Source organism: Mastigoproctus giganteus, chromosome 1 (genome assembly GCF_048544385.1).
Source record: "Mastigoproctus giganteus isolate SK-2022 chromosome 1, ASM4854438v1, whole genome shotgun sequence".
Taxonomy (NCBI): domain Eukaryota; kingdom Metazoa; phylum Arthropoda; class Arachnida; order Uropygi; family Thelyphonidae; genus Mastigoproctus; species Mastigoproctus giganteus.
In genome coordinates this window covers 25681108-25933496 of record NC_143575.1, presented here as the reverse complement: position 1 = coordinate 25933496, position 252389 = coordinate 25681108, and the positions used below count along the sequence as shown (strand labels likewise).

At 37.3% G+C, this 252389-nt stretch overlaps 3 protein-coding genes across 3 annotated transcripts; 2 read left to right on the top strand and 1 right to left on the bottom strand.

The window, feature by feature from the left end:
- The first annotated feature begins 17073 nt into the window (after positions 1-17073).
- Positions 17074-29471, top strand: LOC150090654 (adipolin-like). Its single transcript, XM_090385274.1, has 6 exons — positions 17074-17221; positions 27876-28004; positions 28127-28238; positions 28338-28378; positions 28635-28814; positions 29265-29471. Exons 2-6 carry the CDS (start codon positions 27876-27878, stop codon positions 29469-29471), a joined length of 669 nt encoding a protein of 222 aa, XP_090241400.1. The 5' UTR covers positions 17074-17221.
- A 312-nt stretch (positions 29472-29783) lies between these two features.
- Positions 29784-39817, top strand: LOC150090653 (erythroferrone-like). The gene is made up of 3 exons (XM_090379307.1): positions 29784-29856; positions 33308-33461; positions 39738-39817. The coding sequence occupies exons 1-2, from the start codon at positions 29791-29793 to the stop codon at positions 33404-33406; spliced, it is 165 nt and encodes a 54-aa protein (XP_090235433.1). The 5' UTR covers positions 29784-29790; the 3' UTR covers positions 33407-33461; positions 39738-39817.
- A 66699-nt stretch (positions 39818-106516) lies between these two features.
- Cdc42 (Cell division cycle 42) lies at positions 106517-215901 on the bottom strand. Its single transcript, XM_090372011.1, has 5 exons — positions 215820-215901; positions 155318-155472; positions 147454-147636; positions 118313-118510; positions 106517-107980 (listed from the first exon to the last, which is right to left on the bottom strand). The coding sequence occupies exons 2-5, from the start codon at positions 155420-155422 to the stop codon at positions 107891-107893; spliced, it is 576 nt and encodes a 191-aa protein (XP_090228137.1). The 5' UTR covers positions 155423-155472; positions 215820-215901; the 3' UTR covers positions 106517-107890.
- Between the last annotated feature and the right edge of the window lie 36488 nt (positions 215902-252389).

Genomic DNA, 252389 nt, shown 5'->3' with positions numbered 1-252389 from the left:
AATAAAACTATTTTCGTGTGTGTGTGTGTGTGTGTGTGTGTGTGTGTGTGTGTGTGTGTGTGTGTGTGCTCTCCGGATCTAAAAGACATCGTCTTGTCGTTCCAACAACGAAGGCCATTCTCTCATGACACTCGGATGCTTTTGTCACAAAGGCGTACTATTATAAGGTTGTAGCCCATCTATGATTTACCCTGTCAAAGAGAAGGGGGGGGGGGGGGGGGGAGAACGGACAGCATGCTACCAGTTCATATCGATCGCTGGAGTGTATGAGATACTAATAACAAGTCACGTGACATTGGTAATGTGCGAGAGATGATGCCGGGTGTCCGTTTCAAGTCGTACGCTAAAGAGATTTGAACACACGCCGGATCTGATGAAGTGTGACCAGAGATTTCTCACGGGACTGAATTAATGCCCGACATGATCGCTACTCGCTATGAATCGCCTGGGACATGCCGACAGTTATATTGTGAATTTCCCCTCCCCTCCCTTAACAACACGGCCTTTGACCTTTCTCTCTTTTCACTTACGCGATGAATGAAGGCAGTGTGGTGAGCGATGGAATTAGGGGGAAAGAGATGGTATTAAAGATACCATCTCTTTAATAAGATTCGATTGGGGGCGTATAAAAAGCATTCCATTTTTATTTTCAGAAAAGCTGACAGAGTTGTGACGAAAATTATAAAAGGCGGAAAGAAAATCGTTGCTATGGAAATTAATTAATTACCATAGTAACTCCGGTTCATTCGTAAATGGGGAACTGAGTAAAATTAGCAAAGAAGAAAACCATGCATTGTCACGGATGCAGTTTCCATGACAACCGCAAAAGTTTTGTTTTATTTCCTTATAAATCTAAAACACCAGAAAGATTATCAATTACCAGATTGGTATGGGGTTTGTTATTTCTGGCGCAAGGGCTACTACTTAGGCCATATTGCGCCTCTCAACGAGATGGAGGTCACATAAATAAATTTTTCTGTTTATACTCCGAGACGACCACACGGTCATAGGAGTTCACAAGATCAAAAGAATACCAGAAACAGCACCGTATTTGGTGCTTTGAATAAACTCCGGTTATTCAAAGCACGTGTATTTATGTACTCTCGCACTGACCACTCGACCACGGCGACAGTCAGAAACGATCATACACATGTATTCGTTTTAGAAAGCTGAAAAATTTGGAGCGAACTGAATGAGGCTTTTCGGGCATGAGTATATAACGTACATTCAATAAGAAAGTGCTTCATTGTGAATAGACAGTTGCAGTGTGTGCACCGCAGAGGATCGTTTCCTATGAGAAGAAAAAGATGGGTGAGCTGACTGTAATCAATTCCGTGCTCTGGCTAGGATGACTTCTTCCTTTCTGTTTTCAAGGAAGCTGGAAGTCTATAACTTGTAGTTCTGGTTTTATTTGACAGAGTTTATTATGCGTTTCAGCTTGCCATAGAAGTATTCCCTGCATATTCGTCATATATGGCATTTGTAGTCAATAATGTAACAATTCTGTGTTGGATGGATGTTTAGCGTTATAGTCTGCATATTCATTTCCCGATATCCCAGCGTGACCTGGAATCCAGCGGAAGATGACTACTCGCTGGGATTCGTGGATATGCATCGGTTTGGATTTTATGTACTTTATTAAAGGTTGTGTAGGTGAGGAGGTAATCTGTAAGGCTATAATGAACTCTGTGAGTCCCGTATATATTATGCTTTTTTTGGATGGACAGATGGAGAATTTCTAGTGCAAGCCTGATGGCGCATAATTTAGCTGTATAGCTACTACATCCAGCGGGAAGTGATACGGAAGCAATTTTATGAGGGAAGATGGCTGTTGCGCTCACTCCACTGTCAGATTTTGACTCATCAGTATATATTTTTATAAATGTAGATAATTTTGTGTGTGGACAATATAGAGTCGTATATTAATTAAGAATTTGGTAGTGATACCCTTATTTTATTATCTGTCTAATATCTTTTTTCTTTGTAGGTTATTATTTATAATTATTATATAATTATAAATAATAATTTGGGAGCAAAATAAACTGCATTCACAGTTCTTACAGAATTATTCAGCTTAAACAGGAACCCTATGATTACAGTATCGAAGGGATCCTCCAGTTCCCAGAAGTATGGGGTGTCAATAATCATTTCTGATCATGAGTTTTTTACTCGTAGCTTGAAGAGGGGTGTCTGTAAGTTTCGAGGTTTGCAAAAAATCAATTGCATTATTCAATGTAAATGAATCACATAATGCAACTGGGAGCATTGTGATACACGTATTAGCAGTTTAGAGGAGATTAGCTATTATACCCCTGTTTTTAAGACGAAATGAATTTGGTGATCTACAATAGATGGTGAACTACGGTGGAAACAGGTGTGCAGCAAAGATTGATTGTAACAATTTCTAGGGGTAGGATTTTAAGAGCCTTGGGGTCTTGGCAAATAGTATAAAGTGGTCAGGCGAGGTCTATTTTTCTGTATTTATTGTATGATGCAAGTATTCCATTGAGGTGGGAAGAAGAGACCTTCGTGGACATCATTGATTTCGTTTCTCAACCGGAAAATACAATTGAGTTGACAACAGGAATACAAAGAACACGAAGAGGAGGAGGACTGGTGGGAAGTAGTGGGCCAATGAGTCCCGATTTACGCTTTTCAATAGAGATGGAAGTGCGTACTTATGGACGAAACAACACGAGTACGCTTGATCTCAGGAGAGGCTACCGTGAACGCTAGATCATATCTGAACAATAATTGCAGATCTGATACACACAGCAATATTGCCTGCTTATTCCCACGAACAGAGGTATTTTCAAGATGACAATGCAACCATCCAACACACTAACAGCATTAAGCACTTGTCGGATATTCTGGAAAGGCATGTTCGTCAGCACAAGCCTCTACCCACATCATTCCAGAAATTGAAATTGAGGGCAGTTTTGTTAAACGAATGGTCCAAAACTGCGTCATTCTTTTTTTTTTTTTTTTTTTTTTTATGTGAACCCCAAACACGAGAGGTATTAGAGCCTATAGTACTTAGTACCGTGCTTGGGTTGGAGGTTGAGAAGACGATAGAAGATATTTGTTAACATTGGACTTGAACTTCTGTAGACTGTAATTTTCAGGAAATACGTATGAAGGAAGGTTGTTCCAGAAAACGGCAGTTGAATGAATAAATGAGGAAGATGAAAAGTTGGTTCTGTGGGTTTGAAGTGGACAGTAAATGAATGTTGGCTGGCGGCGGCACGTGTTGAAAGAGAGAGCGGGAATTATAGAAGCCAATTCAGAAGAACAGTGCCCATGGAATTATCTGTAGAAGAGGCATGCAGCAGAAACAGTACGTCTATGAGAAAGCGAGTGGAGAGACTCTGTTTGAGATGAATCATTAATTAACCTAACTGCCCTCTTCTGAATGGAATCAAGAAGCCTGAGAGAGGTTTTGGGGGCACCACCCCAGATCTGGGAACAATATTCCATGGCAGGGCGGATTTGCGATTTATACAGAGTGAGCAGCTGTTTGGAAAAAAAGTAACGCCAAGAGCGAAAGAGAAAACCAAGTTTTTTGGATGCAGAGGAAGCAATATTTGTAATGTGCTTGTGCCAAGAGAGATTAGAAGTCAGGGTAATCCCCAAAAGAGATATATATCATTTTGCCTAGAAATCGGAGTGTCACCAAAGATAAGCATAGAAGCAGAAGAATCCTTTTTGCGAGATATAAGACAAGACTGAGTTTTAGAAGGGTTGAAATCAACTAAGTTGTCTTTGCCCCACTGGAGAATTACCTGAAGATCGGTATTTAAGGAATTGGTAGCAGATTTTCGAGAAGTTGAAGCTGATTGAGCAGGGCAAGGTTTCTCAAAATGGAAAGTGGAATGCAGTGTGCTATCATCGGCAAAACAATGGATAGGATTTACACTCAATGGAAGAAGGTCATTAATATACAAGAGGAAAAGAGTAGGGGAAAGAACTGAACCTTGGGGGACACCAGCATTAGAGGAGAAGTTAGAAGACAGAGAGCCATCTATCATCACCCTCAGTGAGCGATCAGAGAGAAAACTGGATAACCAATTACTAAAAACAGTTGGCGAACCATAAGATGGAAGCTTGTTTAGAAGACCTTTATGCCAAACACGATCAAAAGCCTTTGAGATGTCAAGAGCAACTACTTGTGTTTCACGGACCTTTCCATTGAATTAATCCATAAATGGGTAACATAAGCCAGAATATCACCAGTGAATCGACAGTGATGGAATCCATACTGGCGATCGTTGATCAGACGGAAGGTTTCTAGGTAGTTTAAGAGTTGGCGGTTAATTGATTTCTCCATTACTTTACAAAGAGTAGAAGTAATTGCAATGGGACGATAATTGGATGGGAGGGACTTGTCACCCTTTTTAGGAACTGGCTGGATATGAGCAAATTTTGAAGCAGAAGGAAAAACACCTTTGGAATAAGAAAATGAAAAAAGGCGGCAAAGAACAAGAGTAAGTTCAGGAGCACAGGTTTTGAGAACAAGTGGCGAAATACCATCGGGACTTGGAGCTTTTTTGTATTAAGATTCCTCAAAATCCTTCGACATCCTTTTGACGGAAGACCACAGGAGGCATTGAATGGGGCGTGTTGGGAATGGTGGGAGGTGTTTTACCAAGATCATTAATACATGAGTTGGAAGAAAAATGGGATGCTAGCAGGTCAGCTTTATACTTCGCTGAAGTGATAACAGAACCATCTGATTGGGACACAGATGGGCAAAAGTTGCGGCAAATAGCTTTAGCAAGGGACCAGAATGCTCGGCTACCATTAGGGCAAGTTTTCTACTCTTAGCCTGTTCAAACTCTAGTTTGGACTGATTAATAACTGCTTTACAATTGTTGCGAGCTTTGGTGAAGGCAGAAAATGAAACTGAAGAATTAGAAACACGCCAATTACGATATGCAACATTCTTCTTTGAACAACCTTAGCACATTTATTGGAAAACCAAGATTTAGATAAAGGACTCCATTCCTGCAAGGATAATTTCACTGATACGATCTGAGCAAACGTTGACATCAGAAGTTTTCAAACAGTGATCCGACCAAGGAAAAGAAGAAAAGAAATCTCGCAGGTCATCCCACTTTGCATTCTTGTAATGCCAAACAACACGAGGTTGGGAATAGCCATGAGATAAAGGCTCCATTGGAGAAGAGACAATCACCAAGTTGCGATCTGATGTGCCTAAAGGCTTTTGTGTACTTAGAAGTGTTGTTTGTGAGAAAAAGATCAAGCATGTTGGCTGTATGATTAGGATTGTCCGCTATTCTTGTCGGTAAATGAACAATCTGTGCAAGGTCATTACTAATTGCAAAAGCCTCAGCATCTCGACCAGCTGGGTCGGTGTGACTAGAAAACGGAAGACAGCTGGAGCTGTGAACATTAATATCACCAAAGAAAATTACCTCACTGTTAGGAAAGTTGGACTGGAGAAAGTCAAGTTGCAAAGAGAGGAAGTCAAAGAGCTCCAAGTGATTAGTGATTCATCTGTTGTCTCTACCGTTCTCACAATTATTGGGAGAACGGTAAAGACAACAGACGAATTTGACACAATGAGGTAGAGAGAGATTTTAAGCCAGAGAAGATCAAAGAGAGGAGATTCCAAATTGCCAAGTCTCTGACAGGGAATATCAGAACGGACATATGCATAAGTATCACCTTTGAGGCGAAAGGAATCATACAGCGAATAATTTGGGCATCTGAGATGAGCAGTAGTTGAATCAACCGATAACTGAGATTCTGTCAGAAAAAGTACATGAGGTTTAGCATACTGCAAGTGGAAATGGACATCGTTGAGATTAGAATTGAGACCACGTACATTTGTGAAATGAATTAGGAAGTGCTTGGAAGGTTTAGATCTTTTCGCAGATAAGTTTGCACTATTACTTTGACAATTCATGGTGTATTCAATAGTAAGAAAAAAGTGGGTGGGACATGCTGTATGAAGTAATGAAATTTTTGGATATGGCGTACATGTGGTAAGAATATACCCAGATCCTTGACATAACGTGGCCTCGACAATGCTCCCCGCATACACACTACTCGGACTCCCTCCAGTCACTATCTGGCAGAGTAAAGGTTGCAAGATTATACGCTAGCTGATCCGGAAGCCTCCTAGAGAGTTACCGATAGGTTCGGTCCGGTGTACTACCTAGCGGCCGGCCTGCGAACACCGTTTTAGAGCTGTACCCTCGAAATGTAAGGAATATTGGATCTCGCCACGATGTTCATCATAACCTCAAAAGTCATCAAGCATACTGCATGATGGAAGAGAAAGGGAAGGGTTGACTGGAACTGAGCTCTAGAGACTAAAGATGGGTTCCACCACTTCAAGCCTCCAATAAGCAAAGTGGTGGTATTGCACCGGTTGATGAGAGTCATCTACCACCTAGTACTGCCTGGTAACATAGAGGAGCGGCATTCCTCCATGTGGTGTGGGCGCCACACCTCGACCCCTGCTTATGTTGGTTCACACCTGGGTGGTCACCCACCATGTGCTTGTGCATGGAGGTTATACCCAAGATTACTAACAGTCCCACCATCGTGAAGGTGCAAGCAGAGGATTTGGCTGTCACAGACCGTCCGAACGTCGCCGAAATTGGGTCCACTTGACTTGAGTGTCACCCGAATATCAGTTCCATCAGCGTTTTAGACTCCCAAGTAGCAAGTGCAGCTTGTCTGGCATATTTGAGAGAATGTCTGTGACAACCTCAAGGACATGAAACATCAGTTATGTGAAACATCAGTCATGAAACATCAAGGTTACTTTTGAGTGATACACTTTTTTGTTAACTGTGTATTGAAATTAATTTTTTATTTCTTTCTCGGATTAACGCAACATATAATTTCACATTTTTCAGCATTTAAATATAAATTATTGTATTTTAACCAATCAGCAGTTATCTGTAAGATTATATTAAGAAGGATGCAGTCAACAGTAAAATACATACGTCTGTATATTTTAATATCATCCACAAAGATACTTGTCCACACTGCAGACTGCTGTACAAATTGGAGCAGAATGGCATTAAGGGCAAGTTTCTGCTATGGATAAAAAGTATGGTCCAGTGGGAGAAGACAAAGAGTGGTAATCAATGGACACTGCTCTTAGTGGACTAATGTTATTAGTGAAGTCTCCAGGGTTCGGTGTTGGGCCCATTGTTGTTTTCTATGCCTAATATACCTTCATCAGTGATACTGATGAAGGTATATTAGGCGTAACGTGCAAGTTTACAGACGATACGAAGGTTGGCAGGGTTGTTAATGAATGTAGATGCAAACTATATTCATACATTACAGTATGATGTGCACACTGTGATGACAGTATGCTACTGCAACAGGATCTAGAAAAATGGAGAAAATGGGCTGAGAAGTGACAACTGGAGTTTAACATTGACAAATGCAAAGTACTGCATATGGGTACCAGTAACCCGAGAAAAATGTACCAACTGTGTGGTACTACACTCAAGGTAGTGGAGAATGAAAGACATAGAGGTTATTGTGCAGTTAGATATGAAGTTTTCTGAGCAGTGCAGACGGGTTGCAAGAGTAGCTCATGGGGTCTTGTTATTGATATACAGGAATTTTGCTAGCAGGGATAAGGAAGTTATTATCCCTTTGTATAAGGCAATGATTACTGCATACAGGTCTGAAGGCCTCATTTTAGGAAGAATGTAGAGCTGCTGGAACGAGTACAGAGAAGGGCAACGAGACTAGTGAGGGGAACAAAGGGTTGCCTTACCAAGAAAGTCGTAAGCTCTGCAAATTGCAGCGTCTAGACACTAAGCACCTACAAGGTGATCTGATTGAGGTGTATAAGGCATTGAATGGTTTGAGTAAGCTCAACGCTGATGATTTGAGTAAGCTCAATCGCTCAGATTACGTATCTGAGGGGGCATAAATTCAAACTGAGGAAAGAAAGTTGTAGAATAGGTGTGCGGAAATTTGTCTTTAGGGTGGTTGATTGCAGGAACAAACTTCCATATGTCTTTGTGGAAATTGATAGTTTAAATAAATTCAAGGAAGAACTGGACAAACTTTTCAAGCGAATGGATGGGTGAAATGGGAAGTTTTTTTTTTTTTGTTTTTTTTGGCTGATGCTATATAAGTTTGCTTTCTTGCATCATATGCCTCTACTAACGCTAATGCTAAAGACCCGATGTTTGTGTGTTCCTCTATATTTACTGAGAGATCACTGGATTAAAAGTAATAATGGACCGAGCGAAGATCCCAGAGGCACACTCGCCTGAGGAGAAAAAAAAATTGGGTTCCATTCCTCTAAATAAGATTTTAATAAATCTGTGCAAAATAACTGTCTCTCCAAGCAAGGACCATTATCACGTAGACCAAAGAGATACTGCTTAATTATCAGATTTTCCAGTCACCAAATCAAATTCTTTTGAGAGATCGAGGAAAAGTGCATCATGCTGACCACCTTCATCTATTGTATTGATAATAGTATCCACAAAATACGCCATATTTATTTTTTTATTTATTTTTAACGTATTATATACACAACAGGCATTCGCCCAGTTAAAGTGTATAACAGAGCAAGGTTGTACAAAACATAAAAATAAATAATAGACTAATACACTTTCGACAATGAAAGTTAATTTTCAAACGGGAAGAGTTCAATTCACGAAAATAAAAATGATATTCATTACGTCAAGTCCAGCGCCACGAAAGCAGGTTGCTGCAGGACACACACACACACACACACACACACACACACACACACACACACACACACACACACGAGTTAATGAGGACTTTAGCCCAGAACTCATCCGTCAATCAGTCAACCTACTCCAAATAGTTCTGTGAAACTGTTTCTTGTTCACAGCCATATCCAAGTCAAACTTGTTCATGAATGCCAATGTTCTTTTGAAGAAGGAGTTCCTGGATATCCCTAGTCTAGAATTACTGATGTGGAATGTAGTCTTCTGTCTAGTAGCCACCACTGGAGCGTGAAAGTCAATATGGCACAGAAGATCCGGCAGGTAGGTTGAACCAGCGAAGATGTGGTACAACAGTTTTAAATCAAGAACGGTTTGCCGAGTTTCCAGAGGTTGAAGCTTGAAATAGGAACAGAGATTCCGGTAGAAGATTCTGTGGTAGAACATGGGGTTACGTCTGGAAAGATAGTGGATAAAATTCATCTGGAGTGATTCTATTTGCTGTATCAAGTATGCATAGTGTGGGTTCCATATAGGAGAAGCAAACTCCAGTATAGGGAGTATAGTTGTCTTGAATAGGAGCACAGAGAACTGAGGATCTTGAAATCTGTACGTCTGCCGTTTAATGAAGCCAATTTGTTTTTTCGCTTGGTTTAATATATTTCTAACATGTTTATCAAACCCACATGTAGCGGTAAAAGTAATTCCCAGATCTTTAACTTCGTCAACTCTGGAAATCGGCATCTCCTTGATGTAATATTCATTAACTAAAGCCTTAGTTTTCCTCGGAGCTGCAAAGGAAATAGAGCTGCATTTCCTAGTATTAACCTCCAGACTATTCAAAGCAACCCAATCAGAAAAAGAGTTGAGAGCAGCCTGAAGGTTAACCGCATCATCTTGACTCTGATAAGTGAATATAGTTTCACATCATCGGCAAGCATAAGTATCTTAATACCACCTCTCTCCACAAATGGCGGTAGATCGTTGACAAAGATGGTGAATAAAAGAGGCCCAAGAGATGATCCCTGTGGTACTCCTCTCGATGGAAAAAATTCCCTTAAGACTTCCTGTCCGATGATCACCCTATGTTTTCGATATCAAATATAACTCATCAACCAGGATAGTAAAGGGTCAAGTATTCCGTAGCAGCTTAGTTTTTTAGCACGTTGATTGTGCGGACACTGTCAAAAGCCTTAGTAAGGTCTGTGTAGATCACCTCAACCTGTCCTCCGCGATCGATGGTGTCTAGAATCTGTTGCCAGATGGTGAGAAGATTAGTGGTAGTTGATCGGCCCCTGGTGAAGCCATGTTGGCAGTCGCAGATGAAGTGATTAAAATATTCCGTTAATCGGTGGTGAATGACAGTGTCCAGAATTTTTGCCAGCGAGTTCATAAGGCAGATGGGACGGTAATTCTGTAGTGAGTGGTTTGCACTTCTCTTTGGGATATGAATAACATTAACAGTTTTGAAGTGAGTGGGGTAGATACCAATCTTAACGAAAAGATTGAATATATGCAATATTAAATATTTCAGTTGTAGAAAGCATTTCTTCCACAAGATAAGTGGAATCTTATCTGGGCCTGCTGAAAAATCTTTTGTTAGATTCCGAAGCGCTTGAATGATATCGTCTGTGTCCACCGAGAGATTATTCAGTGTATCATCCTTAATGACTTGAAATTGATAAGTTGAAGCAGCAGTAGCTGTAGTTTTCTCGGAAAAGGAGGAGAAAAAGGTCGCAAAAAGATCTGCTTTAGATTTGTCACAGGTTATATAGGCTTGCCATCGGAATCAATGATCCTGGTTCCTATTGAGCAGTCATTAGAATTCTTAAGCATGTTCCAGAATGGCTTCAGGTCTCCATTCACTGTGAAACTGCGTTGTACTGATTGAATATAATGAGTGTACTGTTTTTTGATCATCCTTTTAATGTTGCTTCTATGTTTCTTGAACAGTGCCATATATGCTTCATCATGTGTCGTCCTAAAGTGTTTTCTGCACTGTTCTTTGGCTCGTATAATCGCAATTATGTCTGTCGTGATCCAATGAGGGAATCTATTCCTGTAGTTTTTACTAAGAGGTACGAATTCTTGAATGATAGAGGAGATTGTGCTAATAAGACGATCGGTGACTGCGTTAAGATCATTAATCCGTGGGAAGGAGAACCAATCAATGCAATCGAGTTCACGCCCTAATAATTGCCAGTCTGTTCTCCTAAAGTTCAGCTTGGCTGGGACAGGAGTAGTGCATCTACTCTTCTGTGATATGTTTATTTGACAGCTTAAAGCCTTGCGATCAGACGGCAGAAATGAAATTGCTTTTAAAATAAGGATCTGCTTGGATCCAAAAATGAGATCCAGCATCGCCTTGCCTCTAGTACAAGTATTGTTATACTGCTTGAGACCCAGTTCAGACATGATGTCATATAGCAGCTTAGTTGTAGCGGTTGACTCCTCAATGCCTAGTGGAGATTGTTGAGTATTGAAGTCTCCAAACAAGTACACCTCATCCGACTGGTGAAAAAACGTTTCAAACTCACAGAGTGCTTGCGACAGCCTCTCCATAAGAAGAAGATCGACCGGGGGCGGAAGGTAGATAGCAATGTGAACAGTTTTGTTATAAACCTTCAGCTGACAAAAGATTCCTTCAGTGTTGTGGAAAGTCCTGTGCATTGTTACTGCAAATTGGTTTCAGATAATAATCGCGACACCACCTCCCCTAGATCCCCTGTCTCTTCTGATGACAGTATAGCCCACTGCTGCCACTTCCGAGTACAGAATCCCATCGTGTAGCCATGTTTCTGTGAAGATATATACATCAAACTCCACAGAGCAAAGCGAGATTCTAAATTTGTCAATTTTATTCACTAAACTCCTACAGTTCTGGTAATATATGTGAAGATATTACTGACAGCCATCATCGGCTCTCCCTGTAAGGACAGTAACAGTAGAGGTCTGGAAAGGAAGAGAACAAGAGGTGTTTGTGCACCGTGATTGCTAACTATCATTCTTCTCCTCATTATTTGTACTTTTGTTGTAGATTTTAAATGGTCTGATTATTAATCCCGGAGACCAATACAGGGAATCCAGTAGTTTACTTTCGTCCAATGTATTGCGGGTCACCAGGAAAGAAGCGTAGGATGGATGTTTAGTTCTAAGTGCACGAACTTCAGCTACCACTCCGAATTCGTTTCGGATGAATTCATGTAGAACTTCCACCTTTGTATGTGGACTGAGTCGGGAAATAAATAACTTGGATTTGCGTGGTACTACAGTGAGATTGTATTTGCTTTGAATAGGTGATCCTCACATTGAGAAGGTGCGTGTGCCAAAGAGAGATAATTGGCTGCACGATAATAGGCTGAAGAGGTGTTGCTATCAATTAGATCCTTATCATTCTCGTAAGTTCTTCTACCAGTTTTTTTGTTATCATTCCCGTGAGTTCTTCTACCGGATTTTTTGTTATCATTCTCGTGAGTTCTTCTACCGGATTTTTTGTTATCATTCTCGTGAGTTCTTCTACTGGTTTCGATGTTTCTGTCCTCTGAGCTGCCGACGTCGAAATCCACATGCAGTGCCTTATCCTTTGGAACTTTAGTCACCTCAGACTCTGATCTCTTGTTACCAATAGGTATGAGATTACTGGTGTTGGCTACGCCTACAGAGCCAGTTTGTTGTGGTTTCCTCTGTTTTCCTGCTTTAGCCTAATCATCAGATATTTTCTTCCCTTTGCTGAGGGTACTAACTTTTTCAGCCGATCTATCGATCTTGCTTGAGGAAGTCTGCGGTCTATGATCAGTTGATTGCTTAGCTGGGTGCTGATTCCGTTTTTCTACCTCGTAAGAATCTCCTCCTGAAGCCAGTGTGGAGTGGCTGTCAGCAGGATTGCTTGCGCAATGAGGGCAGATTGCAATTAAGCTGGATTGGGCATAGTTTTTATAGAATCGGATAAGCTCAGTTGAATTAAGTAAGTTCGTCAATTTAGCTGGGTCATCAAGTTAGATTTTGTTAAATATATCTAACAGGATAAGTTTGATCTCCTTATTTTCCCTGTGCATATCATTTCTTGTTCTTGTAATAGGGTTTTAGTAGCATTAGCGCTCCGTGTATACTGTCTCCAAATTGCTCCGTGTATACTGTCTGTAAATTGCGTGTATTCTGTGGTCGATTTTCTGTTTGTTGAAGAAAAAATCCGAGTTTCCGGGGGGGGGAAGGGGGGAACCATGCTACCGTCGCCTGAGACCGACTAACTCAGGCACGTTGCGAAAAAGACTCATAAAAATTCCTGACGTCATCGACGGGTTCGAACTCATGTCTTTTCCAACCGGTGTAGGGTGGACGGCGATTCTACCAACCCACGAGAGCAACTGCTTGAAGAAAATGATGTCAGAGCTTCGAAGTTATAATATAGCTATATTATAACTTTTACGTTTTGACTTAAATTTCTGTTTATATTCCGGCACAACAACCAAGTCAGTAGAGTTTACAATAAATCGTCAATACAAATATTTATCGTATTTAGTAGACTTCATATACAGCATGGCAGATCACATTGAGCAACATTTTGCAAGTGTTTTGTCTGAGTGGTCCCTCATCAGATACAACCTGCTATCTGATGAGAAGTGGGGAGGACGGTTGTTTTACCAACTGTGCTACCCACGAGGGCACTATATCAGTTAATGTTGATCTTCTTTTTATGAAACCATGCATATGTTCCGAGAGGTTAATTTTGATGAAGTTTACTAATAGTTGTCTCATCGTTATTTCAAAAATTTTTGCTAAATGAATTCAGGAGGAAAATTGATCTGTAATTGTCAGCATTTGTCAGACTTCCCTTTTTAAACACTGAAGATATGTATGCCTGTTTAAGATATACGCCTCTCTTAAAGAGCATATCATTTATGTGCGTTAGTGGTGTGATAATGCTTTCTCCACACTTTTCTGAAAAGTTGAGGAGATTCCATCAGGTCCCTTAGTATGATCGTTGGTTTGAAGTGTATCCATAGCATTTTAACATTAGTCTCAAATGATATCAGCACACTATCATATCTGATTGGAAAGCCAGCCGAAATTTTAGTGATATCTTTTTTTTTTTTTTTTTTTTTTTTTTCATGTGGAGTAATTTCAATTTCCTAGCAAAGTGCTCTACTTCTGTACAACCTGTGTTTGTAGTAGTCACATTAATAGATATAGATGATGTTTTCCTTGTGTATTGTCTCATATGTCTGAAGATAGCTGTAATATTGTTATTAAACTCAATAGCAATAAAATTAGAAACCTTTTGCAATTGGCATCAAAAGATTAAAGTTATTATTATATTAAAATCACTCTTATACCAAGTGAAAATTAATACTGTTCACTAATCTGTTGTCACTGATATGCATATCACAACAGATGCATATCAGTTTGTCAGCAGCTTGGTCTGATGATGGGTATCGGTAAGATACCCGAAACGTCACCCTAATGTATAGTAGTGTAAGCGAACAGCCTAATAAACTATATTATTAATTTTAACGTGGTATAAGAGTGGCTTTAATATAATAATAACCTTAATGGAAAACAATCACGTAGCGTCCTTCCCTAACTATATTGCGTCAACAGATTATTAAACGTATGGTATGCAGATGTAAGTAGTCATATGGTATGAAACTAATTCCTTGGTCTCAGATAAACACTGTACACTTTCTTGGAGCTTCTTAATGGATCCAGTAATGAGAAAGTCAGGTCATCTTTCCAATTTTCAGAAAAGTGTTCACGGTTTCCTAGTTACTCAGAAAATGAAAACAATTCATTTTTTTTTTTAAATTTAAAGCGAATTGTGTCAGAATAGAAGGTCCAGTCTGCAGCAAATGACTGAAAAATTTTACTTAGGCAAAGAAAAACCTGTTTTCAACCTAAATATCCGGCAGGAGTTAGATTCTTGGATTGGCAGTCGTGCTGCCCATACGAAAGATACTTTTTTTCTGTAAAATATCGAAAGATTAGACCGGAGTGGTGCTGCCAAGCTGTACTGTAGAACAGTGGAAAAGGATCATGTGGTCTGGCGAGTCTCAACTTATAGTGTTTTTTTTTTTTTTTTTTGCACCAATGGAAGGGTGAAAGTGTGGCGTGAACCTCGTGAAGCCATGCATCCAGACTGTCACCTGTCTACCATTCAAGCGGCTGGAGGTGGTATCATGGAAAGGGCTTTGTTCTGTGGTATGGACCAAGTCCACTCATACCGTTACAAGGTAGAATTACCTCCAATGTATATCTTTCTATCGTGTCAGACGAACTTCACCCTGCAATGCTTCATTTTTACACGGATTGCGATGGATTTTTTCAAGACGAAAACAAAACTGTCCACCGTGCAAAAAATTGTATCTGAATGGCTCTAGGAACATTCCTAAGATATCAAACATCTAACTGACCGCTTAATTCTTCAGATCTGAATCCAATTGAGAATATCTAGGATATATTGGAAAGGGTACTTCGGTTTTGCAGTTCTCTACCGGCCAAAATACACCAGTTGGCAAATATCCTGATGGAAGAATGGTCAAAGCTGGAGCTAGACTCGTTCAGTCATCTACTGGAATCCATACCACGTTGTCTACTGGCTTTAATTCGGGAAAAATATTGCCCTACTAGATACTGAATAAAAGTTTCTAATTTTTTGACCAATGAGTGTAAGATTTCAAACTATTTTTTTTTAAATAAAACTACTGAGTTTCTCTAACGGCTTTAGGTGTTTAAACACAGCCCTGTTATTATTTTCCTTAAATATATTCAGAAGCTAAAACAAACAAAAAACTATTACACAGCTCCACTCCTACCAGCAAATATTTAGGTAGTTCTCAGCCCACACCTGTATGTATTCTATGTACTAACGGCCTTCAGACACTACCCCTAACTTCCCACGTGGGATTACACCTATCAGTCACACCTGCAAACTCTGCGCAGACTTCGTAATCCAGCGAAACAATACGCTGTTTGGGAGGGGTGGAACTTGGAAAAATGACGCAGAGAAAGCAACGCATTTGAGAACTGGCAGATGCACACCTGCAGAGGGAGGTATTGTCTTAATAGAATAACATACCTCGAATAAAGGGACCTCCCCCTCGCAGGTGACAGTAGCACGTGCATACGTACCGTCAAGCGTGGTGAGTTACAGTTTTATATGGGTCCTACAAGGGCAATCTTTAGTGGGGTGGTAATTCTTTTCATAAATACCGGCAAACGCGGCTTCTTTAAGTTGGACAATAGTCATTATTGGTTGAAATTTTAGTCTTACAAAATACCTGCGAAAGAATTAGTTTAGTTCTGAGAACGAGAAATTCCAGTGACGTATGATGGTTCCCACAAAAGACAAGCCATCCAAAAATTACCTAAGCATCTTCTGTTTCCATGTAGAAAGTTATAACAATTACTAGCGTGAAAGAGACAGTGAGGGGTCGCCATGGTAACACGTCACATATCTGGAATGGATGAACATGGCAGATAACGTGATAGCCTTTTATGTTAGAATTCATCTTTTTTTTATATATATATATATATTTTTTTTTTTAATGCTGCAGTAGTCTAAAATTTATGCTAAAATGAGTTTTACCTTACCATTCAAAATAATAGAAAAAAATGAAACAAAAAAATTAAAACATAATAAAATATTAAATAAAAGTAAATATGTAAATGAAATAAGATAAAGAATAAAAATAAATATAATTATCATAACGGTATACGGTAATAAAAATATTTTTTATGAAACCCTAAACACGAAATTTATTAAAATTTATAGTAGTTAGTATCGTGCATCGTTTGAAAAATTAGATATAAAATAAATATATAAAAATATTGCGTATCCGTTTCCTCAAATAAATATCTGAGGAAATGGCTATGCAATATTTTTACTTTGAGAGAAACATTTCTTTAATGAAATGATCAATTTGTTTGCATGTATAACTAAATATATATCGTAAAGTATAATGTACGACAGTATTTGAGGTGGGATGTTGGGGGGGGAGGTTATCAATATCCCCAAAGGGTTTCTTGTGTCATTATACTTTATCTAATCCAATATTTCCACTACTAATGTGTGTAAACACCTGCGGCGGGGGAGTCACAATGGAAATGTACTTCCGGTTTGACCTACAAATACCCGCTGACCTTAGCCCACACTTGCTCTCCTTCCGTCTTCGCCTGTGGAGTCCAATCAGAGGAGGAGCTGACTACTGTCACTAGCCGCGAGCACCCAGATCTTTTGACAATGTGATTAAGCCGTGCATCGCCGCTAGACGAACAGAACGCGGGAAGGAGCCGTAGCGGGCGGACGACACACGTGTACATCAATGAAGTGTGCGGGGCCCTGTCTGTGCGTATTGCTGTGTCTTGTGCTGTGTTTCCAAGCTCAAGCGGCCAACAGGAACGATCGTTTGGACCACAAACCAGAGTCACCTTCAGCGAACACGGCGTTGTTTCAGGGATACCAACCTGCCCAGGGGTTCTCAGTGTCCCCGACTCCGAGATGGAGACCCACCCAGCGAGTGGTAAGTAAGAACGTTATCTCCTCCTTTTGTATTCTTTCTCTTCTCTGTGACAGTCCTGTGTGGTTAACGTATGATGGGTATTCTACTAATATCCCACAGATGAATTCCCAAGAGGAGGGGAAATATTGCATCCGCAAATATCTCTGGACCTAACATTCTTCTTCAATTGGACATATTACGAGTTCTCCCATAGTTAACATACTTCACTATAGCCCAAAATGACTTCTTTAAAGGTCTGACTGATCAAATTCATTTGCAAAATAAAGTTTATAAAACTTTATAAATTTCCACCTTTAAATGAAGTTTATTTTAAGCATTAAACGATGTCTAGGAATCAAACAGCTCTGTGAATCAATATATGGAAAAAAACAGGGAAAAAAAAACAATTTTTTTCCCCATTAGCACGTGTATGACGATGGTTTGACGTCTTCCTAGGTAGAGCTCATACTCGATTATGAATCTAATTATTTAAAAATAGCTGACAATGTTCAATGTCAGATTTCTCATTAATATTAATAAGTGATTAATTTTTTTTCTTGTTTTACGATCTTTACCCTTAGATTTAATTGTGAGAGAAGGGTCGATCGTCACGTATGTGGAAACTGAAACTAACTTTACGAAGGCGGTCACCTCTGATGCAGAGTAACTGCTTTGAAAATGTCGAACGAAAAAGAAAAAAATAAAAAATCATTTCTAAATATTTGTTGTAAAAATTAACTAATTGGATGACAAGAGCTACTCAAACAAGCGAAACAGCAGTGGTTAAGTAGACTGATTACCGTACCTGTAATTTAGAAAGTTATAATGCGACTCTATACTAAACGGAAAAAAATATTAGAAACTTTAAGCCATGGAACTACTCAATCAGCTAGAGGTCAAGTACTAACTGATGTTTCGATTTATTAGAAAATGTCAGCAAGCACGCCCGTTACTCGATATACACTGAATGGTCACTTTATTAGGCACACCTACCCAATAGCGAGTAGGGCGTCCCCTTTAGCCCTCATCAACACGGCCTGGATTCGTCATGGCATGAACTCAACGAGATGTTCAAACCATGCTATGAGATGCCAGTATACGTTAACTCAACTGCTTCCCACTGCTGTTGCGAACTGGGTGGTTGTACTGGGTAATTTAATTGATTGTAGCTTTTCTGTTATCCTGCACAACTCTTCTCATCAATCACCCTCGCGGGTAACACATGGGATATAATCGCTATCCCCTCTACATCCGGTTGAAAAGACCTAAGTTGAAATCCCGTCAGTGACGCAAGAGATTTTTAAGAAAATAAAATACAATTTACAGAATACGTATACCGTAGAATACACATAATTTATAGATACAACATTCAGCCGTCTCACAGTCTTAGTTGCTTTGGCGCCTAACACACTTTGTTTTTGTCAGCGATCTTCGTTAGCCCTCGCATCAACAAGCTGTTTCCGACCAGAGGATTGCCTTGTATGATATTTGGTTGCTGAACCAATTTGGATACACCCGAAACACAGGTCCTGCCATGTTCAGAGTCATTTATATAAAAATAAGATAAAGTTTCTGTTTACATTCTTGACAATCACACAGGTTAGAGGAGTTAACAAGATTGGGAGAATACAAGAAACAGCACAGTATTTAGTAGTCAAGCAGGCTTAAACTACGATCACTCAAAGGGCGGTCACTTCTGTACCCTCCACTTGACCACTCGCCTACGGTCAAAGGATGAGTTGAGCTGTTCGAATTTGTGAAAAAACTATGAATTGCGGTTGGTTAATGAATTTGTCAAAAAAAACTAAGATTGGTTTGTTCGTTTTGCTGATGAAAAACCAATTGCCGATTTATTAAGTTAATAAAATACTCATTTTCAGTTCTCAACTCAGAATTTGATTTACACTAAAACGTAACTAATGTATACCGCTTTGTTGTTTGCAAGTAAAAAAATTTCAGTCCATTTAACTTGAAGTGAACGCGGTGTGAAGAAACAGTTGGCAAAAAGACTTTGCAACTTCACATTTCGGCGTCGTAGCAAGTCATGACTTGTATAAACATGTTTGGTGACTCACCTAGACATAGTAACACATGGATCACTCGTTTACCTCCAGTCAGTTTGAATTAGAGCCTTCGAACAGAAGGCGTTTCATGTGTTTCGTCGTATTTTAAAGACTATTACTCTGCAACGAATTTGCATCACAATTTGTTTCAAATTAGGGGAAAAGTACAACAGAAACCTACGAAATGTTAAAACAGCTTTCGGAGAAAATGCTATGCGTCATTCAAAGACTTTTCAATGATTCGAAAAGTTTGATGAGGACCGTTTTTCGGTCGAAGGTCGCCCTGGCCGCTCTTCAACTGCAAAAACCATTGATTTGATTGTTCGTGTTCGTGATCTAATCAGAAGTGATCAATGTTTAACTATCCATGATGTTGCGAATGAAATTGGTATTTCTTGTGGGACATGACCAATCGCCGACCGGGCTAGCCGAGCGGGTAAAGTACCTGCCCGGCAACCCAAAGGTCGCGGGTTCGATTCCCGCCTCGGGCTTGGATCAAAGTACTGCAAAAATCTTGGGAGGTGCAATATGGCCACAGAAGCCGATGCGCCAACAACTACCAAATCAAAAAAAAAAAAAAAAACATGTCCAATCAATATTAACACAAGGTTTGAGAATACGACGCGTATCAATTAAGTTTGTGCTTCGCATGCGAGGATCTTCGTCAACGTGTTACTGCTGCTAACCTACATCTTTTTTCTAGGAATTCGCGCTGGCATCATGAAAACGCCAATGCACATTTGGCGCTTTCAATTAAAGACTTGAAAAAATGGCAGATGAGATACCACTCCATCATTGTGGTTCCCCATACTCCGTACTCACTGAATTTAGCTCAATGATTTTTTTCCCCTCAAGCTTAAAGGCCCCCTGGACGGTTACAGATTTGCAACGACCGAATTATTCAGAAAACAACACAGGAACTATTAGCAATTCCATGATAAGCCTATCGGGAATGGTTCCAAAAGTTGCACAAGCATTGGAATCGATGCCGACCAAGCTAGCCGGGTGGGTAAAGTGCCTGCCTCGCAACCTAAAGGTCGCCGGTTCGAATCCCGCCTCGGGCTTGGATCAAAGTACTGCAAAAACCTTGGGTGGTGAATTATGGCCACAGAAGCTGATGCGCCAACAACTACCAAAAAAAAAAAAAAAAATTGGAATCGATGAAAAAGATTCATTTTCGAAATATTAGTTCAGTCCCGGAATCTTCTGATCCTAACTCATACACATTTTTGTACAAATGTCATAGCTTAAGTGTGGCAAGCGTATATTCCCCTACCCCAACTCCAAGTCTGAATCCGACTAAAAATCTATCATACATAATATAAGGTGGCTACAAAGCTCATTTCTCATCACAGCTTGAACTAAAGGAATCACGATACACAATAGCTTAATACACATCTTTCGACTGTTAGTTGAATCCACTCCGTGCTGAGAAAAAAAACATTTGGTCAGACATTTTTTAACAATCGCCGTGCCCGCCCTGTCAATTCTATTTCAATTGGCCATCCATGTTCTAGCACGATAGCGCAGCATTCCATATAGAGCGCAATGTAAAGGCTTGGTCTGAGGAAAACGAACTCCAACATTTTGAGAAATACACAGAGAATATTTCAGAAAGGTGTAGAAGACTCCTGAATGTAGTAGAACATTGCAAAGGATTCCCTGAATGTGGTAGAATGTTGGAGATCATTTTAGAATATTTTATAAAGTGGGAGTATTGTTTCAATATTATAGAAGGTTGTAGATGATTCTAGTGTTTTGAAAAAAAATACAAATTGAGGAGTAAGAGCTGGAACTTATAAAATCGAACACCTGTCGTTCAGAAAGAGTGTCTGGTGTAAGTTTGGTGTTTCGTGATAAACATGCCTGGAAATAAGGATTTTCATTTAAAGGAGTACAAACTGACATTTGAGGATTGAAGGAGACTGGCAAAAAAGAGCAAACCACGATCGGCAGAACCACGCACAACAACGGAAGCATAAGATAAGACCATAACACTGATTTCTAAATGAAGTTGACAGCTTACAGCAACTGAAATGCGAGCTGAGTTCAATAGGAACAGGGAAATTCCCATGTCTACATCCACTGTAAAACTTTGTCTTAAACAAGCAGGTCTGCATGGTCGTGTGGTGGTCCGAAAACCCTTATTAAAACCAGGAAATTTAAAGAAACAGTGGTTTGGGCAAAGAGCCATCAACATTGAACAATTGAAGAGTGGAAAAACGTACTGTGGACGGATGAATCCAAATTTGAAGTTTTTGGATCCAACCATAGTTTATGTGAGACGAACAACTGAAGAAAAATGGTGCCACATTGTTTAGTGCCTCCGGTCAAGCAACATTCATTCAGCTACGCTTTTGAATATAATGCAATATCCTCTGGGACTTCGACTTTGCGCAAGAAGTTTAATACAAGACAATGTATTACAACAAGAGAAGACCCGAAGCACAGTTCTAAGCTGTGCAGTAACATTTTAGCAACTAAATACCAGGAGGGATTATTGCAAATTATGGTGTGGCCACCCCAATTGCCTGACTTAAACCAATAGAGCTTTTATGGGATCATTTAGACCGCATGTATCTGCCTATCTTCACAAAATTTATGGAAAACCTTGAAGATCGCTTGGAGTAACGTTAGTCAAGATACTATTATAAAATTAATTCCCAGAATGCCAGGGTGGCTAGTGCCCGTCTGAATGACGGACCGCGCCAGGCCGGACGAGGATCAGAGTCCTCCCGGTCGCTGACGCACTTCCCTCTGCTAGTATCACCAGAATGCCACAACTGTGTAAGGCAGGGATAAAATCTCGTGGAAGATATTTTTTGTTGTAAATTTTTCAGTGCTTAATACAATCTTAAAATACTTTGTAGTGTGTTGTTTTTTATATTAAACCTTATACTGTCATAGCTAATTTCAAAAAAATTAACGAAAACTGTTGTCGCTGCAATTCCAAATTTTTAGGCAGGAGTCTTCTATCGTAGCGAAGTCAATAAGGATTAATTATACGGCTTCCTGAGACGAGTAGTAGTAGTAGTTGTTGTTGTTCTTGTTGTAGGGTTTTAGGAAGTTTAGGGTTTTGGGTGTGTGTTCTGAGGTCCATTTTCTGTTTGCGGGAGAAAAACCTGAGTTTCCGGGAGGGAAAACCATGCTGTCCTCGCCGGAGACCGACTAACTCAGCCACGTTGTGAAAAAGGCCCATAAAAATTCCTCCTGTTATCGACGGGACTAGAACTGAAGTCTTTTCCACCGATGTGGGAAGGACGGGGATCCTACCAACTGTGCTACCCACGAGGGCAGGCGAGTGGAAACTATTTCTTTATGAAAAACCAAAAAATAGCCTCTTTATGACATTAATCCGCCCAGACGGCTCCTATTACTATAAAAATCAGATCTGCATTTAACCTTACAATTGCTGTGAACTAGTTGTATCACAAAATGTAAGACGTCAAACCCTATGATCGGTGGGTTTCTGATTTGTGGAATGGAAAAAAAAAACGACACGGGATAGGCGAGGAAGAATCATGCGACCCTCGGCAGAAATCAACAAATTCGTCCACGGTGTAGAAGAAACCCTTAAAAGCTTTTCCCATCTCAATGGGAAACCTCAACCAACTATGGAATCGGATTCAAGCCTTTTAAACACAGTGGGGTATGACGATAATACAAGTTAGGTATACAACGGTGTGTGTACAGTATAATGTTTGCCGAAGTTATCAACAAAGTTTTCGCTGAACCCCAATATATAAAAAACAAAAAAAAACCCAAAAAAAACTGCAATATACACTACATTTCTAAAGGTAACCGGTCACAGGCATGTTTCAAACAACCTTTTGATTGATACAATATTTAATAACGAATCGTCCTACCTGTGGCCTTAATTTAACACTGTATTCTCTTCTGTAGACTCAACCAATTTCTGATAACAGGAAGGCGGTATTTAGTTTCGTCCTTCCTTCAACACAGAGGTCAATTCAGGTATTGACTGATTGCGAAAGTATGTTAGCCTGGTTCTAAGCTGACGTTCCTCCTCTATCCCAAAGGTGTTCAATTAAGTTGAAATCGGAACAATGTACATGGCAGAACATTATTCCAGGAAGACGGCAAATAGTCCAAGCCTAAACCATCCCAGATAGTGAAAACACCTCCCTCAAACTTCACAATTTGGATGACATATTGGTAAACATTCTTCAGGCACACACCCGTACATGGCCATCATGTCGTAAGACCATGTATTATAATTTACAATCTATAACAGAGCTTTTCAACGTTCAGGAACTACAGATTGAATAGCGATATGTAACCCACTGCCCATAGTACCTTGTACCCTGCCATGTAATTAAAACCATCCCAGATAGTGAAAACACCTCCCTCAAACTTCACAATTTGGATGACATATTGGTAAACATTCTTCAGCCACACACCCGTACATGGCCATCATGTCGTAAGACCATGTATTATAATTTACAATCTATAACAGAGCTTTTCAACGTTCAGGAACTACAGATTGAATAGCGATATGTAACCCACTGCCCATAGTACCTTGTACCCTGCCATGTAATTAGCATCCTGCTGGCACATTGCCGTTCCGGGGTGGTTTCCTTTTGTGGAATAATAATAATAATAATAATAATAATAATAATAATAATAATAATAATAATTACGATGGGTTTTACAGCAGGCAAATGGATACGTGATTACGTTCTTTATATTTGGTTCTTATGCTGGAGGCTTTCCGTAAAATCTAATGGCATGCAGCTCCCAACGTATTGTACGAGGGCCGATCATTTAATTCGCGAACTGGTAGAAGATTTTATGTTTACCGCGCGAACTTTCCATAACTGCCGCTAGAGGCGTTCTCTCTACTGAGAAGACTGGGTGCGCATGCCAGTACTTAGCCGCGTGTCATTGACGATCATTTGAAGCAAGTATCATGTGGGACATACAGCTTGAACAGCGATATGTGATTCGTTATTGTGTCAGATGGGGCTTAAATGCATCGGAAACAGTTAAAGAAATTAATGAAGCATATGGTAATGAGTGGCTTGGTAGGACGGCCGGTTTGAAGTAGTTTCTCCATCAAGACAATGCCAGGCCCATATGATAATATTGTGCAGGTGATCTCTGCCATAAATGCAGGGTTTCTGCTACATCCTCCTTATTCATCGGACTTAGCCCAATGTGATTTCTTCTTGTTTCCGTCTGAAGAAAGCTCTGAAAGGCAAGCGTTTCGCGTCCGACAATGATGCTCGCAGAGCCACAACGAAAGCACTTTGCAGTCTTTCGAAAACGGGATTCGAACCAGGGCCTTTTCCACCTGGTGGAATAAGGACGGTGACGATACCACTGTGCTACCGCGCAGACTGCCCACCACCACTGATGTCGAGTGTTGCTGTTGTTGTTGGTGGTGGTGGTTTGTTGTTTAATGGCACAAGGGCTGCTACGGCCATATTGTGCCTTAAGAGTGTTGCACTGTTACTGCAATAGCATAGTTGGTTGGTTGTAATGTTTTAGGCACATCAGAAACTAAGGCCATATTGCGCCGTATATAATATGTCTTTAAATTGCTTATGTTCTGTAGTCGATTTGCTGTTTGCTAGTCGAAAAAACCATGCTACCTCGCCTGAGACTGACTAATTCAGCCACGATGTGAAAACGACCATACAAATTCCTGGTGTCACTGACGGGATTCAAACTCAGGTCTTTTCCACCCAGTGTGGAGAGGGCGGTGATTATACCAACTATGCTACTCACGAGGTGCAACAGCATAAGCAGACTGATTACTAATACACTATGCTGCCACTTTATTAGGTACACCCCTGCTGTGCATACAAATGGTTTGTCCCACAAAGTTGCAAGTCACATGACCACAGTTATTGATATAAATGCAGCACAACAACCTTTCTAGTATCAGTTGAGCGTACAAACCGTAGCAAGAATGGGGAAAAGGAGTCATCTAACGGACTTCGAACGTGGCATGGTAGCAGGTACAAGACATGCTGAACAAAGCGTCTCTGAAACAGCAGTTCTCCTGAATTTTTCATGCACCACAGTTTCAAGGGTGTATCGAGAATGGTGCAACTAACAGAAAACATCCTCTCAACGGCGCTCCTGTGGAAGAAAATCGCTTGTTGATGAGAGAGGTTTGAGGAGGATGGCTAGAATTGTGCAAGCAAACAGACGGGCCACAATGTCGCACATCACTTCAGAATACAACCTTGTTGCGCAGAAAAAATATCGCAACGGACCACTAGTCGCATTTTGTCGCCAATGGGCTACAACAGCCGACGGCCACATCGCGTACCCTTGTTATCAATGAAGAACAAGAGAGCACGCCTCCTGTGGGCACAGCAACACCAGCACTGGACTATCGAGGATTGGAAAACAGTTGCTTGGTCTGACGAGTCGAAGTTCCTGGTGTATCATGTTGATGGAAGGCTCAGAATTTGGCGAAAATAACATGAATCCATGGACCCGTCATGTCTGATGACTACTGTGAAAGGTGATGGGGCAGTGTTATGGTGTGGGAATGTTTTCTTGGCACACGTTGAATCCATTGATACCCATAGATTCACGTCTGAATGCCACATCGTACCTAAACATCGTTGCTGATCAAGTGCATCAGTTCATGTTGACAGTTTATCCTCAGTCAGATGGTTGCTTCCAGCAGGATAATGCGCCGGTGCATAAAGCCCGAATCACTATGGAATGGTTCCAGGAACACGAGAATGACTTTTCTTTGCTGCAGTGGCAAAGCGCCGGTGCATAAAGCCCGAATCACTATGGAATGGTTCCAGGAACACGACAATGACTTTTCTTTCCTGCAGTGGCCGGCTCAGTCCGCGGATCTCAATCCTATTGAACATCTTTGGGATGAGCTGGAAAGGGCTGTTCGCTGCAGGTCGACACCTCCGTCGAATCTCAAGGAACTGTGTGACACACTCATGTCTGCATGGTACTCCATTCCTACACAACGTTTTCAACATCTTGTTCAATCCATGCCTAGACGAATTCAGGCTGTTTTGAAGGCTAAAGGAGGCTCAATACGCTACTAGGTAGGTGTAAATTCTAATAAAGTGGCAGCACAGTGTACATCCTATGATGACTTGGAAGTCGCTAAGTCGCCTCCACCCATTTACTATTTCGTTGACCTGCTTACTTCCGGAGGAAATGCAGTTGCATTTATAATATATAGATAGCTGGTTTTTCTCCTAATATATAGATGGCCGGTTTGGTTTATTTTCCGAAATCCCCGGAGCGTTCGCATACTTTTGGCAAACCGTGCACAAATATGCAATCTCTTCAATAATATTAACAACCGAAAATTCCCTCAACCTCCAAATAACAATTAGACAGAATCCCTAAGTTCCTCTAGGAATTACACGTAATGTTGTGCAAGGGCTTCTTTAATATCATTGTTTGTAGATAGCTATTTATCAAGTAAGGTAAAAAATACGTTCGCGAAAAAACGTTTAATCATAGAACAGTGAAATGACACATAAATGTGTATGGAATTAGTACTTTTGGCAAGAAAAAAAAATCCGTTAACCGCGTAACCTTCTTCATCTTCATTTGTCCATATTGCAAGCAGGCCATCAATTGTGGTTTTTATCTGATGTCAACAAAAAATAAAGTAAATAAATTTTGTTTATACATTGGGACAACCACAAAACATCAGAGGAGTTCACAAGATAGAAAGAATACCATGAACATCACAGAATTTAGTAGTAACGTAGACCTGAACCACGATCACTCATGCATGTGTATTTCTGTACCTTCGTGCTTGACTACTCGGCTACGGCGACTTTCCTAACATGTACAGCATCTTGTTACAAGAAGAAAAGAAAAATTACATGCGTGTCGTGCCTGCATTCATGAAACGTTTCACTATCGGGAAAGTCCCCCTTCTTCCTCTGGTGGGGCGTGTCCCTGGCGGGGAATGTCCCCCTTGATCTGTCTGGGGTCGCCTTCTCTATAGTCCCCATATTTTTGTCTCCCCTCCCACTCTAACTAAAACGACAGCGTACGCCCTCTAAATTAACACAGCCAAATTACTAGCGTTAAAATTCAAACTTCACTCATTTAAACCATTTCGGCCTAATCAAACTCTAGTGCTTGTCCCTTTTTTTTTTTTTTTTTTTTTTTTACAATAGGCCCTTGCTACTGAAATCTTCGGAAACTAGGTGGCAGAGCCTGCTAGAGTATGAAATATAATCTACTGGGTACCTGACCTGCCTTCTCGTGGCAAAGTGTGGACAACGGTGGGTCCCATTAGGGGGCCCAACGGCTAAATGGTCAGAAGATACCACGCACCACGACATCACACTACAGAACAATACCCATATACGTTTTAAATCTCTGGCCACCACAGAGTACTGTGTTTCACAAACAATGCATACAACGCAGAGATGGGAGAAACCCCTTATGCCGTTAGACCCTAAATACTTTACACTTTACACTTTTATCGGGAAAGACACGACTTCTTCACCAGTATCCGTTACTTTACTTTTCAAATAGCCCTCATATATTGTTCAATTACTAGGTCTAATGTTTAAACTCAGATTTAGATAGAGATGCTAAAAGATGCTGTTAGTGCCATTCTGTTTTTATTCTAGATGCATCCAATAATGTTAGATCCTCGTCGAACGTGGAAAACATTCCTTCGAAACTCTGAGAGGACAGCTAATCGCAGAAGAAACAATAGAAATAATAGGAAACAGTTGAAGAGTAGTTTTCTACACACAGTCAGTTTTGCTTCTTTATTAAAACCGGTTTGATCAATTATCTGAAACAGTCAAACAGTATTTGTAAATGATTTCAATGTCTACAATATAATTTTTTTTCCCTTTTTTCTGCCTTCCGACAGCAAGGTCTGCCGGGTCCCCAAGGTCCTGTGGGACCACGTGGTCCTCGAGGTCCTCCTGGTGCAAATGTCACTAAAGAAGATTTGTTTCGAGAATTCAGACACGTAGTCAGAGGTAAATAAACCGCTGAAAATGCACAGGATTTAAATTCTTTCTCTTAGAACAGATATACAGCTCCATCTACCAAACATAATTAATTCGTTTTACTTTCAGAGGCAGCTGAACGTAGAGCTCAGCTAGTTGTGGACCCAAAGGTAAATACATTGTTTTGAATATTTTTATTTTATTTTATTTTATTTTTGAGATTCTGTTCGTCGATAAGACTTGCTCATATTTTTATACAAGACTCATTCGTACATGTTTATTATTATTTAAAGAAAATTCAATTAGAGTGGTGTTTACGTCCAGTAGTAACGATCTTCGCCTTAATTTCTGAAGCTATAGTAGTTTTTTTTTTTTATTTATATCTAAAGTTCAATAAACCGAAGTTCTGATTTTTCCAATTTTCAGTGTACGAACAGCTGTGAGCCTATTCTTAAACTGAATACCACAGGCCGATCCTTGCCACCATTGTTCGATGTGGACAAAGCAGCCATTATCCCAAGGGTGTTAGTGGCCTTCCTATGGGAACTCAGTGCAGATATTTTTGTTCCCAAGAAGTCTTTTGTTGAACTTCGAAAGTTTCACAGAGTAAGTAAAAGCAAATAATAAATCAAGATTAATCAAACAACGCATCATAAATTTCAAGTAATCTTGAATGCTGAGAATTTATCCATTGATTTGGAAGACTTTTGATGTGTATGATAAAAGCAGAGGTTGGAAGACGTACAGATCAAACTGATGTAACGGATCTCTAATAACGTTACCTAATAATTACGCGTAATATTTTTCAAATATTTTAGAAAAAATATTCAGACACAAATAACCCTGTAGTTTTCTTTAATTCTTGCATCCTAGCTCACTGAGCTGTAGGAGCCAGCCTGCCTCTGTCTTCCTTCAATTTTTTATGCGTTCAATTTAAGAATAAAAAAAACTGTCCGAAATTAAAGTCCACTAGGTGGCGCTTTCTATTATGTATTGTTACAATTAATTAAAAATCTGTTTTACATTTTACATTTATCTTTTATTTTGTTTTTCTAGCCATTTGCCGAAGGAGATTTACAGCGAGGAAATATTACCAATCCGGATACGGGGCGGTTTCTTATTCCTCATGAGGGATTTTATACATTTTATGTGAGAATTCACATCCACGATAAGAGTTCAACCGTAGAAACAGGAAGTTCTAGGTCCAGTGAAGTACTCACCCTGTTCCTGTGCATAGAATCGCTTTGTGAGAAGAATGTGTAAGTAACTAGATAAATCTCTTCCACATTTCGTGCGCACATTTCATCTAAACTGGGTACTTTATTATTTTTAAAAAAATCCCCATTTCTGCATTTTTTTTCTTTTTTTTCGGAACATACATCAAAAAATTTCAAAAAATCAAAAAATTTATGATAAAGGAAACAAGATATGTAAATAGAGAGCTCCATCTATTGATATTAGTAGAAACTTTTCTCATATTTCGTACACAGAAACAAAAAATATATATTTATATATTTCCTCGATAAATAGAATCATTTTCATTTTTGCTATTATTATTTTAATTCTTAGATCCCTGCAGACTATGGTTGGTGTCAGTGCCAGCAATAAACATATAACAGCTGCCGTGAATGGAGTACTTTATCTTCAGGTAAGAAATTAATACTTTCATTCAAAAATCCGTAAAATGCATTAATAAAAGTAAATATTACATATTTTAAAAGACGAGTTCTTTTGTATTAGAAATAATTTTTTTTTAATGCGAACACGGATTTACTGTTTGTAAAAATAAAAATAAATATATAATCTGGCATTTATTTCGTGATATTGCTTAGCAAATATATATTTACTAATAACAGTAAAAATTAATATTCACTTACGTGTATGAATCTAACTTCTGTGCCCTCCATCTGGTGACAACTTTTGGAATTAATATGCATAATTCTCTTCGACACAAAATGTCTTTGTTTCTTCGATGAATGCAAAGAGGGTCTTGAAGTAAGTTCAGTTTAATTTTGGCTACCCGTTATCATTTCCTTCTGTTATCAGAGGGTGTTGATAACAAGAAATCGATGCATCAGTACCTCCTTAAAGCCCAGCTCGCAACGAAGCAAACTTCATCAGAATGGATATCAATTTGTTACACGTCATATCTCGCGCTATCAGTCATCCCTAGGCAGCCTTTCGTAACAGTGATAACCATCCCCCTTCTTATGACAACGGAGATTCATTCTAATAGACAACATGAATGATTTACCAAGGGAGAATGGCTCTCCCTAATATTACAATTTGTGAATATTTAACAGCACGCAGCGTCTATGAACAGCGCCAACCACAGAGGGAATTCAAACAGGAGCGACAATTACCACTATACACAGAAAGGGTTATTATTCATGTATCTTGGTGGCTACAAGGCAGGAGACCCATCTTGTCCATTATAAACGGTTGAGTGATGCATAGAAAATTGGTACCTGTGTTTAGAATACCGGTATTAATGCACGCTCTCGTCTCCATAGTTAAATCTAAGCTTGCCGTACTATCACTGAAATTATTCTTGAAAGTTAAGTAAACAATTTTCTACTCACATACTTTCCGTTTGTGTAAGATTACATTCATTTAAATAGAAAACTTGTATCGTAGTAATAATAAATACTGGCCACTTAAAACAGTCAAAATAAACTAAATTCACTGTTTACATACTGTAGCAGACGCGTTAGATTTAGACACCGCGCGTGAAACTTCTCAGTTAGCAAGCGTCACCTACCGGTACCCGGAAGTAAAAGTACAGTACAAGAAAAAAAATCAATATATTTAAAAATTATTAATATTGTATATAATTAGTTAAAAAAAGTTCCAGTTTTTTGTGGTGGAAATAACTTCAAAACCAAATGTCGTTGTGGAAAACAAAAACAAAAAAGTGTTGTGGAAATAACTTCAAAACCAAATTTATAGAAATATTTCGAATTTCTTTAAAATCAAAAAATTTTAACATTTTTGATATAATGTAATGTGGCTTTAGGATGGCCATAGCTATTAATATTAATAGCGGTAAATAGTTCATTTTTAAGATGAAGATTTTTTTTTTACCAATTTTTGGGTAATCAATGATGGAGGTGCATTTCCGCCTTTTTTGCTGTTTTATTTAAAAAATGGTAGAAAGATTAAATAGGTGTTAGATTGATGAGCAACTTCAAGTTAGACTAATAAGCAACTTCAATGAGTTGGCCTTGGTAGGAGGAAACGAAGAGGTAATATTCATTGAAGATTAAAATTACTTTAGAAAGTGAAAATAATTTTTCCTAGAGAAATTAAATTAAGGATAAATTGTATCAAAGTCTACTAACAATGGAAACTTCTTGCGGTTTAAGTCTCATGATCACCCTTAGAATTAAAAGATTGACGTAAACCGGTTTGCAATATAACAAAGTTTTATTAAATGCGAATATAGAATTTAATTAAAATTGTTATAAAAACTACTTGAAATATGCCTTCATCAATGGCGGGAATGCAGTGCTCAATGTTTCAGTTTTATTTCGCAGGACTGCTGGGATATTTATTACTAAATTTATCTTGGAATTGCATAAATGATTTGGATTCACAGTAATACTCCAATATAAACGCACTTTCTTCTCTGGAAAATCCTGTATTTACGCATCATAATAATAAATAATGTATTACTCCTTATTCACAACAATGTCATAATGAAAATGCCTTCTGCCACCTGTATAAAAAATTTTGGCAATATGTTCGATGGCACTATGTACCCTGTTACCATAGTTGTCTCGGTAAAGTCTGTTAACCAATGGGTTGTGCAATAAATCGATAACCCTGTATAATATTTTTGTATATTAGATTGATCGTTAGCACCTCTAACGATCAATTAAAAAATGATCCAATACATTACATAAATGGACGATGTACTTGAATTAATTCAACATAGCATGGGTTCAGTTGGTGGCCGAAACTAGTGTAATTTTAAGATATTATTGTAGCAATAATATCTCAGTTCTTTCAGTGCTGCTGTCGGCGGACAGCACGCCCTTATGCCACGTTCTGATGCGTTGTATAGATTTTAAAAAGGGCTCAGATCTTCGGATCTGAGAGAGAGAGGGACAAGAAAAGAGAATGAAGGTGACTTTATCATGAAAGTACCATCTCCTTCGTGGTAAAATGAAGCACTGCAGGGTGTACATGACCTGATAAATTTCTGAAATATCCTGTAGCCTTTTGTCGTCCTTGCAAAAACAATCAGGGGATCCAGTCCATGGTATGAGAACATTCCCCACACAATTATGGGTTGCTTCGACACTGTTTCCGTATTTAAAGAGTGTAAACCGAGATTTATCACACCACAATAGCTGTTTCCAATCTCTACAGTCCAATAGAGTTGATTCAAAACATTACTGGAGTTTTTGTTTCTGATTTTTGTTTGAAATAAGTGGTTTACTGAGAAGTCAGATACCGAAGAGCCAAAATTTATCACATTTACTTAAAGCTCTCGGTTTCTCTCTCCTTCAATATCTTCTTCCTGTCGCAATTACTTCTGGAAGCGGATACCCTGTTTTCTCCAATCATCACTTATCATTCTAAATATTTCAGTTAAGTGTTAGTCATTTTCTCTGCTGACAGGATTTAAGGGATACAGGTTGATCATAAATAATTAATTTGATTAAATTCTCATTGATTAAATTTTAATATAGTTGAAAGATTTAAATATATCTACGTTTCAATGCAAATAAGCTAAGATTTCTAATAATTTGGACAGGTAATGAGTCAAAATTCCTAAGCCCCACTAAAAGAAATATAGTCCACTCTAATCTTGCAATAGTATTCATCACTAACTAGAATTTAGCAGGTAGAAAAAGAGAAAATATTGCTTTGAAACAACAATTGGCTTACCGTCTAGAAGTTTTAGCTTGATATTTTTAATTTACAATCTAAAGTAAGAGTATTATAAATCAAACCGATCAAATAATGGTCCAGGTATTAAACAATGAGATATTTAAAGAAATTATCAAATTAAAAGTTTAATAATAATTAAATAAATTGCCATTAATTGTTTCTTCATAGGCTTTTGTTTTTTTTTTTTTTATATCTTTTAGAGAAATAGCTACGTATCTGTGTATGTCGATAACAATTCCAGACATCTGGTGAAAATTATGAGAGGATCTCAAGTTTCAGGGTATCTTGCTGGTATCTAGATCAAAGGTGTTAACTGTACGTTTTCTGTGACAAGGGATGAGAATCCTTCAACTGGTAAGCTGAAGTGATAAACTCTCTCTCTCTCTGTAAGTGGTTCTCTTTAATGGATCCAATGGAGATTTCTCTGATGTAGAAATTCTTTTGTTTTGTAAGATCGGCGGTGGTCTCGTTGTGTAAGAAGATGGACAGAAAGATGGAATTTTAACTGTTTATGTAAAATAAAAATTAAAAAAGTGTGTAAATATGTCTGCTTTATTTAAAGAGACAAACTTACATATTGATATGTTTCTAACAATATTTGGTAAAATAAATTCTTCAATTTCTTTGGTAATAACACGATACCAATATGAACATGCAGATAAGTTAAAAATAAGATAAACTTCCATTTTCATGTACATATCTTATGTTCATTTTGTTTATGCGATATAAAATCGGTAATATTAGCACTGAGAGTTTAAAAATGACAGCTGCTGCTGTTGTTGTTATCGAGTTTTAACAGCATCAGCGACTAAGGCCTTACTGCTATTTGTATATTGTCTGTACATTGCGTCTGTTCTGTGGTCGATTTTCTGTTTGTTGGATGAAAAACTTGATTTTCCCGAAAAAAAAAACCATGCTGCCCTCGCTTGAGACCAACTAATCAGCCACGTTGTGAAAAAAGCCCGTAAAACTTCCTGACGTCACCGACGGGACTCGAACTCACGTCTTTTTCACCCGGTGTGGGGAGGACGGTGATCCTACTGACTGTACTACCCAGAGGGCATTGGCAGCTGCGAAATTTATCATAGAATGGAAGTAGAGCATGATGACATAATCGTTCGGATCGAACTATATGGTCTCTTGACGGTAGCAGGTTGACATCGATTAGTCAGACTGGTCAGTAACAAGTTTACCAAGACTGATCGGAGCATAAATACCTCTAGTGTAGTGATGAAGGTGCAGAACGAGGGATGCCTTTGAATGATTTGGAAAAGGCATGGTTCTGTAACCACAAAGTATTCTTTAGGAAGGCAACTCCATCTGAATGTTGCCAGATGAAAGCTAAATAGCACTTGATATCAGCAGTTGATACCCGAGATGCGAATATATTTGCAATACAGTCCTGACCTTGTCTTTTCTGATTTTCATGTGCTTGGCCACTTGTAGAATGAAGTACTCCTGCTAGAGCAAATGCAGATCATTATGAGATGAGAAAACTTGTCTATTCATCTCATAATTGACTCGAACTTCGTAATCGTACCAGTCCGTTACGACAATTTTTATGAATGTCCAAAATTATATGGTTTCTTGCTATTATAATTTAAATAGCTGCAAGAATTGTAACGTAGATAATGTTATGAATGTACTTTGGTTTCTAGAAGCTAAAGATGATATTTGTCCAGTTGCAAAAGTAGGTGACTGTTCGGTATCTACAAAATATGAGTTTTACGCTATGAATGCTGGAAAATGTTATTATTTCTACAGTGAAAAAGTTATTGTTTTCGTACAAACTATTATGGATACCCAAAATGTTTTGACATTATATATTTCCTAAATGGACAAACACTCATACCGATGGAACATTAACGTCTCCAAAGAGTAATTTCTCCTTCCCTCCTCAAAATTCCGCGATGCACCCCCCTGACTTTCAACATCCTGATTATTAATACCTTTCTCTAAAGTTTGGTCTTTGGATCCATACCGGAGCACTACGTTCTCTTGAATAAACCCTTACTGGCGCCACCTTTACTGCACTGTTTGCAGTATTTCGGCAATTGGTGTCGTTCGATGGTTCTTTGCATTTGCTGATGATGAACATAAAGAATGTGAAAGAAGATTCCACAAAATCTAAAACTCCGATGAGGGAAATCCCTAACCAGATTCCAACGAATCCACCAAGAAAGCTAAAAAACTCGATTTGCTGGGGAAAAAAATAAAGAAGAATTAAAAATGAGACGTCCCAATTATAAGTTAATCAACAGTTATTATTTCAGTAAAGTAAGAGAAATTAGAGAATTTCATGCTTCAAGGTAAACCATAAAGCAATGAGGTAATTTCATAATAAAAATGCCTTCATTGATGAAATCTTATTGATAAAATTCTTTTATGTTTGAAAGATAAAAAAAATCTATTAATACTGTTAATGCATGATGAAATATATCAAAGTGTATTTTATACCACCTTACCTCATACTTGGCCCGGTAAGTGTATTTGGTCACTTCGGTGCTTTTGAAAAATATCATCAGAACAGCAGTACGGTTCCTAATTAAAACAATTAGCATTTCATCATCAATGCGGACATCTACCATAATTTCATACATGAAGAAAATTCTATTACAAATAATGAATTATATAAAACGCCATGAAGTTTGAATCAATTGGAATTAATTAAAATATAAAAATAAACAATTAAAATATTAATTTTAATTACTCTAAAAGTTAAAGTTTCTTTTTACTGTTAGAAAAGTATATCTTACTTTTTCATTTTCGTCTCCATATTTCGTTTTATTCCCGCATATATTTAATCGGCCCTAAGGCAGAAAGCCCAATCATCCAGTAGTTTTAACCCCATTTCTTAAATCATTTTAGTTGCATACTTACCACTCGATCTTAGTCCCAGCTGCCTCTTCTATGCCCTAAAGAGAAACGAAGCGAATCATAAGATTTTAATGATTAATTAGCCAAGAAATTCAATAAAGTGTCTTAATAGATCAGAGGCATGTGACTTGATAAATCGCTCTCTTATCAAAGCATGCGTTTATGAACGCTTTGAATAATTTCTTAATTATTTTGGAGTTTAAAAAAACTTCTTGGCAAAATACATTTTTGATGAACGCTTGATCAAAAAATCTTACAAAGCAGATGAGGTGGGCGTTCACTTGAAATATATCGTGAATAAATAAAATTACCGAACGTGTGGCGAAAAGATTATGGTGCAGTGTGCTCTCATAAAGTCACAGGCGAAATGGTTCCGTTTTCTTTAACAAACCCCTTTTTAATAAATACAGGTTCTTCTCGGGGAAAACCCGTCTTAGGTGCCGCATTAATAAATGCTGCATTGAAATGAAACTGTGTCACTTCATATTCTACGACACCGTTTGCTCATTGTTATAGTACACTGAAATAACAGAATTCACGGGATACCTGGTTCCTGCGCAACGCGACGCTGTCACCCCTCTCGCTAGTGGATTAATCCGCCGCTGGGCAGGTATATAGGTACACTGCATCACCGCATTCACGTAGACGAAAATTCGATGACAGTATGGATAAACGTCGTGAGTTAACCGACTTTGAAAGAGGGATGATAGTGGGTGCCCGACGCATGGGTTATACCACCTTACCACTTGCGGAGGTGGTACAGAAATTGCACTATCCCCATTCGACAGTATCAAGAGTGTTTCGGGAATACGCCATTTCCGGAATAACATCTCATTGTGGACAGCGCTGTGGGCGGAGAAAGCTGATGGATGAACGTGGCCGTCGACGTCTGTCTCACATTGTTTCAGCCAACCGGAGAGCGACAGTGGCACAAATCATCGCAAACTTCAACGAGGGAGGTGTCACCACCAAGACCATCAGGTGAACATTAGCCTCAATATGTTATAGGAGCCGCCGACCCACCAGAGTCCCATTGCTAACACTACGACACAGGACTCTAAGCCTCAACTGTGCGAAAGAACATCGGCACTGGACCTTGGATGATTGGAGATGGGTCTCCTGGTCCAGTGAGTCCCGTTTCCAGTCATTTCGAGCGGACGGGAGGGTGAGTATCTTGGGAAAACCGCACAAAGCTATGCACCCGTCATGTCAACAAGGAACTGTTCAGGCAGGTGGACGGTCGGTAATGGTCTGGGGCGTGTTCAACTGGCACACGTTGGGAGTTCTGGTACGTCTATATGCATCTCTGAACGGTACAGGTTTTTCGTGTCCATCCTTTCAGACCATCTGCATCCCTTCATAGTCATGGTCGTCGTGCACCCACAGGGCAATGGACTCTTCCAGCAAGACGATGCACCTCCCCACAGAGCTGTGGTGACTAGAACATGGTTCGAAGAGCATTCTGCAGATTTTACTACCATGGATTGGCCTATCCATTCACCGGACATGAACCCTGTGGAGCATCTTTGGGATGCTGTGGAAAGGTCCGTTCGAGCTTTGGTTTCTCCACCCAGAATGCGACGGATATTATGGACAGCGGTGCTGCAAGCATGGATGGAAATACCTGTGGAACGCTTTCATGAACTAGTGCACTCAATGCATTGCCGTGTGATCGCCCTTATCCGGATGAAAGGTCGGCTTACCCGTTACTAGGTAGGTATATCATGATTTCTGTCCACTCAGTGTACGTTGATCGATGGATTGATATATTTTTTTTCTAATAATAAGAGTATAGCCAATTTTTCTAGATATATCACTTACTGTTTCTATGATTTCCTCCTTGACATTTATATCAAACTTCCGATCACTATAACAATTAAAAATGAGAAAATTCATTAAATTAGAGTAGTGGATGTAGATTCAAGAATATTGTAACCAAACTTCTTTAAAATGCAATAAAATAGACTTGGAATGATTCTATAGTTATTGAAAGTTACAATATGGTTACTTACTGGCAGGCAGGTTGGCATTCTTCGTAGCAGAGGGTGAAGTTGATTTGCTCAATGCAGAGGTTATCGCCTACATAAAAAAAGGGGAAAAAATGGTCTGATTACAATAATAGAAAGTATTATCCTTAGTTTTTAAAATAGAAACGATTTTACAAAATTATTTAAAAAATACAAAGTTACATACTTTCTTCACAGAATTTGAGGCTATGTGGATAGAGGTTAGATGGCTGAACACAACCACATGAATCTATGCTTTTGTTTAAGGAACATTCCTGCACACACATCTGTAAGAAAATATCAATTCTGGGAGATCAATACCGCTATATTAAATCAGTTGATGATTATTCATTAGATGGTATCATTATTGCCTTTTAATTCTAAGAAATCATGTGTGATTTGAAGTCCATTTTATGTTTGGTGGACAAAAACCAGCTAGAGACTAGCTGAGACCGACTAACTTGGCCACACTGTGAAAAAGCTCTATAAAAATTCCCCCATCATCGATGGAATTCTAACTCCAGTCTTTTGAACCTTGTGTAGATGGGACGCGATCCTACCAACTGTGCTACCAGTGAGGGCAGTTATAGACTTAATTAAGAACAAATTTTATTTTTCCCTTTGTTTTCTTACATCTCTTCAGACATTATTGGATGCACAATAATCACTTGTTGAAAATGTTTTCGTATGATCAAAATCCCCATGCGTTTATAACATGCGTTATAAAAATTTTAATAAATTATAAAAATTTATTTAATTGAAGTACAAATACCAACTTGAATAAATGCAATTATTTTATATACAGTAACGAGTAACTGTAAATGTACCTCAGGCGTAAGGGGACCATTAGCACCTCTAGTTATCCACTTTTTCACGTAGTCTGTGCAGTTTGATTGATATGGATAAGGAAGCAAGTTTGTTATAATCTAGTTAGAAAAACAATGGAATAGTTTTCGTAAGAAAAACAAAATTTTATATTTACATTTCTATTTTAGAATAACAACAGCCTATCATTCCTGTCATCTTTGATGCATTATTATTTTAGGTCACCAATTTTTATTTCTTATAATCACTACTTTTAGCAATACGTTCAGATCACAATTTTAAAATTGCGATCTGAACATTTTATCTGCATTGTAATCTGAACATTTTAAAATAATTTTAAAATGTTCCTATCAGCGTTATCTGATTTTACGCTAATTGATACGTCTTAATGCAATTTCGTGACAATAGATGGCGCAACAACACAAATAATTCTACTGGAAAGCTCAATTATAAATATATTTAGAATTACAGTATATATAATTAAAATTATAAATATATAATTAAAGTTATATATAGAAATAACTTTAAAAATATTGGAAAACAGTCTTTGGGCTTCGGGTTGTATATCACAAAATTTTCTAGCGAAGCTGATGAAGAGGCACTTCGTCTCGAAAGCTACTGTATATTTTATTATTTTTATCCATATTTTATTGTATTTTTACGCTTTTATCTTATTGTATTTTAACGCTTTTATTTTATTTTATATTTTATCTCTGTTTTAGTATTTTATGTAGATATTATTTATTTATTTTAATAAATTTATTTTAAGTCAGTTAGTCGGTCGTCGCTAGAACGTTTTGTGATGTGAACTTTAAAAATAATTTTATAGTAAAATTCCAGTTTGATTCAAATTTTGTCGTATTATGACAAATAAAGACGCCATTTCATACCTCTTTGAAATGAACTACATATGCTTTTTTAGGAAAGATGGTAAGGCCCTCAGTAAATGGATTGAAGATGACCCAGGGTGAATGGATAGCTATTTGTCCAGCTACTTCACGGTCAAGTCTGAAGTATTCATCTGGTTCGAAGTCAATAGTTATGTGCATCACTAAGAATCAAACCATCAAATTAGAATTCAAGATAATCATTTTTATTAAAGAAAAAATAGTCTTTTAATAATTTTAAAGTCAAATTCAAAAGAAGATGTATAACACTACCAGTTCTAACAGGAACTCGAGGCATTTCTAAAGTAGCTTTGGACCATCTAGAATTAATGATATAGCATCGTTTTTGCTTCCCATAGATGTCAATATAGGAGAATGGTTGGTATGTCGTATTCCTGGATAAAAAACAAGAAAAAGCAATTAGAAAAATTACGTTCCTCATGGATTGATATTATTAAAATTATATTTTTGTTTCTACATAATAAGGTAACTTATCAAGTAGTATTATTTAATGAAAGGAATCTGTAAGGATTTAAAAAGGATGCCTGCTTAGATATACACTGTATTTATTCAAATGAAGACATGCGATGTCTTCTGAGTGGTTCTTTGAGCGGCCAGAAAAGGTAGAAATATCAGTGCAAAGTCTTCTTAGTAGGGAGATAGAGTTAACACTTAAAATTAAATCTCCCTCCAATGTTTAGTGCGGGAATACACGCAACGGGTAAGAAAAACCCAAATTTGCTCTTGTTACATTTAAATGCGATTTTTTAAAAATAATTCTGAAGTTCTAAAAAAGTCTAAATGCTTTTTACTTATGAGCCTGTTTCTCTTTTATTTATCAACCAAACTCATGCATACCATATAATGCATACCAGCACGTGATACTTGCAAAATTTGACCCTTTGGGGAACTGAATTGAAGACATCACGATTATCTCGTTTAACAAAATTACAAAAACACTCAAGTCAGAGTGCGCACTTAGTGTTCATAGTTATTAGAGGAATATCGCATGAGCTAAAACAATTGCAAATATTAATATAGACGGACTGTTAATCCAAACTTACTGACATAAGTCACTTGTTATATTTGTTCCTTGAATCTGGCAATTGGTAATCATCGGGTAAGAACGATGTCCTAACTGAAATAAGATTTCTTGCGTTGCCCTGTCTTCTGCTACGTAAGCTTCTGGTGTTGGATACTACAACAGAAAGAAAGGATCAAAACTGAAAGAAAATACACCAAAATTTTAAAAAGAAAATAGACTAAAATAAATTAGCACTAAAAACACCCCATTAATTTCCAACGATTTCTGTAGAACAGGGAAGGAAATGGAGCGAAGCGAAAGTCAATGAATTTTAGGAAAATGGACTTTTGGGAAACACGAAGAGCAAGAATAGGTGCATGTATACCAACACTAGGAGTATAGGAAATAAATTTGATGAACTTGAAGTGCTGGTCAAAACATCAAAGGCGGATATTGCTGTTGGTACAGAAGAGATGTGGTGTCTCTGCTATACCAACAGCACACAAATATAAGCAGTGCAGAATTGGAATTTGGGGAGTACAATGTGTAGAGAAAGGATAAACAGGATAGGACGGGAGGAGGGATTACACAGTTAAGAAACACATAAAATCTCAGAAAATGCACCCAGTTGACATTGGTGGATAGTGCAATGTTGAGTCAGTTTGGTGTGACAGACACTGGGAAAGCAAGAATGAGAGTAGAAGTGTGTTATAGGCTTAATGATTCTGATGAGTATAACGAACAACTGTACAGAGAACTGGAGTGGGCGAGTAAATATGAATGTTTCATAATGGTGGATTTTAACTTCCCAGATATTGACTGAAATTTGTGGGTTGGTCACTCGCGAACTAGCAAGACTTTTGTGGAGTCTGCGCGGTAGCAGAGTGGCATCGTCACCGTCCTCCCTACACCGGGTGTAAAAGGTCCGGGTTCGAATCCGGTCGACGACGCGAAGAACTTTAATCGGCCTTTTTCACTCCGTAGTTGAGTTAGTCGCTCTCAGGCGTAGATAGCAAGGTCTCCCCCCAAAAAGAAACTAGGGTTTTTTTCGTCCAGCAATACAGGCAAATCGACCAGAGAACATACGCAATTTACAGCATATAAATACTGGTTTATGTAATGAATTACCGGTGACCCTAATATAATAATAAAATAAAAGACTTTTGTGGATTTATTGGATAATTGTTTTCTATAGCAGCATGTTGGAGAGGCAACCAGAGGGAATAACACTCTTGATGTGATTATCAGCAGTGATTATTCATGCATTAAGAATCTGCAGCTAAAGGAACCCTAGGGGCAGCGATCACAATGTACTCGTGGGATTTACTTAAAGATGTAACTATCATCAGAGGTAAAGGATTTTGCTTTCATAAAGGTGACTACAGTGATCTCTCTCGGCGCCTCCGTAGCCAGGTGGGAAGGAGCAGCAGTGCGTAGCACACGCTTCTTGATTAGACCGGGGTTCGAGCCCATGACCACCGCATATCCCGGAGAAATATGGCCTTAGTTGCTAATGCTCCTAAAAACCAAATAACAAACAAACAACAACAAACAGTGATCTCAGTGATGTCAGATGCAAGGTAATGCACCCATGTGCATTACCTTGCACTTGCAATGTTAAACTTCAACTGCCATTTCTCAGCCCATAGACCTAATTTTTCTAAATCTTGTTGCAGTAGAATATCATCATTACTGTCGTTAACCACTCTGCTAACCTTTGTATCATCTACAAACTTAGACATTAAGCCTGATATACCTTCATCAGTATCATTAATACATATTGAAAACAACAGTGGACCCAGCACTGAACCCTGGGGAACTCCACTGATAACATTAATCCACAAAGAGCAGTGCCCATTGATGACCACTCTGTTTTCTTCCACTTAACCATCCCTTTATCCATTGCAGTAACTTGTCCTTAATGCCACATTGCTCCAGTTTCTACACCAATCTTTTATGTGCAACAGTATCAAAAGTCTTTTCTGAAATTTTCAGTATCAAAAACCTTTTCTTGCATCCAGTTCCTTTCTCACTGCATCATACTGTACTTCGTCATGTATATCAAGTTGACGTTCATCAGTGTCTTCATCTCCATCGGAGTGTATAGAAAAACGGTCGGGTGGTTCAAGAATAGGTAGTACTTATTATTATTATTATTAGCAGCTATATGGTGCAAGGAAGCCTGAGGCTTATGCTGCACAGCCAAAAAAAAATTCTTGAGTTACCCTGAGAGAGAGAGAGAGAGAGAGAGAGAGAGAGAGAGAGAGAGAGAGAGAGAGAGAGAGAGAGAGAGTAGAAGGGAATCACCAAGAAAGAGAAGAATGATATCCAGCTCAGGACCCTGGGTGTGCCAAGCCCATACTCACCAGATGTGAGCCCCTGGGTATAAAAGTTGCTCCGTTCCTGTGAACATGACGCCCGAAAAGCTCCAGTCCGACCCAAGGAATGCAGAGAACAATCCCACCCCCCATATCCAACTCCACCAGACCCCCAAATCCAACTCCAAAGCCCAGCCACAGGACCGAAAGAAACAATCGGTCCACACCTATCAAACAGCCCAGACCTCAAAAATCCAATTCTATGCCAATCAAAGTAATGGCCTCCACGCCGCCAGAAGTACGGCGCCTGCAGACAGCAGCCATGAGCGCCCACTGCCGAGACCGCACGGTCCGAACACCACGGCTCCGACAGTGGGGAAGATGTCCCACCCGCCCCACAAAACAGATGTCGCCATCCTCAAGAACTACTAGCGAGTTGGACCAGGAGAGCCGGAAAAGAAGCTTCCTACATCCAAAATAAAGGCAATCCCTGTTGATTTATAATAAAACTTATTTATTAGGGATGTGGATGATGTCCAACTACAGGAAACCCCCCATAACATTTGTATTGCTGAATAAATTCAATTAATTTGACCTCCGGGCAAGCAAGAATTAATAAGATTGAATTTCCTTATATTAAATAATACCCACATACTTAGAATGAATAATGTGATATAAATAAAAGTATTTCAAAAACATACATGCATAGGAATATTTTTACTCACCATATAATGATATAACAACATCCATCTGCCTTATGCATGTGTACAAAAATTTATAATGCTTTTGTTTTCATCTTAAGATGACATAATCTTCAAGAATTAAATTATAAAATAATATTCTTTTCAATAAGAGGTTCTACTTTAATGTATAAGGAACACTATTTATTATCTTTTGGGATAAATTATATAGTAAAGCCTATCCAATGGAACATCCAATCTTTTACACTGCCATATCACTGTCAGCTTGATTGAATACATCTTAAGGTAAGTTTTTTTGTTGCATTTACATTATATTCATATTTCTTACAGAAAACTAGCTCAACTGCAAATTTAGTAGCTGCTTGTTAGTATTCTTTTATTATGTCACAATGGTAAATATAAACACAGAATGATAAGTGATAAGAGCATTTTCTGAGAATGAATTCACCTTGGAGGGGGGGGAGAGAATTTCGGTTCTTTATTTTAGGCCTGGATAATACTTGGATTAGAATGTATGGATGAATATGAACAAGTGATAATGGTGATAGGATGGTTTTTTTTTTTTTTTTTTTTGACACATCAACTATTTAGGTCACCAGTTCTTGCAGTGCTTGAATTTATATAGATTGCATGGGCTAAAAATAAGGAATAACTCATGGGAAAAATTGTATATAAAATGTATTTCAGATAATTTTTTAAATTTTTATTTTATTAGTTCTTTATTTTTGGAACATCAACTGCTCAAACCATGGTGCACCAGTTCTTATGGGCAATGAGATTTGTGAAGGGAACAAAGGGGTGCTCTTACCAAAACATGCTTCAGTTCTGCAAATTGCAGTGTATGGAGACCAGGCACCTGCAAAGTGATCCAACTGAGGTGCCTAAGGCCCCGAATGAATTGAGCAAGTTCAGTGCTGATGCGATTCTTCCTCTTTCTTAGGCTCTGCACATGAGGGTACATAAATTCAAATTGAGGAAAGATGATTGCAGAAATGTGTGGAAGTTCTCCTTTAGCCAGAGAGTGGTTGACTGCTGGAACAAGCCTCCATCTGCTGTTGTGGAAGTTGATAGCCCAAATAAATTCAAGGAAGAACTAGACAAACTATTGGAGGGAAAGGATAGGTGAAATCTTTTTTTTTTTTTTTTTTTTGGCTGATCCGATAAACTTGCTCTCTTGCATCATATGCCACTGGTAATGCTAATTAAAAGATATGAAAAATGTTTTCCGATATATGTACTTAAAGCATAAAGGACATGGGTTTATATTTTCAGGAGAAACGATATTTTATTAAATTTTATTTTCACATCCCACATCTTATTGTGGGGTTGTGGGAAATTACAAAAAATTAATATAATTATGTGGATAATTATTCTAATGAGAACACTTTTATAAAACTGAATATGGTGAGTAAATAGAATTTTGAGATGCTTAGGATGAAAATTTGCAGGTTTAAGAAAATTCAAAAAAAAAAAATATTACATTCCAGTTTTCCATGCCTTCCTGTGACACAAAGTGAAACAGACCATACTGGGAAAAGAGTCTTATGTTATGTGCTTCTTTATTTCGAATTGTGCAAGTAATGTCTGCTGAGCATCATAAACAGCAAACTGAATATTCTTTTGTGTGAGAACAAAGAGATTATTGTGAAGTGGATTTGAGTTGGTAGCTATCTCCCACTTCATGTTTGGATCTCGTGAGCAGGTTTTTTGGCTGTAGATTGGTGCTGGCTATTGCCCCTTCTTGCCACTCTCCTTTGCAGTCATTTCAGCTACATGGGCCAGGTGAGGGCACTTATTTCCACTGCCAATCTCAAGCAGAGCAAGTAAGGCTCTCCTTCTCCATGAGTTATTTCTGGTTTTTCAGCTGAATTGGCCTGAAAAACATGCACTTATATAGACATAAAAAGTTACAAACAACTTTGTATAAATCCAAAGCAGCTCCACATTCTTCCTGAAATTAGGCCTCCAGACCTGTATACAGTGCTCAAGATGTGGCCCAACCAATGCCTTATACAATATAATAATCACCTGCTTATTCCTGCAAGTAAAACCTCATGAACTGTCCTGGTAGCTTGTCTGCACTGCTCAGAGAACTCATATCTGACAATAACTCCCAGGTCTTTTTCATTTTCCACTAAACTAAGCATATCATTAGCATTAATCAAGTCATACGATGCAAGAAAGCAAAGTTATGCAGCATCAGCCAAAAAAAAAAAAAAAAAAAAAAAACCTCCGACTTCACCATCCATTCACCTCAAATGCCTGTACAGCTCAACCCTAAATTTATTCAAGTTATCAACCTCCACAACAGATGGAAGCTGGTTCCAGCAATCAACGATCTGCTGGCTAAAGGCAAATTTTCACACATCTATTCAACAACTGTCTTTCCTGAATTTGAATCTATGCCCCCTAAGGTTCTTAATCTTAGCAAGAGGAAGAATCCCATCAGCATTGAGCCCGCGCAACTCATTCAAAGCCTTACACATCCCAGCCAGACCAACCCACAGGCGCCCAGTCCCCAGACACTGCAATTTGCAGAACATTTCTTGAGTCTTTCTTAGTAAAAGCACCCATTTGTTTTCTTCGCCAATCTTTTTGCCCTTCTTTGTACTCATTCTAGGAACTCTACATCCTTCCTAAAATGAGGACTCCAGACCTATACACAGTACTCAAGGTGTGGCCTGACTATTGCTGTGTACAATGGGACAATCACCTCCTTGTCCCTGCTAGCAAAATTCCTATATATCATTGTCAAGGCTCCATGACCTGCCCTGGCAGCCTGTCTGCACTTCTCAGCAAACTTCACATCTCACTGCACAATTGCTCCCGAGGTTTTTTTCACTCTCCACTTCTCTGAGTGAAGTATCACACAGTTCGTATGTTTCTCTTGGGTTACTGCTACCCATATGCAGTATTTTCATTTCTCAATGTTAAACTTCAGATGCCAATTCTCAGCCCATTTGCCCAACTTATCTAGATCCAGTTGCAGTAGCATACTGTCTTTACTGTCATTAACATTACCAACTTCTGCAAACTTGGGACATTAAGCCTGATATACCTTCATCAATATCATTCATTAATACACAAAACAACAATGGGCCGCACTGAACCCTGGGGAACTCCACTAATAACATTATTCCGCAAAGAGCAGTGTCCATTAATTACCACTCTCTCTGTTGTCTCCCACTCGACCATCCTTTTATGCATTGTAGCAACATGCCCTTAATGCCATACCACTCCAATTTGTATAGCAGTCTTCCAATTGCAACAGTAAGAAAAGCTTTCCTGAAATCCAAGTATATATCAACATTATTTTTCGCATTCAGTTCCTTTCTGAGCACATCATATTATCCAATCAAATTGGTCAGACAAGACCTCCATTTAACAAACCCATGCTCTGTCTTAACTATTACTGCAGTCTTGTCCAGATGATCCTGCAATGCTTCTTTAACCAATGACTCCATTATCTAAAGTTTACATAAGTAAATAACTGTTTGCTGTTTTTCTTTGCATCCTTTGCCAAAGATTTCTCATAATCTGCCTTCACCTGCCTAACCTCCTTTGTGACTTGATTACAGACTAGCTTATATCTTCCTTAGACTTCTGTGTCGCCTGATAATTTATATGCATCCCATGCATTTTTCTTCTCTGCCATGAGTCTCATTAATTTACCTGACATCCATGTAGGCCTAAACTTTGAACAATATTTCTTAGTTGGTGTGAAAAGCCTAGGAGCCTCCAAAATTAAGGCCCTGAAGGCTGAATTCCCATTTGAATTCACTATTGGTAACATCATCAGTTGATTCCACTGTATAGAATTTAAAAACTGTCTGAAACCACTGTAATCACCTTCACGAAAGAAAAAGCCCTTTCCTTTACCCTTCATGGCAGTTACATCTTTAAGTAAATCCCACATCAGTACACTGTGATCAGTGTCACCCAGTGTTTCCGTTATCTGCAAATTTTTAATGCATGAATAATTGCTGCTGATAATCAGATCAAGGGTATTATTCCCTCTGGTTGCTTCTCGAACATGTTGCTGTAGAAAACAGTCATCCAATAAATCCACAAAAGTCTTTCTGGCGTGCGAGTGACCAAACCACAAGTTCCAGTCAATATCTAGAAAGTTAAAATCCCCCATTATAAGACATTCTGATTTACTGGCCCACTATTTATCTGCATAATTGCTCATTATACTCATGATATTCATTAGGCCTATAACACACACCTACTCTCATTTTTCCCTTTCCCAGTGCTTATGTCACACCACACTGACTCAACATTGCATTATCCACAAATGTCAACTGGATGCACTTACTTAGATTTTATGTGTTTCTTAACTAACAGTATAACTCCTGCTCCCTTCCTGTCCTTTCTGTACACATTGTACTCCCCAAATTCCAATTCTGCACTGCTGATATCTGTGTGACACCACGTCTCTGATATCCCAACAATATCCACCTCTGATGTAGTACCACACAGCTGGTATGTTATTCTGGGGTTACTGCTACCCATATGCCGTACCCTGCATTTGTCAATGCTAAACTTCAATTATCATTTCTCAACCCATCTGCCTAACCTTTCTAGATCCTGTTGCAGTAGCATACCATCATTAATGTGATTAACAACCCTACCATCATTTGTATCATCTGCAAACTGGGACATTGAATCTGATATGCTTTCATCAATATCGAGAATAAATATCAGAAACAACAATGGGCTTGGCACCAAATTTCTGGGGGGTCTCCACTAATAACATCAGTCCACGGAGAGCAATATCCATTGATAACCACTCTATGTCCCTACCACTTAACCATAGCAGCAGTCTTTTAAGTGAAACAGTATCAAAAGCTTTCCTGAAGTCCAAGTATATGATATCATTCTCCGTGAGGCACTGAACAAATTGCAGATGCTATATTTGGGTATGTCACTGTCCACTTTTCTTCATTGCCATCCCTTTTCTAATAGGAGGCACCTATCGACGTGATTCCTTGGCTCCCTCCATATCATGGGCACTGCGAAAAGCATAAAACTTCCCTTTCGATTCACCCACGCGTTGAGTTTTGATGAACAGGTAGTGCAGCTTATGTATGGAGCCCAGTTCTTGTCCTGGTTGCGTGCTTCGCAACCAAAGTACAAGAAGAAGCGTTTTTTATGGCTCGAGTTAAGGGACGCTTTCTTGAAGCTAACGTGACTTCACATACGTAACAGAAGTCATCTGGACTATTCACACAGTTACGGGGCATATTATTCTTACGTCTGCGCGGTAGCACAGTGGTATCGTCACAGTCCTCCCCACACCGGGTGGAAAAGGCCCGGGTTCGAATCCCGTCGATGACGCGAGGAACTTGAATGGGCTTTTTTCACTCCGTGGCTGAGTTAGTCGGGGTCAGGCGTAGACAGCAAAGTTTTTACCCCAGAAACTGGGGTTTTTCGTCCAGCAAAACAGGCAAATCGAGCATAGAACACACGCAATTAACAGATATAAGATACACAGCACGGCAGATGACTTTCATTATTCGGTTGGCCTAAAAAAATAATAATAATATTAATCTTACACTCTAATATTGCGCAAAAAAAAGAAGGAATCTCACAGAAAACAACCGTTAAATGAGAACAAATCATCCAGTAACTAGCGTATTCGAGGATTACTGCAACAGAGTTGAAGACGCATTTGAGGTGACAACAACTTATCACCTGATGCAGAACGAAGTGACGGTTGCCGGTCATGTGATAAGAGCGTGGTGATACTGAAACTGCGGTGTTGCAATGCTTTTTTCCGAGAGCCATAGTTGTTAATGTAAAGTAACGTGGCCAAGGTTGGGAGTCAGGTAGCAATGGACCTGGTGTCCCCTTCCCCAGGACTCCCATTGGCTACCTATACACCTAGTGGGTTCGTCCACTAGCGAGAGGAGTGACAGCATCGCACTGCCCAGCAACCAGGTATCCCATGAATTCTGTCCTTTTAGTGTACACTATCAGAAGTATAAGTGGCAGATATGTGGTGATTTAAAGGTAATCGCCATTTTATTAGGACTACAAAAAGTTTACACTAAGTATCGTTGCCTTCTCTACGAGTGGGACAGTCGTGCCAAGGATATGCACTACGAGAAGAGGAGTTGGCCTCAACGAAAATCAGCCCATCTGTAGGCTAAAAAAAAAAAATAACATTTTTCTTCTACCACTGCACATCAAAGTGGGGCTGGTGAAAAATTTCGTGAAGGCTTTGGAAGTGAACGGCCCTGCATTCACATACTTGCAAGAGAAGTTCCCAAGCTACTTAGTACAAATTCAAATTATTATATTAAGGCCATCCGTAATCTCTTACATATACCCATATATGTATTAAGACTGTAAATTGCGTGTGTTCTCTAATCGATTTGCCTGTTTTGCTGGACAATAAAACTGCAGTTTCTGGGGGGGGGGGGGAACCTTGATATCTACGCCTGAGACCGACTAACACAGCCAGGGAGTGAAAAAAGTCCACTATAGCTCCTCGCGACATCGACGGGATAAGACTTAGTACAGAGAAGTTTAAGGCAAGCGTTTTCTTTGTCACACAAATAAGGCAACTGTTCAAATGTGTTCTTAGTGATAGCGAGAAATCAGCAGGGAAAGCCTTTCGTAATGTTTTGACCGGTTTTCTTGGAAATGTTAAAGCCGGCAACTACAGGAGCTTGTGGAAGATCTCATTACTTCTTAAGAAAAACTGGAGTGCAACGTGTCATTGAAGGTGCATTTCTTGCACTCACACCTGGATTTCTTCCTGCCAAACTGTGGCGCTGTCAGCGATGAACATGATAAGTGCTTCCATCAAGACATCACAGCAATGGAACAAAGATACAAACGCAAATGGAGTGCCGTCATGTTAGCCGCTTATAGTTGGATGGTGAAAAGGGATGCTCCCGAAGCTGAATACAAGCGAAAGACGAAAAGGTCCTGTATTGGATACGGTATGTTCGTAGCTACATCATACTGCCATATGAAAAAAAAAAAACTTTGTATAAATATAAAAAACTACTTTTTTTTCAAAACAAGAGCCAATCTGCCATTCTAAGCCCTATTTCCGTGTTTAGCACTCCAAAATCTATAAAGTAAACTTCCTTTCATACCCATAACAAGATATGATCCAAAATTTGTTGTTCAATGTAATCATTATCATTACAGCTTAAGGATTACCACATAGGTTGGAAAAGATGGATCATCGAGAAGTTCTGAGATAGTTTGTCACCGGAAGATCGAGCACATTTTTATGACGTCCTTTTAACGTGAATACTTAGAAGTGTAAATTATAGGCTCCTGAAAAACCATTTGGTTATTGAACACCTTTGCATTCTACCAACATACTTCGTTGTTGTTGTTGTTGTTCTCCATGTTTTGGAAGACCATTTAACAATGGGCCTTCATACATGGTTGATGTCTGGCGAGCGCTGTCGCTCATGTTTGAAAGTGTAGGGAGCAGATTTATTTGAATGCAAGGTGGAATTCCTTCCATATGAAATCGTGTTATATAACTGATAAGCACAATTTATTTTTTAATTGATAGAATAATGTAGTGAAATTATTAAAATTATTTAAAAATTATGCAAATTTTAAAATTTCATTCTCCATTTCTTTAATTTGGAAGCGTTTTATTTCTGAATGAATAAAAATTTCCCATTTTCTGTTCACTTTTAAAAATAAATACACAGAAACTGTAAATGCAACTTACCAGCAGATCATCTGGTTTCGTAATTTTTTCGCAGGTCACAGGATGTAACTTACAAAATTCATTAAGGTCACGTGGCTTCGAACATTTCTCAGGAGAAAACAGACAGAAAGGTGTGCGACGGAGCCTAAAACAAAAAACAATTCATTATGATTTGCAATTACACAAAATTCATAAATTCTCATTTAAATAATTCAAAACACATAAATCTGTAATAATAAGAAAACCATGCTGTCCTCGCCTGAGACTGACTAACTTAGCCACATTGTGAAAAACACCCACAAAAACACCTCACATCATTGACACGAACTCGGGTCTTTTACCCCCGATGTGAGAAGGACGGAGAATCTTCCAACCGTGCTAACCACTAGGGCTGCCTCTGTTCAATCGGGAGGGTGGCCCACGATCTATCTGTCCCCAGTATATGTGAGTGACTGGAACGTTCCAGAATGAGCAGAGAAATCTTATCCAAGGATTTTTTTTTTTTTATGGGATTTTCCCCACCACATTGTGACCAAGTCCGTTTTCGCCAGGATTCTATGATTATTTCCTCAGAAAACTCTAGAGTTTTCTTCTAATCAAATAGCAGCTTAAAAAAAATAATAAAAAAAAAAAAGACAGCAGAATACATAAATAGTTTACAGACATAATATAGGACGCTTCATGGTCTTAGCTTCTGAACGCTTAATGTTAAACAAATCACTGTTTATTTAATTCAAATTGACTTACCCATTTCTGTTACATATTGTAATTGCAGGTACATCGACATATGGAGGCTTCGTTATTTGGACATCAACAAGTGTAGGGTAGGAGAAATACAGTACTAGAAAGGAAGCTGTCTGGTACAGAAATCCTGTAAGACTTCCTAAGAAGACCACAGTTTTAAAAATTTTGCTACGAATGCTAGTAGCAGCTATGATTTGTGGTACCCCAGTCACCAATGACCTTTCAAACATATCTTTACAATAAGCCTCTATTTCATCTTTTTTTGATGAATCCATGACGAATATTGTGCCGAAACTTTGAAATTAAAAATACAATCACATGAAGCAGACGGTATGCAAATTCAAGAGGATTTTTGCAGTCCAATATTTAAACTGGAAGTTAAATATGAGGATTACTATAACACAACACGATATCATTTCTTTAGTTCCTTCGTCAATTGCCATGCGAATTCTGTTCTGTTTTTAGCGATCGTAACGCAACTTTTTTTTAGTAATCCCACGTGATCTGTGTAAATTGATATTTCTAAGAATTTCAACGCTTCCAAATCACCTCACTGATGAGATATAAATCTTCAAATGACTGCTGTTATATGCTTCATCAAATCTCTGCTGACATGTGCATATCTAAGTTGGAATCCATGTCATTACGATATTATTTCAGCTTCGGTAGGACGTTAGATGATAGTTTACTTCTTGAAAGTATCATTTCAAAGAAAGAGAGATCGTCTTAATAAACATAAGTGGAAAATCTATTTGTTGTTATGGCAACGAAATCGTTGTCTGCAAGACACATATGGTAATAAAATTACAAATTTTTAGCATGAATTTGAACAGAAAAATACTTCTTAGGAAATATTTTATAAAAAAAAAGAAACAATAATCAGTTTCTCAAGCTTTTTAAAGTGAGAATTGACGATTTATATAAGTGAGAATTTATATAATAAAATTGTTCCATTTTATTATATAAATTTTAAATATTCAGTAAAGTTTATTTGATTGTTAATAATTGCTTATTAGAAGTCTTATAAAAAGGCTTGAACTTAGATAGTAACAAAAAAGTGACATATTAATTAATAAGTTAAAAGTTAATTATACAACCGTATTATTAAAGATTGGAGTACAAAAAATGACAAATTTATACACAACATTTTCTATGGAGAAGTCCTTTTATAGTGTAGGACAGTAATCTGAGCAGGCGCAGAAAGGTTGGAAAATTGGGGTAATAGAGCTGTCCTCGGGAGCAGGTTCTAATGTCCTGTGATGTGGGCCTGAGAAGGAATTCGATGGCGTAAGTTCTGCCTATATATTTTTTATCGACTGCGTACTTGTTAAGGTTGCTGTCCAAGGAGTGTACGTACTGCAGCATTTGCACCGTTCGGTTATGAACCAATCAGATAATTTTAACCGGTTTGGGGTAGCCTGGAGGACTGAGTTGGTTCTAAGACTTAGGGCTGGAATCCTCCATTCGCAGTTATCCCAGAAGTCTGGTTCGGAAATAATGCCAACCATCATTTTTCACAGCAAGGACGAGTCTTCTGTCGTGAATGATAGCAGGAATACGTCTGATGTTAAGCGCTGTCACCATCTGGGTGGTCCTTGGTGCAGGGGAAAGCCGAAATTTCCACATTGCCCACTTCAATAACCAGAATTCCCCCGCGAAAATCCGTCTAAGATGCATCGTAGCAGTTGAAGTCCAGATTTCGGCGCCATAGTAAAGACCGGGTATACACAGGTCTTAATATATCTGCACCCAATAGCTTTGTCATGAATGTGTGAAAGTCGTTGTTTAAACATCCACCAGAGTCAGCAGAACTTCATTTACATGTGATCTATATGTGGTAGAAAGGAGAGCATTTGGTCGAAAATAACATCTAGATCGGTTTATTGTTGGACAGCAGAAATCGCGGATCCTCTTAAAATGAGTTGCACCATTGTTGGGTTCGGTTGAGCGAGAATGTCAACTGTTTCGACTCCTCAGGTTTGATGTGAAGACCGAAACCGGAAAGGAAGGCCTCGAGGTTCTGGATTTTCTGTAGGATTAAGGCATTGACATAGTCAGCAGTGTCTCCAGTGTTGATAGGAATGAACAGTTTATGTCATCAGCAAAAGTGATGATGTCAGTTCGGGCCGTCACGAACGGCACAAGAACAGCTGAGAATAAGTTACCAGACAGGACTCCGCCTTGTGGGACTCTAGCTGTAAATAGTTCTGGTGTAGTGCAGATTACCATCTCGAAGTAATAGTCCTGTCCTCAAGCGTTGTCTGAATAAACCACAGCATGTCTCCGCCAATGAGGTAATACTCACGTAGTAGGCTTGGCAACATGTGAACGGACATAGTTTCAAATGCAGCCTGGACGTCGATATACGTAACAATGATTTTCGAGCCGTGCTCAGATACCTCGAGGATCTTGGTAGTGGTGGTGACTACACTGCGGTAGGTGTTGTGGAATTATTTGGGTGGTTAACGTTCTCAGAAGAGATTTCTCAAAGAGCTTTAATAGGCTTGATACAGAAGAAATTGGGCGGAAGTGATTGGGGCAAGAAGCAGAGCGTATTTTCGGCAGCAGTCTTACTAGATGGACATGTCACATGAGAGGAAAAAAAATTTGATGAGGGATCTTGTTAAATAGCGACAAAATAGGATCAACAATAAATATAATGAAGCATTTCAGCGTAAACTGAGGAATCCCGTCGGCACCGGATGCGGCTGTAGGTGCTAAGCTATTTATTGCGTCGGTCAGCTGATATTTGGTGAGGTGAACTGCATTTAAGGAGTCTGTTGAAATAGGATTGAGTGGGAATTCCATTGGTGTAGTGGATTCTGGCTGAGCAGAGAACGCAGTTATACGGTCAAACTAACTGCTAAGATTGAGTGAGTCAATGGTGTCCTTTGATTAGCTTCTATGGAATGATTTCCCATTATTTATGGTAGCCTCTAGGTGAAGTTTTATCGCCTACCTCTTGTTCCTAATAAAAAGTGCCCTAACTCGGGAAAGGCAATTCTGTCCGAGGGTGAACCGGGTTTTTCCACCTCTTGTGCATGTTCTGTTTCATGTGGCAACTTTCAGAGACTTTTTGGATTCCACCAGGCGTTTGAATGCTCTATGATGGTTTCTTCGTTGCAGCAGAGAGAGAGAAAGAGAGAGAGAGAGAGAGAGAGAGAGAGAGAGGCTATCCATCTTGTCATCAGGTCAATCCCGAATGTTCGGGCTCGCAATCCTCAAGGACACCGAACGGGATTTCCTGAGCTGCATAAACACTTTTCTGTGTTGAAGTATTTGGACGCTGTAATTGTCTTGGTTTTGACTTTCCTTCTGCCCGAAATGATGGGCTTTTCTATTTGCAGAGAGATGATAAAGGGAGTCATGATCAGACTGTATGTTGCTTATAGGGTTTTGATTAGCCACACAATTTAACTTCAACAATTTCTATTTCACTTTCATCTCAGTTATCACAAAATCATTCAGTTCTCTATTAAAGTTTTATAAACTTCTGTCATCGTCCTCCCTGGAGAATTCCTCATGAATGCATGCAGATGCAAAATATGTAATTAGTCTGTCAGTATCAGAGCAGGATCATCAACAGTTAATCGGTTGACATCAACTGGACCAATGTGATTCAACCACTTTCTTCTATTGTTAATGAAAGTAAAGAAGTGTTTGCTGATATTCTTGGCATTTTTTTACAGAGATTTCTCCTAATCTGCCTTGGCTTGCCTAATCTCCTTTGTGATAGATTGCAGCGCAGTATATATCAACCACAGGCTCCTGTATCACCTGATAATTTATATTCATCCCATGCATTTTTCTTCTCTCCACGCTTCTCAACAGTTCATCTGAAATTAGTTATTTAGTTATTTCTTGAACAGTATTTCTTAGTTGATGTGAAAAGCGAAGTAGCTTCTATGATTACCTTCCTAGCCGCTTCCCATTTAGAATTTGTTGCTGGTAACATCATTAGTTGGTCCCATTGTACAAAATTTAGAAACTGTCTGAGAGGACTTAGTCTGTTTTACGAAAGCACATACTCCTCCCTTTACCCCTTTAGTAGTTACATCTTTAAGTAAATCCCAAATCAATAGACTGTAATCACTGCCACCTAGTGGTTCTTTTATCCGCCGATTGTTAATGCATGAATAATCACTGCTGATAATCAGATCAAGAGTATTTCGTCCTCTTATTGCCTTTCTAAGCTGCTGCTGTAGAAAACAGTCCAATAAATCTAGAAAAGTCTCGGTAGTTTGTAAGTGACCAATCCACAAATTCCAGTCAATATCTGAAAAGATAAAATTCCCCATTATAAGACATTCTCATTTATTGGCCCACTCTGTTTCTCTATACGTTTATTCGTTATACTTATTACAGTCATTTCGGCCTATAACAAACTACTACACTCATTTTTGTTTTCCTACTGCTTACATCACACCACAGTCTCAACATTGCACCGGCTTCCCCTATCAATTGGCCATCGTGGTTAGCACACTTGGTAGAATCGCCGTCCTTCACGCACCGGGTGGAAAATTATTATTATTATTATTATTATTATTATTACTAATAGCCATATGGTGCAAGGAAGCCTGAGGCTTATGCTGCACCAGGAAAAAAAAAAGGTCCCGAGTTACCCTGAGAGAGAGAGAGAGAGAGAGAGAGAGTCAAAAGTAGAAGGGAATCACCAAGAAAGAGAAGAATGATGATATCCAGCTCAGGACCCTGGGTGTGCCAAGCCCATACTCACCAGACGTGAGCCCCCGGGGTTAAGACCTGAGTTCGAGTCCCGTCGATGACGAGAGGAATGTTTATAGGCCTTTTTCCCAAAGTGGCTGAGTTAGTAGGTCTCAAGCGAAGTTAGCATGGTTTTTCTCCTGGAAACTCGGGTTTTTCGTCCAGCAAACAGAAAATCGACCTCAGAACATCAGCAATTTACAGACAGTATACACGGAACAGTATGTGGGCTTAGTCGCTGATCATTCTAAAACCTCACTACAAAACAACATACCACGTCAACTGAATGCAATGCCTTAATTTTATATGCTTCTTAACTTAGAGCATAATCCCTCTTCTCCCCTTGTTCCATCTCTCTCTTTTCAGTATTCAATATACTCCCCATATTCAAATTCTGCATCTATTATATCTCAGTAACACAATTTCCTTGATATTTCACAATTTCTACATTTGATGACTTAATTCAGTACTTCAAAGTCATTAAATTTATTTACAATGTGCCTAGAATTTGTTCATACTCTTATCTACCTAACACAGCCAATGCATTTCCTTGTTCCATGATGATCCAGAGCAGGTCTTGAAATCCCAAGTTCCTTGCCTTCCGGACTGCGGCATGTTCCAATAAAACCACTGCAAGAATTATTTTCACTTCTACTTGTGGCTATTGTAAATCTCTTAGTTTGTGTATACCCTCCAAGCTAGCAGTTTTTCCATCCACTTAACACTGCCTTAGTAGCTTCAGCTAATATTCTTGAAGTCTGCGCGGTAGCACAGTGGTATCATCATCGTCCTCTCCACACCGAGTGGAAAAGGCCCTGATTCGAATCGACACGAGGAACTTTTACGGCTTTTTTGACTCCGTGACTGAGTTAGTCAGTCTCAGGCGTAGATGGGAAGATTCCCCCCCCCCCCCCAGAAACTGGGGGTTTTCGTCCATCAAAGCAGGCAAATCGACCACACGAAATTTAGACCCAATACATATGGTTAGTTGAATAAACATTCTGGGTGACCTTAATAGTTTTAAAATTTTTGCACCTGTTCTAATTAAGTGCATCCCATCAGTGTAGAAGCAGTCTCTCTCCTATTAACAAGCACAGACAAGTGGATAAGGATCGTCATTTGTATTAATAATAGTATTAGTACTGGCAAATGATGCAAGCAAGTTTATACAGCGTTAACCAAAAAAAAAAAAATCCTTCCCATTTCACCCTCTCCCACCGTTTGTGTAGTTCTTCCTTCAGTTTATTCAAGCTATCCACTTCCACATCAAACAGAAATTTATTTCAGCAGTCAACCACCCGTTGGCTAAAAGCATCCTTCAAACTAAAAGCATGCCACGTTTCATTTGACATCAATTCAGGCCTAAACCTTGAACAACATTTCTTAGTTGGTATGAAAAGACTAGTAGCTTCCACGATTTCCTTAAATTCTTCCCATTTAAAATTTGCTGATGGTAACATCAGTTGGTCCCGCTGTATAGAATTTAAAACTGTCTGTGCAAAGTGTATAAACCATTGGAAACGGCACCTTCCTTCTGGGCACTGATCGATCCTGTTCTGAATACATTAAGGCCATAGATATGGTTAAACGTAGAACAGACTGTGGATAGATATTGTACTTTACTCAATGTGCTGCAAATTAATGCCCAGAGGGCAATGAGTATTGTTTGTCAGTTGGCTACCATCATGTAGGATATCGGCTTCGGAGATACCCTCTGCAGATATTGTTATACAAAACATGGAGTTGACTGTAACTCGCATTGAGATACTATGCTTTTCTCATGGTGTCTGGGCAGAGGCGACTGATTCTTTCTGGACGATCTACTTTGTGACTCTATATTGATATCACTCGGATTATGCTACTAGATATGTCATCTTGGTGGTGCAGGGTCGACATAGAATTTTTGTGGGAATGGACCCTAATGCTGGAGGAAAGGAACTCCTCAAAGTCTAAACAAGGTTTAGACTTTGATGACTTCCGTTCCTCCTCGGGACAGTGTGTGATCAATGATGTTCAGAAACTTCCTACTTACTTCTCCTTGATTGGATTGGTGAGTTTTATATTTATGTAACGCTGTGTACATCTTCGTTTGCTGAAACAGTGAAAAACTAGAAAGTCCATGATGGCTGTATCACCAGCGATTGCAGAAGCATCACATTTAAACTTGAGACCGATTGAGCCAAGTGCCTCCATTAATTTTCTGTTCCACGAAAATTAATGGAGGCACTGGTTAAAGAAGCAATGCAGGATTATCTAGACAAGACTTCAGTTATAGCTCTGACACAGCATGGTTTTGTTAAGGGAAAGTCTTGCCTGACCAACTAGGATACTATGATGCAGTCACAAAAGAACTGGATGCAGGGAATAACTTTGATATTATATATTTGGATCTTAGAAAGGCTTTTGATACTGTTGCACATGGAAGACTGCTGCACAGATTGGAGCAGTGTGGCATTGGAGGCAAATTGCTGCCATGGATAAAGGGATGGTTGAGGGTGAAAAGACAGAGTGCTAATCAATGGACACTGCTCATCGTGCTCTAATGTTATTAGTGAAGTTCCTCAGGGTTCAGTGTTGGCTCCATTGTTTTCTGTATTTATAAATGATATTGATGATGGTATATCAAGCTTAATGTCCAAGTTTGCAGACGATACAAAGGTTGGCAGGGTTGTTATGGACACTACTGATGGTATGCTGCTGCAACAGGATCTAGAAAAGTAGTAGATGGGCTGAGAGGTGGCAACTGAAGTTTAACATTGATAAGTGTAAAGTACTACATATGGGAAACAGTAACCGCAGAGCAATGTGTCAACTCTGTGGTACTACACTGACAATGGTAGAGAATGAAAAGGACCTGGGGTAATTGTGCAGGCAGATATGAAGTTCTCTGAGCAGTGCAGACGAGCTGCAAGAGTAGTTCATGGTGTCTTGTCAATGATATACAGGAATTTTTCTAGCAGGGATAAGGTGATTATTCCCTTGTATAAGGCAATGGTCAGGCCACACCTTGAGTACTGTATACAGGTCTGGAGGCCTCATTTCAAGAAGGATGTAGAGCTACTGGAACAAGTACAGAGAAGGGCAACAAGATTAGTGAATGGAACAAAGGATTGCTCTTACGAAGAAAGGCTTAAGTTTTGCAAATTACAGTGTCTGGAGACTAGGCACCTGCAAGGTGATCTGATAGGTGTATAAAGCCTTGAATGGTTTGAGCATGCTCAGTGCTGATGGGATTATTCCTCTTGCTCAGAATAACCACCTGAGAGGGCATAAATTTAAATTGAGGAAAGGCGGTTGTAGGATAGATGTGTGGAAATTTGCCTTTAGCCAGCGGGTGGTTGGTTGGTTGGTGGAACAAACTTCCATCTGTCGTAGAAGTTGATAGCTTAAATAGATTCAAGGCAGAACTTGAAAAACATTTGGAGCGAGGGGATGGGTGAAAAAAAGTTTTTTTTTTTTTTTTGGCTGATGCTATATAAGCTTGCTTTCTTGCATCATGTGCCCTTGCTAATACAAGTTTTCTCTGGGAGTCCATTTGCTGTCATCTAGGGTAACATTGCTGTTGTGGCTAACGAGCTGTATAATACAATGTTCCAACAGTGTCATCATCCAACAAGTGAAGCCCGAACCATTTATCCATCTCCGTGTTCTCTGTGAACATATTGCTGCCAGGCTCTTGTGTAGAGTCACATTGCTCTTGTGTCTGAGAAGCTATATAATGCAATGTTCCCAGTGCATTAACAATCAAGTGAAGTCAACTTTTTATCCAAATCAGTATATATGTTTGGGTTCTCTAGGAGCTCTATTGCTGTTAGGTTGGGTCACATTACTCTCTGGAGTCTGAGGAGCTATGCAATGTTTCCACATTGTCATTAACAATCAAGTGAAATCTGAACCTTTTATTCAACTCAGTGTAAATGTGTGTATGTGTTCTATGGAGCCCTACAGAACAGTTCTATGTGACCCTTCATGCTGTCATGAAGGGTCACATTACTCTTGTGGCTCAGGAGCCATATAATGCAATGTTACCACAGTGTCATTATCAATCAAGTGAAGTCTGAACCATTTATCTAACTCAGTGTATTTGTATATATCTGTTCTCTGTGTACTTATTGCTGCTAGGATGTTATGTAGTCACATTGCTCTTGAGGCTGTATAATGCAACATTTCCATAGTGTCATCATCTATAAGTGATTTCTAAACCTTTTATCCAACTCAGTGCAATACTTCACAAAATATGTGATGTCAACCTCTACAGATTATGAAATCAATGATTGGATTATGGACTGGGACACGATGCTTTATTATTTAGTAGTATTGTTATTCTTACATTATTACTGATTGGGTGGATGCACCCTGTGACGGGTATTACTACCAAGTGCACAGGGTGGCTGTAACATGTCGTGTTACTTAGATCCAGGAACTGACTATCCTACAGGTATTCGGGGATTGCAACTTTCTAGAATTCCTTGTATATGTTCTCTGGGAGACCTAGTGCTGCTAGGGTCTTTGGTACCATACAGTTAACACTATGTTCGGCTATTACGTTCTGGCTCTTCATGTAGTGTGATATCTTCTTGGTTATGCAGCTGGTCAAAATCTTGTATATTGTTGAGATACAACTGATAGGCCTGTCTGGATTCTGTTGGGTCTCTGTGGGTTATTATTTTTATTATTAATTAAATTAATTTTGTTTCTTATACTGGGCATGTAAATCTTTAGTCCTGCTTTTAATTTCATGAATTAAATCAGCATGCTCTTTATATATATTACAGGACATTTCATGTGAAGATATTGCTAATTCAATTTGCATTGGACTACACATAATTCTAATATCTTTCATATGAAATGAGAAAATTCATAAATAAAAAGAATTTCAATTATAGTTTTTTTTTTTTTTTTTGTCAGTCGCTTTTACCCCAAGACTTTAATCGCTTCTCTGAGCACTTCTCCCATCCTTGTCATTCACAACTGGAAAGACTCAAATAGACGTATTCATTAGTTCCTCAGTTTTAGGCCAAGCCTGAGTACTAGAAACTTTTTTCAGTTACCATAAAGTATCTATTTGAGATACTATACTAACGACCATTCACGACAACGGATCCTTCATCCTGAGTGCCCAGCACTCAGGAATTAACCAATTTATTTTAACATTACCCTGTACTTGTTAAATCTGCAGATCTTCTACTGCTAATGTCATTAGTACCAACACGTATCACAATAACATCTGTTGTGTCCTTAAAAGATAACTGCTCTGTCATCAACTTTTGTCCTTGGCAGATATACCCTAGCCCTATTCCATCTTTTTTTTACACAATATATTTCCCATTTCTCTGAGAACAGTCACTAACAACTAGCTCCCATAGTACCAGCACATTCTGCCTTGGAGATGCTGTTGTGCTGTCTGATTGAGTGCAAGCTCTGGCATTTATATGGCATCTGAGAGCTTGATAGGCCTCTAATTTAATTTGAACAGGGTGAATGCCCTCCTTTCAGTGCACTCACCTCGTTCCTCAAGCTCTTACAAAGGCCTATAACAATGCTGAGTTGGCTTCTAATATCCTCACTCCTTACATTGAGCACACAAAGATAGATCCAAACTTCTGTACAGAATGCAGTATTAAACTTTCTCAAACAAGCAGGATACAAAATATTTTTCTTAACGTGCATTCTGAACTGCATCTTTTATGGTCAGTTTGATTATTTTGAACCAGATATAGTCATCTATCATAGCTTTAATTTATGTTTGAAACCTCTTCTCCCTTGACTGTTCTGGTGGAATCTTTCTACCCATGCTCAATCACTATATTGGTCTGAACAAATCAAGGTGAGAAAGCAAGCAATGGAGCTTGAATGACATACTGCATCCCATTTTTTAGCAATTTTCCATCAACTAGTTCATCTTAAGCCTCATAAATTTCAAGGCTTTCTGGTCAGTTTGCCAGTTTTTGTAACAATAAATGAAGGATTCAGGCAGAAAAAGTTATACAATTCTTGCCTGAAAGCTGACTCAACCGTGGTGTGTTAAAAAAGCACATTAATTTTTCACGTCATTGATAGGATTCAAAATGCACCTTTTTCCAGTGTGTGGGGAGGATGGTGCTTATATATGCTGGACTATCTGCAAGATGAGAAAAGCAAATAAATCTGAGATTTATTTGCTTTAATTATTAAAGGAACCTAGCACAAAAATCAGTGATTTGCACTGTTAATTTTGTTCAAATGCATTTTCTTCCATTATTATTGAAATAATAACTGAATGCAGTTTACTGTGTCAAATGATACCTTCTGTAATGTTATTATGGTTTCATTTGTTACCCATTTGGAAATCAACTCATTCCAAACATAGCATGTCATTTGTATCTTTTAGTGTACCACATCTATATGAACTGCAAGTAATTAATAATCCTGAATTTTTGGTAGAAGAAACTATGTGAACCTTGTTGAACTAAATTGACCATATGAAAACCATCAAAGTTCCTTGTCTCTTGGCAAAGAATCAAACCCAAGGTTATTTCTTCAAACCATGAAAAAAATGACCCAATTTACATACCACCAGCAAGTATACACATTTGCAAGTGTCTGATTTCTACCATAAAACAAGAATGGAATGTTGTTTCATTCATCACAGAAATTTTACTTTTTTTTTTTTCCCCCATTGGCTTCACAAAAACTAAGTTTGTTGGTGTCTGGTAGTTTGCCATCCTGCAAATTGAAAAGAGCAACCAAGACTATAGAAATTCACTATATCCTTTATATTATATAGTATCCTATGAAAATATTAGGGAATATAGCTAACACATCAGAAGTAGGCTCCTTTTAGCAGAAAATCATGCACAGTATGGTTTTGGCATGGTTATACTCTGGTCAGAGAATACCTTTAGATCCATTGAACTGTGACATCTTTGGTGCATCAGTCCAGATGATCCCATAGATTCTCAATCGGATTCATGCCTTCACAAATGACTGAAGTGCTCTGCATTCCATTCTGCTGGAAAAGTACATCACCATCAGGGTATTAATGCCAGCATTATAGAACATATCTGTCCTGCAAAAATTGACATGGCATATCTCTATACATAACAAGATTTTTTTTATCTTTTCAAAGCACATTAGCACCTTAGGGCATACGACAAGTGTTATTTTTATGTGGATGTTTATAGATTGATTTGTATGCTGGAAAACCTAAAATCACTGACTGATAAGGAAATAGTCATATATGAAGTCCTCTATGCATTCCTCTTATCTCCAAGTACTCCAACAGATTTCTCCAAACAAGTGACAGGTGGCAAAACTGTTATACTCTCATGGAGAAGATGGCATTCATTTGAGATCAATCACTTTGTGGCTTCCTCCACCTCATATGTCTCACCACTGCATGTCTCTTCAACCCATTACACAGGAAACAAATTTCCAACCTAATAACTGTAATACATCTAATAACATACCCATACAACCATTCCTTCCTACTCACCATTGGGGAAAGAAGTAAATTTGCACATCAAATGTATTAGACCCAGTGAGCAAGTTCGGTTTCTGTATTGTTACTGTAGGGTTTTAGGCATATCAGCAACTTAGGCCATATTGCATCATATATATTATGTTTGTAAGTTGTGTCCTGTGGTCAATTTGCTTGTTTGTTGGACAAAAAACTGTGCTATCCCTACCTGAAACGAACTAATTCAACCACGTTGGGAAATCAGTTCTTTTGATATTCTAGCTCATAATCTAATTTCATGTTGTATGCTAAAAAATCCAGAATAATTTACAGGGAAGCTCCATTCCCAAACCTCACATCAGCTGCTATTACACTGATAGAAAAACACCAAGCTCTCCTTGCCTGAGATTGACTAATTCTCAGCCACAATGTGAACAAAGCACATAAAAATTCTTTCCATCATTGATGGGATCTGAAGTCTGGTCTTTTCCATTTAAATTCATTCCAAGCTTGGGAGTTCTGGCTAATTCAATCTCAAGCATGACAACTACCAATTTATGTATTCTCATGGGCCACTTTTTAATCCTGTGATAATGGTATTGGAGCTTAATATGACCGAAGTGAACTAAACTGTTCTGTACAAGTATAATGTGAAATACTGCACTGGATCTCACAAATTGTTTCTCGAGCTGTGTCAGATCTATAGAATCCAATTCACCATTACGACAAACTAAATTTAGTATAATTTCATGAAACATGATTTAGCAATTGCTGCTGTTAACAGTAACTTTTGTAAACATGAAATTTGTTCATAAGTAATAAACTATAGTTCATATAGAAATAATCAATTCTATGGAAAATATCCTTTTATTTGCACACAGACATCTCAGATAACTATTACTTTCTTTTTAAACTGCTAATGCCAGTGACAATATATACAGTATATAAAATTCTAACAAATAAATAGTAAATTAAAAAAATTAAAATACTAGTCAGAAAAGGAACACTGCTTCACTTAGCAAGTGATATCACAATTACTGAAGTTTGTACTATTTCTTTTGCAAGCAAACTTCCTGGCAATTAAGGCAATACATAAAAACTGCAGTGACACTACAGCCATTCTTTATGACAATTACAAAATAAAAGATGAGAGACAAGCATTTTGCTACTGCAATAACTAACATCATAATAAAATATTCCAATTCTACTTTAAATAACTTTTCCAGTTACAATTTTTCAAACATAAAATAAAAGTTACGAAAAATGTATGAAAAAATGTCTGATAAAATTCAAATCATTTTGGCAGTTCTACATTCTGCCACAATTTCAAGATATATTTTATTAATTAATTGTTTAATCATCTTTACTTGGAAATTAAAGTTAAATTGAATAGGACAAAAATCAGAAACATTAAAATCAAATTATAAATACATATTAAAAAAAAAAGCTAAGAAATATTAGAACATTTCATTGCAATATTTCCTTTCAGCAAGCATTAATGTTTTGTTTTTGATTTTTCCTATATTAAAACACTAAAACATTGCGTAACCACTAAAAATTGGTATTACAAAGTCAATAGTAGTATTTTAGTTTAATTATATGGTTTTATTAGTGTTTCTGTAACTGTGAAACACTGTACATTATTCACAATTACAGAAATGCTAAATTTCTGCAACCGTGAACAGCCGCACTAATTTGATTACATTGAATCAGTTGAATTAGTACTTTATTATGGCCCAACAGTGAAAAGGAATTGAACAGCTTTCAACAAGCAACCTAAATCATCCAGGACCAATAGAAAATTGCTCACAGAGGTGATGGAATAGTAGTAAGAAGGTCAGGAATAGAATTTTTCCCTTCTACAGTGGAGTTTGTGTATTAAAGTTCTGCTCAATGGAACTTTAACATACAAAAACTGGTTTGTGCGACTAGGTGCAAATAATGTATTTATAACTTCTGCAAGTTATGTCATAAATATAAACTCAGAAACTGATCAAACAAGAACATTAAGTTCAGAGCAGACCTTTTCAGATAATCAAAACTGACATTAATTGGAGCTCTGCCCAATAGGGTTTGTATTTCTTAAGAGCACTAACAATGGCATATATATTTCAATTACTGGAAACAATTACAAACAAGAGTTTAAACAGTATCAAACACACACCTAAGAAATGGCATGATATTATGCTACTAACAGATTTTGCTTGACTAAGGAGCAAAATTTAAACCAATTCATGTTGTAACTGTGCATTTCTCAAGGCAAAGAAAATATACATCTTAGTGTATCATTCCAATCAAATCAGCAGTGTGACCACAAGAACTGAACAATCAAAGATACCATGTCATGTAATGTGAATAGAAAATTGATATACAAAGAGGAACGTTAACAGAGAGATTGCGAAAGGATACTGACAAAGTTCTCTGGCTAAGGAAAACTACCTTAATACACGTTGAAACCACAAGGAACTTCATGTGGAAGACTGGAAATAAAGAAAGAAAATTGCTATGTTCAATGAAATTACTGAAAGTAAACTCAACAGCAGTTGAACAAATTTGAATTTTAAAACAGACGCTGAACTAAAAAAAAAAACAAATGCTCAATGAAAACCAAATATAAATAACAATTAAATTCATTAGCAAATTAAGAATATCAAGTTTTACATTTTATATATATATATATATATATATATATAAAAAAAAAAAAAAAAAATTGTAAAAACCTAAGTAATTAAGTAATAATGATTTGAAATACTGGAAACAATACTGGTATTGTTACCAGTATTATTACTGCTATTGAGTTTACTTTTATTTCTATATACTATACTTCAACTAAAAAAGAAGACCATTATGCTTTTTTTGGATTTAAAACCAGGAAGAATGTAAAAACTTGAAATAAATAATTTCTGTTTATAGTCCACATGGCCAGGGCCAAAAGAGTTTACAATATGCCAGGCATTTTAAAAGTAGCATAATACTATCTCAAAGCAGATACATAAAGTAATAACTACCCAAAAGATACTGCTGCAGTACAGCTGGGCAACAAAAATAATTGTCCAAAACTGGAATTTCTCGCGAAGTTAAACAGAAGACTATGTTTGGTAGTACGATAGTAAAGATAGAAATTGTAGCATTCATACAAATTGGTGAATAGCTAGAAAACATTAAAAATAAATTTCTCTTAGAATCAAGAAAGGGAGTCAGTCAAAATGACAAAGGAATGATTAGAACAAGAGCTATGTGTATCTGTACATTCAAAATTAATTTATTTTTTAAAGATGTCAAAAGTTGTCACCAAAGGGTATTAATCATTTTTAAAATCAGATTAAGGATGCCAAATACTATTATAAATGCCTTGCAATCAAATCTGTACACTTCCACAAAAAATACACAGCCCATTGTTAAATGAAAGTTAATTTAGGTGCTGTAACAATGAACCTCTGGCAAAGGACTGTTAAAGAGTATAAAAGGAAAATGCCATGTTTTAGAGGCATATTCATTAAGCCAGTAAATATGACAAAATTAAAAGAAAGATATTTTAAAGTGGTTCTCAAAAAAAAAAACAAAAAAAAAAAAAACACATTAATGGATTCATTAATTCTCCATTAGAAACTGCCGTCATATATCAATCTTGCTGTAATGTAGGTCTTATGTTTAAGAAGAATTTAGAAAGTTTCCTGCCATATGTATCATATCGGAGAAAAATGTAAGAATGTCAGTTTGCACAGCTCATGTTTTTTTTTTTTTTTTTCATGAATTTTCTCGTGGACTTTAAGATTTGACGAATGTGCAAAGGCTTTGTTACATATAGGACACACAAAAGGCTTTACGTTGCCATGAATCCGTTTGTGTGTGTACAAATTTCCCGACTGTCTGAATCCCTTGCCACAATATTCACAAGTAAAAGGTCTCTCGTCAGTGTGAATCCTTTGGTGTACCTTAAGAGTTCTTAAGTACTTAAATGTTTTGTTACATACTTCACACTCAAAATTTTCATAGTCAGTATGACTTAATCTGTGTGAGGTAAGATGTTCCAATCGTGTAAATGACTTGTCACATATTTCACAATTAAAAGATTTCTTACTCTTATGTGTGTTACCATGCCTAGTAAGACTTGCCAACTGAGTGAATGTCTTTCCACATATTTTACACATAAATGGTTTAACATCAGCATGAATTCTAGTATGTTTTGCAAGATTTCCCGAATCTGAAAATGTTTTTCCACATGTTTCACATTGAAATGGTTTTTCATTAGTATGTACCCTCATGTGTCTTGCCACCTTAATACGTTCTGAATACCCCTTTCCACATATTTCACACAGAAAAGGCTTTTCCTTAGTGTGTACTTTCATGTGTCTAGAGAGTTTTGCTGATCCTGTATATGCCTTTGAACATATTTCACACATAAAAAACATAGGTAATTTTGTTTTCCCACAGCTGGGAGCACTGCATTTGGGGAACTTAACTTTGCCCATTGCTTGGTGACTTCAATGTAGGCCAAGATTCTATTCTTTAGGAGACTGTACAACTAGTTAAATTTTTATTTTTTTTCAAACTCCCTCCAAGTAATTTTTTTTGTCATATACAATTAACTAATAAACTCTACTATTATTCACTTTATCATTTGTAAATAAAATGTAAGATAACTATTACATCTTACATTTTATAAATATAAATGTCCAGATGTCATTTGCTAAACCTTGCTAACAGCTCTTGGATTAAACAGCTGATCATCTTCATCACTACCTACAAAAAAATTAATAAAAATTTAATTTTCAAACAAAAAGGAGCAAAAAAAAAAAAATACTGTCAATATGACAACCTGAAGAACAATATTTATCACAATTTTATTTTCTGTTAAGATACTTTTGTGAACAAGTCATTTACTAGCTTCAGTATATTAGTTTTGGTACTATACCCTACAAAAAAATTATCTGATACCACTGCTTACAGTCCACTGGACCTTCCTGGATTAAAAAGTGATTCAGACTGAGGCACTAATAAGGAAGGCACCGGTGGCACAAAAGTTAGCTATTCATGTCATTACATGTAGAGCCAACCTAATCAATTTCAAGTGGGGTGATACTGTTGGATTCCACACTGCCACCAGAGATGCTCAATCTACATGACCAGAGGGTATTTGGAAGGGTAGTAGGATAATCTCATCAGACAACCCTGCAAATATCAACAGGAGCTTAAAGCATCAAACAGGGGGTCAAAGACTGAACAAACACACTAAGGGGTTTCCCACCCTCTTTTCACAAGAGAATGGCAGTGCATAAGCTAAATATCACCAATGATATTCACTAGTCTCACCTTTCTTGGTGCAACAAATGCTATAATTGATCCATAGAGCAGCAGGAACTGCCTCTGTGGAGTGACAAATCTTGCTGTCCTATTCTGATCAGATGTACAGGTGAGGGTGACACCTGGAGATAGTCTGCTGCTGAAATGCATTGTGCCAACAATGAAGTTCAGAGGAGTTGGAGTTAAGGTGTGAAACAATTTCTCATGGTATGGCTTAGGAGCTTTGTAGGTTAGGCAGGGAACCATAAATTCATGTTTAGTCTCCAGGGAAAAGCTCTGGACACCTCCTCCCCATCTCTTCCATCATGCACTATGACATGTCTTTTGAGGTTATGATGGACATCCCGCAGAGATCCAATCTTCTTTACATTTCGAGGGTACAGCTCTAAAATGGTGTTTGCAGGCCAGCTGCTAGATAATCCACCAGACTCAACCTATTGGCAACTCTCCAGGAGGCTTCCAGATCAGCTAGTGTATAATCTCGCTGCCTCTACTCTGCCAGATAGTGACTGGAGGGAGTCCGAGTAGTGTGTACACAAGGGACACCGTCCAGGCCATGTTATGTCAAGGAGTTTGAGTACATTCTTGCCATGTATAAGCCATATTCAAGAATTTTAATACTTTATACAGCATATCCTCACCTGCCACACCTTTTCTTATTACTGAATACATCATGAAATATCAAACTAATGGAACAAATTACCCGTGAAAAGATCTAAACCTCCTAAACACTTTCTCATTCATTTCACAAATATACATGGTCTCAGTTAAAATCTCAATGATGTCCATTTCTACTTACAGTCTGCCAAATCCCATATACTCTTTCTGACAGAATCTCAGAAACAGAAAATCTCATAATCTCAAATCAGTTGATTCGACCACTGCCCATTTTCAGTTGTCCAGATTATTTGCTGCATGATTTCTTTTGTTTCAAAGGTGGCACTTATGTATGCTCGAATATTCCCTGTCAGTGACTTAACCTGGCATCTCCTCTGGCCTAAAATCTCTCTATCGAATTCTGTCAAATTCATCTGTTGCCTCTATCATTCTCCAAACTCCATTAACCACTTGGAACTCTGACTTCCTTTCTTTGAAACTTGGCTTTCTCCAGTCAAACCATAACAGTGAGGTAATTTTCCTTGGTGATTTTAATATTCATAGCTTCAAGCTGGCTTCCATTTTCTAGTCACATGGACCCAACTGGTTGAGATGCTGAGGGTTTTGCAATTGCTAATGACTTCGCACAGATTGTTCCTTTACCTACCAGAATACTGGACAATTCTAAATACGTTTCAACTTTTTCTCATAAACAACCCTTCTAAGTACACTATGGTTGAGGTGAGTGGTCCTATAGGTACCTTAGGTTACAACTCTGTGATAGTCTCTTCTCCAATGGAGCCTTTCTCTCATGGCCATTCTCAACCTAATGTTGTTTTGCATTACAAGAATGTAAAATCTGCAAAATTTCTCTTCTTTTCCTTGGTTAGATTACTGTTCCAAATCTTCTAATGTCAACATCTGCCCATCTCTATTCCCACCTCTGTCAAAACCAGATGGTTGTACTGCCACTTCATCCAAAGATAAAGCTGACTTGCTAGCATCCTACTTTTCTTCTAACTCATGTATTCATAATCTTGGTAAACCACCTTCTACCATTTGCAGTACACTCCATTCAATGCCTGCTGTGGTCTTTTGTCAAAAGAATGGATTTTTAACGATCTTAATGCTAAGAAGGGGAGCTTTACTTGCCTTTATGGTTGAAAGATTTTATAATAAACAATCATCAGTAACATCAAAATCACTAATTTCATATGGCTCAGCCTCATTCACACAGCCTCTCTTAAGCATGAAGGATCTTTCATCAGCAAAGACTGATGAAAGTACCTATTCAATTCATCAACATCAAATGGGTTATCAAAGATTTTCCCACACTCAGTACACAAGGGTCTGATCTGATTTGTCTTCATTGCATGAAAAATTCCTTGTCCCCATACTTTGCTCTCTTAGCCAGTGTTTTTTTTTTTTTCATACTCAGCCTTCACCTCCCTAACCATATTAGGGGTACTGTTACAGATCAACTTGTAACTGTTATAGGCTTCAATACTTTTCATTGCTCTGTAACTGTCCCATGCCATCTTTTTCTGCTCTATTAGACTGAGCAGCCCTGTATTCATTTGTATTGGCCTCCTCCAGCAATATTTTCTTAATGGTATATATACATTTTTAGCTTCTAGGATTTTTGCTTTAAAAGGTATTCCATAATTCAAATGTATTCACTTTCCCGCTGCAATCTGCCCAATTAAAAGATTGCCATGTAGCGTCTTAAACTGTCATAGTTCCCTATTCCGTAATTAAAACCTGTGCCTTCAACTACTGCAATATCTTTCTTCATCTTCCAACTAATGACTGCATGATCACTGCCTGCCAATGTTCCTGTACTCTAAACCTATGATTCATCTGATCTGTGAGTAATGTTCAAAATGATAACACTGTAAACAAAATGGTATCATTGGTATCAGAAATGCCAAGGAAAAGTCCAAAATAATTACAAGAGGATCATAGTCACACTGATGACAGATGAGGGACATGCAGAAATATAAAAATCAAAAAATTTAATCTGACTATACTAGAGTGGGCAAAAGCAAAATCTTTGTAATGGCAGCCAAATTATATCACAAAACTCAAAAACATGAAAAACTTTTGTTTAGAATGACAATCATTTTAAATTTTTTAGACAGATGGCAACCATCTGACTGTCCCAGAAGTTTGAAAGCTTAAGAGATGAAAGAATTAACATGAGGGAGAAGAACAGGACCATAAGCATTAGCACCAAACATATGTAAGAAGTGTGCTGCATCTGGTCTACACTCAGCCAGCCAACCGGCCACTACTTTTAAGCTGATAGCACTCTGATTGGCTTCGTCATACTAATCACCAACCCTTCCAACTTATTTTACAATATGACCAAGGTCTTTCTTTGAAAGAATACTTGAGCAGGCAGTGAGTGACCTGTGCGTTATTTTGAGACCAATCAGTGTAAATGTTTTCGGTCAAAGAACAGTCTGGTCTCATATTTTCAGTGTTGTTTGTACCATGATAAAGAGACAAGGAATTTCATTTTAAATGGATGAAAAATTGATAGAAATTGTATTTTTCAGAATTATCAAAGTCAACAACCTTTTCTGTCACACAATACAACCAACCAACCACAGCAAACCCTACCATCACAATAGAGCCAATCAACACACCTAATTAATTCTTTTAATGAACTGAACAAACCATTCCAAATCTGACAAAATGCTTGTTCAAACTCCTAAATGTATCTAATTATTATATAAAATTTGATTACTACCTTTTTTGCAATCAACCTGGTGATATGATTTTTGGATGATTCAGTTCATATTTTGACTATTCTTTTCACTCTTCATATTCTTTTCATACATTCATATCTGGAATAAAATGGATAACTATCGAAGCCATGTTTCAATTATTTGATATTAAAAACTCAAAATATTATTTTCTATGTAACTTGTAGCAGTGTAATAAGTTATCAGCAGAGGATTATAAACTATAAATTATAGCACTATTTATCTGTTTTAATAATTTAACTTGTCATAGACTGTAATGTAAGACAGTAATATTTGTAGAGCTTTTAGAATCGGTGATTTGGTGTAGATATAACATCGCAAATAGCTAGCACTAGATTCAAACCACACAGGTGGCAATACATAGTTAAATTTATTATCTATTATAACTACTTAGATTTTATAAACACGTAAAGTTTTAACTTAATACGTATAACTTAAGCTTGATAATAGATACAAAATTCACATAACGTTAACTCAATAGAAGATAAAACTTGATACTAATATATATATATATATATATATAGTGTTATTACGCATTGGGATATAAGTTTAGTGTAATATTTTTAATTATATTGAAATTGAATCGAAATCATGTCTCAAACCAGAGCAGCAAAGCAATAGGCTCAAGGTAGTGGGAGCATTGTGGCTTGGGGGAGAACTGAGGGGGGGTAGTTGTGCTCTGAATAACAGCCTTTTAAAATGTACTGCTTGTTTGATGTTTGTAGAGCCATCAGGAATGGTACATGATATTGTGAAGGGGGATGTCTTTGTGTGTGCTCAATGTAAGAAGTGTGAGGAAGTTAGGCGCCAACCCAGCGTTGTTATGGACCTTTTTGAGAGCTTGAAAAACAGGGTAGATGCCCTCGAAGGATTTAAATTGGGGGACCCATCAAGCTCTCAGCTGCCCATATCAACACCACAGTTTGCACTTGAACATCAGGCAACACAGCAGCAATCCCCAAGGCAGAATGCACTGGTCCCACAGGAACTAGTTGTTGTCGGTGACTACTGTCAGGGAAACAGGAAATATATTGTGCAAAATGGATAGATAGACAGGGTATGTCTGCCAGTAGTAAAAGTTGATGTGTAGAGAGCAGATATCTTTTAAGAGCACAAAAGGTGATAGTGTTATACATGTTGGCACTAATGACATTAAGAGTAGGAGAATGGCTGAATTTGAAAGTGTCTGCAATTCTGCCCAGACGCGATAGGAGGGAGTATATGATGAGAGCCTTGCCAATCAATTTGGCTCTGGAGAGATTGTGAAAGGCTCAGGGGTTAGAATTTTTCTTAGCATGGTCTGTGCTTGTTAACAGGAGACTACTTCTACAGAGATGAGATATGTACATTTAAATAGAAAGGGTGCAAGAATATTTGCTGATGGTATTGAGGCAGTGTCAGGTGGGTTGGAAAACTGTTGCTTATGTGTGGGGGGGATGGACTAATAGATCAACAATAGCCACTGGCAGAGGTGATATGATTCCAGCATTGCTTCTATTGGAATGAGCAGCATCCTGGAAAACAAGGTGCTGGGGATTTCGTGGAATGCTGGGAGTCATAGTGGAACAAGTAAATACATTGGTGTTAAGGTAGCTAAGAATAAGATCAGATTCATATATACATTAGAACGTCAGTTATCCAGAATAATTTGAAAGGCTGATCTTTCTTATTATTATTTTTTTTTATTAACAGTAGTACAGTAAGCTCTGGTTATAGTTTTTGTTTGTTTTGTTTGGTTTTTAGGAGCATTAGCAACTAAGACCATATTGCTCTGGGATATGCGGTGGTCATTTCCTGACCTTTCCGCATCCTCCGTATTTGGTGGTGACGGGCTCGAACCCCGGTCTAATCAAGAAGCGTGTGCTACGCACTGCTGCTCCTTCTCACCTGGCCACGGAGGCGCCTCTGGTTATAGTGATCACGTTTGCAAACTGAATTTTGATTATAATAAGCGAAAGATCAAGTTTACTCCCCTTCATAACAGATTGTACAAACAAAAATCCCCAACAAACTGAAAATCGTTTTTATTTTATGGTTGTGACCTCTAGAATTCTATGTGACCTTCAGAAATGTGCTTAAGAAAAATATCAGACTACTGGGTTTTCTCGGAAACTATGAGTGAATTTCTGATTATTATCAAAGTGAATATGAGTGAATTTCAGATTAAATGAAATCGGATTTCAGAAACCATGAGTGAATTTCAGATTATTATTGCACAGTTTCGGGCCGATATTAGTGAGAATAATATCGGCCCGAAACTGTGCGATTTATAATTTTCTCAATGTTTTATGGTAAAATGTGAACGAAAAGAAAATGCGCAGTTTTAACATTCCAACAAAAATCAGAAATTATTAATAGAATTAGAAAATGGGAAAATTGAGGGAATTTCTCCAAACAGTTTAATGTGGGGACTTAAACAATTTATGACATCAAGAAAAATTGCAATGCTACAACAGAATTTGTGTTGATTATAGATAGTGAAGGATGTACCAGCAAAAAGACGATGCCAAAACCTGAAAATGCCGCTTTAGAGCGTGTACTCACTTTATTTTTTTGTTTTCTTCAGAAAAAAGTTTAGGTGAACCAGTGTCTGGCCTAATGTTGGGTGAAAAAGCATTGGATTTTAATCAAAAATTAATAGGTAATGTGAAGATTTTAAGGCAAGCACAGGTTGGCTGAAAAACTTTAGACTGAGACAAAGTATGCACGAACTAGATATTCAAGGCAAGAAACTTTCTGCAGACAAATCAGCAGCGGTGTCCTTTGAAAAGGAAGTTTGCTTCAGTTATAGCAAATTATGAGAAAGAAAACGTTTATAATGTTGATGAGTTGGGATTATTATGGAAAGCATTGTCGAGAAAAACCTTAGCCACTAAAAGAGAAATGCCTGCACCAAGTTTTAAGATGAGAAAAGAGCAAATTACAATTGCTGCGTGTACAAATGCCACTGGGACGCACAGATTGTCCGCACTCATTATCAGTAATTTAAAATCCAAGAGCATTTAAAATCTTTCTAATTTTCCTGTTTTGTATAAAAACAGGAAAATGCCTGGATGGATGTTTCTGTTTTCCCGAGATTGGTTTGTAATTTATTTTATTTAATTAATCTTATTTAATTTAATTGTAAGGTAAGATTTAATTTATTTAATCTTACCTTACAATCAAATTTATTTAATCTTAGAGGAAAAATTATCCAGAAAATTTTCCAGTTCAATTATCTGGAAGAGGTCTGACATCAATTATTCCGGATAACTGATGCTCTACTGTACTTACATGTACACCAATGCTAGGATTATAGTAAATAAATCTGATGAATTTAAGGTGCTGGTCAAAACATCAGAGGCAGATATTGTTGGGATATCAGAGATGTAATGTCGCACAGATATAAGGAATGTAGAATTGGAATTTGGGGAGTACAATGTGTACGAATAGGATAGACATGATAGGAAGGGAAGAGGAGTTATGCTGTTAGTTAAGAAACACAATCTAAGGAAGTGCATTCAGTTGACATGGGTGGACAGTGCAATGTTCAGTCAGTTTGGTGTGACATAAGCACTGGGAAAGCAAAATTGAGAGTAGGGGTGTGTTATAGGCCTAATGACTGAAAAGTATAATGAACAGAGAAATACAGTGGGCTAGTAAATCAGATTGTCTTATAATGGTGGATTTTAACTTCCCAAATATTGTTTGGAACTTGTGGGTTGGTCACTCACACACTAGCAAGGCTTTTCTGGAAGATTGTTTTTGCAGCAGTGATTCTTCATGCATTAAGAATCTGGGGATAAAGGAACCACTAGGTGGCAGTGATCAGTGTGCTGATATGGGATTTCCTCAAAGATGTAACTAGCATCAGGGGTAAAGGGAAAGATTTTTGCTTTCGTAAAGGTGACTGCAGTGGTCTGAGACAGTTCTTAAAATTATACAGTGGGATAAACTGATGATGTTCCCAACAGCAAATTTTAAATAGGAAGCATTCAAAGAATTAATCTTGGAAGCTGCTAGGCTTTTCATACCAACTAAGAAATATTGTTCAAGGTTTACACCTAAATGGTTGTCAGATGAACTAATGAGGCTCGTGGCAGAAAAGAAAAATGCATGGGATGCTGTTGTTGTTGTTTTTTGGTTTTTAGGAGCATTAGCAACTAAGGCCATATTGCTCCGGGATATGCGGTGGTCATTCCCTGACCTTTCCACATCATCCGTATTTGGTGGTGACGGGCTCGAACCCCGGTCTAATCAAGAAGCGTGTGCTACGCACTGCTGCTCCTTCCCACCTGGCTACGGAGGCGCCATGCATGCATGGGATGCATATAAATTATCAGATGACACAGAAGCCTATGGTAGATATAAGCTGTCTGTAATCATGTCACAAAGGAGGTTAGGTAGGCAAATGTAGATTACAAGATCTTTAGCAAAGGATGCAAAGAAAAACAGCAGAGTTCTTTACTTATGTAACCTCTAGAAGGAATCGGATTGGTCCACTTGATACTGATGGTTCAACTGTTGATGATCCTGCTCAGGTAGCTGACAAACAATGAGTATTTTGCATCTACATTCACACATGAGGAGTTATTCGGGGAGGAGAATGGCAGAGGTTTATCAAACTCTGGCAGGGAACAAAATGATTTTGTAATAACTGAGAGCAAAGTGGAGGAGAAATTGTTGAACTTAAACATAAGAAAGGCACCTCGGGTGGATAGATTTATCCACCCGTGGATAGATTTATCCAGTCTTATTGAAGGAGGCAGCAAAGGAAGTATGCAAACCTTTAGCCATAATTATGAGTGCTTCCTTGGACTCAGGGGAAGTCCCCATAGCCTGGAGATCTGCAAATGTGATCCCATTTCACCAAAGAGAATCAAAGGGTGACAAGTAATTACAGACCTGTTAGTGTAACTTCTGTTCGGGGAGGGGAGGGAATTAATGGAGACACTGGTTAAAGAATCACTGGAAGATCATCTAGACAAGACTGTTGTTATAGTTCAACAACCTGATGCACTGTTGCTGAAAATGTAGGCAATCCCTTAACACTCCGTCGGGCGCAATATGTTGTAGAACACGATCGGGCGCATTGAGCCTGGGAAGCACACTTTGATCTACTGATCTTTTCTACGCATGTTCACATTTTCTTACGAAAAAATTGTCAACTACAAACACCAAAGAAGAGAAATAAAACAGTTTGTCATGATTTTCGAAAATAACATAAGTTTATTTGAGAAAATGAATATACATTTTTCCATGAGCTATAATAATGAAAATTGCATTGAATTAGAACAAGAATATAAGGAACTGGAAAATTGGTCATTACTCTGATTCATCATTGATATGTCCTTCTACCTCTCTTTTATAGCATTGAGGACACATGAAAACAGCATGTGAGAGGCTGGTAGCAGTATGGCACTTTTTGCATTCATATTGACTTAATCTCCTGTGATTAGTTTCTGAGGTGCAAGTTTCACATCTGCGTCTTTTCGGAGGTAATTGTTGTTCTGTTTCATTCAGTTGTTCTTGAGTCGGAGCGAATCTCTTCAATTTTTGTTGAAGGTTTGATGGCATCCCAATTGACTTGAGACTTCGTCGAGCAAGTTGACCAAGCACAAGTTCGTTAGAGAGTTGTTTTTTGAACAGTCTCCTTCTCAGATCTGCAAAACCATTGCCGACATATATGATCTGGGAATTGATTGAAGCAATATTTAGCATTGTGAAAAAAATTACCATGGGCCACCGTTTTGTGTTTCGAGACACATTATATGCACCACACATTTTGTCTACAATATCTACTCCCAACTTAGTTGAATTATAGAAAGTGATTACTTCTGGTTTTTGTTTTTCGCCAGTAGAAACATCAATTGAGTCGTCTTCATGCAATGATGATACAAGGAGGACATTTTTGTTCTTTCTTGGGACATAGGATACCAATGTATCACCATCACTACTGAAACCAAAAATACTAGAGTGTTGTGTTCTGGCTTTGGTGGCTATGAAATCATTGGGTAGCTCTTAACTGTTTTTCCTGATGGTTCCAACGTAGGAGAGTTTCTTTAGTTTCAATTCATTTAGAAGACTCACTTGTGTGAACCAGTTGTCGGCCGTTATGTTTCTTCCCGAGCCAAACAAAGGTTCCGCCAACCTTTTCACAACATCTGGTGCCTTGTTGCTTACACAAAAGGGTCCTTCGTTCTGCTTTCCCGCGTATATTTCCATGTTGAGCAAATAGAACATTTTCGCATCTACTAGGGAGAAAATTTTAATCCCATATTTACTTGGCTTTGAAGGGATGTATTGCCGGAAAGGACAATTGCCACGAAATGCTGGGAGCATTTCATCTATCGTGACGTTTTCACCAATACAGTAGCTAACTTTACAATTAGTCACAAATTTTGTGAATATATCACGTATTGGTGCGAGCCGATCCAGTTCCTTTCTAGCGGATCTTGTTTCTCGATCATCAAATCGAAGACACCGTATGAGACATTTGAATCTCTTGATACTCATGACAAGACTGAACTTGGCAATGCCGTCGCCATCTGTTCCCCATAACTCCTCGAGGGATAGTCTATTCGCTTTATAAACACCAGCCAAGTAGAGTAAACCAATAAATGCTCGTACTTCAACTAAATCTGTATGTTTTGCATCCCGTTCTCTGGAAAATGCTTCTTTGATATTATCTATGTACTGATTAGTATACTTTACGATATCATTTAGAATGTCCTCTGTAAATAAGCAGTTCCAACATTCCACAGGAGTTTTTGCTGTTTTTGCTGCTCCAATAACCCCAGGTAAGCGAGTCTTGATGTTTTGAGGTCTCCTACGAACTTTGCTTTGTCGATGAGTCTTATACCACTTTGTGACTTTATCTTTTCCCATATAAAAGTCGCCATTTTCTTCAATTTCGTCTTCATCTTCACTGCTACCCTCTTGTTCAGTTTCCGATCCCTCTTCACGCTCCTCAACATTATCTTCTGAATCAATGTCGCTTTCATTTTCAAAATTTTCATCCCTGAATTCGTCATCGTCTTCATCAGACACCTCCAATAAACGGTAAATTTCTGCAAGGTCTTCGGGTTTATTTGGATTGTACATTTTCTTCGACATTTTTATGTCTGGAACAAACAAAAAATCATGAATGTTTATTGTGTGTATGTCTGTAAATAATTTCTGGCAAAAATATTGAAACATTTCGCAACAAATCACATGATCGGGCGCAATGTGCTTGAGAGAACACAGCCAAAAAACACACTCCTATGTATCGATAATCATGAGATATTTCATAAAATGAAATTACTGATGTAAATATGTGATACAGTATTCCAAATGAATGAGAAAACTTACTTGTCAAACTGCAACGTAATCAGGCGCAATGAGCCTATTAGATCTTTTCACTTGTCTGCCGTAAACGAAGAAAGAGAATCACTAACTGACCTTGCCACTGTGAGTAACACTCAAAGTGAGAAAGCTACCAGGCTGGAGAAGGGGACATGACGTATTGAGGGGGCGTGGCAAACTAAAGAATTCGAGGTGTGCCTAATAGATCAGTTGCGCCCGACGGAGTGTTAAAGCTACAAACACTCTTTCGCACAGAAAACAAACAGGCAAGGTTCATGGTAGATGAACTTAATTAACTTTGTCTCATGCTGCCACAATGTTGTTAATAACATCCCTCACACATTGTAAGATTCTTACCACTCACAAATAGTTTATTGCATAGATTTTCAAAGTCATCTGTTCTATTCAGAAGCAGAGGGAAAATCCCCTTCCTCCAAAATTGTACAACCTTAATGGCAGTACTAGTCTCCACAGCAAAATGATTAGTAAAACAGTCCTCAAATATTTGACAAATTGCTCCTGACTTCTTATCAGCTACCCAATGAAAAGGCAAGGCAGCAGCTTGAGCATACAGCCACCTGCTTCATTGCCACACAGAAGAGTAAGCCTGTCTGTCACTGCCTTAAAGTCCAGTGCATCCTTTATCTCCTTACTAAAGTCACCAATGATTTCTTCCTAAAAAGGCCTGTTTCATCAGCATTAAAAAACTGCTTAGAGCTGTATCCCGTCTGTTATAGTAGCTTGAATCTCCTAAAGAAACAATTTCAGCAACATAACTTCCTGCTTCCCTATTCGCTTTCAGATTATGGAGGTTCTGTCATTTAAGAAATTTATCATGCCAGTCCTTCTAGCAATAAAGGATTCAGGGTCAGCAGAACCATTCTCTTGACACAGACACTCGGCTTTTCAGGGCCTTAAGGATAATCACAATGCTGCTTTTCTTGTTTTTATGCTGTATGTAGGCGCCTCCGTAGCCAGGTGGGAAGGAGCAGCAGTGCGTAGCACACGCTTCTTGATTAAACCGGGGTTCGAGCCCGTCACCACCAAATACGGAGGATGCGGAAAAGGTCTGGGAATGACCCCCGCATATCCCGGAGCAATATGGCCTTAGTTGCTAATGCTCCTAAAAACCAAATCACAAACAATGCTGCATGTACATTGAGAGCACTCAATCTTCGCAATTATTGCATTTCTCATTTTTGTTAATTACTTGGGCAGAAAGCAGTGTTGCATGCTTAACAGCACCTTGTGCCTTGTCTGCATTTCTCTATATTGGGCTTGCCCAAATTATTGGAATGGTCAAAGCCAGATGATCCTTCACCCATCTCAGAACAAGCCAATATTTAAAATTTTAAAGTGTTAGGGCCCTTTTCTTCTTCTTCATGGGTGGGCAGGGACCAGAAGAGGGTAATGCAGGATGCTCCAAAAATATCACCAGAGAAAAATGCTGGCACAAAAAACAAAATCATACAATCCATGGTAGCAATACACAACAGATATGCACACAATCAAGACTATTGTAAGACACAGGTATAGTGGTACAAAACAAAGTTCAGGAACTCAATGCACAACACTTGGTAGCAGCTGACCCACCCACAACTTAGTTCCTAGTTCCTAAGCAAAATCACATATATCAAGGATCCCTGTATTTCCCTTTATTTATATTCCATCTTGCTAAAACAATGTCATTTTAACATAGCCTTAGTTAATATTATGTTCACCGTAACAGCTGAAAGAAGCTAAAGACTTCTGCTCTCAACCAAACCCAACTTTAGCCCTTTAAGATGTTCTTTTTATGCTTTTTTTAAGTTACAGGTATTCTGTGGTGACTACTTTTCAAATAAACAGCATCGAAGAATAGATAAGTATGTTCCTATTCACTTAAAATGGCATTGCTGCTCTCACAGCCATTTTTTTAACAGTATTTTGGATAACATTTAATTAAAATTTTTTTTTTAGAAAAGCTGTTTTAGTTTTGAAATACACAACATTTTTAAAAAGCACTCAATTTTCACAGTTAGTTGTAAATTTCACTGAAAGAGAAGAGAATATGTATTCAGTAAAAATCAACTATCAGCATTGCTTTTCCTGTAAAATGGGAGGGGAAAAAAAGATTGAAACTTACGTTATCACTGTTTTTTTTTTTTTTTTTGAGATCGAATCCATAGCCAACACAAAAATTGCACCACCACTATTAACTGCTGATATATCAAAACAGGGTTTCTCATAACACTGCCTTACCTTCCTGTTGTGCCATTACATCTCAATCTCAACAACAAAAAATGGCAGGTTACACCTTATTTTATTATTATTATTATTTTTTTTTTGTCATTGCCATTTGTTTAAGTGATGCAATACCAAAGCAACTTGTGGTTAATATGCAGTTTTCCCATCCTGCATGCTAACATTACATTATATTATTAAATCATGTAGGCCACAAAAATGCATGAAAGGAAAATAAGTTCTCTACTACTTATTAATTTTAAAGAAGCCAAAATGCATTATTTATTTTATAATTTTGAAGCTCTGATTTCCTACCGTGTGGCAATATATTGATATCATATATTTGGATCTTAGAAAGGCCTTTGATACTGTTGCACATGGAAGACTGCTGCACAAATTGGAGCAGTATGGCATTGGAGGCAAATTGCTGCTATGGATAAGGGGATGGTTGAGTGGGAGAAGACAAAGTGGTAATCAATGGACACTGCTCTTTGTGGACTAATGTTATTAGTGGAGTCCCTCGGGGTTAAGTTTTGGGTCCATTGTTCTTTTCTGTACAGTATTAATAAATGCGATTGATGATGGTATATCAGGCTTAATGTCCAAGTTTGCAGACGATATGAAGGTTAGCAGGGTTGTTAATGACACTAATGACAGTACGCTACTGCAACAAGATCTAAAAAAGTTGAGCAGATGGGCTGAGAGGTGGCAAATGAAGTTTAACATTGACAAATGTAAAGTACTACATATGGGAAGCAGTAAACCCAGAGTAAAGTATCAACTCTGTGGTTCTATACTGACAGTGGTAGAGAATGAAAAGGACCTGGGAGTAATTGTGCAGGCAGATATGAAGTTTTCTGAGTAGTGCAGATGGTCTGCAAGAGTAGTTCATGGTGTCTTGTCAATGATATACAGGAATTTTTCTAGCAGGGATAAGGAGGTGATTATCCCCTTGTATAAGGCAATGGTCAGGCCACACCTTGAGTACTGTATACAGGTCTGGAGGCCTCATTTTAAGAAGGATGTAGAGCTGTTGGAACGAGTACAGAGAAGGGCAACAAGATTAGCGAATGGAACAACCGGTTGCTCTTACGAAGAAAGACTTAAGTTTTGCAAATTACAGTGTGGAGACTAGACACCTGTGAGGTGATCTAATTGAGGTGTGTAAAGCCTTGAATGGTTTGAGCATGCTCAGAATAATCGCCCGAGAGGGCATAAATTCAAATTGAGGAAAGACGGTTGTAGGATAGATGTGTGGAAATTTGCCTTTAGCCAGCAGGTGGTTGATTGCTGGATCAAACTTCCATTTGTCATTGTAGAAGTTGATAGCTTAAATAGATTCAAGGCAGAACTTGACAAACATTTGGAGTGAGTGGATGGGTGAAATAAGGGTTTTTTTTTTTTTTTTTTTTTTTTGGCTGATGCTATATAAGCTTGCTTTCTTGCATCATGTGCCTTTGCTAATGCTAAATCACATCAAATAATCATTAGACACTACAAACTAATGAATAACCAATTAAGTCCAGAAACATGCCAAAGTAGTTCTGAAATTTGTAAATAAATGGAAGATTAACCTTTTGGTGATGTTATTTATTTAAAAGTATTGCAATGATATGGTAACCACCGGACCCAAGAAGACCTAGTCACATGGTACATACAAATGATATCCTTAACCCAGCAATAGTATCATATAGCCTCACAGAAAAATATATATCGAGTGCAAATTGATGATTTGGAATTATTCGGGATCGTTATTCGTACCTTCATATAATAACATTGGTTTTAGGCAAAACGAACACTAAGTTTAGTAAAATCAAGGAATAAGATTATTAAAATAAATTTGCTTCTTTTGTCCATTTATATCATTCACTTTGTGTACAATGAGGCATGAGAAGGTAGGCAATATCATTTACATTACTCCATTTCAAAACACAGGGTGCTGCGTATTGAAATACTGCTTTTCATTACAATACTAAATCAAAAAACTTCTTGAAGATCGCATCTCACCCATGTGATTACTGCCATGAAAAATAACAGAAATTTTGGTGGAGTCTGTGGCCACAAACAGAAATTCAGTTAACTCCATTGTATTTTGTTCTAGAAAAATGTCACAGTGGCATTCCACTTTAACCAAAATAAATACAATTAATAAGCATTTCAAAGTACAAAAGATTAAACTTCAGAACAATATAAATAGAACTGAAAAAAAGCTGGGTACAAATACTAGCCTGTTGTAATCCTAATACATATACTGCTCATTGAAGAATAAATGTAATCAGAGCAAGTATTTCATTTTGGAATATCGAATTCAGAGCCAAACGTAACTAACCAATCACAAAATACCTTCGTCATCATTTGGTCCCCTATGTATTACCAGTCAAAAAACAAATTAATAAATAAATAAAAAATGAAAAACGTACCTCACCTCAACAATATTTAAGCATTGAATGCACATTACACAATAATGAAGTTAAATTATAAAACAGATAAATAACCACAGTGCCCTGCGATATTCTGGTGAAATAAATGCAATTTTATTGCATTTATCAAAATGCAATTATTATATTAGCGCCACCCGAAAAACGAACTCATCTGCCCACGTGTAATTATATCTGTAAATGTTTTCATGTTGAGTTGTCCGTTTTGCTGGATAAAAAACCGCAAATTTTTCTAGGAAGTTGTAGTGTAGGGTTTTAGAAGCAGCTTAGGCCATAATGCAACGTATATAATATGTCTGTAAATTGAGTGTGTTCTTTGGTCGATTTGCTGTTTGCTGGATGAAGAATTCCAGTTTCATAGAAAAAAATGCATGCTGTCCTTGCAATAGGATGGCATACAATTTAATGACTTTTTTTTATTGTTTATTGCTAGATAAAAAATGTATATGTGGTCCCAGCATCGCTGTGTTTAGCTTTAATTGGATCTCGAGATGAGTGTTCGTTATCTGTTATCTCAAGTCTTGATTTGTGCCAAATGTGAAACACTTTTACCTAAACAGGAGAGTACACAACGAGTATGTTGGTGCAATCGTGGGTATTCAACAGCATTCTTCATTTTCAATTTGCACCTTCTTAATGTTGAACAGAGACTTCAGAATATTATCTCCTGAGAGCTCAAGGTGGTAGATGACTCTCATTAACCGGTGCAATACCACCACTTTGCGTATTGGAGGCTTCAACCCATGCATGGTACCAAGTACTATAGGTTTTGATACATTTCGTGTTTAGGGGTTTCATAAAAAAAACAAAAAAAACTCCATCTCCAAACCATGAGGTGCATTCAAGATATCAGCCAAGTATGACTGAAAGGCTAGCTCAAAATCGTTAAACCTGTCATTGTATTCTTCAACGAAGCAGTCTAAGACACCTTTGCATTCATTTTATATAGCAACTGACTACGATTTTATCATACGAGCCAAGAGATGGAGCCTCGTGGGTAGCACAGTTGGTAGAATAGCCATCATCCCCATACTGCGTGGAAAAGAACTTGGTTCGAGTCCTGTCGATGATGTGAGGAATTTTATGGGCTTTTTTCACAACGTGGCTGAGTCAGTCGGTCTCAGGTGGGCTGGCAATCCTACACACTTCCTAAAATGAGGCTCCAGACTTGTACGTAGTACTCAAAGTGTGGCCTCACCACTGCCTTATACAAAGGGATAATCACCTCCTTGTCTCTGCTAGCAAAATTCCTATATATCATTCACAAAACTCCATGGCCTGCTCCGGCAGTCCGTCTGCACTGCTCAGAGTGCAGCAATTATTCCAAGGTCTTTATTCACCTCCTTGAGTGTAGTACCACACAGTTCGTACATTTCGCTTGGGTTACTGCTACCTATATGCAGTACTTTACATTTGCAATGTTAAACTTCACTTGCCCCTTCTCAGCCCATCTGCCTAACTTTTCTAGATCCGGTTGCAGTAGCATACTGTCTTTACTGTCATTAACAACCTTTCCAAAATTTGTATCATCCGCAAACTTGGACATTAAGCCTGATATATATTCACCGATATCATTGATAAATACACAAAACAACAATGGGCCCAGCAGGGACCATTGTTTACGTTGACTGATAACATTAGTCCACGTAGAGCAGTGTCCATTTATTGCCACTCTCTGCCGCATTCCACTCAACCATCCCATTATCCATTGCAGCAACTTGTCCTTAATGCCATACTGCTCCAATTTGTACAGCAGTCTTCCATGTACAACAGTATCAAAAGCTTTCCTGAAATCCAAGTATATGATATCAAAATTATTTTCTGCATCCAGTTCCTTTGTGACCACATTGTAGTATCCAATCAAATTGGTCATACCAGACTTCCCAAGAGTACCAACAACTACCATGGTCGCCTAATTTTCAACTCTGAATCCAACTGAAAATCTTTACCTTAGAAACGACAGTTCCACTTTGCAGTTCTCTAACGAGCACAATACAACAGCTTGCATGGTAATAAAATAAAGATTAGATATGGAGCCGAACTCAATAGCAAGCTAATAGAATCCGTACCACAACGTGTGTATGGGCTTTAATTTGGCGGAAAGATGGCTTTACTAGATATTAAATAATAGGTTCTAATTTTTGACAAGTAAGTTTCTGATCATTGTATGTTTTTCTGGATAAAATTCTAGAGTTCCTGGGGCAAAAGTTATTACCATAATCATTATCACTATTAGCCATATGGTGTAGAGGCTTTTGCTGCACCAAGCCAAAAAAAAAAAAAAAAAATCTGAGTTACCTTGAGAGAGAGAGAGAGAGAGAGAGAGAGAGAGAGAGAGAGAGAGAGAGAGAAATCAAGAAAAAGAATGATGATGATATCCAACTCAGGACCCTGGGCGTGCCAAGCCCATACTCACCAGATGTGAGCCCCTGGGGTTAAGTTCTAAGCATCTTCTGCACCATTTTATTTTCTTTTATTAAGAATTAAAATTTCATGTTTTTTTTTCACACACAGTAAAAAAAACTTCTCCCACTCTGTGAAAAAAACTTCTCCCACTAATGAGTGAAGTTTCTTTGAAATGTAAGGTAAAAGATGCTTTTGTGGAAAGATATTAAATTGCAGAACAATAAAACAACGCATTAATGAATGCACTTTAATGTAGTAATCACTGAGTGACACACCCGGGAGAGCGCTGCTGCTGGGATTTGTCTACCACAAGAGTCCAAAATCTCGACTAATTTTCTATAGCTGAATGCAGCAATTCTCCAAAGAAAAATCCTGAGTGCGAGCTTGAAGTCACCCATCGTGTACAGGTACATGTCCGACCATGACGCGAGTGCAGTTATGTCTCTGTCCTATTTTCTCTCCTAAAATTCAAGGAAATTCGAATTCAACCTGATTTAAATGAACTTCATGATCATTATTACATCGTCTCTGTAAGATGATTTTACAAAGAAACAGACATTTCTGTCTATCTTCATGGAGACTATTATACCACGTATAACGGTGCTAACAGAAACATTTGGTCTGTAAAATGATGCTGGTGGCATTCTCAATGTTTCTTTGAATGAATGGAATAAAAGCTATTACTTAAAGCTTAGGCTTGGATGCTTCTTGTGGCGTCTCAGTTGTACACCGATGAGTCAAAACATTATGATCAGCGAGTCGTTATGCAAATCGAAGAAACTGTAGGTAAACTACGGTGCGGATCGGGACAGGGTATAAAAACACCCGATACTCAGCTCTGTTAATCAGTGTTACTCTTGTTCTTCAGATGGGAAAGGTAGGAGATTTAAGCGAGTTTGACAAAGGTCAAATTGTAATGGCCAGACTACTCGGTCAGAGTATATCCAAAACAACACGGCTGGTGGGGTGATCAGGGTCAGCCGTGGTTAGTACCTACTGAAAGTGGTCCAAGGAGGGAAAATCCAAGAACCGCAGATGAGGTGTTTGTTGGACGACCACGGCTCATCGATGCTAGAGGTGAGCGAAGACTCTCCTGGATGGTACATGGCAACAGAAGGGCGACTGCGGCGCAACTCGCTGGTAATTGGAATGCTGGTGACGAGAGTAATGTGTCACAACACAATACATACAACCCTACTGAAAATGGGGCTGCGTAGCTGCAGGCCGCTCCAAGTGCCCATTCTAAACATGATTCCCCTGGCGACAGCGCCTACAATGGGCACGTGAGCATCGAAACTGGACCTTTAGTGATTGGAAGAAAGTCATCTGGTCTGATGAATCACGCTTCTTGTTGTACTTTATGGACGGCCGAGTACGTGTGCGTCGTTTAACCTTGGGGAAGTGGCAACTATCTTGCCCTCTGGCGGTGCCGTCTTTCAGCAGGATAATGCGCCATGCCACACACCCGGATTGTTCGAGACTGGTTTTTGGAACATGAGGAAGACCTCCAGGTATTGCTCTGGCCTCAAATTCCCCAGACATCGATCATCTGTGGTTTGTGTTGGAACAGCAACTCCGATCTGCGGCATCTCAACCACGGACCTTACAGGAGTTAAAGGATCTGCGTGTTGGTACCAGATACCATAAGACACATTTAGACATTTGTAGCGTCCATGCCTTTGTTGACAGACAAATCCGGTTTGTTTCAATATATTATTATGCATCCCTGTACCAGTTCCTTTCATGGATAAAACTGAATCCGTTGTTTGACATTAACGAAAATATTTTTCTGTGCTTTTGAACAGGCACAGTTCGAAGTGCTGTTAAAAGCGGTTCAAGACGAAACACTTCAGGGTTTTCTTACAAAGGTAAGAAATTTTACAAGTGTAAACATAAGGTTAGGAAAACACGTGACATCCTTTTCGTGATTTACGTGACTGTTGCTAGAAGACTGAAATACAAGTACGTCATTACCCCATTACCCCAATATAAAACATTATAGCTGTGCTGCATTTCGAATAATAAGTCAGGAGATCATTTTTTTTTAAAAAATTACCAGAAAGGGTTCAAAGAAACCTTTGAACAACATAGGGACAACCAGATTAGCGACGACAGCAAATAGATGTAAACAGTGGTGAGCTGTGAATATTTTAACAATGGGCTCGCAATTTTTCCGACTTTCTGCCCAGTAAATTTGATCGGTCACGGAAGTGACGTTATCCGCGGATTCCACCAGAGGCGCTTCCCACGCTAGCACAACTAGCAGTGTGATTAGAGCGCGTGACGCATTTTTCATGACCGGTATGATATCCCAAGTCAGGGGTCCACAGTGGTATCGTCACCGTCCTCCCCACACCGGATGGAAAAGGCCTGGGTTCGAATCCCGTCGATGACGTGAGGAACTTTAATGGGCTTTTTTCACTCCGTGGCCGAGTTAGTTGGTCTCAGGCGTAGATAGCAAGGTTTTTCTCCCCAGTAACTGGGGTTTTTTCGTCCAGCAAAACAGGCAAATCAACCATAGAACATACGCAATTTACAGACACAAATACGGGTTAATGTATTTAATTACGGGCAACCCTAAAATAATAATAATAATCCCAAGTCAGGGGCGGATTCAGGGGGTATACAGATGGGCCTTATTATCCCCTTAACCATACTTTTAGTGAATGTGTAAAACGTTCCTAGGTCTATCTAAAAAAAAAAAAGCTTAAAAACTTGGTCGTCATGCCTCCCCTTACGATGATAACTGGATACAATAGTATCTGGAGTTCTACCTTTTTAGAATTCTTGAATAGTATAACATCACAATCATACTTCCTGCAGTAAGTATGATTGCAACAATACAAGCATTTGTCATATGACTGCGATAATACAAATATTTGTCAACAATTTATTTTTTTCGTCTCTCATTTTCGTTACATTCCATTGTTTGGTGCCCTTAACAGCTGCGTAAAAAGAAAAAAAAAAAAAAAAAAAGGTAAACTGCAGCCATTATCAACCCACTGCAAGATGGAAGCCTCCTCAACAATTCACATTGAGGGAAATGGACCATAATCTGCCACGCTGGTCCAGTGCGGGTTGGGAGATCGACCGTATTTAGCAGTCAGGGGCTTGAGCCCCGGTCTACTCAAGGAGCGTATGCTACTGCACTCCCGCTTCTGACCACTGGGCTACGGAAACCCTAACAGCTGTCGCTTCATATACAAAGATCGGTATTTAAATCGACGCTGTTTTTCAGAGATATTTAGATACATTGCAATCGCAAGTATTATTATTATTATTAGCCATATGGTGCAAGGAAGCCCGAGGCTTATGCTGCACCAGCCAAAAAAATTTTCTGAGTTACCCTCTGTGTGTGTGAGAGAAAGAGAAGTAGAAGGAAATCACCAAGAAAGAGAAGAATGATGATATCCAGCTGAGGACCCTGGGCGTGCCAAGCCCATACTCACCAGATGTGAGCCCCTAGGGTTAATATATCTCTTACTTTAGTAATCATAAATCCATTCTATCTTGTCTTCCAGAAATTATGTAAATTTGTGAATGATAAATAAAATATTTAGAATAAAAAAGCTCTTTTATTTCGTAATCAATAAATACAAATCAAAATATTAAAAGAAACGCGAAGGATGTTTATCTTCGTAAAAAAAGTTGCGCGTGTGCTGAGCACGGCAACTTTTTTATTCGTCTTTTTTTAACAATTGGGAAAATATAATGGATACATTTTTTTCATGTTAAAATTTTAATATTGTGAATAAAAAATAACATGAAATATTTCCCATATCACAAAACATTCTAGAGTATAAAAACAAATATTACATAAAAAACAAACGTTCTAGAAAAAGTACACAAAAATCGCAGATTACATGAAAAAAAAAATTACACAAATATTCAAGAAAATTTTATTCTAAAATTTGCCATATGCAATTTACTTCTTTATTAATATTTGTTGTTGTCGACGCCTCTGTGGGCAGGAGCAGCAGTGTGTAGAACACTCTTCTTGATTACACCGGGGTTCGAGCCCATAACCACCAAATATGGAGGATGCGGAAGGTCAGGGAATACCCACGGCATATCCCCAGCCCGGATAAAGGGTGAGGGTTGGCGTCTGGAAGGGCCATAAAAAGTTCATGCCAAAACAGTAAAAACGCTGACCTCATATATATATAAAACGGGAAAAAGGCGAGGTAAAAAAAATATATTTGTTATCGATTTTCTGCTTTGCTCAATAGGATTACAACGGTTACAATGATTTGACGTAACGATCCCGATCAAACTGAAGCAATGGTTTTCCATTTAGATATATGGTCATCATAATCTGCAACTTGTTTAATTGTCAACATTATTCATTCATTCACTCAATATTATTCATTACGCTGAAAGCTCGCTCAGCTTCAGCTAATCGCAATGGTTTCAAATATATTTCTGGCTTTCTTAATTGAAAAGGGAATTTCACTCGATTTTAAAGATAAACTGTCTTCGACAAAATCTCTAAAATCATTAATTTTTATTTCATATTTTATCAGAAAACAAATTTCTTATTCGGTTTTCACCATCTTGCCGCCGAGACGAAAGTTCTATCATATTCCACGATTTTCGGTAGCATATGTTTAAAATTTCTTTCAGTGGTATCATTATTTTCTTTATTTAATTTAAAATCACTCTGTTGCATTAATAACTTATCCTTTACGAATAAAACAATGCGTTTAATAACTTGTCACGAGGTAATTTTACTATTCTTACTTTCGATTTTGATTCCTTCAAATTATTATTATTATTAGCCATATGGTGCAAGGAAGCCTGAGGCTTTTGCTGCACCAGGCAAAAAAAAAAAAAAATCTGAGTTACCCCTGAGTGAGAGAGAGAGGAAGGGGGGGGGTCAGAAATAGAAGGGAATCACCAAGAAAGAGAAGAATGTAATATCCAGCTCAGAACCCTCGGTGTGCCAAGCCCATACTCATCAGATGTGAGCCCCTGGGGGTATCTTTCCACTTCAACATACTCTCAATTTTAGCCTCAGAATTTTTAAAATTAGCAATAGCGTTGATAGTTCGAATAATTAATTTATCTGCGTTTACCATAGTGAATCTGTAAAACTTCTGAAAGGTAAGAGGCCTCCTGCAGGATGTCGATCATTAGTGCTAAATGGTTACGAAATTTCAGATTAAAAGCCGATTTAATAATCCGGAATATTTAACTTTTGATTCAAAATCTTTGCACAAAGCAGAATTCCTCCAACCCGCAATTGCCGTCCGCAAGCTACATCATGGCTCGAACGAATCTCGGGAAAAAAATCCCATTTTCTTGTTAAGATACGTAAACGTTTGATTATAATTTATATGATTTTTTGCAAATTTTAATTTGTGATTTTTACAGGGGCGCCTAGCTTAGAGTGTTTCTCCCCACTTGACGAAGTTTTTAAATCACGAACTCGTTTGCCGATTTTAAAACAGCTGGATAGGGGGAAAACACCCTACCTCAGCTAAGACTCCCCTTCGACGACACAAATCAATCAGAAAGAAAACGCTCTCGCCTTCGCCGAATCACAAAATTCGACTGTACAATCAATCCATTTTTACCGGTTATCGGCTCGAACACACGAGCGATCTTTATAACTTCCACATCAAGTTCTTTAGCAATCGTCTTTAATTCGCGCTGTTTTTTTGGAGATTGGTGATATGCATAGTTTTTTTTTTTTTTTTTATTATTGCCTGTATGCCATTAAAGTTTAGAACATTTTCTACACAGTGAGAGCGTCGACGAAGTTTCAAAATCTGCCAAAATTTCATCTTCATAAAGTTTATATAATATCTTAGTTGCCCCCCTCCCCCTATCTCTATGTTGCTACTTTCACTAGTTCTTTGAATACTGTGCCCATGTAAACATAGATGGAGAAATTCACTGGAAGGCGTGGATCACTCACTTCTCCGATAAACATATGCTCGTTTGTCAGAGTAAAGGGGACCCACAACACAGATTGACCAGGCCTATTATCCGAGTCAGAATCTTCTTAATCCACTGACTGGCTATGGAAAACATATTGACTAGGGCCACTTTTCGGTATGTGACTAATTGTTTCTAATTACTTAAATTGTCTAAAGGCCAGAGGTGAGAACAATGCATACAAACTTCTCTCCTAATCTTTTTTTTTTTTTTTTTTTATGTGAACCCCAAACACAAGAGGTATTAGAACCTATAGTACTTAGTGCCGTGCTTGGGTTTGAGGTTTTTTGTTGACATTGGACTTGAACTTCTGTAGATTGTAATTTTCAGGAAATACGTATGAAGGAAGGTTGTTCCAAAAAACGGCAGTTGAATGAATAAATGAGGAAGATGAAAAGTTGGTTCTGTGGGTTTGAAGTTGGACAGTAAATGGATGTTGGCTAGTGGCGATCTGTTCGTTACACGGAAATTTTCTTCGTTTAACGGAAACCATTTTAAATGTAATTACCAAGAGGAATTCAAAAAAATTCGCTATAAAGAAGTTGGGTAAACAGAGGTCCGACTGTAATTAAATCAAAAATGAAGCAATTTCAAAATACATGACTGATTGATTGTGCCTTTAAAATACTGGGGATGGGGTCCCACTCGCCCCACCGTAGTTTCGGCCCTGGATACTGAACAGTTGCATTCAGGATTTCATTTATTTGTAAAATAAATGATGTTTCAACAATGGGCTCGCATTTTCAAAAAAAATAACACCAGATCTACCACTGCAAGTGGACATGAAGGGATGGGAGACCAGCACTTGGAATTACAGGTCCAGAGACCATCTAAAAAAATATATAAATAAATAAAAATGGCAAGTGTGCCAAGCATGCACAATAGATGGTTTTATGTGAAACATCCTTTGCTTCGAAGTGGTTAGCAATATCCAAGCCAATAGCTAGGGTGTTCCTAGGGTGCAGTGCCCAGGTGCCAAATGAAATCTGGCACCCCTTTAAAATTTTCATGTAGGTTTCAGATTTTCAGGCACCACTCGAATGTTGGCACCCGGGTGCAATGCATCCCTAGTTCCCTCGGGATTGCACACCCCTGCCAATATCGTAATTGCCCATTTTATTGTAGCCATTTGAATGGCTACTCAAATGGGCAATTGAATTACTCGGTTGAGATAAAGATGTTTCACATTAAAGTGGCACTTGTCCCAACCAAGCACAGTGGATGGTTTTATGTGAAACGTCCTTCGCATTTCTTTTAGGTATTTTGATTTGTACATTTCAAGTTGAAAAAAATGTAATTGATGTTGAAATTTCATGTTTATTTAATGAAAATACTTCCGAGCCTAGAGGCCAGTAAGGCTCCTGGGGTTAATGGCATATACCTTATAATCTTAAGAGAGAGAGACAGCAAGTGAGTGCATTGAACCAAATTATGAGGGCATCACTGGACTCCAGTAATGCCGTTGGATTGGAAAAGTGTCAATGTACAGCATCACCAATACATAACGGCGGTTTTAAGAGTGAAGTGGGAAATTACTGGCTGGTCAGTCTAACTTTGGTAGAGAAAATCATGGAGACAATGGTCAAGGGTGGAATTCAGGATCATTTAGATTAAAAGAGAATTCTGAAGTTTAGATTAAAAGAGAATTCTGAAAGATGCTCAGCATGGATTTGTAAAGGGACTCATGTTACTAATCTGGTTAGCTATTTTGACAGGGTCACTTAAGAGCTGGACTTAGGGAATAATTTTGAGGTTTGACACAGCATAGGTCTGAACAGTGGTGAAACTCTCATACCACCAGATCTACCACTGCAGGTGGCATGAAAGGTTGTGAGACCAGCATTTGGGATCAGGTCTGGAGACCATCTAAAAAATATAACCTTCCAGAAGGTTCAAATAGGGACAACCAGATTAACGATGGCAGCAAACAGGTGTAGATATGAATAGCTTACAAGGTGTGTATTGTAGGTTTTGACATTCAGCATCTAAGGTTATAGCTGATCAGTGATGAAACTCCCATAGCACCAGATCTATCGGCGCCTTAATAGCCAGGTGGGAAGGGGCAGCAGCAATGTGTAGCACACACTCCTTGATTAGACCGGGGTTCGAGCCAGTCACCACCAAATACGGAAAGGTCAGGGAATGACCATCGCATATCCTGGAGCAATATGGTCTTAGTTGCTAATGCTCCTAAAAACCAAATTACAAACAAACCAGATCTATCACTGCAAGGTGCGCATGAAGTCAGACCATATTTGGTTTGGATGGGTTGTTAAAGAGCATAGGTCAAAATTTGTAATTTTGCTAGCAAATCTGATTGGTGCTGAAGGGGTTGAGTAAAATTATCACCGAATCCCCCCACAATGTGCAGGATTCAGTGATAATAAATATAAAATCCCAGAGAATAACAAAAGATCGGATTTCATTAAGATCACTCATGTGCACACCATTTGGTCTTACTAATATCAATTGATAAGACTGCTTGTGTGAGGCCTGCTAATGTTATGAACATTTTGTATAGTGGGCATGTTAACTTCAACAATAGATCAGATCTTTTGCCACCTTGGCATCCGGAAATCAAATAACTGTATATCCTCCATTAATCTACCTTTCAACTAGACCAGTGCTTCTCAAAGTGGGTGATATCGCCCCCTGGGGGGAGTTTGAATTATCCATGGGAGCGTTAGGCATGAAAGGGGGCAACAGGAGAACCATCAATGATTGGCCATTACTAGGGTTTTATAGCTTATTTAAAAAATGCTGTGTCAAATATTATTACTATTCATTGTCATTGTCAGCATTTAGTTGCAAAAAAAAACTTGATCAACTGCACAATTCTCTGCAAACTGTTATCACTGCTATAAACAAAATTAAAGCATTCTTTGAATGATCGTATATTTCGAAAGCTTTGTGATCAAAACAGATTTTGAACGATTGCTACTTCACTCCGGTAGCTGTCAAAAGGCAACTGTCTCAACAGATTTTATGAACTCTTTGATACTGTTGTCGAGTTTTTTGAAGATAGGAACGACCTTAGTAATGACCTCAAGAAAATGAAAACTGATATTGCTTATCTTGCAGATTTATTTACTAGATTCAACTTAATGAACTTACGTTTACAAGGACAAGATGGAACTCTTATTAAGGTGAAACCTGAAATTTCAGCATTTATTTCAAAATTAAAGCTTTTTATGCGCAACGTAGGACGACGTGAATTGTATCAATTTCCAAATGTTGGAAATAGAGAAAAAAGAAAAAATAGCTGATGAAACTCTACTAACTTTTTGTATTCATCTAGAAATGTTGCACAGAGATATGCAGGCAAGGTTCGAAGATCTCCTTAATTTAAAAATTCCAGATTGGGTTATAAATCTTTTTTTAAATAATGACGATGGTGAACGTTTTGTAGAAGAATTGATTGAGTTACAAAATGAAGTTGAACTGAAGCCAAAATTTCAAAATTCATATCAGGAATTTTAGTTACAAAAAATCCCTTACCATTATCCTGCATTTTGGGGAATTGTAAAAAATATTACTTATTTCTTTCCATATCTAGTCGAAACAGGTTGAGTGCTGTATCTCAATTGCTGACAAAACAAAGAAATTGTCTGGACGTTAAACATGGCGATTTACGACTTCTACTTACAGATATTAAACCTAATATTGATAAGCTAATAAATCTCCACCAAGCTCATCCATCGCATTAAATATTAAAATATAATTAACTATTTTCATTAATATCATGACTTACATAATTAACTTTAATTTTTATGACTTAATTTAAGTGACTATAACTGACTTTATTTATGTAGTTTGTAATTTTTTATGAAGGAATAAAGTGCAGTAAATAGTTTTCTTTATAATTTACATTATAATTTACACACATACATGCAGGGCTGCATTTACGTTTTTGGAGGCAAACAGACAAATATTCATTTCAGTTATCCAAAAAAGTTTGAGAAGCATTGAACTATAGTAATAATGGTATTGAAAAACACTTTACACACGATTCCCTAAATTCAAGCTTTTAAAGCAGGTTATCACAGTGCTATCTTGTATTGCTTTTCTGTATCGTTTTTCCCGATAGGAAGAATGGCCAAACACCATGTGATCAGGTGATGTTCTCACTCTATTACGATTTAAACAAATTATTTCCTTTGGTGAGAATCAAACCCACATTCCCTTTCAAGTTGTAAAATTCAGTTTGGTAGGCATTTGTTGATCAGGTTGTTTTACATTTTCAGATGTCTTTTCTCAAACCCATGGCAACAGCAACATGTGCTATCCCAATGTTACAAATGGGCAATACGACTGTCTTGAAAGCCTGCATTTGTACAGCACTCGCAGCCAACCTTAATAAATAAGGCCTGACGTAGCCCAGTGGTCAGGAGCGAGGGTGCGTAGCACGCGTTCCTTGAGTGGACCGGGGTTCAAGCTCGTGACTACTAAATACGATAAATATTTGTATTGACGATTTATTGTAAACTCTACTGACTTGGTTGTCGTGCCGGAGTATAAACAGATAATTTATTATAACCGCACGATATTTAAGAACCACAGTGTATTCGGCCATTTTGTATGGCGCAGAATTGTGGGCGTCAGCCACCCCTACCGACATTAGGAGAATATATGCGAGTGAATTCTGGCTGCTGAAGTGGGCAAACCATAAGCACCATCTCCCTCAACAGTTAAGGACCACGCAGCTCTCTGAACAGCTTAAACTGCAGCGTTTACCAGACATCATTGCCTGGAAACGATTAATAACCGCAATCAAAATGATGACTGGCACGATATCATCACCATGCTTCTGGCAGCTTTTGTGAGTGGCACATCCCGCCATCTGCATTATGAGGTACAAAATCCTTGAGAATGAAGACCAACAGACTGAAGATGGCCGACAGGTTTATACCCGCTAGTGCGTTAGAATCAATTCAGTGCCTAACACGTATAGGAATTGACCTACTAAGGCTCACAGAAGATCTAAAATATAGAAAACAAACCGCAGTGTGGTTCGCTGAGGCTACTGTTGCCTAGCAGTTGTGTGAATTTCTGTCAAGAACTGTGCGTGTGCAATTGAACAATGTATATCTCTCACAAGTTGATCAGTGGATGCGATGTCAAGATGAACTTTTGTATTACAATTGCCAGGACTCTAGACAGAAATGTAGTGAAGAGTAATGCAATTTATATGTCATCTTTTCGTGTATATTTATTGTATATTTGTTGCCCTTTCTTGTATATTTTAGACATTCTTTTATTCACATTTTATGGTAATCCCCTGGCATTTTCTGCCGTGAAGGGAATTTGTCACTTACCAATGTAAACCTATATTTAAATTTGGTACGACAAATAAAGATTTATTTATTTAAATATTTTGTCATTATATTTACATTTGAAATGTGAAGCAATTTAATGCTTTACATTTAAAATGTAATAATTAAAAAAATCTAATGTACATTAAACCGAGTCTAGAATGATCTGCATGTCTTTAATAGTACAGTATTTTTGGTTGCAATTGCATCTGTTCGTCGATGTTTTTCTAGGCATTTTCACTTCATTAAAGACCATGAATAACAGGTCTTTGAACACTCAACAAGTCAGCTGATCTCTACTATAGCATTAGAAAACACACTTCTTTGAAATTCTGGAAGATCCCATCTATTCTGGCAACCTGATTTGGCACACAGCTTTAGTGATCTGCACATCCGGTTTAGATACTTTTGCAAACTGTCACATATGTCCAAAGCCACCATGGTCCTAATAAAGTGGTCAAGAAGCATACATCACCAAGAAGGAAACAATCCCCTCCATTCAGTAAAATTTTTGTGAAAATGACTAGCATCACCATTCTGTACTGGAGTTTATTCCTTCTAAAACTCCGGAGTGAGCCAATTGAATGGTTCAAATTTCTAAAGACAGATTCATAACCTACTCCCCCCCCCCAATTCCTTGCTGTTGGGGGATGAGGAATTCCAAGGAAGTACAATGACACATTCATTGTAGCTCTGAGTATTTGCAATCACATTTTAATTTGCAACTTCTCCTTCATTGTTCTGGATTTTGTTTGACCTGCCTTGGATATAGTTGACAGGTTAAAAGAATATTGAACCAGAATATGAACCAGATCCAATTTTATTTTGGTTCTGATGTTGAATATATGCTTTGGCATGTTCACTTTTAGTAAGTTAAAAAGCTGTCTGTTGCAGGGGTATCATCAGATCTCGAATTTGCACTTTTTTTCCCTCAACTGTGCACTATTTCCACTATATACAAAGGGTACTAGGAAAGTTTTGCAATATGACGCAACAATGAATCACAGGAAGCTGCTTGTTGAGACATGTTCATACGTGCATAGTAGCCGCCGCGCCAAGTCGATGGGCTCAGTTATTCATTAGTAGTGAGAGTGTAAAGTGCTTGCGATGGCATCGTGGTCACGAAATGAGATAAGGACAGTTTTGCGGTATAATTTCGTGCATGGTTTAACCATAGACCAGTGCTTAGAAGAAATGACTCTTGCACTAGATGATGATTGTCCACATCATACAACGATATTCAGGTGGTATAGAGAATTCCAAAGGGGAAATTTCACTCTGGAGGATTCTGAGAGGCCGGGAAGGCCACGAACGTCAGTTACAGAGGAAAACGTTACTGCTGTGAGGAAAATGCTTGACGAAAACAGGCGAGTGACCTAATAACAGATAGAGGATACTTTGGGCCTAAATGCACCACCAATTCGTTCGATTCTGCAAGATCATTTGCACGTGAAGAAACTTTGTTCTCTCTGGGTGCCGCATCAACTGACTGAAGAGCAAATGACACGACGTGTGACTTGGTGCCGGGAGATGTTAAAAAAGTTTGATAAGGGACAATCTCGGTATGTGAACAACGTCGTGACAGGTGACGAGACTTGGCTGTACTATTACGATCTGCCGACCAAGGCTCAAAACAAAGTTTGGGTCTTTGATGATGACGACACACCCGTAATTGTCAGAAAATCCCAATCTGTAAAGAAGAAAATGATAGCTGTATTTTTCAAATCGAGTGGAATTGTGGAACGTGTCGTTTTGGACACGCAGAAGACAGTCACAGCTAAGTGCGATACTGAACAATGCCTGCCTAAAGTCATTGGATCTATGAAGAACCTGCGGCCAAAGTCAAGAATGGACACCTGGTACCTCCATCACGATAATCCTCCAGCTCACCGCACCAAAGCCTGCACCGAATATTTGACCACGACAGGACTGAAACTTCTCGAGCACCCTCCCCACAGGCCAGACCTTGCTCCCTGCGACTTTGCACTGTTCCCGCATGTGAAAATGAAGCTAAAAGGGAGGCGGTTTTCCAGTGATGAGGACCTTCTACGGGCTTGGGACAACGAGTGTGCTTTACTCCCTAGTGAAACTTGGCAGAACTGGTTTAAAGATTGGTTTCGGAGGATGGAGAGATGTATTGAATGTAGAGGAAATTACTTTGAAAAAATTAAATAAACAAAGCTGTATTGCAAAACTTTCCTAGTACCCTTTGTAGATATGGTTTTGGCAATCATTAAAGTCAAGCCTGAACCCAGCTGGCAATGTGTGGATGTGATTTATTATACAGTATAATTCTGCACCTGTCTTGGCAACTTCCATTTGATGCCGAGGGACTGATGATTCTAAGTTTTGGCATACCATAAAAATTAACATACATTCTTTAAAGTATAAATGGGGGGGGGAGTAGTGGTTGAAGGAAACAAGATTTTTCCTGCAGGAACATTGTTAAATTTCATTGATCCTTGGCTTGCAGCAGTTAAAAACTGAATTACTGTATCAAATCATTTTGAATGCAGTCTGTTTGAAATGCCACATGAAAATTTCCCATACAATCATAAGGAGGAAAAAAAAAAAAAAAAAAACACCCCTGCCAAGAACTATCACATTTTAACTGCTGGCTTTTCCAACAATCTTTTTGACTTGGGTTTCAGTCAATCTGGGTTATAAATGACAGAAATTGTTTTGATCTTCTCACCATTCAGCCTCCAATGAAGACTGACAAAAATAGCAAATTTTTGTCAAACTGTAGGAAAAATTCGATAGTTTCCCCTCCAAGTGGGTTAAAATCCAAAGCCACATATTTCTATTCAGGAAGCATTGAATATGTTAGCTGAATGCTTAATTTTTCAAACTGCATTGGAAATTTAAAGGTTCATTCAATATACATTTTGAAAAGATCATTTCAACACGTTTTTCTCATTTGTACTTGACCACAAAAACAAAATTAGTTTCCACAAGTCAAAGCCCTCAGTATCACTGTTAAAATGAAAACCTTATAAACATTACAAATTAAAACCATTAATTTAAGTACAGCAAAAAATTAAACTTTAATAACAAAGCATATTCAACAAAAATGTATTGACTTCAACTACAAAATTAAATTCAAAGATTAAAACAAACTGAGTTTTCTTTACGCTGCCCATATTTGATGTGACTAAGTATGAGTCATAATTTATGTTCGACTTTGTAAATTACATTCCCACAAACAGCTAACACCTAAGTGTTACAAAAGGAGTCTCATTCTATTAAACTCCATTAGCTATAGAAATCCTGTCATTTTAATTTATTAATCTATATTCATGAATGATATTGATGAAAGCACAACAAGATTAATGTCAAAGTTTACAGATGATACAAAGGGTTAGCAGGGTGGTTAATTACAAGAATAACTGCATTCTACTGCAACAGGATCTGGGAAAAGTTGAGCAGATGGGCTGAGAAGTGGCAATTGAGGTTTAACACTGACATATGCAAAGTACTGCACATGGGTAGAAGTAATCCCAGAGTAACTTATGAACTGTGTGGTACTACAATTTCACTCAGAATAGCAAAAAATGAAAAAGAGCTCGGAGTAATTGTGTAGTCAGATGTATAGTTTTCTGAGCAGTGCAGACAGGCTGTCAGGACACAGCTCATGGGGTTTTTTCAATTATATACAGGAATTTTGCCAGCAGGGATAAGGAGGATTACCTAAATTTACAAGGCAATGGTCAGGTCACACTGAGTACTGCATACATGTCTGGAGGCCTCATTTTAGAAGGATGTAGAGCTGCTGGAACAATTACAGAGAAGGGCAAAGAGATTGGTAAGAACAACAAAGGGGCTGATCTTACCAAAAAAGGCTTGTTCTGCAAATTACAGCATCTGGAGACTAGGCACCTATGAAGTGATCTGATTGAGGTGTTTAAGGAGGCTTTGATTTGCCTTTAGCCAGCAGGTGGTTGATTGCTGGAACAAACTTCATTCTGTTGTTGTGGAAGTTGATAGCTTAAATAAATTCAAGGATTAATTAGACAAATTATTGGGGGGAATGGTAGGTGAAATGGGATTTTTTTTTTTTTTTTTTTTTGCTGATACTGTACAAAGGGTACTAGGAAAGTTTTGCAATACAGCTTTGTTTATTTAATTTTTTCAAAGTAATTTCCTCTACATTCAATACACCTCTCCATCCTCCGAAACCAATCTTTAAACCAGTTCTGCCAAGTTTCACTAGGGAGTAAAGCACACTCGTTGTCCCAAGCCCGTAAAAGGTCCTCATCACTGGAAAACCGCCTCCCTTTTAGCTTCATTTTCACATGCGGGAACAGTGCAAAGTCGCAGGGAGCAAGGTCTGGACTGTAGGGGGGTGCTCGAGAAGTTTCAGTCCTGTCGTGGTCAAATATTCGGTGCAGGCTTTGGCACGGTGAGCTGGAGCATTATCGTGATGGAGGTACCAGGTGTCCATTCTTGACTTTGGCCGCAGGTTCTTCATAGATCCAATGACTTTAGGCAGGCATTGTTCAGTATCGCACTTAGCTGTGACTGTCTTCTGCGTGTCCAAAACGACACGTTCCACAATTCCACTCGATCTGAAAAATACAGCTATCATTTTCTTCTTTACAGATCGGGATTTTCTGACAATTACGGGTGTGTCGTCATCATCAAAGACCCAAACTTTGTTTTGAGCCTTGGTCGGCAGATCGTAATAGTACAGCCAAGTCTCGTCACCTGTCACGACATTGTTCACATACCGAGATTGTCCCTTATCAAACTTTTTTAACATCTCCCGGCACCAAGTCACACGTCGTGTCATCTGCTCTTCAGTCAGTTGATGCAGCACCCAGAGAGAACAAAGTTTCTTCACGTGCAAATGATCTTGCCGAATCGAACGAATTGCTGGTGCATTTAGGCCCAAAGTATCCTCTATCTGTTGGTAGGTCACTCGCCTGTTTTCGTCAAGCATTTTCCTCACAGCAGTAACGTTTTCCTCCGTAACTGACGTTCGTGGCCTTCCCGGCCTCTCAGAATCCTCCAGAGTGAAATTTCCCCTTTGGAATTCTCTATACCACCTGAATATCGTTGTACGATGTGGACAATCATCATCTAGTGCAAGAGTCATTTCTTCTAAGCACTGGTCTATGGTTAAACCACGCATGAAATTATACCGCAAAACTGTCCTTATCTCATTTCGTGACCACGATGCCATCGCAAGCACTTTACACTCTCACTACTAATGAATAACTGAGCCCATCGACTTGGCGCGGCGTCTACTATGCACGTATGAACATGTCTCAACATGCAGCAACAAGCAGCTTCCTGTGATTCATTGTTGCGTCATATTGCAAAACTTTCCTAGTACCCTTTGTATAAGCTTGCTCTCTTGCATGACATGCCACTACTAATGCTAAAATGGGCAAGAACATTAACAGAAAAGCAAGATCCCATACCCAATTGTCATAAATCTGTACTGGCTTTTCATTTCTATAAATTTGAAAATTGTCAAATGAAGGAAAATAAAAGGCAACATATTATTATAGCAGTGATCCTTCTGAGGATTATCAACAGTTGACATGGATAATTATAATTTTTACTAATTATAAAAAAAAAAAAAGAACAATTTTGTAAATTAAATATAGTTGGCTACATCCACTATTGAGAATCCAAAATATAAAGCTGCCTAGTTTAATAAAAATTGCTTTTATAACCAATAAGTGTATTTTCTTCATATTTGTAATGTGTTGATATACACGACTATTACGAATAAACATTTTCTAGGCACCTGTGCACTTATTTATTATTATTATTTTTAACTTCATAACTATTTTTTGAAATTCAATGAGTTCTACAACTATTCAGAATCACACAAGTATACAGGGTGTTTCAGAACTTCTAAGAGGGGTAGGGTACATCCTGACAACTCGAAATCATATAGCAATGTGGGGTCGGAAATGCTTTCCTGAAGCGGTGTTGTACACAGAAGCACCATAAAAAGAAAAGAGACCGTAAGTGAGAAATCGTTTTAATAATACATGAAAAGAAGCAAAAGGTACATGGATTAAAGTAAGTGTTCGAAGTTTCTTCCACGGGCTACAATGCACGCCTCACATCTCCGACGCATGGACATCCGAACATTCTGGAATACTCCAGGCGAATTTCGAATTTCTTGAACAAGAACGCCAAGTTAGTAGGGTGGATGATTACACGAACGCAGAGTTAGCCGATATGCATTTGGCGTACGGGGCTGCAAATTGTAGTGGGCCAGCCGCACAGCGTTTGTACGCGGAACGATATCCGACGAGGCGTATTCCCAGTCATAATTTCTTTGCAAGACTGCACCAGAGGTTAGCTGAGAGAGGTTCATTTGAAAGAGCTGACAGGGACAGGGTAAGAACAGCACGGACTCCAGCCGTCGAACAGAATGTGCTGCAGCATGTACAGGGGAATCCAAGAACGAGTACACGAAGTCTAGCAAACGCAGTCGGGGTTTCCCATTGCAGCGTATGGAGGATTCTCCGAGAACAAGACATGCATCCGTTTCACGTGCAGCGTGTCCAGACACAGCAACCGGAGGATTATGCACCTCGTATTGCTTTCGCACAGTGGTACCTTGGAAAATGTGCTACAAATCCCCCTTTTCCTGCTGAAGTGTTGTTTTCCGATGAGGCATCCTTCACAAGGGAAGCAATTTTCAACACGCATAACGACCATATCTGGGCGGTCGAGAACCCGCATGCAATACGACGTCGTGCAGCACAGATTCGATTTTCGGTCAATGTATGGGCCGGTATTATGGGAGATCACCTCATCGGACCTTACCTGTTGCCGTGTCGTCTAACCGGACCTATCTACTTGATCTTTCTGCAGCAAGTATTGCCACAACTTTTGAGAGATGAACAGATTTCTGCATCGACGCAACAGACAATGTGGTTCCAACACGATGGAGCCCCTGCCCATTATAGCGGAGATGTTCGTAACTACCTGGATGTCACATTTGGTCAACAGTGGATCGGACGTGGTGGTCCCGTGCGTTGGCCTGCTCGGTCACCCGACCTATCATGTCTTGATTTTTATTTCTGGGGTCATATGAAATCGCTAGTTTATGACACCCCTGTTGACAATGCTGAGGAGCTGGTTGCAAGAATCGCAGTAGCTGCCGAAGAAATTCGAAATTCGCCTGGAGTATTCCAGAATGTTCGGATGTCCATGCGTCGGAGATGTGAGGCATGCATTGTAGCCCGTGGAAGAAACTTCGAACACTTACTTTAATCCATGTACCTTTTGCTTCTTTTCATGTATTATTAAAACGATTTCTCACTTACGGTCTCTTTTCTTTATGGTGCTTCTGTGTACAACACCGCTTCAGGAAAGCATTTCCGACCCCACATTGCTATATGATTTCGAGTTGTCAGGATGTACCCTACCCCTCTTAGAAGTTCTGAAACGTTTAACTGAAACACCCTGTATACATTTTTTTTTTTTTACTTGTTTTGACATGTGGAATTATTCTTTTTGTTAGTGTAATTTAGAAACATCCTGGGTATGTGTTAAAAGCTCCATTAACAAGCATTATGCACTTTTTATTTTAGTTTATGTGAAAATTGTTTCATTTGCAATATGGCTGCACAGATTGTTATATCATTAGTTACATTGTGCATTTCAGTCTGTTTATTTCTGAATGAAGCATTGGCATCTATTATGGAAAGTGGAGGGAGGACTAAAATAATGATAGGAAATTACTCCAACAAAAACCATAATAGACTGTTACACCAAATAAAGAGCTAAATCAAATGAGCAAGCAGCTCCAAGCAAATCCAGACAATATCAGAATAACAGCAACATTAACAGAAAAGCTAAGTTGTTTGGAAAAAGTTCGCTTAGCAATTACTGTTTTAAAATTTTTTTTTATTAAAAATTTGAATTACAGCTGATATTAACAGTATGTGGCACAAGGCTTTTCTTGAAACTAGAGCTTGTACAATTTTACTACATAATAAAAAGAACAAACTTTAAGCTTATTTTGTTCTATTAGTAGTAATACCCATAGGAAGACCTTTGCTTTGTGCTGCACAGTGCTTTGATTTCTTTATTTAAACAAGGGAACTGCAGCAACAAAAGTTCCATTATGTATAGTCAAGTACAAAACTCAGAACTACATAAATTACTACAACCAGGAAAAGTGATAAAGGCAACAAGTCCACTGCAGAACTTTCAATATATTTCACAAACCCAAATAAAATTTAAACAATGTGAGGCTCCAGTCTTTGCAAACAAGCATATATATTGACAAGCATATATGCAAAAAATGGACACCAAACAAGTTTTAGTTTAGTTTAGTTCCCAGGATATGTCAGCAGTGTGACTTACTAGCCTTCAGCAAACTATGCAAAATTATTTTAATTATAAGATGCAACAAGTGTAGTAAACTAAAAAAAGCCAAAATCTCCACAAAGGTATACACAAATCACAAAACCACTTAATATTTAAAACTATGAAATTATAAAGCATATTCAGAGCATTATTTAATTTACAGAACAAAATTTCAAACTATTAATAATCTTATATAGCAATATTGCAAAAAATTTTTTTGACATAATAATTTGAAAAACAATGTCACGGCAGGTACAAAATTCAAAACTGAAATAATCATTAAGGCATCTTATTTCTTTGTCAGAGTATAAATATTAAATCTCATTTCAGAAAGAAATGATAATATGCCCAAATTAGAACCATCCTCCCAAATGTAAGTTGCTGCACATATGAAAACACATAACAGATGAAGCTAAATAATGATGGGCATATAACTTCTAAACATTCTGACAAAGTCGCTGTCAAAATGATAGTATTTTTCCCCCGCTAAGCTCTCCAAGTGCTCTAGAAACTTGGTTACATGAATAATACCATTTATTCTCATACATGGGGTAGTACACTGTTATTACAAAGTGTTCAGTAATAGGTTAACTTCAAACATCTTGCAAAACCTGAGGTTCTGGCACTTCATCTTGGTCCATTGCTTAGCCCTGATCCATGTGAAATATTCACATTTTACATTAGAAAGTTCAGAGTTTTCAGAAATACACGGCATGCAGCAAAATGTATGCAGGTATCTCTACTTCTTGATAAAAAAAAGTAAAAGAAAAAAAAAAAAAAAAAAAAAAGAAATAAAGAAAGAAGTCCATTTGACTGCTGAAGAGAAAGTAAGCCGTGACAAGGCTGATAGACACCTGACTTAACCTGGCCCAAAAATTTTTACTGGGTCTATAGAAGTACACACTTTCTTCTAGGCTTTGGTTCTGGAGGCTCTAAGGCAGCTAATATTGCCTCATCAAAAACGTTTTTCAGCCCTTTCTATGAAAGGAAAAAAAAAAAAAAAAATTCACAATTATGCATTTTACCTTCTTTCAACAAAAAACAGCCAACAAATAAAAAGAGCAAAGCAAAATAACATGAATGCAGTATTTTTTCAGATACAATGATTTTTTTTTACTAAGGCCAGTAAAATTCTACTGTGATATTTATCAAAGGAGAGATTGAATTCTTTGACAGAAATAAAACTTTAATAGTAAGCTCACATAAGTGATATTTTTGTTTATATTCATGCTATGTTCTTTGATTAGTGGATATGTAGTAGAATTAAATATTTTTATATAATATAATCTTACATATAATAAATAAAAATACTGCAGTGTAGTCCATTATTATGAATCCGACCAAAATATTGATAAATATGAAACTTCTAAATGACAGAAATAAGAGCAACATCAGTAATTTTAAATGTTGTTGATAACTGGCATGTGCCATCATGTTTTCATTATTTGAGCATTGGAAAGCATAACTCAACTTGCCCTTTGTTTCCACTTTTATCAAACAGTATCCAACATTTAGTTTCCATTGTGAATATATTTGTTATGGAATAAGCTGTGCATTTGGAAAATGCACAGCAGCTGCTAAACAGTCAACGATACTTTTCATTTTTGAGAGAGAAAATCTTAAGGGGTATGTGTACAACTGTGGTGCAATCTCATTGAGTAACACTTGGGTATGCAAGATATCATATGGAGATTACACATGAGTATACAAGATATTTTCTTTTTTATCTGTAGTTTGGCTATAAAAAAAATCAATTATGAGTGTTTTCTCAATTCACACTAGAGAACTTCACTGCATGCATATTTTATGTAAATAAAATAATACATACAATTTTACACATATAACATCACTTTGAAGGTATATTCAAGATATGCAGGTCTTCAAAAATGCATCAAGGACATACAAATAAACAAGGAGTGCCACTGAACTGGGTTACCAAAAATACACATCCACCGATACAAATGTAAAAAACAAGACGTTCAAACAAATTATAAAGTGAAGAAATAGAAAGCTAATGGCATCTTACAGGTCTTCTAGAAGAAGTCAGATGCAGGCTGTTACTCATGGAGAAAATTCAAGAGATGCAACCATGACATTACATAGTCCTTTGATAATCACATGCTTTGTTTGAGTTTTATTGATGCATTAGGAAGTAAGACTATACTGTACTGAAACCAGGTCAGGCAAAACAGAACAGTTAAAAGATTTCATTGTTAGACATTTTTAAATAAAAGTAAAAAGATTTAAAGGAACACATTCATGCCTATAATATTGACACTCAGATAAAATGTTGAATGAAATTTCCAATTTCTCACACACACACACAGGGGAGTCAGTCCTGCCCCCAGCAGGAACAAATGTGTAAGATGACTGTGTCCTATGCGGAGGCAAGTGAGAATGACTTTTCCTCTCTATGGTTCTTGCATACACCAGACTGCCAGTGCTAGATTACAGGCTTTATCTGCACATTGTGAACAATAAGCATACTTGATTATTCAGAAATAAACATTCGACATCTGGAAAAAAAAGCAGAAAAAAAAAAAGTGCTTGTACTTCTTACGTGCAATATGACAGACACAATAAAATAAAAAACCTTTACATAATTGGAAAAAGTAAGTATTCACGTGTCTTCAGATGGACAAAACCTACCAGCTGAAGATAAGAGCAACACAAATGCATGGATGAAGTCTCAGATTTCATTGATTTTCTGAAAGAATTGGATGAAGAATTATTGTAGGTCAGTAAAAAAAAAAAAAAGAAAAAAAAAAAAAAAAAGAAAAAAAAAAAGTGCTTACCTTAAGTAACAGCACGGCTCAATTGAAATGTGCAGTTGAATAACAAAACTCTTATTTCTTCTAGCAAATAGTCTATAGTGCCACCTTTGGATCAAGGAATCATAAGTTTTCAAAACATTGTACAGGAGTGCAATGCAATGAAAAATTATTTCAGAAATTGAAGAAAGCAACCATGCCCAAGCTAAGAACAGCAAAAAGATTTAACATATTAGGTGCAATGCATATGATGGCTAGTGCTTGGGATTTAAATTTCCCAGAAAATAATCAAAAACTGTTTTTGGAAAGCCAGATGTGAAAAATATTGAAAAAGTAGTGCAGTGCCAACAGAGTATACCAGTAATTAATTTAATTTCAGGTGGTAGATGACTTTCATCAACTGGTGAAATACCACCACTTTGCTTATTGGAGGCTTGAAGTGGTGAAATCCATGTTTAGTCTCTAGAGCAAAGTTTCCGGCATCCCCCTCTCCCCATACTTCTCCTTCAACCCATGCACGGTACCAAGTACTATAGGTTTTGATACCTTTCGTGTTTGGGGTTCTCATAAAAACACACACACACACACACACACACACACACACACACACACACACACACACACACACACACACACAATTTCAATGATTGGGTAAAAATTTATGAAAATCTTCCAACAACAGGTGATCTATTAATAACCAATATAATTAATGGAATTATACCAGATAAATCCAAGTGTCTTCCAGACACGTGGATTTATCTAGTAAAGGTTCAGAGAGTTATGCCAATGACCAGAGAATTTAGAAAATGTTTTGAACTGTTACAGAGTGCATTAGAACTTAAGGGAGTGAAAAGTGAAGACTACAAAGTATTGTACAAGTCACAAGAACATAATGAAACTTGAACTATTAGGGATTTAAAACAATAACCACTGGAGAAATTTTTTTCAATAGAATTTTTTTATTTAAATTTTATTTTGAACTGACAAATCTGTTGATAGATGTTTATATTGTAGTTAGGTATAGAGAGTATATAAATAAAGATTGGTAAGTTAAACAACTTTTTATATTTTAACTTAAAAAAAAAAAAATCCCTCCATTTAATATCAATTTTCATAAACCAAATGTGGTCACAATAAGTGGCACCCACTGTATTTCAAGCTTTGTTGTGCACTTGTTAGTACCCCACCAAAGGGCTACTGTACACCAATTGTTTCTTCGGTTTAACTGTTAAGGATTTAAAATCTGGTAAGTTCTCACACCAAAACTACTGACAGACACTGCAAAATATCAATTTCTTTACCTTCAGACTGTACTGAAAAAGCACTAACAAACTCACCCCCTCAATCTATTTATTTCAATTTAGTTCAAATAGCTTGTCCACCAAACAGCACCTTTCAACTGCAGTAAAGAAACATACTTTGATCTTAAGAATACAGAAAAGAAAGTCAGCTAGCTGCAAACTAACTCCAAATTATGAATAAAGACTTCATAAAGGACAAAACTTCTGCTATACAAGTATTAAATATTTGAAGTTGTAGCACTTTCTTGGATCACATTAGCACACAAATAACCTCAACATTGGTAAAACCGAACTAATGCTTTTTTTTTTTGTATGTATAAAGCAGCTGGACATTGCTACAAAATGTTGTGGTGGACCGCTGATTTTAATTTGTCATCCATTAACCTGTTTTGACATTTGTTTATAACTGTGACTTACAAGTGCCTTTACTAATTTATTGACAGGAGAGCAGTGTTTTGGTTCATTTCTAGACCACTGGCAAGGCAAGTTAGATGATTATCAGTTTTTATAAACATTTAATTACTTTTATTAATCTTTAATACTTTCTAAATTAAGAGAGTATTATCCTCTTGGCTGTATCGTACTTATTGGAAATGAAAGACAAACAGAATTTATTTTATGGCATTTTCGCTTTTTTTAACTTAAAAATTAGGACAAACTTCTCAAATGTTTATTATGACCATATTTGTTAATGAAAATAAATTTGCAAAAAAAAAAAAAAAAAATCCCGATTTTAACTCAGATTTACTATTTTTCTGCAAAAAATACAGGGGAAACTCTCATTGTAAAGAGACTGAGAGGGGATGAAACAGAGTCAAAATGAATTCTCCATTGTAAATCCAGAGAATTGGCAGTTATGATAACTTGTTATATTTCAAGCTCCTTTGTGCACTTGTTAGTTCCCCCAAGGGTCACTATACATCTATTCCTACTTTCCAAGTAGTAGCTGGTATATTACCTGGTAGGTGCTCACAATAAAACTGTCAGAACATATAATGCTGTTGTTGTTTGGTTTTTAGGAGCATTAGCAACTAAGGCCATATTGCTCCGGTGCGGTGGTTATTCCTTGACCTTTCCGCATGCGCCGTATTTGGTGGTGAAGGGCTCGAACCCCGGTCTAATCAAGAAGCGTGTGCTACGCACTGCTGCTCCTTCCCACCTGGCTACAGAGGCGCCGACACATATAATGCAAAACATATATTCTCTTGTTTTAGACTCTTCACACACTAAACAGTAGAAATGATTATGACTAAATCAGAATCATCTTTCAGATTTTGTCCAGTTTGGTCATGCAATTATTGTTTTTTTTTTTTTTTTTTTTGATTTGGTAGTTGTTGGCGCATCGGCTTCTATGGCCATATTGCACCTCCCAAGGTTTTTGCAGTACTTTGATCCAAGCCCGAGGCGGGAATCGAACCCGCGACCTTGGGTTGCCGGGCAGGTACTTTACCCACTCGGCTAGCCCGGTCGGCTGCAATTATTGTGTAGAGCATTATTTTTACTAGTGAAATATTTATTTACATTAATGCTGCACTAGAACTCAGTATTTTTGTGCCCAGAGAAAAAATATTAAATAAGAGCTGCATCTAATTATAGAATGCCTCTAGCTATATATTAGCTATATTTATTATATAATATCGGTGTAAATACACCATAGTTTAGCCATAAATTTTACTACATATGTAGTGTAACAGCATCATTTAGATTTTTCTCTTATTGTGGCTACCTTCACAATGAGATACCAGGTATTGCACTATTCAAATAAATAACACTTCTCTATTAGAGGAGACTACTGTTATTTATTTTCAGTGGGCAGGCACCACCACCCTCCTCTACCAGAGAAGCATTATTTATTTGGAATAGTGCTGTTTTGTTTGTTTGTTATTTGGTTTTTAGGAGCATTAGCAACTAAGGCCATATTGCTCCAGGATATGCGTTGGTCATTCCCTGACCTTTCTGCATCCTTCGTATTTGGTGGTCATGGGCTCGAACCTCAGTCTAATCAAGAAGCGTGTGCTATGCACTGCAGCCCCTGCCCACCTGGCTACGAAGGCGCCTTGAAGTAGTGCAATACCTGGTATCTCGTCGTGAAGGTTCCACAATAAGAGAACTCCTCTATTAGAGAAGTGTTATTTATTTGAAGTAGTGCAATATCTGGTATCTCGTTGTGAAGGTAGCCACAATAAGAGAAAAATCTAAACGATGCCATTACACTATGTAGTTAAATTTATGGGTAAACTATGGTGTATTTACACCGATATTATATAGTTAATCTCAACCCATAAAGTATTATGCCTTGAGCATTTAGTCTTCAAAATATTAGCTATATTTATGTACAGATTTGTGATGTTCCTAGGGTAGGTTCCCAACTGTTGGTTTGCAAACCTCTGGGGGTTCACAAAACTGTTCCAGGAGGTTTGCACTAAAAATTCTATGATGCCATCTGCTTAGATTCACATGTGAAATCTTGGTAACAAGATTTTGAAATGAAAACGACAGAATGATTAGAACAAATTGTAGGATAAGAATAGACTACAGATAGTGAAAAATAAGTAGCTTAATGAGTAATAGATATAATTTTAGTTCTATGTTTCCCAGAGAAAGGAGTACCCTTAACCGGAACGAATCAAAGAATGGCAGTTGAAAGCTCTGAAGTGTTTTCAGTGAGAAAGGTAGGGAAGGAAAGACAGATACTTAGCTCTAGGAACTAACAAATAAATTTATATAAATGTAAATAATTAAGCAAAAGCAAGGAGGAATGAGACGAAATTTAGCATTCATAACCAGCACCATTCTCACAGCACTAGAAGCTAAAGCAGAGCTTGCCATCACGTACGTCGACCTGGAAGCTGCCTTCGACAAAATCAGCATTGGCTCGCTCGTTCACCTCCTAGAAAATTACTTCCATATAAAAGGTGATATATTGCGGTTTATCATAAGCCTGCTTTCTGACAGAATCATTCTTCTTACAGCAGATCAAGATATAATCTCAAGAAGAATCACTGTGGGAGTTCCCCAAGTCCTTGTCAGAGCATTATTTAATGCAGTCATTATTTCATTTATGCAACTGAAAGAAGACAATTGCAATGCTGATGATATTAAGCTACATACCCAAATTAATCCTGGTGAACATATCTTAAATGATATATTGAAAAGATCAATTGAAAGTTACATGAGTTAGGATCCTATTTCGTCAATTTGGATTACTGATTAATCCTAAAAAAACAGCCCAAATTGTCTTATCTTTGAAGCACCAACACACTGAAGTCCATGTTTCTCTAGATGATATTCTCCTTCCGATGGTCAATATACATACTACGGAGTTGTCTTTGATTACAAACTGACCTTCAACATCCACACATTGAAAAGCTCATAACAGAATTCCGCAAAATGCTGGACTAAACACCCAAACAACTGCTCCACGTTAAGAAATTGAACGTGACTCGTCGGTACGTACACCTCTGTATACTCCGTTGTGCCATATGCCTCAAAAATCTGGGCATCTGCAGTCCCTACCAACATCAAGCGCGTGTATTCGTCCGCACACTGCCCAATCCATTGGATTACACATAAACATCATTGTCCACCCAAGCAAAGAACTGAGATGGCAACTGCACTAAACTTTATCCAACTGCCAAATCTTCTAATGGAAAGATGCCTTGTCTTAACTGCCAAAATGACTACCAGAATAATCTCAAAGCCAAGCATCTGAGAACTGTGCAACTGGAGAATCCTTCAACCAGGACTTAAGTCAGCTGCTACACTTATAGCCAACCCTAATATAGTAGCGCTTAGTGACCATTTTCTCCCATTGCAGATGCTCATCACAGTCCAAGAAATCGATGGTGACCTCAACAAATTTGCCAAGGATCGGAAGTACCGGAGACAGACCCTGATGCTGATGGCCTAACCTCAACCAGGCAAACTGCATGGTCATGTGGGCAGAATAATAAAGTCAAAAAGTACACTGTGCTGCCACTTTATTAGGTACATCCCTGCTGTGCACACAAATGGTCTGTCCCACAACATTGCAAGTCACATGACCACAGTTGTGGATAAAATGCAGCAGAACCACCTTTCTAGTATCAGTTAAGCATACAAACCATAGCAAAAATGGGGAAAAGCAGTGATCTAACAGACTTCGAACGTGGCATGGTAGTAAGGGCAAGACATGCTGGACAAGCATCTCCGAAACAGCAGTTCTCCTGAACTTTTCATGCACCACAGTTTCAACAAACAGAAAAAAATCCTCTCGATGGCACTCCTGTAGAAGAAAATCGCTTGTTGATGAGAGAGAGAGAGGTCAGAGGATGGCTAGAATTGTGCAAGCAAACAAACAGGCCACAATGTTGCACATCACGTCAGAATACAACCTTGGTGCGCAGAACAAATTATCGCAACGGACCACTAGTCGCACTTTGTTGCATATGGGCTACAACAGCCGATGGCCACATTGCGTACCTTTGTTATCAATGAAGAACAAGAGAGCATGCCTCCTGTGGGCATAGCAACACCAGCACTGGACTATCGAGGATTGGAAAACAGTTGCTTGGTCTGATGATTCAAACTTCCTGGTGCATCATGTTGATGGAAGGCTCAGAATTCGGCGAAAACAACATGAATCCATGAACCCATCATGTTTGACAACTACTGTGCAAGGTGGTGGGGCAGTATTATGGTGTGGGGAATGTTTTCTTGGCACGTTAGGCCCATTGATACCCATATATGACGTCTGAATGCCACATCGTACCTAAACATCGTTGCTGACCAAGTGCATCAGTTCATGTTGACAGTTTATCCTCAGTCAGATGGTTACTTTCAGCAGGATAATGCTGCCGGTGCACAAAGCCCGAATCACTATGGAATGGTTCCAGGAACACTACAATGACTTTTCTTTGCTAGTGGCCCGCTCAGTCCACGGATCTCAATCCTATCGAACATCTTTGGGATGAGCTGGAAAGGGCTGTTTGTTGCAGGCCTACACCTCCGTCGAATCTCAAGGAACTGAGTGACACACTCATGTCTGCATGGTACTCCATTCCTGCACAATGTTTTCAGCACCTTGTTCAATCCACGCCTAGATGAATTCAGGCTGTTTTGAAGGCTAAAAGAGGCTCAACACGCTACTAGGTAGGTGTACCTAATAAAGTGGTAGCACAGTGTATGTCTGTATAATATTGTAAATAATGCCAAAAGTATAATAATATCTTTATGAATATACTGTAAATAATTTAACTGAAACTTATTCTATCGTTGGCTGTGGGGATGAACCTGAATCTCGATGTGGGCTCTGTTCACAAAAACCTTTGTCCACCAGCCAATGTAAAGCCCGTCATTGCTGCTGTGAAGGGTACATCGTATACATCCTTTTGTATGCAATAAAGATTATACACTGGTGTTCAAAGAAAGTGAATCACATAGAAATTTCACATTTTTAACCCTTTTTCATGATGGTATGTTACATTAATGACTAGCATCACAAATAGAAATAAACATAAGATATTTATTAATAGTTAAGGCAAAGCTAAATAATATTTGACATGTGTTCTCGAAATATTTCAAAATGAGCATTTGCAACCTTTATACAACAGTTTTGGTAAACACGACAATTATGACTGAAATATTATCAGAAGCCCTCAATTTGCTTCAGTTTATCATTTTAAATGGAAAATAAAATGAAAAGTTCACCAGGTGCACAAACTAATATTTAGTTGAACTGCCTTTGGTCCTGATGACAGCAGCACACAGTCGAGGCATTGACAAGATCAATTCATGATTTTAAACTGATAGTTTGTTGCTCCAAACACGAATTATGACTTCCTGAAGTTCATGAAGGATCTTTGGTTTCTTTCTTGGCAACTACAGATTCCACACGATGCCAACAGTTCTCTATAATATATTTCTTCCATGGCAAAATGTCATATATTATATAGAATAAATTATTATTATAAAATTATTAATAAAAATATTATATAAATTATAAATAAATGGAATATATTATATTCCGTATATTTATGGAATTGTTGGGACGGAATCAAAATTCCATATTTTATACAGAATTTTGGCGCGAAGAAGAGAGTGGTCTGTGTAGAAGGGGCTCGCAAGTCAGTCAGAGTGGATGAAGGTGTTCAGAGTCAAAAAAAGGTTGGGAACCGCTGCCATAGGGTATGGCCGTCAGGGCAATTGCCCTGTTGGCTTCCCCCTTGTTCTGCACTGCATAATATCTGCCCTATATACTGTGAATATGGAATGCAATTGTAATTCTAACAATCAGAGTCAAATTTATACCTAGACAATGTTTAGGACCCCAACAACTCAGGATCTGTTACATTAATTATCTTTTGGGATAAAAGAGGTCTTTCTTAAATAAAAATGGTTTTGAGCATCATTACTTGAAACTGTTTTTTCTGGGCTTCCTCTGTGCAGATCCCAATACTCATTTTGTCTGAAGCCTGCAAATTCACAAATGCACCCTGCTAACGATAACCCAATAAAAAATAATACGTAACCTAGTAGAGAGATAACAAAAAAAAAAAAAAAAAAAAAACACCCTGAAAAAATGATGGTTGTTCATCAACAATGTATGATATTAAGACACAGAAACAGGACTTAGTTTGCTGTTGCCTCAATACTCCAAATACATTAGATAAACAATATGTGCTATGCAAAACATGTCTGGAAAATTTTAACACAGCTATTTTTATATGAATTGTTTAGTCCAAACAATAAGAATGTGTTTCAATCTCTGGTCCAATCCTAACAGTGAAGTCCAACAACTTTTTCAAACCTGGCTTTTATTATATGGTTTTCTATCATTTGAAAATCTGATACTAAATTTTTGTTGACTGTGGCTTGGAGTAATTTGCTGGTGAATTATGTTATTATTACCCTGCATTTGGATTTTTCAGGTTCTATAAAAGGTCCTGATGGAGCTGACAAATTGAACCACAAATCGATTGCTTCTACTTTGAGCCAAGGAGGCAGTGAGTGACTTGGTTATGCAGCTCTATTTTATTATATGCAACAGTACTTATGGAACATAACCAGTTTGTCAAAATAATTTCGGTAATATTCATTTCTAAGACAATGAATAATTATACTAAATTATTAAATTTCATTAAACTAATTAGTGAAGCATAATTTGTGGGCATGGATTATTTTATACATTAAGACCTTAATTTTCTCTCATATATTTTTCACACACATTTGATTCATTACAGTAATAATTTCTAATTTACCTGAGTTAAAGCCGAACACTCAACATATTTGACAGCTTTTAGCTCCTTAGCCAATTTTTCTCCTTGCTCATAAGTTATAGGTTTCTGTTTATTTTTGGCTAATTTCTCAATAGTTGAAGCATCATCTCTCAAGTCAATCTGTGTACCGACTAATAGGAATGGAGTTTTCTGACAATGATGAGTTATTTCTGGTACCCACTGAAATATTAAACACAGTTATTTTTCCTTATTTGAAAACTGCTTTCATCCTAAGCTATAGTTGAATACTGTTAACTTTACTGAACCAAATATCTGAAGCACAGCAAGGCAAATGTACTTATTTCAAATATTAATAGGTATACAATAACAATAAATGTAAATTAAATATAATAAAATTTTGCTTATTTCTAATATTCAACACAGGATCTTAAGAAAAAGATTTTAACCACTATTATGACATTTAAGGAACTATACCCATATTATTCTAGCTGGTATCACTATGTGTAGGCAACATTTGTGAGTTTAGAATCAATATCCCAATCATTTTTTTTTTTGGCTGATGCTACATAAGCCCATATGCTTACTTTCTTGCATCACATGCCTCTATTACAAGCATCTGTAGTTTCATTACCAAGTGAAATAACTTTTCAGAGGTGCTTTATAAAGTTATTTCTAGAAGAATAAGAGAAATTTATCTCAGGATGATCTGTAGGGCACTTCCGTATGACACTCTTTGGAAATTAAAATGAATTTAACATTAACACAAAACGATTACAGTAAAAAATAACTAGAAAACAATTAAAAAATCAATTGAACACAATTAAAAATTAATTTTAAAAATTTAATATAGCAATAAATAATTATTTAATATATTAATAAATTTAATAAACAGTAGGCCCTCGGTTATAATGTGGTTCACTTTGTGCTGTTCTTATTTTATAACCTGTATCTCACTATAACACCACAACTCACTATAATGCTGTTTCACCAGCATACAGATTGAATTTTTGGCACGTTTAACGAAAATATTTCATCTTATGTAGTCGATAGCATGAGAATGAATAGCAAAACAGCATTAAAACATTTTCCACACCGACTTCAGAAATTTTCCTATGCTCAGTGAAATTCTCTCCCAAGCTAATTTATAATTGCAGTTATTGTGTCATCACTCAGTACGGTGTTAGACATTGTATTCTAACATTGTATCATAATAAATGCAACGCAGTTAAATTTTCAAAGAGTTAATAATGGCAGATAAGAATGAAAAAGCAACAACATGTGGACCCAGTACGAAGACTAGAAAGGTAAGAAAAAGACCGAGTTTGAAAATTAAATATTTTGAAGAGAATCGATTCCGATCAATGACAAGTGGAAGAGTGCATAATAATTTAGAACTGGCAGGTTCAACCTATATTTTTAAATTTAAGTTCAACAAATTTTGAAAAACAATTTTCCTTCCTGAAGCTGACAATGCTTTTTGACCATATGTCGTGATCACAGGAATGAAAATTACAGAGTATGTGCAAGCATGAATCTTAAAGAGATTATTTGTCTTTGTGCAAGCGCATAAAAGACCATGAATCACAGATTAGATATGGATGGTGAACGTTAAAAGAATTCTCGTGTAATTTAATTTCGAAGGTTCTGAAATTAATAGTCTCATATAATTACATTGGACAAGTATTTTGGTCGCTGAATAAAAAAGTGTTTTTGTCAACAGCATGAAAGGCTAATTCTGAAGCTGCTGAACGAGAACCTTGAACTCAAAAATTCAGCAGAAACCACGTTGATCCTTGATAAGACGAGTCACAATCACCACAAGAAATGTATGCCAGGTCATTTATTTTGTGTTGCGAAAGAGTAAAGGACTGAGCGATTGTTCAGTATAGCATATAATTTCCATATTGGTCTGGCCAGAATCTTTCGGTACCTTTAAAGAATATATTAAGCTGTTTGTGCCACTGTTCAACATATGGGACAGAAATAAAGTAATTTTTGATGTTACTATTGTTTTTTGTATCCTAACCTTAGCTTGTACCTTAATTCAGTTTATTGTAGCAAGAGGATAATTCCTGTTTAAGAATCTTCTGGTTAATATCTGTATTTCTGAGTCTAAAGCAGATTTTGTCATTGAATATTTATAGGCATTGAGAAATTGATTAAAGATAATAGATGTTTTGTAGGTGAACAGGTGATAGCTGTTATAATGCATGCCGGTGTTTGTTGGTTTAAGATAGATGTTAAATTGGATTTTATTTGAGTAAGCATGAAATTTAGAAAATTTAATGACTTAGTATCTGTATTTTTCCTTTCCAATGTAAAATTGAGTCTAGGACGAATATTATTAAACGAAGGTAAAATGTCTTTGATAGTGCTACTATCAGTAACAACAAGAACATAGTCTAAATACCTCCCATAGTATGTGATACGGGGTAGAAATGTGTCAAATGTATGTGCTCAATCGTTGAGAGAGAGACCTCCGATACAGAAATCAACGTAGAACGTATTGAGCACCATAACTCTGATTTATACGATCAAATTTATAAAGTTACATATTTTAAAATAGGGTCTTACAAAGCTTGAAGATTAGGTCTCATTTTGAATTGGTATTGATGATTTGACTTAATATATAGAAGAGTAATTTGTACTGATCTTAGAGGCTACACCACATTCAAGTTAAGTTCAGTAATTTAAATTTGTTACTGCATAAAGTAACTGGATCTTCTGAAGTCCAATGCAAGACACCTGGACACAAGAAAGTTACATTACAGGCGAATTATTTACCCCTGGTTAATGCTGATAATCTGTACCCAAAAAACAGAGTACGGTCAGTCCTCGTATAACACGTGTTTGCACTACATGATTTATAAATAGGGGGAACGATATCTTATATAACACGAACCGAATTCGCTTATGCACGATTCGCCTTTTTATTTACAAGAAATAGCAGTCGAACGCAGAATCACCCCAACCAAACACAACACGATAGGAATGAAGAGAAGATTCTGAAAATGTATTTATGTGTTTTATATCAGTGAAGGGGAAACACATTTCACCATAATAATGTAAAACCAACAATTCCAGCAATCGGTATAATCGCAAATGCAATCAGATCGAGTTTACTACCAGTTTATAACAGATTCCACTAGCAGAAACGCAACAGGAAATTGTTTTTACTGTTTTATAGTAGTAACCCCTAGAAATGTGCTTTAGTAAAATGTGAGGTGTTAATAGTGTATCTCTGCCTTTACGTTGTTGTTTATTCAGTTGCTACACGTGCCCAGCTTTGTTTATGTGTATCAAGCATGCCTCCTCATTTTGTAATTGTGTTTTATTCCCTAAAAATGAGTAAAATACTTAAAAGGTGTGAAAAGGAAGCATCCTGGTGAAGACACTGCAGATTCAGAGAGAAAAAAAAAAGCAATATCGATAAACAGAGGCGGACTGGGTCAAAAATTTTTACCCGGGGAAAATTTATAGTGGCCTCATACTATGGTTTATGGCCAAAATCACACCGGCCTCCGGCCCACCGGGGTTTTCCCCGGTAAGGCTTATGGCCAGTCCGCCTCTGTCGACAGAGAAAAAATATGAAATTGTGAAACACTGAGCGAAATGAAAGACCATGTGATATTGCATGTGCTACAAACCTAAGCATTAGCATTAGTAGAGGCATTTGATGCAAGAAAGCAAGCTTATGCAGCATCAGCCAAAAAAAAAAAAAAACCCACTTCCACTTCACCCCTCTGTTCGTTCAAAATACCTGTCCAGCTGAGCCTTAAACTTATTTAGGCTATCAACCTCCACCACAAGGAATGGAAGTCTGTTCCACCAACCAACCACCCGCTGGCTAAAGGCAAATTTCTGCACGTCTATCCTACATCTGTCTTTCCTCAATTTGAATTTATGCCCTCTCAGGTGATTTTTCTGAGCTAGAGGAAGAATCCCATCAGCATTGAGCATGCTTAAACCATTCAAGGCTTTATACACCTCTATCAGATCACCTCGCTGGTGCCTAGTCTCCAGACACTGTAATTTGCAAAACTTAAGCCTTTCTTCGTAGGAGCACCCCTTTGTTCCATTCACTAATCTTGTTGGCCTTCTCTGTACTCGTTCCAGCAGCTCTACATCCTTCTTGAAATGAGGCCTCCAGACCTGTATACAGTACTCTAGGTGTGGCCTGACCATTGTCTTATACAATGGACTAATCACCTCCTTATCCCCGCTGGAAAAATTCCTGTATATCATTGACAATACTCCATGAGCTACTCTTGCAGCACGTCTGCACTGCTCAGAGAACTTCATATCTGCCTGCACAACCAACCCCAAGTCCCTTTCATTCTCTACCACTGTCAGTGTAGTACCACAGAGTTGATACGTTGCTCTGGGGTTGCTGTTTCCCATGTGTAGTACTTTACATTTGTCAATGTTAAACTTCATTTGCCACCTCTCAGCCCATCTGCTCAACCTTTCCAGATCCTGTTGCAGCAGCATAGTCTCAGTAGTGTCCTTGACAACCCTGCCAACCTTTGTATCGTCTGCAAACTTGGACATTAAGCTTGATATACCATCATCAATATCATTTATAAATACAGAAAACAATAATGGACCCAACACTGAGCCCTGAGGGACTCCACTAATAACATCAGTCCACGATGAGCAGTGTCCATTGATTACCACTCTGTCTTCTCCCCCTCAACCACCCCTTTATCCATAGCAGCAATTTGCCTCCAATGTCACACTGCTCCAATTTGTGTAGCAGTCTTCCATGTGCAACAGTATCAAAAGCCTTTCTAAGATCCAAGTATATAATATCAAAGTTATTCCCTGCATCCAGTTCTTTCGTGACTGCATCATAGTATCCAATCAAGTTGGTCAGGCAAGACTTCGCCTTAACAAAACCATGCTGTGTCTGAGCTATAACTGAAGTCTTGTCTAAATGATCCTGCAGTGCTTCTTTAACCAATGCCTCCATTAATTTTCCTGGAACAAAAGTTAAGCTCACAGGTCTATAATTACTTGTGTCAGCCTTTGATCCTCCTTTGTGAATTGGGGTCACATTTGCACATTTCCAGTCTATGGGTACCTCCCCTGAGTCCAAGGAAGCTCTCATAATTATGGCTAAGGGTTTGCTTACTTCCTTTGCTGCCTCCTTTAATATAACTGGATAGATCCCATCCACCCCGGGTGCCTTTCTTGTGTTTATCTTCAACAGTTTCTCCTCCACTTTACTCCCAGTTATTTCAAGATTCTGTAGCTTACTGCTAGAGTTGAATACACCTCTGGCATTCCCCTTGCTGAATAACTCCTCATGTGTGAATGTCGATGCAAAATATTCATTTAGTTTGTTAGCTATCTGAGCAGGATCATCAACAGTTGACCCATCAATATCAAGTGGACCAATCTGATTCATCCCCTTCCTTCTAGAGTTTACATAAGTAAAGAACTCTTTGCTGTTTTTCTTTGCATCCCTTGCCAAGGATTTCTCGTAATCTGCCTTCGCCTGCCTAACCTCCTTTGTAACTTGGTTGCATATCAACTTGTATCTATCATAGGCTTCTGTGTCATGTGTTAATTTGTAAGTAAACGAGGCAACACCGAGAATTACAAAGAATGCAGATAAAATAAAAACAACTTTCATAGCAGGAACAACTCAAAGTGTAATTAAAATCCATTAGATTAAAACACAAAGAATTGGAAGAGATGAAACGGCTGTCATCTGTTTGGATAGAAAATCAAACAAAAAACAAGTTTGCTTACGATAGAAGCAAAAGAATTAGCAATATTTTATTACGTAATAGTCGTAATAAAATACTTATGTATTTTATTACGATTATTTATTGTGTTTGGTAATGTTTTGGTTACAAATGTGTGTTCAATCTTGGGTGGTCAGCACCTAACCCTATTTTTCCCACAGGGCCTGTTGTTTATATTGCATGAGGGTTTCTAGGAATACAACTATCGGGCTATACGAGGACTGACTGTACTAAGTGAATCAGCTAAGCGAACACTGTATTGCCATGAGGTAACATGCATTTGTGAGTTGCAGTCTATGCCACAGGATATTTCCTGATCAATAATAAATGGTAGTGAAAAAATGGTCAAAATATTTAACATTCAAAAATTTGTACATATAAAATATTCTATATTACTTATGTATATAATTATGTGGTAAGTAACTACATGACGTATCAAAATTAAACTTAAAATGCAAATTAAAATCATAAATTTATTAATCTGATGGCCCCGAGCTGTTGAGTTTTCGTATCTTTGGACTGAAAAATGTGTCTATTTTGGGTTGTACTTTGTCCCTCTTCCTCTCTCACAAAATCATGTAGGGATTCATTTCTTTCTTTAAATTTCTTATTATCTTGGAAGAACTTCATTCCATGTCAGGGTCATTTTCCTGGAAATAATTGCACATTTTTTCAGTGTTCAAAAGCTTCACTAAGTCCTTTTGCAGTCAGCGACTTTCAGTTCTTCATTTATAGGATCTTGTTCTTTCGTCATTTCCATTTCTTCATTAGAGAGGCCATCCCTGTCGTTGTTGGTCATCTCTTGTATGTTATCAACATAAATTTCGTCCAATCCTGCTTCTTTTCTGAGCAACAATTTGCACTTTTAACATTCTTAACCGAATAATCAAGTACTTGGGAATCCTTTATGCAATCCTTCTAAACTTTCCCCCACACTCCATTCATGGTTTTCTGAGTCATTTCATTCCAGGCACTTGAAATGCTGTAGAAGGCAGTTTTAATGTTGTAGGATTTCCAAAACCCCTTTAGGCTCAATACATTTGAACTAGTATTGATGGCTTTAATAGCTTGGGAAAAGGTGTTCCTTTATGTAGCAAGTTTTTAATGTGACAATAACACCTTGGTCCATTGGTTAGATCAGAGATGTAGTGTTTGGAGGCATGTAAAAAATTTTTATATGATTGTTCAATCTAAGCTCTTTTTGCTTGGATGTCCTAGCATGTTATGATGATCAGAATTGCTTTGTAATCGAGATTTTTCACACAATATCTTTCCACTGCGGGTTTTTTTTTTTTTTTAGGAGCATTGGCAACTAAGGCCATATTGCTCCGGGGATATGCGATGGTTGTTCCGACCTTTTTGCATCCTCCGTATTTGGTGGGCATGGGCTCAAACCCCAGTCTAATCAAGAAATGTGTGCTATGCACTGCTGCTCCTGCCCACCTGGTCCACTGCGGGACAGAAGAATTCAGAGTACCAATCAATGAAAAGAGGCCTGGTTACCCAAGCATTTTTATTACCTTCCAAATTACAGGTAATTTTGATTTAGTGAAAAAATTTAAGAGCCCTTGGATTTTCTGAATGGTAAACTAAAAGGAGTTTTAATTTAAAATCTACTGCAGTGTTAACACCCCGCAATAAAGTCAACCGACCCTTCACCGCTTTGAAGCCTGGCATGTTTTTTCTTCTTTTGAAACATGCCAGGCTTCAAAGCGGTGAAGGGTCGCTTTTATGCATTCTTTTCCAAAAAAGTCCCGTTTCATCTATGTTAAATACTTGAGCAGTATAACACCCCTCTTCAATAATTTTAACAATTTCTTTTTTGAAAGTTTTGGCTCCTTCTTGATCTGCACTTGCTGCTTCTCCCTGGATTGCTATGTTGTGTAGGTTATAGTTCTTTTTAAATCTATTGAACCATCCCTTACCAGCATTAAATGGTTCCATATTTTTTCAAGGTGAGCTTTCTTCAGATTTTTATATAGGCTAATAGCCTTCTCTTAAATAGTAATCGAACTTAACGGAATTCTGCATTGGATATTATCTTCAATAAAATTATTTAATTTTATTTATGGAAATGTCTCTCCATTTCAATCATAATAGCCAGTCTGGTCCTAGTCAATTTAGTCGCCTGCAGTGGAACAGCTGTCTTATCCACTGCTAAAATTGTTTATTTTTTATAATTGTTCTTACAGTTGAACCTGCCAGGTCTAAATTATTGCACACATCCACTTGTCATTGACCAGAATCAATTCTCTTCAAAACACCTAATTTAATTTTCAAACTGTCCTTTTCTTACCTTTGTAGTCTTCGTACGGCATCCACACGTTGTTGCTTTTTCATTCTTATCTGCCATTATTAACTCTTCAAAAATGTAACTGCATTGCATTTATTATGATACAATGTTAGAGTAAACTGTCCATTACAGATGTCTAACACTGCACTGAGTGATGACTAGACTCCAAATAAATGCATATAACGCAAATATTACAAGTACTGCAATATTCCTTAACTTGATCATTTTTTCGAATGTTGATCTCAGAACTATGTAACAAGTCACTGGACTGCAATTAAATTAACTTAGGAGAAAATTTTACTGAGCATTGAAAAACTTCTGAAGTCGGGGTGGGAAACATTTTAATGCTGTTTTGCTATTCATTCTCATGCTATCGACTACATCAGATGAAATCATTAAACATGCCAAAAATTCAATCTGTATGCTGCAAAAAAGCATTTAGTGAGATACAGGTTATAACAAGAACCTACTGTATATGGAAATGTTGGGGGCATGTAAGTTTTTTTCTAATAGCTACTACTATTAAGGATAAACTTTAACCCAAGAAAAACATAACCTTGGTTCAACTGCAGGCAAAATGAAAATAAGATAAATTGCCATGAGCAGATAGTATACTTATACAGTTGAGTCTGTTCATAACGAAAGTCACTTACAACAAATATAGACAATGAATAAGATGATGCTCCTGGTTTTAGAGTTAAAATAAAAATCCAGTAATTCATTAAAAGTACCTTTAATGAATTACTGGAAATGAGACATACAGCTGTAGCAAAGAAGTTAGGAGGAACCTTGCAAGTTAATCCTTTCCAACTAATTATAAAGTCAATCATGGGAGACACTTTTTGCAACATACAATAAAATTCTGACGCTGTGCTGTTTATACACTTAAATGCACGCACAATATATAAAAAATATTTAAGAGATAGTATTAAAGAGAAAACAGATAAGATATTTGAAGGTAAAATAAACAGGATAGGATATGGCAAATGCAAAGTGCACAAAGCAGCAGCAATGGATGCAAATGTAAGTATATGCAATATTATAAAAAATATGACAAATAAAAATAAAGATGGTAGTATGAACATCCGGAAAGCCACAGGCCATAAAGGAAGATAGCCGAAAATGTAGAAACCTTTAAAATAATAATAAAAAAAAAATAACAAAAAAGTAACAGCAGCCTACATCAGATAAAGGCAGGAAATTTTTTGCAAAAATACATTTTTTAAATTTTCTCTTGCATAGCTATTGGCAAGTATGGAAACGCAGTCCTTTGATACATGGTTAGGTGTAGTCCCCGATGATATACCTGACCATGTATCATATTCACTTTGCCATCATCAGATTTTATTTTAATTGCATATTTGCTTTTTTTTCCCGTTTAAGTATTTTTGCAAAACTTTTTCCTGCTTTTATCTGATGTAGGCTGCTATTACTTTATTTTAAAGGTTTCTACATTTTCAGCTATCTTCCTTTATGGCCTGTGGCTTTCAGGACATTTCGTACTACCATCATCTTTATTTGTCATATTTCTTACAATATGCATATACTTACATTTGCATCCATTGCTACTGCTTTGCATGCTTTGGTGCATTTGCCATATCCTATCCTGTTTATTTAACCTTCAAATATCTTATCTGTTTACTCTTTAATACTATCTCTTAAAATGTTTTATCAATTTAAGAATTAGTTACCTGCTGCTTTGTGCGATACTATTCTTAAAAATACACCCATTAAGGTTTTTCTGTCATTTGATGGTCTTGTTTGTAACTCCATTTTGCCATTGCTGGCTTTAATCTACTCTTTTTCTTGTGGCCTTTAGTGTTACTAGCATTGGCATTTATTATTACACACACACACACACACACACACACACACACACACACACACACACACACACACACACACAGTGTCTCAAAAATATTGGTACAAACGTTTAGGGGAGGTAGGTAACATCTAAAAGGAATGTGAATCGCATAGGAACCCATAACCGGAAACGTCATGGGAAAGTAGTAGCAGACACACAAGAAGCAGAAATGACACAAGACAATAATTAGTGGCAAACATTTATTTGACATAATATTAACAATGGAGTACGAGATGGATGCATTTCATGATCAACAGATGCTCGAAGGTTCCACCACGAGACGCGATGCATGCATGCATGCATGACACCAACACAGCATGGATTGGCGGACATGGTCGAATACACCTGGAGTTTCTTTGACAGTAGCAGCAGTGCAGACAAGTCTCGTCACAAGATCCATTTCCGCCTCCACAGGAGATTCATACATGATAGATTTGAGGGGCCCAACAGAAAGAAATCAAGGCTCGATAAATCAGGTGAGCGTGGGGGCCAGGCAATGCCCAAAATGCCTGTTCAAATGGTCATGAACACACCTTCCATAATGGGCAGGCGCCCAGTCATGTTGAAACCGAATGTTGCATCTCACATTTGCTGAAACATCGTCAAGTAACCCTGGCAGAACTTGTTCAAGAAAGATCCAATATTTAGTGGAGTTCATGCAGGATGGTAACAGGTATGAGCCGACTAAGCAGTCAATGACCATACCTGCCCACACATTTATTGCGAAGCGATGTTGTGCCGCATGGGGGCGCACACCGTGTAGGTTGTCGTGAGCCCACACATGAGCATTGTGCTGATTGAATAAGCCTTCCCGAGTGAAATAAGTCTCATCCGTGAACAAAACATAGACTGGAAAATTCGAGTCTTGAACACTTTCTTGGAGAAATCACTGCGCAAAAGCCACACGTGCAGGATGATCTTGGGGGAGCAGTAACTGAACCCTTTGGAGATGAAAGAGGTGTAGGGAATTGTCGTGCCAGACACGCTGTACACTGCAACGAGACACTCCTAAGGCAGAGGCACGTGTGCTGTTAGTAGGGTAGGATTATTCTGGATGGCATTCAACACACTTTCTTCCATGGCGGGAGTTAGTGTCGAATGTGGTCTGCCCGCACTACTCCTGTTACCTCTAAATGACCCATAATCGCACAAATTTTGATGCACACATGCAAACAAATGGTGGTCCGGTACATGTCTGTCTGGGAAGCGTTCCCCATAAATTCGTTGAGCGGCTCGTCCATTGCCCTCTGCTAATCCATACACTAGGTGCATGTCTGCCAGCTCACAGTTCATATATTGATGAATGCTCTTCGTGCGGTGACACCGCACCGTCTACCGACTTACAGTGACGTTTCCGGTTATGGGTTCCTATACGATTCACATTCCTTTAGATGTTACCTACTTCCCCTAAACATTTGTACCAATATTTTTGAGACACCCTGTGTGTGTGTATATATATATATATATATATATATATATATTCTAGATATGATAGAATATGGTAGTGTAAAAATATATAGGATTAGCAATGAGGTAGCAGGTAGAGTGAGATAAGGTGCGGTCTGTGAAAGAACTGTGCGTCAAAACAGCCCAAGTAACGTGCAAAGGCCAACGCCGGCACTGTGGCAAAACCTAGAAGTACAATATGTAATAAAAGGTGAGAGTAAAGCAAAATGAGATAAAACAAAGCAAAATGAGATAAAAGTAGTAATGGTAATAACATAAAATGTGAAAAACATAAATTGAAATATAATAGGGCAAAATTATAAAATAATACGGCAAAATTATAAAATGTGTTAATTATGGGTTAGTAGATATATTGAAATGGAATTTATCGAGGGTTAACCCTCTCAATATATCGGCCCATAATTAACTTAGCTATCTGTTTCTGTTGTCAACTGCCCGCATAACTAGGTTTGAATATATGTAGGATAGTATAATAGTAATAATATAGTACCAAGGTAGGTAAAGTAATTTAGCAGTATTATAATATAAGGGCCGAAAGCTGATAAGCAATTTGGAATCTAGGTGGAAGAACTAGCAAATTGTATATATATAATTTACATGTAATAGGTGGTGGTGTAAATGCAGAACGGTAGATACACCGCCTATTACATGTAAATTATACGCTACAGTTTTTTTGGCATCGTTTCCGATTTTATTTCACTAACTCCTGAACCCAGAGAGCACCCACATCTACCAGCATCGGATAAATAATACACGCGCTCCACTTCTCAGTCTTTCTATCTTCACCGGTGGTGAGCATACTTATATATATATATATATATATATATAAGTATTCTTTTGTGCATCGTTAATGCCATTGTTTTTTGTCGTATTGGCCAATTGAACATTATACGTGCCAGTATATATTCGTTTCTAATTGTTTGAATTTTTGATTGTTACCTATTATTGGTGGTTTTTACATATAGGCATTAGTGTTCATACAATTCTGGTCATTAAGCTAGCCTTATTTAGGTCATCTTAATGATAATGAATTTTCATGACAAATTATTGATGAAAATTTTTTTATCTGTAGCAAAAGGTAATTACTAGTTATTATTAACAGTATACTTCTATTTTATTACTATTATATATTTTTACTATAATACATTTTTGCATTCCATCACGTGGCCATCAATCCCCTACTTCGTTGGGGGCTTTGAGTGGATTGACAGCCCTTTCGATGTAATGCCTCATACTTACTCATTTCTGTTTGTACCTATCACAGTTTTGCTATTTTAAGTTCCTTTTCTTTTGTTTAATTTCTAAAGTTCCTTCTATAATTTTAGTTTTTAGATTTAAGTTTTTGAATTTTTTAAAATTTCTTAATTGTTTGCATATCTACTTATAGTATTAATTAGTTTTAATTTTTATTTTTTACGATCTCTTCAGCAAACTGTGATAGAGTACACAGAGCCCAATGGGTAAGTATCCAATAATGTAAAATTCCTACTTACTTAATGTTGTACTCCGGTGGAGGTCATAGAATAGAAAGGGGAAAATTTTTCGCCTTCTATTTGTTTTATAGGTAGCGATTTTTATAGCACAGTCGCACTAACGTTACCCTGTGTTGATGGTACATTAAAATAAAAATTGCTACCTATAAAACAAATAGAAGGCGGGAAATTTCGCAGACCACACCTTATCTCGCTCTACCTTCTACCTCATTGCTAATCCGATATATTTTTACACTACTATATTCTATCATATCTAGAACATATCAATACAGACCGATGTAATGCACAATCTTTCACATAGATGGCATTAATCGGTGCTGATTTCATTAACAACCTAAAGTTATCTATAATGTTAAAATTTAGAAATAATTCTTCGCCTAATACAGATTATATATATATATATATATATATATATATATATATATATATATATATATATATATATATATATATATATATTAGTGCAAGATGTGCATTTTGCTGCTTCTAATGATAGCTTTATATTTATTTTATTATTTCATTCTAACTTATAGCCATTATTCAAAAAAAAAAAAAATTATATATATATATATATATATATATATATTTTTTTTTTTTTTTTTTTGAATAATAGCTATAAGTTAGAATAAAATAAGAAAATAAAATAAATATAAAGCTATCATTAGAAGAAGCAAAATGCACATCCTCCACATGATGCCCAGTACATAACAGATACATGCATACACTGTTCTATTGTCCATATTATGATGTTGAAAGGCATCGTCTTTACGAACAGATTCCTGACCTTGCCGAGAACAATGTGCAGGAGCTTGTGAATGGGATATCTAACTTTCAGGCACTGCAAGTTTTTGCTGCTGCAGTGTTTCCAAGGAGATTAATCATAAGGAACCTTTCAGACGTTGAGCTGGCTGCTTATAATGCGAGTATTGTTTGATCGCATCTGGGCTTGGGAGCTTCAGACCTGGAAGCTATACGTCAGGTCTGGGTCTTATAAGCAAGTACCACTACAGTGGGTTTTTTTTTTTTTTTTTTTGTTGTCCAGTTCTTGGGTTTGGGCAGCTCAAGACTGGACAGTTGGTACCCAATAGTATTGCACTTCCTCTGTTGGGTGTTGAATTGTGCTTTGGCACTACAGCTAATAATAGTAGAAACAGGTCCGGCTCCACGTGCCAGGGATGGGCATCAGATTGCAGCTGCTTTCTGATGGCAAAGTGACCTGACATTAACAACACACTACACACAAACATTTCTTCAATACATTTTAATCTTTCCTATACAATTTTTTTTTTTTTTTTTTTTTTTGTTTAAAATTGTAACTATCTCAAAATTTCTCTTGTTTTGGATATTCTATTTCTTAGCTATCTTATCTATCAGGCCCACTTTACAGATTTTCTGTATTAAAAGAGTTAGGTGGAGATGGGCATATGCCTGGGAACCACCCCGACAGTGTACACACACACACACACTACATAACATATAATTAATATAAAAATAAATAACTACATATACCAGTAGCATGGCAAAACTATAGGGCAAAAAGGTAACAAAAATTAAATCAACAGGGAAGGGGAAGTAAATTAACTAGACTGAAATTGTAGTCTAAAGTCTCCAAATAATTTAGAAGTTCAGTTAAATACAATTAATAATAAATCCATTTAAATTTAGAATATAAAGCCAATTATATAGAAATTTAGTGGCAACCCCCCCCCCCATAAGGTAACAGTTTTGAGAGACATGAAATATCACCAAAACAGGACTAAATCGAACTACTAAAATAAGTAGAAACAAACTACTAGACTTTCGGCTACAGTTTCAGTCTAGTTACTTTCACTTCCCCCTCCCTGTTGATTTAATTTTTGTTACTTTTTCGCTCTACAGTTTTGCCTTGCTATTGGCATAAGCAGTTATTTATTTTTTTTTATTAATTATCTGTTACACACACACACACTTCCCGAGTTCCTGGGTTTAAGAGTTTTTTTTTTTCCAAGTATCAACAAAATCAAAAATATGAACATTAAATGCAAAAAAAAAAGCGAATGTTAAACATTCATAAATACCACATTTCAAAGCATGCGCATGGCTATACAATACAGTGTTCCCCGCTTTACAATATTTAATCTGTTCCAGAGACACCATTGTATCGTGAAAATATAGTAATGTGAACCCAATAACACATAGTTTTTTGGTAATTCGTTCCATGACCTCAGAAGTTGAAATTTTTGCTATATAAAACTCTGAAAGGTCGTTTTTATAGTATAAATTGTATTATAACTAATCAAATCATTAAAATGCACTACACTTTCGTTATCAAAAGTTCCGTTATAAGAATCAATTTTGAAAGCCTTTGCGATATTTTTCTAAAACACATTTCTGGACCATAAAACAATTTGTACTTTCCGATTTATTGGGCTTTTCTGTTACTGCAAGCAATTATAAACAGGTAGTAAACTCTATGTTATTGCATTTGCAAAAATACCGATAGCTGGAATTGTGGTTTTTTACATTATTATGGTGAAATGTGTTTCCCCTTTACTGAAATCTTCAATCATATAAAAAACAAATTTTCAGAATCTTCTCTTCATTCCTTTTTTTTTTAAAGCTTTGTACACTTGTTACTCCGCATAAATCATGCTAGTTGCAATTTGTGCGTTCCGTTAAAAAAATACTTATTTATGCATGCTTTTGAAATTTACAAAGAAAAGAGAAGATTATCCTGGAAACAAGCACCTCTTGAAGCATTTCTGTAGAAGATGACTCCTTGTGCAACAAACCAATGAGTGCAGAGCCAATAACGAGTGTGCATTCAGTCGATGAAGAATAAATATTCTTTAACATTTGTAAGTCATAAATAATCTCTTTATTATAATTTGCTTGATTTTACAGGCTACATTTTCATTTCTTTGGATAAATCAATCATTGTTTAAACAAACTAATTAGCTAAATAATTTAATTGTTGAGAACATAACCCCTATTTTTAACATTAGGTCTATGTTAAATAAATTCCCGCTTTATGAGCACGCCCTAGGAACAAATTAACTCCTAAAGTTGGGAACTACCTGTGTGTATTGTGATAATTTGCATTAAATTCGAAATGCAGCAACATTCACAGCTGTTGTATCTAGTGTCCCCCTCTTACAAGATTGGATACAATGGTCATTATTGTTTTCTGCTTTGTTTGTTCTATATCTATTTTTCTTTTGTGGTTGGTTTATCATATCATATTAGTGATATTTCACCCTTTTCGGCCTCAGCATAGTCAAGTGGCAATGGTCTAAATTTATTATTTAGAGACAATTTCTAGTATTAGTATTGACCACATTGACAAGGAAACCCAAGACTGCACCAGCCAAAAAAAAAATAAAATAAATAAAATAAAATAAAAAACAAATAGAATAAATAATTAATAAATACAGTCAGTCCCCGTATAGCATGATAGTTGTGTTCCTAGAAACCCTCATGCAATGCAAAATCGTGCAATATAAACAACAGGCCCTATGGGAAAAATAGGGTTAGGTGCCAACCACCCAAGATCGAACACACATTTGTAATCAAAACATTACCAAACACAATAAATAATTGTAAAAAAATACGTATTTTATTACGACTATTACATAATAAAATATTGCTAATTCTTTTGCTTCTATCGTAAGCAAACTTGTTTTTTGTTTGATTTTCTATCCAAACAGATGACAGCCGTTCCATCTCTTCCAATTCTTTGTGTCTTGATCTAAATGGATTTTAATTACACTTTGAGTTGTTTTTATTTTCTCTGCATTCTTTGTAATTCTCGGCGTCGCCTCATTTACGTCTGTAGCACGTGCAATATCACATGGTCTTTCATTTCGCTTGAAGCGTTTCATATTTTTTCTCTATCGACAGAGGCGGACTGGCCATAAAATTTACTGGGGAAACCCCAGTGGGCCAAGGCCGGTGCGATTTTGGCCATAAACCATAGTATGAGGCCACTACAAATTTTCCTGCGTAAGAATTTTTGACTCAGTCCGCCTCTGTTTGTCGATATTGCTTTTCTTTTTCTCTCTGAATCTGTAGTGTCTTCACCAGGACACTTCCTTTTCACACCTTTTAAGTATTTTACTCATTTTTAGGGAATAAAGCACAATTACAAAACGAGGAGGCACGCTTGGTACACATAAGCAAAGCTGCGCACGTGTAGCAACTGAATAAACAACACCGTAAAGGCAGAGATTAACACCTCACATTTTACTAAAGCACATTTCTAGGGGTTACTACCATAAAACAATAAAAACAATTTCCAGTTACGTTTCTGCTAATGGAATCTGTTATAAACTGGTAGTAAACTTGATCTAATTGCATTTGCGATTATACTGATAGCTGGAATTGTGTTGGTTTTTACATTATTATGGTGAAATGTGTTTCCCCTTCACTGATATAAAAACATAAATACATTTTCAGAATCTTCTCTTCATTCCTATAGTGTTGCGTTCGGTTGGGTTGATTCTGCGTTCGACTGCCATTTTTTGTAAACACAAAGGCGAATTGTGCATAAGCGAATTCGGTTCGTGTTATATAAGATATCGTTCCCCCATTTATAAATCGTGTATGATCAAATTCGTGTAGTGTAAACACGTGTTATACGAGGACTGACTGTAATAAGAGAATAGGAAATAGACAACTTGTGCATTTCCTTCCTCCCGTAGGTAGGTAACTACCTATCTGACTTTTGAATTTCCCCAAACTATCAGCCTCAAAACTTATTCCAGTAATTTATAACTCTCTGGCTAAAATAAAACTTCCTGCAATCCAGTCTAAACATCTCTCCCCATAACTTGAATTTATGGCACCTAGTTCTAGAATCATTATAACTATGAAATTTCATTCTCATTCATTTTACTATTGCTTCCCAGAGCCTTAAACACCTCAATCGAGTCGCATCTAAGGTGCCTAGTTTCCAAGCTGTGCAAATCCACATATTTGAAGTCTGTCCTCATAAAGGATGCCCTTTTGCCGATCTCACAAGGCAAGTTACTCGTCTCTGGACCCTTTGAAGAAGCTGGATGTCTTTTTTTAGGTGTGGTCTGCACACCTGAACACAGTATTCCAAGTGTGGTCTAACAATAGCCTTATATAATGGGATTATGACGTCCTTATCTCCACTAGCAAATGTTCAATAAATCATTGATAGGATACCGTGGGCCTTCCTTGCAACCTGTCTACAATGCTCAGAGAACTTCATGTCTGACCGTATCCCAAGTCCCTTTCTTCCACTTTGGAAGAAAGGGACTTGGGAGAAAAGGGAGGGTCTGAAATTCCATCAGACCCTCCCTTTTCCCATTGTAAAGGCTTTATACTGATAAGCACTATCTATGCCATCACTATATATTCTGCACCAGTTGATGTTACTCCTGGGTGCTGTAGGATTTATCCACTCATGGAGACGGGTGGTCATAATGTTTAGGCTCATGAGTGTAATTTAAAAAGATTTCAAATTTTGTCCAACTAGTCATATCTGAAGGTACTACAAGGAAAAAGATTTACCATGCCTTGTATTCTGATTTCAAAGAGGCTCTCTTGCAGTGGTTCTCAGCAGCCAAAAGTCAAACCTATTACAGTGATTCAATCAATTCCAGAGGCAAAAGTTTGAGATCTTGGGTTAGCCTTAAGATTCAAAATCTTTGATCCAGGAACTAGCTGATTCAGTCATTACTAAGTAGACATAAGTTGTGGTCACATCAAAGTGGTTATTCTTTATTAACATTTACAGTGTTGATGAATGAGGACTGGTTTATTACAAGACTTTTTTCCAAGCCTTTTTACCTTCCAAGACTGTTTAAGTTGTTAGGTGTGAAGGGGGTAAAGTAAGCAAACAGCACCAACAAAAGGAAACCACTCATTAGGGAAATCTGAAAAGCCTCATTATCAGTGAATGGTTAGTAGAATTTTAATTGAAGAATGGCTGCAAAATGAAGAAAAGTTTTATTGAAACTTAACATTTGTAAAGAACACCATGATCTCTCTACATTAGCTATAATGAAATTAGATTTTCTCCAAATGAACTGTTTTAAAGGTATTATTATTAGCCATATGGTGCAAGGAAGCCCGAGGCTTACACTACACCAGCCAAAAAAAAATTGAGTACCTGAGAGAGAGATTTCCTTGAGTTGATGTTGCTTAGGTAAACTGTGCTGACTGAAGATAATAAGCACTCAGAGCTAAGTTAGTATAATTATATTCATTTCTGAATTGGAAATATGTATATAATGGAGTCAAATGTTAATTTTTTTTTTTTTTTTTTTTTTAACCAGTTCTGTGACAGCTGCTTTGCAATATCACCATCAACAAAAGGTCACTTCAGTCATAAGAAGTTGTCACTTTTGTTCTGGACAGCACATGCCAATTGCTGTTCACCTCAACTGTCAATGAGTGGTCTCTCCATTCCGGCACAAAGGATTGTGTGTCCCTCATTCCCACCACACCACTATGGTAGTAGCCCTCAAACAGTCAACAATCCCTGCAGTTGCTAAGATGCTGGCCCCACCTTCCTAAAGCACGACGAAACAAATGGCCCTCAGTCCCCAGCAGCTTTCACTCTCCCTCTTACGGCAGCGAGAGGATTAGAGTGGAAGCAGAGGGTGCTAAGAATCTCTGGGTACGACCAGGCTGCCATGCACGGAAACTGAACTTGGCCTGTTATAACGTAAGAACACTCATCGGTGAAGACAGGATATTAGAGCTGGAAAAGGAATTAGAAAATGTGAATTGGAATATCATCGGTTTGGCTGAAACAAGAAGAAATGAATCACAAGTTTATCACGTGGAAATCTGCTGTACACCAATGGAAACAGTGAAAGGAGTGAAGGTGGAGTTGGGTTTCTGGTCCATAAAGATTTTAAAAACAACATTTTGGAATTCAAAAGTACATCACCAAGAGTGTCAAGACTAATACTCAAGATTTCTAAGAGGTACAAGCTAAAGATTATAATGATTTATGCACCAACATCGAGCCATGATGATGAAGAAGTTGAAGAAATGTACACCGAAATTGAGTTTTCTAGATGAGCAGAAAACCCACTACACTATTATTATGGGGGACTTCAATGCTAAGGTTGAAAAAAGACAAAACAGCACAGAAAGGGGAACTATAGGAAATTTTGGAATTGGTGAAAGAAATGAAAGAGGTGAAAGACTTGTGGAATTTGCAGAATCTCAAGGACTGTCAGTAATGAACACTTTTTTCAAGAAAAGGGTGAACAGAAAGTGGACATGGAAGAGTCCAAATGGATTAACTACTAATGAAATCGACTTCATCCTCACTAACAGAAGATATATTGTGAATGATGTTACCGTCCTGAATAAGGTAAATGTTAGAAGTGATCACAGAATGGTAAGATGTACACTTGATATAGATGTAGGAAAGGAAAGGAAAAAACTGACTCGAGTAAATAATACAAAGGTCTTTGAGATAACAGAAGAGGAGAAAAAGCAGTATGTACTGGAACTTAAGAACAAGTATGAGCTTCTGCAGACTGCTGAGGACCAAGATATCGATGAGGAATATTACAACTTTTTGAAAGTGATAAAGCCCAAGAAACCTATAGGGAAAAAGAAATCCAAAGAAGAAAAAATTAGTCAAGAAACACTTGTCATGATGAACCGAAGACGACAAATGAAAAGCAAGGAAAAACACTGACAGGGAGAAAATTGAGTATACTGAGTTATGCAAAGCCATTAGAAAGAGACTCAGAGAGGACATAAGAAGATTTAACACAAGAAAAGTAGAACAAGCATTAAGGGAAAACAAAGGATTTAAATCAGCAGCCATGAGCAGTAATACAGAAAGACAAATGATACTGAAACTGAAGAATAGCGATGGTGTACTTATAAACAGCAGAGAAGGCATAATTCAAATAGCAGAAGACTACTATAGAGAATTATACAAGGAGCAGGGGAATGATGCCAGCAGTGGGGAAATGGATTGCAAAGTAGCAACACATACGACATACCCAATATTCTTCCTGATGAGGTAGAACATGCATTGAAGAAAATGAAGAATCAGAAAGCCCCGGGGGAAGATGAAGTTACTGTAGAGTTGTTAAAATTGGGAGGAAGAGACATAACACAAAAACTGGCAAGGCTCTTCACAAAGTGCATTATAAAAGGTGTGACGCCTAAGCAGTGGAATAATGCAATTAGTTTTGCAATTAGAATAATGCAATAATAGTTTTGCTGCATAAGAAAGGAGATAAATCAGAAATTGGAAATTATAGACCAATTAGCTTGTTATCCCACATCTACAAGTTGTTCACAAGGGTCATTACTAACAGATTAGAAAGAATACTTGATGAGAATCAACCAACAGAGCAAGCTTGCTTTAGGACAGGATTCTCAACTATGGATCACCTTCACGTAATATCACAGCTAATGGAGAAAACAAATGAATATAAAACACTATTATGCCTGGCATTTGTGGATTATGAAAAGGCATTTGACTCCATACAGCATAAGGCAATATTTCGGGCACTGGAAAGACAAGGCATTGATACCCCATATATTATGATTTTGAAGAAAATATACAAGAGTGCTACCTCCTTTATTAGACTAGACAAAGACAGTAGGAAATTTAAAATTGAGAAAGGAGTTCGACAAGGAGACACAATATCTCCGAAGCTGTTTACTGCTGCCCTTGAGGAAGCTTTCAGAAGATTAGACTGGTCGCAGAAAGGAGTCAATGTGAACGGAGAGTACCTAAACCATTTACGATTTGCAGTTGACATTGTGGTCATAAGCCATGATCCCAAAGAATTAGAGGAAAATCTTAATCAGTTATGCACAGCTAGTAAGGATTTTGGACTAAAGATGAATATGGCTAAAACAAAAGTAATGATGAACAAGTATGCCACAGAAAGGGAAATAATGATTGAAGGAGCAGTAATTGAAAAGGTGGAGTCATATACTTATCTGGGACAAGTTATTAGCTGTAATAATGATAAATGGCTGGAAGTCAAGAGAAGAATAAATTCTGGATGGATAGCATTCAGGAAATATAGTCACATACTGAAGAGCAATATCCCAGTTTGTCTGAAACATAAAATAATGAACCAATGTATACTCCCCACCATGACTTATGGAAGTGAAACTTGGGCACTCACCAAAAGAATGGAAGAGAAGCTGAGAACTACACAGCGAAGAATGGAACGAATCATATTGGGAATCAGACTGTTAGATAAGAAGAGAAACACATGGATTAGGCAACAAACTCAAGTAAAGGACATTCTTATCAAAACTAAAGAACTAAAATGGTCTTGGGCAGGACACATAGCTCGAAGACATGACGACAGATGGACTAAGAAAATAACAGAATGGTATCCAAGAGGAGCTAGAAGAAAACCTGGAAGACAAAGGCGGAGATGGATAGATGAACATGAGTTTGTGGGTAGTAAATGGATGTCCAGTGCTCAAAACAGAAGGAACTGGAAAGTTGCTGGAGAGGCCTTCATCCTGCAGTGGATTGAAAATGGCTGATGATGATGATATGCACATATTTCCAATTCAGAAATAAGCATTATAATTATACCAATGTAGGTTTGAGTACTTTATTATCGTCAAACAACTCTATTATAAAGATTCAACCATTAGACCAAGGCATAATTACAAGTTTTAGATGCTATCATGAAAGATGTAATAGAGTGCATACTTCTGAATCTGAACAAAGGCTCACAAAAGAAGATTAATCTGAGGATGAATAATGAGTTTGTGTAGAATGAATGGAACTGTGCCAAAGTGTCTAAGGTGAAAAACTGTTTTTAGAAGCTGGTTTTGCTTCAAATGGATGCAGGTCTATAAGAGCTGCGGTCTTCAAAACCTGCATCATAAATAAAGATAACTTGAGTATCCTGCTGCATAAAAAGTTACTTCAAAGACAATAATTGTTAATACAAAATTCAAGGAACATAAATTTTTATGTTCTGTAATAACGAGGTTTGTAGTAAAAAGCTAAAAGCGTCAAAATTCCGCTAAAAGCGTCAAAATTAAATTAGCACTTTTTTTGTACATATACCTAAGAATAATAAGAAATAATAATATAAATTAAATTAATAAAAATAACAATATAACAATAACACAAGCCTTGTATAACGATAAGAATAACAGACATTTTGTTCGGATTTTACTGCAAGATAAACTAAGATAGAAGAAACAGAAATTGAAAGAGTACAGTGCATAAGAAATTATCACAAACTAGTAAAAGAAGAATTATAATCTTAATATATGAAAATCAACTTTTTAATAAATTAATCTGACTTAAAGAAGGAATCCAATTTTGTTTCCACAGTTTTTTGTCTTATTAACATTACTGCAGGCAACACACTATTATGTTCAAACACATTTTTGGCATTTTTTTTTTAGAAAGAAGCATATGTGCTTCTTCACTTTCATTGTTGATAACAAAAACTTCATTTTGCTTGATGCATCCACTTTAATAAAGTCCTCAAATTTGCCAACAAAATCCACATGCTCCTTCAAATCCCCCCATTCCTCAACATTGCTATCACATTCATCTGATAGACAATGTTTTTCAATAATATTCTATCCAAAGGCACTCTTTCTGAAGCAGTTGATTATTATACTTGATGCAATACTGTCCCAAGCAATAATAAGATTACAGATAGTGTGTGTGTGTGTGTGTGTGTGTGTGTGTGTGTGTGTGTGTGTGTGAGATGAGGGTTTGATGGCACACGAGCTGCTGAGGCTATAGTGCACCATTACAGATAGTATCGAAGTCATTCCACTTTTCCTGAAAATTGCTCCCTCTAGGTTGCAGACCAAGTATGTTATCAGGTGTGCTCTATATGCTCTCTTGAAGTTATAAATAATGCCTTGATCCAGTGGCTGCATAAAACTGGTGCTACTGGGAGGTAAATATTCGTCAACTTAAAAGTCCATAATTTAGAGTCCTTAAGAATCCATAATAATGGCAGCCATATATTTGTCAACTTAAGAGTCCAAGCAGAATGTGATGTGCAATGATCCAGAATTGTCAAAATGTTCCTTTTTTTTTTCTGAAGCCATTCTTCTGTCCACTTTTGATAGCCAAGAATGAAAAATTTTGACCATAAGCCAAGCACTTCTACTGCCTCATAACTGCATGAAAGTTGGTTAACTTCTTTAAAAAAACTTGGCTTGGAAAATTTGCCAATCACAAGCTACTGCCAACTGCATTGCAATGTAAAAGAACAGAGACTCCTTGTTTGCTTAATTTTTTAACCAATACAAGATTCTCCTTGAACAGCAAATTATAAAATACACCTGTCCCTTCAAAATCAAAAATATTCTTTACGTCCTATTTTTCAAGGATGGACCTTACAGAACATAACCAGTCTGTAGCCCTTTCTTTGTCAACTGATCCAGACTCACCACAAACATTTTTCAAAACCAAATTATTTCTGTCCTTAAATCTTTAGAGCCAATGCTGAATTTGAAGTTGCTAATCCCATGTTGCTGAGCTAGGTAATTAGCCTTTTCTTACAAAATTGGACCTGATATTGGCAAATTTGATGCACACATTTGTTGGTACCACTCAAAGTTTTGTTTCAAGCACCTCATGTTATTCACCATGAATTCATTTCCTGTGTTTTTTTTTTTTAAATCACTGCACCATAAAAAATGTATTCTTTTTCAATGTCCATTTTTCTTTGTTCCATCCTACCAGCCTCTTGTGTAATTAAATGGATGCCAAGAATGGTGTACCATACAAAATGAACTTTATTTATGATGGGGGGGGGGGAGTAATTTGGATGAATGATTAATTAAAAACAGATGAATCTGTTAATTATGTTTAACATAGTTAACAGACAGAAGTCACCTTTTGTTTACATTTTGCTAGCTCTCTCCTCCACATAATGTATATTACATCTACAAAGGGTACTAGGAAAGTTTTGCAATACAGCTTTGTTTATTTAATTTTTTCAGAGTAATTTCCTCTACATTCAATACACCTCTCCATCCTCCGAAACCAGTCTTTAAACCAGTTCTGCCAAGTTTCACTAGGGAGTAAAGCACACTCGTTGTCCCAAGCCCGTAGAAGGTCCTCATCACTGGAAAACCGCCTCCCTTTTAGCTTCATGTTTACATGCGGGAACAGTGCAAAGTCGCAGGGAGCAAGGTCTGGCCTGTAGGGAGGGTGCTCGAGAAGTTTCAGTCCTGTCGTGGTCAAATATTCGGTGCAGGCTTTGGCGCGGTAAGCTGGAGCATTATCGTGATGGAGGTACCAGGTGTCCATTCTTGACTTTGGCCGCAGGTTCTTCATAGATCCAATGACTTTAGGCAGGCATTGTTCAGTATACCACTTAGCCGTGACTGTCTTCTGCGTGTCCAAAACGACACGTTCCACAATTCCACTCGATTTGAAAAATACAGCTATCATTTTCTTCTTTACAGATCGGGATTCTCTGACAATTACGGGTGTGTCGTCATCATCAAAGACCCAAACTTTGTTTTGAGCCTTGGTCGGCAGATCGTAATAGTACAGCCAAGTCTCGTCACCTGTCACGATGTTGTTCACATACCGAGATTGTCCCTTATCAAACTTTTTTAACATCTCCCGGCACCAAGTCACACGTCGGGTCATCTGCTCTTCAGTCAGTTGATGCGACACCCAGAGAGAACAAAGTTTCTTCACGTGCAAATGATCTTGCAGAATCGAACGAATTGCTGGTGCATTTAGGCCCAAAGTATCCTCTATCTGTTGGTAGGTCACTCGCCTGTTTTCGTCAAGCATTTTCCTCACAGCAGTAACGTTTTCCTCCGTAACTGACGTTCGTGGCCTTCCCGGCCTCTCAGAATCCTCCAGAGTGAAATTTCCCCTTTGGAATTCTCTATACCACCTGAATATCGTTGTACGATGTGGACAATCATCATCTAGTGCAAGAGTCATTTCTTCTAAGCACTGGTCTATGGTTAAACCACGCACGAAATTATACCGCAAAACTGTCCTTATCTCATTTCGTGACCACGATGCCATCGCAAGCACTTTACACTCTCACTACTAATGAATAACTGAGCCCATCGACTTGGCGCGGCGTCTACTATGCACGTATGAACATGTCTCAACATGCAGCAACAAGCAGCTTCCTGTGATTCATTGTTGCGTCATATTGCAAAACTTTCCTAGTACCCTTTGTATTTAAAGTTACAATGAAGTTTTCATGAACTCCTTTCGAGTTCATCATAAAAGTTAGTCTATGCACACACAACAAAACTAAGTGATTCTGAGATATGATAGTTGGTATCAGATGTGTCAGTGTAAGAATAACAGACACTACAGCCCTGGGGTATTTACAAACACACAAGAGCGCGCAGAGTGTACCAAGAATGGTCCAGCAACCAAAAATCACCCAGTCAATAGCAGTCCTGTAGTAGGAGACAGACTGTTGATACGAGAGGACAAACAAGGCTGAAAAGAATTGTACAATGAAACAGAGGCCACAACTGGTTAAATGGCAGCACAGGACAACAGATGTACGAAAGGAATATATCAAAACTCACAATAATATAGATCTGTCAGAGATGATGTATACCAGCAGATGACCTCACTGGTTTCTGCTCCTTTCAGCTAAAAACAGCCATGGATATAGCAAGAACAAAAACACAGGACAATGGACATTTGAGGAATGTGAAAAGGTTGCATGCCCTGACAAATTCCCGTTCTTAATTGTTATATGCTGATGATAAAACAAGAATGTGGCAGGCAACAGCAGCATGAGTTAATGGATCCAATTGTGCCAAGTGTCAATATTGTTAGTCGTGGTAAAGTGTAGTGGGCAGGGAGGTGCTTTTGTTTCAGATATTTTTGCTACCCTTCAACTTCCTATCAATGCAAGAATGCATTTTAAGCCATGCAAATGCTCATGACCAAAAGTCATACAAAGCTGCAAGGTATGAAAGGAGACCTGCTTATCTACTGACATGCCCAAGATTCAATTCCACATTTAGTAGTCTAGGGACCTGGTGCTCAGTTGTTGCACCTCCGTAAATCCATCTCTTCTGGGATTAAACCCAGAAGAGATTAAACCGTGTCATGTTCATCACTAACAAATCTCTCAATGTTTCTTAATATTTGTATCATATTCCTGTAATATTAAATGTAAAATTTAGTAATTGCTGCTAAAAATTAATTAAAAATGATCAAATAGTAGCTTTTGTATTCAATATATACTATTTAACCTGCATTAAAAAAATTCAAGAAATATGAGAATTATAATCAGTATTTACATAAAAGAATGGGAAAGACAACTGGTGTTGTGCATGGAGAGAGTGGCTGCTAAAGGAAAAATGGCTAGTAACCACTTCTGTAGGTGACACCCTAACACACCTTGACACCCATCCACAAGGCATTCCCTACACTCCCTTTCTAACAAAAATATCTTAGGTCTGATCAACCTCTCTGCAGAGCAGGCCTATTTCCTAGGAAAATTTTCTCCAAACCAAAGGCCTCAACATTCAGGAAATCCGCCAATCCCTTACTCATAGTGGACTTGGAAGACATCATTTCCTCCTTCTAACACACCTTCAGGTTATGGTGTTCAATATGTTGATGCTTTATTCAACATTTAGTGCCATGGCAGGGAAAACCTTGAAACCTTCTTTCCCATATAACAACCTTCACAGCCTCCTTCTCCTTTTCATTCTGATAAAGAAGGCACCACCTTTCATGCAGTTTTCCGTAAACCAAATAATTCCCCCTCCCATGTCAAGGCCAGGATCAAGATCCCGACTCTGAAGGACCTTAATACATGCAGTCTCTAGGAACTGGACTCCAAGGTCTCCTCATTCAAGAATATCTCCTTAACAACCAGCCCCAAACCTGACTTCATCAATTACACAGTTAAGAAAACCATCAAGCAATTCAAGAACACCCCACAACTTATAGGGTGACTGACCTCCATCATTTCACCTTCCAATACCAACCCCGGGAATTCCACATTCAGGATTTCCAAATGACAATGTCAAAGCCCAGTTCACATGTAACGTTAAAAAGTGAAACATGCCATGGACAGCCCCACTCTCCAAGGAGGTGCAGGACTGTTGTAGTTATACTATAATACACCAACGTTGTTCAGTATTTCAAAGTCACCTGGTGGTGGTGGTGGTGCAGCATTCCACAGCATCAGTAAGGACCTCACTTTCAGACTGCAACAGCCCCAAGATCCTTTAGGTAGTTCACAATGGTACCAGGAAAGAATTCACAGAGGCCTGAGTCATCCAACACAAAACAGGCTTCAACACAAACACGGGCAGATATATCCAGATCTCTCTTTCCCAATCTCAGTTGCCATCCATCATGGCATTCAGATCTCAACCCCATCACCCTAGCTCCTAGCCTCTCCATCTCTTAAAAGATTGCAATGCATCCAAGACAGACTTGCACAATAAGCCAGTCACACCCCATCAGAAGGCCCAGTTCTCTCTCTCTCTCTCTCTCTCTCTCTCTCTCTCTCTCTCTCTCTCTCTCTCTCTCTCTCTCTCTCTCTCATGACTGGAACAAACCAAAGAGTCTCTACATGGCTGCCTAGCTCCAACAAGGAGCAGTCATTGTGGAGATCTTGACTGAAAATTATGAATAACTTCAGTCAGGAGAGATTCACAGTCTCTTATCTCCATATGGCTGTAACATGGTCTCTCCCTCATTCATTATTTAAATTACTCCTCATACTAAAATTCATAAATACAATTCATGTTCAGAGAACTGTAAAGATATTTTGATTTTTGTATTTTTGGTTAGTGATTGACTGATTTTAAGTGTGATCTGTTTTCCTGTATAAATACACTGAAGAAATTATTTAACTTCTATTGTATTTTGCAATCTATTAGCACCTACACTGTAACCTCCAGGTAATGGCAGGTGCTGCACAATAAACATTATCTTGATTCAGAATTGTATTTTACACATCCAAAACAAGTTAGACTAGGTCACATAAGTGAAAACAAAGTTTTTACCACAGTAAACTTAAATTATGGAAGTGAAAATTTTTAGCAATGACATTTAGATTAAAATTAAAGTTTGCATTTTGTTAATGAAAATAACAAATTTTTGGGATGTTCCAAAAATATGACAACTCCACACAATTTGTCTAGTTTGTTGAGGTTTCAAAACAATGTCACCCCATGATAAATTTCCTTATAGGAATTATTATTATATCTCGCCTAGTGCAGTACAACTCCCCATTAAGTTTTTATTTAAACAAGTCATGTCACTCAAATTTAACAAACAAATTTTAATGTAGAATTTCATTACATCCATAAACTTCAAAAGTTACCTTTTCTTTTACGTTTTCAAATGATGATGGTGACACAACAGAGAAACAGACAAGAAATACATCTGTCTGAGGATAACTAAGAGGTCGTAATCTATCATAATCTTCTTGTCCAGCTGTATCAAACAAACCTAATGTGTAAGGTTCTCCTCCAATCATCACAGTTACTGCATAGTTATCAAACACCTACAAATACAATGCAGAAAGAATAAAAAAATCATTAAAAAACTGAACACCAAAAGAGAATACTATCTTGGTATACAATACCACTTCTATATAACTTTATAGAAGTGACTGTAAGAATAATGGAAATATTAGGTAATGAAATTTATGCAAATTGCTTCTCAACCAATCTACAGTCATGGATATGTGCTGCGAGTCTAGTATTGTAAGTGATCACAGCTAAATCAACATCTGTGACAAAAACAGCAAACTCGTTAATTTTTAATGAGGAATTATCTTGAAGGTGATGTTAACATGTGAAAAATGGGATGTGATCACAAAAATCTAACAGCAGCTGATTATATATACTTGGCAGCAGGCACATCCAATCATTACTCCAGGTTATGATGTGCAACAGACTAGCAATGGCAAACCAGGTGGATGTAGAATTCAATGTGGACAGCTCTGTCTAAACAAAAATGGAGAAAAGGGTCCTGCAAAACTGGGAAAGAGTGGCAGGGTGGTAAAATGCTCAAAATACCTGACAATGCATGATGAATTGACCCTTGCACATATGATGACAAATGGACCTGTACACATACAGCAACAGCCAAAGGAGCCTGTACTTTTGGGGTATCTAAATCCAACAGTCAAGGGATTCTGTAATGGTGTAGGGGAGAGTCCCAAACTGGGTTGGGTCTTCAGTAATTGTGGTTCACAGGTCAAGTCCAGTTTTTGAATGTAAATAATTTAATACAATAATATCAAAAAGTAATGTGAACTCAAAGTAATTGCTTTTAGTTTTTTCCCTCCCTAAGTAGCATTATCTGCTAAATTATCACATGCACCATATTTTCGAGTAATTTGAATTGCACACAACACTATTCCACAAAGTGATATCTTTAAAAACTGCACACATTTGCTTACAACATATGAATAGTTTTCTGGATTTAACACATTTAAAAAAAATAAATAAAATACTGCATTGTCATACACAAAATGTAGAAAAAAATAGATTTCCAAATCCTCCAATTATGACATTAATGTTTTGTTATTATTATACAGAGCTTTAGTATTTAAGGCCACAATGCACTTCTGATTATGAAGTTTTAACTCTGTGCTCCAGAATTAAAGTGAATTAACACTAAAAATAATCTTTCAGTTTTATAAAACTGAAAGAAGATCATAAGTTTTCTAAAAATTACTACTAAAAAAAAAAAAAAAAAAAACACTTTAGGATTGCATTCACTACTGGAAATTTAAAACTACCATGTAATTTAAGTAGCTCATGGTTATGCATATGAAATCATCTGCATTTTCATTTACTCTTTATTAAAATTATTTTTACAAAATGTATATTCATATCCAGATCCCTTAAAGGTAATAAAGAAATAAAGATTTGATCTAAATTTTTATGGTGCATAGACAACATACTATGTGCCAAGCTCAGGAAATAATGGGCATCTAGAGCAGCAGGTCTCAATTCTTTTGTCAGTGAGCCAATATTAATGAAAATATGATAGAAATTGTGAGTGGGCCATATATCGGGTAAATGTGTGATATCACTACCATCCTCGCATGAAAGAATGGTTGAAAAGAGAAGTGTTTGCAAGTGCAGCTTGTTACCACAACTGTGATAGTTGGGATTTTGGCAGTATATTATGTTCTGCAAGTATTGTTGTTGTTGTTTATTTGTCAAACAATATACCATGCAACCCTTGCATGAGGCCGATTAACTCAGCCATGTTTTGAAAAAAGCCAATAATTCCTTGCATCATTGACAAGATCTGAACGTAGGCCTTTTCCACCCTCTTTGGGGACAACAGTAATTATATCCACTGAACTTTTGGGGACACTAGCATTAGTGGAGAAGATAGAATACATGACAGACCAGAATCTGTTCATTCCTGTTTTCACACAGCCAGTTACCAAAAAGAAAAAAAAATTTTTTTTTTTTAGATATATTATGAATGATTTATTCTTTTTTTTTTCTCTCTCCAATTTAATTGTTCATATATAATTTTATATACTATGTACCATAAATATTAATATTATTGAGCAATTTAATTTAAAAGAACTATTGCATTATTACTTACATCATTTCAGATCACAACTTGGTGATTGTGTCTTCTCCAATGGAGCCTTTATCTTATGGCTATCCCCAACCTCGTGTCGTATGGCATTACAAGAATGCAAAATGGGATAATCTGCAAGATTTTTCTTTTCCTTGGTCGGACTACTGTTTCAAAACTTCTGATGTCAAAGTTTGCTCAGATCGTGTCAGTGAAATTATTCCTGTAGGAATGGAATCCTTTATCCCACATTCCACTTTAAAATCTCGTCATTTACCTAAACCTTGGTTTTCCAATAAATGTCCTAATGCCATTCAGGAGAAGAATGTTGCATATCGTAATTGGCTTGTTTCCAATTCTTCAGTTTCATTTTCTGCCTACACCAAAGCTTGCAACAATTGTGAAGCAGTTATTAATCACACCATACTCGATTTTGAACAGGCTAAGAGTAGAAAACATCTCTGCTCCCACCTCTGTCCAAACGAGATGGTTCTGTTGTCACTTCAGCCAAGGATAAAGCTGACCTGCTAGCATCCCATTTTTCTTCCGACTCTTGTATTAATGACCTCCCACCATTCCTAACACACTCCATTCAATGCCTCCTGTGGTCTTCCGTCAAAAGGATGTCAGAAGGATTTTGACGAATCTTGATGCTAAGAAAGCTTCAGGTCCCGATGGTATTTCTCCACTTGTTCTCAAAACCTGTGCTCCTGAACTTACTCTGTTCTTTGCCGCCTTTTTTCACTTTCTCATTCCAAAGGTGTTTTCCCTTTTGCTTGGAAACTTGCTCATATCCAGCTAGTTCCTTAAAAGGGTGACAAATCCCTTCCATCCAATTATCATCCCATTGCAATTACTTCTACTCTTACTAAAGTAATGGAGAAATCAATTAACTGCCAACTCTTAAACAACCTAGAAACCTTCCGTCTGATCAACAATCGCCAGTATAGATTACATCAGTGTCGATCCACTGCTGATATTCTGGCTTATGTTACTCATTTATGGACAAATTCAAGGAAAAGTTCAGTGAAACACAAGCAGTTGCTCTTGACATCTCAAAGGCTTTCGATTGTGTTTGGCATAAAGTTCTTCTAAACAAGTTACCATCTTATGGTTTGCCAACTGTTTTTGGTAATTTGTTATCCAGTTTTCTCTCTGATCACTCACTGAGGGTGATGGTAGATGGCTCTTTGTCTTCTCTCTTCTCCACTAATGCTGGTGTCCCCAAAAGTTCAGTTCTTTCATTGACTGGAAATCCTATCCACAGTTTTGCCGATGATAGCACATTGCATTCCACTTTCCATTTTGAGAAACCTTGCCTTGCTCAATCAGCTTCAACTTCTCGAATATCCACCACCAATTCCTTAAATGCCGATCTCCAGGTAATTCTCCAGTGGGGCAAAGACAACTTAGTTGATTTCAATCCTTCTAAATCTCAGTCTTGTCTTATATCTCGCAAAAAGGATTCTTCTGCTCCTATGCTTACCTTTGGTGACACTCCAATTTCTAGGCAAGTTGATATCTCTTTTGGGATTACCCTGACTTATAATCTCTCTTGGCACAAGCACATTACAAATATTGCTTCCTCTGCATCTAAAAAAACTTGGTTTTATTTTTCGCTCTCTGCGTTACTTTTCTTCCAAAAAGATGTTCACTCTGTAAAAATCACAAATCCGCCCTACCGGAATATTGTTCCCACATCTGGGGCGGGGCCCCCAAAGCTTCTCTCAGGTTTCTAGATTCTATTCAGAAGAGGGCAGTTAGTTAACTAATGACTCATCTCTAACAGAGTCTCTCCACTCGCTGTCTCATAGACTTACTGTTTCTGCTACATGCCCTTTCTACAGATACTTCCATGGGCACTGTTCTTCTGAATTGGCTTCTATAATTCCCGCTCTCTCTTTCAAAACAGTCCAAACACGCGCCACAACCAGTCAACATCCATTTACTGTCCAACTTCAAACTCACAGAACCAACTTTTCATTTTCCTCATTTGTTCATTCAACTGCCATTTTCTGAACAACCTTCCTGAAAAGGAAGGTTGTTCCAGAAAATGGCAGTTGAATGAACCTTCCTGTATTTCCTGAAAATTAAAGTCTATAGAAGTTCAAGTCTAATGTCAACAAATATCTTCTTTCGTCTTCTCAACCTCCGACCCAAGCACACTACTAAGTACTATAGGTTCTAATACTTCTCGTGTTTGGGGTTTTCATAAAAAAAAATAAATAAAAATTAATATAAAATTTCCTAATATGTTATTTTTTTGCAGGTTATAAGTCTAATACAGGATCTCCCCGACTTACTTAATACTCTACTTATGGAAATTTGACCTTACATAAGTTTCTCCCGACCTTGCAAACAAAAAAAAAAAATTTGAAAATTTTGCTATATTACTAAGCTATTTATCACTCTAAATGGTCATATTTATAATGGAAATTGCACTACCCTTTCTTCATTATCATATGTTACCGTTATAAGAATCAATTTTGAATGCCTTTGTGATATTTTTCTAAAGCACGTTTCTGGAGATCACAACCATAAAACAATTTGCACTTTCCGGTTTATTGGGCTTTTCTGTTCACGCATCTAATTATAAATAGGTAGTAAACTCTACCTTATTGCATTTGCAATAATACCGATAACTGCAATTGTGTGGGTTTTTACGCTATTATGGTGAAATGTGCTCCCGTTCACTGAAATCTTCAATCATATAAAATACGAATTTTCAGAAACTTCTCTTCATTCCTATTTACATATTACAATGATGAAGGGAAAGCGACAAATGAAAAGTGCAAGTGGTGGTAGTGCCAGGAAACAAAACAAAACAGATTTAGAAATGAAGATGAAAACGATTAAGAAGTACAAAGCAGGACAAAGTTTGTCATCTATTGCAAGGGAATTAGGTCTAGCTGCTTCAACAGTGAATACTATTTTAAAGGACAGTGTGCGTATAAAGGAACATGTCAAAGAATCAACACACTTAAGATCAACAGTCATCACAAAACAGTGTTCAGGTGCTATATCGAAGATGGAACAGCTGTTAATAATATGGCTCGAAAATCATATTCAGAAGCAAGTGACCCTGAGTCTAATGACCATTCAAGCAGAAGCAACAAGAATTTATAAAAATATTAAAGGATAAGTATGGCGAACCCAAACCCAAGTTGGTGGCAAGCAATGGGTGGTTTAATAGATTCAAGCATCGCACTTGTTTCCACAACAATAAAGTATGTGGTCAAGTCACCAGTGCCGATTCTGCAGTTGCAGAGAAATTGTGATGTGTTGGAAAAAAATTATTGATGAAGGCAGCTATTCAACACTGCAAATTTTTTACGTTGACGAGACTGCTCTGTATCATCAGTGAGATAAATAGATTAGTTATATAGCGAAAATTTCAACTTCCGAGATCTTGGAATGAATAACTAAAAAAAAAAAAAAACTGTTATTGGGTTCACATTACAATATTTTTACGATGCGATGGCGTCTCTGGAACATATTAATATCGTAAAGCGGGGTACACTGTATTGTATAGCTACACACACAGTTTGAAATGCAGTATTTACAAATTTTTTTTTTTAATAGTTCATATTTTCAATTTTGTTGATACTTGAAAAAAAAAAAAAAAACTCGTAAACCTGGGAACTGCCTGTATATGGTCTTCACTTTCTGTTTCTTCCTCCACCCCCTTATTTCAGAAAGTTATTAGAAGACTATGCAAATAACAATTATCAGAAACCACTTAAATTTTTTCAGAAACAGTGACATTAAAAATTTGTTTAAAATAGTTGTAATATTAATGACCAGAAAAAAATTTTATTCAAAAATATTCACACCAGGTAGTGATAAGCTTCTGAAGCAGTGTATGAAAATCAGAATTTAAAAATGTTTAGATTTTAAATCTAAAATAATAATAAAGAACTACCATTATTGATTATATTTTAATATTACACAAAGCAGCAGAGTTTTGCACTGAACAGCAAAAAAAAAAAAAAAAATTTTAAAATGGATATACTCTTCACCACTTAAATTATAAATTTGCACGTCACTGGCAGTGTTATATGTATGAAAGAAAGTAATGCGTTCCATTTACTACTAATGCAGAAACTCTAAAGCCTGTTTTTATAATTGAATGTGAAGGTTTCCTTATTCTAACACCAATACACAAATGCCAAGCATGCCAAAACCATACTTTTATTATGTTATATTTTTTTATATTATTACATTTATATTCATAGATCTTGAATATGTGCAAGGGTACTATTACATGAAAGACTGTAGTTTAAAGTACACTGAAAATTGAGATAAAAGGTAGTTACTACCACAACTTGAAAAGAACACAAAGTGAAGGAGCTCAAATATGGTTTTATTTCTATTCAAAGTAATCACCATCTGACTGAATGCACTTATTACACTATTCTAAAAGTTTCTGGAAAGAGTCAGCAATGGCATACAAAGAGATGATGTTCAGTTTGGCAGTTATGTTTTTCTTTATGTCCTCAACATCCTGAAATCTTTCCTTTGGGGGGCAGTTTTCACCTTAGCAAAGAGAAAGAAATCTGCTGCTAGACTCTGAGAGAGTAGGTTGGAGGGTTGATCTGTATAATGCAATGTTTCATCAGAAATGTCTTCACAACAAGTGCAGGGGCACTGTCCTACAACAAAAACCAGCTGCCTTTCTCTAGAAATTACAGCCTCACCCAGGAAATTCACTTCAATAGTCTCTTTGAAGCACCTATATGTAGAATGCAGCATTGACTCACTCCTTCAGGTACAAATTCCTTGTGAATCACGCCCCATTTGTTGAAAAACAGATCAGCATCGTCTTGATCTTGGACTTCTGTAAATGAAACTTTTTTGGCCTTGGATGATGATTTTGAAGTCCACTTCATGCTCTGATGCTTCATCCCTGGGTCATACTAAAACATCCAACAATCATCTCCAGTGACAATACAGTTGAGAATATTAGGATTGTCTTGACAAGCCTGAATGAAATCTTTGCATGATGACAATCCTCATTGCTTGTGGATGTGTGGCATAGACTTGCCTTTTCCCTAAATCTTCATGCAGAATTTGACTAATCACCTTATTCATATCCATCTCAGTCATCATTCGGAGGGTCAAATGATGATTTCTTGCCACAATTTTCTGAACCTGTCTCGTTTTAAGAGGTCGACAGATTCCACTTCTTGGGGGATCGCAAAAATTCTCATATGTCTTTGAACCAGTTATACCACTCAAATGCACACGTAGAACTTTTTCATCATCATGAACAGTTTTTAAAATTTCATACTTTTCTGTTTGCAGATTTTCCCAATTTAAAACAAAACTTGATATTCATTCATTGCCCTATTGCAAAATTGTGACACGGAACATTAATGCTACTAACAAAACTGGTTGTTACTGCAACATGACAGTTAACCTACTGGGCAATCTCTGTAACACCAGCTGTTGGAGGAAGTTAGAACTAAAACATACCACTTATAATTTATTTTCAAACTCATCGAACATGACTGCAACAGCACTAGTCCAGGAACTTTATTGCCACACCTAGTACATACAAAACATGGCATACAAAACTGCCGTTCTGATTATATGAATAATTCATTATACAAAATATTAAGCAAAATACTCACTGTGGGAACATACTCTGAAGGAAACTTGTTAGTTGTATAAGAAATGAGCAAACAGGTCTTCCCAACGGCTCCATCACCAACTACCACACACTTAATAGTTTGCATAGTGTCACAGGCTTCTCTTGGGACTAAGAGGATTTAAGCAATGGATGCCCCTATAACAGAGATTAATATTAGCTTTTAAGGGATAAGCAGATATATATTTTCCTAATTTTACAATTATTTCAAGACTAAATGTTACCAGTAATCAAATTTTATTTTGTGGTCTGTGGTATATTTATTTATAGCTCTTTATCACAGGAAATCAAAATCTTGGAGGAATACTGTTTGGCATTCATTTTAGAGTTCCAAAGGAATGTACATGTTTTTATTTCCAGCTACCACATGCAGTAATAACATAAGTGAAAAACAATACATACAGTTAACTGACATAGTAATGACAGGTGTGCCATAATGAATCAGTAAGGCTTTATTACACAAAGGAGCAAACATTTCATTTGAGTGGTACCAAAGTCAAAATAGTTGACAGAGAAAAAGACCTAGGGATAATTGAAGTCTGACATGAAGTTTGATCAGCAGTATAGACAGGCTGCTAGGAGAGCACATGGGAATTATCTGTAATGACAAGAATTTTGACAGTAGGGACAAAGAGGTGATTATCCCATTGTAAAAAGGAATGGTTAGGTTGCAACAGATATATATCCTTACTAAAACAAGGATTCCAAGTATGGAAACTTCATTTTAGGAAGCATGTGGATCTATTTTAAAAAGGTGCAGAGAATAGCAGTAAGAATAGCCAGGACCACAAAAAGGCACTACTTATGCCAAGAAGGACTTGAGCTATATGCACTGTAGCAGCTGAAAACTAGGCACCTGTGAGGAGACATGAAGTATTTAAAGATTTGAATGGGTTGAATAAACTAAATTCTGATGGCACCTTTACTCTATCTTGGACAACAAACACTCATCACAAGGGGACATAAATTTAAACTGGAAAAGGGCTGTTGAAAAGTGACAGGTAAATTAAGTTGTAAAGTTGGCAAGAGATTTTTTTTTTTTTTTTCCACAGCTGATGCTGTACAAGCTCGTTTCCTTACATTATTTTGCCACTACTGATACTAATGTATGATTAATCTCCCGATATGTGTGATTTTTAGGCATATTAGCATACCTTCATAATGCATCTATTGTCTTCATCGGGTAATAGCTGTCTGTCCTTATGTAATAACTTAAAGATTCGTTGAGTCATTCTAAATTTCATTAAAATTGAACCAATAGAAATCTGTAAATTATACTTTTTTTTTCATACATACCATATACGCTATCCATCTACTGTATGTTGTAGCTGAAGCACTGGATATGTTTGTTGCCATGCACTTATTGGAGGAATGAATGGGAAATATGACAAATGTGCATAAATTAAATTCTCAGTTTCTGCACCAAAGTTGTTGTTCTTTGCTCACTTTTTTTTTTTTTAATAAAAAAATTATTTGCTATAATACCCAAAATGTAACACACTGCATACATTAACTTGTTTAAAGAAACCTGAAGCAATAGATATGAATGAAATCTGAAGTTGCATGCCAGATGATCATCTCACTACAGATCTGACTAGCACAGCCCTTGACATTTATAATGCAGTAACAATAGTGAGCTCTGACAATTTCTGGTTATAGAGCTACTTATAACCTTATCACATGGATAAAAAAAACTTGATAGAAGTATCAAGTTAAATGGTAGCAAGCATTTTAAGTGCATTCTACACTTGTCATTAACTATATACAATGAGCTGTGTGCACCAGTTATATTCATATCAAAAGCATGCTATTTTAATTGTAGCAATTCACCTTTATTAATACCTCATGATTAAAACTAAACACCTTGCACAAACATCTTTGGAAATCTAGAAAACAATGTTCCTGATTGATATCCATAATAAATATCAATTTTGCATTCACATTAAAATCCAAAAATGTATGTTTATATTACAAGGAATGACTAAAAAATCTGAACTGTGAAAGCATATCAAAATGCTAACAATGTAAATAATGTTGTTGTTATTTGGTTTTTAGGAGAATTAGCAACCAAGGCCATACTGCTCTGGGATATGCAGTGGTCATTCCCTGATCTTTACGCATCCTCCGTATTTGGTGGTGACAGGCACAATGTATGACTGGAATGAAAGGGTAGTAAGTAGATCATACTACTGTATAATCTATGTGCTACCCTTTCACTAATTTCCAAAACCTTTTAGACAAGTTACATAATCTGAAATATATCACAAAGTAATTTTTGGGGAGAAGTTAGAATGAGGTAAATAAAGGAGACTACAGTCATATAATAATTACCGACAAAACGTGCAATAATGTAAGCAAAATAAATGCTTGTTCCAGCATGTCAAATTTTAATCTGGGAGTGGCGGCATGGGGGGGGGAAAGGTTTAAAGAATATTAAACCATGATTAAATAGCTAATATAATCATGGTTAGCATGTTAAACATTTACGTCTGGTATGCTGCTCATTGCTTCTACTAAATTTGTCATTAAATAACTATCCATTACAGCCACCTCCACTGGTGCACAATTGCTTTAAGATTATTTATTTATTTAATTTATCGTTGTTGAAATAGAACTGAAATTACAACTGAGAAGAAGAGTTGTTGTAATTTCAAGAGAAAAAAAACACTACTGCTCCTGTAATTATGATTATAACAGTTTGATGTTACAGAACTAAGTGTTGCAAAGACAAAAAAAAAAAAAAAAATATATATATATATATATATAAGTTATATCAGGCTTAATGTCCAAGTTTGCAGATGATACAAAGGTTGGCAGGGTTGTTAACGACAGTAAGGACAGTATGCTACTCGAACTGGATCTAGTTAAGTTTGGCAACTGGTCTGAGAAGTGGCAACTGAAGTTTAACATTGACAAATGCAAAGTACAGTAAACCCTCCATTCAAGGGACCCCGATATAATGGATTTCACGGACCAGAAAATAATAATACAGTAATGTACATATTAATCTCGACCATATTTTTTTTATGGTTAGGCAAAACTTGTGTTATTATTCATTAAAAATAAATATATAAAGCATTTAGGGCTGAAGTCTCAAAGCTATGGAAAAAGTCTAGACTATGTATAAGTATAGTGCGAAAGCATCAATAATACATAGCCAAATTAACAGAATGTTAGCAAAACGGCATTATTTTAAGTTATATCTCATATTGTGAATACCTTCACAATCAGTTGCCATGATATTGCACTACTTCGAATAAGTAATGCTTCACCTGAGGAGAATAACAGTAAGGAGAATTAAAAATTAATAATAATTACCTATTTCCATTATTGTGTTGTTAATTATCTACTTTTATAATCAAATTCAGAAAATTGTTTTTTATTCTTTCTGAAAACATGTTCAAATAGCTGTTTTCCAAGATTACAGATAAGAGCAGGCAGTGACTTGCAAGCTGAACGTGACTCGGGACACTAAACTTCAGGTCTACCGACTTGCTTTGTTTCAGTCTCAGTCTGCCTTAAGCTATCGTGCAGTCAGGTTGTATACAGAGTGTTTCAGTGATTTCTGAATTGACTTTATTTATTAAATAATTTTGCAATCCTTACAATTTAAAATGGCATCAAGTGATAGAGGAGTTAAAAGAAAGCATGTGAACTTAACTGTGGCACAGAAATTAGAGCTAATTGAGAAATTAGGACAAGGCGTCCTAATTTCAGTAGCACGTGTTTGTCTCAGTCGTCCAAGTCTCAGTAGCAAGTGTTTGTGAAATTTACGACATAAAAAAAACAAACTGTTTCTGATATCCATAAATCAAAGGCCAAATTGCAACACAATTTTATATTTTACAGTACTGTATATTGTTTTAAAGCTTTTTTTTTTTACATTAAGAACAATAAAAAATTCCCTACCTTCCAGGATACATTTGATTTAACAGACTTTCGGCAATAATGGATACCCCTTCTCCCCTATTACTCCATTAAATTTAGGGTTTACTGTACTGCATATGGGTAGCAATAAACCAAGAGAAACGTACCAACTGTGTGGTACTACTCAAGGAAGTGGAAAGTGAAAGATCTGGGGGTAACTGTGCAGTCAAATATGAAGTTTGCTCAGCAGTGCAGACGGGCAGATCATGAAGTCTTGTCAATGATATGTAGGAATTTTGCTAGCAGGGACAGGGAGGTGATTATCCCGTTATACAAGGCAACGGTCAGGCCACACCTAGAGTACTGTGTACCGGTCTGGAGGCCTCATTTTAGGAAAGATGTAGAGTTTCTAGAACAAGTACAAAGAAGGGTGAGGGGAACAAAGAGGTGGCCTTACCAAGAAAGGCTTAAGTTCTGCAAATTGCAGCACCTGGAGAGTAGACACAATAGGTGTGCGGAAATTTGCCTTTAGCCAGTGGGTAGATGATTGGTGGAACAGACTTCCATCTTTTGTTGTGGAAGTTGATAGCTCAAATAAATTTAAGGCTGAGCTCGACAGGCATTTGGAAAGGATGTATGGGTGAAATGGGAGGTGTATGTTGCAACAACGAATAGACGTTGCTCTATGATTTCTGGCTCATATGGAACTTGATACATGGGCTCGAATGATCTTGTGGTCTGATGAGGCACATTTCACTCTTCATGGGGCTGTAAATGCAAAAGACTGCGAAATATTCTCTTCCATCTGCTGTGCAGGAAAGACCACTACAAAGTCTATATGTTACAGTATGGCATGGATTCACAGCAGAGTTTATAATCAGACCATTTTTCTTTGAAGAGTCTACACCTCATGGCCCCATAAGGCAGTGGTTTCCAAACTTTGTTACTATGCCCCCTTTGAAAAAAAATCTAATCTTAGCACCTCCCCCCCCACTTTATTTCATAAAATAATAGACATTTTTAAATGGTAAAAAATGTATTAATACAAAAATGAAAAAAAACGTAATTGACAGAATAATAACAAGGTTTTACTATATATATATATATATACACACACACACACACACACACACACACACACACACACTCATTTTTAAATTAATTTGTTTTTAATGTGATGGACGTGCTTGTTTATTAGCACAAAGTTTATCAAATCTAGGTGTCATTGAGGAGAGTGCTACTCGTAGCTCTTTTTCTACTACTAAATGGGCTCGATATTTGGATTTCATTGCAGCTAATGCAGAAAATCCTGTTTCGCATAAATATGATGTTACGAATGGCAGCAGTACTTGCATTGCTTTGCTTGACAAAGTATTATATTCTTCACTTTGATTCAACCAAAATTGAATTAGGGTTTCGCTCTGAAATTTTTGTTTCAATGAAGTATCGCGTGATAATTCTATCAATTTTTCCTTTTCAATAGTTGTCAATCCAAATTCATCATCTTGTTCATCGACAAATGGATTCTGTATCTACGCGAACTTTGTAAAATCAAGATCTTCGAAATAATGTGAAAAGTGCATTAGCAAACCATCAAGTGTTCAGTAAATAGATTTTTGTTTGCTTCAATATTAACTCTGGCGCAGAAATCATTTAAAAGTGGAAACACGTCGAAAGCATTTTTTTTGTAAATTTGATTTCCATAGCTCCAATTTTTTATGAATGCTTTCAACTTTGTCTTTTTGAATCAGTGAATGCATTTGTGGTCCTTGCACTGATTTATTCAAAACATTCAATTTTCCAAAAATTTCAACCAAATAGGCAAGTTTAACAATAAAGTTATCATTCCTAAATAAATTTGCCTCTTCATTATGATTTTCATCAAGAAAAATTGCAATCTATTCTTTGAGTTCAAACACCATTTGAATCACTTTTGCACGAGATAGCCAGCACACTTCACAATAGTATAGAAGTGAGGTATAATTAGCTTCCATATCTTCACACAGCTTTGCAAACAACCTAACTTTTAAAGGACTCTTTTTTATGTAGTTTATAACTTTCGTAACTTTTGTAAAAAAGTTTTAAGTTCCTCGCTTGTATTTTTTGACACAAGAGCTGCTCTGTGAAGCATGCAGTGCATCCAGATAACTTTGGGTGCTTTCTTTTTAACTAATGCTTGAAGACCTGCCTTGTGTTCTGACATTGACTGTGCTCCGTCAGTACAGAGTCCAATGCAGTTATTCCACTTTATGTCATTCTCATCAAAAAAGTGTCAATTATATTAAAAATTTCAAAGGGTTGCAAAATAATATATCTTCCATTATATTAGTTTCTGCAACATATCAAACATATGCAATTAAATGAGCATCTTTGGCTACATCAGTTGCCTCATCTACTTGTACGGCGAATTTTGAAGTACGCAGTCTAGAAACTAACTGATCGCAAAGATCTTCAGATATATCATCAATTCTTCTGCCAACTGTATTATCAGCAAGTGGTATTTGTCACAACTGTTTTGCATATGATTCGCTGAATATTATTTTAACCATATCAAAGCTGCTGGCAAAACTACAGTTTCTCCTATTGTGTGTGGTTTTTTACATTTCGCGATTCTGTAAGAAACTTGGTACGACGCTTGCAATACATTTGATGGAACAGAAACTTTTTTTTTGAACGTTTGCTTTTGTTTATTAAACTCATCTAATTTTCTTTGAAAAATTCTATGGGCTTACCAACGTATTCATAATGCATAGTTTTAAGGTGCCATTTTAATTTGCCTGGTCTCATACTATATGCAACCAAAACTTTCGTACCAAACAAACACATTAGTTTTTCCAAGCCATCTATAATAACACTTGTGAATCCTAATGATAAATAGGATGAATCTTATTTTCTTGTCTTGGGAGTTCTACCTCCTTGTTCCCTGTTGCTTGTATTCCCACTACCTTTACTTGTATCAGCATCAGTATCTTCATTATTAGTGGATTTTCTCTTGTAAGCAGTCAAAAATTTATCCATTCATCTAAAAATATTAAGATTAAATTTATATTCTTAAAAAATACAACTTCTAAATTATTAACGATTATTATCAGTAAGTAATCACGCCAAAAACAATCGCACACCGCTGAAACCATATTTTCAACCATGCAGCTAATGCTATACAATGCAATCTACCTATATATGTCATACATAGTACGCACTAAATTATATATATATTACATTATATCAACCATAATTCAACAATCCATTTCAGCAAAATATAATATATTTTTTTCCAAATAAATGTTTATCTCAAAGTTAGAGTGAGATAGGTGGAGGTAAATGCTTTAAAAAATAGGTTATAAAATTTAATGTTATGAAAGTTTATTTATATGTATATACTTTTTTATTTATATATGTTATGTTATGAAAATTACATTTCTGTTAAACTTTTTGCGCCTCCCAGTTTGGAAATCGCTGCCGTAAGGTGTACAGCAACTAGTGTATGGTACTGCTTGGAGACCGCAGTGTTCCTGCAAGATGGTGCCCCTCCCCACATTGGTTGACAAGTGAAGGAACTGCTCCATTCAATATTCAGAAATGATCGCATCATTTCTAGAGACTAGAGAATTCTGGTCAGCCCGATCAGCAGAACTCAATCCCTGTTATTTCTGGCTATGGGGATACCTGAAAGAGAGTTTACCATGGAGACATATAGATGCTTGCTGATATGTAAGCAAGCATTAAAAACAGCAGGTAGCCAACATCCCCAATGAAATGCTATGCAAAACTGTGTCTCACAGTCCATTTTCAGAACATCATATTTTGAGAGTGCCTATCAAATATTACTTAGCTTTGCCTTAATTATTAATAAATATCTTTTGTTTATATTTCTATTTGTGATGCTAGTCATTAATGTAACATACCATTGCAAAAAAGGGTTAGAAATGTGAAATTTCTAGGTGATGCACTTTCTTTGAACACCAGTGTATATATAAAAATAAAATAATTAATAGATGAGTAAAAAAATTCAGTGACAAATTCAAAACAACTGGTTCTGAATATGCATCACTGATGGTAAGAAACTTCTACCCCCATACTTACCATGCTTATAGAATGATAATGTTTGGGTAGATCATTTTTTAATATCATACCAAAACTCTCCTTAAGATAATTATAATATGCCAACAAGGATATGTCAAATATTCTTTTGAAAACAAATCTTAACCAATTATTAACATCTTTACCATTACTTCAAGTAATACATATTTTAACTGACTACAGTTTGAATTTATGTGAATGCTATACGTGGTTAATGAAATTCTTGTCCAAATAACTGGCAGTAAACTCCTCTGATCTCTGTGGTTGCACTGGAGTAGCAAAGTACGATAGAGTAATTTTCATATTTTTCAATGCAACCTCTTTTGTCTTTCTTTTTGCTGCCAATTTATTTATTACTATAAGGCATTTTTGTGACAATATGTGCTTTAGATAGATAGATATATATAAAAGAGTATGCATTGATGCAGAAATATATGTGACATTTCTTCTGTTTAATGGATCAGTGCTCTCTGAATAGCAAAACAGGGATTTATGTGCATCAGAAGCAAAACAAAAAGATATGTATGTGCTCTCAAAAGATGTTATTTATGCATTAAAATGAAAAAAATTAAATATTCTTACAAATATAATTAAAAATGACCTCATTTTAGCATACCACTGATGGCAAATAAATGTTTTAAGCCAGCAGAAGTGGAGAAAAGGATGATCTTTCAGCAAAAATGAGCAAAGGATGATCTTTCAGCAAAAAGATGCTACGGGACAGTGTAATGTGATGCTAACAATATCAAATGAAAAATTTCTGTATCAGATAATGTATCAGAATGAAAAAAAAAATCACCTAGTTTCTGGATGGCTGGTGCCATATAGAAACTAGCTGATTGATACCACTTTCTAGACATCAAGGTTGATTGAAACAACCATCTTTTATTTAGGGATTGATGAAAATTCTAATAACTAACAATACAGCATGCTGGTTGTCCTATGTACATTGTACAATAGAGACAATATGGTTTTCACAGTGACAGGTGCGTCCAAGCTAGCACAACAGTGTTATTCAGTTTCTTACAGTAGGGGACATCTCACCAGTAAAAATTCATTGACATATGGAAAATGTGTACATCAACAGCTGTGTGCCATGCACACAAGTGTACCAATAGACAAATTATTACTGTGAAGAAGGGAAACTTCAGGAGGATAATCTTCACACAGCTGTCAAAGAAAATATCTTTACAGATATTATCAGGGAAGAATGGCATATGACAGTTGGTGATGGGTGGAGAGGAAACTGGACATCAATGGGTATGCCCACATCACCATTTTTGTGCTTTTGGAAGACTGAAAAATTTATCAAAAAATAGCAAATAACAGCAACCAAGAGTTGATTGAGCAGCAGGGTATAAAAAATCTGATATAGATAGGGTAAGTGCTAGATTACAGAAGACTTTTTTTTTTTTTTTTTAAATAAAGTACAGTTATTGGTAAAAAATTAATTTGCATTTTCAAATGGTGCCTCACAGAAGTAGATGCAATCTAAGTCAAGAGGCGCCTCCGTAGCCAGGTGGGAAGGAGCAGCAGTGCGTAGCACACGCTTCTTGATTAGACCGGGGTTCGAGCCCGTCACCACCAAATACGGAGGATGCGGAAAGGTCATTCAGGGAATGACCACCGCATATCCCGGAGCAATATGGCCTTAGTTGCTAATGCTCCTAAAAACCAAATAACTAACTAACTAACTAACTAAGTCAAGAGAAACAAACATTTTACCTTTATTCTTCAATCGAGAGAGAGAGAGAGAGAGAGAGAGAGAGAGAGAGGTGCTTATGTTGATATGACTGGAATTTTTTTTTTTTTTTTTCAGCAGTTCACTTATTTAGAACAAACCTGACAAAATACTATCCCTCTGCCTGTTGAGGAGAGGTAATAATTTATTAAAAGATAAGGTTGGGTGCATGTTTCTCATTAGATTCAAACAAACAGCTATTTTATTATTTTTTTTAATAAATCATTTATTACTAATTAGCTAATATATGCAATGCATTAAATTTCAGGCATGTTAGCAAACACACCTGAAATGTAACAGTGCATACATCAACTAACTTGTTTTAATTAAATTGAGCAGATAACCAGTAGATAAGTATAAGCGGTCCCATTTCCCCACTAATGACAAATAAAATTTTAGATGATTTTGAACAAGGATCTGCTATTTCAGCTGCATTTTTTTCAATTGGAAAGATAAAGGACTACAGATCCAATTAATGCCTTCGCAAATGATAGACAAATTTGTGAAGTTTACTATGGAAGTTCAACTCCCATTTTTGGATATTGATACAATGGGACCCTGAACCATAAAACAGCAATTAAGGGGTAAAACAGTTTCCTGAAATCCATAATTCTTTCAAGGAAAGCAGCTTTAGAGGGCTTTAAGTCTGAAAGAGACCAGGTGAAAGATCTGACATTTGAGTATTAGGGAATCAATTAATATTAGAAAAGTCCAAAAGAAGTCTGGCTCAAATTTAATTCAAACAAATTCTTAAAATGTATTCAATTAAAGTCTAACCTTAGCTTTATGTAAGGTAACTTGTAACAATTTAAGTCTATTTTCTGAATTTATTTGCTGTCTTTGTAGTCACTGATGAAGCAGCAGAAGCATACCACAAAACTGCTTTCCATCTGTATATAAATTTCTGATTGAAATAAAATATTTAGACTTATGTAAGTTAAAAGTGCTTCATTCTTCTTTTAGAAAATTTATTTCATGCATCTGCAGTAAAACAGTTACACAAACTGCAAATTTAAAATAAAAAAAAATAGGGTTTCTATTCTGATATGTACCTTTCCCTAAGTTTGCTACACCGAGATCACATAAGGATACAAATTGTGGAAAAAGAAAAACATTTTTCATTATTTTGTAAATTATTTAATTTATGCAAATAATAATGGGTACTTTGTTATAATAAAATAGAATATTAATACAGAAAGTAAATGTTTATATATTCACCAGATTTCTTAGAATAAATGCCCAATAAATTTAAATTTATTGGGCATAGTAATTCCTCACCAACTGTTTTCTCCATGCAAGGGATACATCTCAGGGTGGAGGAAAATGAAAGAGACCTGGGAGTAATTGTGCAGTTAGATATAAAGTTCTCTGAGTAGGACAGACAGGCTGCCAGGACAGCTCGAGGATTTTTCAATGTTATACACGGATTTTGTTAGCAGGCATAAGGAGGTGATTATAATTAAATCTCTATTTGTACGTAAAGATACAATACAATATACACATCACGGCATGCTGCCAAGGGTCTCACATGGATATGCAAAACAGTGACATTGAGTAACACAATATATAATGCTAATAACAAAATAGCAATAATAAATCAATAAAATAAAAATCCATGATCAGATACCACATGAACCAGTTCTCCATACATCTAGATAAGAGGATATGGGGTTCACAGGTAGTGGGACCTAACAGTTTTCCACTGTACACTACTTGACAGGGAGCAGATCACATGCTAGCATTAGGATCCTTTTCCTGCACTACTTGTCACAGGCGAACTTGTTCAGTCCACATCAAATGACTGTATCCTTAACATTTCTATGAGCAGAAATCTCTCAGACATGCAGTCTTTCATGGGTGGAGCACAGCTGAGGCATTGCTCTCAATACAGAAAATTGCCTTATCATATTGTATAAGGCAATGGTCAGACCACATTTTGATTACTGCAGATGGTTTATTGCTGGAACAAACTTCCATCTGTTGTTGCAGAAGTGGATAGTTTAAACAATTTCAAGGAAGAACTAGACAAACTATTGGAGGGAACTGATAGGTGAAATGAGAAGGTTTTTTCTGCTGATGCTGTATAAGCTTGCTTTCTTGCATCATTTACCACTACTAATACTAAACACATCCCCGAAATGTACCACGTCTGGCAAACGTGTGGTTGGCAGGAATAAAGGTTCCATAAGAAATAAAGGATTAGGGTAAAACAAGTGTCAATAAGAGATATGAAGAAAAAAAAAAAAAACCAGTAAACTTCATTTTCCATTCATACAACATAAAAACAATGATAAGGCTGACAATACAATAAAAAAAATTTTTAAAAATGGCACGGTCATGGAACAAGATATACAAAAACAAATTTGGAACAAGATATACAACACAATGTGAACTCTCCTAAGTCATCCCTTCATTTGCTAAAGCAAAACAATCTTCAAAATATAATAAAAAAAATACACAAACACCACATGTGTAACACTGTTTATATGGTAATGACTAGTGAATTACTGAGAGGATAGACTACAATGGTTCCTAGACTGTGACCCCCACCTTGGTTTGCAATAACTTTTTCAAGTGTGGCATAAATTAGTTCCACTGAATTCAATGGAAATCACTCTTTAGGTGAGCCAAGAATATAAGTCTAATTCCAAGAGACTCAAGTGGCAAAAGTTTGGAAAACACCAGTGTAAAGTGTAAACAAATCTCCCCTTTGCATTAAACAACAGAGACACCGCCATGATCTCCAACAGGTGGGAACAGTAACTATTGTATTTTGTTCAAGGACTAAACTGAAGAACATATGGTGGGAAGGAGAGTGGACTGCAAAACTTGTGCACATACATAAAACTGCATTATCCACAGTTGGGTATGATTATTGCATTTTCAACAATACTGTCTTGAAATTTTCCTTGTTCCCTCAGAAATTGAGCAACATTCTTGAAGCCAACTGTGCTTTTTTTCGGGTGGTCTTCATTCCTTCATATTACTTCATATATTGAAATTATATTTATCTATGGCCCAATGAAAATGAGTTAAACTTTAACATTAGATAAACTTGAAACTGATTTCTAAGATACTTAAAGCAATTACCATCCTGTCTAAAGCCAAATGCAACAGTCTGGTATACCAGACTTTTGCACTCAATTAGTGAAAATAAATTTTTACTTATATTCTGGATGGTTCAAGGCCAGAAGAGTTTATAATTTCACTGTAAACCATTTTACTGGCACAATTTATCAGAAAAAAAAAAAAAAAGAAAGAAACCTAATAATGGGCTATGCACTTAACGTGCAAGTAGTAGTAGTAGCATGTGATGCAAGAAAGCAAGTGTATGAGCTCACGCAGCATCAGCCAAAAAAAAAAAAACACACACCATTTCCTACAAATGCCTGTCCAGTTCCTCCTTAAATTTATTTAAACTATCAACTTCCACAACGACAGATGGAAGTTTGTTCCAGCAATTAACCACCCGCTGGCTAAAGGCAAATTTCCGCACATCTATTCTACATCTGTCTTTTCTTAATTTCAATTTATGCCCCCTTAGGTTCGTAATCTGAACAAGTGGAAGGATCCCATCAGAATTCAGTGTGCTCAACCCATTCAAGGCTTTATACACCTCAATCAGATCACTGCACAGGTGCCTAGTCACCAGCCACTGCAATTTACAGAACTTAAGCCTCTCTTGGTAAGAGGATCCCTTCATTCCCCTCACCAATCTTGTTGCCTACATGCTCAAGCAAATCTACATCTTTCCTAAAATGAGGCCTTCAGACCTGTATGCAGTACTCAAGGCATGGCCTGACCATTGCCTTATACAGAGGGACAATCACCTCCTTTTCCCTGCTAGAAAAATTCCTATATATATCATTGACAAAACCCCATGACCTGCCCTGGCAGCCTGTCTGCATTGCTCAGAAAACTTCATATCTAACTGCTTGTTATTTGGTTTTTAGGAGCATTAGCAACTAAGGCCATATTGCTCGGGAGATATGCAGTGTTCATTCCCTGACCTTTCTGCATCCTCCGTATTTGGTGGGCATGGGCTCGAACCCCAGTCTAATCAAGAAGCGTGTGCTACACACTGCACTCCTACCCACCTGGCTACGGAGGCACCATATCTGACTGCACAATTACTCCCAGGTTTTTTCATTTTCTACCACCTTAAGTGTAGTACCACACAGTTGGTACATTTCTCTGGGGTTACTTCTACTCATATGCAGTACTTTGCATTTGTCAAGGTTAAGCTTCAGTTGCCACTTCTTAGCCCATCTGCCCAAATTATCTAGATCCTGTTGCAGTAACACACTGCCATTACTGTCAGCAATTAACCACCCACTGGCTAATTGAAAATGCTGCACTCACTTTGGTTCATATAACAGAGCACCTACAGCAGTCAATAAAATGGAAGTACTGCTGCAATAAACAAGCAAATCTTCCCAAATGGAAGAAATTCCTTCTTGTGGTGTCTGTACCAAAAAAAATTATGTTATCACAAGAGGAGGAATTAGTCTTGTACACACTTGATCCTGGGACTTCTGCAGAAGATGTTAGAAGATTAAATCTCTCAACAAATCATATAACCAGTTTTTGTGAACTGCTGTATTCATATATATATATTTTCATAATGTGAACAGCACTGTCACTATATACACAGGATATTTCAGAAATACATGAAACAAATTCTGGGGCATATTCTAGAGTGAACAATAAGGAAAGAGTAAAAAAAAAAATAAAAAGTCAAACATGTCAGATTTTCAATGATATGGTGATGCTATAGGTGTTTCAATTTTAAAATAGCTATGACATTTTAAATGGTAAAAAATAATACTTAAATTCAAACAGTCATAGCTCTATTAAGCATTCAGGATTTGACATGATATAACATTTTTCTAATTTTCATCCTAGAATGTCCTAAAACTTCCTGTATAAACTTCTGAAACACCCTCTATCCCATATGCTAAGAACTTGATGAAATCAACAGAATGTTTGTGGTGATCCATGCAATATATTTCAGTATTAGTATTGGAAAATAATGTAAAGAAAAAGTTACACAACATCAGTTAACAAAAAAAAAAAAAAAAAACTGCACATCCTCAACAATAATTGCTTAAACCTTCCTTAAATTTATCCAAACTGCACACTTCCACAACTCAAGATGGAAGTTTGTTCCAATACTTAATTACTTTTAGCTAAAAGAAAATTTTGGTATATTTATCTTGCAACCAACCTTTTTTCAGTTTTACATCTCCTTATGCATTGTCCAAGAGAGCAAGGATGCCAATCAGCATTTAGATTACCCATTTAATCAGGTCTCCTCACAGGTGCCTAGTTTACAAGTTCTACAATTTTTCAGAACTGAAGTCTTTCTTGGTAAGGATACTTTTTTGTCCCAGACTAATCTTATTGCTCTTCCAAGTTAAGTGATGTATAAATTATAAGTTGATGTCTAAGCTTTTCCAAGAGGTCCACATCCTTCCTAAAACGAGACCTCCAACCTTGCACTCAATATTCAAGATATAGCCTAACAACTGTCTTATACAAAAAGATAAGCATTGTCCCTGCTGGCAAACTTCCTGTATATTGATAGCATCCCCATGAGCTATAATAAGTCTGTCAACCCCAATCAGAGAACTTCATGTCAACACTGTACAATTACTCCCAGACTTTTTTTTTTTGTTCTCTATTACCTTCAGTGTGAATCACCTAAATTGGAATGTTATTCTGAAATTAATTATATGTCCTTACATTTATCAATGTTAAACCTCAACTGCCATTTCTCAACCAACCGGCATAATTTCTCTAGTTCTTGTAGTAGCACACCCCAATTCCAGTCATTAACCCATCCTACCAATCTTTGTATCATCAGCAAACTTCAATATTAAACTTGATGACTTTATCAGTATCAATAAAAAAAAAAATACTGAAACACAATAAGGGGCCCAGCATTGAACCCTGAGAGACACCACTACTAACATTACTCCAAGGAGAGTAGTGTTTATTAATAACCATTATCTTCTTCCACTCAACAATCCCTTTTTCCACAGGAAAAAACCTAACCCTAATGCCAGTGTTCCAATTTGTACAGCAGTTTTTCATGTGGAACAGTATCAAAAGCTTTAGTGAAATCAAAGTATATGATGTCCAAATTATTTTTTTTATCCAGTTTCCTTCATTGTGTATCAGTTCAGTCATTTAACTCAGTTATAACTTAATATACTTCTGATATCTCCATCCCTATAAAAAGTTATTTGCAGGTGAATATAGATGCAAAATATTTATTCAGTTTTACAGAAACCTGAACAGGATCACCAATAGTTATGCCATTCATATGTAGTGGACCACTATGCTTTATCCCTTTCCTTCTAGTATTAATATTAGCAAAGAATTCGTTACTACTTTTCTTCATATTCTTAGCCAAAGATTTCTCATAATCTGCCTTTGCTTGCCTAACCACTTTACAGTGACTTCGTTGAAGACTAGTTTGTATTTACTGTAGGTTTCTATATCCCCCTGATAATTTATAATTGTCCCTTACATTTTTATCCTCTGTGACTTGTCTCATCAGTTTGTATGACATCCATTTAGGTATACATCTTGAACAATCTCTTAGCTGGTATAAGAGATCCTAGTAGCCTCTACAATAACTTCCCATTTAGTATTAACTAAATCAGTTGGTTCCACTGAAAAGAATTTATAACTCTCAAAGACCACAGTATTTGCCTTTGCAAAAGCAAAATTTCACCCCTTTTCCTTTGACAGTAGTCATATTTTAAAGTAAATCCCATATCAATATGCTGTGATCACTGTCATCTAGTGGTTCCTTTACCTGAAGGATTCTTAATACATAAATGCGAGCTTACATATGCTCAATTTTTCCTACGTTCTATTAATATTTTAGAAACAAGGAGTTACCTTTTATTCAGTCCGCAGGATTTCTTCTTTACCAAATCTCATACGAATAAATTACGAAACAATACTTTGAAACAAAATTACATAATTTAAAACTCAACGTGTTCCTCACTATTGACACAGACAGTACAACACCCCGGGATAATATTTCTGGGATCAGGTTAGGGTTCACCGCTGTGATCCTGGGGTGTTGGACTGTCCATGTGCCAATAGTGAGGAACACATTATGAGTTTTAAATTATGTAATTTTGTTTCAAAGTATCATTTCATAATTTTTGTATAAGGAGATTTGGTAAAGAAGAAATCCTACGGACTGAATAAAAGGTACCTCCTCGTTTATTTCTAGAAGATTCTTAATGCATGAAGAGTCACTTCTGCTAACTAGATCAAGAGTATTGCTTTCTCTTGTTGCCCCTCTAACTTTGTGTAAAAAAAAAAAAAAAAAAAAAAACCTCAACCAAATTTAAAGTTCTGCTATTGTGTGATTGACTAAGTTCTAATCAATATGTGGAAAATTAAAATACTCCATTTAAAAGCCATTCTGATTTGCTGAACAACTATTTGTCTGTACATGTTTACTATACCAACACAGTTATTTGGCCCATAACATACTCCTAGTCTCATTTCCCCCCCTCAAAACTTAATGTCACACCAAACTGACAGAACATTACACTGGCCACCCACAGCAACTGAAAGCACTGCCTCCAATTCTATTTTATAGCAGATGATATATTCCTATATAAACTTTCCCTTTTATTTTAAGTTTTATAGCCTTGCATTTGAGATTAGCAAAAACAGCAGTCATTCCAGTGTTCATCATTAGCGCATAAGGAGCACACACAAGGTCTGACTAAGTATGTTCTCACTGTTAGTAAGCATCATCAGTAGTAAACATCATCCAATATAACTGACTGTGGGCACTGCAATCCCTGAAGTTGGCCAACAGTAAATGGTTGGTGGTTAGTATTCTTCCTGTGATGATAGCTAGGGCTGCTACTTGGGAGTCTAAAAATGCTAATGGAACTGATATTCACATCAAACTTATGAGATGAATATGTTGAATTTCTAAGCGCAGTTCCTCTGCATAAATTAAATTCCTCTGAATGCACTTGAAGGTTAACACTACATGAGAATTCAAAATACCATTTGTAACATGCTAGAATGTAACCAGTGCATTTCCATGTGGCAGCCTAACGAGTGTTGAAAATGTTGCATTGGATGCCATTTGTTTCAGTGTGTACATGTAGAATGCTGCATGTGATGTTCTTGCAGGCACAAACACATTTTTTGAAACTAGATGAACAAACAATACACTTTCTCAATTCAGTAGCAGAGTGCTGCTAAATCAACTAATTACAATATTTGATACCAAAAAATTTAAATAAACCAAACTTTAGTACAGTATTTCTTTTCTGTATGATACTGATTTTGTATTTCATCTAGATGTTATTTTATGCAGTAAAATAAAATACAAAAAACCATAAAGCACAGCACCACTTTTTTAAATTAACTATACAAAGTTAGTTTCAAAATTACAAAACAGCTAATGTTATTTGGCCTTACTGAAATTATGAGGTTGGGAAGACTGTTTTACCCTTCACGTGTCCCTGCAGCGAGCAGAATTTAAAGTGTCTAATTAATGCAATAGTTTTATAGCTCAAGGCCTCCGTAGCCGAGTGGTCAGGAGCGGGAGTGCAGCGGCACACGCTCTTTGAGTAGACCGGGGTTCAAGCCCCTGACTGCTAAATACAGTCGATCTGCCAACCCACATTGGACCAGCATGGCAGATTATGGTCCATTTCCCTCAGCATGAATTGTTGAGGAGGCTTCCATCTTGCAGTGGATTGATAATGGCTGCATTTTTTTTTTTTTTTTTTTTTTTTATAGCTCACAGTAACCTGAGATCCAGAATTGAAACTGGAAAGCCAAATAATACCAATACATGGCAAACACAGAGAATTCATTTTTTTAGCCTAATACATTTTCATAAACTGAACCTCCTCAAACACATTAAACAGTTAATGACCAACAAAATTTGCCTTCATAACAACAACAAAAGAGTATATATGCATTTGCTGAACTTGCAGTAGAAGGTAGTATAAAATCACTGTCACTCATTTGGAGAGGTCTGAGTTTCAATCACATTGTATACTAGAGTAATCAGTGATGTGGTTGGCTGATTTCAACTGGAGAAGGAAGAGGTAAGGCTTTCTCCCACAAGCTATTACAGGTTTTTCAGCCCACACAACATGCAATTTGGCCAGTGAACACGCAGGCTCAATATGGCCTAAGTTGCTGATGCATCTGAAAACCAAAGGAACAACACATTGAAACAGGTTGCCCAGATATTGTGCTACTTTAAAACAAATGACTAATCCATCATTTATTTAAAATGATGGGACACTTCTATGATAGCCTCTTTAAGGACCTTGCTGATCCCTACTCAGACATGGGAATAATTGTGCAGTCAGATATGAAGTTTTCTGAGCAATGCAGACAGGCTGCCAGGGCAGGTCATGGAGTTTTGTCAATGCTATACAAAATTTTGCTAGCAGGGAAAAGGAGGTGATTGTCCCTCTGTATAAGGCAATGGTCAGGCCAGGCCTTGAGTACTGCATACAGGTCTGGAGGCCTCATTTTAGGAAGGATGTAGATTTGCTTGGGCATGTACAGAGAAGGGCAACAAGATTGGTGAGGGGAATGAAGGGATCCTCTTGCCAAGAGAGGCTTAAGTTCTGCAAATTGCAATGGCTGGAGACTAGGCACCTGTGCAGTGATTGATTGTATAAGGCCTTAAATGGGTTGAGCACACTGAATTCTGATGGGATTCTTCCACTTTTTCAGATTACAAACTTAAGGGAGCATAAATTCAAACTGACAAAAGACAGATGCAGAATAGATGTGCGGAAATTTGCCTTTAGCCAACGGGTGGTTAATTGCTGGAACAAACTTCCATCTGTTGTTGTGGAAGTTGAAAGGTTAAATTTAAGGAGGAACTGAACAAACATTTAGAGGGAATTACACTAGATTCCCGCTAGTCCGAACTAATTGGGACCGAGCCCTGTTCGGATTAGCCGAATAACTGCAATAATACAGAAGCAAGCAGTAAAACAGGTCTGGTTTATTAAGGAATGAATGTGTAGTAAGTCTACTAGCGTTTGTACGCGAGCATAACACACCGGAAGCAAACCCCCCCTCCATGCTATGACTAATTGCACGCGACATTGTGCATTAAACGTGAATGTTTATATCTTCGCTCTACATTACATTTTATAGTTTAGTTTAGTCTGCTGCCACAATGGCCACGAAACGGAAACACACGTGTACATTGAAAGATAAGCTGGAAGTTTTGAAAAGGCTGGACAAGGGGAAAGTGCAACGAAATTAGCAATAGAGTTTGGAGTAGGCAAGGCTACAGTAACTGACTGGAAAAAAACCGCGCAAAGATCGAGCAGTTTTGTACCTTTACTTCAGAAAAATCAGTTGAAAATCGACAAACAGTAAGGCCCTCAACGTTTGACAAGCTTGATGAAGCCTTATTCACGTGGTTCACTCAGGAAAGAGGAAGGGGAACACCCCTGAGTGAACCTCTTGTTAGAGAAAAGGCCATTCATCTCAACAAACTAATGAAAGGTGATGAATCATTTAGTGCAAGTACCGGTTGGTTTGATCACTGGAAGAAGCACCATGGGATTCGCCAGCTAACGATCACCGGGGAGCAATTATCAGCTGATCATGCTGCAGCAGAGAAATATTTTGGTGAGTTCGCTGATTTGGTATCACATTATTCACCTCAGCAGATATATAACGCTGATGAGACAAGTTTAAATTTTAAGGCTTTGCCCACAAAAAGTCTAGCATCTCAACTCAACAAGAAATGCGTGCCCCAGGTTTTAAAATGAATAAGGAGCGAGTGACGTTGATAGCTTGTAGTAATGCTTCAGGAAATCACAAGCTACCTTTGATGATGATCGGTAAATCAGCGAAGCCGAGGGCTTTTAAAAATATGAACATTAACAATCTTCCAGTTCATTATAAAAGTCAAAAAAAAAAGCTTGGATGAACAGACAACTTTTCATTGAGTGGTTTCATAATCAATTTGTCCCAGCAGTGAAACGTTTCAGCAATGAAAATGATTTGCCACCTCGTGCCATTCTCCTCATAGACAATGCACCGTCCCACCCATACATTTCCGAGTTGACATCAGGGGATATAAAGGCAGCTTTTTTACCGCTTAATGTAACACCGTTATTACAGCCCATGGACCAGGGGGTGTTACAGTCTATCAAGCTTGCATACAGAAAGAAATATCTTAGGTCCTTGATAGAAGATAACACCAATTCACTTTCTTTACATGAGAAAATGAAACAAGTGAACTTAAGAGATGTTGTATATTGGGTTGCTGAGTCGTGGGAGGGTGTAACCGAGCAGTCCATACAAAGATCATGGAAGAAATTATGGCCCTCTCTCAGCTTTGTCGATAGCTCTGACGAAAACAATGACATAGAACAATTAATTCAGCTCATACAGGAAATTCCCGGGTGCGAGGAAGCAATAGAATCTGACGTTAACGAGTGGATTGCAGCGGATGGAATAGGTCATGAAAACCTGTCGGATGAGGACATCGTGGCAGCTGTCACCCAAGAAGACTCCAAGCAGAATGATGACGGGAGTGATGACGAGCCCGGTGTTTCTGCGGAACAACTTGTGTCGCACACAGACGCGACAGAGGCCTTTGACCTCGCTTTATGCTACTTAGAACAACCTCCCAGCGCTACACCGGCAGACTACATGTTTATGAAGCGGTGGCGAAACATAGCATCATCTAGCCGATTTTCATCGTTACGTCAAAAGAAACTAACAGAGTTTGTTACTTCTGAAAAATGACTTTTGTTCCTGTTTTGGTGTGTAAGTATAGATCTGTAATTTTAATAGGCCATGTCAAACACTGATTTATTAATTTTGTATTAGTACAGTACTACAATAAAATACAATTGTTTTGTGGAATTCTAAATGTTTGTGTACCATTAATGCCATTTAAATTTAACTGGAAAATACAAAAAACGTATATTTTGCGAACTAAAAAATTTCCTCTCCGCCGACAGAAACGTGTTCGGATTAGCGGGAGTCCACTGTATTTTGTAAAATTTTTTTTTTTTTTTGGTTAATGCTGCATAAGCTCATACACTTGCTTTCTTGCATCACATGCCACTACTACTACTACATCACGTGGTTTTTTAAATGGGGAGGGGGGAGAAACAGATAAAACCATTTGGCAATGTCATTTGTTTTAAAGTAGTGTAATAACAGGGGAACTTTTTGCAAAAGCTTTGTTCAGTGAATTTCATATAGAAAAATAAGTACTTAAAATGCTGCAACATTTGATAGACCTCCCAACGACAATTTCTCAATTTGTGATTTAATAATTTTTAAATACACAAGTGCTGATAATCAATCTGATCTGAATGAAATCCATTTTGAGAATGATAGATGCCCATGTAGTTTAATTCATTATGTTATTACACATCTGTCCAGTTTAACACAATGTTTGTACATTGCGTGTAGAACAGTACGGGCTATATGTGGTATTAGCATTAGTAGAGGCATACGATGCAGGAAAGCAAGCTTATGCAGCATCAGCCAAAACAAACACTCCCATTTCACCCCTCCATTTGTTCCAAATGCCTGTCCAGTTCAGCCTTAAATTTATTTAGGCTATTAGCTTCCACAACAAAAGATGGAAGCCTGTTCCACCAATCAACTACCCACTGGCTAAAGGCAAATTTCCACATATCTATCTTTCCTCAATTTGAAACTGTGCCCCTCAGACTCTTAGTCTGAGCAAGAGGAAGAATCCCATCAACATTCAGCTTGCTCAACCCATTCAAAGCCTTATACACCTCAACCAGATCGCCTCTCAGGTGCCTACTCTTCAGGCACTACAATTTGCAGAACTTAAGCCTTTCTTGGTAAGAGCACCCCTTTGTTCCCCTCACCAATCTTGTTGCCCTTCTTTGTACTCGTTCTAGCAACTCCACATCCTTCCTAAAGTGAGGCCTCCAGACCCATACACAGTACTCTACGTGTGGCCTGACCTTGTATAACAGAATAATCACCTCACTGTCTCTGCTAGCAAAATTCCTATAAATCATTGACATTACTCCATGACATGCCCTGGTAGCCTGTCTACACTCTCAGCAAACTTCACATTTAACTGCACAATTACCTCCAGGTCTTTTTCACTTTCCACTTCCCTGAGTGTAGTACCACACAGTTAGTACGTTTCTCTTTGCTTAGCATTACCCATATACAGTACTTTGCATTTGTCAATGCTAAACTTCAGTTGTCACTTCTCAGCTCATTTTCAACTTATCTGGATCCAGTTGGAGTAGCATACTGTCTTTACTGTCGTTAACAACCCTGCCAACTTTTGTATCATCTGCAAACTTGGACATTAAACCTGATCAATATCTTCAATATCATTGATAAATATACAAAACAACAATGGGCACAACACCAAACCACAGGGAATTCCACTAACAACATTTGTCCATGAAGAGCAGTGTCCATTGATTTACCACTCTGTCTTCTCCCACTCAACCATCCCTTTATCTATTGTAACAACTTACCCTTAATGCCATACCTCTCCAATTTGTACGGCAGTCTTCCATGTGCAACAGTATCAAAAGCTTTCCTGAAATCCAAGTATATGATATCAAAATTATTTTTGGCATTCAGTTCCTTTGTGACCAAATCATAGTATCCAATCAAATTGGTCAGACAAGACCTCCCTTTAACGAACCCATGGTGTGTTAACCATTACTGCAGTCTTGTCTAGATGATCCTGCAATGCTTCTTTAACCAGTAATTCCATTATTTTCCCTGGAACATAAGTTAAACTAACAGGTCTGTAGTTACTTGTCACATTTTGAACTCCCTTTGTGAATTGGTGATACATTTGCACACCTCCAGTCCACAGGGAACTCCCCTGATACCAAGGAAGCTCTCATAATTATGGCTAAGGGTATGTTTACTTCCTTTGCTGCCTCCTTTAATATAACTGGATAGATTCCATCCACCCCAAGTGCCTTCTTTATGTTTAAATTCAACAATTTTTCCTCCACTTCGCTCTCAGTTATTACAAAATCACTTAGCTCCCTTTTAGCATTTGATAAACTTCTGGCACTCCCCTCATTGAATGACTCCTCATGTGTGAATGTAGATGCAAAATACTCATTCAGTTTATCAGCTACCTCAGCATGATCATCAATAGTCAAGCCATCTATGTTAAGTGGTCCAATCTCATTCATCCCTTTCCTTCTAGAGTTTACATAAGTAAAGAACCATTTTTCCTGTTTTTCTTTGCATCCTTTGCCAAAGATTTCTCGTAATCTGCCTCTGCCTGCCTAATCTCCTTTGTGACTTGATTACAGACTAGTTTATACCTGCCATAGGCTTCTGTGTCACCTGATACTTTATATGCATTCCATACATTCTTCTTCTCTGCCATGGGCCTCATTAATTCATCTGACATCCATTTAGGCATAAACTTTGAACAGTATTTCTTAGTTGGAATGAAAAGCGTAGTAGCCTCCAAAAATTAAGTCCCTGAAGGCTTCCCATTTAGAATTCAATGTTGGTAACATCATTATTTGATCCCTCATTACAGAATTTAAAAACTGTCTGAGACCACTGTAGTCACCTTTACGAAAGCAAAAGCCTTTAACCTTGATGGTAGTTACATCTTTAAGTAATTCCCACATCAGTACACTGTGATCACTGTCATCCAGTGGTTCCTTTATCTACAGATTCTTAATGTATGAATAATCACTGCTGATAATCAGATCAAGAGTATTACTCTCTCTGGTTGCCTCTCGAACACGTTGCTGTAGAAAACATGTCATCCAATAAATCCACAAAAGTCTTGGAACCGACAAGTTCCTGTCAATATCTGGAAAGTTAAAATCCCCATTATAAGACATTCTGATTTACTGGCCCACTATTTCTCTGCACAAGTGCTCATTATACTCATCAGATTCATTAGACCTATAACACACACCTACTCTCATTTTTCCTTTGCCAGTGCTTATTTTACACCAAACAGACTCAACACTACATTGTCCACCAACATCAATTGGATGCACTTCCTTATATTGTGTGTTTCTTAACTAACAGCATAACCCCCCCTCCCTTCCTGTCCTGTCTATCCTTCCTGTACACATTGTACTCCCCAAATTCCAATTCTGCACTGCTTGTCTGATATCCCAACAATATCTGCCTTTGATATCTTGACTAGCACTTCAAGCTCATCAAATTTATTAACTATACTCTTAGCATTGTTGTACATGCAGGTATACATGCACCTGTTCCTACTCTTAGTTACCCTAACATAGCCCAGGTATTTACTTGTTTCACTATGACTCCCAACAGTCCTGGAAAACTCCATTACTTTGCTTTCCAGGCTGCTGCTCATTCTAATAGAAGCAGTGCAAGAATCACTTTTGCCTCTGCCTGCGGCCACTGTTAACCTTTTAGTCTGTGCATCCCTCCAAGACCCACCTAACACTGCCTCAATAGCATCAGCAAATATTCTTGCACCCTTTCTCTATTCAAGTGTACCCCATTCCTGCAGAAGCAGTCTCTCCTGTCAACAAGCACAGACTGGGCTGAAAAAATTCTACCCCTTGAGCCTTGCACAATCTCTCCAGGGGCAAATTGATCGACAAGGCTCTCATCATATACTCCCTCCTATTGTGTCTGGGCAGAATTGCAGACACTTTCACATTCATCCCTAACTCCAACTTTTTTTCAACACTGACCTTTACTTGTTGAGTAAATCTGCAGATCTCTTACTCTTAATGTAATTGGTTCCAACGTGTACAACAACATCACCTTTTGTGCCCTTAAAAGATATCTGCTCTGCAACGTCATCAACTTTTGCCCCTGGCAGACATACCCTGGTTCTGTTCCACCTATCCTTCTTGCATAGTATATTCCCAGTCTCCCTGACAATAGAGTCACCAACAATAACTAGTTCCTTTGGGACCAGCACATTCTGCCTTGGAGATTGCCTCTGTTTTGCCTGATGCACAGGAGTGAGCTGTCATTGAGCTGGGCAGCTGAGAACTTGATGGGACCCTCAATTTCTTTGAGGGCATTTACCCTACACCTCAAGCTCTCAGATGCCCATCAGAACGCTGAGTTGGCACTCTGAATGGCATTTTGAATGTTCGTATAGCACTGCCCGAACACTGACTTGGCTGTTAGTAACCTTGGGTGCAGAACCTAAAAAAAAAAAAAAAAATGCTACAGACTGTACAACTGCATCACGTTACAAGGTCATTTGCATACTGGAGTTGGTGATTGAAACTTACAAATCGGTAAACAAGAATATGATGATGCTCTGTCTTGCATGTTTTCATTGGTTTGTAAGGTTTCAAGATGGCTCGGAGGATCTGGACCACCAACACTTGTGCCTCAGACATAGTAGAAAAAGTTTGTACATTGATTGCAACTGATCAAATGAGTCTTTGAATGAAGGAAGAACAACTTTACATCTCAGACTAGCAATCAACAGAGAAAATGTGTGCAATTCTGACAGATGAACTGGGCAAATGGAAAGTACATACCAAATTTGTTCCACTGATGAACAAACCTGCTGAGACTCAGTATGTCAAGGACCCCATTCATGCTGTTGATGATAATCCCACCACACTCAATCTTATAACTGACAAGCCACAAAATGGCAATCAATATGCACTCTGAGATAAATTTCATTTTCAAGAAAAAAAAACACCTATCAATTTCTTCAATAGCAAAGAAATATTTTACAAAGCATTTGTTACACCAGGTAAGAGACAATGAATAAGGAATGCCATGCACACATTTTGGATTGTTTGGGTAAAAGAACTGACTAAATATGAAAGAAAAATGGAGCTGGTTCCTGTTGCACTCTGCACTGATTTTCAAGAAGGAAAGGATAGGATTATGGAACTAAACTAGCACTACTCAATTTTTGTTTAGCTACACCAGAATACTACTTTTTCCCCAAAATCAAAATTATGCAAGAACAGGAGCACAATTAAAAAAAAAAAAAAAAAAAAACACCACTTCCCATATAACCTGCCCATTCCCTCTAACAGTTCATCTAGTTCTTCCTTGAATTTATCCTATCTACTTCTACTGTTCATATTAAACGAAATGTGAAATTTAAAAAATGTTTCTAACAGCTCTACAAATATATAGTTACTCAAAGGAATACTACAAAAAATATCAAAAGCTTTTTTCATTCTAATATCTGGCTTTTGTCAAACTGACTCAGTTCTGGAACTTAGCTATCAAATCATGTACAATCTGCCAATCTCTACTTCCTTTTCTGACAATTTAAATCATTTGCTGCTTCAACCACTACTTATCTCATTTGTCCAGATAATATTCACTCTATAGTTATCAGCAATTTCCTAAACTGGAACTCTCTTTCTGATCTTTGTCTCAATCTCTTTTCCTGTCAAAATTCATTTCTTGTCTTTATTACTCTTTAATTCAAATGCTGACCTCTGACTTTCTTTAAAACATGATTTCCTCCAATTCAAAATTTCCTATAGTGCAATGATTTTCCTCACTAATTCTAATGTTCACAACTCTATGGTAGAGGTAATGAGTTTAAATTATAATACAGTATATATCTAAATTACCACTCATACCATGTGGAGTTTTAACATATTTTATTTAGGTGTTACCTAAACTAATATACAATAAGTAACGTTTCAGGTATCTTGCCGATACCCATCATCAAAGGCCCATTTAGGTCTGAGCATCCAGCAGGAGGTATCAGTCAGTAGCAAGGTCTGATGATGGGTATCAGCAAGACACCTGAAACATTACTCATTGTATATTAGTTTAGGTAACACCTAAATAAAATATATTAAAACTCCACGTAGCACAAGAGTGGTAATTTAGATACATTATAATTTAGTATAGAAACCACCTAACATCCTTCCCTAAAAAATTGAGAAAAGTCAGTTGTAGAATATATGTGCAGAAGTTTGCCTTTAGCCAGTAGGTAGTTGATTGTTAGAACACACTTCCATCTGTTGTTGTGGAAGTTGATAGCTTAAATAAATTTAAGGCTGAACTAGACAAACATTTGGAGTGACCAGATGGGTGAAATGGGAAGGTTTTTTTTTTTTTTTTTTGGTTGATAAGCTTGCTTTCTTGCATCATATGCTTCAACTAATGCCAACCATATTAGAGGTAATGAGGTTTTGCTACTTAACTAATAAGAAAAGCCTCAGTATCTCTACCATTTGGAACTGCCAATTTACAAGGTTTGCTCATTTACTAGAATATCAAGTAGGTGGAATAGGACCACGGTATGTCTGCCAGGGGCAAAGGTTGATAACGTTGTAGAGCGGTTATCATCTTTTAAGGGCACAAAAGGTGATATAGTTGTACACGTTGGCACTAATGATATTAAGAGTAGGAGACCGGCGGAATTACTTAGCAAGTACAGGTCACTGTTGAAAAAAAGCCGTGAAATAGGGTTGAATTTGAAAGTGTCTGCAATTCTGCCCAGACACGATAGGAGGGAGTATATGATGAGAGCCTTGTCGATCAATTCGGCCCTGGAGGGATTGTGCAAGGCTCAAGGGGTAGAATTTTTTTTCAGCCTGGACTGTACTTGTTAACAGGAGAGATTGCTTATACAGGGATGGGATACACTTAAATAGAAAGGGTGCAAGAATTTTTGCTGATGCTATCGAGGCAGTGTTAGGTGGGTCGGAAAACTGCTAGTTGGGGGGGATACAAGGACTAATAGATTAACAGTAGCCACTGGCAGAGGTGGAAGTGATTCTTGCACTGCTTCTATTGAAATGAGCAGAAGCCTGAAAAACAAGATTCAGGATATTTCAGAGACTGTTGGGAGTCATTGCGGTACAAGTAAACACATGGGTTGTGTTAGGGTAGCTAAGAATAGAAACAGGTGCATGTATACCTGCGTGTACACCAATGCTAGGAGTTTGGTAAATAAATTTGATGAATTTGAGGTATTGCTCAAAACATCAAAGGCAGATATTGTTGGGATATCAGAGACGTGGTGTCACACAGATATAAGTAATGCGGAACTGGAATTTGGGGAATACAATGTGTATAGAAAGGATAGACAGGACAGGAGGGGAGGAGGGGTTATGCTATTAGTTAAGAAACACAAAGTCCAAGGAAGTGAAGCCAGTCGACATCGATGGACAGGGCAGTGTCGAGTCAGTTTGGTGTGACATAAGCATAGGGAAATCAAAATTGGGAGTAGGAGTGTGCTATAGGCCTAATGACTCTGATGAGTATAATAAGATATTGTACAGGGAAATAGAGTGGGCCAGTAAATCAGAGAGTCTTATAATGGGGGATTTTAATTTCCCAGATATTGACTGGAATTTGTGGGTTGGTCACTCACACACTAGCAAGGCTTTTGTGGATTTATTGGATGATTGTTTTCTACATCAGCATGTTCGTGAGGCAACAAGAGGGAGCAATACTCTTGATCTGATTATCAGTAGTGATTCTTCATGCATTAAGAATCTGCAGATAAATGAACCACTAGGTGGCAGTGATCACAGTGTGTTGAAGTGGGATTTACTCAAGGAGGTAACTACCATCAGAGGTAAAGGGAAGGGTTTTTGTTTTCGTAAAGGCGACTATGATGGTCTGAGACAGTATTTAAATTCTATACAGTGGGACCAACTGATGATGTTACCAACAGCAAACTCAAAATGGGAAGCATTCAAGGAACTAATCTTGGAGGCTACCAGGCTTTACATACCAACTAAGAAATATTGTTCAAGGTTTAGGCCTAAATGGTTGTCAGATGAACTAATGAGACAGGTGGCAGAGAAGAAAAATGCATGGGATACATACAAATTAATGGGTGACATGGAAGCCTATGATAGATATAAGTTGGTCTGTAACCAAGTCACAAAGGAGATTAGGTAGGCAAAGGCAGACTACGAAAAATCCTTGGCAAAGGATGCAAAGAAAAACAGAAAAGAGTTCTTTACATATTTAAACTCAAGAAGGAAAGGGATGAATCAGATTGGTCCACTGGATATTGATGGTTCAACAGTTGAGGATCCTGCTCAGGTGGCTAACAATCTAAACGAGTATTTTGCATCTACATTCACGCATGAGGAGTTATTCAGGAAGGAGAATGATGTAGGTAAAGTAAACATTGGCAGTGAGCTGGATGATTTTGTAATAACTGAGAAGAAAGTGGAGGAGAGATTGTTGAGGATAAACATAAAAAAGGCACCTGGGGTGGATGGGATCTATCCAGTTATATTAAAGGAGGCAGCAAAGGAAGTAAGCAAACCCCTAGCCATAATTATGAGAGCTTCTTTGGACTCAGGGGAGGTACCCATAGACTGGAGATGTGCAAATGTAACCCCAATTCACAAAGGAGGATCAAAGGCTGACACAAGTAATTATAGACCTGTTAGTTTAACTTCTGTTCCAGGTAAATTAATGGAGGCACTGGTTAAAGAAGCACTGCAGGATCATCTAGACAAGAATTCAGTTATAGCTCAGACGCAGCATGGTTTTGTTAAGGGCAGGTCTTGCCTGACCAATTTGATTGGATACTATGATGTAGTCACAAAAGAACTGGATGCAGGGAATAACTTTGATATTATATATTTGGATCTTAGAAAGGCTTTTGATACTGTTGCACATGGAAGACTGCGGCACAAATTGGAGCAGTGTGGCACTGGAGGCAAATTGCTGCTATGGATAAAGGGATGGTTGAGTGGCAGAAGACAGAGAGTGGTAATCAATGGACACTGTTCAACGTGGACTAATGTTATTAGTGGAGTTCCTCAGGGTTCAGTGTTGGGTCCGTTGTTGTTCTCAGTGTTTATGAATGATATTGATGATGGGATATCAAGTTTAATGTCCAAGTTTGCAGATGATACAAAGGTTGGCAGGGTTGTTAAGGACACTACTGACGCTATGCTGCTGCAACAGGATCTGGAAAGGTTGAACAGATGGGCTGAGAGGTGGCAAATGAAGTTTAACATTGACAAATGTAAAGTACTACATATGGGAAACAGTAACCCCAGAGCAACGTATCAACTCTGCGGTACTACACTCACAGTGGTGGAGAATGAAAAGGACCTGGGGGTAATTGTGCAGGCAGATATGAAGTTCTCTGAGCAGTGCAGACGAGCTGCAAGAGTAGCTCATGGTGTCTTGTCAATGATATACAGGAATTTTTCTAGCAGGGATAAGGAGGTGATTATTCCCTTGTATAAGGCAATGGTTAGGCCACATCTTGAGTACTGTATACAGGTCTGGAGGCCTCATTTCAAGAAGGATGTAGAGCTGCTGGAACGGGTACAGAGAAGGGCAACAAGATTAGTAAATGGAACAAAGGGTTGCTCTTACGAAGAAAGGCTTAAGTTTTGCAAATTACAGAGTCTGGAGACTAGGCACCGGCGAGGTGATCTGATAGAGGTGTATAAGGCTTTGAATGGTTTGAGCATGCTCAATGCCAATGGAATTCTTCATCTTGCTCAGAATAATCACCTCAGAGGGCATAAATTCAAATTGAGGAAGGACGGATGTCGGATAGATGTGCGGAAATTTGCCTTTGGCCAGCGGGTGGTTGGTTGGTGGAACCGACTTCCATCACTTGTTGTTGAACTTGAAAGCCTAAACAAATTTAAAGCTCAACTGGACAGGTATTTCGAACGAACGGAGGGGTGAAATGGGAGTTGTGTGTTTTTTTTTTTTTTTTTTTTTTGGCTGATGCTGAATAAGCTTGCTTTCTTGCATCATATGCCTCTACTAATGCTAAGTAATTCTAACCATGCTAATACTTTTGATGGTATCCTCATCAACCATTCAAATCAAGCTATTAATGTTAGCTATCTTCTAAGTAACTCAAATTGCAACTTGGTAATGGTCTTCTCCAATAGGACTGTGAATGAAAGATGAGATTATGAATGAAGAAACTTTTCTCCTGCTTGTATTCATTGCAAATAAATTTAATGGAGATCTGGCATTCTGTACTGGGTCTGATTTGCAGTTCTGCTGGGATCGGTCTGAAATCTCACTATTCAGTAGGAAAGAGCTGGAATTGCAACATAACAGAATTTTAAATATATTTCAAATAAATGCATTCAAAGAAGTGCTTCTATAATATTCTTGCCTGATAATCACTTTGAACTAGGTGACAACATAGGGCTAACAGTATAGGAACCATTAGCATCAAGTGATCACAGAGTCAAGTTGGATGATGAGGAGGAGAGAGATGGCAGCTATTATAGGCAAAGGAATTGAGTTTTAATTTCAGGATGAAAGATTATGAAAGCTTAAAGTGCTAAATGGACTCTACCAATTTGGAAGATAGCTTACAGAACATAAATACATTAGAATTATGATATACCTTTTAAATCTATAATCGCAGAATGTGGCCTTGAAAGCATGTACCATTAACAAAATGCAACAAGGATTCTGAGATGTATGAATAATGAACTATTGAGTTTAACAGAGCAGAAAACAATGGTGTGGAAAAGTAACAGTGATAAAAATTACCAAATCCTATAAAACCACAATCTGACCTGTAATAGGACCACAGAATAAGTTAGGATAGCAAAGGCAGATGATCAGAAATTGCTAGCTAAGAGAGCAAAGAATGGGCACAAGGAATTTTTCGCTTAAGTCAGCAGTTCCCAACCTCTTTTGACTCGCAAACCTCTTTCTATGCCTACAGAACCACTTGCTACAGGAATGGCAAAACAGATGAGCTGGTACCACCAAAGGAGAGATATCACTCAAGTTTTTTCCACAGACAAATAGAGTATACCTGAAATCACCATCATGGTTCTTCCCAGGACTTCATACAATGTACTTAAATAACAGGGCATGGCCCCTTCAACGCAAAGCCAGCTGGTTTCAGACTTGCAGAAAACCCACATTGCACTTGCGGAGAGATAGAAGACTGGCACCATCTTATGTTTGACTGTCCCATCTACGAAGACCTAAGATTTATTCTGATTACAAATGTGAGATATCTTCCAAGAGGACAAGAATTTCTCCTCCTTGAAACGGAAGAAGATTATAAAGCATTGTCATAATTTGCCCAGGACCTCTTCGCAAGCAGGGCACAAATTTCTATACACTGAGGAAAAGAGGAAATGCCGCCTGACTATGACAACCCAAAGACAAAACATATCAGCAACCAGGACTTCTCCTTGAAATGAAAGAAGATTATAACAAAAAACTTGATGAAAGACTGCAAGTGCAACCTCAACTGCAAGGACGAGACTTGTCCCAGGAATGACTCACAACACTAGAAGTTCACGTCTGTTTAGAAAAACTATAACTTAAATAGAAGACCTACCATGGACTTGGCTTCATTGCAACTCTGCTGCCAATGCCACAGGAGATCTTATACCTGTGCTCCCTTGCACAGTACTTTCTTTCCACTTCCCCAGGGAGGGGAGGAGATGTTTCACTGTCTCCTCCCCCATTTTTCTCCTGGTGGGACATGGGCCTGCCCCACTGATCACAGGGATCACCTCTTCTATCAATCCCTTACTTCCTGTTTTTTCTTCCCCCAGCCTTCAGTCTCTCCCCTACTCTGTTCACTTTCACAGCGTAACCTCACACAGTCTAAATTTAAAACTTTCAAATTCTATTGTACAAGTCAATCCTACAGAGTTTTTTTTTTTTTATTTTTAGATCCTAGCCACTGAAATCTCAGGAAACTAGGTGGCAGGCTGCCAGAGTACTTACTTAAAATACTGGTGTACCTGATCTGCCTCCACGGGGCCAAGTGTGGGCAACGGTGAGCTCCAATAGGAGTCCAACGGCTAAATGGCCAAGTGAACGATACACGACACTACACTTAACAATATCCATATACTTTTAAATCTCTGGCCTTTACAGTGTACTGTAACACACGTCAATGTATACTACATGGAAATGGGGGAGACCCCTGGTGCCGTCAGACCCTAAACACACTTTAACCCCTTTCAATGTAATATTTTTTATCGCGAACTCCTTTCAATGTAATATTTTTGAAGCGAAAAACTAAGCCTATATTCTCTGAAATTGTATAATTTTTCTGAATTTTTATTATAAAATATTTCCAGTACTATGTTTTTATAAGCAACATTACATAATAATAAAAATTATTATTAAGTATCATTTCTACTTTGTAAAGCAGTTATTATTCAGTCCAAACTAGATAAAGAATAGAAAACTTGCTTCTTGTCCAAGTGGTAGCCAAGCATTCTGGTCTCTTGCCAAAGCTATTAGCCACAATTTTTGCCCATCTCTGTTACCACCTCTGTTAAAACCAGATGGTACTGTTGCCACAAAGATAAAGCTGACCTGCTAGCATCCTATTTTGCTTCCAACTCATGTATTGATGATCTTGGTAAATGACATCAAACAATTCCCAGTACACCCCATTCAACACCACCTGTGGTCTTCCATCAAAAGAATCAGGAAGAATTTGATGAATCTGATGCTAAGAAAGCTCCAGGTCCTGATGGTATTTCTCCACTTGTTCTCAAAACCTGTGCCTCTGAACTTACTCCTGTTTTGTGTTGTCTTTTTTTCCCAAAGGTGTTTTTCCTTCTTGGAAATTTCCTCATATCCAGCCAGTTCCTAAAAAGGGTGACAAATATTATCCCATTGCCATTACTTCTACTCTTTCCAAAGTAATGGAGAAATCGATTAACGGCCAACTCTTAAACTATCTGGAAATCTTTCATCTAATCAATGATCATCAGTATGGATTCGTCAGTGTTGTTCCACTGGTGATACTCTAGCTTATGTTAACCATCTATGGAAAAATTCATTGGAAAAGCTTGGCGAAACTCAAGCAATTGCTCTTGACTTTTCAAAGGCTTTTTTTTTTTGTGTTTGGCATAAAAGGTCTTCTAAACAAGCTTCCATCCTATTGCTTGCCACTGTTCTTTGTAATTGGGTATCCAGTTCTCTCTGACCATTCACTGTGAGTGATGGCAGACAGCTCTGTCTTCTAACTTCTCCACTAATGCTGGTGTTCTCCAACGTTCAGTTCTTTCTCCCCTCTTTTCCTCTTGTATATATTAATGACCTTCTTCCACTGACCGGAAGAAGTCACGTATCCACTGCCAAATCCTCAAATGCTGATCTCCAGGTAATTCTACAGTGGGGCAAAGATAGCTTAATTTCAATCCTTCTAAAAGTCAGTCCTATCTTATATGTCACAAACGATTCTTCTGCTCCTATGCTTATCTTCGATGACACTCCGATTTCTAGGCAAGATCTTGGAGATTACCCTGACTTCTAATCTCTTAGCATAAACCACATTAGAAATATTGCATTCTCTGCATCTAAAAAACTGGTTTTCTCTTTCATTCTCGGTGTTACTTTTCTTCCAAACAGTTGTTGACTCTGTAGAAATCGCAAATCTGGCCTACCATGGAATATTATTCCCACATCTGGGGCAGTATGCCCTAAGCAGCCTTAAGTCTCTCCCCCCGCCCACTACTCTAACTAAACCAACCGAGTATGCCCCAAAATTAAGGTTGCTATTTGTTTGTTTGTTATTTGGTTTTTAGAAGCATTAGCAACTAAGGCCATATTGCTCCGGGGATATGCGGTGGTCATTCCCTGACCTTTTCGCATCGTTCGTAATTGGTGGGCACAGGCTCAAACCCCAGTCTAATCAAGAAGCGTGTGCTATGCACTGCTGCTCTTGCCCACCTGGCTACAGAGGCGGCAATTAATGTTGTACAATTTAGTCAAAGCCAAAAAATTTAATCTTACCTTCACTTAAAATTCCATTTTGGCCTTTTCTAACTTCCAACGTTCAGCCCCATTTTTAAGGCCCTTGCCACTGAAATTTTCAGAAACTATATGGCAGGGCCTGCCAGAGTACCAAATATCTACTGGGTGTACCTGACCTGCCTCCTCATGGCTAAGTGAGCAACGGTGAGTTGCCCACACTAGGGGCCCAACAGCTAAATAGTCAGAGAAAGAACAGAACACTACACGACGTAACCATATTTCACACACTTAAATCTCTGGCCTGCACAGAGTACCCACTGCAGAGGTGAGGGAACCCCTGGTGCCATTAGACAGCTAACACACTTTACCCCCAAAACCTCTCTCAGGCTTCTAGATTCCCTTAAAAAGAGGGCAGTTAGGTTAATTAATGTCTCATCTCTAACAGTCTCTCCACTGTCTTATAGACTTTCTGTTCCTGTTGCATGCCTTTTCTATGGATACTTCCATGGGCAGCGTTCTTCTGAATTGACTTTATAATTCCCGCTCTCTCTTTCAAAGCAGTCCTAAACACGTGCCACATCCAGTCAACATCCTTTTACTATCCAAGTTCAAACTCACAGAACCAACTTCTCTTCTTCCTCAAATTCATTCAACTTCTGTTTTCTGGAACAACCTTCCTTCATATGTATTTCCTGAAGATTACATGTACAGAAGTTCAAGTCTAATGTCAACAAGTATCTTCTTTCATCATTTCAACCAACCCATGCATGGTACTAAGTACTATAGGTTCTAAAAAAAAAAAAGTACCTAGACATAACAGTCCTTGAGAATTAAAAAAAAAAATTAGTGTGAAAAACATTTATTTAACATTAGCATTAGTAGAGGCATATGATGCAAGAAAGCAAGCTTATTCAGCATCAGCCAAAAAAAAAAAAAAAAAACACACAACTCCCATTTCACCCCTCCGTTCGTTCGAAATACCTGTCCAGTTGAGCTTTAGATTTGTTTAGGCTTTCAAGTTCAACAACAAGTGATGGAAGTCGGTTCCACCAACCAACCACCCGCTGGCCAAAGGCAAATTTCCGCACATCTATCCGACATCCGTCCTTCCTCAATTTGAATTTATGCCCTCTGAGGTGATTATTCTGAGCAAGATGAAGAATTCCATTGGCATTGAGCATGCTCAAACCATTCAAAGCCTTATACACCTCTATCAGATCACCTCGCCGGTGCCTAGTCTCCAGACTCTGTAATTTGCAAAACTTAAGCCTTTCTTCGTAAGAGCAACCCTTTGTTCCATTTACTAATCTTGTTGCCCTTCTCTGTACCCGTTCCAGCAGCTCTACATCCTTCTTGAAATGAGGCCTCCAGACCTGTATACAGTACTCAAGATGTGGCCTAACCATTGCCTTATACAAGGGAATGATCACCTCCTTATCCCTGCTAGAAAAATTCCTGTATATCATTGACAAGACACCATGAGCTACTCTTGCAGCTCGTCTGCACTGCTCAGAGAACTTCATATCTGCCTGCACAATTACCCCCAGGTCCTTTTCATTCTCCACCACTGTCAGTGTAGTACCGCAGAGTTGATACATTGCTCTGGGGTTACTGTTACCCATATGTAGTACTTTACATTTGTCAATGTTAAACTTCATTTGCCACCTCTCAGCCCATCTGTTCAACCTTTCCAGATCCTGTTGCAGCAGCATAGCGTCAGTAGTGTCCTTAACAACCCTGCCAACCTTTGTATCATCTGCAAACTTAGACATTAAACTTGATATCCCATCATCAATATCATTCATAAACACCGAAAACAACAATGGACCCAACACTGAACCTTGAGGAACTCCACTAATAACATTAGTCCACGTTGAGCAGTGTCCATTGATTACCACTCTCTGTCTTCTGCCACTGAACCATCCCCTTATCCATAGCAGCAATTTGCCTCCAATGCCACACTGCTCCAATTTGTGCAGCAGTCTTCCATGTGCAACAGTATCAAAAGCCTTTCTAAGATCCAAATATATAATATCAAAGTTATTCCCTGCATCCAGTTCTTTTGTGACTACATCATAGTATCCAATCAAATTGGTCAGGCAAGACCTGCCCTTAACATGATATACTATAAGACAGTAAACTATAAGGAATTGTGGAAGATGTGGTTTCTTTCCTTCACAATTCTTTACTTCTTATTTAATTTTACTTTGTTTACTGTTAGTTATATTTTGTAGTTTACAATAATATATAAACCTATGTAAATCTAAGCAGACAGCATTACAGAATTTTTAGTGTGAACCACCTAGAACACTTTCGCAAACCCCCAGGAGTTTGCGAACTGATGGCTTAAGTGAATACAAAGAAGAAAAAACTAATCAGATTAGACATTTGTGTAATGGTAGAGAGAAAATTTCAATTAGCCAAGCTGATGTTGCAGATGAATTGAATAGGTACTTTGCAATGATGTTTACAGATGAAAGAATAATCATAGCGAAGAAAACAGTGAACGTGAACCTGGGAAGCACGAAATTAGTGATATTGAAATTTCAGATTTATTAGATAAAACTGTGCCTAAAGGGCAAAGGCAAATAAGGATTCTGGAGTTGACAAGATGGATGTAGCAGAGTGGTCATACAAAGTGTGGTAGCACATGCTCTTTGAATGGACCATGGTTCAAGCCATGACTGCTAAATGATTAACAATTGTCTTCATGATCTTTTGTAAACTCCTCTGACCTAGTGGTTGTGAAGTATAAACAAGAATTTTTTTTTTGGGGGGGGGGGGTGTTGTCAAGAGAGTGCACTGAATCATTAAGGTTAATCACTATGGCATATCACTGGCAATGCTCAGGTGAAATTCCCTTGAATTGAATGAAGTGCCAACACAACAGTGAAGTAGGTAACTATTGATTGGTCAGTCTGACTTCAGTATTAGGGGAAAAAAAAATCACAGAAGCAATGATCAAGAGTAATACTGAATCATTTAAAACAAATGATTCAGAAATATTATTCTAAGAGCAATGCACAGCATGGTTTTGTAGAGGGAAAATCATGTTTAACTAACCTGGTTAGCTCTTTTGACAGTCACTGATAAGTTGGATAAAGGAAATAACTTTAACACTGCTTACTTGTATTTCAAAGCATTTGACTCAGTCCTGCATAAGAGGTTACTGTATAAACTGAAAAATATCGGAATCACAAGGAAAATCCTTAGATGGATGGCAGGAAGCAAAGGGTTATGATTAATAGTTATTCTTCAGATTGGTAATAGGACCACTGCTATTTATGATTTTCTTAAAATTACATTTATGAAGGAATAGGCGCAATGTTAAGATTGGTAGATTAATTAATTGATAGTTAATTAATGATCAACGACAAGCAGAGCTTTTTCAGGACAACTCAGACTCCAAGGATGATCAGAAAAGTCGCAGCTATCATTTAATGCAGTAAATTGCAAGGTATTAACACTTGGGGAATAGCAATCCAAAAATAATTTGTATACTTGATGGGGTTGAACTAAAAACAGCAGAGGAAGAAAGTTTTGGGAGTTACAATATGGATAGACATGAAGTTCTCCAAGTCTTCTTCAAGTTCGCTGCCCTCAGGCAGGTTCAGGGCTCCATTGACACCATGCTTCTATATCTTATACTTTCCTTTTAATTCCCTCTTCCCATCCAATCCATCATTCCAATTCTCCTTCTTCCATCAGCTCTCTTCCCACACATTTTCCCATCAATCACTTTCCTCAACATGCTTTCTCTTATCAAAATGTGTCCTATAAAGTTCTTTTTCTTCTTCTTAGTTCTTTTATGAGCATTCTCTCCTCTCCTACTTTCCACAATACTTCCTTGTTACTCACTCTGTCCATCCATTTCACCCTTTCCATTCTCCTCCACACCTACATCTTGAAAGCTTCTAGCCATCTGATCTCCTCTCTTCCCAGAGTCCATGTCTTTGAGCCATATAGTACAACAGTTCATATTAATAATTTTACCATTTGCTTTCTTAATTCCTTCTTGAAATTTCTTCTCAATAGTTCTTTTCTATTAATAAATACCTCTTTGCCCATTGTAATTCTTGTTTTTATTTCCTCTGGGCTTTTCCCATTTTCTGTTATTATGCTTCCGAAGTATCTTCTGTCCAAATCTTATTCCATCTAATGTTACATTGATTCTTCTTCCTGGCCACTTCGAAATTAACATTATCTTGGTTTTCTTGCTGGTAATCTTCATATTGTACTCCTTTACTTTGCTGTTCCAGATATCCAAGCTCTGTAATTCCTCCTCATTATTACACCCCTACCAATGTCTACTTCCGATTCGCCATCAATCTGAATCACAGCTGTCTGTCCCATGTAAACTTCCAAATTAGTTTTAAATTTTTTATCTAGGCCAATCTTTCCTAAGATTGCCATCAGTTTAACCCAATTCACTCTGTCAAAAGCCTTTGAGATCAACAAAACAGATTGTCAGATTTTTTCCCATTTCCATGCTTCTTTCTGCTAGTGTTCTTAATATTTCTATTACCTCTCTGGCCCCACGACCTTCTCTGAATTCGAACTGATCTTCTATGAATTCACACTCCTTCGCTTTTGCTTTAATGCATTCTGAGAGAATTTTTAATATTTTTGAGGAATGGGAAATTAAGACAGATCAGTAAGGATGGTCAAATGTTATCTTACTTATGATTACTAAATCATTTGCTTGCAGAGACAGGGAGATCATAATCCCATTGTATGAGGCAATTGTAAGACCACACTTGGAATAATGTATATAAGTATACAGAATGCAAAAAAAAAAAAAAGCTTATTAAAAGGGTTTTCAAAGACAGACAATGCACTTAGTGTAATCAGCAAAAACTGCCCATGTGAGGAAAGACTATAAACATGTGTGGCTACAGATTGGAAATTAGATACCTTAGAGGAGACCTGATTGAGGTGTGTAAGGTTCTGAAAAGTGAAAGTAAAATGAATGGGAATGAAATTCATTGTTGTAAATGATTCCTGAACCATAATTTCAAATTATGGGGAAAAAGAAATTTAGACTAGAATGCAGCAAGTTTTCTTTTAGCCAGAAAGTTGATTACTAGAATAATCTATCTCCATGGGTGATGGAACCTGACAGCTTGGGGAAATTCAAAGGTTAGCTGAATAGGCAACTACAAGAGGAGGGAATCAAATGGGCAGTTTATTTTATTATTATTATTATTTTATTTTTTGGCTGATTTGTTGGCACATTTCCAACAGAGTGTATTTGTTAGGAATATGCAGGAACTTCTTTGCTGGTAGAGATAAAGATGTCATTAACCCAGCAACTCTTTCCCCGACTAGAATGGGAAACCCAAATTGTGAACTTTTAAAAAATTCCACGGTCCATGCAAAAAGAAGTAGTCTCAATTTATGTCCTAACAGCAATGATTTATTAAAAAAATCCACTTTACTTATAATGTATCAACATCTACATTTTTTGTACCAGCAATTCTACTACTTTTTTCACAGTAAGCTTCAATACTCGTCCAACTTTATCCTTAGTGAATTTCATTTTGTTAAAATTAATCCAGAACACATGATATAGTGGTGGACAAAAAAAAAAAAAAAAAAGCACCACCTTGAAAAAAAAGTAAAATTTGTAGTGAAACATAAGATATTGTTTGATAGTCATTTTGTTTGTTGCAAATCAAAGGTATTGCATCAGAGGTTTGTTTGTTATTTGGTTTTTTTTAGGAGCATTAGCAACTAAGGCCATATTGCTCTGGGGATATGCGGTGGTCATTCCCTGACCTTTCCGCAACCTCCGTATTTGGTGGTCACGAACTCTTGTCTAATCAAGAAGTGTGTGCTATGCACTGCTGCTGCTCCTGCCCACCTGGCTACGGAGATGCCGTTTGCATCAGATAATGCTTCTATTGCATCAGATAGTAATTGCAAGGTATTGCATCAGCTGTTTCTATAAATACGGCATTGGAAGGGTATACAAGCTCATTAGTATCCTGTTTTGTGCATGTGTAAGCATGGCTCCATATGTTCAGTTGACACCAAGAAAAAAAAAAAAAAAGTGTAGCTGTTGCTCTGCGTGTGCTATAGCTGACAAAATAGGGCATCAACAGTATCATGAGTGCTGAAATTAAAGTGTGAAACCAGTGATGTGAAGAGAAGACCTGGATCAGATCATAAGAGAGTGACTACACCTTCCCAAGATCAGTATTTAAAATGGCTATGCCTTTGTAATTACCATGCTAATGCTCCAGATCTAAAACTGGACTTTGAGATGGCCTCTGGTGTTGAAACAAGTGCATGAACTATCCAAAACTGCTTTTGGAATGTGGTCTGCATGCATATCGGTCCAAGAAGCCTTTGTTGACCAAACAAATAAGGAAGTGACTTGCTTGGGCTAAAACATGTTTCGTGGATAAAAGAGCAATGGTACATGTCATCTTTTCTGACGAATCGAAATTCAATCTGCATGGCTCGGATGGGAAGCGATATGTCAGAAGACGAAAATTGGAGGCATACCATCCTGACTGCATAACACAGACTGTAAAGTTCCCTGCTGGTCAGATGGTCTGGGGATGCATAACAAGCAAAGGGGTGGGATGAGTTAAGTTTATTAACAGAACGGTGAATGAAGAAACCTACACTATCTTGGAGGAGTGCCCAAAACCCATTACTAGAGATCACCACACAGACATCCAAAACTGAATTTTTCAATAGGACTCAGCCAGCACCTTGCCACAAAACAAAATTGGTAAGTTTTATGCTATTTAGATTTAATGATGAGTTTGTCTTGTCTCATAAGGCTTAAAACATACTTACACCAATGTTTTTCTCCCTTAAGGTGCAGTCATACCTCAGAAATGCTGGCATTAGTGTTGGACTGGCCCAGCAACAGTCAGATTTGAACCATATTGAAATTTTCTGGTACATAATGTCGTCTAAAATTGCTCAGAAGGAACCAACAAATAAGATTCAGCTGCAGGAGAGCATTGTAAGGGTGTGGTGCCATGAAATTGGGCAACCGTATATCAAAAAGTCTATTAATTCTATACCAGATCGTTGTAAGGCTGTAAATGCAGCTCGAGGAGGAACAACAAAATATTGAGGACTTATTTTTCTGATTTACAGTACGTAATACTATTATGTTGTCATTTCAGTTTGTACACATAAAATGCAATAAAATTTATGTTTGGTTGTCGTGATTGCCATTTGCATGATTTCTCATATTTCCATTAAACTAATTTCGTATTTTACCCTTTGGGATGATATTTACGGCAATTAGATATATCAGGTGGAGTCTTTTTATTGGATTTCATTCACAGAGATATATATCCCATCTAACAAGTGCATTTCGAACATTTCTGCAACTCACAATGCATCACAAAACATTATTTGCAAAATTCAGATGATGCAGTTCTTTTGTCTGCCACTGTGTGTGTATGTGTTATTTGTGTAAGTAATTTGTACGAAATTACTTGCCTATCTTGCGAATGGCTGCACAGAGTTAGTAAGTTTACATTTATTTAATAATACATATTTTTTTATGTATTATGAAATAAATATATATTTTATGTATTATAAAAATAATTAAGTATATAAGAATGCCCAAACTTAATCATGGAATATAGACGCTTATACTCCAATGAGCTCAAACTGGAAAAAACAAACAATGATACCACAGCCAATTTCCTGGATCTCGAAATTACTGTAATAAACAGCAAAGCTACCATCAACTTGTACAACAAACGTGATGCATTTAATTTTAAAAGTCAACCTCAAACAGTGGCATTCCAATATATCTAAAGGAGTGCATGCCAATGTTATGCTATCACAAAGCATTAAGATAGCAAGCATCTGCAGCAATAAGGAAATAACCATCAACAGCATCAGGATGCTATATAAAAAATTGATAAACAACCTTTTTCCTACAGCATATCTCTGCTACCACTAATGTAAAGAAAGCCCTTAACACTGTTAAACATAAAAAACTCTGCCATCAATACAGACAACATAATCAGCTATAATTGATGAAAATAACCCATGTCCACCAAGTTTGTACATAGAATATAAATGCACTGGCCTCTGTGGTGTCTTACAACTTAGAAAACCTGTACCCATCAATTGGCCAATCACAGTGTATTAACTATGTATATATTTATACTTGTTTTAATTTTCATTATCTACCATGTTATTATCTTTACTCACACAACTGACTTTAAATACTTGATGTACACACTCCCAGACATTCGTTCAGGGTCCTAACTATAGGAACGGGATTTGCAACCACGAACCCATCTACTTACCCCTACTTCATTCATCTTTCTCCTTTACTTGTCCCTACTTCTTATGCCCTGTGAACCATTAGTTTTACAAATGCAATATGCGGGATGCTACCATCTTCCTTTACCTAATTATTTTTCAGTTTCGCTGCTTTTCACTGCTACTTTTTAAGCTATTAAAACTCTCAAACTATCCTGGGCAGTTTGTGCATCATGTATTTAAACAAAAAAACTATGTAAAAAAAAAACATCCACGTATATTGTTTCAATTTATAGATCCAGCTAGCTTAGAGACACTATACCATTAAATTTTTAAAATTTTTATTTTTTATTTTTTGCCGATTTCTAATACTAGGAACCTCTAGTGAACCTATACATACAGGCATGCTGCCATCTTGGCCATTTTCAGTCATATAAGGTAATGGTGGTGATATCACCAAGGTATCGGTGATAATCTCGATTTCAATAAAGTGAAGGTTAATGGGCAAGATATCGAAGAAGTTGATTACTTAGTGTCAAGAATAAATAAAAATAGTGACTGCTCAAATGATGTAAAGAGATGACAGACAATTGCTAAAACGTTGGTTGCTGATCTGATAAAATTATGGAGAGATCATGATCTGCCCCTAAAGACGAAGCTGAGAATCATTGATTCGTTAATTTTTCCAGTTGCCACTTATGGATGTCAAGGATGGAATCTGAAAAGAGTTGACAAGAAGAAAATTGAGGCATTTGAAATGTGGTGTTACAGGAGAATACTGCGTATTTCTTACTTGGATCGAAGAACAAATGAGTGGGTATTGAATAAAATTGGCAGGACTAAAATTCTTCTTCATAGCATCGACAAAAGAAAACAAGTTTTTTGGTCATATAGTAAGAAGGGAAAACTTTCTGTTGAAGAATATAATGGAAGAAAAAACCGAGGGGAAGAGGTGCAGAGGAAGACCTGCAACTAGGTGGAAGGATGGGATCAGTGAACTTCTAGGCATGATACTTTGCGATGCTACTCATATAGCACATGATCGATGCAGCTGGAGGAATTTGTTGGTGGCCACAACAGCTCCTCAGGGAGCTATGCGACTAGAAGTAGTAGGTAACGGTAAGTTCCCTTCTTGCCTATTCCTACATTTCGATATCATTACTTCAGTTTTTCAATTCTTTTTGCTTGCTTCTGTAAGGTCATCCATGACCTGTATGCCCTACTAATAATTATAATTACATTGATTGGCACAATTTATTAGGATTTATTCTTGGCACAATTTCAAATTTCGTTCTTAACATGTGCTATAGCACACGCGTACCATAGCATACAGAGCACGTCGGAAACAGAAGCAAGAACATTGCCATGTTTCTCGTAATTTTGGTGGATGACTTCTGACGAAGACACTGAAATTGTGAAAAACACTGCAGTGTAGTCTTATTTAGCCAACTATCTGCTGCTTTTTCATATCTTATTTTTGCCAACTATTTGTTCCTTTTTCATATTGTACTTGGTCACTTCATCCTACCATATATCGCTACATTTCTTATCCATTTCTTCTAGTTCACTTCTCGTGTACACCGTAGATTCAATAGTATTAAACATAAAAGCTTCTTTACACTTGCTTCATACCAATATATATACATTATGGCTGTAGGGTACGTATGCTTATAGTGTCCCTGATCCATAATTAACATTACCTTCCTTTTCACTACAATTACTCTCCACCTTCTACCCTTACTTATTTTCTTAATGCTATTAAGTATATAAGAATAGATAAGTCTGATAAAGTTTGCATAGATTGAGGTGAAAAGTATACAAAATGCCAAGGATTAGAAGGGTAAGAATAATAGAAAATAAAAAAGTATTGTAGGTTTGTAAAAGATGAAAATGTTAATATCCTAAAAAGTTATAATGAATTAAGATAATTATGGGCTGAATTGCAAAGCCAATTAATTACAGGTGAAGGAACTGTAAAGTAAAATAATTAATACCAAATGATTAAACAAATAAAATAAAAGGTGGTAAAGCTGGCAAATTTAATTATAGGCTGAAAACAGGGATAGCAAAAATGCAAAATCTGATGTCAGCTGAAGTAAATATTGATACATGGTCAGGTATTTCATCAGGGGACTACACCTGATCATGTATCAGGAACTGCATTTCTATACTTATCCATAACAGTGGAAGAGAGGTGAAATAAAGCCAATAAACCAAAAAGAATAAAATTAGCACATTCTCTTACAGTATGGACAAGATAGTCCCAACACAGTGTCAATGATATAAAAAATTTAAGATGAAAATAAGGATAAAGCTAAAATAAAATACAATTAAGTGTTTTCAGAGTGGGAAAAAGGTTTTGAATTATATGTAGAATTTTAAGTAAATTTGGAAAAATATATTGGTGTTGGAATTTAGTAGAAATTAGAAGAATTAAAATTATTTAGAACAAACATATGGTATAAGGTGAGGTATTAAATTGAGGATGGGGAAGGGATAAAGGAGTAGTTAAATAAAGACGAAAATAGCAATAAAATGAGGATAGTTGGAATGGTCGTATCACTATCTCTCATTCTATCGCTATTTTCGTCTTTAACTACTCCTTTATCCCATCCTCAATTTAATACCTCATCCTATAACCATATGCTTGTTCTAAATAATTTTAATTCTAATTTCTACTAAATTCCAACACTAATATATTTTTCCCAAATTACTAAAAAATTCTACATATAATTCAAAAACCTTTTTCTCACTCTGAAAACAATTATATTTATCCTTATTTTCACCTTTAAATTTTTTTAATATCATTGACATTGTGTTGGGATTACCTTGTCCATACTGTAAGAGAGTGTGCTAATTTTATTCTTTTTGGTTTATTGACTTTATTTCACCTCTCTTCCACTGTTATGGATAAGTATAGAAATGCAGTTCCTGATACATGATTAGGTGTAGTCCCCTGATGAAATACCTGACCATGTATCAATATTTACTTCAGCTGACATCAGATTTTGCATTTTTGCTATCCCTGTTTTCAACCTATAACTAAATTTACCCACCTATATCTGATGACGGCTTTAGCACCTTTTATTTTTTATTTTATTTGTTTAATCATTTGGTATTAATCATTTTACTTTACAGTTCCTTCCTCACCTCTAATTGGCTTTGAAGTTCAGCCCATAATTGTCTTAATTCATCATAATTTTAGGATATTAACGTTCTTTTGCCTTTTACAAACCCACAATACTTTTTTCTACTATCCTTACCCTTCTAGTCATTGGCACTTTTTGTACTTTTCACTTCCATCTGGGCAAACTTTATCAGACTTATCTATTCTTACATATACTTTTCCTTCCTTTACTGCTGCTTTGAGCATTTTGATGCATCTGTCATACCTTGCTTATTTATTTTTATCCCTCAACTGAAACTTTGATTTTATATTACATTTAACATACACACCACAATAAAGAAATTACCATATATTCCAACATAAGTTGACCTCTATTTTTAGCTTCAAAAATTTATGCTTAATCATATAATTACCATATAAGTCAATCTCCATCTTATTTAAAATCATCTTTTACAATCTTGCATAGTGATGTACAGTAATACCCCGACTTACGCGAACTCTGAGTTATGCGGTTCTTGATTTTTTCATTTGGCAACACTGCCACCCACTATCTTCAAGGTCATTTTTCATATGCTATCGATATATGCTGTGATGGCAGAGAGTGAGAGCGAAAGATGAACAAAATTCAACTTTGCTGCCGCATGACCTGCAGACATATACAAGAATTTGCATTCCAACTGTCATATTTATATGTGTGCGTTCGAATTCGTGCTCAACTGTTGTCGGAAATTACATTATTTTCACGAATAAAAAAATCACGAATAAAAAAAAAAAAAAAAAACTTTCCAGGATTTAAGATTTCCAAAGACCGATTGACAATGATGCTCGGCGGGAATGCAGCTGGTGACTGCAATTTAAACCTCTTAATTTATCGCTTCGAAAACTCAAGAATTTTAAAAAATATATCTAAAATTAGCTTACCAGTGATTTGGAAGTCAAATCATAAAGCTTGGCTGACAGCTTCCTTTTTTGAGGACTGGTTTGGTCACCACTTCATACCCGAAGTCGAACATTATTGCAAGTCTAAACAGATTCCATTTAAATTGATCCTTCTTATTAACAATGCACCCGGTCACCCTCCTGCCACCCTAATTAATTTCGACCGACGTGTGAAAGTTGTGTTTTTGCCTCCAAACACAACCTGCTTGCTTCAACCAATGGACCAGGGAGTCATCAAAACATTCAAGGCCTACTACACGAGGCGTTCATTTGCACGTCTGAATGAAGCTATGAGACAAAATAGTGAGATATCTGTTAAAGACTTTTGGAAACAATTCAATGTTTTAGATGCCGTAAGAATCATTTAAGAATCTTGGGATGAAATTCACAAAAAAAACATTGAATGGTGTCTGGAAGAAACTGTCCATTTTTTTTCAAAAACGAGACGAAAACAACGCCAGAAACTGATCATGTCGCTCATATGATAGAAGAAGTTGTTAATCTTGCCAGGCAATTAGATTTGGAAGTCAATGGTGATGATGTCAAAGAGCTGTTGGATTCACATAGTCAGGAGCTGACAATGAATGAGCTAATAGAGATGCGTGAGCAAAATGTCACTGAATTATCCGACACTTCAGACCCAGTTCCACCAGAAAAGCACATGACAATTGCAAGCTTGACAGAAGGTCTCAGCTCAATTGAAAAGGGCTTAAAAATTTTAGAAAACAGACTCCAACAAAGAATGCGTTATAGCTACAAAGCAAGGAATAAAAAAATTATTAGCTTGCTACGAAGAAATTCTGCATGAAAAAAAAAGAAGGCGCTGTGTCGTCAGACGAATTTGTTAGATTTTATGAAGCCATCGACACTTTTTTTTTTATGTAACTCATTTATTTTTTTAATACATAATTTGTATTAATATGTATAAATAACTGCAATTTTATTAAATATTTTTCTTTTAAACTATGTTTTTGTTAGTCTTTGGTCCCAATTAAACAAAATTTATATGTATTTATAGGCAAAGTTGTACCCTGACTTACGCGAATTCAACTTAAGCGATTTTCGTCGGACCCACCCATCGCGTAACTGCAGGGTATTACTGTATTACAGTAAAATCTACATTCAGAATCAATGCCTACTTTTTAATTCAATTATTTCTGCTCCTTCAAGTTTTCATTATGACATTCTGTTACACTGCACAGTAAATTGTGAAAAGTTTTAAAAAAGTAAAAATGGTTTTAAAAGGAGAGTAACAATGTACATTTGTGTCAACATACAGGTGTAATAAACTGTAAATATACCAATAACCTAAAGCACTTGCCTTAAATTCAAGTTCAAGATTTTATATTCCACATTTAAGTCCACCTTAAGATTTTAGATGCTTTTTAGTACTTCAAAAGCTAACTTAATATGCTGGAACAAATAAAATTTATCACTGAGAATAAAAACTAGCTAAATAAATAAAAATCTTGACTAGGGCATGGCCTTAGAAAATGTGTTGGGGATTGAACTGATGTAATTTAAAACTTAATTCTCCATTCCTAGAATGTTTTAAATTGGAATCACAGTTCTTAATGGAGAGTCAGAAAGCATATTTAACCTTCGACTGGGCACATATGGCATCAACCAATAGGCAAATACTTCTACAAATTTTAAAAAATGAAAATTTCAGTATTACTCAGGTAAGTTAAAGTTCTCCCCTCTCCATTTGCATCATTATTTTTAAATTGGAAAAGAATTATAGTTGTCAAAAATTCTTTGTAAGGCTGTTTTGGAGTAAAAGTTTTGGTGTTCATTTTCCACAGAACTGTTGGTTTCAGAAGCAAGTAAAAATTTACTTAAGGCAATTTTTTTTTTTTTTTTTGGATTAAAAAAAAAAATATATGTATTTGTTTACTGTTGGCCATTTCAAATGCCAACAGTAGCCTGCCATTATTGCCTCATACCATTTACCTTGGTATTCTTTTTCCTTATAGTTCTGCTATCTCAATGAAACGGTTCGCCCACTGTGGCTCACATCTGGTGAGTATGGGCTTGGCACACCTAGGGTCCTGAGATAGATATCATCATTCTTCTCTTTCTTGGTGATTCCCTTCTACTTCTCTCTCGGTTTTTTTTTTTTTTTTTTTGGCTAGTGCAGCATAAGCCTCAGACTTCCTGGCACTATATAGCTAATAATAAAGGTGGATGTGCAGAAAATCAACGTTTGCACTCATGTTGCAACTTAATTTATTAAAACTATAGAGCATGCTATTGACAATCTTGTCAAAACAGTCTTGCAATTTATGAATGCCTAAAAGTTTTTCACAGCATTCTTGAATGCTAACCATGCCTCCCTTTCTAGGGGACAGAAGTTATCAACTTGGGGGGGGGAACTGATTTATGTCTATCAAAAACACTAACCAAGTTTATCATCACTTATATCAGGAAATTTTGAAATTCTGAGGTTCAGCTTCCTTCCATCTATGGTTTTAAACAGTTTAATTAGTTCCAATTTTATATGTTGTGGTGGCAGAAGCACTCTGCTTGGAAAGAAAAGTGGCTTATTCAAGACATCCTTGCTTAGTTTAGTTTTTTTTAAATGCATATCAGCAACTTAGACCATAACGCAGTGGTTTTCAATCGGGGTGCCGCAACAACAATCCAGGGGTGCCAGGTAATTTGGGTTTAAGTTACTTAAACTTTTTTTTTAAATGTATATAATTATTTCATTATAAAAAGGTGTACGGTATCTTCAATTTTGTGGTGAGCTATAATTGATGTTTATTTAATACCTCTATATAAAGAAAAAATTATTATATATAATAATTTGTATTATGGGGTGTCTTTATTAAAAAAAAGGTTGAAAACCACTGCCATAGCGTATCATTGCATATTACATCTGTATAGATATGTTCAAGGACTGATTTTGTATATTATTTGGACTGTAAAACTCAGAATAACTCACAGTAAAAAAAAAAAAAAAAACTCCTCCTTCCATATCAGCTAGTAACAAGTGGCAAAACCACCATATTGCCACAGAGGAGTCAGGTGTGTGATTAGTCCTTTTTGGCATGGTTAGCAAATGTGATGCAAGACTATGATTTGTCTTGGTCACCAATTCCAACACTAGGGTAATTATAATATGCACTTCTGTAAACATCAATGAAAATGATTTTTTTGTGCTGCAAAATTTCCACAAGTGTAACAGAAGGAATCAAAAGTGTTGACACATCAACACCACAATATTATTTGAAAATATTATTTAACAGATGCACCATTTTCAAACTTTTAAATAATTTCACGTTTTTGTTTAATTTGAAAGCAACCCATCATTTTCGCAATTTCTAAAAAAAAAAAAGTTTTTTTTAAATAATTACTATAAAAAAAAATTCCGACATCCCTGATATAACGAAACAAAATTTGTCCTGCAGTGTGACGCACTAAAACTAAACATTTGGTCTCTCTAATCATTAATAAAAAAGGTAATCTCCGAATGACGACTTATAACGCTGGTTCTTGTTGCTTATTTACAAAAATTGTAAATTTGTAATTTTACGATACAAATAAAAAAAAATTTGTAAATATCTATCGCTTATTTACAAAAATAAGCAATAAGATATTTACACAAAAAAATAATATTTACAGAAATTTGCATAATATCTGTTTATACCTATTTCAGTTATTACTTGAATTTTATGTTTTCTGGTTGATTTTTTATTTTTTTAATTTGGAGTCTTGAAGTGTCCCGGTTAATCCGCTTCCTGGTAAATCGAGAGTCTGCTGTACTTTATCATTACCGTATTTAATGTTGGTAATGTCTTTCTGTGTGTTTAATTTATCAATTAAACTTTATTATACGTATGTATGTACAAGAAAATCATGTTATATATGGGGTCGGCAGATATTCGCGGTTTCAGCCATCCACAGTAGGTCTTGGAACGTATCCCCCCCGCAGATACGGGGGTTTAATGTATGTCAACTGGGCATACTGTGAAAAATGTAATGAATATAATACCATGTTTTTTGAATTTGATGTGTAGGTAAAAGGTGACTGGTTTCTGGAAAATCTACTGGGAAGGAAATAAAACTGTGTTCAGTTTTCAATCAGCAAAAATGGCATGTACCAGTCTAACCCAAGGCACAAAAACTGAAAAATACCTCTTGCCCATTCCATATTAATATCGGACATAAGAAAACATAATACCGAGTATGGGTTTTGAGACACACCCTTTCTATAATTATTCCATTCCTATATTCACTTATTAGTGATTGTATAGCAACAAACTCATTAATTCTTACCTAATGCATAATGATGATAGTTGTTATACTTTTAATAACAGTTTTGTATTGTTTACAAGTAAAATCACCACTTGCACTGGTTTTCTCTTTTATCAGCTATCATCAAGGATTACTTCCACAAAAAAATAAAACAGTGCATGCACAATTCAAGCCACAAAAATAGCAATGAAAAGTAAATTAGTTTTGACCATCTGTAGTTGGGAATCATGGCAGATATCAACTAAAAATATAGTGCTGGTGCCAACCTTTAAGGAAAAACTGATCAATGCTTTTAGAAAATTTATACTATTCCTTTTTCGTTATACATCTGCACATTTCATCATATGCAAATTATATATGCATTTGCCATATCCAGTTTATTTAACTCTCTGATGTTTTCTGTTTTTACTCTTTAATACAATCTTTTATATATTATATTATTATATATATATATATATATATATTATAAGATAGTGGTAATAAATCTATTGAAAAGTGTGAAGATGGAGGCATTTTGTGTAATCTACAGCTCGATCTTCACACTTTTCAATAGATTTATTCCTTCTATCTCATATATGAGATAGAAGTAATAAATCTATTGAATAAATCAGTCAACTACTGAGTGCCGGGCACTCAGAATGAAGGGTCCCTAGTCATGAATGGTTGTTAGTGTAGTATCTCAAATAGAGCTTTATGGTAAAGTTTCTAGTACCCAGTCTTGGCCTGAGGAACTAACGAAAACATTGACCGAGTCTTTCCAGTTGTTGTGAATGAAAAGGGTGGGAGAAGCGACTCAGACTTCTTTCTGGAGATGCGATTAGTTTTGGGGGAGAAGTGACAAGCAGGTGAGGGCCATGCAGGTGCCTCCCCACCACCACATCAACCCTGGCTCTCTGAGTACCTCCTTACCAGGACAACTCCAGCTTTGAAAATTGTTAAAAAATACTTCTCGTCACAAAATCTATAAATGACCTTTATAGACTTATTAACTATTTGCAACCTTTTTGTCACCAAAAGGAGAATTAATTAGTACAAAGAAGTGTGCTATTGAAGTGCAATAAAAAATTGTTTTTTTAATTTTAACACAAAAAGTAAATGATAGATTTCAATTGGAATAGCTTTCCCTTGGTAAGCATTGAATAATGCATAGCTAATATGATTTTTAAATTTTTAGTTTCACTAGCGACAGAAATAAGGGGGGGCCACAAAATTACATTTTCCTGTCTGGCACCGCCACTTTTAATTTTAAAAGTATTTTAAACCCACTCGTGGAGCTCTTTCCAATGGTGTATAATAAGCTATAGGTTGTGGATAACATTTATGTTCCCCCCCCCCACCATTTCTCAGGCAAATTTTTGTCAACAACGATCAATACGGCATTATGTTGGCCCACATGATGTACAAACCCATGCAAAATTTCAAGTCAATAGGTTGAGTGGTTCCAGAAATACAATGCTGCGATAGACGGAAGAACAGACAACCGAGTGACATTATAAGGGTCCTTTATTAGAATACGGACCCTAAAAATGCGAAGATGGAGACATTACACAAAATGCCAAAACTAATAGGATAGCAGAAATTGGAAATGTTGAAGGCGGAAGAAAGAGAAAGGATGTGAATATCCTATATGATATAATGAATTAAATAAAATTATAGGCCGAAAATTGGATAGCCAATTAGAGAGAAGGGAACTTTAAAGCAAAAATGATTAGTTTAATATATGAAGTAACAGCAAGCATCAGAAAAGGGTAGGATAATTTGGTTAAAGGTCTAAAAAAAAAAAGAATATTACAAAATTTAAAATCTCATGCAAGCTAAAAATATATATTGATACGTAATCAGGTATTTCATCAGGGGACTGCACCTGGAACAGGACCAGGGTATGTCTGCCTGGGGCAAAGGTTGATGACGTTGTAGAGTTGTAGAGCAGATATCATCTAAGGGCACAAAAGGTGATATAGTTGTACAAGTTGGCACTAATGATATCAAGAGTAGGAGACTGGCAGAATTGCTTAACAAGTACAGGTCACTGTTGAAAAAAAGCCGTGAAATAGGGTTGAATTTGAAAGTGTCTGCAATTCTGCCCAGACACGATAGGAGGGAGTATATGATGAGAGCCTTGTCGATCAATTCGGCCCTGGAAAGATTGTGCAAGGCTCAAGGGGTAGAATTTTTTTCAGCCTGGACTGTACTTGTTAACAGGAGAGATTGCTTCTACAGGGATGAGATACACTTAAATAGAAAGGGTGCAAGAATATTTGCTGATGCTATCGAGGCAGTGTTAGGTGGGTCGGAAAACTGCTAGCTTGGGGGGATACAAAGACGAATAGATTAACAGTAGCCACTGGCAGAGGTGAAAGAGATTCTTGCACTGCTTCTATTGGAATGAGCAGAAGCCTGAAAAACAAGATTCAGGATATTTCAGAGACTGCTGGGAGCCATTGCGGTACAAGTAAACACACGGGTTGTGTTAGGGTAGCTAAGAATAGAAATAGGTGCATGTATACTTGCGTGTACACCAATGCCACTAGTTTAGTAAATAAATTTCATGAATTTCAGGTATTGCTCAAAACATCAAAGGCAGATATTGTTGGGATATCAGAGACTTGGTGTCACACAGATATAAGGAATGCAGAACTGGAATTTGGGGAGTACAACGTCTACAGAAAGGATAGACTGGATAGGAAGGGAGGAGGGGTTATGCTATTAGTTAAGAAATACATAAAATCCAAGGAAGTGAAGTCAGTGGACATCGCAGGACAGTGCAGTGTCGAGTCAATTTGGTGTGACATAAGCATTGGGAGATCAAAATTGAGAGTAGGAGTGTGCTATAGGCCTAATGACTCTGATGAGTATAATAAGAAACTGTACAGGGAAATAGAGTGGGTCAGTAAATCAGAGAGTCTTATAATGGGAGATTTTAATTTCCCAGATATTGACTGGAGTTTGGGGGCTGGTCACTCACACACTAGCAAGGCTTTTGTGGATTTATTGGATGATTGTTTTCTACATCAACATGTTTGGGAGGCAACTAGAGGGAGGAATACTCTTGATTTGATTATCAGCAGTGATTCTTCATGCATTAAGAATCTGCAGATAAATGAACCACTAGGTGGCAGTGATCACAGTGTGCTGAAGTGGGATTTACTCAAAGAGGTAACTACCATTAGGGGTAAAGGGAAGGGTTATTGCTTTCGTAAAGGCGACTACGATGGACTGAGACAGTATTTAAATTCTATACAGTGGGACCAACTGATGATGTTACCAACAGCAAATGCAAAATGGGAAGCATTCAAAGAACTTATCTTGGAAGCTACTAGGCTTTACATACCAACTAAGAAATATTGTTCAAGGTTTAGGCCAAAATGGATGTCAGATGAACTGATGAGGCATATGGCAGAGAAGAAACATGCATGGGATACATACAAATTAACACATGACACAGAAGCCTATGATAGATACAAGTTGATCTGTAACCAAGTTACAAAGGAGGTTAGGCAGGCGAAGGCAGAGTACGAGAAATCTTTGGCAAGGGATGCAAAGAAAAACAGCAAAGAGTTCTTTACTTATGTAAACTCTAGAAGGAAGGGGATGAATCAGATTGGTCCACTTGATATCGATGGGTCAACTGTTGATGATCCTGCTCAGGTAGCTAACAAACTAAATGAATATTTTGCATCGACATTCACACATGAGGAGTTATTTAGCGAGGGGAAAGCCAGAGGTGTATTCAACTCTAGCAGTAAGCTAGAGAATTTTGTAATAACTAAGAGTAAAGTAGAGGAGAAACTGTTGAAGACAAACACAAGAAAGGCACCTGGGATGGATGGGATCTATCCAGTTATATTAAAGGAGGCAGCAGAGGAAGTAAGCACACCCTTAGCCATAATTATGAGAGCTTCCTTGGACTTAGGGGAGGTACCCGCAGACTGGAGATGTGCAAATGTGACCCCAATTCACAAAGGAGGATCAAAGGCTGACACAAGCAATTATAGACCTGTGAGTTTAACTTCTGTTCCAGGAAAATTAATGGAGGCACTAGTTAAAGAAGCAATGCAGGATCATCTAGACAACACTTCAGTTATAGCTCGGACACAGCATGGTTTTGTTAAGGGAAAGTCTTGCCTGACCAATTTGATTGGATACTATGATGCGGTCACAAAGGAACTGGATGCAGGGAATAATTTTGATCTCATACATTTGGATTTTAGAAAGGCTTTTGATACTGTTGCACATGGAAGACTGCTGCACAAATTGGAGCAGTGTGGCATTAGAGGCAAATTGCTGCTATGGATAAAGGGATAGTTGAGTGGAAGAAGACAGAGAGTGGTTATCAATGGACACTGCTCATCGTGGACTAATGTTATTAGTGGAGTCCCTCAGGGCTCAGTGTTGGGTCCAATATTGTTTTCTGTATTCATAAATGATATTGATGATGGTATATCAAGCTTAATGTCGAAGTTTGCAGACGATACAAAAGGTAGGTAGGGTTGTCAAAGACACTACTGACACTATGCTGCTGCAGCAGGATCTGGAAAGGTTGAGCAGATGGGCTGAGAGGTGGCAAATGAAGTTTAACATTGACAAATGTAAAGTACTACACATGGGAAACAGCAACCCCAGAGCAATGTATCAATGCTCTGGTACTACACTGACAGTGGTAGAGAATGAAAGGGACCTGGGAGTGGTTGTGCAGGCAGATATGAAGTTCTCTGAGCAGTGCAGATGGGCTGAAAGAGTAGCTCATGGTGTATTGTCAATGATATATAGGAATTTTTCTAGCAGGGATAAGGAGGTGATTATTCCCTTGTATAAGGCAATGGTTAGGCCACACCTAGAGTACTATATACAGGTCTGGAGGCCTCATTTCAAGAAGGATGTAGAGCTGCTGGAATGAGTACAGAGAAGGGCAACAAGATTAGTGAATGGAACAAAGGGGTGCTCTTACGAAGAAAGGCTTAAGTTTTTAAAAATTACAGTGTCTGGAGACTAGGCACCAGCGAGGTGATCTGATAGAGGTGTATAAAGCATTGAATGGTTTAAGCATGCTCAATGCTGATGGGATTCTTCCTCTCGCTCAGAATAATCACCTGAGAGGGCATAAATTCAAATTGAGGAAAGACAGATGTAGGATAGACGTGCGGAAATTTGCCTTTAGCCAGCGAGTGGTTGGTTGGTGGAACAGACTTCCATCCCTTGTCGTGGAAGTTGATAGCCTAAATAAGTTTAAGGCTCAGCTGGACAGGTATTTTGAACGAACAGAGGGGTGAAGTGGAAGTGTTTTTTTTTTTTTTTTTTTTTTGGCTGATGCTGCATGAGCTTGCTTTCTTGCATCAAATGCCTCTACTAATGCTAATGCTAACCTGATCACGTATCAAAAAACTGCATTTCTATACTTATCCATATTTGTGGAAGAAAAGGAAATTTAAAAATAAGTGAGTAAATAGGAATGTAAAGCAGAAGAACTTCGACTGTCATATTACTTTCATTTCTCAACTATCACTTAATTAACTTTTCACCCCATTTTTATCCTCACTGCTTTCATATATATAAAAATGTGAAAGAATTTAAAAAACCTAGTGCATGAAATGGGACTAAGGAAGCAAACAAAAATAAACTGTACAAATAAATAATACTATATTCAGATATGGGAGGGCAATTTTAGAAAGAGGTTGAATAAAGGAATGGCAAATATGCAAAATCTGAATAAAGTAAAAGAATATATATATATATATATATATATATATATATATATATATATATATACACACACACACATACTGGTTAGATTGTGAACTAGGCTTGGATGAGAGAGTTTGTCTATACGTGACTTTGCCTTATACTACAGGTTCTACAGAACATGACTTTTTCAAAAACCAGATATATTGATGTTCTGTTGAATTTAAGAAGCACAGTAATTCCATAATGAAAAGAGACCTAGGTTGAAGTATACATCCTGTTTCTGAAATAGTTATTACAAAGTATGAGGGGGATTAAGACATCCAATTTTTGTAGAAATTCCAGCTTACAAGAGATCATTAGGCATATGAATTTACATGGACAAAACTGGTGCTCACTATCTTCACTTAGAGCCTGACAGTCAACCAGCACATACATACATGGCACTCAGATTAATAAATATTGAAAGCATCAATGATTACAGATTTTCTAATTATAGATAAATGCCAAATCAAAATTGTACATTATATGAGTAAACTGACTTGACATGACATATGCACAAATCAGTTTTATAATGTAGTGCATCTTATTTGGGAACACTACGTACTCATTAGAATGGAGAAGTAGCAAACTATTTCAGTTAAACCTGTTATATGCCTTCTCGACAAGTGTCTTCTGGAATGAAAAACCAGGGACAGTGGTTTATAAGAATGATATAAGTGAAAAAAATTTTGGCAGCTTCAGTATTAATTAATATTTTTTACACTTAGTACAAACCTGATAAACTAGCAAATAAAAAGCAGAAGTCATGCCTACAAAAGGTGCATCCACAATTTCAATATCACTCTACATATTGCTTTATCAGCGTAAATAACATTAATTTTGAATATGGGTAGTCACTTGCCGAAAAAATGTAAACTTGGAATTTACCTGCGCCATCCTATGACCTAACAAGTTTTAAACACTTTTTTAGTCCCTTTTATAAAAAGGTACCACATAATTATATGGCAGAAAGACTTTATTAGCTAATCCTTTAATGATTTCTAAAGTTTCAGACTTATGTTATGAGAGGAGGCAAAGCAACATAACCTTTTTTTCAATTTCACACATAACTCAAGCCTAGCACCTCAAAATCATATACACATTAATATATGTACAGGGCTGTCCAACAGTATCAGCAATTCAGGTAACATACTTAGCACCAAAGCAGTAAGGCTGTCCTTCCATTTATTAATTTGTATCTACATACCATTTATGAGGTGCTAGAATATATCATCCCATAGTATCCAAAAATACCTAAGGTCAGCTCTGAATTCCCATAAATATCATCACTTACAGAATTTGTCATATAAGTGGAACTTTGCTAAAATGAATGTAATGATTTTTTTTGATTTGGTAGTTGTTGGCGCATCGGCTTCTGTGGCCATATTGCACCTCCCAAGGTTTTTGCAGTACTTTGATCCAAGCCTGAGGCGGGAATCGAACGTAATGACGCTGACAGAAACATATTGGCCACAGTTGCCCTTGTGTCGTGAAATTTTCATACCAACAACAACAACAAGTGGAACTTTGCTTGAATTCAACATCCAGCAAAAAAGTAAAAACTTTTTTAAAGGGTTTCTAGAAAGTCTTGGTAGCCACATATTGCCTGCAAGTTGGGCAATCCTAATCTATAAAAAAAAAAAGGTCTCACTGTAATGATTATAAAATTTCTAATAGTTGCCTTCTCATATTGAATCGTTTTTATTTAAATGAAATAATTTAAATACATAGGCTTGGGCAAACCACTTGGGCAAACCAATGATTATAGTTAATTCAAACAAGCCTCGACCATAAAATAATCTATTTTATAAACTGGCCTTTTATTTTCCCAACATACAATAAAAAAACATTTACATTTTTAGTTTTATATAAGCACTTCCATTACTGATATTTTGGAGAGTACAATTTTACTTTAAGGCTGTACAATTATCATATTCATAAAAGTATACACTAACTACACAGTATAAAATTAAATGGGTCAAAAATGGTACCGTTAATAAGCAAAGTAACGTATCTGAATTACTTGCAACTATAATAGAGTACAATGTCAACTTGCTGCTAGTTTACAGCTGTTACTAGAATGCAAACTATCGTTATTATAACTTGCAAGCACTGGAATTAATGGAAGAACTGTATGCATAAATACATCACAATATAAAACAATGTTATGGTATTCAAACTAAACATCCACTTAGTAATTTGTTCGTTTAAGATTTGTAACACATTTAGGCGAAGTTTGTATATGCATCTTTGCATGTGAAATTCGTACTAACACTGTTTACGCTCTAATTCCTTGCAATAGTACGATCTCACAACACATGGAATGGAATGGTGTACATTGTATCTGTGGAGGGAGGATGATGAAAATCATAAGCTTTGCTTTAATCAGATGTTTTCGTGAATATTATGGAAGGTACAACACTGAATAAACTACAATTTTCATACATACCTTTTAAAAATTCCAAACTATAGTTTGAACTATTTGTGGCTTACTTTTTTTTTTAAGTTTTCATTAATAATAATCCATTGATTTTGATAAGCTAGAACAATCATGGGCTGCATCAAAGCCAAAGTATATCACATGCAACCGTCCATTCTAACAACTTTTATAGTTTACCTAAGATAGTTTAATGAACTGCTCAGTGCCGCATAGTGCCGCCATATTGAAATTTATTGTCAAGACAGAGAAAGAGGATGAATTTTAGAAGTACTTACAGTACATTTACTATGAAGTATAATGTAATCCAAGTCCCAGTCAGCATTCAGATAGAATACTTTATATAACATGCCAAAAATTTAGCTCCCAAAACTTACCAAAGAGAGTCCAATGAAACAACAATACTTCGCCCTTAGCAAAACCAGTGTACGGCTCAACTATTAGACACTGGGCGTCGACTATGGAGCGATGCGATGACATCAGAATGGCTTCCGGTTCCGGAATGAACCCTCTGGGATAAAAATGCTATCTCTACGTCGAAGTAATCAAGTGTCATAACATCACTATAACTTTTAATTGCTGATGATTTCATAAACTTATCATATTATTTTCAAAATAAAAGGAAGACTTTAGGGTTTTCAAGCTGTTACCCAAAGTGTACTTTGATTCAGATTATTGCATAAAACCAGAAAGTATGCTTAACACTAACAGCTGTCGCAGCAGTCTGATGTTAATTAGAAGTTTTGTCATGAAGGTCTTAACCTTCAAGGGAATGATTGCGAATTAATTAATACATATACCATATTGAAAAAAAAAAAAAAAATCAGATTTACCAGAACAGCTATCAGGTAACACGAACAGCAGCGAAGGCTAACGGAAGCATCCTACATCCCTGCACCCGCAGGGGTTTGAGTTTGAAGGTTATCATGATTATGATAAGGTGGAAGGGGGGGGGGGAAGAAATATTTTTAAAACAGAAATCAATGAAAAACGAAAAAATTATGAATTTTATTTAGGGTAAATTTAACATAACTTTGAATGTTTCAATGTAGTAAGGAGCAGGCAAATAAGACAGTTCTTTGGTTCCGAAATTTGACAGTTTGGAAATCGGTGTTTCGGACTTCTTGTAAAAATATCCTTTCTTATACCCTTCCCTCTTAGATATCATTATTGTATACAGTTATTCTGTTTAGGACGTACAATTTATAAATACATCCCTTGATAAAGGGGGTAGGTTTGCTTCGATCATCTCTATACAGAAGTGTTCTTTCACGAAAGAGCAGATGCTCTTTCGTGAAAAACCAGAGTACATATTATTTCACTGGACAGCAAAATGTATTCTCTATTCAAGATTTTACTGATTAAAAAATGATTAACGACGGCATAATTTAAATTTTAATTGGTTTGTCATGTGTTTCTATTTCAGTCGTTAGGCAAGAAATTTGACTCAGTCGGATATGGCCAGTTAACTGTTTTTCACATCTAGCATGAACCGAACTATTGTGATTATCATTTGTCTTCTTCCCAGATTGCCGGGTTCATTCAGCACCTAATCACATGGACGAGGGGTTTGGGGAATGTGTATGACCTACCTCTGCGAACCACGTGGTTACTTCACCGGTTGTTGGAATAGAGCGGCCACCGTCAACCGCCAGACAGACGCCTTCACCAACCTATTTTGTTCTCTCTCTTTACACCTCCTCTTTCTACATAAAAATTTAGATTTGCTTACACAAAGCCCCTTCTGGGAGAATAATGCCATTTTAAAGTTAAGCAGTGCCCAATAATTTTAAAAATTTTAAATAAACCGCTTTATTAACACTTTTTTTTCTTTTTTGTGCCAAATTAATTATTTTTTTTTTTTAATTTTGAACTCTATAAACAATGAGGAAATGGAAAAGATTTGATTTTACTTTGATCCTTGTCTTACAGAATATTGCCATAATTTCAATATAGACCAAAATTATTCAGATTTGCGCTTGAAAGACGTGAAATGTATTAGTTTGGGAAATATTAAACTTAAACGTCAGTGGGAATGTAGGTTATTTAATTTTTTCTAACGGCAGTGGATTGATGATCCCATAAGGACTGTAACTACGTATATATGATCCTTATAGAAGATAAAAGAAAAGCAGATACAAAAGATATACAGTATTAAAATAAAAGAAATACGCTTAGAAAACGTGATTATATTATCTCAAACGTAAAAATCGCTATATATTGAAATGACAATCGAAAAATTCTAGTAAACGATAAAGCAGATAAAACCTTCAAATCTAATTTTAATTTAACAATCTAATCCACTTTCTCACAGAATGCATAGACATATTGACATATTTCCTTCCAAAGATTTCTAGAGGTTTACAATAAATTTAGGTAATTAAGGCTAAAAGAATAATGAAATATAATATTTTATCAGGAAAGAAAAAAAAAAAAACATTTCTAAATATTTTCGCAAGCGACAGTTCTAGGCCGCAGTAATATCATCACTGCTACGTGTACATATTTATCGAACACAATGATAATATTTTTGTTTCACTTTTAAAGCTACAAAATAAATCAATCATCATGTGAACTAAATTCATTTCAAAATGATTTTTCTTGATGTTTATATATTATAATTTATGGTATTTAAAGATAAGCTTTAAAATATATTCGGTGATGCTATTTTTTATAATTAGTAGCCAGAGGTCGCCCTTTCACCTTTCAGTTTTGTGGCTTGCCAAAAGCCCTTGAAAAACGTGAAACGTGTTTATTACTTTGACAAGTATTGAACGTAAACATAATGAATGTTGTTTATTTATTTATTTTTCCCCCTCACATGAGTAGATTACCAATACGATAAGGACTCTAAAGATAAAATATCATATCCATAATGGCGGAGTTATTATTATTTTATTTATTATTTATTTTTTTGTGTATATATAAAACGAATAAAGTGACCAGAATTATTCATTTTTCAGAATTAACCACTTATCATATTATGAATACAGTGACTAGACTTTTTCAAAGGTTTTCATAAGCTTAGAATAATTCTAAAGCTGTAAAAACTCTTGACTGAACCTATAATTATGTACGCTAAAGCCAGCAGTGCCTTCACGGTTGTCATATTTTCAAATACGGAAATTTTTAGTTGGCAAATGCATATTTTTAGATTGCTCGTAACCAAAAATTAATTTGCTAATGTTATTTATCAGGACAACAATTACTACAAGGAGTTGAGCATTCTATTCAGTGGAGACTATTGAAATTACTTATTTTATTATTATTAATACCAGTAACAGAGAATACTGTTGTCCTGTAGAACACTGTTGTTCTGTAATTGAAGGAGCAAACTCAGATTTGCATGCGGGGGAAAAAATAATGAATAAAGTCTCTAATTCTCTTCTCTAAAGAAAATTAGAGACGTCTCTCACGAGATATCACGAAAATTCTTCTCTTTTGAGATACCCTGGGTCGATTATAAGAAGCTTCGATTATCCGCGCCAGTCATGGACTAGCAAATAGCACCACCATCATGTACTGTGCATACAAGCGTTAATTTCGGATGAGTTAAAATGTTTTTCCATAGCATATTTAAACAACTGATTAAAACTTTGAAGTTACTATAGTTTAATAATATCAGGTGACAAAATTAAAATTCTCAGTTAACGTTTATAATGTAACTGTTATTGAAATACTGTACAGCAAAGTAGGTCCAGGTAAGAGTTCACATTGTCCTCCCCCCCCAAAGAAACTCAGGTTTTTCATCAAACAACAGACAAATGGTTATAGAATTAACACATCGTGTCAACAAAAAATACACTTTCGAGCGTTCCACAACTGTCCCATTGTGATGCATCCAACCAAACCAATGTTAGCAACGCCTTGTCAGTACTGTATTTACAATTTTTGTGGCTGAGCGAAAGTGTATACGTCACGTTGTCTACTGTATTGTAAAAATATGTATGAAACGTAAACATGTAGTGTTATTCAATGAAGAAACAGATGTCATTCAAAAATTAAAGAAAGCTGTTAATGGTATCAGTCTTGCGACCGAATACGGGGTAGAGAAATTAAACAAGAAAAAAAAAAGAGGAATCCAAATCGATTATTGAAACTCATCAATCCCCGAATTACAGTGGCGAACTTGGGCGATAGCCAACTGGACAGCCTTGCTGCTCTCCCACACCACGTTTAGAAGACTTGGGTTCGATGACCGGGCTCCGTCTCTAGCTGACGTTGAGAAATATTTCCCTTCGGTACGGAGGAACGGTTATGGATTTGAGGAACGGTTATGGATTTTTTTTTCACATAGTCACGGAGTTAGTCGGTCAAGCGCGTGGACTGCGTGATGTTCCAACCCCTTCCCCTTCCGAATTTTTTCATCATGCAAACAGGCTGACTGACAGAAAAAACACACCATAAGGTAATCAAGAGCCAACTTGGCATCCCGGGATAAATAAAGTTACTGGGTCTGCCTTTCACCTACAATTATTTCTCACCGCCCCCCCCCCAATGTTAACCCTCCTCTACGATGTACGACCCTGGGAAAATTGGCTCTCCTTCACCTCCCCGTCTTGCCGCCCCTGATTACGCACGCAATTTACTGACTGGATAGATCCGTGCTCTATAGCGTTAGTTGTCCCGGCTAAAATTTTAACACAACTTAACCCAGTTAGTTCTGTTAATTGACGTCTCAATAAATGTCTTTTATTCGTAATGTACTCAAGAGTAACTAGTTATGATTGCACTGCATATGACAAATAAGAAAACTAATGCCTTATAAACGAGACCTTATAAGACGATATTAGAAAACCTGACCTTATAGGAGAACTACTTTTTTACCAGAGTAAATCTCGGTTTGCTTAATCCCTTAGAAACAAGAACGGAAGTCCTACAGTTTTATTAATATTATCGCGAACATAAACTTTCATGAAGCTCTTTTTTTTTTTTTTTTATTTATAATTTTTATTTTTATTTCTTCTTTTTCTACTATTACTACTACTTATTACTGTTATTATTACAGAGGCCTCACCATTCGCTGTGCTAACCTCCCGAGGATGTCCACGAACGGCAAGACTAAGAGCTTATGTGGAGTTATGTCTTTGCTAGTATAATATTTTGAATATTATGACACTGTCATTAATATCCAGACACCTCTTCGTTGACAGTTGGCCATATTATTAGAGTGTGCCCCGAAATATGTTCATAGGCCTTCAAGGAGACAGCGGTATGATTATGAATGCAAGATGCCGCGATTGATGGAGTTGGCAGACCTCCAGTGGAGAATAATAATAAGGTGTCTCAGAAGCAATTGGCCTGCACGTGACATTTCAACAGCACTAAATATCCCTAGGTCGACGATTGGTGATGTGATCTGCAAATGGAAGCGAACTGGTGCTGAAGCCATCATGAAACAGCCCCGGAAAACCTCCGAACCTGGAGGAATGTGTCAGTAGAGCCTTGAAAAGAATCGCCGTTAGAAAGGCAGGTCGACGTTGTCGCAACACACACACACATACAGGCCCTGGGGGAACGATTGGAACACGTGTTAGCACTAGTACAGTGCGCATGACCTGCATGATATGGGTTATCACGATCGCCATTCTCAAGCATCTAATCACGCAGACATTGTCAGGCTTCGTGCAAGGCCTGCCGTTTTCAACTGTAGACCAATGGAAAGCTGGGATTCGAGCGACCAGTCACGGTAGTGGTCTACCAGTCTGATGGTCGTGCTTGGATGTGGCAGGTACCTGGAGAAAGTTACATGCCAGGCTGTATCATCCTGACAGTGAAGTTTCGCGAGAGCGGCACGACGATCTGATGCTGTTTCACATGGTTTAGCCTGGAACCATTGGTCGTTTTTGACAAAAACCATCAATGCTGAGGTCTATTTAGACATTGCGGATAATAATGCGTTACCTACGTCATGCAGCACGTTGAGGAAGGCCAATACCTGCACCAACAGGACAATGCTCCATGTCATACTACGTACTAGCGTTGTGACGGACTGGTTTAAGGGCACGAGCGTCGAAAAGTTGAACTGGCCAACCTAGATCTCTGGCCGCAATCCAATAGAAAACCTCTTGGGATGAATTTGATCATATGGGTGCGGGTGAGGAAAGACTGCCCAAAAAACGCAGCTGAACTGGTCGCTGCTTTGAAGGCCGAATAGTGGAAAATATCGGAGGAGATTTACAAAAAACTGGCGGAAAGTATTCCATGGAGACTAGAGACTGTCATAAAGACTAAAGTTTTCAGCACAGATTATTATTTTTCCTGTAATTAAAGGTTATGTATATGCAGGTGTCCGAATATTAATGGTAGGGCAGCGTATTATACTACTGTATGAATATGCTTTATACATATTGCCTTATACATATTTATACATATTGGTTGATCATCGCATCATTCTGTTAGGTATACACAGTGTACAAATTAGTAGCATAGAGATGAAGTATACGGAGAGAATTTTTCACTGGGTGCCGGTCTAAGGGAGCGCCACTAGTCAAAGTTAATTCTCTCCTATCTATGAGCAATGGTGGGATAATATTAACTTAGTGATCTGGCTGTAGTAAGTGGAGAGAAGCAAGAGAGCCAATTCAAGGGGAAAAATTAAGTTTTTGAAAAAGTTAAAAGTGCGTATATTTACGTTGCTTTTTTGTTATTATCCGGAGCCTAAACCAAAACAATAAAACCAAATACCGAGATAATTATTTTTATGAGAGAGGAAAGATTTCTCTGATTTATATTGTTTTAATTAAAGTATCAATTTTATCATCAGCAATGTAACTTAAATTGTTTAATAATATTTTTATAGGAATATAATAATTATTCGTCGGTTTTAATATATTTTTTGTTTCTGGAATTAGATCGCTGGTAGCGTTTTGTTCATTACTGCTCTAGAGAGTATTCATTTTTAGTGAGTTATCGGCTGTTTTCAGAATTAATTAATGGCCAGGTAAATTAATTTTTAGATTTTTTTTATTTATAGAATTTATTAAACTTTATTGTTGCAATATTTCTTTAGTCAAAATGAGTACTGTATATTAATTTTTTCCCTTTCATTATGTGACCTTGTTCTATATTTGTAAACTGTTCTTTTGTAATTAAAACAGTAATAATTATTATCATTTTCATATTGTATTTAAATAATTTAACCAAGAGGGCATAAATAAACTACATTGCCCTCGGGCGCCATATAGCCTCACTGCTTTGCATATAGAAATAAAATAAAGAAACGTAAAAACATTTACATAATTTAGGTAAGCATGTACCTTTGAACAGTTGACATAAATCTATTATAATAATTATTATTATTAGCCATATAGTGCAAGGAAGCCTGAGGCTTATGCTGCACCAGCCAAAAAAATTTTCGAGTTACCCTGAGAGAGACAGAAGTAGAAGGGATTCACCAAGAAAGAGAAGAATGATGATATCCAGCTCAGGACCCTGGGTGTGCCTATCCCATACTCACCAGATGTGAGCCCCTGTATTTCTAACTGTTAATCTGAGTGTTCTGCTGGGGGTACGGCCAAATACCTTTTAGAGGTGAAACGAAAATGAGTTGCAAGATAGCATTTACTTTACTTCAGGAATTTAGTTTTAGAGACAGGATATACGTCGCCTCATGGTCTTCGGCGAAGAGCAAGGATTAACTGCATTTATTATTATTTTTTATGGTGTCGGTGAATTGGGTTGGGCTGTTTAAAATTTGTGCTTCTAAGTTCACCAGGCGTTACTGTATCGTATCTCTAAATTATGTAATGGTATGGTCAGTTTACTTATTAAACTGAATGTATGAGATCTCGTATAGTCTGATGTGGTACTGGATGCAGGGAATAACTTTGATATCATATATTTAGATCTTAGGAACTCTTTTGATACTATTGCACATGGAAGACTGCTGCACAAATTGGAGCAGTGTGGCATTGGAAGCAAATTGCTGCTGGGGATAAAGAGATGGTTGAGTGGGCGAAGACAGAGAGAGAAGTAATCAAAGGACACTGCTCTTCGTGAACTAATGTTATTAGTGGAGTCCCTCAGGGCTTAGTTTTGGGTCCATTGTTCTTTTCTATATTTATAAATGATATTGATGTGGTATATCAGGCTTAATGTTCAAGTTTGCAGACGATACGAAGGTTGGCAGGGTTGAAAAGGACACTAATGACAGTACGCTGCTGCAACAGGATCTAGAAAAGTTGAGCAGATGGGCTGAGAGGTGGCAAATGAAGTTTAACATTGACAGAAGTAAAGTACTACATATGGGAAGCAGTAACCCCAGAGTAATGTATCAATTCTGTGGTACTACACTGACAGTGGTAGAGAATGAAAAGAACCTGGGGGTAATTGTGCAGGCAGATATGAAGTTTTCTGAATAGTGCAGACGGTCTGCAAGAGTAGCGCATGGTGTCTTGTCAATGATATACAGGAATTTTTCTAGCAGGGATAAGGAGGTGATTATCCCCTTGTATAAAGCAATGGTCAGGCAACACCTTGAGTACTGTATACAGGTCTGGAGGCCTCATTTCAAGAAGGATGTAGAGCTGTTGGAACGAGTACAGAGAAGGGCAACAAGATTATTGAATGAAACGAAGGGTTGCTCTTACGAAGAAAGGCTTAAGTTTTGCAGATTACAGTGTCTGGAGACTAGGCACCTGCGAGGTGATCTGATTTTGGTGTATAAAGCCTTGAATGGTTTGAGCATGCTCAATGCTGATGGGATTCTTCCTCTTGCTCAGAATAATCACCTGAGAGGGCATAAATTCAAATTGAGGAAAGACAGTTGTAGGATAGACGTGCGGAAGTTTGCCTTTAACCAGCAGGTAGTTGATTGGTGGAACAGACTTCCATCTTTTGTTGTGGAAGTTGATAGCCTAAATAAATTTAAGGCTGAGCTGGATAGGTATTTGGAACGAACGGAGGGTGAAATGGGAGAGTTTATTTATTTTATTATTTTATTTTTTGGGCTGAAGCTTGCTTTCTTGCGTAATATGCCTCTACTAATGCTAATGCTAATCTGAGTTTCGGGAAGAAAAACAGTCACGCAACTCTCGTCCGAAACTAACTAACTCCGCCACATTGCCAAAAATTCCCATAAAATTTCCATGCGTTTTGACAGGCATATATTATTATACAGGTACACACACCTCTAATCGTAAGTGTATTATATCTGTAGAAGTGCGTCTTGATGGGCTGATTTGCGTATTATGAGGGCTGAAAAATCCGAAATAACTAAACGGGGAAGTCTCTATGGGAAAAAGCTCTATATTCTCTGTCTGATAGAGGGCTGCCTTCATGGCAAAAAAAAAAAAAAAAAAAACTGTCATATTAAGATTAACCCATGAATAGTGGATGAGTATTATACCACTATAATACTCATAATACTAATATGAAATTTCTGCCTAATATCTTTATAATAGAATTTATTTAAAGCAATTTTTTTTTGTTGAATATTAATTTTTAGTTAATATTTATTTTTCCCATGTGCTCGTGGGGGAAATAGGAACTTTCATCTGGATCCTTTCAGAATTTTTATCTGCTCCGATACTTCCGTTGTCGAAAAAAAATATGGACCATCTGACTCCTCTTTTTCATTCACGTAAATTTTGAATGATCCATTATTTAAAGAGTCAAAGAAAGCAGATCTTTCAGAAAGGAGCTCAATGATTGGGTAGAAATTTTCGTAGAATCAGCATTACGAATAATTTCACTTTTTATGGATACTTTTTTGCCAGCTGTATGAACTGCATTTCAACCTCGAAGATATACTACCATGGCGGCAATGGGAAAACATACTTAGAAGTTTCTTCCGCACTTGACAGAGAAAAAACGTTACTCACGAGTGGTAAAGATTTATGAACATATTTTTTTATTTTTTAAAGTCCTTCTTATGGTTATGCGCAGGAACTGAGTGAGGTACTTCCCGAAGTACTTAGGAAATTACCCTGTCTGCAGTTGCAACCGTTTGGTGTAAAAGTAAAGTAAAGTGCAGCCTTATCAACCCACTGCAGGATGGAAGCCTACTCAACAATTCATGCTGAGGGAAATGGACCATAATCTGCCACGCTGGTCCAGTGCGAGTTGGCAGATCGACCGTATTCAGCAGTCAGGGGCTTGAACCCCGGTCTACTCAAAGAGCATGTGCTACTGCACTCCCGCTCACTCGGCTACGGATGCATTTCAACTACGTTGTGCATCCTGGACAGATGTGTGTGTGTGTGAGTGTGTTTAGTTAAACGTCATCATTTCATAGCTATAATATCATACCATCCTATATTAATCGTATTATTATTGTCTTATGTTATTTTCTTTTTAGTGTATCGTATGTTTTAGTTTATTTCCTCCGATAGATCACCACCTAGAGACATGAGCAATTCATTATTAGAAAGTTTATCAATGGGTATGGAGTTTATGATATTAATAGAAATTAAATATATTACTTTTTTTTATTACGAAATCGAATAAAAAGTATGACAGCTACTTATGGCAGTTTTGCAAGTTGGCCACTTCATTTTTGTGTGACGTCCAAGTGGTGGTGACAGTTCCTAAGAATAATTTATGTAAATTAATTATGTATATAATTTATTCAAATGGGCTAGATTCAGAACGACTCTCCTCAGCAGAATTATAGAAAATATGCGCCATTCATTACTGTAATAACAGCTAAATAATTTTCATGAAGATGTAATTTGATACTCGAAACTAGTGAACTGAAATTAGAAATGTTTATTTGTTAAATTTTAATAAGGCAGTACATCAGCGGTTTAACCTGTGGCAATTAGTGCCTCAGGTTAAGAAACTCTAATCGGTTTGTAACGGTAAAGTATGTCGTTTAGAGTTACAAATAGAAACTGTAAACGGCTTGATTCCATGCCTAACAAATTTGAAGACGGAGTGGTAATGACCAATGCAACCCTTACTTGGTTCCCATAATGATTACAGCCCGGGCCCTCTGACACATCATAATAGTCATCAGCTATCTCAGGTCAACGGCTATCTCACATTAATTTAAATGCTGTGTTCTGTTCAACAGATTCTATTGTTCAACATTTCAAGCCATTGGACTGCCAAAGGATTATAACTGATCTCGGGGTTCTTCATAAGACAATGATAATGTCAAGTGAAATCGAAGCTCATCCTGTTCCAAACCAACCTTCTTTTTCCGCTTCCCTGTAACTACAAAATTAATCAAATAGACCCTTTTTCATTCAAAGACAGAATTTAAAAATCGAATAAAACAGTTTCCCTAATCGCGCAACTATTAACATCTGTAATCAGGATCTAGCACAGGACTTTACACATTTCGTGCCAGAAATTCAAAAATACTAGTTGTCCTTGAAATAAACTGAACTGGCTTGGTTGGAAGCTTTTCCTACATTAAAACTTTGTCCAGTTATCTTTAACATAAGTAAAAGATTTTGTGTCACATGCTTGTAAGATTAAGTTTAGAAAGCGATAAGGAAATATTTATCTACAATAAACATGTAAAATAAAGATTATAGATAACTGTATTTATGTTAGATTATCACGAATTTAACATCAAATATACAGCGAGAACTATTAATAGGCATATTCTTCTTAGTAACAATAAAAATATAAAATAAAATAGAATATAAATAAAATAACAATTGTTTTCTTTATGTCGAATTTATGTCTGTTGCTGTTGTTGTAAAGTTTTGTGAGCATCAGCGACTAAATCTATATTGCTCCGTATATACTATCTGTAATTTCTTGTGTTCATTTTCTATCAAACAGAAAATCGACCACGATTTTCTGTTTGATGGAAAAAAAAACCTAAGTCTCCGGGAGAAATAAACATGCTACCCTCGCCTGAGATCCACTAACTCAGCCACGTTATGAAAAAGGTCTATAACAATTCCTCACATCATCGACTGGACTCAAACTCAGGTCTTTTTCCACCCGGTGTCGGGAGGACGGCGATTCTATTAACCGTGCTACCCATGAGGGCAATTTTCGTCTGACAAACATACTCAAGTCCGAAACGTTCTCATGAAATAGATGGCAGTTTTACTTCGATTGTCTGCGCGGGTAGCAGTGGTATCGTCACCGTCCTCCCCACACCGGGTGGAAAAGGCCCTGGTTCGAATCCCGTCGATGACGCGAGGAACTTTAATGGACTTTATTCACTCCGTGGCTGAGTTAGTCGGTTTCAGGCGTAAACAACAAGGTTCGCCCCCCCCCAAGAAACTGGGGTTTTTTATCCAGCAAACAGACAAATCGACCATAGAACACACGCAATTAACAAACATAAGACACAGCACGGCAGATGAATTTAATTATTCGGGTGGCCTAAATATAATAGTTTTACTTGGATCAGAACTGTAGCGTTGTTCGTGACAGTAAAGTAGTTTCACTACTTTTCACTCGTTTGGAGAGGCCTGGGTTCGAAATCCATCGGATACTGCAGAATTTCTTACAGTCCTCTTCAGTCGGGGGTGCAATTTACTGATCTCAGGCGGAGTGAGTAGAGTCCCCTTGAATTATTCCTGTTTTCTCAGTCTGCACAGCGTGCAGTTGGGTCATGAATATACATTTTTTAAAGATTTGCACAGAATAAATCGTACGAATTAGATGGCCATTATAAATGACCCACAGTGGCCTAAGTGCCAATAGGTGAAAAATTCTCAAAAAAAACTATAGCAAAGGCAGTGAGACCAGTATCCACCACCTGACAACTGGGAAGAAGGTGCTAACACAGTTGTTTACTCTTTCTCATTTATTAAGGATGCTTGTTATGAATAGTCCAAAAGCAAGGCTGACTCTAAGAGAATCTAGAGGATCATCGTACCTAGCCCCTTGTAATGAAAGCATAGAATATTCAAGTGTTTTTGGGGTCGAATATTAAACCTACAAACGAGGGTTATCCATGAAGCATTTTCTCATTGGTTATAATTATTCTTAATCTTTCTAAAAAAAAATTATTATTATTTGAAATTCTAACGTTTAAGTTAACATTTGTACCGAATGTTCTTATTCTTATAAAGATATCGAATATTACATTTTCATTTGTTTAATTACATACAGTATATATTTTTTAATCAAAAACCCTTCCGGACGCTAATTGATGGTTTCGAATAGTTATTTTGTATCCCCCCAGCATAGTTGTTTTACACTGGGTTAGGATACTGTCAAGGCTTTTAACCGCCTGTATGCAAGCAACAAAAATATGGGGGGGTGCTTCTTTCCCTAAGCATAAAAAAAAGATCCCAATGTTCATTCTATTGCAGTTCTTCTCCAAAAATTAATAGGCCTGTGTTCATTTTTCCGCCCTTGAGAGCTAGCACAGAATGTTTCCACTTCCAGATTTCCGCGTTAACATGTCCCTGATACTGGGCCTACTCGACTCTAGAATAGATGATGGGTAAGGGAGAGGAATTGATCTTCACTAAAGAGTAAAATCGGCTGGTGGCGTGCTTTTTGGCCATTTGATTTTGCAAATCAGATATGAATTAATAAGAACTTATTACTTGATCACAGAGTTGACTGCAATGAATTATATAATCTTATAATTAAAGGCGATTTTCAGCTTGAATTAAGTATTCTAACATATTAAATGCACTGGTATGAAGAATTATATTATTTATTCATTTCTCTTAAAGGTAAACTTAAGGATCTAATTTACAGATTTTGACACAAATTTCTTCGTGTTACGGAAGTACTGCATGCACGTAAGTAGAAATAATTTACTCCTCTTTGAATTGTGCATATACAGTCGTATTTCTCGCTCTTTGCTTGTATTACAGCTTTGGAGCGTTTTTGCTTAATGAGTTATACAGAATCAAGGAAGTTGAATTAAAAACCATCACAAGTACAGGAAGGTTTCTGCAGTTACACTTAAACAGCATTTACGGTTCTGGCATTCTCTTCCTGTCAAAGTTACTCCAATGTCGAGGTAAAACATTCCACTCAACACATCACAGAGGATGTTTACATACAGTGGGCGTTCCAGATAAAATGTTGATTACGTACTACCAAGAACACAGTAATGTGCTTTCAGACGGATGCGATAGAGCGGATGCATATTTTTCGTGTAAAATTTGGACAGGCTACTATTCCATGTACTGGTCCGACCCGAAATTTAGTTCAAACTTTGACCATTAATTATGACTTTAAAATCAAAGTCATAAGTAATGGCCACAGATTTTTTCACTTTTCTTGTGTTTGTAGTTCACAGTTTTGCCTTATTTACATTTTATTTCATTTTATTTGAGCATATTTTCATTTATGTCTTTTATTGAAGCGAATTGAACGATATTTATTTGGAATGACATTGCTTGCATAATGAAACTTCTACAATAGAAAGCAGCGATGTTTAAAGTCCTCATCAAACCCCTGGAATACCTGGAAATGGTTTCTGTTCCTGTTATATAAGAAACAGTTCCATTGCAAATTACACTCAGTGATCATTGAATTATGATAACTTCATCCATAATAGACTATGCAGCATAGCTAGCAGTATAAGAAGTCGAACAGCTTCGTATCAACTTGCATCTTGTCGTGTCAAAGTAATAAATTAGCAGTTAGGGAATGTAGTAAAGATATCACGGGTCCACGTGATAAGGTGCACAAAGGATGGTATCGAACCTCCTGCCAACAGAACAGTAAAGGATTATGGAAAGTGGATGTTCATGGTAAGTGAAAGCTGCAGTGCTTTGTATGGGCTCAACAGCAGATCACTGTGCTACATCACAATACAATATGACGAATGGCAAAACAATATCCCAAATGACGATGTGCAGCACACTCAGACTTATGAGATTCCACAGCAAGACGACCCAAGAGACACCCTCTCCTCACCGCTGATCATTGTCGACGTCGAATGCTGTTGTGTCAACAACATGCTGGTTGGACAATAGAGGACTGGAAACAAGTGTGCTTGTCATATGAGTCCAAATATCTGGTGCAACACGCCGACGGACGCCTTCGTGTGTGGTGCAAACCACACGTTTATTTATTTATTATTATTTTTTTTTTTTTTAGGAGCATGAGCAACTAAGGCCATATTGCTCCGGAGATATGCGGTGGTTATTCCCTGACCTTTCCGCATCCTCCGTATTTGGTGGGCACGGGCTCGAACCTCGGTCTAATCAAGAAGCGTGTGCTACCACTGCTGCTCCTGGCAAGCAACACATGTCCATGGACCCATCGTGCATGATGCCCACTATCCAGGTAGGTTGCAGTAATTGCTTAATAAGAGGCGTGTTTTGCTAGCAAGAACTGGGACCCCTGGTACGTATGGATCCACGTTTCACTGGGGAGGTCTAGCGGTAGCTCTTAGGAGACCATGTGCATCCTGCCATGTTGCATTTTCTCTGGACAGAAACGGGATCTTTCAAGACAATAATGCGCCATGTAATCGGGCCGCACTATGCACAAGTGGTTCGAGGAACATAGTGAAGATATTACCCATCTTGATTGGCCTCCAAATTCGCTTGACCTCAATCCAATTGAACACCTGTGGGATGTTTGGAAACGGGAAGTGAGACGTATGGGCACGCAACAGTTATCGGTTCTGATACTGTGGAGAGCCTTGCTGGCAACATGGCTGCAGATACCTATGGACGTCTTCGGACTTCTAGTGGAGTCAATTCCTAGGTAAATAGTGGCTATTATCCGTGCGAAAGGTAGTCTGACACGGTATTGTAGGTAGGTGGTCATAATTCAGTGATCACTCATTGTATATTACAACATATTATGATGGATATTTTTGAAATGCAACTGTAGATGATTTGTTAAAAAGTAATTTTTATTTGTAGCATATTACATAGGTGTTTTCCACATCTCGACTTGGTAAAATCAATATTTCTAAAATGACAGTTTCAGTATTTATCAAACTTAAATTGTTTAAACATGGTTTGAATAGAAAACAATAACAAAAAGCTGTTTTTTTTATATATATTTTGATTTTGTATTACGGTAGGTAACATATTCGGTATATAAACGAATATTTTCACCTAGTGCTTATAATGTTTAATCAGAAATTATTTGAAATTTCTACAATAATTAGTTTTGGTTTTTTTATATGATTTTCCTGAAGTTCCTGCTGCAAAAACCAGATGGTGTTTTCTTGTTGTTGTTTGTATTTAAGTTAGTAAGCTCGTACGAACATAAACATGTACTTTGAATTAGAAAGATATTTTACAAGAGCGAACAGGTTCTGCCGATTTATGATCATAAGAATAAGGCATTATGAGTTGGAAATTTCCACAAGAAGAGCGTAATGTCAACAGCACAGAGTTTCTCTATGATCAAAGTAGCTTATTTCTGGAGCACTCTTCCATATCGCTATGACGTCACTTCTACTTCACACGCTAAACTTCCATTACCAGCAGCGTTAAAGTGTTTATTAGTACCGGTGTAATATTTCAACCATTCAGCTTTTGTGAAGTCTTCTTTGATGCTGTAAGTAAATCAAATATTTACACTACACTGTTTTTACCTTAATTTTTAATTTTATTCTTAAATTATAAACCATTGTATCCCCCACACATGTTGCAACAGTCTAAATCAATTCGTAATAGAGGTGAGGCTTAATGACATTCGTTACATAAAGTTCTACTTTAATTAATTTCATTCATATTTTATAAATTTAATGATGAAAAGGCTTAAATACCGAATTAAATGGACCCATTAATAAATCGAAGATAAAATTTTATGATAAAATTTACTGATGCAATCTGTAAAAGTTTATTTGCTTTTTATTTCTGTGTGAAAACAGTACAACTTTATTTTTTCAAAATACAAGCGATTGTACACATAAATTAATGTGCTTGGTACAGACCTCGCATATGGCAATACTGTATTAGCTGCTATTTTATATTTCATAAGTATCCTTTACACAATAGCCATAAATCTATTTTTGGCTCAAATGGAATTCAACAGGTACCATTTAACTGTACCGATTTCCTGTTATGAAATAGAAAATTGGAATGACTTAATGAATAAGAGTACTCTTTTCTTATCTAGATTAAAATATGGTGGACCCTACCGAACACTGATTTCTTTATGTACGAAAAAACTTTGAGTCATGTTGGGGTTATCGCTGATCAGGTACGCAGACACCAAAACTGACCTTTCTCCTGACCTTCACCAAGAAGTGATAACTAATTACAGTTGAATGTAAAATAGACTAAACCGCGGAAGAATACATACGTGAATATTGTATGAATAATTATCCTTCTTGTGGGGGGGGGGGATGGTTTCTAAAATTTCCTGACTTTTACGTAGATCATGTTATTAATTTTAAAAAATTGCTGTAAATGACATTATTATTATTATTATTTTACATTACAGTGCATATTATTAGTGTTTCAGTTTATTATATTTATTTGCAAACTACGGTTTACCTTTGAGTCGAAAATTTAAAATCACTCTTATTGATAGTTGTATATAATAATATTGAATTAAAAATAAAATATATATTGTGAAGAATATCTAAATTGTCAACGAAGAGACAATCTTTTTATTTATACTAATCGTGCCTGCATAGGAAAGCAGTAGACGGTTAATTATGTATAAATATTCTAAGACTAAAATATATTTTATAGAAAAAATATTTTGTAGGCTGGTAACCTAATATCTTTTCTCAGTTTTAGTTTTTTGTTGGTTGTTTTTTTTTTTTTTTTTTTTTAAAAATCTTAAGACTCCGAAGCAAAAGCCCGTTTAGAATACAAGAAATTAAAAAAAGAAAAAGAAAGAACTAACCATGGCCTTAGTTGTTTTGTGGTTAATTACCTCCCCACCCATTTCCTGGAAAATTTGTTTTATCACCCATTTGTCATGAATTTCGCTTCTGTAATTTCTAGAAGCTATTCAGAAGCATTTATAACTAGTAATCTGTCATACTTGAAGAGTGTCCACTACTTTAAGCAAGGTATTGCATTTTTAAAATAATTTTCTGTTTTCTGTTTGTTCTGACTTGGTTTCATGTTCCATAGTTCCGCAGTCTCTAGAGGTATGCGTGGGTGTCTTCTTCCTTATTTTTATTGAAGCACTAGTGGTGATTTATTACGCGAGAACTTATCATCATATTAAGCCTTTTTATAGTAAAAATATTAATAGCTCTGTTTTTAGTTCTTAATTAAAAAGGAAGGGTTGTCGTTCGAATTTCTATCCTTCAAAACTTTCAGTCCCAGTTAGCTAACCAGCCGACCTGGAATTCGACATCAATCTTAAGTTGACACCTCCTTTTCTTAGAAGCCGCGAAGTGAGACCGGGATTAATGTGACCCTCTTTTTTTTACCAGTGGAAGACGAGAGGCTGTTAATCAACACTTACACCATTCACTTTTCCGAGATCTTTTTAAAGGAAGCTGTAATAAACGAGGTATTCGTCATCACTTTACGAAACGGATCTTCACCCTTTGTTTTTGCAATTTACAGAGTTTCTGTTACTGGTTTATAAATTTAAAATTCTGCGAGTAGGATGAGGTAATGGTTAATATGTGTGTCCAAACTAGTCTTCTGTGATTGGAGCACTGCGCCAGAAGTGTTCTCTGGTAGTGACATACATAAACAACAAAAAGAGTGTGTGTTCAAAGAATCGTTTATATATTGTCTATACCTTTATCATTTACAGTTTAACTGCAGGCATTTTCATTTGAACTTAGCGTACAAATACATATGATATAACTGCTTCGGCGCCTTCTCAAATCAACATGTTTTTTTTCCTCAGTGTTTTTTTTTTTTTTTTTTTGACGGCTTACTTGCATTGCTTATCTCAAATAAACTAAGTTCTGATATGTACATCGCCCTATCAAAAATATTCGGACACCCCTTCCAATTTAGTGAGCAGTGCGAATGACGTTTTGCAAAACAGAAATACGTTTAAAAGAGTGCAGGCATTAGAACGATATCACAAACAAGCAGAATGAGTGGCGGTAGGGTGCATAAGTTTCAGAGTACCTGTTCGTTAGATGCTATATCCAGATTGAAATGTGTGGTTTACTGTAGCTACGCATTTGAACCTCGCAAACTAAATAGTAGCCGATGCAGTGAAGAAATGGAAGAAGGAGGGCGATGTAGGCATGCGCAGATAGTCAAGCGGGACAAAAAAAAAAAAAAAAAACCCTGACAGACAGAAATCGCTGATCCTGAAAAAAGTGATCCAAGCGACGGGTAACGTTACAATGCAGTTCCAAATGTTCACAAGAATGTCCATATTTGTATCTACGGTCTGTATGGCGCTACGCGGCTTGGGTTTTCATGGCAGAGCTTCTGTTCATAAATCCCACATCATACCAAATTGGAGCAGAATGGTATTAAGGGTAAGTTGCTACAATGGATAAAAGGATGGTTAAGTGGGAGAAGACAGAGGGTGGTAATCAATGGGTGCTGCTCTTCGTGGACTAATGTTATTAGTGGAGTCCCACAGGGTTCGGTGTTGGGTCCACTGTTGTTTTGTGTATTTATCAATGATATTGATGAAGGTATATCAGGCTTAATGTCGAAGTTTGCAGATGACACGAAGGTTGGCAGGGTTGTTAATGACAGTAATGGCAGTGTGCTACTGCAACAGGATCTAGATAATTTGGGCAGATGGGCTAAGAAGTGGCAACTGAAGTTTAACCTTGACAAATGCAAAGTACTGCATATGGGTAGAAGTAACCCCAGAGAAACGTACCAACTGTGTGGTACTACACTTAAGGTGGTAGAAAATGAAAAAGACCTGGGAGTAATTGTGCAGTCAGATATGAAGTTTTCTGAGCAATGTAGACAGGCTGCTAGGGCAGGTCATGGGGTTTTGTCAATGATATATAGGAATTTTGCTAGCAGGGAAAAGGAGGTGATTGTCCCTCTGTATAAGGCAATGGTCAGGCCACGCCTTGAGTACTGCGTACAGGTCTGGAGGCCTCATTTTAGGAAGGATGTAGATTTGCTTGAGCGTGTACAGAGAAGAGCAACACGATTGGTGAGGGGAATGAAGGGATCCTCTTACCAAGAGAGGCTTAAGTTCTGCAAATTGCAGTGGCTGGAGACTAGGCACCTGCGCGGTGATCTGATTGAGGTCTATAAGGCCTTGAATGGGTTGAGCACGCTGAATTCTGATGGGATCCTCCCACTTGTTCAGAATACGAACCTACGGGGACATAAGTTCAAATTAAGAAAGGATAGATGTAGAATAGATGTGCGGAAATTTGCCTTTAGCCAGCGGGTGGTTAATTGCTGGAACAAACTTCCATCTGTCGTTGTGGAAGTTGATAGGTTAAATAAATTTAAGGAGGAACTGGACAGGCAATTGGAGGGTATGGTGTGATTTTTTTTTTTTTTTTTTTTTGGCTGATGCTGCATAAGCTCCTACACTTGCTTTCTTGCATCAAGTGCCACTACTACTACTACTACTACTACTACTACTACTACCAGTGAATTCCTGATACCATTTACAGTGGTACCTATTTCATTGTTCTTGGTCCATAGAGCAGTGGAAACAGGTCCTGTGGAGTGACGAGTCTTCAGAACAGACGTTCGAGTGTGGGTATCGAGAATGCCTGACAAACATATACTATACCGCAATTTATCGGTCCTACAATGAAGTTCGGAGGAGGCAAAGTCATGGTGTGGGACTTGTCTTGGTTCGGATTCGAATCTTTGGTTTTAGTGGTAAAAACTATCAATGACGAGTCGTATACTGATGGTTTTTGCTACCAGAAGTTCTTTGTAAATGGGCCCTCCATGTTCCAGCATGATAATGCGCCATTCCATTAAGTGACAAGTGTATAAACTTGGTTCGAGGGAAATGAAGTCCAACTTGCCTGGCTGGCCCAGAGTCCTAATCTAAGTTCGATCGAATGCCTTTGGGATGTAACAGAACGCTAGATCATGGCGCGAACAACATGTCTCTCTTCTACAGCTGAATTGACGATTATAGTAAAGGTAGAATGGACAAAAATTCTTGCTACCTGCCCCAAGGAACCGAGCCATAGTGTTCCATGACGCGTTGATGCTGTCATCGGAGACCAAAATGAAACTTTAGCCTTTTAATTTTCATTAAAACTTCTGTTTTAACAAACGTAATTTGTCCTGATACTTGTTAGGATAAAGTATATATTGTAAACTTTCTGACCAGTCCTAGAGTATAAATACAAAAATGTATATAATATAGGAATATGCCATACCAAAAGTTCCTGACTATTTCCTCGTCATATGTTCACCAATAGAATGGAACATATTGTAAAAGCCAATAAAAAAGAGGTGCAGCTCTTCCAAAAAAAAAAAAAAGAAGAGTTGTATTTTCCTAGAATAGCAAATGTATGTTTGAAATATATATATTTGTTATTCTATGTATAAAACAGCATGATGCAGTAACACCTTGCGATTTCGTCGAAAATTCGATTTTGTGACATCAATCAAACACCTAAATTAAGTTTAATTTTTTTTTTTTAAACTTAGAGTACAATTTATGATTATGTTCATTGTATTGCTAAATTAACGATTGTATTTCAATGCTTTGCCCGCGAAACGCGCATAGTTTTCTCAGGCATTTCTAAGGTACAGCTCAAAGTGTAAAAATGGAACTTTACACTTAGCGACCTTGTAGAATAGCTATTGATACGTTTAGTTGGCAACTTAGTCATTGCCTTGATGCTATCTGCATCTGCGATAAGGGGAAAATATCTTTTTCTCTATTTTCTTTATGTGTGTGGTCTCTAGAGCAGCCTTTCGTGAAGAAATTTGAGACGAGTCTCGAAAAGCTTTAAGTTTGCTTGAAAATATTTTTAATATACATTTTACTGATTAAAATGTGTTAAAAATTTCTTCCAAAAGTATATACACTGAGGGAATCTTTATCATCATTTTTTTTTGAAAATTATAAGAGTAAATTTATTCTGAAGTGTGAGGTTTTTAAAATTTTAAACAAACTTAACAGTTTCTTAATTATTTCTGTATTTAATATTAACATTACTGATATCAGTTTGGCTAGTAATACTGTATTATCTGCAGAATTTTCCATGGTATATTTTACAATCTCTGTTTTAAAAAAAATTAATGATACATATTTTTTTACAATAATTTTTCGTGTATCGGAATAACAACGAACTGAGAAAAATCCCTTCATCTACTCGTATTTGAAGAGTGCAGCGCGGTTAAGTTATGTTATATTAGTTAATGTTGAAAAAACTTTTATGAACATTGCATGCTGATAAAAGTTTTTTTTTCTTCTTCTGTTAGCGAGCGTTTGGATTATGACCACGTATACCGCTTCACTTTTACATTTTTTTCTTTTGATTTTTCATTTATTTTTTTTTAAAACATTGGCCGTTATGCAAATCGACTATCAGCTTTATTTAATATTTCATTGTTGGTATGAAATATTTAAAATGATTGTTGGTATAATCTTTATTTAATAATGATTGTTGGTATAATCTTTATTTAATAATGATTGTTGGTATAATCACCATTTACTGTTGATTATACCAACAATCACCACTCCACACCACGTGGAAACACCTGAGTTCCAATCCCATCAATGACGCGAGAAGTTTTTATGAGTCTTTTTCACAACGTGGCTAGGTTATAATAATTCCTTTAATATCAAAGAAAACAAGAAGCATGGTTTTTATATATTTTTTTGGTCTGGGAGATTATTTTGTCTTTCGTTGCGTTGACTGTCTTTTAGTTTCTGGGTCGTACTGAAACAGCCAACTTTAATCGCAAGTAATTACAGTAGGTACTCAGAAAGTCGGGATCTTCTTCAATTTTTTTTTTTTTTTTCAATTTTTTTTTCAAAACATATTTACAAACTTGGAGTCTTCTAATTCTTTGACCTTCATTCAAAACCTTTGGCACCGTCTTGGCACACACTTTTCTCATGCCTGAATTTTCAGTTAAAATTTGTTTGTTTCTTTGGCCATGTTGAGTTCTGAATGAACCATTGTAATGGTTAAACGACGATCATTTCTAATAAAATATCCTTCTCCGGTCCACATTTTCGTCAGTTTTCATAGATACCGGACGGCCTGGTTGTTCATCTTCCACATTCTCTCTTCCTTTCTAAAAATATTTTATGCCATTCGGACACCCAAGCTCTTGACAATAGTGTATTCCCCATAGTAAGGCCGCCGTAGCCTAGTGGTCAGGCGCGCTGGTGCATAAGTATACGTGCCTTGAGTGACCGGGGTTCAAGCCCGTGACTACTGAATACGGTGCTGTTTCTTGTATTCTGTCTATCCTCTGACCGTTTGGTCGTCCCGGAGTATAAACAGAAAATTTATTTATTTATTATAAATTTGACGTAACAACTCATAACTTTCACTTGGTGTTTTGTTAAAAATTTTAGGTTGATTCGTTGTTCGATTATTTTGTCTGTCATGTCAAACTGCAAAAACACAAGGTAATGAAAGCCAGTCTCACTGCAAAGCGAATGAGCGTGTTGGAACGTGACTTGGCAGATAACCAGGGAAATGTTCAAGGACAACTACTGTGCCTTTGTTTTACAGTTGGCTCTTAGTGTATAGTGGCTGCGTGTGCAGTCTCGTTATTTAATAGCCGCACCTTACCTAATTGAATGAGTTTAAACGAATCGGATAGTCGAACCTCGTGAGGCTTGATAATCCTTCTGGGAATTGCTGTTCGTGCTGGATGAGATTCTAGGACAGTTGATGTCAGCATCGGTGGATAGCAAAAAACGCAATCGTCCAAATTCTAGAACGAACAGAACACATCGCGTGAGGAACGGAAAATTTTTCAGTCAACTGTGCTTGATAGATTTACCTCTGTGAGATGGATTGCAGCTGTCATTTTTGACAATAATTCATCTTTGGGATATTCAGTACTAAGAAGCACCATTAGTAAATAAATTTTCTTTTTATGTTCCAGAATTTCCACAAAACGTCGGAGGAGTTCACAAAATAGAGAAGATAAGGTACATAGTAGTCACGTGGGCTTGAATCACCGTTACTCCAGCGCGTTTTCTTACGTGATTGACAACTTGGCTACGAGGTATTCGAACAGTAGGAGCAGGATATATTTATGTCCTTCATTGCGTCGGATTGCTTTAGTGAGTCAAGGTTCTCTTTGGAGGAGCAATGACAGAAGGATCCATGTGTGACGTTGCCTGCTAAAAGTGGATTCCTGGTTATTCAGAGAAGGCTTAAAAATCCAACACAAAGAATTATGATATTGGATGCCATCTATAGTCGTTCGATATTGGTTTTTGTTAAAAGTAATCTCTCAGGTTTACATTAGGTTGAAACTTTACTTTTTTTTTTTTTTTATGTAAACCCCAAACACGAGAGGTATTAGAACCTATAGTACTTAGTACTGTGCTTGAGTTGGAGGTTGAGAAGACGAAAGAAGATATTTGTTGACATTGGACTTGAACTTCTGTAGACTGTAATATCCAGGAAATACGTATGAAGGAAGTTGAATGAATAAACGACGAAGATGAAAAGTTGGTTCTGTGAGTTTGGAGTTGGACAGTAAATGGATGTTGACTGGTTGCGGCACGTGTTTGGAGTGTTTTGAAAGAGAGAGCTGGAATTATAAAAGCCAATTCAGAAGAACAGTGCCCGTGGAAATATCTGTATAAGAGGCATGCAGCAGAAACAGTACGTCTATGGGAAAGCGAGTGGAGAGACTCTGCTAGAGATGAATCATTAATTAACCTAACTGCCCTCTTCTGAATGGAATCAAGAAGCCTGAGAGAGGTTTTGGGGACAGCACCCCAGATGTGGGAACAATATTCCATGGTAGAGCGGATTTGCGATTTGTACAGAGTGAACAACTGTTTGGAAGAAAAGTAACGCCGAGAGCGAAAGAGAAAACCAAGTTTTTTAGATGCAGAAGAAGCAATATTTGTAATGTGCTTGTGCCAAGAGAGATTAGAAGTCAGGGTAATTCCTAAAAAAGATATATCATTTTGCCTAGAAATCGGAGTGTCACCAAAGATAAGCATAGGAGCAGAAGAATCCTTTTTGCGAGATATAAGACAAGACTACGTTTTAGATGGATTGAAATCAACTAAGTTGTCTTTGCCCAACTGGAGAATTACCTGGAGATCGGCATTTAAGGAATTGGTAGCAGATTTTCGAAAAGTTGAAGCTGATTGAGCAAGGCAAGGTTTCTCAAAATGGAAAGTGGAATGCAATGTGCTATCATCGGCAAAACTATGAATGTGATTTCCAGTCAATGGAAGAAGGTCATTAATATACAAGAGGAAAAGAGTGGGGGAAAGAACTGAACCTTGGGGGACACCGGCATTAGTGGAAAAGTTAGAAGACAGAGAGCCATCTACCATCACCCTCAGTGAGCGATCAGAGAGAAAACTGGATAACCAATTACAAAAAACAGTAGGCAAACCATAAGACGGAAGCTTGTTTAGAAGACATTTATGCCTTCAAGCCTTTGAGATGTCGAGAGCAACTGCTTGAGTTTTACCGAACTTTTCCATTGAATTAGTCCATAAATGGGTGACATGAGCCAGAATATCCCAGTGGATCGACACTGGCGTAATCCATACTGGCGATCGTAGATCAGACGGAAGGTTTCTAGGTAGTTTTAGAGTTGGCGGTTAATTGATTTCTCCATTACTTTAAAAAGAGTAGAAGTAATTGCAATGGGACGAAAATTGATGGGAGGGTTTGTCACCCTTTTTAGGAACTGGCTGGATATGAGCAAATTTCCAAGCAGAAGGGAAAACACCTTTGGAATAAGAAAGTGAAAAAAATGCGGCAAAGAACAGCAGTAAGTTCAGGAGCACAGGTTTTGAGAACAAGTGGAGAAATACTATCAAGACCTGGAGCTTTCTTAGCATCAAGATTCAAAATCCTTCTGATATCCTTTTAACGGAAGACCACAGGAGGCATTGAACGGAGCGTGTTGGGAATGTTGGGAGGTGTTTTACCGATATCATTAATACATGAGGTCGAAGAAAAATGGGATGCTAGCAGGTCAGCTTTATCCTTGGCTGAAGTGACAACAGAACCATCTGGTTTTTACAGAGCTGGGAGCAGAGATGGGCAAAAGTTGCGGCCAATAGCTTTGACAAGAGACTAGAATGCTCGGCTACCATTAGGGCAAGAAGCAAGTTTTCTGCTCTTAGCCTGTTCAAACTCTTGTTTGGACTGATTAATAACTGCCTTACAATTGTTGGGAGCTTTGGTGTAGGCAGAAAATGAAACTGAAGAATTAGAAAGAATCCAATTACGATATGCAAAGTTCTTCTCTTGAACAGCCTTAGCACATTTATTGGAAAACCATGGTTTAGATAAAGGACGAGATTTTAAAGTGGAGTTTGGGATAAAGGATTCCATTCCTGCAAGAATAATCTCACTGACACAATCTGAGAAAACGTTGACATCAGAAGTTTTGAAACAGTAATCCGACCAAGGAAAAGAAGAAAAGAAATCTCGCAGGTCATCCTATTTTGCATTCTTGTAATGCCAAACAATACGAGGTTGGGAATAGCCATGAGATAAAGGCTCCATTGGAGAAGAGACAATCGCCAAGTTGTGATCTGAGGTGCCTAAAGGACCTCTCACTTCGACCGTGTACTTAGAAGGGTTGTTTGTGAGAAAAAAATCAAGCGTGTTGGCTGTATGATTAGGCTTGTCCGGTATTCTTGTAGGTAAATGAACAATCTGTGTAAGGTCATTAGTAATTGCAAAAACCTCAGCATCTCGACCAGTTGGGTCGGTGTGACTAGAAAACGGAAGCCAACTGGAGTTGTAAACATTAAAATCACCAAGAAAATTACTTCACTGTTAGGAAAGTTGGACTGGAGAAAGTCAAGTTGCAAAGAGAGGAAGTCAAGTTGCAAAGAGAGGAAGTCAAAGAGCTCCAAGTGATTAGTGGAGTTGGGAGAACGGTAGAGGCAACAGATGAATTTGATACAGTGAGGTAGAGAGATTTTAAGCCAGAGAAGATTGAAAAGAGGAGATTCCAAATTACCAAGTTTCTGACATGGAATATCGGAACGGACATGTGCACAAGTACCACCGCTGAGGCGAAAGGAATCATACAGCGAATAATTTGGGCATCTGAGATGAACAGTAGTTGAATCAACCGATAACTGAGATTCTGTCAGAAAAAGTACATTGGGTTTGGCAGACTGCAAGTGGAAATGTACATCGTTGAGATTAGAATTGAGACAACGTATATTTGTGAAATGAATTAGGAAGTGTTTGGGAGGTTTAGATCTTTTTGCAGAAAAGCTTACTCTGTTAGTTTGATAATTAATGGTGTATTCAATGGTGAGAAAAAGTGGGTGGACATGCTGTATGAAGTAATGAAACTTTTGGGTATGGCGTACACATGGTAAGAATATACCCAGATCCTTGACATAACGTGGCCTCGACAATGCCCCCCGCATACACACTACTCGGACTCCCTCCAGTCACTATCTGGCAGAGTAGAGGTAGCAAGATTATATACACTAGCTGATCTGGAAGCCTCCTAAAGAGTTACCAATAGGTTCGGTCCAGTGTACTAACTAGTGGCCGGCCTGCGAACACCGTTTTAGAGCTGTACCCTCGAAATGTAAGGAAGATTGGATCTCGCCACGATGTTCATCATAACCTCAAAAGTTATCAATCATACTGCATGATGGAAGAGATGGGGAAGGGTTGACCGGAACTTAGCTCTGGAGACTAAACATGGGTTCCACCACTTCAAGCCTCCAATAAGCAAAGTGGTGGTATTGCATCGGTTGATGAGAGTCATCTACCACCTAGTACTGCCTGGTAACATAGAGGGGCGGCATTTCTCCATGTGGTGTGGGCGCCACACTTCGACCCCTGCTTACGTTGGTTCACACCTGGGTGGTTACCCACCATGTGCTTGTGCATGGAGGTTATACCCAGGATTATTAACAGTCCCACCATCGTGAAGGTGCAAGCAGAAGATTTGGCTGTCAACGACCGTCCGGACTTCGCCGAAATTGGGTCCACTTGACTTGAGTGTCACCCGAATATCAGTTCCATCAGCGTTTTAGATTCCCAGGTAGCAAGTACAGCTTGTCTGGCATATCTTAGAGAATGTCTGTGACATCCTCAAGGATCTGACTTAGACCTAGCTTTCCTTTGCCATTTCTTCAGCTGTTGCACAACCCTTTATTCCAACAGGACAGTGCTAGGTCCAGTACTGTTTTTATTGTCGGACAGTTTCTCAGTTCTGTCAAAATCAGGTGACTAGCAAACAGGTCCCTGGTTTGCTAGTCACCTGATTTTTCTCCTGTTGAGCATGCTTTAGACATAATAGGACGCATAACCATACTTCAACGGCTACAAACAACAATTTCAATGTAAAAACATTTAAATTATTATTTTTAACGGCACTGGGGAATTGTATAGAATTGCATATTCATATGCCAATTTGCATGTTATGCTAGATGAAAAACCCGAAATAACTCACGGGGAGTGAAATTCTACCTCAGCCTGATACCGGCTAACTACAGTCTCGATTGAAAGGGACATTACGCACATTTCTAATGCTACCTACCTAAGCCGAAGGTCATCAGCTTAATGAAGAGGACTTGACAAATTCTCAGACCTCTTCCAAACGGCGATACTATCGTGCTAAGTTGGCACGGAGAATAGTTTTAAGGTGAACTCTTACCTCAAGTATGGAGGGATATTACTCAAGAGGATATCAAGCATCTTTTTGACTGGATCCAAGAAGCATAACGGCATGTCTTGCAAAGCGAACCATCCTTCATGGTGAATGTTTTCCTTATTAAATAAAGCTATTTTGATTATTATATTTTGGTAGGCTGCACCAATTCTGTGTATAATTGATAATGACACATTAATTCAGAACATAATGTCACCTGAATTACCCGGAATCGCAAAATTATCTTGGACAAAAGATTTAGGGCCATAGTGAATAAATGTTCTCATAGAAATTCACAAATACATTCGTATCTGTGACGTCATTATTGATCGTATGGCGACATTATTTTTAAGAAGTGATTTAAGAAACAAAGTGTGGACTGAAACAAAAATTAAGCAAAAATAAAAAAAAAAAGAATTGAATAGTTTCGCTGAGTTGCAAGTTGAAAATAGAATAATATTATGCAACTGTATTGAAAGAATGCTCTTATCTGCCTGACCCAGAAAACGCGGAGACTAGAAACAAGTGCTCAAAGAATTCGCTTAAGAAGAAAGACAGGCTGGCTCCTCGACCCTCTTTTCCTCGTGATTTATTTGAAATCAATACCTTATTTCAGAAATAAGATTCAAAAATAGCGGCCGAATTCTAAAACAGAATGAGTAGAAAACAGCAAAGATTTCTCCACTATAATTTGATAGAGAGAGAAAAATCTAAATATATCCAAGATTTTCATTGTTATTTAGGGTAATTGCTAGCACTTTAATACAGTGGTACAATCCAGAGATTGCGATACCCAAATAGGTCACAAACGATTTTAAAATGCTTTACAGAGAAATTTTAGCTTTTTTCGGTCTTATGTTTATTTTTGAATATTTGGTATTAAGTGTGCGTTAAGCGCCAAAGCAACTCAGGCTACGAGGCGGTACTATATTGTGTCTGTGATTGCGTGAATACTTCACTCGGTTTTACTTGTTTTATGGACTGAAAGATGAGTTTACGAAAGATAAAACGATGTAACGTTCGCCGTAGAACAACGGTTCCCAACCTTTTTGAGAGTGTGGCACATTTTGACAATTTAGTAAGGCTTCGCGATGCAAGTCAATCGAAATCCAGGAAAGCAAATTCCCAGCTGGAAATTTATGACACCAATTGAATTCTGTTTTCATATTGCACCCAGAAAAATGCACACAGTTCTTACGGATCGTGTTTAGAATTTATATTCACGGGAAAGAACTTCTATACATATGACACATTACGTTCTTTCTTCTCCTGCTATGACCATCGAAGTAAATCCGTACTTGATGTTTGTATTTGTCAACATGCCTTTACGTAAAGCCAGTCAATTTTCAAATAAAGAGCGAATGAAATTTAGAATATACTGCTATGCTAATAACAAAAACATATGCATAAATAAGATTGCGCGAAGCAAATTTCTGATCGCCGCTTCACTAACGGAAAACTAAAGCAAAAGAAATATCGTGTCACTCCCATTCTGAAGACTATTTTAAAAACATACGATTTATAACGGTTTAATATGGAGTACACAAAAATTAATTATTAATAATATATGACTGCAGTGCTTTATTTTTATGGGTTAAATATATCCTCTTTGTATTAACCTCAAATACTCGTGGTATGCTACTATTCTTCTCATAGAACAATTATGGGTTTCTGGAGGATTTTGTTTTTCATCCAGCAAAACAGGCAAACCGACAAAATAATCATGCACTTAAACACACAATATATGCTAGTGTTCAAAGGAAGTGCATCACGTAGGAATTTCACATTTCTAACCCTTTTTCGCAATGGTATGTTACATTACTGACTAGCATCACAAATAGAAATATAAACAAGTAATATTTGACAGGTGCTCTCAAAATATTCCAAAACGAGCATTTGCAACCTTAATAAAATAGTTTTGATAAACACAACAATTATGGCTGAAATGTTATCAGAAGCCCTCAGTTTGTTTCAGTTTATCATTTTAAATGGAAAACAAAATGAAAAGTTCACCAGTTGCAAACTAAAGAGGCGGTTCAACACCGTCGAGGCATTGACAAGATCAATTTCTGAAGGTAAGCAACTGATAGTTCGTGGTTCCAAACACGAATTACGAAGTTCACGAAGGGGCTTTGGTTTCTTTCTGACAACTGCAGATTCTACACGACGCCAACAGTTCTCTATAGGATTCAGGTCCGAGCTGTTTCCTGACCAGCTAAGAGTTGTAATGGACCGTTCTACCAACCAAATGAAAACACATTACTGTCGAACTTCTAAAGCAGAAATGAAGCTAAAGTAACTACAGGAGTGCCTACTTACACTTTTCGCCCGATGACAAGGAGCAGAATCGTCCTGAAAGATGCAGTTACTTGGCAGGTTGAAATGGTCTCTAATGGTTGACAGCAATTTGCCTTCCAATATAGCCAGGTATCCCTTGGCATTTACGGAACCTTTTATAAACTGCAGGTGACCTACTCCGCGATACGAAATGCACCCCCGTATCATTTGGCTGGTATGGAATTTCACTATAGACGCCCTACAGTCTGGATGGTATTCTTCACCACGTCTACGGCGAATCGTTTGTCTCCCATCAGAGCCATGCAGGTTGAATTTCTTCACATCCAAGAAAATAACTGACTTCCACTGCTGGGGGGTCCATTTGACATGCTCTTTACACCAAATTAACCGGGTCTTTTTCATTTTTTGTGTGAGGAGGGGGCTTCTTCTTAGGACGACGGGCTACAAGTCCATTTTTGAAGAGGCGTTTTCTGACTGTTACTGCACTAGCTACCACTCCTGTATGTTTTTCCCATTCTCTTTTCAGTTCAGACGATGAAGCTTTACGATTTTTAAGGCATAAGCACTTCAAAACGCAGTCCTATTTCGGCGTAGAGACTCGTTTGCGTCCGGTACATTTTTTTCATCAGAAACAGTATTTTTTGAGTTTGGAAAGAAATCTACTCACTGTCGACTGATTACAAGACACTTTATAAGCAATATGACGGTATGAACATCCTTCCTCACGTAAAGCAACAATAACACTCTTTCTTCGTGGCGTCAACTGCACGTAATTCGCCATCCTGACACAAGCAAGGAATGACTGCAACTCTTGCAGAGCGTGCTTATATAGCTGAAAGTAACAGCTGATGCAATATTACTTCATCACCTACGCGTGTCAATCTTATCTGATGCAATCTGTAAGAAATATTGCCATATGCTTACGTTATTCGGACGACAATTACAATTTTAAGGGGTGATGCACTTTCTTTGAACACCGGTGTATATACCAGTGCCACATTTCCTTAGCTACCCTGGTGCTATTCGCCAAAAATCAAATTATCGAACTAGACGCTATATTTTATTACGAGAAACGGTTGCCATCAGCGGTAACGTTTTTCAAAGGCCTCAAGAGTTAAGAGAATTTTAATTATGACCACCCTGTATAATAGCCAGCAGTCTTGAGTAGATCAAAACCATATGTGTCCCGTTTGTTATTGATTCTTAAACTGACTAGTTTGTTTTCAAGAAAGATAGCAAGATAGCAATATCTATTTGTAAATAGATTTGGTTCACACGTATACTACTGTCTAAAAGGTTTGGAGACACATTGGTTTCATATTGACGTCACTTCAGGTGGAAAGCCTACCTTGCCCTGCTGGGGAGGATTTCCACCAATGAACGACAAACTGTAACGGACATAGTGTTCCATTCTCCCACAAAGCAGTGACCAGTTAAGTTACCGATGTGGAACGTGTCGATCTAAAGCTGTACCCCAGTTCAGTACTGTTTTGAACTTTGAGCATTGACTACTGAAGTAGGCAAATGCCAAACTCCACCACAGTCCCAGGATCACCACCACAGAAATGGTAGCTGCCTTGTCATTCAGAACGATGTCTTCCTTTATTAATGAAAGGAGAAACGTCTTCACGGCCAAAATGCTAATAGAATCTAACATATGTGCTTTTTTTTTCACATTTTGGCTGAGTTAGTTGGTTTCAGATGAGGATAGTATGGTTTTTATCCTGTAAACTCGGATTGTTCATCCAGCAAACAGGCAAATTGACTAGAGAATACTTGCAATTTACAGACATAATACATATGGTGAAATATAGTCTAAGTCGCTGATGCGCCTAAAGAGGTCAAAGTAAAGTGAACGAGGGTGACATTTTTATTTCTAAGCTGGATCTCAGGGTAGCTGCAGGGCAGGAGGCAGGGAGTTATGATTAATGGTTATTCTTCAGATTGGGCATCTGTCGGACACTGAGCGAACTACTAGCTCGAGGTAGTTCACAGTTTCAATATTACTTATTAAGTTGTTTGGACCTAACTTTTGTAAAATTACCTGTTTTTGTAAATTAATTGTTCTATTTTCCCGGACGTTTCGGGATTCTGTAAAAATGTAAACCCCTGGCTTTTTGGCCGTGAAGGGCATTAAAGATTATCTCTCTCTCTCTCTCTCTCTCTCTCTCTCTCTCTCTCTATTTAATAAACGGAACTGTTAGGTATTTCTTTTGGCCTAGCCTAGGGGCGTCGTTAAAAATTTACTGAAACGCTAAGTGCGCCGTGAACCGAAAAAGTTTGGGATCCTCTGATATATGGGTATATGTAATTAATTACGGTGACCCTAATATAATAATTTTTTGAAAAAAAAAAAATTTTTAACCTATATGAGGAGGGAATCAAATTCGTGGTTTATTTTATTTTATTATTTGTCTCATTGTGCACGGTAAACGCAATTCACCGGATGTTGCAATTAGAGTAGGGTTCAAAAAAAATATTTATATTCATGCAGAAGTAGTTGTAATAGAAGGTTGGAACAAATACTGTATATCGCACTTTTTCAACATAGTCACCAGGCAAAATTTTGCGACCCCTCAATACACTTCCAGAGTCCAGTTTTGTGTAAGTCCTCTGACTGTCCTTCAAACATTACTCGACAGCAGAAATCACCTTATCATTAGCAGCAAAGTGTTTTCCATGAAGAAAGAAAGCAATATTTCAAACCCACATTCGTGGGTACAGCTCACTGCAGCAGCTGCTCCATGACAATGCGCAGGGGCATTGTCTTGAAGCAGGCGCACATCTTTTGATAGCTATTCCTGTTTTTTTTTTTTTTTTTTTTTTATAGCAGCATATAGCTTTATGAGGAGGTTGGAATAATAATTCTCCGTCACAGTACAGCCATTCTGAAGGTAATCTATCAGTATTACACCCTGCTGATCTTAAAAAGCTGACAGCATCGCCTTGCCAGCACTTGGTTGCACCTTTGTCTTTTTGGGAAGTTGGTGATTCTGCATGCTTCCATTGTTTTGATATTTGTTTAGTTTCGGGATCATAGCGATGGATCCAAGTTTCATCCGTGGTGACTAGCCATGAAAAAAACTCCTCTTGCTTTTCCTGCCACATCGACAACATTTAATGTGCGTATTGTGCCCTTTCCTTCTTCTAGTATCGGGTCAGAAGTCTGGGAACCTATCTAGCAGGCAATTTACTCATATGCAACTGTTTTTGGATGATGTTCTCCACAGACCTTACACTGATTTGGAGCTCCGCAGCTAGTTCTTTGACGCCAATACTACTATCTTCCAAGATTAATGCCTCAGGGTTTGCAACGCTCACTTCCATTACAGCACTTATGGGTATTCTGGGATTTCTTCATCATGCACTGAGGTTCTTCAATATTTGAGTTGTTCATACCAATGTGCAACAGTGTAACCTGGGCAGTGTTCTCCATAAACAGCGACCATTTCGTCGTGGAGCGTTTTGGTCGTTTTCCCTTGAAGGAAGAGGCGCGGAATCACTGATCCGTATTCCACTTTATCCATTGTGGCACCTTACTTCATTTAGCACTGCAAAGAAAAAAAAAAAAAAGTTTGTCAGATCGAAACTAAGATTTGTGTGTTTGCTACAGATTTTTCAAGGTATTAAACAAAAATTCATCTTTCTATCACAACTACTAGATGAATACAAATCTGTTTTGAATCCCCCTTCGTAAGAATCAGCGAGGTAGCGTCGTAAAATGTAGCATGTTTCGAGTAGTGTCGTATTTTGTAACTGCCAAGCTTTATCCTGACTATTCCAGTTTCCACAGACCTTACACTGATTTGGAGCTCCGCAGCTAGTTCTTTGACGCCAATACTACTATCTTCCAAGATTAATGCCTCAGGGTTTGCAACGCTCACTTCCATTACAGCACTTATGGGTATTCTGGGATTTCTTCATCATGCACTGAGGTTCTTCAATATTTGAGTTGTTCATACCAATGTGCAACAGTGTAACCTGGGCAGTGTTCTCCATAAACAGCGACCATTTCGTCGTGGAGCGTTTTGGTCGTTTTCCCTTGAAGGAAGAGGCGCGGAATCACTGATCCGTATTCCACTTTATCCATTGTGGCACCTTACTTCATTTAGCACTGCAAAGAAAAAAAAAAAAAAGTTTGTCAGATCGAAACTAAGATTTGTGTGTTTGCTACAGATTTTTCAAGGTATTAAACAAAAATTCATCTTTCTATCACAACTACTAGATGAATACAAATCTGTTTTGAATCCCCCTTCGTAAGAATCAGCGAGGTAGCGTCGTAAAATGTAGCATGTTTCGAGTAGTGTCGTATTTTGTAACTGCCAAGCTTTATCCTGACTATTCCAGTTTCATATAGATGTTTCCTCAAACTTCCTGAATTGCACCCAGTGCACCAATCACTGCTGGAATAACAGTTGCTTTCTTCTCCCAAAGACGTTGATCCCGATATTTTTAATTTTCCGTTTCGTTTTCATCAATTCTGTCTCCTGGGATTGCCACGTCGATTAGTGTAACTTATTTATTCTCAACAACAGCGCTGTCTGGGGTATTATCTCCCAGTTACTTCTCAGTTTATATTTGCAAATCCCACAACATTTTAACATTATCTGCTTTATGTAATAAAGGTTTTGCATCTATAATAGAACTGCTTGAAAATCCACATGTAATGCTTCCTATGTATACCTCATGTAATCCTCTGAGTCCTCTTTAGAGGATTATAAATAGCTGTCCATGTACACCCATAGTTTATTTGTATATAAATTGCAATGTGTATTTTTATATACTACAATAAAGATTTATTTATTACTCTCCATATGCGTTAGGTAATTCTGTATACAGTTGCCCTCGTGGTAGCACAGTTGGTAGAATCGCCCTCCTCCTCACACCGGTTGAAAAAGACCTGTGTTCGTATCTCGTCGATGATGTGAATAATTTTTATAGGCCTTTTCGCAACGTGGCTGAGGTCGTCGGTCTCAGGCGAGGGTAGCATGGTTTTTTCTCCCGGAAACTCGGGGTTTTATTCCGGCAAACAGAAAATCGACCACAGAACACCCCCAATTTACAGTCGGTATACATGGAGCAATATGGCATTAGTCGCTGATGCTCCTAAAACACTACTACTTTAGACAGTTTATACGTAATTCTATTTCTGTGTAAGGTAAAATGGCCATTGAAGAAATCGGTTTTATTGAAATATATTTTTATTCATTATAGTGCCAAACACAGCATGTTAGAGATTGTTGCTAAGGGATTGCTATCCACATTCACAATGATTTCACAATATATTCAGCTTTTCAGCAGCCTTTATTTAGGCCAGATTAGCTCCATAATGACTGTTTATTGCTTGATTACAGATGGTAATCAATCACTCAACAGTCGGGACTTCTGTAATCAATTACCTACCGGTCTCCTGATGTGTAGTTACTTCATATTCTACTCAGAATCACATGGATATGGAAATAACAGGCTTTGTCGTTTCTCTTAATGGGAAAGTTTCATTTGCATCTATAACACTTCCGTAATCTAAATGCATCTCATCACCATCAAAATTAGAAATGCATATTCGTACAGTAAGAACTGAACTGGCCAAATAAATTAACTGAATAAATCTTTATTAGCGAAGATATACATACCAATAGCGTAGTACTTAATGAAGGCAAAGGAAACCGAATTATGCTGTGACCTGAACCATGTAGAAGACCCCCAGAGAAGACTCCAGCTGTACTTCACTTCAGAGCATTACTCAGCCACCCGAAAATTCAAATCGCAGGTAATTACGAAGTGCACACACCTACGCAGGCAACCAGATGAGACGATCAAAGTACGTGTGCCCATTTTTTCCGTCGTGTGCGTCTATTCACTTATCTAACATTCAGCAGGTCAAAAAATGAAGTTGCTTTCATTTACGCTACACCTTTCTCTCAGCTGCTTATTACATCAGATCATTGGATCGCATTGAGCAAGTTCAAAGTTCAGATAGCAAGACTCACTATATCGTGTCTGCTTGTTTTAACACCTCCAGTGTTTTAAGAAATTTTCTTCAGACACTGTTAAATATTGAGTGATTGTGGATTAGGCGCCAAAGCAGCTGAGACCATG

What these genes read in the sequence shown, in the direction of transcription:
- LOC150090654 (XM_090385274.1), top strand. Translation starts at nt 27,876, where the DNA reads ATGCATCCAATAATGTTAGATCCTCGTCGAACGTGGAAAACATTCCTT. An exon ending in AGAGTAGTTTTCTACACACA is followed by an intron (nt 28,005 to 28,126) that starts GTCAGTTTTGCT and finishes GCCTTCCGACAG; the next exon opens with CAAGGTCTGCCGGGTCCCCA. An exon ending in AACTTCGAAAGTTTCACAGA is followed by an intron (nt 28,815 to 29,264) that starts GTAAGTAAAAGC and finishes TTGTTTTTCTAG; the next exon opens with CCATTTGCCGAAGGAGATTT.
- LOC150090653 (XM_090379307.1), top strand. Translation starts at nt 29,791, where the DNA reads ATGGTTGGTGTCAGTGCCAGCAATAAACATATAACAGCTGCCGTGAAT. An exon ending in ATGGAGTACTTTATCTTCAG is followed by an intron (nt 29,857 to 33,307) that starts GTAAGAAATTAA and finishes TATATCTTTTAG; the next exon opens with AGAAATAGCTACGTATCTGT.
- Cdc42 (XM_090372011.1), bottom strand. Translation starts at nt 155,422, where the DNA reads ATGCAAACTATTAAGTGTGTGGTAGTTGGTGATGGAGCCGTTGGGAAG. An exon ending in TTGAAAACGTAAAAGAAAAG is followed by an intron (nt 118,511 to 147,453) that starts GTAACTTTTGAA and finishes TTAATATTTCAG; the next exon opens with TGGGTACCAGAAATAACTCA. An exon ending in AGTGTTCGGCTTTAACTCAG is followed by an intron (nt 107,981 to 118,312) that starts GTAAATTAGAAA and finishes TTCCTTTCATAG; the next exon opens with AAAGGGCTGAAAAACGTTTT.